At 49.9% G+C, this 287552-nt stretch overlaps 1 protein-coding gene and 1 pseudogene across 4 annotated transcripts; one reads left to right on the top strand and one right to left on the bottom strand.

Annotated features, from left to right (window-relative positions):
* Positions 1-11686: 11686 nt before the first annotated feature.
* LOC109434143 (nucleoside diphosphate kinase B pseudogene) lies at positions 11687-12251 on the bottom strand (annotated as a pseudogene).
* Positions 12252-54019: 41768 nt separating this feature from the next.
* On the top strand, positions 54020-286524 carry TRABD2B (TraB domain containing 2B). Of its 4 annotated transcripts, XR_016018629.1 has the most exons (8): positions 54026-54737; positions 56805-57365; positions 228731-228877; positions 235484-235658; positions 251170-251260; positions 254631-254900; positions 263172-263999; positions 265754-268668. XR_016018629.1 is itself a non-coding variant. In XM_074334688.2 (7 exons), the coding sequence occupies exons 1-7, from the start codon at positions 54636-54638 to the stop codon at positions 274234-274236; spliced, it is 1383 nt and encodes a 460-aa protein (XP_074190789.2). In that variant the 5' UTR covers positions 54020-54635; the 3' UTR covers positions 274237-275975. The 4 variants fall into 4 exon arrangements, 3 of the variants coding, with proteins under 3 accessions (XP_074190789.2, XP_074190790.2, XP_074190788.2); XM_074334688.2 differs by lacking the exons at positions 263172-263999; positions 265754-268668 and adding an exon at positions 274200-275975 and having other exon boundaries at positions 54020-54737; XM_074334689.2 differs by lacking the exons at positions 263172-263999; positions 265754-268668 and adding an exon at positions 280136-286524 and having other exon boundaries at positions 54021-54737.
* The last annotated feature ends 1028 nt before the right edge of the window (positions 286525-287552 follow it).

Genomic DNA, 287552 nt, shown 5'->3' with positions numbered 1-287552 from the left:
CATGCTTTCTCCAGGCCTGCCACTCTCCCAGGACCTCCACGTGTTCACCAACCCACAAGCTCTCCAAACCCAATCATTCTGGGTTTTTATGGAGGCTTCGTGAACTAGGCATGAGTGACTAAATGATTGGCTATTGGTGATGACTCCACCTCCAGCCCCTCTCCCTTCCCGGGAAATCAGGGGGTGGGACTGAAAGTTCCAACCCTCTATTCTTGGTTGGTTCCCTGTCGACCAGTCCCCATCCTTAAGTGCTTCCCCAAAGTCACAGTATTAACCTAAACCCAGTTGCGGTGGGAAGGGGCTTGTTATGAATAACAAGACATGCATTTCACCTCTATGTCTCTGAAGTGATTTGAGGAACTGAGGACAAGCAACCAAACATGATAACAAATGATGCTCCTACTGCTCTTACTGCCCAGGAACTTGCAAGGGTGTTGGGAGCTGTGAGCTAGGAACTGTGGACAAAGAACAAATACATATAAGAAGTAGACATTTGGTCATCTGAAGGACCAAATATGTATTGCTTATAAGTCACAATACTTATGCTTCAACATCACCATGCTGCCTGGGTTCCCCTGCCCCAGCCTTTCCTACCTGATGTACTCCTGTTCATCCTCTAGCACTCAAGCTGTAGCCCCCACTCCCCCTCCTCCAGGCTCCCAAGGCCTCTCATCATGGTCTGTTTGGATGTTGCCTGCATTAGACTGGAGCTCCTCAAGGAAAGAGGTTGAATCAGTTCTGTGCCTCTCATTGCAAAATAAATTTGTCACCCTTCCCAGTTCCTACATCCCTAGGCCTACATTTTTCGTTATTTCATCACCCACTCCACCTCCCCCTCGCCTGCTGCTAGACCTTAGGACACCTGTAGATGCATTAGAAAAAGGTGCCTCTTCCTCTGGTTGGATGCAGCCCCACGCCAGGGTGTACATCTTATGAGCAGAGCACTGGCTGTATCTCGGCCCCAACTTGCCCCTTGGCCAGGTACTTTTGTGCAGGACACATCCATATAGTCATAAGCAACATTCCCAACCCCCACCAAGATGCCCAGCCAGTTACATGTGGGAAAATACCTCCAACTCTCAGTCACACTGGCATCAGGGGCTAATGGCCTCCCATCTGCAGATTATTTGTTCCTTCTAAAAGGAAATGGGTGTGGAAAAATTTTGAAACAATTGTGGAAATGATGGATGTCCCGTACACTGGTTGGAAGGTATGTAATACAGGGGCCTTTCCAGCCTGCTGCAGGCACCTTCACTTCAGTGGATGCTACTCATGGCAAGAGCTGGGCCAATCTCCCATTGAAAGGAATTGCAGTCAATCTCACTTCCTTTCTTCACCTTCTTTAGTCTTTGTGTTCTTAACTTCCAAGATCCAGCCTCAAAGCTACCTCCCAACCTTCCACACATTTGCACACACAAAGGTGTGTACACACACATATACACACATGCTCAATTTTGTAGTTTTTCACTGAAATGAGTTCTAGGAGTTGAACTGCAGAGACGCCGACCTGCAAGAAAGATCATAGTCCTAGACCAAGTGAAAAGACAAGGGAAGGTGACAGAAGTCCCTCTGAGCCCTGCCATGGTCAAATTCAGCTCGTGTTCACACTGCGACATTAGGTGGCAGGGCTTGGTCAGACCAAAGCAGCCCACCAGTGACATGATGGAAAGCCTTGTTCTGAGAGAAAGCAGCTTAGAGAAGAGCAGGCATATCCCCATCTCTCCCAGTCTCTTGGGGCTCTCATGTGAGGAGGAAGCATGTGCACTCTGGGGGCCCAGAAAGAAGATAGAGGACCAGTGGGGGCTGACAAAGGGAACAGATCTGTGTTCAGTAGTAATGTCCCAGGAGAAAACCTTCAGAGGTGGTGGACTCATGGTCACGGAGATGTGGGAGCAAACGCTAGATGGCCATGTTGGGTTGACCTTGAGATGTGGACATCCTTTTGTTTCATAGTTCAGTATTCTGTGACTCTAAGACTCCACATACTAATTATTACTTGATTCTATTACTACACGATCTTAAGATTTTTTAACTCAATGACTGAAAAAATGCTAAGATTTTATTCTTCCCTGACTCTAGAACCTGAGAAACTTAGAACTGTAAGATTTGTGAAACGGTCATTTGTGTGGATTTCTTTTAAAGATGTGTTGAGCACATGCTTTGTAATAGCTACTCTTTTAGGCACTTTACATATATTATCTTATTTAATAGTATACCTAACATAGAAGTACCTAGTTATGTACTATTATTATCCCTACTTTTCAGATGAAGAAACGGAGGCACAGAGAGGTTAAATGACTTACCTAAGATGACACAAGTAGTATACAGTGGTTGTATATTGAAAACCTAGAGTCCATATGCTTAACCACTGTCCTAGGCTGCCTCCCTGTGTTAGAGTTATGGGTCTTTCTGAATTCCTGCTCTGCTCAATTCCATCAGCCCATCTGAGGCCCAGCCCGTGGGCTGGGGGAGCTGTGCCTCTCTCTTCCCCCTCCCACCTTTCCAGGGAGTGTTCCCTCCACCATCTCAGGTCCTGAATTCCCCAGGCAAAGCCAGCCACGTTCTTCAGGCTGGAATCCAAGTTTATTTAAGGAGAGGAAAATGTTATTATGGAAATTACAACAGCATTAAGAAACAGAGCGTCGCTGTATCAATCCAGGACCACAAGAATGCTCATCAACTTAATAGCTTCCTGTTGGAACCTTTCAAGCTATGCCTGAAGCTGGCAGGCATCAGGGCATGGGAGTGAGGCCAAGTAGCTAGGTGACACTGCCCTCCCACCCCCTGCCCTCAGGTTGAGCGATGGCGCCCATGAAGGGGACCACAAGGAACCCCTCCCTGCCATTTCATGTCCTACAACCCTGAACACGACAGCAGCTCAGGTTTTCCATTTTCAGGAGTGGAGCCTTGGTGGTGGTGCTGCTGGTGGTGGTGGTGGTGGTGCTGGTGCTGGTGCTGGTGCTGGTGGTGGTGGTGGCGGCGGCGGCGACGGTGGTGGTGGTGTGCGTATGTGCACAAGTCTCTGGTGGTGCGCAGGGAGCACGGGGCTCCTCCTCCCGCCCACCCCATTCCACACCCTCAGCCTAACTCAAGTACAAACACGGTTGCCGGGTCCTCAGACCTTTTCCCTAGACCCAATGTGGAGGGTCTGAATCTACAGTAAGTCCCCGATAAGGAGAGGGCTTTAAGAAAGTGACTGTTTTCTTTACCTCCTAAGGCTAAGGAAAGAGAAAGCCAGGCCTTAACTCTTTTTATCTCTCGCTCTTTTTTTTTTTTTTTTTTTTTTTTTTTTTTAAGGAAGAAGAAAAGAAAACCATTAAAGTGAAATTCCTGGGGCTGGGAGCAGCCAGGAGTCTGGCACGTGTCTCCTCCTGGGTAATTATCTGGCATTTAGCACCCCTCTTCCCAGCACTTGTAATTAGCAGGGAAATTAAGATGCTGTCATCCTACCTCCCGGCCTCTCTCTGCTAGGCCCAGAGGCCTGGGGAGAGGTCCAGAGAGGGGGTTAAGGGATCGGTTCAGCAAGAAGAATTGATAGTAGACATCAAGAAGGGCTTTTAGCCAAGAAGGGACATTTGACAGCACAGCAGTGGAGGGTCCTCTAGGGGTCCTCTAGGACACCTCCAGCCACAGCCATCTCTCCTCTCTCTGAATTCCTGGAGCATGTGCAGGCTGAACCACATGGGATGATATCTTGGGTTTGAAGAAACGGCTGTGTTCCAGTGAGGTCTCACTGCATTCGCCAAAATTGTCACAGAGGCTCTCTTGGGTACCTGCCTCTGCACTGGACCCTGAAGACAGAGATGAGTATGGAATTGCAGGTGCTCCTCAGGGAAAAGATAAAGCATTGGGAGGGTACAAACATAATACAAGGCTGAAAGTGACAAGAGCTGAGGGAGGCAGGACCAGCTACATAATCTGGAGGGGCCTAGTGAAAAATGGAAATTATTGAAATTATGAATAATTTCAAGACAGCAACAGCAGAAGATTAAATCAACTGTGGAACTCTTCAAAATGTGGGGTCTTGTGCGACTGCACAGGCTGCACACCCATGGAGCCAGGCCTGGAGGGAAGGAAAGTGGGTCTTGCCAATTAAGGAAGAATTTTTAAAGGAAGCAGCATTTGAATTGGGCTGGTTTAAATAGGTCAGTATTGTTTAACAGGTAAAATTTCCATTGCCTATTTGACCAGTTTTCTAATCTGCCAGGACCCTACTTTATGCCCCCTCCTCCAGGAAGCCTTCCCTACTAACCTTAGGCTGAGTTAGGACCCTCTAGACTCCTATAGCTCCAGTCCCCCAACCCCCAACCCTGTGCTTCTCTAGAACACCTATTTCACGCCGTTACAGATGACCTGATTATGAAGCTGCCTCTCCCATTAGCCCATGTTCTCCCTAAGGACAAGGTCTATGCCCTATTACCGTTGACATCTTAGTGCCCTGTGCAAGGCCTGGACAAGGCAGGTGCTCAACAGTGGTTGACTGAGTGGAGAATGAACACCCTCAGAGGGAGCAGCTTGGGCAAAGACCTCCTTTGATTGAGCTTAGGGAACATGAGGATGAAAATTTAAATTGGGATTTGATCAGGAAGGCCGTAAATGACAAGCCCAGGCAGGGTGCTCTCTAGGAAGGTTTCAGCTTTTACAGATCATCTGGCTGCTCTGCAGAGGGTGGACTGGGGCGGATGATGGGAATGGTGGGCAAGCAGCAGTCAGCCTGGCAGGGAGAACAGTCAGAAACGGTAACTGTGATCCAGCAAAAGGTTAAGGTGTCCTCAAACAGCCGTCACGGGAATGGAAAGAGAGGAAGAGTTGGCTGTGAGCTCGGAAGCCCCCACCACCCTGGTGGCAGCAATGCCTGGTCACCAGCCAGCTATTCCAATTATTCGTAGAAATCAATCTCATTCCGTGGAGGTTCAGATAAAACTGGGAGCAGTAATGGATGGGGAGCTTAGAGCGAGGAGATAAGAGGAGGCCCAGAGCGCAGGGTGATCAGGTGGGGCTTTGCAGGAGGGGGAGGCGTGGTAAGAGGTTATCAAAACATCCCTCAAATAGCAAAGGCTCCGAGCTGGTCTGCCCAGCTGCGACTGCAGAAGGACACACAGGCTCATCCTCAGGCCGGGGAAGACCGGACCTAGGGGTCCGTGGGCATTATTCTGAGTAGCTGGGGAACCTGGATTAGTCTTGCTACCCTGAGACTTATATTGGCGGTCTGAGTCTTCTATGGGGTTGGGGGGGCGGGCAACGGTGAGGGTGTGGAGTAGGCAGGGTGCCCTCTGAGACCCCTTTGCATCCTGACTTTCTGGGATCCTGAGTCCGTGAATCACCACAGTGGCATTTTGTATGTAGGATCAGGAAAAAGATGGTCTGTTCTCCAGCACTGGGCGGATAGGATGGGAGACAGAGGGGGTGTTGCCTACACACTCTACACTGGGCCAGAAAGGTGGGGTCACCATCAGCTTCAAACCCCTCCACACGTGCTGGAAAGGGACCCACCAAGCATTCCTCTTCCTGAGATGTGAGAGAGAATGTGCGTGTCAGAGAGGTTTGCCCAAGGCCAGAGAAAGAGAGTAGGAGACACTGGGGCCTCCCAGAGCAGGAAGGGACCAGGAGGGGGAGGCTGGGATACCCAAATCAGCAATCAGAAGGTGAATTAGAAATCCACTAATAATAAATAACTGATTCTTACACAGCACCTGCCACTGTCCAGGCACTGTCCTAGCCGCTTTATCTGAATGAACCAGTGTCCTCCTTACTACTCTCATTTTATAGAAGAGGAAATCCGGACACTGGGTTGGGGTAAACTTTCCCAAAGTTACACAGCTGGAGAAAGAGGAGCATTTGAACCCAGGCGATTTGGCTCCATTTTATCAGTATATCGAAATGATTGTCCATTTGCCGAGGGATGCTGTGTACCAATTTCACTTGGCCCTAGGAGGGCTTATCATCCCCATTGTACAGATGAAGAAGTTGAGGCTCAAAGAAGAGATACGCCCACAATCCATTTCCAGGGAAGAGGCAGAGCTGGGATGTGAACCCATACCTGTCTCAGGTATTGCACACTCATTCTACTGGAGAGGGGCTGTGCTGATTGGACTTGTAGAAAGTAAGTGATGGGGCATCTCCAGGGGAGGGCAGAACTTGAGGGGCCCACCCCTCCCACCCTCCTCAGACAGCTTTTCCTCACAGCCGCCAGTGGAGGCAACCGGAGGTTGGCCCGAGAGGCCCCATCTGCCGACACTCAGGGCTGGGAGGAGATAGGGACTTTTATCTCTGCTGAGAGTTCAAGAGTTTATTCCCACCCAGGGCAGTGGGGAGCCTGGTGCCCATTCTTGGAGGGTGTCCAGTGACAGGACAGATGGGGGGGGCACTTCCTCCCCTTCCTCTCCATCACACTCCCCTCCACACCCCATCATCACCAGAGGCTAGCAGGAAGCATCTTGGATGGAGCCCTCCACATGGGTACTGGCTGTCGTGGAAAGTGCTGGCTCAGAGCATAGGGCTGGGCACCCAGCAGTCAGGAAGTGTTGGTGAGAGGGCACATCTCCGGAGTCAGGCATACCTCCCGGGATGTAGGTGCGTCCACCACCTTCTGATTCTGTCACCTCAGTCAGACATGTGCTTTCCCCTGCGAGCTTCAGTTTCCTCGTGAAGAGCTGAATGATCATTCCTATCTTGGAGAGTTGTTTGCAGGGTTAAAACAGGAAAGAACATTTATTTCAGTCACCTGGCTCACAACCCGGCCTGTAGCTGGGGCTCTACATTGACTACTCCTTTCCCACATGCACTGCATGAATTTGACTCCAGTTAATGAAGCAAAGTCCACTCCAGTGATCCAACGAGAAAGAAAATGAGCTCACTCCCTCCTTAAAACCCCTCTGTGCTCCCCAGGCCCTGGAGAGGGAGGGACACACCCTCAGCCTGGCAGTCAGGGCCTCCAAGAGTCTGGTGGCTACCTGTCTCCAGGCCTCATTTCCTGCCTCCAGCGCCCCAGGTGACTCATTCTCCCTGAACAAAGCAGGCCCTATCTCCATCCTTCAATGCATCCTTCAAGGCCCAGATCATCTACTGCCTCCTCTCTGAAGCCGCCCCCAGACCCCTGAGGGAGAGTGAATCACTCGCTCCACTGTGCTCCCACAGCTCTGAGCTCATTCGGCTTTGTGTTACGGACACAGATTCATGTCTCTGCCTCCCCAGCAGACCGTGAGCTCCTGCAGGGTGACCGTGGGGCTCTCCATCTTCTTATAAAATGCCTGGCACAAACTCTGTACTCAGTAGATGTTGTTTAATTGATTAATTAACTAATCAAACAGAATATCCTAGAGTCGGAGCATCTCAGAGCCAGCAGAGCCTTAAAGGTCACCTAGTCCAAATCCTCATTTTCTAGATGAGTGGGGGAGGGTTGGGATGGGTTTGACCAGGACAGGTCCAAAGTCACATGCTGAGATAACAGCCCAGGAGCACTAGAATGCAGTTCTCTGTGGCCGAATGAAGTCAATGAGTATTCGTTCCAATGCACAGTTGGGTAGAGAAGGACCTATCAGTGGCTGGTTAAGGTTCCAATTTGTTTCCCTGGCTCCCTAAGTCCCTCTGTGACACGGTCGCACCCAACCTGTCCTCCCTCACCTCCAGAGAGTCCACACACTCAGGTTACAAGGCAATACTCCAGCCCCCGGAATGGGTCCTTCTCTTTTGCTCCTCGGCCTTCCCTGCTGTTCTCCCTGCCTAGGACACCCACCCCTTTGCATAGAACACACACCACTCATTTGTACGGCAAAATCCTATAATCCTTCAGGCGTAAGCTTAGATGTCACTTGCTCTGCAAATGGTCCCTTGTTCCCCTTTGTCCCTTCTTTAGCCTCCTGTGATGCTGTCTGTCAGTGAAGGCTGCAATTGTCTGTTTGTATAGCTGTGAGTCAGACCTGTTCATCTTATACCCCTAGTGCCCAGCTTGAAAAAAAATACATATGAATCGTGAAAGAAGAAATGGATGAATGAATGAATGAATGAATGACCACAGGCAGAGACAACAATGATCCCAAATTAACTTCAGGGCATGTGCATAGGGAAAGGCACTAAACTGAGAAGAAATAATAGGCAGTTTGCCCTGAGCCTCCCCTCCTCCTGCTTCTTTTTGATCTAATGACCTTTGTTATTTCTGGCAAACGTTTGAACCACTGAGGAAGCATCCAGGAGGAAGCAAACCCTTGGAAAAACTCAGTCAGCCCCACAGCCCGAGTGAGCCTTCAGGGCCCAGGCTTCCTGTGGCTGGCCCGGTGGAGCTTGCTTTGTACAGGGAAGGAACTGCCTATGCAAATTCTCAGAGGCTGGAGGGAGTGTGACTGTTTAGGGAACAGGGAAGATTTTGAGGAGAGGAAGAGGTGAGCCCAGAAAGTGAGGAGATGTTTATGGTAAAAGACCTGGAACGCCAAGCTACGAATCTCAAACTTTACCACAAATTCAGTCTCTTTGCCACATGTCATGGCACTGCTCCCCGCAATCCCCACCTCAGAGAGCTTGCAGTCTGGAGAGGAGAAAGCAAGAGACACTCAGAATCCAGTGTGAAAAGGGACGTGATAGCAGGTAACACAAAGGGGCCTCTTACCCAGCCTGCCTGAAAAGGCTTTCCCGGGGGAAGTGGGTACTTAGCTGCAATGTGGACAAATGGGATTTCTTTTTCTTCCTCTTCTCCTTCCTTCCTTCCTTCCTTCCTTCCTTCCTTCCTTCCTTCCTTTCTTCCTTCGGGCCTGCCTGCCTTCTTCCTTCCTTCCTTCCTTCCTTCCTTCCTTCCTTCCTTCCTTCCTTCCCCTTCCTTCCTTCCTTCCTTCCTTCCTTCTTCCTTTCTCCCTCCTACTCTCTCTCTCTCTCTCTCTCTCTCTCTCTCTCTCTCTCTTTCTCTCTCTCTCTCCCCGTCTTATCATTTCTCTTTTTCTTTCTTGTTTTTCCTTTGCTCATTCTTTATTCAATTATTTAAATAAATCATTACTAAAGAACAACTAGATATCAACCATTTTTCTAGGCCGGGCTATATGAAGTGAATCAACAAACTGTGGACCCTGCCTACATGCACAATATAGTCTACTAGGGAGATAGACACAAAAAAGAGAGTGAGAGAGAGATCACACCATATACACATACAAACACAAATAAACCACCAACTTGTTAAGGTCTCCCAACAAATAGAAATATTTAGTACCATGAGAAAAACAACAGATCTGTGATCTGCAGGATGAATGGGAGTCACTCAGAAGGAGACTTTGAAATGTCACATCCAGGAAGAAGGAATAGTGCATGTCAAGGCTCAGGAGTGGGAAGGAGCGTCACATGTTCAAGAGAACAACAAACAAAGAGACGGACAGAAGGCTAGGGCAGCTGGTACGCAGTGAGCACAAGGGAGATTCGCACAAGAAGAATCTGGAGAGACAGGGCATTTGGTAAGGGCTCAATCTGAGAAGCAGAACAGCTAAGAGTGATAACAGGGCCTGACCTTCACAGTGGTGGCAGGCTGCTGTCTGATGCTGGGACCTGAAGCCAACAGGGCAGATAGTTGAAGAGGAAAGATGGGAAGATGGAATCCTGAAGGGGTCACTCCTCCAGAATGCCTCCTTGAGTGATGCTGGTGGATGAAGGAGAAATGGGCCCTTCACCCTGGTGCTAAACATTCCCCTGGAGCAGGAGAAGAAGCAAGCCAGGGACAGTATGGCGGGAGAGGGAGGAAGGGCAGGCTGGCCGCTGCCCCATGTCAACACAGGACTGTATCAGTCCCTGGGGCCCTGCACTCCCCTTCTGCATGTTCCATTTCTTCCCCCCAAATCTCCTGCCAACTTTCTCTTATGCTCCTTACACACCTGGAATATGCAGCAAAGGGAATTCTAGGAAATGTAGTTCCAGCATAACTTGACACACTACAAATCCACCTCAGGTAGGCAGGAGCCAGATCATGCTGGGCCTTGTTAAATTGGATGATATTTTAAGAGCAATGGAAAGTGCTGCTTGATTTTAAGCAGGGAGGTGTGGGGATGACATGGCCTCTTTTATATTTTAAAAGCTCCCCTTGGCTGGTGTATGGAGAGTGAGTTAGAGAGAAGCAAGATGGAGGTAAGGATTCCAGATAGGAGATTCTGAAGGGATCCTGACAAGAGAGTACAGGGGGCTAGATTAGGGGAAGGAGGTGGGTAGGAGAATTGGAAAGAAGCAGGTAAATTGGAATTATCTGATGATGGGTTGAGTGTGAGGGCAAGAGAGAAGGCAGGTGATTACCACACGGCAGGAGAAAGCATTTACTAAACTGGGAAGAACTCAAAGAGGCAGAGATTTGGGAGATGAGAATATGATGGAAGGCCAAGAGTTCAGTTTTGGATGGATTGAGTGTGAGGTGCCAGTGAGGCATCCAGGTTGGGGTTGTCAGGTAGAATTTGGGGTCTTAAGTTCAGGAGAGAGGTCGGACTGTGAGACGTGTTTGAGAATAAATAGCATATAGGTGGTATCTGTGGATATGGATGAAGTCCACGGAGGATGCTAAGAGAGAAGAGAGAGAAACCCTGGAACTACCAAGGAACTTTAAGGCACGATCAGATTTTCATTTTAGAAGGATCTTTCTGGCTATAGTGTGGACAACCATTTGGAAGGTGATGCTGGAAGCAGAGAGACCAGGTCTGGGTGATTAACTACAACCTTTAGGTAACTGAAACATCAAGTGTTGCTGTGTATTTAGCTCCTGACGACCCAAAAATTTTGATTGCCTATAATGACATGAAGAGTGGTGGGTGGATAATATACCCATTTCCACAGTGACGTGAATGAAGCCCATCCAGTTAAATACTATTTCCTTTATTATTACTATTTTAATGGATGTAATAAATGTAATTGCTTAAAAGATACAGTGGATTTGGAAAACAAATTCATTCAGCATTCAGGATTCATGGAAAACCAGGGTTCTGTTGATTCCACCTCCTCAAAATCTCACAAATCCATCCAATGATCTCTACTCCTATTTCTACTAGCACTGCCCATCCATCCTCATCCCTCATCTGGTTCAATAAGCCCTTCTCCCAGCTTTCTCCAGGCTCTCCCCTCCCCACCCCCAGTCCACCTTCCACACAACCTCACTGCCATTTTCTCTAAATACAAATCTAACCATGTCACTCCAGCTAAAATCCTTCACTGGATCCCACTGGCTCCAGAATAATATTCAGCCTCCTCCACATGGCTCCAAACCCTTCCTGATCCTAGCCTTGCTCTCTCCGGCCTTAGTTCCATTGTATGCCTCATACTACCCTCCCCAACTTTTCCTACCCCTTTCTCTTCATCAGCCATTCACACACAAGAAACAGCCACCGTAGGTCTCAGAATGAGCCTTGTCCTTTGCCCACTTTTGCAGGCATTGCTCCTTTTGCTTAGAACATGCCCGTTTCCTCCCTACATTCCCTTGGCCTAGAAAATTCCTACTTAGACTTCAGAATCCTTGTCTGGCTGTACCACGTCTGGGTTCCAGCCCTGTCACCCCTAACATGTTCCCATAGCCCTTGTGGTCTCTGCTCAGAGAATGTACCACCCTATACTATAATGTTTATCTCTTTCTCCCTACACAACACAGGTTCCCTTCCTTCCTTCCTTCCTTCCTTCCTTCCTTCCTTCCTTCCTTCCTTCCTTCCTCCTGGTTTTCAAAGTCTTTATTGGTAGATATGTTTTAGGAAAGAAAGATTGATCCTATTGCTTCCAAGTCCGTGGACTGGAGCGCTGTGTCCAGGGACACATAAAGTGGTGCTAAGGGGGACAGCTTCTTTGTGTTCTTGTTTTCGTTGGTCCAGTCAAAAGCACAAGACTTGTAGTCACCAGTTCTTCAGGCTTCAACCACAGGCTGATTTCTTTTTCAGCACCTTTTACTGACTCCCTGCCATGAGTGATGTTCCTGCTACCCTGAATGCAGAAGTCCCCTCGAATGCTGCCTGACTTAGGTTCTGCGGGGTTGGTCTCCCCAAGCCTCACTGGTCCTGTCTTCATCACATTCAGCCCCTCCCAGACCACGGCCACCACTGGCCTTGAGTTCATGTATTTCTCCAGCTGCAGGAAGAATGGGCACTCTTTCAGATCAACATAGTGCTACGTCGCGTGTTCCTCAGAGGCCTGAAGGAATGTCATGGCCATAAGGCAGAATCCCTTCTGCTCAAAATTCTCGACGATCTGTCCACCGGGCCACACTGCATGACCTCTGGCTTGATGGAGAGGAAGGTGCAGTGAAGATTGGCCATAGTCCCAGAAGCTGGAGGAGGTGAGCAGTGTGTGTGCTGTGAGGCTGGAGCTAGCTATTTCTTTCTTATTCACTTCTATATCTCAGTGCCCAGCATAAAACCTGGCATGTGGTAGCTGATAAAAAAAAATGTTCACTAAGTTTGGGGGATATTCGGCCCAATCTCAGTGAGAGTCAGAGAGTCCTGCTTTCCCATATCCGCCCATGGAGTCTGCATTGCAAGAGGAACAGACAGGAGTGGGCTCCAGAGCGCAGTCCCATCCCAAGAGCAGAGCGTTCCTCCCTGACCCTGAGCAGCACAGAGATGCAGGGAGATGGTCCTCATTCCCCGCCCCCGACACAGAGCACACACCGCTCTGAGCTGCTGACATTCTCTGTCTCCACAGGCTGCCTGGCTAGGCTCATTGCATGCAGGATGCCGAGGACCTGCTTCACTATCTCCAGACCAGAGGAGGGTCCAGGGCGCCCATTCCCCTGTGCTGCAGCCAGATGAAGCTTCAACTGGGCCTGCAGCCAGAGAGATAAGATCCAGTCGCCCTCAATTTCCCACAAATTTGACACTCAGTTCCTGTTGCAGAAAAAACAAATCATCTTGCACTCTTGAAATACCAGGAAATCACAGTGTAGCTGAGCCACCGGGACCCTAACAGAGCACCCAGTCTGACCTCCCTATCTTCTGCTCCGCACCCCAGTGCAAATGGGAAAACTGAGGCACAGACAGATGGGGACTTGATCAGGCCCACACTGAGAGTTAGTAAGAAAGCAGGGGCTATAAACCCAGGTCTCCTGCTTCCTGGCTTCATATCCTTTCCAACTCCCGAGTTGAATCAATACCTGAGAATTCACATGTCTACCCCCAAATAACCTTCTGCATCCTCACTCTGCTGGCACAGCTCCTATAACGTGGAGCTCAACACCTCTAGGCAATCTAGACAGCTTTCAGTGTCCGAAAGGCTTTCGCTCTCCTGAGTCTGAACCTGAATCACTACCCTCTGGGAACTTGTCTGGAACTCTCAGCCCCTGGGGAGATTCATATGGAAAGAAAATGGAAGAGAATATTGTATTCCTTGGAATTCTCTGGGATGGAGGAAAGCAGACAGGCAGCCCTCCTCGCTGCAATACGTAAAAGCCATGAATTGGGGCAGGAAGAAGTTGAGGGTACCCTCCGGACCACATTTTCCAGAAGATGGGGAGGGGCCACCGGTCAGGAACTTGGAGTTTGAATGGTAGGGAGTTCTATGGGGCAGCTTATAAAAGTTGGCAAAACTCGTGATCCCTCCCCTGTGACACCTTCAAATCTTCAGTAAACAAAACATAACAAAATTCCCAGAGCAATTAAATGTTTATAGAAAAAGGAGAGGGCAATGTTCTGTGTGGGGTTCTGATGGTTGGACTCTCACAATCAGGGACAAGAAGCCTGACAAATAACTGGAACAGCCGAGCTGCTGAAGCATCAGACCCAGTGTTCCCCAAATCTCCCCAGAGCATGGAAACTCCCAGGGGAATACATACAACATACACAGATGGTCTGTGCCATTCACTCATCTCTTTATTCCTCCATGTGACAGGTACTTATTGAATGCCAACAATGTACATTAGGCACTAGGATACTATTATGAACAGACCAGACTTGGCATCTTGGATGCTCTGCCCTATATTTTTAGCTAATAGCTCTTTGGTGGGTGTCCCACCTCCCCAAAGAGTATACAAGTTCCTCAAGGGGGGGAGCTTGTACCAGCTTCCTGCCCATCATACACCCTTTGCACTGAATGGCAGGTTTAGAGATTTGCAGGTAGATACAATTTCATCAGTCACATTCATTGATCAGTCACTTAATCAGTTAAACACCGCGGTGACCCAATGTTTATGTGTTTTCAATCCCTGGAACGGAGCAGGCAGACCCAGAGGGACTCAACCCAAGGCCATCAAGTCTATCCCTCTGCCTCCAGACCAAGCAAAGACCTGGGCTAGGTCAATAGGAGGGGCCAGTGCAGAGTAGGAACCAGAATCCAGCAGGCAGGCAGACCTGGGTTTGAGCTGCGTTTCCCCACGAGCACACCGTGTGGTTAGCAAGAATGGCAATGTCCACTGCAGCAATTTGGAAACCCTTTCTCTCCCTTGATCCTCTCAACAACCTGTGAGTTAGGCAAAGCAGGTTCTGTTACCCCCACTTTACAGAGGAGGATGCAGAGGCTTGGAGAAGTCAAGAGGCTTCCCAAGGTCACAGAACTGGTGAGCGGTGGCGCCAGGATTTGGGGCCAGGTCCGCCTGGTCCCAGCGGCCTCCTTCTCCCTCCGCAGCACAGTGCCCCTAGGGCACATACTCCAGATGCTGCTGTGTTGTCTCCAACTGACAGGAACTCCAGAACTGAGCTGATTCATGAACTGATGGCTCCAGCCTCCCTGCATCCCTGCCTAATGAATCTGCTGGCTCTTCCACCCCCAGCACCACTGGCCAGTGACCAAGGAAAGGACGAGAAGGCAGGATGAAGGTTAGGGGGGTGGGCAGGGGAGGCAGACAGAGGCAGACGGGAAGGTCTCAGCGCATCCATCACCAGGGCCAGTTCCCCCTGGGATCTCAGCTGCTGTCTGATCTGCCCATGAACCAAGTTCCCATCCAAAATTCGGCCTGCCTGACAACCTGTCAGTCACTCCCCCGGGTGAGCTTCTTCCCAGGCTCCCACGGCCTTGGGCCTGCTGGGACCCAAGCAAATGGGCCAAGCATAGCTGGGCTCTGACAGGGAAGAGACACAGCCACTCAGACGCCAAGAACAGATGAACCCACATCTAAGGAATCCACCAGATCTGCCTCCTGCTTTTGGGGACGATTCTCTGAGCCCTTTGTCCCAACCCTAAATTCCTGACACTCCTTTGCAAAGTCTTCCTGGGTTTATGAGGTGTAATATCTTGTCGGGCATGTCCCCTCCCCTGGCCTTCATCTTCACCTTGGCGTGCATCAGGAGCTCATGCCCTCACTGTCTGGGTTGGCCTGCTTGGCTGGACATGTGTGGTCACCACACGTTCTTCCCTGCCACACCCTGTTGGCCCCAGGGCACCTGGGACAGGAAGAAAAGAGGGAGGGAGGGACCTGGGCCGACAGAGAGGGGGCATAATGCTGAGGTGGAATTCAGAGAAAAGGGGAAGCATTCCAATCCCAGACTCTGCCGGTTGGAGTGGGGGATGTGCTGTGATGCAGTTCTGGACTGGTTCTAGCTCAACAAACGTTCATTGAGGCCTGTTCTGGGCCTGACCCACGGACCTATGCCGGGCGCCTGGTCACAGAGAGGGATTCCATAGAGTTCAGCTCCTGAAAGGTTACTAGATGGGTGGGGACCATAGCTCAGTAAACAAATGATTTAAAGCCAGGTGATAATTGCTCTCAGAGCGGATGAGGGGGCTCAGGGCAGAAGGAAGACCTAAAGAAGAGGCAAATGAGCTTTGTGGAAAGAGCTCAGACCCTGAACTCAGAGCTGAATTCAGATGACATCCTGCCATTGTTCACTGACTTCTCTAAGTCCTGGTGACTTCTCTGTAAACCGAGATGATAATATCCCCCTTCTCACTGCACTGGTCCAAGGACAGGACAGTAAAGTGTTCAGTAAATGCCAATGGGACATCAGGTGGAAGCCTAGAAGGCTTCTGGGAGCAGACAGAGCTTAAGAGAACAAAGGAAGCTCCCCAACGACTCAGGCAGCAGGAGGGCATCTGACCACTCAGAAATATTAGCTGAGAAGACTTTAGAACCAGTCCGGGCAACACCTCTTCTGAGAAGCCAGCCCTGTTCCCACGTTTTATGTAGCATGGCCCTTGTCTGTCTGTCTGTGCCGTGAGGCTGTAAGTTGCTCAAGAGCTAGGGCCCACCTCAACCACCCTGGCACCCACAGTGCTTGCTGCCAATGGCACAGATATATATATATATATATATATATATATATATATATATATATATATACACACATATACACAGAGGGTGCCAAAAAAAGTATTCACATTTTAAGAAAGGAAAAAAACTATTAATATTGTAATACAATGAATGACGCTGGCATTCATTTGATTAACACCATCTTTTGAGCGAACGTCATACTACACATTGTTACTGTAATTCAATTCAACTTTGAAAAGTAATCCATAGATAACATCTCTTAAAACGTGTACATTTTTTTTGGCATCCCCAGCATATATATATATATATTTAGTGGGGACAGAGCCCCAGAAAGTAGTTTACAGGCTCTCGGCCTCACATGGAAGGGTGCTGGCTCGGGTGGTGAATGGCCATCGGCTGTGGCTGATTGGCCGTCGGCTGTGGCCGGTTAGCCGATTGGCCGCTGGTATAACTGCTGCGGCTACGAAGGATTGCCGAGGAGCGGAGCAGAGCTGAGCAGAGCCGAAGAGAGCGGAAGAGGAGAGCCGAGAGAGAGGAACAGAGTGGAGAGAGTGGAGGAGAGTCGTCGGTCGGTCGGTTGGCGGAAAGGCAGACGGCAGGTCACGCGTCCAGTGGGCCCAGCCTCCAGTGAGACCATAATGGTATGACTCCCCTACCTATGGAACCGTGGGTGTTCCTTTTCGGCCTCACCATATCCTGCGTTCTTGTGTGGGGAGCGGGAGCAGAGACCCCGCAGGCCGCCCCGCCTGAAAGATGGCGCGGCGAGAAGGCCTCCGCGCACGACAAATGGCGCAGCGAGCACGGTCTCCCGCACGACATATATATATATATATATATATATATATATATATATATATATATATATATATATAAATACGTATTTAAAAAATGGCTGTGCAGAGTGAAAAACAGGAGAACGGGTATAGAAAGAGAAGAAACATAAGGTAACTAACATGTTTAGCCCCCACTGTGTGTATGATCAAGTTTAGTTCTCTCAGAAGACTGCCATGTATTTTATTCTCTCCATTTTACAGAATGAAGGCTCATAGAGGCCTGGAAAGTAGCAGCCCCAGGACTCCATGTCCCATTCATGGACCTGCAAGGCCCTTTCATCATTCTGGGCTACTTCCAATTGGCCTAAGGATATTTGGTCAGAGCCTCAGGACCCAGAGAGCAGCCCCTCCCCATCCATCCTCTACCCCCACCTCAGCTGTGCAAACAGACTCCAGCTGGCAGGTTCCAAGGAAGGCTGGGGGGAGGGTCTGGCAGGTCTGACAGGTCAGGGTGAGCTGGGCTTTCCTGAGAACAGCTCCCACCCCAAGGTGGCCTCAAATACAGACATCCTTCTGCAGGCTCTGGAGAGGGGCTGAGAGCCTGGCTGGTGAGTCCAGGGGCCCGTGATCTGACTCTAAAAATAACTCTGCCCCACCTCTCTGCTCCAAGTGTAACAGGGCCCCTCCCCGGTCAGCTATGTACTGACTGGACTCAGTGCAAATTAACCGGACTTGCAGCTCACTTCAGGTGTGGCCAACATGAGAGGTCCTATGTCTCTTCCTGCACCACCATGCCACTGGGTGACATGGGAGGAACAGAATCCTGGCAAACCCCATTGGCTTGCTCCCTCTGCCTGAGTGCCCTTTCTCTCTTCTCTACGTCTCAGAGTCTTGCCTTTCATAGAATTAGCTTCATCTCCACCTTTCCCCCCTCCAGGGCCCATGCAAGCCCAGAGCTCGTTATCCTAAGGGTTCTGTTCACCCTAGGCAGGCAGTGAGGGCTACAGAAAAGGTCTCCCTGCAAAACGCACTAGCAGACTACCCGCTGTCTGACACCCACATCGGCACGTCCCAGCCTGACATCGCAGAGTGTGAGTTTCCTTAGTTGAGTGATTTTGTTACTGAAGGACTAGATGATCCACTTCTTGGAGGAAATGGGCAAAAAGATTGACTTGTTCCCACTAAGACAAACACACGCTACTACACGTACACTCAGCAGTGGGGGTCACATGCACTCCCTTCCACACTTGGCTCTCAGACAAGGATGGAGTCTTACACACAACCCCCAGAGAGTCAGAAGCCACTCTGCCCAAGGGCTGACACCAGCATAAAGGGAAGCATAACCTTGTTTGGGGATCCCTACCACCCCTCCCCTGAGGGTGCCTACAAACTCTGGCTTCTGAGATCAGGTCCCCATGACTCAGGGAAGCAGTGTCTGCAGGGGAACCTTCCCAGCTGAAGAAAACCTACCACACTCCTCCTAACGAGTGCAGTGCGGGGAAGCAGCCAGCCCAAGGCAGACCCTGGAATTCACAAAGATTTCATCAACCACTTAATACACATTTAATGCTCACCTACTATGTGCTAAGCCTTGGGTTGGGGGATGGGTAGAAGAAAACCAAAGCATTTGGAGTCACAAAACATTGATCTTGTCACTTCATTACTCATGTGAGATCAAGATTCAACAAACGTTTCTGGTATTACACCTTGTGTTGGCCTCAATCACATACGCTCCATTCTGTATACTATAGAGGTCAAAACTGGGACCCAGAGAAATGTGTCACTTGTCCAAGGTGCACAACTACTTCCTGCATTTTCTCCTTTGTATAATGGATTCGTAGCAGTACCCACACATAGGGTTGCTGTGAGGATATGTGAGTTAATTTATGTAAAGTTCATAGAACACACAGTGCCTGGCACAAAGTAGGTGGTCAATGTCACTCAGAGTTGAAGCCCTCGTCCTAAATTCTGTTCACAGGAACAGCAGAAACTGAATTCAAATAGCTCAAACTTCACCACCACCCCACCATATCAAGCTCCTCTTGTGTTTTGTTGGTTTGTAAATATCTCCAACAAATAGCTACTGGGTGTTAGCTCTATACTATAGGCATCGGGAGGTGTGAACAGCGTTAGGTCTGGTGTTGAAAGCCCCCTGTAAACTGACCTGCTTTCCCTTCCCAGCCTCATCGCCCTCTCCTCCCTTAAGGCTTTCCTCAGTCACGCTGAACAATAACTACTTCTCCACTGAGCTGACGACCCCTGTTCTCCCACTTCCAGATCTTTGTTCAGACTTAAGACTTTCAATCTCTGTTTCTGTGGGCTATGGATTTACAGGACTTGTATTCAGGGGTCCTTCTGCTGAGATAAATCTTAACATCCATGTGATATAAGAGAGATCAGCTGGCCTTGAAGTCAGGGCTATGGCACCAAGTTCCGGCTTTGCCACTTTGGCTGTGTGACTTTGAACAAGGTACTTAACCTCCCTGAACCCGAGTGTTCTTATCTGAAAAGTGTGTGTAGTAATCCTCGCATGAATGGTATTAAATGAAAGACTGTGGAGAGTGTACTCTTCCCCTTCAAACTTTCAATCCACACACACAAAATACTTTAAGAGATACAATTTTCTCAATTTTTAGTTCTCTTTAATAAGCTTTCCATGAACTTTTATGCCCATTATATGTTAACCACACCGAAATCCAATTTAAGAAGCCATAAATTTAACACCAATCAAGACATTTAGTCATTTTGAATTTCATCTCGAAGTGGTTCACAACATATTCAGAGCATCTCAAATCTCAGGGGAATGACCCCTGAACCTCATTGACGATTCTGCTCAATCTTGTCTTCAGCGTGTAGTCACAACCCTCTCCATTTTTCAAGGCTACCTTCAAGCTGAATTACAACTGTAGTGTCATCGTCTGTGTATTGTGAGCTCCTTGGGGACAGAGGCTGGGTCTGATTTATCACAGAGTCGAAGGAAGCATCCAGTAAATCCTTAAATGGACCACCATCCATTTCGGCCCTCCATCCTTCCAGCCATCCAATCGTCCATGCAAGTGTGATTAAGGACTCTGTCTAATGAAGGGAATTCCTCCTTCAAAGATTACAGCCTCCACTTTCTTTGTCCACCTCTTGCACTCTTTCCTCTCCCGGGATCCTTCCAGCCAGCTCCATCACTTTCACTGGGATTCTTGGCCTTTCCGGTTTGATTCCTAGTGCATCCTCTTCAATTCCTATCCAAGCAGGGCCTCACACCTTCATGCAGGTGGAAGTTGGGGCTGGCACCTCAGAATGCACAATGTCCTGTGGCCCACAGCTGGAGGCCTTTAAGGACATCTGGATGAAACATCAGTTACTCTCTCAGCCTTTCAAGCCCCAGGGTGCCAAATCTGAGCCTAGGCAGATAAGGAGCTAGATTTCCATGTGCACATTTGGTGTGGGGGAGCGGAAGCAGGGGGAGGGCTGAATCTCACTACCCTGGAAAGCCCTTCTTATCTACATGTTCTTTGAAGTGAGGGAGTTCTGGGAGACTGACAGCCAGAGGCAAGCCTTTGCTCTACACGCAAGTCCCCATCAGTCGTCAGCTGGAGAGGCTGGGCCCAGTCCTGGAGTCATTCTGGGTCTCAGATGTTCGCAAGTCATTCATTCACTCTGCAAGTGCTTCTGAACCTAGCAAGTGCTGGGCTCCGTGCTAAACGCTAAGGAGGCTGAGCTGAATCAGACCCACATGCTTATTTGCAACCACAAAAGCTCTCAAATAGCTCCCTGCCCAAGAAGGGATGCAGACATGGAAACAGAGACAGTGTACTGAGTGCTTACAATTTTAGGTCCCTAGAGTCTGGGATTTGGTGCCTGTATTTGATGCCTAAACACCCTCTACAATGTCCAAACAAGCAAAAGGGTCTCAAGCCCCTGCTCATACCCCTCCCAAGATGGGGAAAACCATCTCCCTTCCCTTCCCCCAGCCCAGCAGCCTGTCACAGCACTGGACACTCTGGCTGGCAGATTGTGCTGCCTTCCTTGGAGCTGAAACAGCCTGTCCCATGTAGTCCTCCCACTTGTCTTCATTCTGCCCCCTGGGGCTGCCAGAGCTGCTCTGGCTGCTCCTGTGCCAGGATAGCCCTGAAGAGAATTAGAGGCAATTTCAAGTCCCCACAAAGCTCAGTTCCTAAAGTTTGTTTTGGTGCAGAAAGGCCACTCTCGCAGCAGTGAACAGGAGGCATGAGACAGCTGCGGGTGGAGCCCAGGAACACAGCATGTGAGAGATGACTCCCCTGAGCCAGGCAGGAGCCAGGCTGGGACAAACGAGAAGACCACGGAAAGGGAGACTCCATGGAGGCGGAGGGCAGGCCGGGCTTTGGGAGAGGAGAGGTTGACGTAGAGATCAGGCCCCAGCTAATGAGACAGTGTTAATCCCTCTCTCTTGGGCTAACAGAGGAGATAAGACCAGTGAAAATAAAAAAACAGAAAACAGGAGCAGTTTTCCAGCTCCCAGTCCCTGGCCGCGTGCCCCCTCCAGCGAGATGTGCTCCCCACCCTCACTCCTCCTTCCTAAAGCATCTGTTCTCAGGCTGCAAAAGTCCCTGTCTTACCAGTTGGAGGACAAGCGTGGTGCCTGGCTCATCTCTGTTCCCTCCCAGCCCCGCCTGCACCTGTGCCTTGCTCAGGACCCTGCACATGGCACAGTCTTGGTGAATGTGCCTTGAATGAAACATCACACTGGTCTGTGCTGGTTGTAGCCGGTACAGAAGCTGTGTGCCTAAAGAGTGGGGGTCAGCTGACGTGAAGGTCAGCAGACCCAGGTCTCAGTCCTGGTTCTGCCATTGACTGAGTTTGTTCAAGGGTGACCTTGAGCAGTTCTTTTATCTTCCATGGGACCCAGTTTCTCCATCTAGGAGGACCACACAAGACAACTGTAAGGGCTACTAAGTCATAAAATGCCCCCTGATGGTCCAGGAGGCCCCCTCCACATTTAGTTGGCACATTCTATGTCCCCTATTGAGGACACCTGAGAAGACCACCATCTCCTTTCTCCCAGGGCACCTCCATCCCCCACCAGACTATTTCTGAGCCCTGAGAACCAAAGGAGGAATGTGTCCAACTGTGAGCTCAGCCAAATCAAACCAAGTCACCTTTGCTATTTAAAACCTCTTTCTCCGCAGCAGTCTGTTGAAGCTGGGAGCAGAAGCAAATCCCTACTCATTTAGGAGTCCACTTTGTGGTGGCTTTAAATTCCCTAGGATTAAGAAACCTCCACACCAGCTTCCCACTGCCCTTTTCTCTACATTCTCCGAGGCCACTTGGCTGATTGGAATGTTCAGCCATGTTCAGCCCTCCCCCTCGGTGACCAGGCAGGATAAGCGCCCTCTCAGGGGACATTGCTGGCTGTCATTTTCCCCAGAACTAATCCATGTTGACAATGCCTGGCCCAGGCATTTCCACAGGGCCTGATTTCCACAGCACAGAAGGCCCGGATCCTCCAGGGGGTAGGATAACTAGGGAGAAAGTTGACCAGGACTGGAGCCAATTAGGATGGACGGTGAGGTCTAGTGTTGCAAGCTCTTGAGCCCTTTCGTGTCCAAGCCAGAGGAGACCTTCCGGGTAGTGGGCCATGCATCGCACTGTACAAAATGGCAAAGTGAGTCTCAGAGAGGGCACAGCACTCACCCAAAGTCACATGTTCCAAGACTGACACTTGGGATACTGAGATAAAATTATATTCATTCAACAAACACAGAAAATTGACTACGTGTCAGCCACTGTTCTAAGCACTTTATAAATATATCCTGGGGGTGGAAAAAAACGTATACACGTGCCTCGTGTTCATCTTTTGTTATTGGTATTTGTTGAGTATTACAATTTTTAAGATAGTTTTTTCCTTTCTTTAAATGTGTGTACATTTTTTTGGCACCCTCTGTATTTATACATTTATTTAATCCTCCCAAGAACCCTGAAAGTAGGTTTCATTAGCCCCAATTTACAAATGACAAGGCTGAAACTTCAAGAGATGAGTCATGTTTCCAGAGTCCACCCAGCTAATGTTTGAACTCGGGTCTGCCCTGTACTTCTTCTACTCCGTACTATTCAGCTGGAGGCTAGAGAAGTGCAGTCCAAGTGCCGTGCAGCCTCGCCAGGGGGGACCCAGGCCCCAGAGCAGCGAGATCAGCAGGCCAGTGCTGAGGGAGGCAGGCTCATACACAGCCGGGAGATGGCCCCGACTACAGGCCTGCCCGTAGCCTCAGCTCTGCCCCAGAGCGACCATGATGCTCACCTCCGGAGAACCCCCTGCACTTTGTAGTTAATGCGAATTGTGACCCTGAGGTTGTGCATTGCAGCAGTAGCCCAGGCCTCACCTGCACAGGTGACTGTCAGCCAGGTGTGAGCCTGTCATTCAGCCATGGCTGCAGCCTCAGGGTGAGGACTCCTCAGCTCTGAAGGGAGGCCTTGCCAGCCCCAGAGGTAAAGCGTGCCAGCTGCTGCTGCAGCCCCCACCAGTTCTGCAGACTCACGTGGAGGGCAGCCTCGGTCATATGTCTAGACAGTCGGACTGAGAACAGGGCTCGACATCTTGGGAGAAGTTTCCTGAATTCCTTCCACCTTCAGGAATGGAAACTAAGCTAACAGGGAATTTGTTCTAATTATAGGGAAATGAGGAGAATTGAATCAGAGAGCTCCTCAAGGTTGAGGAGAATTGAATCAGAGCTCCTCAACTCTTCTGTAGGGTTCCTCCCACACTCTCCCGTTGTTCACCTGTCCAGTGAGAAAGCCCGAGCACTGACTCTCTGCCAGCTCTTGGCTGGGCTGTGGGCACGGAGAGGGTTAGACTGGGGGCCTGCCTGCCAGGAATGCCCATCTAGTACAGTAGTAAACAGTGGACCCAGAAGCTCAACCCACAACGGTACAGGTGCCATCAGCAGGGAAGCTTGGGGGCAGAGGAGGGCTAGAGAGCACAGGTGCCCCCAAGTGCAGCTTGAAAGTTAGGGGAGGCTTCCAGACAAAGTGCCTGTTGAGATCCTCCTCCCTCCCTTCTCCCCACACTATGGGGGGCCAGCTGAAATGCCACCTCCTTCAGGAAATGTGATTTTTTTCAGGATATACTGATGGTCACTCAACACTTACTCATTAAACAAATATTGACTGAGGATAGAATGGTGGCAAGAGAGACAAGCTACACACTTGTGGAGTTTATGCTCCCTGCTATAAGAAGCCTTTGCACACATTTCAAACCCAACAGACCATCTCAGAGGGGCGTGCCTGTGTGTGTGCGCATGCGCGCATGTGTTTTCTTGTTCTTAAGCATTTCCCAAGTTTCTTTCAAGAAGTAGTCAAGCATTATGATTTTAAGAACCTAGCCTCTGGAATCAGACATTCGTATTTGAATCTTGAATTTGTCCCTGTGTAATCTTGAGCAAGCTACCTAGCCTCTTTGAGTCTCAGTTCTATTGTCAAATTGGTACAACATTAGTAACTTGAGAAGGTTGTGTGAATTAAATAACGTAATCCATGTAAATTGCTTAACCTAGCACTTGGCCGTTGATGTCATTGTGTCCAACAAGGAGAGTCTCTGTCAGTTCTGATGGCCCACAGCGTGACAGACAGTCCCTGTATTTAGTAGGCACTATACAAATAACTGGTGCTTGACTGCTCTTTGACAGAGAATGGAGAGCAGATATATGTGGTCTTTTAAAAAAAAATTTTTATTGTGGTAAAATATACGCAACATAAAATTTGCTATTTTAACCATTTTTAAATGTATAACTCAATGGCATTAAATATATTCACAATATTGTGCTATCATCACTACCATCCATCTTTAGAACATTTTAATCTTCCCAAACAGAAACTCCATACCCATTAAACAATAACTCCCCTTTCTCCCTTTCCCAAAACCCTGGTCATCACTTATCCTATTTTCTGTCTCTATACCTATTCTAGGTGCCTCACACAAGTGGAATCATATAATATCTGTCCCTTTGTGTTTGACTTATTTCACTTAACATACTGTTTTCAAGGTTTATCATGTGGTAGCATGTCAGAATTACGTCCCTTTTTAAGGCTGAATAATACGCCATCGTACATACATATCACATTTTGTTTATCCATTATCTGTTGATGGATATTTGGGTTTCTTCCACCTTTTGGGCATTGTGAATAATGCTGCAGCATTGATATACAAGTGTTGGAGTCCCTGCTTTCAGTTTTTTTTTTTTTTGGTATATCCTGACAAGTGGAATTGCTGGATTATATAGTAATTCTATGTTTAACTTTTTGAGGAACCACCATACTGTTTCCCACAGAGGCTGCACCATTTTAAATTCCCACCAGCAATGCCACATGGTTTTGAAGTAGGAGTTAAAAGGATGTGAGATGGACTCCCAGGGCACCTGGCACCCTCCCATTGAGACTTTCCACAAAACATTGGAAATAGAGAGGCCACAAACTGGAGACAAGCCCAGGGGAGGTACTTGGAGTGGAGAGGGGACTGAAGCTACACTGAGGAGAAAGGGTGGAGGGGCCGAGAGTATGGGGTGTGGTGAGATGGCCCTTGGGGTGTGATGGCTGCTGCGCGTGTCCTCTATGCGTCCTGGGGGCAGCGTGGGCAGCCCCAGAGTCACAGTGATTCCTGTTTGGGTGTTTCAGGGAGACTGGCTCCGTCTCAATATGAAGGAGACCTTCAGAGAGTCAGAACTTTCCAGGGATGTGAGTGAGGAGCTCTCCGTCACTGGAGGTATACAAGAAGTGACTGATGTCCTTTTGAACAGGAGACTAAAGAGCATTGGAAGTTGGACTGGATAGCCTCTGTGAGCCCATAGAACAGTGTGTTGTGTTAAGTTTGGGATTCAAAGATTTTGTGGCTGGATTCCGTGTGAGCCCATTGCTGGCAAAGACTCTAGAACTTGCTATTCCCAGCCATCCAGGCGAATTCTACCCCACCTTCTCTGAGGTCCTGCATTGGTCTTGGCATGGACACTGCTCGGCCCCAGCAGGGGTGAGCCTCACTTCTATTTGCCAATGAGGATGTTATGTGACACCCTGAGTTCCTGTGGCTCCTGTCTACCCTTTCAATGAGAAATAATACTGTGTGCATGCAATGGAAGGCTGCAGGGAATGGCTTTGGAAATAGTGCAAAGGTGAGGAAAAAGGGCTCTCCTGTCTGATGGGCAAGGCCTCCAGTGTCTGCCTCACTTCTCGACCCAGTGTCCCCTCCCCGATCTCTTGCCTAGGCACAGAGCTAATCTTGTCTCCTTCTCTGCTCAGGACTCAGCCTCCCTGCTCTGGATATTCTCTCTCCTGTGCTTCTCTCTTTCCAACCACCCAGCGTGTGCTGCTGGCTGAGTCTACTTTCTGGGATACCATCTCTGATTCTCTCTACCTACCTAAATCCTGCCATCCTTTTATGACTCATCCATGTTTCCTTTCCTGTAGCCCACAAAGCCCACGATGATCTCCTTATTCATAGGGCGTTGTATGCTGGGGCACCACTTAAGGCAGTCATTCACAGATGTTTATTCATTCAGTACCCACCAGACCCTGGACTGCTTTACACACTGGGGACACATCAGTAAAGACAGGTGACATCTCTGCTATCATTGAGCTTGTACTGCAGCAGGCGACATGGAAACAGATAAATACATAAATCACTTGATAGAGAGACGATTGCTGCAAAGACAATAGAGCTGGGAATATAATGGAGACTACTTTAGATAGACTGGTCAGGGGAAACCTCTCCAAGAAGTGATATTGTGAAAAGACCTGAATTATGAAAAGCACCAACCAAGAGAAGATCTGGGGGGCAGGGTGAGGGGATCCTTCCAGAAACATATGAAGGTAAAGGTCCCTGAATAAGTTTGGTTTGTTCAAGGAACAAGAAGGTGGCCACTGTGGCTGGAACATGGAAAGGAAGGCAGAGAGTGGATGAAGCGACAATAGAGAGACAGGCAAGGGAGATGATGTAAACCACAGTAAGGCTTGCAATGTGAAGCCATGTGAAGGTTTGAAGCACAGAAGTGATAGGATCTGATCAATGATGTACGAAAGATCAGCCTGGTGGCTGCATAGAGAACGGCTTGTAACGGGGAAAGACGCAAATGAGGAAAGCATTTAGGAGCCGGCTGGAGTAGACCAGGCAAGAGATGGTGAGGGCTTGGACCTGGCAAGTAGCAATGCAGATGGTGAAGAGTCAGGTTTGAGATATATTTTGGAGTACAACTGCCTAGGGGTTGGGAGAAGGAAGACCTCACTGAGAAGGTGACACTTCTCTGGGTTACTGGGTCGTAGAGAAGGATGAAGAGTCCTGCAGATAGAGAAAGAGAAAAGAACATCCCAGGCAATTTTTAAAAAGGGTTCAGAGGCAAAAACGCGAATGATGTTTTCAGCATGATGGCCGTGATGGCATGTACTGATGAGTTTTCAGAGATAACAAGTGAGAGGTAAGACAGGTAAGTACGTAAAGTCTTGAGCATCACAGAGAGGACTTGGTCTCCATGTCTTGTAGGCAATAGGGAGACATTGAAGGTGCTAGCACATAAGAGTTGCTCCATCTATTCTTGTGTGTGTGTGTGTGCCTGCTCTGGTGGAGGGCCTGTGCATAGTTAAGTGCTTAATGTTTTTCTTTTTTTAAGATTTTTTATTGGGGAAGGGGAACAGGACTTTAATGGGGTACAGTGTGTACTTCCAGAACTTTTTTCCAAGTCAAGTTGTTGTCCTTTCAATCTTAGTTATGGAGGGTGCTGTTCAGCTTCAAGTTGTTGTCCTTGCAGTCTTAGTTGTGGAGGGTGCAGCTCAGCTCCAGGTCCAGCTGCCATTGCTAGTTGCTGGGGGGCGCAGCCCACCATCCCTTGCGGGACTCGAGGAATTGAACTGGCAACCTTGTGGTTGAGAGGACACGCTCCAACCAACTGAGCCATCTGGGAGCTCAGCAGCAGCTCAGCTCAAGGTGCCGTGTTCAATTTTAGTTGCAGGGGGCGCTGCCCACCATCCCTTGCGGGACTCGAGGAGTTGAACCAGCAATCTTGTGGTTGAGAGCCCACTGGCCCATGTGGGAATCGAACTGGCAGCCTTCGGAGTTAGGAACACGGAGCTCCTAACTCCATCTGAGCCACCGGGCCTGCCCTCCATATATTCTTTATTTAAGGACCACCTGTAGGAGTTGCAGTACTGAGTTGTGGGAAATGCTTTCACGGGTATTTCATGGGACCCTGTTGAAACAGCCTGATGTTTAGCATCAGTAGATTCTCCTCTCCTCATACCAAAGGCAACTTGGTGCCCAGGTTGAGCTCTGTTCTGGGAGGCAGTCTGTCTATGAGTTCTCTGGGCATCTAGGTACCTGGGGGACAGAGCCAGGTGGCCAGAGGCTGGGAGACAAGCATCTGGCTATAAGTCCCAACCAGCCTGCACTGACCATGTACACCTCACCAGCCTTATCCACAGATAGGATAAGCCCAATCCCATGGACCTATTATATTTTTACCAGCCAATACAAAGAAGCTTCTGGACAAAATTGCTCATGGACATCTATTACTTGCTTTTCCAAGGTTTTGGAGAGAGATTGATGTGTGCACTTGAGCCATAGCTCCGTATCCAAGTTGCTATTTGACTCTATCTAGTTAACTACCTTCCTCTGGGCCTCAGATTCCCTGTCCAGAAAGTAAAAAGATTGGACTTATTGACCTAAGGTGTTTTACAGCTCTGGAACCCTCCTACCTGTTTCCTTTGCTGCCTTTCTCCTCAGAGCACATTTGCCTGTCTGCTCTTCATGGAGGGGAACAAAGCCACAGTGTTTGGATGGAGCCCGTTTCACGATCATTCTCAGTCCTCCGGGCCCAGAGGCCCGGTCAGACTCTACTGAAGGGAAAAGCAGGATCCTATAAGGGTCTGCTGCGCCTCATTGCATTCTGGAAAGTGCTTGCAAAGCCTGAATTCCCAGCCCGCACGCTGGAGCAAGCCGTCCTCCCTTTGAAACCTAAGAAAGTTGCAGGAACAGCCATTTACCTGTCACATGGTTTTTGTAATTTCCCTGGCACCTTTGCTAATCATTGAAGCACGTTTTGGCGGGTGGTGGGGCGAGCTCTAGGTCTAAGGCAGGCGTGCGTGCTAGGCCACAGCTTATATGAAAGAAGAGAATTGGAGCCTAGATCATACAGGGCCCCGGTCCTGCGGGGGTCCAGTCACAAGGGTCTGCTCATGACTATTTGGGGGTCCTGCTGAAATGTAGGGAGCAAACTGAGTTTCAGGAAGATAAAATGGATGACACCTTGGAAAGCTGAGTCAGAGTATCTGTGAGCCCAGCCCTGCGTGGTGCAAGGAAGGGTGAAGAATTACGGAGGCGTTAGAAGACACTGAGCAACCCAGGACTGACGGGGGATGCAAAGCACCTGTTATGTCCACGTAATCTTAAAAATCTGCCTTTATCCCTTTTCCCAACAGAGGCTCATGTGCGTGCCGTGCCAAGTACGAGGGGTACAGTGTGGGGCGTCATTATAGTCTTTTTCTTCCTGGAAATACGGGCTAATGGGAGACATGCATTCTGGTTCCCATTGTATACACTCAGGAGAAGGGCAGAGAAGCATGGCCTCGGATGACCACTTGGAAGGCTTGCGGGAGGTGGGGACATGCCAGGCAAAACAGGAAAGACACCCCGGGAAGTAAATGGCATCCATGGGAAGAGCTTAGACTTTGGACCAAACAGGCTTGGTTTAAAGCTGACTCTCTCAGCCTTTGTTTCATTATCAGTAAAATGGGAAATATAATCATAGTTTATGAGATTAAATGAGTTAAGGAGGAAACATGCCCAGTTCAAAGTGGGGTCTCCTACAATGGTTGGTTGGAGGGGGGGCAAGGGGCATGGGTGATAAAGAGTCTGGGGGAGAATCTCTGGTATGGCTTCCTCCCAACTTTGATTGTATTCCTCTCCTTTTCTTCTCACCCCATGGCCAGGGTTGGGGTAGGTAGCATCCAGGCGAGCAGCCCAGGTCCTTGTGGCCTGTTTGCCCTGAGCTTCCTGAGGCATCAGTACAGCAGGCTTCTGTGGGCCCAGTGAATTTCCACAAGCCAGGAGGGCCCCACTTGGAGGCTCACACCTCTGGAACTTGAAATGTTGGCCAAGTTCAGACCGTGGGAGGGGAAGGCAAGTGCTGCGTTGGCTGGATTTGATGGGGAAATGGGCCTCCAGGGTGGAAAAGGAAAATAAAGAGACGGATTCCTGCTGTAGCTTGCTCACCAAGAGCTGCAGGTCTCAAAGCCTCCCCCTCCCACGTTCCCACCTTAGGTTTTTGCTGGAGAACTAGCTTCAGGACCTGACCTAGCAAGGACAGGCTTCCTCCAGGAAGCCTGCCTGAGTGGCATGGTTCCTTATGAGCTCCCACTACCCCAACCCTGTGTATTTGTGTGTAGCTTCACCCTCATAGGCCAAGTGTAGTAAATCCTCACTTAACCTCTTTGGTATATTCTTAGAAACTGCAACTTTAAGCAAAACGATGTATAACGTAACCAATTTTACCACAGGCTAACAACAGTTACATTCTTACAGCATATTTATGGTCACAAAAACATCACCAAACTTCTAAATAAAGTCCCAAAACACTTCTAATATTAAACACTGAAAAAAAATGTGAGCTATCCATACATTTAAGAAAGATGAATAAAAACAAGTAACATAATTCTTTCTAAACCACTAATTCCAGTTCAGGATCAAGAGTGTCCAGAGCCTATCCCAGCAGTTCAGGGCACAAGGCAGCCGCCCATTGTGGACAGGACGCCACTCCATTGTAGACACGTAGTCTCTCTCTCTCTCTCTCTCTCTCTCTCTCTCTCTCTCTCTCTCTCTCTCTCTCTCAGACTGGGAAAATTTAGACATGCCAATTCACCCAACATGTACATCTTTGGTATGTGGGAGGACACTGGAGTCCCCAAAAGAAGCCATGCAGACATGGGGCGAACATGCCATCTTTACAAAAACAGTGGCCCTGAGCCGCCAATCAATTTTTTTTTCTTAGCAATGTTACAACGAAGCAACGTTGAACGACATTATTCGAGGACCTGTTGTATTCTTGCAGCACACTCTGTTTGGTACAATGCATTTTTGACTCATATTGTAGGTTCCCACCAGAAAAGGCAAAAGAGAGAGGAGGAAGTACACATTTACTGAGCCCCTTGCTGTATACCTTGCCCTGAGCTGAGCACCTGTCATACGTCATCTCACTGAAACCTTGCAACAGCCCTCCAAGGTAAGGACCACTATCTCCATTTTACAGATGAAGGGCTCGAGGCTTGAAGAAATGGAAGTTCCCACATTGGAACCCTAATCTGCTGGACCCAGAAGGTTATTTAACTCCTCTATATCGAAGCAAGATCCTCTGTGAAAAAAAGTGGTAAATAATAAGTTTGGGAAACGCTGCTTGCAAGCAACCCTCTTGCGTCTCCAAAGCCACAGTAGCAGATTCCAGGCTCTGAGAGGTCCGGCTAAGAAGATTCCTGACAGACTTTCCTTAGTCCAACAGCCCCCCAGGGACACTTCAGTCACGTCAGAGCTGCTGGCATCCCCCGGGGCTCCTGGGCACACACTTTGGGATATGCTATCTGTAACACAAAGATTGGCAAAGCAGGAGTGCTCAGAAACAAGCTCTCTAAGGAAATTAAGGTGGGCCATGAAGGCTGAATTAGACGTGAAGCAAAGGGGTCAGAAGATGGGCATATGTGGTAGAGGTGAGTGGGATGAGGGGTCTGGACAGAGAGGCAGCAGCCCCAGCTGAAACCCAATATCTTAAGTACCTGAACCATTCACATCTTCTTTGACCACAAAAGTCTATCTTTAAAGCCAGAACCACAGAGTGACTCTAGTCATGCCATCAGGCACTGCCGGCAGGAGGCAGGAGTTGAAATCAATAAGTCTGTCTGTTGCTAAAGGACACAGGCAAAATGCAGCACGAGAGACTTCAGTTAGACTTTAGCTAGGCCATCAGTGGAGGATTCAGCAGCCCCCCCATACACCACGTGCATTCTCCACTTTGCTCCTGTTTCCCGCCCTGAAACATCCACTTTTCTGCATAACTCATCTCTCCAACATGTCAAGAAGACTGAAGACTCCATGCTCCCTGCCAGCCCTGGAATTGGGAAGTCCCGACCCATTTCTACTCCCAAAGCAGAAGCTGGAGTCTCAAGATATCAACATCGGGACATGGAATCTTAGTGCCAAGATTAGGCAAAGAAGTGATCCTGCTGAATTCTGTCCAGGACTGAGCGCAACTGGAGTCTCTACACTGGTGGGCCACGCACGGCATGGTAACAAATACTGCTATGTCCAAGTGTTGATGGCCCAGATGGGAGGCGCCTGGAAACTGTCAAATGTGACACAGGTGAAAGAAGGGGGTGGGAGAACATTCATAGATGTGAGTGCAATCAAAATCTTCAAGCAATATCTCACACTTGTCTAGAGGGGTGCTTCTCAAAATGTGGTCCTGAACCAGCAGCATCAGCATCCCCTGGGAACAAGTTAGAAATGCAGATTTTTTCCCCAACACCCCTCCCAGACCAACTGAGTCAGAAACTCAGAGTGCAGCCCAGTCAAGAGTTTTCATAAGGCCTCCTGGTGATTCTGAAGCATGCTGAACGTGGAGAACCACTGACCTAGGCTTAGTCCTACTGTAATAATTGCTCCTGAGGGGAACTAGTGTTCTCCCCTACATTGTGCCCCCCCATTGTGGGCAGTGGCTCAGAGAGGACACTGGTTCTATCCTAGAACTCACAGCAGCTTCAGGCTGGCAGTCAGGCAGAATGTGGTGGCCGAAGTACTAAGAGAGCTGCTTGCCTCGGCCCCAGAGAAAGCCTTAATTGGCTCATTAATAGCTGTGATTAGAGAGAAGGGAGAAGCCTTTCTCTTTGAAGTGCCGGGCTGTGCTAGGAGCTCATGCAGACAGTTTGCTGTGGCTAATTAAAGCTGAGCTGTGTTTCCTGTCAAGAGCCCAGAGTGTTAAGGACTTCAAGCAAGAAAAATGAAGCTTCCCTTTCCATTCAGGGGTAATGGATAGAACCAGCCGAGTGGAGATGAGAAGAAGGGGCCTTTTCAAGGGGCGGGGCCCCTGGGCAGGAGGCAGACTCGGGGTCTCTTCTGAAGTATGTGACCAAAGATATACTGCTGGCTTGGGGTGGGGGCGAATAGGGGCTCTCACATCCTCACAGTGGTAACCTGTGAACACAGCGTCTTCATTCTTATTTCTTATGATTTTTGAGCAGTTCGGCTTCTGATTGCACCTGCTCAGGTGTGTGAACTGGACGTGGTGAGAGAAGCCTGGGTGACAGTCCTGGGGGTAATAGGATCTCAGGGCTGTGAAGGTTCTGGTCCTAAAAGTCATATGCACAGCCGGCTGCCAGCGCTATAATTATGACTCTACTTCAGCAGCCGCCTTCCCACACGTCCTCACTAACTGCCGGAGACAAGGCAGAGCGTTTCACATTACCCCCCATAATGCCTCGGTGGTCCTACAGAAAATGCACCAGGCGTAGGTACATTCGTTAATTGACTCGCCCAAAGACACAAGTAACTGAGCAAAGGATCACACGCAACTAAAGCTGAATCAAACACCTTTATTTTCACCACCTATAGGGGCAAACCTTCCTTATCTTTGAACTTCCTTTCCTGGGGCCCGGGTCATTTCAGGCTGAGAATGCTAAGGCCACGCCACCCTTCCACCTGGTGAGGGGACCTGGGACCGCTCAGCCTTTCTCACCCTTCTCCCTGCCACCACCTCCACTCCACGTCAGGAGGGGTGACTGAAGACAGACTCTTTCTTGAAGGCACGTTTTGGTTGTGTTAAAAGAGCACACTGACTCTGGGTAGTGAACACACAATGTAATATATTGAGGATGTATTATGCAATAGAATTGTACACTTGAAACCTATATAATTTTGCTAACCAATGTCACCCCAATAAATTTAATAAAGATTAAAATAAAAAGGTCAAACTAGACTCCAGCTATGCGGGTATGAGCACAGACATATTTCTGAACCAGAAATCAAGGCATGTGGTCTGAAAAAATGGCCTATTCTGATCTGATTTCTTTCTTTCTCTGAAACGTTCGATCAAAGCAATCAAATCATAGAAAGTTCGTGAGGACACATAACCTTTAGTGAGAAGACTACACATAAAAATGAGTACAAAGGTTATCCCAAAATTGATATTTCAGTTCAAATAAGACCCAGATAGTTTAAATAAGAACTATCCCAGGACACCTGGAGCCCATCTTTGTATCTCCAAGTAGTCAAAGGTCATCCCTTTTTCAAGGCCTGAGCGAACCATCCCCTCCTTCAGGGAGCACCCTCTTGCCCCCACTCTAAACCTCCTCCCCCAGAAGAAGTCACTCCCCCAGCTCCTCAATTCCCTGCCACTTTCTCTTTAATGCGTATTTCAGAGTTGGATGTGAGCCTGCCCACCTTCCCACTGCCCCACACACACCAGTTCCAAGATTTTCAGAAATGGTCAGGGTCATCCCTGCCTCCCCAGGGCCCAGGCTGAGAGAACAAATGAATGAATGACTATTCTGACAGAGAGGGTACATTTTGGTCTTTGGGCTAGCGTTCGTCTCTTGCTGCCTGCATTCTCAGGACTTTGTGTCTTCCTCAGGTCCTTCAACACAGCCGATTGTGGGTGTCCCTTTCTACTCCTGCCTCAGTGGTGAGTATGTCCAGGGCCGTCACTAGGTCTGACTTACCTCTTTCTCCCTAGGGCTGGGGGTACAGCACTGGGGAATGGTGTGTTAGAGACCCAAGGAAAGGCTTAAAGAAAAACTAAATGATCAAGAGGATAAAAATCAAATTAGAAAGGGTCTGCTCCAGGCTGAGTCTAGAGGGTAGCATAGGGGCATGGCCAAGCTGAGATCCCTGGCAGGGCAGAGGGGACAGGGCCAAAGGACCACCATCACCTAGGACCCCTTCACATGGAAGTGGCGGGAGAATCCCCAGCTCCGCAACCTGCGCAGCAGCTCACAGCTCACCTTGGTGTGCTAGGTTCCTCACCGGTCTGCATGTCCTTGACCTGGCCCCGGAGGTCAGCATGTAGAAAGGAAAACATGCACAGAGAAGCCCTGGCTCCTTCACTGATGTTGCCGCCCCCTCCACATGCCTGCACCCCCATGAATGGGGCAATAATGATGATGCCACCTGCAGGGTGTAGTTGAGATATGGAGAACAACGACCAGTGGGATGGTCAGTGTGAATCATTACAAGGGGCCATTGGGTGGCACCCTGCCCATAATGGCTTCCATAAAGCCAGCAAGTGGTGCTGTATGTGAAGAGGAAAACAGACCAAATCGTGCTGTCTTGCCCTTACTATTTGGCGTCCTTCCTTTTTCTGCAGTTGATGGAAACAGCCTGGTGCTGCATAGGGAGGGCTCTACCCATAAACAGGGACGGTGTGAGACCCACTCTCTGAGTACATATCCATTTCCACACCAAGCCCTGGGCTGGTAGACGCATCCACACGCATTACTTTATTCATTTTCATAGCTAATATTCAGAGGACAGGTTAACCCCGGGAAAAGTTTGGAAAAATGAGACCAGAGAGACTCAAAGAGTCACGTGCCCCCCTCTCCACATTGGTCTCAAATTTCAAGGCTGAGTCAGACTTGAAATGGAGGACTTGTTGACCCCACACTCTCCTGCTGCCTCCCCCAAACCACAGACATCTATTCCAGCTCCATCTCAGCCATGCCCTTGCTCTATTTCTGCCAGGCAAGCGTTTCCTGCTGTGCCTGATGAAGTCCTACCCACCCTTCAAGATGCTACTCAGTAACAGTCTGCTCAGTCACATGGCCACCTCTCCCCACGACCCCCTGAAACAGCGCCTGCTATTTCTGTTATAGTTGGAATCAGGATAGCAGCGTGGATTGCAGCCTGCCTTCTCTTGGAAAGGACTGCATGAGCCTGGGCCTCTCCTTCCAGATTGGGAGCCTTGGGGAGACAGCACCTCTATTCTGCTCACCTTTATGCTTCTCTACACCACCCAGCCACACAGCTTCATTCAGAGTCCTGTGTGAAAGAGGGACACGGAGAAGACATATCTACCATGTTTCCCCGAAAATAAGACCTAGCCAGATAATCAGCTCTAATGTGTTTTTTGGAGCAAAAATTAATATAAGACCTGGTTTTATTTTACTGTAAGACTGGGTCTATAATATAATATAATATAATATAATATAATATAATATAATATAATATAATATAATATAATATAATATAATATAATATAATACCAGGTCTTATATTAATTTTTGCTCCAAAAGACACATTAGAGCTGATTGTCTGGCTAGGTCTTATCTTCGGGGAAACATGGTATTAAAGAGTCCCTTCTCCAGGCCTGTTTCCTCACTAAACGGTGGGTAAGTTGGACTTAGTCAACGGGTCAGAAAGACCAGGGTATAAACCCTATACAACCCACCTACCCCATTGCCTCTCTGACCTTGTCTCCTATATTCCAGCAGCTCTGGCCTCCTTGTCCAGCTTTCAAGACATAGTCAGCCCTGCCTCAGGGCCTTTGCACCTGCTCTCTTCTCCACCTGGAGTGGTCTTTCTCCAGAAAGGTATTTCCCCATGTCCCCCTCCTTCACTCCTTTAGGTCTTCTCTTTCCTGATCACACTATTTAAAATTGTGCCACCATCCTTCCTCAGTATTCTTTGTCTCCCTCTTCTGCTTTATTTGTCTCCATTGCATTTATGAGCATTTTACATTTTTAAGAAGTGTTAAGCTGTTAGATAGCTACCTCAGAATTACTTAGGGAGCTGGTTTAAAAATACAGATTCCTGGCCCCCACCAGGCCCGCTAAATGAGGAGCTCAGGGGTGGGGACCACTAGCATTTTATAAAATCTCTCCAGGTGTTTCTGAGGCACAGGCAGGTCTGGGAACTACAGTGAAAAGCCATTGGAACCACTAAAGTCCCCCGGGCTGGGACATCGTTTGAGCCTACCAAGCCTCAGTCTCAACTCTGGCCTTTATTCCACCCTTCCCCTCCCCCCATGCACTTGCCTCAAACTACCCAGAACTCTGCTGTTCTCTGACCATAGCATCCCTTTGTGTTTCTGTTTGGACTTTGCTCACCATCTCTCTTCTGCTCTAACTGTCCTCTCCAGAACTTTCAACTCATTCCCCAAGGCACTGCTGATGCCACCTCCTCTGAGAAGCCTGGCTGCTCCCTTCACCCCCCACCCCCTGCCCAAGTCAGAGCCCCTAACTTTCTCCTTTATAGTCACAGGATCTTGCACATATTCTCGGTAAAGGTTTTATCACGTGATATCATCACAAGATATTGTCATGAACTATTCCAATGTGCGTCCTTCTCCGTAGACCATGATTTTGAATAAGGCAATGACGGAGTCAGCTCCGTTGATATTCCCAGTGTGTAGCACCGTGTTGGGCACGTGGCTGGTGCTTCATACACATTGAGAGCGAGAGCAAACGTCCTCATGAACGCATGCATGCTGGGCAAAGTCAGAGGCCGTAAGGTTCTTCTAATTTGTCTTCAAACTGACCCAACATTTTCCAAATCTGTCTCAGCACAGCTGACCATTGATTCCAGCCGAAGTCTGCTCTTAGAACAGACCCTGAAAAGCAACCTTCTACCCACCTGTCAATGAGTGACCCAGCTTAGGTGGGAAGCCCTCCCCTCCTAGAGGACCTTGCTCTGTCCCAAGGGGAATCCAAGCCTTCTGCTCCAAAGGTTCTAGACATGAAAGCAACCCCTGGGAGATCATTTCTTCATGCGGAGGACTTTCTCTTACCTCGTCTGGTGATAGACACTCAGCCTGCTGCACCACAGGATATAATCAGATTCGTCTCTGCTAGTTCTCCAAGCCGAAAAGAAAAATATCACACACTCACACACACATGCCAGGAAGTGCTAGAGTTTGGCATGAACTACCAAAGATCATTGGATGCAGCCTCTTTATTCTTCAGATGGCCAGAGACATCAGACACTTGCTAAGGTCACTTGACCCTTGCAGGACTCAGCCTCTTTCAGTGGGATGTTCCTACCCTGCCACCCTTCCCTACCTCTCACCCCTCACCTGCCAGAGAGTGGCTGGACTTTCTCTTAACAAGAGCCATGCATTTATATCCACTGGGCCCAATTAGAGCCAAGCTCTCTCTGGCCGCAAAATGCCTTGCTGGCCAGCAGCTGAGGTCTGTCTGGCAGGACGTAATTGGATGATGAAGCCATGTTGTGTGCTAAACTCGGCACAGGAAAGAGCAGCTCGACTTGGATGCCCACCAAAGGCTGCCAGCTTGGCTCCTTCCCATGAGTTGGGCAACAAGACTTGTCTGGCAGGGGATAAGGGCAGCACTTCCCTGGCAAGAGGGGCAAGGCTGGCCTAGGAGAGCACCACTCCAGGGCAGAATGCCCTCCCCAGGGCTTGGTGGAGCCCAGCGAGTGTAGATGGTAAGAGAACCCTGAGCTGAGTGCCAGGAGACCTGGACTCAGACCCAACTCCTCCACCAACTCCTTCTGGCGTGACCCCGGGCACATTGTTTATCTTCCTCTCTACACCTCAACTTCTCCCCTATAAAGTGTGAAGGATTTTCTTGCCTGCCTCAGGAAATCATGCAGAACATATGAAACATCAAAAAAGTGCGCACTCTCTTCAAGCTTCAGTTTCCTCATCCATAAAATGGGACAAGCATGGCACCTCCCTCACAGAGCTGTCATGAGGATTAACATACAGTGCCTGGCATGGAATGATGGCCAAAACCCACCATGACCTACCCCTCATGTGGTTAGCGTTACACTGGGGCAGCCATTCCACCTCTGATTCTTAATTTTTTAATATGCCTAGGTTGGTGTGATAATCAAATTCAGAAACGGAGGCTCAGAAAGTAGCTTTGCATAAGCTGGTACAACTAAGAACTGATAGCATTGGTTTTGGAATTTAGATCTTACTCTGAAGTCCAGGTTCCATCCACAGAACCAGTACGTACTCACCACCCACTGGCTTTCAGACCCTGCTTTTAGCGGTGGGTGTGCAGCTTAGAGCTGGCCTGCAGAGGTTTGACATACCAACAGACACAGCCCCAAGTTGCCATCCCTGATCAGCCCTCTTCTGTTGGTGCTAGTGCTTCTGAAAAGCCCAGCCTTCCAGGAGAAGAGACTAAGACAGAAAACCAGGGAGGACGGGCCTGAGCACCCAGTGAGTAAAGTGCAGGCACTGAAGAGATAACCACATCTGCTAGGCTCTATCCTGGCCTGCCCAAGTACATGCCCAGCCATTCCGGGAGACGCGTCCATCTTCTTAGCCTATCCTACGACCCCCCTGCAGTGCAGGGTGAGGCTCAGACTGGGGAAAAAAACACATGGATTTTAATTTCAGTGGTGTCACTGACTTTCTACAAGACTTTAGACAAGGGCTTCTAAGTTTGAGGGTCTGAGCATCCCTTCTAGAAAATGGAAGTGCCAGGCAAATTGATCAGTGCAGGGGCCCTTCTCACAATAGGATTTTTTGCTCCTATAAACTTTCGGGCAGTGGGACAGCTGACTTCTCTGGGCTTTGTCCTCCATTCTGTTTCTTCAACATCTCTTAAAAAAAAAAAAAAAGCCAACAGTCCCCTCTTCATCTATTAATGTCTCTGGGACCCCCAGCGGGGGGATAAAAAAAATGCAAGGAAGGTGGCTGTGGAGTCCAGATCAATCTGCAGCTCTTCATCTCCGCTTGGAGGAGGACCGACCGAGGCCCTGGCCAAGCCCTGCAACTCCCAGAGAAATAAACATGCTGCAGAGCGAGAGGGGGGCCAGCGGAAGTCAATACGCTCAGAGGGACTTGAGACATTTTTGGATCTCTAGGCAGAGTATTAATTCATTTGGGGGAAGTTGTGGGTTGCTAGATCCCAATCTGACCTAGATAAATAATGACCTGCCCGTGAAATGCCTGAAGTTTGTATGTCAAACCTGCCATCATTCCCTGCTGTCCTCTTCCTTTCTGAGGAGCTAGGACCCAGGTCACTTGATTTATTCTAATTCCACCACACACACACACACACACACACACACACACACACACACAGTACTGAACACACACAAAGTGCTCAATAGAAGTTGCACCCATGATCCTCAACCTTTGCTAATCAGAGCCCCAAGCGGACTCTGTAAAGACGGGATCACCAGGAGCCAGTCCTCTTCTGAGTAGGTGTCCACTTTGGCTAAACTCACGTATGTTGCAGCCCATCGATTTTGGGGGAAATGGTCAGCTCAGATGTGATTCATCCCAGCCACAGAGCGTCTGGGTGTGACCCTAGATAAGTGAGCATGTGGTGGAATGTATGAACATTCAGAATAGGGACATCAAAAGACACCCTGATCTAATCAACTTATAAATGAGTACATGTCTGTTTATTAATCAGCAGATGGTATCTTTCTGATCTCCCAACTGCTGGGCGTGGGGAACCCAGAGGAGTTGAGACAGAAGGAAGAGATATGTGAGAATGGAATGAACATTAGTTTACAAAAAAGTTAGTCACTAGATGAGGAAAAAATGGTCAAAGACAGAAAACAAATTTAACCCTTGATATTATTCTAAAGAATGATAACACTAAGATTTCCTAACTCTATAGAAATTTCTTACTTTCCTAGAATTGACTTTCATGTTCACCATAGCCTCATCAAATAAGCTTTATTACACCTATTTTATAGATGGGGAAACCAAGGCAATGAGCAATAAAGTGGCTTGCTCCAATATCCTAACAAATCATTAAAAGTCTGTGCTATACTTTTGAATAGAAAAAAGTTATCAATTTGACCAATTTTATTCCAGAGTGAGACAATATAAAAAAGAGTTTAAAAGATTAATTATGAATCATTAATTAAGCTTCCTTCCAAAGTACCTTCATAGGAAATTAAAAACCTTTGCCTTATAAAACTAAACCTTTCAGGTTTCCTCTGAAAGACCTTTTCCTCTCTCTAATTTTACTTTAAATGGCTCAGTCCTCAGGTTCTCTTCTTAGTCCCACTCTTATTTTATACAGTCTTTTAAAAGTGGTCTCATTCACACCGGGAACTGTCACATCAATTGTCCATCTCGAGCATGATTCTTCTCCTAACAGTCACACTTGTCTGTCCTACTATGGACATTTGGCCTGACTATCCCCACGGCACTGAAACTAGACAGAGCAGCTTCTCTTCTCTAAGCAATACTGTTCTTTCTTTCACACTCAATCATGGAAGAAAGAAGGAAAGAAGAGAGGCAGGAAGATGGATGTGCTGGAAGAGGCCTAGAAGATGGTCTGGTCCAAACCTTCATTCTAAAGATGAACAAACTGGCGAGACAGAATCAGATCTCGGACTGGAAATCCTGGTTTCCTGACATCTGGTCAGGATCTTTGTAAAAGCAGTGACACAGTGTGCTGAGAAATGACATAAGGTAGGCAGAGGGCCAGGGTGGAAAGCTGGGCCTTTGCTCCAGCACGCTCTTCACAATGTGTGGTCATTTATTTGTGTGTTTACATGTGTGATGTCTGTCTTTGCAGGGTCAGCTCCATGAGACCAGGGGTGACCACGTTCACTGCTGCATCACTGGCACTGAACACAGCGCATCCACGTAGAAGGCATTCACTAAGTATGTGCACCATTCGTAGTAGCAACAACATAGACAGTATCTAAGGATTAATTACACCAAGAATAACACAGACTGCTGTGTGAAAGAGTATACTAATATATGACATAGAAGGTGATCAGAATAAGTAGAGAGAGATTTCTGCTCATAGACAGGCTGACTTAATATTAAAAACATGTCCCTTCTCTGAGATCAATATAAACATTGAATACAAGGCCAATGAAAATTCCAAGTGATGTTTTGAGAACGCAATACACTTCCTCTAAAATGTACATGGAGGAATACAAACGCATTTAACTTAAACACTTTAACATTAGAAAAGAAAAATGAAGAGATGAGGACTTGCCTTTCCAGATAGAGACATGCTACAAAACCATGGTAATAAACACACTGCAGTACAAGCACAAGAACAGATAGGCCCATACGCCTTTGGTATAGAACAGAGAGCTCAGCGACTCGTGCACTCACAGTCACGCGTGTGTTGTTGCTGGATATTCTGCTTGCCCTTGCAGATTCCTTTTCTGTTTCACTCTTGTTTCAAGAGGCTGGCCTCCCTGCATTGCATTAACCGTACTTCCTTGCCCTGTGATTCCCGGTTGAGTTTGGCCAATGAAAGGCACTGGAGGGAGGTTGGAGGGAAAAGGAGATAGAAGGTAGTTGACTTCCTAGCTCTCTCCCTGCCAGGCTACAGGTAGGGCCAGACTGCATTCCTCTTGCGAAGACCAGAGCACCAGCTGTTGTTTTCTCTGCGCTTTGATAGTCACTCCCTTCCTTTGCCCCTTGCCTGGGGGGCGGGGAATAAGCACTTCCCCACTGTTGCTACCTGAGTGTCCCACCTACCCTTGTTGGTTTCCTTAACCTGCGAGTCCTTCATTGAGCTCTCTTCAGTTACTCCATTTGGGTTTGCACTGTTTTTTGCTAGGCTCCTCACAGATGACAGATCAGTAGATAGATAGATAGATAGATAGATAGATAGATAGATAGATAGATAGATAGATAGATAGATAATAATACAAATGTAACATACAATAGAAGTAACTTGACAGATCAGTTCACTACAAATTGTTAAGTAAGTTGTGTTGAGAAAACTAGCTCCTTACATGTAGAAGAGGAAAACTGGATCCATCACTAAGTACCATGTACAGAGGGGGTATCGTGTAGATTAAAAGGACAAGTTTGAAAGATAAAAACATCAAGTTAATAGAATACATTTAATAAAAGAATACAAAAAATATAAAGCTAATATAAAATATGTGTAAACCACAGAAATGATTAAAAGTTTGTATCTAGAAAACAAAATGTAGAATATCTTTATGACTCAGAAATGAAAAGGAATTTCTCAACAAAATGTTAAAGTAAGGACACAAGCAGTAAGAAAAAAAGATGAATTTGATTCCATTATAAATAAGATGTCTATTCAATAAAGGCACTATGGAGAAAACAAATAAATAGATTAAGTAACCAAACAAACAAATAAAAGACAGGCTAGAAGATATTCACAATATCTAAACTGACAAAAGACTGATATCTAGAAAATAGAAAGAGCTCCTGCAAATCAACAAGAAAAAAACACAAAACAAAAGTGAGAAAACGATACACATCAGCAATTTTCAGAAAAGGAAACCCAAAAAGGACAAAAAGTAAAGAGTTGCTCAAAATCACCAGTAATCAGAGAAATTCAAGTTAAACCACAGTGAGATATCACCTTATGTAATTTAAACCAATGAAAATTAGAAAGCTGGATAATGGCAACATTTTCAGGGATGTAGGATTCCCTCTGCCCCTCAGGCTGGCAGGACCGTGAGGTAGCGGAGCCAATCTGGAGAATAAGTCAAATTAAGTGCATGCATATTTTGTAATTCAGCTATTGAGCTCCTGGGTATGCAGCCCCCAAAGCAAATCCACGTTTATGAGAGATTATGTACAAGAAAAGATATTCATTGCAGCATTTGTGGAGTCAGGGAATTGGAGGCAACCTGGAAGATTATCGCTCAGAGAGTGAACAGGTGAAATGTATGGGATACCAATATTGTATATTATGCAGCAGTCAGAAGAAATATAACAGAGGATAAGGGGGGTGGGGGATGGGAGATGAGGATAAGGGGGATCAAATATATGGTGATGGAAGGAGAACTGACTCTGGGTGGTGAACACACAATGGGATTTATAGATGATGTAATACAGAATTGTACACCTGAAATCTATATAATTTTACTAACAATTGTCACCCCAATAAATTTAAAAAATAAAAAATGAAAAAAGAAGAAATATAAATTGATTATAATACATATTCTTTGATGCAAAAAGTAAAAAACAGAATTAGATTAATAATACAATACTACTTGCATAAATTAAAAATACATGCATATAACACAACAATATATATTTGCAAGAACATATACAAACAAAAAATACACATTAAATTACTGATAAAAGTGAAAGAGAATGTCACTATAGATCCATATGGTCATCTCAATCAACACAGAAAATGAACAGAGGTGGGAAACGAGAAACACACCAAAGTTAATTGATTTTATGTATTTACAAAGTACACTCATACATTTAAAAATTTAAAGACTATTTATATGAGTTTCAAAAATTATGAAAGACTTCAGCATAAATTTTACAAAAGATGTGCAGGTTATATACACTGAAAACCTCAAAACATTGCTGGGGGAAGTTAAGGAAAATCTAAAGAGAAATAAACCATAATTATGGATCACAAGACAATATTAAGATGTAAATTCCCCCCTGATTGATCTGGAGATTCATTGCAATCTCAATCAAAATTTCAGCAGGCTTTTGTGAAAAAAAATTGACAGTTAAAAAAAATTGGTATGAAAATGCAAATGATTTGAGGCAACCAAGCAAATTTGAAAATGAAGAACAAAGTTAGAAGAATTACGCAACTAGTTTCATGACTAATTATAAAGCTACAGTAATAAAGAAAGTGTGATGTTGCTGTAAATATAGATATGTCTATCAATGAACAGAATATAGAGTCCAAATATCAGCATACACATAAATAACCAATGATTTTTGATAAAGGTGCCAAAGCAATTCAATACAAAAAGGATAATCTTTTCAACAAATGGCACTGGGACAAAGGATATCTATTTCCAAAAATGAATGAATGAAAGAAAGAGAGAGAGAGAGACAGAGAGAAAGAGAGAAAGCCCTTGACACTTACAAGTCTTCACACCTCATAAAAATTCAACTAAAAATGGATTACTGACCTAAGCGTAAAAACTAATACTATAAAACTTGTAGAGGAAAACAGAAGAGAAAACCTAAGTGACTATGGGTTAGGCCAAGATTTCTTAAATAAGACACAAAAAGCACAAATTATATATATGTAATTTGTGGCATCTTGGAAATTATATATACTGATAAATTGGATTTCCTCAAAATTAAAACATTTGCTCTTCAAAAGACACTGGTAAAAAAATTAAAATACAAGCCATGTACTGGGAGAAAATATTTGCAAAAATGTTTGACAAAAGAGTTATAAACAAAATATTCAAAGAACTATCACAATTCAGTAAAAAGCCAAAAAGCCCAGCATAAATGAGCAACAGATTTGAGCAAAGTCTTCACTAAGGAATATATAAGAATGTCAACAAAGTACATGAAAAGATGCCTAACATTAGTCATTAAAAAAATGCAAATTAAAACCACAATGAGATACCACTTCATACCCACAAGGACAACCCTTCTTCTCTATGGGTTCCATATTTGAGGATTCAACCAACCAGAGATCAGGAATTGAAAATATGCAGAAAAAGTTGCATTGTTGCTGATGTGTACCACACTGGTTGCATCCATATTGAACAGGTACACTTTTTATCTTGTCATTATTCCCTAAACAATACAGTATAACAATTTATTTCTTAGCATTTACTTTGTATTAGGTGTTTGTGGGGGCAGAGCCCCAGAAAGAAGTTTCCAGGCTCTCGGCCTCACATAGACAGGTGCTGGCTCAGGTAGTAAATGGCCATCAATTGTGATTGGATGGCCATCAGCTGTGGCTAGTTGGCTGTCAGCTATAACCAGTGAGCCACTGGCCACTAATATAACTGCTATGGCTACGAAGGAGAGCCAAGGAGAGTGGAGGAGACAGGAGGAGAGTGGAGGAGAGTCGTCAGTCGGTTGCAGAGAAAACGGACAGCAGGTCACACGTCCAGTGAACCCAGCCTCCAGTGAGACCGTAGTGGTATGACTCCCCTACCTATGGCTCCGTGGATGTTGGCCTCACCATATCCTGCGTTCTTGTGTGGGGAGCGGGAGCAGAGACCCTGCAGGCCTCCCTGCACGACAAATGGCGCAGCGAGCAGGGTCTCCTGCATGACAGTGTTATAAGTAATTTAGAGATGATTTAAAGTATGTGGGAGATTTCTGGTCAAGATAGAGGAGCAGGTAAATAGGAGCAAGGAGCAAGATGGAGGAGAGGAGCTGTGCTCACTTCCTCTCACAACCACCTCATAATTACAACTAAATCCACAGAACAACCATCGTTGAGAATCACCTGAAATCTAGCTGAATGAAAGCCCCACACTAAGGACCTCTGGAAGAAGCCACCTCGAGACTGTTAGGAGGAGCAGAGACACAGAATGGGCTGGTCCCACACCCGCGTGTGACCATTAAAAATTGGGAGGGATATCTCTGCTAAGGAGGTCCCCCCTGGAGGAGCTGGGGGTTCCAGCGCCACACCAGGCTCCCCAGCCCAGGGTTTCAGTGCCAAAGAGAGAAGTCCCCATAACTTCTGGCTGTGAAACCCATGGAGATTGTGGCTGAGTGAGACCAGAGTGGCTGCATTCCCAGGTGCTCCTCTTAAAGGGCCCACGCATGGACTTACTCACTGATGGACTCACTCGTTCTGAGCTTTAGTGCTGGGGCAGCAGCACGAACGGTGCCAGGGACATACGGGGAGGAACTAAGTTGCCTGGCCTCAGGGCAAGGGCTGGAGGGGCAGCTATGGAGGAGCTGGCGGAAGCCATTGTTTCTTTGTTGAGCCCTTCCCTTTCCTGCATGCAGACATTCCCAGATGCAGGTGGGCACCATACCTGAGTCTCCATTAACCTGGCTAATACCATTCATGCCACTTGCCCCATGCTTGGAAGTGCCTTGAGAGGTCAAGCCGTGAACCAAGGCTGGCTGCCACTAGTGCCAGGCTTAGGGCTGCTCAGCCACAGGTATAGGACACACACAAGTCAGATGCTGCTTGTTTGGGTTCTACAAACCTTTGAGAGACCCTAGGAAAGTCTGCAGCATGAGCCAAGGCAGGCAGTTTGTATGAAAAGGCCACTGGAAGTGGCTTTGGTGTGCCCAAAAGTTGGGTGAGGCAGGGTCTTGAATCACCAGGGTGTAGTGAACAAATGGTGTTAGCCAGCTTGATGGAGACTCAGATAAGACGCCACCTGTGTCCCCACGCTGGGAAGGGAGAGGGCCCAACAAAGAAACAATGGCCTCCATCAGCTCCTCTGTCTGGGAGAAAGCTGCCCCTCCAATCCTCATCCTGCAGCCAGACAACTCAGTTCCCCCCAACCCCCATCCCGACCCCATATGTCCCTGTTGCCTCTCCAGTTGCTACCATAGTGCTGGAGCCCAGAGCCAGTGGCTCTGTTGGTAAGTCTGTGTGGGTCCCTGTAAGAGGAGCCCCTGGGACTCCAGCTGCCCTCTGTCTCAATCAGCCATGATCTCCACAGGTTTTCACAACCAGAAATTATGGGGACTTCTCTCCCTGGTACTAGAACCTTGGGCCAAGGAGCCTGGTATGGTGCTGGGACATTTTGCTCCTTGGGAGGGGGACATCTGCAGCTGAGATATCCTTCCCGATTTTTAATGGTCACATGTGGGTGTGGGACCAGCCTGCTTCATGCCTCTGCCCCTCCTAACAGTCTCGAGGTGGCTTTTTCTGCACGTCCTTAGTTGTAGGGCTTCGGTTCAGCAAGATTTCAGGTGATTCTCAATGATGGTTGTTTTGTAGTTTAGTTGTAATTTTGATGTGGTCATGAGAGGAGGTAAGCACATTGTTTACCTATTCCTCCATCTTGGCTGGCATCTCCGTTATTCCTCTCTGCTTTCTGAACACACCAAGTTGGCTCCCTCCCTTGGGCATTGCTCAGGCTGGTCCATCTGCTGAGAGTTCTCTTCCCCCAGACCTTCTCCTAGCTGACTCTTTCTGTCCATTCCTCACAGGCAATCTCTATCACTTTCATTATCTCCATTGGTAGTGGTTATTTCTTTATTGTTTTCCTTCATTAACAGGAAAATAAGGTCTGTGTGAGCAAAGACCCTTCCTATGTTCACTAATTCTTTAGCACCAAGCATTGATTAGACTCTCAATACATACATCTTGCATGAATGAATGAACCCTCCTCCCCTCTTTACAGAAGTCACCATCACTACCATGTGCCACACATTGAAGAGGCACTTGCTAAGCGTGACCTCATCTAGCATGTGGCAAGCTCTGGAGCCCCAATGCCTGGGTTCAAACGCTGGCTCCACTGTCGATTGGCTGTGTGACTTTGAGCAAGTTTTTGGGTCTCGGTTTCCTCACCTATCAGATGAGGGTAATAGTACTTCCTTCATCCAGGGAGTTAAGCATGAACACATTTAAATAAAGTGACAGAACAGTGCCGATACACAGTAAGTGCTCAATAAAAATTAATAATGATTATATCCTTGAAATAGCAACTCTATAAAACAGGATTTCTCAATCTCAGTATAACTGGTATTTTGGGTGGGAGAATTCTTTGTTGCGGGAACTATCCTATGTATTGTAGGGTGTTTAACAGTATCCTGGTCTCTACCCATGAGATGCCAGCAGACCCTTCCCAGTTATCATAACCAGAAATGTCTTTAGATATTGGCAAATATCCCTGCGGGGGCAGGACAGGCAAAACCCTTTGCGGTAAGGCATGTACTTTTACTTCTACTGACAGATATGGAATTGAAAGTTCACAGAGCTAAAATAATTTGCCCAAGGTCACAGGGCTACAAAGTGGGGAGCAAGGATTGAAACTCCCATTTTCCTGGTCCCACAGCACATGCTCTTTCCTCTACGGTTCGCTGTGCTCACAGCCCAAGCCCCCCTTTGCTCACCCTGGTCGGCTCGCACACTCACAGATGCGGACTAATTACACAGCAATGTAAAACGTTATATGTGGTTTGTTATTTTATATCCAGGAACATGGTCCACAGCCTTCATTACATAAAGCAGCTGTGTGTATACTTGGGGTCTAAGTGCTATTTAGTGGTCAGCTCGATGGGGTATTTTGTTTCAAGCATCACATTTCTTTTTTCCCTTTCCATATGTCTATAGAATCCGACATAGAGGAACGGAGCCTTGCACAGCTTGGGCTAAAGTGAAAGGCAAAAGTCTCCTAAATGACAATTGTCCCACAATTGTCCTAATTAGATTGGGAGAGACAACCCAGAACATGCCATATGTGGTGTGAATGAGTCCCCCAGTGATTGTGTGTGTTTGCATGTGTCTACGTGTTCCCCAGCCACACCCATAAACCTATACCACCTGGCCCTTGGTATCTCAACAGATGCAAAGGAAGCAAGTGGGTTAGTAGAAAGAACTAGACAGTCCAAGCCTTGCAGTTATCAACTATGTGGCTTGAATATGTCATGTGTCCCCTCTGAGACTCAGTTTCCTCATCTTTAAAATGGAGGTAAAAATATCAGTCTCACTGTGCTGCTGAGATCCTTTAGACAAAGGGTGTAGCACAGAATTGGTCTAGAGTAACCCCCGATTCTTTTTCCTCCTTCCTAATACCCCGATCATGCCACCCCACTCGTAACATCACCCCTCTCCTCTAACCAGAATGTTCTGTTCCCTAGCCCACCGCTCCCCTTTGTTTTCATCATTCTCCTTACTTGGGATGCAAGCAAGCCTCTTTCCATCTATACAAATCCTACTTTTCCTTCATGGCCTAATTCAAATGCCACTTCTCCCAGAAGGTGACACTCCAACTCTCACTGACTTTGGGACTTCTACAATGCTATGCTACTCACCTGGCACTTAACTGCATTTTAACTAGTCAACTGAATAATTTGTATCTTATTCAGAAATTGAAATAGCCAGAGGTCAAGACTATATTCCGTCAATGCCTTCCACATTACAGTACACACAGGAACCCAATGAGTAATGGTGCATTAACTCCCATGCATGTCATTATTGTTATATCACTGATGGTTGCACACACTAGGCTATGAACACGTCCCGTTGGGAATCTGACATGTAGTCACTCTCAATCAGCACCCACACTTTATGCAGAACAAGCTAAGAAGGTTACATTCTCTTAACATCAAGATGAAGAACTTTGCAGCGTGCAAGGCCCTTCCTGGTACTGTCTTATTTCTGACCCTCTCTGGTAGTTCTCGAATTCCAGCTCTCTCCATCATTGTTTACAATTCCCCAAGTATCCCAAACATTAAGAGTCCAAGGCTTTGCATATGCCGTTCGCACTGTCTGAAATGACCTTTCTTCCCTCGGCCTCCTTGTTTTACTCATCCTTAGAAAACAACGAAAACATCACCTTCTGGGAAAGACCTTTGCTGATCTCTCCCTTAAGCCTGATTTTCTTCTCTCTTAAGGTTGCTCTGCCTCCCACCCCCATTTGTTTCCCAAAGCACCCTATTTGTTTGCATCTCTGTCTCCCTCACTGGGTTGCCAGCTCCCTGAGGACAAAACCCTGTACTGATTTCTCTGTGCTCTCCACTCCCCCGCTGGCCTGGACCATAGTAGGGCTTTTTGTTTTTAATGAATGCCATCTAGTATAGCAACTCTAATCCTTTAACGTGCTTCTATGATCCTGTGTCTATTTCCCCACTCTGGTAAGGGAATGCTCTGTTCTGAGCCATCTTACTGTCTACCTTTTTTTCCTGGTTCTTTTCCATCACTCTGGACTATGTTAAGCACTGCTGACCTCTGCATCGTCCTGAAATCTGCTTCCCTTCTTCTCCACTCCCCAAGACAATCACGTCTTTCAATCACCAAGGATTAACTTCCAACCAACTAAAGCTAGGGTGGAGAAGATAGCCTGGGAGTGAGTGGGAGTTGAGCACAGCTGGGATAGGAGTTGGAGCTGGAAGTCAGATCAAGCCAGGTCCATTTGAAAGCACTAGTGTGATCAGTGGCCCAGGCAATGACTAGCCACTAGGGCAGCTCTCAGGCCCAGAGCAAAGCTTCTCCTTTGAGTGGGCAGAGCAGGGGAGCCCTTCGTTGGCCTCTCCAAGAGACGCCTTTTTGCAGGACCAGGGGCTCCTGCATCTGCTCAAGAGGCAGACTTTGTTGGTTTAGTTCCGCTACAAGGCTTCTGTTCCTGCCTGGGCTGTTACAGCTTACAGATTCCTGGTACCCATCTGATTAAACAACTTAATTAAAATGCAATAAAAGGAAAGTGGGCCAGATGTGCCCGGGGAGAGGAGGCAGGCGTCTGAATCCACTGCTTGCCTTCTGAGCTCTGTTCTCTTTCCATCCTGCCTAAAGGCCACTGGGCAGGCAGTGGCCATGGAACTCTAAACTCTAGTGTTGGGTACAAAAGACCCTTAAAAGTTATCTGTTCCATGAGCTTGTTCATACTGTTGATAAGGAAACCGAGGTCTCGTGAGGACAACTGAACCACCCAAAGCTGCTCACTGAGCTGTTATCAGAAGCACGATATATCTCTAAGACTTCAGGACTGTTCATCTAGGGCTTCTCTCACCACAATATAAGGGGGAAAATTATTTGAAAACACTAAGACCCTTGCTCTTGGGAAGCACTCTCTCTGGAGGACCCCAACTTTTTGTTGTTGTTGTTTTACGGAAATGTTTTCAAGATTGATCCATATTACATCAGTACTTCATTCCTTTTTACGACCAAATCATATTCCATCATGTGAATATCCCACATTTTCCATCAGTTGATGGACATTTGGGTTGTTTCTCCCTTTAAGCTATTTTAAATAGTGCTACTGTCAGTATTTGTGCACAAGTTTTTGTGTGAACAGGTGTTTTCAATTCTCTTGGGTATGTCCCTAGGAGTAAAAAACCTTGTCAAGAATATCAACAGCAATACTAGTGGAGATTCTAAAGCATTATGGCACACATTGACTCAGAGAATAGTGAGGATAGGAAGCTGGATGGCGAAAGAGAGACACAGAGAGTTTAATTATTTTGGCTCTGGTCACACAGCCACAGGATAGGGCCATAGAGGAGGAAATCATACTGGGCACTCATGACAATTGTCCAATGAACATTTTATAATTTTAGGAAAAAAAGCTCTGGATGTAAAATAGGATTTTAAAAATCACACACACACACACACACACACATATTCACATGTACCATCACTTTAATTATATGGATCAGCTTTTAGGTTGATCTGGTCCTTTTTTTGTCTGCTATCTGCCTGTGTCTTCTAGTTACCCATGGAGACCATCACACTCCTTCTCAGTAGAACTGAATTCTCCTCCTACTTCCCAACTGTTTCACCTCTTCCTTACCAAGTGGAGCAGTGGTACTGCAGGGAGTTTGGGAGCCGCAGTGAGTGGAGGGAGGCTATTTAAAGGACTTCTCTTTTGTTACAGCTGCAGTTCTCAGAGCTGTGTGTGGGAAACATGGAGCCGCACCTTTCTCTCATACTGTCTGGGCACTCCAGCCTGCTCTGCATCCGTCACCAGATGTGCACATGGCTAAGAGACTGAAGTTGCTCTAGACACCACGCCAGTTGAACTCTATGAAATTGCCAAACACTTATTCATTTCTGATCTACAGAAACGGCAATCTATGTGGTTCAATCTGCCGGTCTCTAGTCTTCTCCCGTGTTCCTCCCAAAGGCCCAGATCTTGTGCCCTGGGAGCCTTTCTGCGCCTCCAGCCCAGCTGGTCTTCTTCTCCCAACCTTCACAGTGGCCATTCTCCAGCTGCTCAATCTTGTGCTCAAAGGTGTGAGTGGGAGGAGTGGGAGAACACTGAGCTGGGAATCAGGAGACCTCTCTTCTTCTGGCCCATCTCCCCATTGGTCGCCCTTCCTCCAATTTCCCCTCCAATCTGTGCCTCCTGAAAGCACAGATCTGCTCCAGTCATCCTCTTCTTCAAATCTTACAGTGGCTCCCCATCACTTAGTACATATGAAGTGCAAACTCTGCAGCCTGACCAGGAGACACAACCTCAGCTCCTACTGCTGGCTTTTTTTCTCCAGCCATGTCTAACTGCTTGCAGCCCCCTGCAGATACCTGTGCTCTCCCACTTCTATGCCTTGGCACCTGCTCTTCTTCCAACCTGGAAGAATGTGTGCACCTCCTTCACTCAGCTACCTATGACTTATCCTTCAGGACCCCCCCCCCCCCAGGAGTCTTCCCTGAGCTTCCGGGCTGTGTTAGGGGCCCTTCCTCTCTGTTCCCATTTCTCTGTGCTTCTGTCACTCCTGGCACTCATGGTCTGTATTTTAATCATTTGCTGTGTGTCTGTCCCTCTCTGTCTTCACCTCCAGGCTGTGGGCTCCTGACAATTCTACCTAATTCATACTTCAGTCTCTGTTGTCAGGATAGTAGGAGTCAGCAAACTCTTGCTTAACAGAACTAAGTCAGACTGTGACTTACTTTACCCATTTGCTGGAAATGATCCAGAAGTCTTCAGCCTTGCCCCTTGGCCTTCTTTAAGCTTCATTTCCTCTCAGAAGCAGAAGGGGGTTGGTTTTAAGTTATATTTCAATTCTTATGGTCTAAGGAACTGTGATATGAATCCTCACTCTCCCAGAACCCTCAAAGGATTCCCTGTGGTTCCAAGGAAACTGATGGGGCAGGATTGTTTAAATGGAAAAGTTCCAAGGAATTTTGAGAAAGGTTATTTTGATATTTTGTTTTAATTCAGCTAGTGTTTGCAGAGTGCCTACTAAACACACGCCAGTTATAGGCATAAAAGTGGCGGGATACAAAGTTGTATATACCAGCTTCCCTGAATTATTTTGAGTGCTGCCTTCCCAGTCAGTCTGGGAATGCCTGCTCATTCCCGACCCTCTTGCTGTTCACTCCCGCCATGATCTGCGCATCAGATGCATTGGGCGAGGATGGTCCATGTCCCCAAATTTTAGCTGCCTGCCCAGTAAGCTTCCACTTCAGAGCCCATCAAGTTTGGCCAAGCGGGGCCGCGCCCCGGGCGCCCTCTGGCGGCCACACGCGGAAGCTAAGGCCGGGCGGGGAGCAGGCGAAGGGAAGGGGGAGGGATGGGGGAGGAGGAGGCGCAGTCAGGGGAGGAGAGGAAAAAGTTGCGCTGGGAAGTTTGGAAAGTTGGGAAGTGGCTGCTGCGGGCTTCGCCTCCCTCCGCGCGTGTGTGAGGGAGCGAGCGAGGGAGCAAGAGAGGAGCGAACGAGCGCCTGCCATGCCCATCAGACCCCGCCTCGCCGCGCCCGGGCGTGGAGCTCGCCCCGACTCCCTGCAGCCCGGCCCGGCGCGGCCCCGGCCCCCCGCCCTCCGCGCCCCGCGCCGGGTCCTCCCCTCCCCCCGCCCCGGCGGCCCCAGCCCCCCGCCCGGCCCGGCTCCGCGCCGCTCTCCCGCCCTCCTCTCTCCCTCCCTCCCGGCCGCGGAGCAGCATGGCGGAGCCCGGGCAGCGGCCGCGCGGCCGCCCGCCGCCCCTCTGAGCCCGGCTCAGGGGCAGCTGGGCATACAGACCCGACCCCCGTCCCCGCCGCGCCCGCCGGTGCACTTGTCCCACTGCGCGCCCCCTGGAGCGCGGCGCACCCCTGGGACCCTGTGCGCCCCAGGTCCCCACCATAATCCCGGGACCCCATGCGCTGCGGGATCTTAGTACTGCCCCAGGAGCACCGCGCGCCCCTGGACCGGGACGCAGCTTCAGGACCTCCGCGCTCCCCGGATCCCCCTTGCGCTCTCAGAACCCCGGGGCTCCACCGACGGGGCTGTGCACCCTGGTGAGGGGCCCCGCCCCAGAGGGTTCCCCTCTTCCAACAGACGGAGCCCCACCCAGAAGGGACCCCCAGGTTCGACAGGGACATCCAGCCACGCCCCAGAGGGCTCCCAGCATCCTGCGGCTGGAGCCCAGTGCTCCAGAGGAACCTCCGTGCCCAGCTGGGGGCTCCCCGCCCCGCTGAGGCGGCGCCGCCCGGGAGGGTCCCCCGCGCCCCGCGGGCCCCAGCAGGATGCACGCCGCCCTGGCGGGGCCGCTGCTCGCCGCCCTCCTCGCCACTGCCCGCGCCCGCCCGCAGCCCCCAGACGGAGGACAGTGCCGGCCGCCAGGATCGGTGAGCGAGCGCCTGCCCGGCCACTCTCCCAGCCGCCCGGGCACTCCAGCCCCGTGGGGACGATGGTTTTGGGTCCTGCCTTACGCACCCACGTCAGCCCACCCGTTCCACCAACGCCTGCCGGGCGCTGCCTCAGGCGCCCTTCCCTAGCTTCTGCTGCCCGGGTTTCAGCTCGGTGCCGGGAGCCGAGATGGGCGCTCCCACTCCCGCTCCTCCATACGCTGACGCTCTTGAGCTCTCCTCGACTTTCGTCCTGCTTGGACGTTTGTTTTCTCTCTGTGCCCCTTTGACTCACTTCTTTCTTGCTCTTATCCTGTCTTTGCCCCTCTGGTTTCTCTCTGCCCACTCTGACTCCCTGTTTCTACCATTCCTGGCTCTCTTCTCTAACTTCCATCAGACCCTTCCTCTCTCTCATTCACACTCTTCCCGTCTCCCCTGCCCTTCCACTGTGACCTAAGGCAAACTTTCTCCCTGGTGCAGGTTCCCACTTTTCTCTCCCTGTCCAGCCCAGGCCCCAGCACCCACTCTTCCAAGCGCCTCTATTTCACAAAAAGGGGGAAGATTCCAGAGGAGAGGAAAAGGAAATGCCAGGACATGCTGGCCTAATATTTCCTTGGGGTTGTGTAATTATTGGTTCTCTTAATTTTCCTTCCAAACCAAGGAATCTCTTGGTTTCCCTCAGTATCCCTCCCTCGAAGTGTAAATTAATGCATTGAAAATAACCCTGAATTGGAGGCCCAGGGACCAGGAAACTTTTGTAGGGTTCTCACTGGCTTCCCTGTTAGCAGAGAATTAGTTGACCTTGGGCAAGGTACACCTCCAGCCTCCTGACTTGGGTGGAAACAGGGAGCTCCGTGGCCTGCTGGGTGCTAAAAGCCAGTTTATCTCCAATATGCTGGGATTTACAATTGTTGGTTGTTACTAATGTAAGGTACTGTTCTCTTTACCCATCCTGAAACATACTTTTCATTATGCTAAAATCAATTAGAAAAAATGTTGAGTTGATCTAAAACTTGCAGGTGCTAAGTGGGCAGTCAGGGGTTTCTTTCTGGATGGAAAGTGACGTTGCCTGAGAGAAATGACAGTTGCTTTCTCATGCCCCTTAACCCCTGGCCCTAAACTGGATCTGGAGACATGAGCCCTGTTTCCTAGCCCCTGCTTTACCCCTACACACACCCTGTCAGAGTTTAGGTCGTGGAAGATGACAGAGATTTGCGGTTAGAGACCAGGTACACCTACATAGGGGAGCAGCCTGGAAAGCACCCAGAATGTGTACATTTTGGGGGACTAATTCTATAGAATCCTCCTTTCCCAAACCAGGACCTGAGACTTCACTTAGCCTGCAGCTTTTAAAGCACTTTCTCATCTGTGGTTTCAGCTGGTCGAGCAGAGTAGCTGACACCCAGACCTGCCCTCCAAAAAGAAAACTGTATCACCCTGATGAGTGGGAAGTCGCTGTTTAAATAGGTGTGCTAGTTTTAATAGGTGTTCTGCTTTCAAAGTGCTCTTGGCATGTATCTTCTAATGGTCGGATTTAAAAGTTATATGACTTCCTCCCTTCTTGCCAGAGCAGGACTCTTTCGCCCCCTCTCCACCCCCTCCACGAAACACCACTGGTGAAGGTTTGGCTTGGCCGAGCATGAATATTCTCAGGTGGTGTGGCCGACCTTGGCACTCACGGTGAGAGCCGATCCTAATGAGAGCTTCCTTCATGGCCCCTTCCTCTGTGCCTGGCACTGCTCTGAGGGCTTATTTACATATGTTGTGTCTTTTCATGCTCCCATCAATCCCTGAGGTAGCTGCTCTCACTGCCCCCCCACCCCCCATTTTACAGATGGGGAAACTGGGTCTGTGGGAAGTGAAACAATGTGCTCAAGATCATACCGCTAAGACAAGGCAAAGCCAAGATTTGCCTGTGTGTCTTTCAGCTTCCAAAGCCCTTGCTCTTTTCCATGGCCCCATGTAGGTCTCTGCCTTCCATCGCTACCTCCTTCTGCCCTTCTGTGTTAACCGTGGTTTACTCTACTGTGTCAGCCTCACTGCCTTCCTTCTCCTCTCCCCCTGCAGCAAAGGGACCTCAACTCCTTCCTGTGGACTATTCGGCGTGACCCCCCGGCCTACCTGTTTGGCACCATCCATGTCCCCTACACCCGCGTCTGGGACTTCATCCCCGACAACTCCAAGGCGGCCTTCCAGGCCAGCGCCCGTGTGTATTTTGAACTGGACCTGACAGACCCCTATACCATCTCAGCGCTGGCCAGCTGCCAGCTGCTGCCACATGGGGAGAACCTGCAGGATGTGCTGCCCCACGAGCTCTACTGGCGCCTAAAGCGCCACCTGGACTATGTGAAGCTGATGATGCCCTCCTGGATGACCCCTGCACAGCGGGGCAAGGGGCTCTACGCCGACTACCTGTTCAACGCCATCGCTGGCAACTGGGAGCGCAAGAGGCCGGTGTGGGTGATGCTGATGGTGAACTCACTCACGGAGACTGACGTGCGCTCGCGGGGTGTGCCTGTGCTGGACCTCTACCTGGCCCAGCAGGCCGAGAAGATGAAGAAGAGCACTGGGGCTGTGGAGCGGGTAGAGGAGCAGTGCCATCCGCTCAATGGGCTCAACTTCTCCCAGGTAGGCACTTGGCACCCAGCCCCCGGAGCTGGGGAGCCCCGGTGCTCTTTGTCCTTGTCTCTGTCTTCCTCCTCCAGCTACTGGAACCCTGTCTTTCCCCTAAAGGGACAGGGTATTTGGGGCTGTGGGTGGCTCTCTAGTTGCTTTTGGGGGCTATGAAGGCAAACTGGAATGTGCTGGAATTGGGGGTAAGAGTTTGGGTGTTTGCTTCCCTCTCAGTGGTATTACCTGTGGATATACACTCGCCACCTGCCGTGCTTGCTTGAGCAGAAAGAATTTCCCTTGGAGCATCACAGGGATGAAAACAAAAAGAGGGAGCTGCAAGTTTGCGGCAGATGCCCTGGGTCTTAAGAGCAGAAGGCTGTCCTGAGGCTGTTGTGTGGGCACATCCAGGCAGCAGCGTGTGTACGGAGAACACAGACAGGGAGACATGCTGCCTGAGGCTGGGGGCCAGGGCAGGTGTAGTGAGTGGACGTGGTGTCTGTGGTTGCTGTTTGACGTGCACCGCTGCTGAATTTCCCAGCTCTTTGCAAAGCGCCAGGCGACCCTCAGATGGCCTCCCTAGGCTGAGAGAAAGCCAGCCAGGATAGTTTTGGGGTTAATAATTTCAGAGAAATGTGTTCACTTAAAGGTTGACAGTTCTAATTTCAGAACCTGGGAATGGGGGCAGGGAGAAGGGCGGAGCTTAGGAGGTTTAAAGTCTCTGGCTGCCAGAGACCTGATCCAGCAAAATGTCATTAAAAGCCCTGTCTCCATGGGCAGAGGTCACTTGCAACTCGCTGGCCCCAAACTCAATTCTGAGGCCCTGGGAACAATGAGTTCACATCTGTCTCTTGAGAACAGGCTGTCAGTCCTGGGATGGGGCTCCGTATCATGGCTCGTGGCTCCTGCAAGGAGGCCCCAAGACAGCTCTTGGGCCTGATGCCTCAATGAGGAGTGAGGCGTGGCCCCTGCGGCAAGCTCCCCCATTAAGGAGACAGTCCCATAAATTGGCCTGGCCAGAAGCTCTACCACTGGGACCAGAACTGCTTGCTGCTCCTGAGACGTTGCCCTTCACCAGGGCAACAGCAGCAGAAACGGATCCCCCTTCGGAGATCTCTGGCCTTTGTTTTTCCAGGGGAAATGCAATATTGTCCCCAGGGAGGTAAGAAGCTAGATTGATTTGCCGGCCAAATGAAAGGCGGGTTTGTCGGTTCTCCTGCTGGCTCTCCCATAATTGTGGAGCCCTTACCCAGAGAGCCCTGGTGGCAGGAATATTGGGGCAGTTAGTCACGCCCCGCAGGGTTCTGACTACGCCTGACTCCTTCTCCATGGGGGAAAATCCTGTGCATTCTCTGGCCCAGCGCTGATTCCTCTGAACATACCGGCTTTCTCTCTCTGAAGTGACTTTTCCCTTGCCAGCCCCGAGAGCTGATATTATCTGCGTGGGGCTCCCCAGCGCTCACCGCCCATCTCATTTTGGAGGCAGGCTTGTGGGAGGCCTCTCTGTTCGGAGGCCTTGCATCTGGCCTCGATATCTTTTTTAGGCTGGGGAGGTGGGGGATCCACCATCACTCTCAACACCCTCATTGTACCAACCACAGAGGAATCTGTGAGAGCTGAAGGGAGCACACAAACCCTCTGGTTAAACAGCCCCTGGCTTTAATCTGTCTCTCTTAAAACAACAAAACTATCTTTCTTCGGGGTCTGGAAACATTGCTATTCAACCAAATGACGGCTTTGGTAGGTTGAAAACATTTGCTGGAAAGTGTGTGAGGTTATGTTTTAGGAAAAGTTCCTGAGAGCCATTCATCGGCCAGCGAGGAGCCCGCTGACAGTCTCCAAAGCCCATGTTTGAAGATCAAACAGACTCAAATCTCTGGTTTCAAAAATGCTCCCACTCCATCACCAGCCTGGGCCCACTCTTAAAATTGTTCTTGGGTCCAGCTCCTTGAGAGGGCTTCAGGAAGCAAGTCTGAAACAAAACAAAACAGGTCCCCTTTTGGTTCCCTAATCTCCACACCCTTCACCACCTGCCAGAGAGTCCGACCCCACCAATTTGTCCTGTTATCATTTTGGAACAAAGTGATGAAATCTCTCCTCCATCCCTGGGGGCAGCCGTGGGCTAAATGGGAAGGGAGGGATTCCAGAGCCTGGGTGGATGGGGTTGTTAGGGATCCCCCACCCCAAAGTCAGAAATGCAACAGCCTTCTCAGGAAAATTGTATGCGCGCGTGCACAGTTTGATATGAACATCTGTGATGCATTATTGTACCGAAATATCTGTTAAGTGCATCAGATTTTTATTTTTTCTTTCCTCTCAGCATTACTGTTATTGCAAAATATTTGGGGGGGTAGCAATGAGAGAGGAGGGTGGGAAATAAAAGGCTTAAAAGAGAGTGCCTTTTTGTTAAGACCTGGGAAATTCATTTTAATTTGAGTATTTCTCAAGTGTTTCTATTTTCCTTCCTAAGTGGAGAGAGGAAGCTTACATTTTGGGACTCCATGGGTTGGAGAAACCATTGAGAAGTTTCTTCCACCTTTGCACAGCTTGGATTTTTGGGCTCTTTGGCTCTGGTCTCTGATTTTAATATAAACTGAGGGTGCTAGACCCAATATCACCATGAGTTTGCTGTGTGACCTTGGGCAAGTCAGTTCTCTTTGGGCCTTGTTTTTTCCGTCTGTGAAATGAGACACCAGGATTAGGTCATCCTCCAAGCCCCTTCCAGCCCTGACATTCCATGGGACGTTTATAATCAACTCCACGTGCCTGGCACCCTGCAGGAAGCTCCGTGTGCTTTTCCATTTTGTTGGCTTCTCCTAACCCTGTAGTTTTCTAAGGTGGGCTACTCAGAAAAGTTGGAGGACTTGAGCAAGGTCACATGGCTGATAAGGAACAGAGCCAGTCTGCCTGACTCTAAAGGAAGGATGAGGTCTTTCTGCCACCCCATGCTGAGTAGGTATTTCGTGTCTTCCTGCAATCCTTCCTTCAGTCTTTCCTTCTATTTCTTTCTCCGCTTTAGGACTTGAGCACTTAAAAGTTTACTTCTTGGAGAATTTATACTTATGGAGACATTATTTCCTTTGGCTCTGGGGCTGGAGTGGGCATGGTGAAAGCAGACCCTCTAAAGGTTTCCCTGATGTGTTACAGGCAGCTCAGCATGGTGGGCCAAGAGAGAAGAGACTTGCTCTAGATTTCAGTCCCAGCTCTGGCTCTAAAGCAAATGACTTGTATGTAACTTTGGTGTTCCTATCTATCAAACTGGGCAGCAGTGACCAGCCTTTCACAATTGCCCTGGTTTTGTGAGGACATGAGAAGACACTGTGTGGGGGAGGTTATTGAGTGGGTAAAATGACTACTTAGATCTAAATCCTGTGCTTGGAAGAGTCTGGGCTCCAGGACTGAGAAAGAAAGAGAACGGAGGCTCATCTCTGCCTGTGGGCACCTCTCGGCAGCCATGTCCACTGTCCATCCTTTGTTGGACAGGGTAAAGCTGAACTAGTAAGGGGTGGTAGTGGCCTCTGCCCTCAGGGGCCTGGTGATGCCTGAGCCTTGACTCCAGATCTTGTGACAATCTTGGGACCTGCAGATCCCCCGATCAGCTCTGTCTGCTCCCTCCAGGGACTGGTACCAGCTGCCACTAACTTGCTGGGCTGATGAGGAGACCGCCTTCTCCCTCTAGGGGGCCTCAGTCCTCCCCCACCCATATGGTGGAGGGCACTGGACTGTCATCTAGACCTCTCAGTTTTGTGGTTGCTGAAGCATAATGAGAAACCGAGGACCCTGCCGTTCCGTACTTTGCTTGCTTTAACAAACATGCGACATCACTCATCCAGTGTGTGCAGAGTCTGAACACTTGGGCACGGCTGCCAAGGCTGTCCGAAATGTTTGTAAAATTCTACAGCCCCTTACTAGGGAGTCAGAAACCACAAAATTATCATTTATTGAGCTCTGCTCTGTACAAGGTGCTGCATTAGACCTCATAAGTACATCATCTCTAAACCTCACGGAAATGTAACAAGACATATCATCATATCTCTTTCACAGACAATAAATTGAGGCTTAAAAAGGTTAAGTCACTTGGCTGTGATTACATAGCCAGGCCAGGCAGACTCAGGATTGAAACTCAGGTGTGTCTGAAGCTACATCCATGCTTTTCAGGCATCTGAGAGATGACGTGACTTTTGTTTTCAATAGTCAGAATGCATGATCTGGTGATAGTAAGTGTGCGTGTTGGAGTAGTGGGAGATCATCATGTCTTGTTTAAAAAAATAAAATATATATATAGAGAGAAATAATTGAAAAGTGCTGACACTGATTTTCTCCGGGCTTATAAATTGGATCTGAAGGTGATTCTAAAATAAGAATTCCCAAAGACATCCTCAGCTTTCCAAGGGACCGTTGTGAAGATGGCACCCCTCACACAGGCTAAGCAGGCACAGTTGAATAAAGAAGGATCTCTTTGGTTTATAGTCAGAGCTCTTATATCTCTGTACCCTATAGGGCCAGCACACGTTATTAGGTGCTTAACACGTATTTGGAGAATGAATGAATGGTCAGAAACCATGATGTGACCGTCCTTGCTTCCCTTCCTTCTACCATCTGCAGAGAGACTGCATAAGCCACAGTGAGGGGCCCCCTCCTTGAACTTTAATAGCTCCTACAAGGACACGAAATGTGGAAATCATCAAGTGGGTCGTTCAACTACAAAGCAAGCTCCAGCCCTGATCCATTGCTACCTTGCCTGTGACTATGGGCTAGTCCTTTTCCCTCTTCAGGCCGAGGTTGCCCGCTTTGTCCCACGGGAGTATTGGCCACATGATTCCCAGGGCTGGCCCAGCTACGACTTCTGTGGTGCTAGGCTTTGGCCCCCATATATTAGAGGCCCCGGGCCACCCTGAGATGTTGAGCCTCAGTTCTCCACAGCCGGGAGGGGCTGGCAGCCTTGTGTTTGTCGGGCTGCTGCCGATACCTACTTGTGCGGAAGCCCGTGGGTTCCGCTGGGTGATCCTGCTGCCTCTCACTGCCAGTCTGCAGAGCAGAGAGAGCCCAGTCTGTCTCAGCACAGTCCGCTGGACACCTGCCCAGCCTGGGAGCCTTTCCTTCATTGGGACTCCTCTTGCTCACTCCCTTCCTTACTCATTCAGGCACAGCGTCTTAGTGTCTGTCGGGCCAGTGCAATGCTGGGAGCAGAGACCTGGGAACAGCCTGGGTTTTTTTTCCTGCAGAGAGTTCACTGCCTAGACAGGGAGAGTGGGTGTCATTAGTCCTTTTGTACAGCTGTGAAAACTGAGGCACGAAGCACCCATGCATTAGGCTGTCCTGGGTCCTGGTTCTCTACACCTCACATGGAGATCCTGTTCTCCCTTTCTCTTTCCATCGTACATTCCCGTCTTTCAGAACTCATCTCTTATTTCCAGTCCTCTAAAAATGGCCATTCCCGAGTCTTCGCCTTCTCTGAGCCTTCCTGGCAGCCACAGCAGCACCCACCTGTGGTTCCTTGGATCCACAGCATTAGTCCCTACTGGTGGCTTCCCATAAGATTTATGTGCCCTCCCGAGGGAAGGGATCAGACACCTCCCCCAAGGCAGCGGGGTACCCCTAAAGACCTCAGACCAGGCTAAGCCCTTTTCTCCCCAGCAGTCACCCACAGAATGTGAGCCCCTCAGTCAGTGTTGTATCAAAACACAGGCTAGCCTAGTGTGTACCGTGTAACTCCAGCTCCTGGACTGCGAAATAGACTTCCTCTGGCCCTACCTCCACCCTGTGCTCTGCAGCCTGCCACACCCACTGTGTCTCCCACACCAAGCCCTGTGGCTGGGAGCTGTTCAGCTATGTCTGTCACATGGTGTGGAAGTCCCTCTGGGGACCCCCTAACATTGACTCCCTAGGCATATGTATTTTCAGAGTCTTTCTCTGCCCAGAGAGCTCTTTACAAAGTGCCCCTGCTGACATGGCAGGCTCTGTCCAATTTCTCCAACCTGGTTAACTCAGACTTTAACATTTAATGTAGTAACACAGTGTGGTGGGATGAACACAGAAATAGATGCACAGGACAGCTTAGGTACCTCTGTTGAAGGAGAGTAAGGCCATGAAGCTGGAGGTGACCAAGACGTCACGAAATAGTCTAGTCTCAAAATCAGAAGTTCACAGCATGCAATCTTCCAGACTGACAGAATCTCCGAATCCTAAGCTAGGGCTTGGAGGCTCAGGGAATCTAAGAATGGTGAAATCTTAGAACGTTAGGCTCAGAGGCATTTTTGGACTCGAAGAATCTTCACGTTGTGAAATCCAACCCTCTCAACTTTGAAGAATTTTCAGCTCATAGACGCAGACTTCTAAAATTTTAGAGTTGGAAGGGACCAGTTCTCAAGAATTCCAAGAAGCCCTGTCCGAAAACACATTGATCTCCTTCCCGCAACACTCCCGCCAGCCAATCCCAGGCCCAAGACAGAAAGCCTGAGCGGTGAGGCATTTTGTGACAGAGATAAAAATGGGAGCGTGCCTTTGTTAATAGTTCCCATTTGGACATCACTCAAAGCCAGGAAGAGGTCGCCTGGTAATGCAGCTTTCCTAGGGAGGAAACAGAAGAATGCGACGAGTGCCGCAGCCTGCCAGCCAAGCTGCCGACGTTCTTTTCCCCTCAAGTTTGCTTCTAAATATTATCCACTTCACTCCCTTTTATCTCCCATCACTGGCTCTCTGTCCGCCCACTTAATCCACAGGCAGCCGGTGGCCCAGCCTTCAGCTCTGCTTGGCGGCTGCCAAGCCGTCTCGCCGAGCAGCTCCTCCAGGATCCACAGGCTTTTAAATCTGCGTCGTATATCCGCTGGAACACAAAACTATTGCCCCAAGCTTGGAAGCCCTGTTGCTTGTGCTGGGCCCCCTCCCTCTCCAGGAATTTCCTCCTTTCCTCTTCCACTTCTGAATCCTATGAGATTTTCAAGGCTCAGCTCAAAGCTGTACCTCCTCCAGGAAGTCTTCCCAGAATGCTTCTGAATCTAATCTGCTTGGGAAGACTTGATCCAAAGCTCTCCTTGATGCCTCAGCCACATATATTCTTTCCCTCTGTGGAATATTTTATGGCATTTTATGATATTCTTTCAGCACTTATATATTTTACTTTACATTACAATGATTACTGAGGCAGTCTTTTCTTTCCTCATAGACTTGGATTCAAAACCTAGTTCAAAATATGCTTACAATTGACTATAAAATTATACTGAAGGTATTCCAGGTCTGAAGTTGGGGCTTTGTGGTACGTTCTGTGGTTGGGATGTTGGCAGCTCTGGATGCTAAAAAGGCACTGCATCTTGGCCTCCACATTCATAGAAAGCCCTCAGACTTCCCACCTGAGCCGTGTAGACAAGTCCTGTACTGCTGCTGGCCCGTTCACTCAGGATTCTGGAGCATCCATAGGTCCCAATTGGATTGATCTCGCTCCAGCCTGGAACACTTTGTTTCCACTTCCTCATATGTTACTTGCAAACAAAGGCCTCCTTTTTTTCTCTTTACTCCCCAGAGCCCACATGAGGCTCTCCAGGCTCACCTTATCCCCCCACTTTGTTTTCATTTTAAAATGTTTAATTTTACCTATGACTTGCTTCTTTGGATTTGAGCCCCAGCGGTGCTGACCTGTTCGAGTTCTCCCTCCCTGCCTGCCTCTCACGCACAATTCCTGATCCTGCTTCCGTGCATTTGCTTGTGCTGGTCCCTCTACCACCCCAGATGTTATTGTCTGCCTAACTCTGACTCCTCTGCAGCAGCAAAGGTTCCTGAGGGCAGTCCACTTGAAAAGCCTGGAGTCTTCAAACAAATGCCCTTTATAGCTAGACTTTCACCCATAGTCACTAGTGCTCACTGCCGCCGTGGACTGATGCCACGTGATCATACCTCAGAAGCTTGAGGTTAGGAGCAATGTTGTGATTGGCTGTTAGCATTGTGGGTTTTTTCCTTTTATTTATTTATTTATTTTGTATTGAGGTATAATTGACATAGCATTATATTAGTTTCAGGTGTCCAGTGTAATGGCTCTACATTTGTACATGTTGCGAAATAGCACTATGTTTTCAAAGGATTGGTGAGTGTCTTAGTCTGCTCCACTGCCATTGCAAAGTATCATAGGCTGAGTGGCTTAAACAACAGAAATTTACTTTCTCACGGTTCTGGAAGCTGGAAAGTCTGAGATCAGGGTGCCAGCATGGTTGGGTTCTGGAGAGAACTCTCTTTCTGGCTTAGAGACAGCTGCCTTCTCACTGTTTCTTCCCATGGCAGGGGTGGCAAGGGTTGGGGGTAGGTGTGAGTTGAGATTGAGAGACAGACAGCAAGCTCTCTCATTGGTGTCTCTTCTTAAAGGACACCAATCCCATTGCGAGGGCCCTACATCATGACCTCCTTTACACCTAATTATCTCATAAAGTCTCCATTCCCAAACAGCATCATATTGGGGGTTAGGATTTCAACATATGAAAGGCGGGGTAAACACAAACATTCAGTCCACAACAATAGTGAGTTGTACCTGGGTCACCCTAAATGCCTGACTACCCTTGAAAAGAGCCAGAAGGTCACTAAACTAGGTCCATACAAGTCAGAGCCCTAGGGCAGTCTCTGGGTGATATGGAAATCTGCGGTCTCATTGGTAGCATCTGCTGCTGGAGTCTGTTCCTCACTGACTAGGGGGACCCTGTAGGCTCTCAGATCAGTACCTGACCACCATCCCTCCCCTGTAGGCAGTGCAAATATTCCCCTACCCTGAGTGCTGAAACCCTGTCATCTTTTATTCTTGTGGTTCTTCTTCCTTTTCTTCCATTGGGTCAGGGAGGGCAGGGGGAGCATTCAAATTTACTTGTCATTTGCTTTGACCTTATGAGCCTGTGTTCTTTGCATAAAGCTACCACCCCCCCTCCCTTATTCAGAGGATTATCCTGGTCTGATTCTACCTTTGAACCAAGAACTAGTCTTCAATAAATTTACACAGCATAGTGCAGACTCAACTGGGGGTGGGGAGGGGCGTCGACCCAGGACACCCAGCATTTCTTCAGTGCCCAGAATCACTGCACTTATTGGGAATGTAAGTCACCTTGGGCTAGTTACATAACCTTTCCCTACCTCACTTTCCCCATCAGTCAACCTCAGCCGATTGCTGTGAGAGTTAATTGATTGGTGAAAGCACTGTAGTACATTGCCAGATATACAAGGAGCACTCAGTAAACACTAGCTCATATATTTTAAATTAGCATCATTATAGTATAATTCAAGAAATGTTTTCTAGCTCTTACTGTGTGCCAGACATTGGGATATGTGCTGGAGAAAGAAAATGAACAAGAAAAATGATGCCGTTCCTAGGGTGCTCCCTTTTAGGGTGGGGAGGGGAACAGGAAGAGATGCCTTACATTGGTGGGGGTGGCTGAGGGTGGCTGTGGGGGTAAAGTGGTGCGTTGTGGGAGATGCACACTTCCCGGTCCTGGGAAGATCTGGGAGGTCTTCCTGGAGGAAGCTCGGATGAAGCTGAGAACTGAAGAAGGAGTAAAAGTTAGCAGGCAAATGCTGTGGGGTTCTAAGCCCTGGAGACTGGAGGTACCTACGCCTGAGCCAGGAGCGGAATGATGCAGGCTGTCCCCACTTCACCCTGGCCCCTGTCTGCATGGGCTGTGGGAAGACGAGGCTGAATGAAACCACCTGCCTACTGTCTGCCCACCTCCACCTCTGCCCCGTGCCCCTAAGGCAGAGAGCAGGGCTGTGCCAGGCTGTCTGGGAGCACAGGCTACTTTAGTCAGCCCGTGAAGCCCGCGTCTGCCTCCCTCCTTTCTTGAAAGAGCAGCGTGCGCGTCCTCACACGCACCTCGGCCAGGCCAGGCAACCTCCCAGACGACCGTGCAGGCAGGCCTGGTGGGCCAGCGCTTAGGGGCTCGTCACGCAGGCATGGCATCCCCATGGCCACCCCTCCCCTGGGAAGGGGAGGGCACAGAGCAAAGATAAAAGGCAAGGCCTTGTTCCTTCCTCCTCTGTTCAAAGAACTTACCTGCCTCCTCTCTATTGACGTTATTTAAAGTTTTCCGGCCAGTTTTATCTCCTGGGGACTTAATGGGCCTTCTCGGCTGTTGGAAAATTAAGCCTCAGGTCCCATTTGAAAGCCTTTTTGAGAACGGAAGGTTTTGCTGGCAGAAAAAGCCTTTTGGAAATCTCTCTGGCTCATCCTTTAGTCTTAGCTTCCCTTTCTTGAGCTGCTCAGCCTTGAGTTTGAGAAGAGACAAAAGCCTAATTGACAATGGTAATTGTAATCCTTTGTATCTCGGTTTGCAATTTCTGGTCTTCCACATGCGCTACCCATCTTCCTCTTGTCCAGACAGGGACATCTAGAAGGGGCTAGACCAGTCCCCCTCCATCCATCAGTGCTCAGACTCCCAGTGGCTTCGTGGATTTCTCCAACTGAGTGGCTGTAGCATCCATTGGATTATGGGACATTTTTTAGCACCAGACCCTGTATTGGGGCTGAGATGCAGTTTGAAGAGCTGTGGATTGGTCATGGGATGAGTAAACTGAGACACTTTGGGACCTCAGTGGTAACAATGCTTGGTCACTGTGCTTGACCTTCACTGGGACTTCAGTTGACGTAGCACTACTTAACCCCCAGGCCACAGCCTGCTGGTGGTCTTGCAGGTGATTTTATATCATTCTGCTTCCATCAGTATTGTTTCGTGGAGAGGGTGGTGAGAGAGGAATGCAGGATTGCTGGTGGAGATATTGCAGGTTGAAGAGGATTGGGGCCCCTGGAGATGGGAGTGGGAAAAGCCATGCAGGGAGGAAGGGGACTATTAAGCAAAAGTGCCAGGATGGGAAAGTGCAGAAAGTATGCAAGGAAAAGTGTTTCTGCCCCTCCCTCCATTGGCTTTATTCTTTCCTTTTCCTGTCCAGCTCTCAAGAGAGCCATTGTTAGTTAGTGCCTATTATGTGCTAGGCCTCGGGTTTATCACAGTAAATTCCTAAAACAATCCTGAAAGGTAACTATTATTTTCCCCATTTGGAGGAAATTGAGGCTAAGTACTTTGTGCAAAATGATGGAGCCAGGATTTCTATTTGGATCTTTTGATACCTGAAGGGATAGGCTGGACTAGAGTTGGAATTCTAGCTCCACTGCTTTGGCTCGATGACTGAGGGTTTGTTTCCACATCTGAAAAAAAAAATGGGGCTCACAATAGTCTTTACCCCCTGGTGTGTTGTGAGGAGTAAATGAGGTAATGCCTGGAAGCCACATAGCTGAGTGCCTGATACAGGGTAAGAGGTAATGAATGGTAATTGTAGTGGTTAAGTCATGGTCATTTTAATTATTGTTATTGGCCCATTTTCACACTGCCTGTGTCGTGAGGTGAAGCCCATCCCATAGAGAAGACAGTTCTGGAACCTTTCGTCTCTCACACTGAGTCTCATCCAAAGCAGGGATCGTAGTTGGTTGGCCTGATGGGAACTGTGTGGCCTGACCACTCGTACCGTGGTCAGTTTTTTCTGACCATCTGTGGTGTGTCGTGTTGGATCGTATTCATTCTGGTTCACGTGGCCTGTGATCTCCCACTGCTACCTGGAGAGGGGACACATCAGAAAGGCGGGACCAAAAAGTTTAGGCTGGAGACCTGGCTTGAGGCCCCGCTCAACCAGGGGTTTGATCCATGACCTGGAGCAGTTTCCTCTCTGCGGGTCCTTTTCCTCTACTGTTTAGGTAGGTGGGATGTCAACAGCAGCAGCTCAGAATTAGTGGGAGAATCGGGGGATACAGCCTGGGAAGAACTTGACTGGCCCTCAAGTGCTCTGTGCTTAGTCCTTGGTGTGCAGGTGTTTTTCTTCTTTTTCTCTCCAAGAAAAATACCCTGTAAACACTCAGGGAATTCAATTTGTTCTTATGAAACTGTTTATCCATCCATTCATTCTTTCATTTAGCAAGCAACACTGGCAAGTACGCTATGCCAGACTTAGTTCCAGGTCATGAATATGGGGCTGGTGAGGAAGAGAGGGGTTGGAGAGACCTCAGAGAAGTGCTTCTCCACAGAGTTCACAGCCAAGAATGGGGCTGAGTCCTTTACGGGTACTGCCCTGCTTAATCCTAATCACAGTCTCTCAGGTACATACTGTTATTCAGCCCCATTTTACAGGTGAGGAAACTGAGGCACAGATAGCTTAATTCACTTACCTGAGGTCATACCGTCAATGAGTGGAGGCTCTAGAATTCAAACCCTGGAAGTCTGTCTGCATACCCTATGCTTTCAACCTCTCTTCTGCATCTAATGAAAAGGTACTGGAATCCAACAGTGGGGACAGTGGGACAGCTCTTTTTCTGAGACTGGAAGTATGAAAGATTGGGAGGGTCAGGGAGTTGACAGACTTCTGCTCTTCCCTCCTGAGGAAGCCTGCTGCCTTGGGAAGGAGCGAGTGAGGTGGTCTGTTTGTCAGGACCTAGTGTGAGGAAGAGTGTGGAAAGGGAGTCTGTGGTGGGGATTGGGAGCAGAAGCTGACCTTGGCAGGAGCAGTGGGGGTAGGGCAGGTTGAGGGCCCAACGGAAAAGGGGCTGTCAATTCGTAACAGCACCCATCTGGATGGCTGGGGTGCTTCTCTGCAGAGCTCTCTGGTGTAGGTGCAGGAGTGGGGGTAGGTGACAGAGGGCCACTCCCAGCCCCCCAGTCCTGAAGAGTCCCTGTTCAATTTGTCACCTATCTGTCATTGTTGGGCCCTGACCGTGAGCCCCCACCCCATGGTGGCGGTGACTTTGTGGGACTCGGGTCCTCTGGAGGCTGTACGGAAGCTGCCAAGATGCGTGAGACTGCATCCTTGCCGTCCAGGTACAGATGCTCCATGTCTATGCGATGGGCAGACCTCCCCTCCTGATGCGTGGCTGGCTTGGCTAGGGACTCATACTATACTTGGCAGTATAATGCCACCTGACCTCAGTATTGAGGGGCACATGAGTGTTCCCTGGGTTCAGAAGGAGCACCCCGTATGGCGGTGATATTGATTCAGGTGGAGGGCCTATCCTTACTCATGTGTAGAGAATGCTTGTGGGAGAAACAGGAGACTCGGGAATTGGCCATAGAGGCTCATGGGCCATATGGTGGAAGCCTCGTAATGCATGTTAAGATGTATTGGACTTAATCCTGGGTGCATTGGGGGACCATTGTCCCCCACTCCTGTGTTCTGTAATACAGTCATTCATCAAACTGGAGCATCTCACCAGGCTTGCCTGGAAATCTCAAGCCCCTGGGCTGGAGGAAAGAGCTTCTATGTGAGGGTGTTTTCTGTCATCAGACCCAGGATGCTCTCACTGCTGGGCCGGAGGAGACGGCCTCTCTGCTTCCAAAACAGGAACTCGAGTGTGTGTGGGTATGTGTGTGGGGGGCAATTATCTTAAAAACTAGATGATAAAGTGGTCTGGTGGCTGAATGAGAGAAACCAGCGGTAGTTAAATACGTATGTTACAGGGCCTCTTGTAAGGGAGCCTGAGACCTGATCACCACTTCTAAGACAGCTCCTGAAGAGTAACATGTCCCTGCATTTCACGTGGCCCGTTGATGGAAGATTTGGGGGATTCCACCTGTTCAAAGCGGAGGTGGTTCCTGAACGTTCCCCAAGTGGACGTGGGCTGGGAGGCTCTACAGTCTGTAAATGGCCTGTACATTTGACGGCACTGGATTGGAGGCAGCAGCATGAACCCAGGCGGGTCCCTCCCTTCTCTGCGCCCCGTGAGCAGGTGTGAGAGTACTTGGTAAACCAGAAACCGCGCCCTACTGCTGCAAAGCCACTTTCTAAGTTGGCTCTGACCTTACCGGAAAAGGTCATTTTTTATTTTATTGTCTTTTATATGTTTCCATGTCTGTCTCCTCCATAGTCGGAAGTTCTCTGAGGGCAGGAACCTCATCTAACGAAATGAATCTGAGTTTGCTTAGGGCCTGGCTCCAAGGACATGCTGAGGGATGCTGTGGGTAGCTGTAAAATTACTGGCCATATCTACGCATCGTTGGCCGAGTGTCCGAGTGGAAAACAGAAAGTCCCCAACCACACCCCTACATTGTTCCCAGATTTCCAGATGTTTGGTTCCAGGAGGTCAAATATCTAGGCAGCTGCCTGCACTTCCCTCTGTGGCACCCAGGTGTTTGGCTGGTTGGCTGTGACCTCTTCTCACCCTCATGCTCCGACCGTCTCCCGGTGGGGCTGTGGTTTCCTGCTCACCCCTCATTCCCACAGGGGCCCTAAGGGCTTCCGCTGGGCCTCCCTGTGGGTGGGAGACACTTCTCTTGGGATTGGAGGCATCTTCCCAGCCCTCCTCCTCGACCCCCTTCCTCACACTTCTGTGTTTTTTCCAGGGCATGGATCAGAGCTTCTGTTTGCTGGTCATTCCATGATCCACACACAGTATAAATGAAAGCTGCTAAAACCAATAAATTCAAACCATGTGTGGGCGCTGGGGAAGAGCAGGGACGTCAGAGGGCTGTGTTGTGAGGTGGCGTCGGTGCTGATGGCCCTGGAGCTGATTTGTATATGAAAAAAGTAAATATCCAAAGTGGTAAACAGCCTTGGGTCTCTCATCATCGCTGGGATTCAAAAGCATTTAATAGGAACACCCACCCTCTGTGTCTTGTAAACAAAGCGCGATTCTCTCTGTGTGCTGACCTAAATTCTGCATTTTCATCTTTGGGAAAGTCAGCCAGTCATTCTAGCTGGGAGACCGCGGGCGGTCTGGGTGGTTGGGTTGGGTTGGGTTGCCTTCTTTTTGGTTTTGGCACTTTCGCTGTGCAAAAGGCCACCTTTACATCACTCTATGGCCTTAGAGCAAGTGGGAGGGGTGGCCATTCTCACTCCTGTCCTGACAGGGATCGTGAAGCCCAGAGATGTAAATCGACTTGCCCAAGATCACACATCAGATCTGGGCTGAGCCAGGATACCCCTTCTCTCCTCCTTTAGAATCCTCTCGTTCTCCATTCCTGTGAATGGTACCTCTGTTCTCCCTGACTCAGAATCCCAGAAACATCTCCTTCCACGCCTTCCTCATTTCCTGTCCCTTCCAATGTCTTCTGGAGCCTGGCCTTCCTCTGGGGCTCTGCTTCCTCCCGTTTTTCTTTTCTCCATTTATTTTTATTTTATTCAGGCCATTGTGTTCAGGAAAGAGCCCCAAAGAAGGAAGCAGACAGTCATGGGTTTGGGGTTCTGGTTTCTCTGCCTGTCCACTGTGGCTTCTACGGAGTTACTTCTTTGAGCCCCGCAGTTTTCACATATGTAAATGGGAACAAGGTACCTACTTTCTTGGGACGGTTGTGAGAATTAATGGAATTCACATAGGTGTAAATGCCCCGTCTGCTCCGCGACTCTTCAAGTGGCCTCCTAGTTGTTGTACATTAAAAAGGAATTAACCCTTAAAATTGCATAAAACCAAATATACTACACACAGGTACACAAATGAGTACATGTAAAGCTGGTGAAGCTTGAACTAGTCTACCAGTGGGTGGTGTCACTGTCAATCCGTGGTTTTGCTGTCATTGTACGCTAGTTATATAAGATGTCACCATTGGAGGGAGCTGGGTGAAGGGTATTATTTCTTACAACTGCATGGAAGTCTACATTTATCTCAAAATAAATGTTTGATTAAAAAATTAGTTAACCTTCCCAGCACACTCCTTCTTCTGTGCCCACTGCATGCCAGGAGAACAGGTATGCCCTAGGTACCAGGCATTGTCAGTGAACACAAAAGAGAAAAGTTCCGGCCCCCACCTTCCTTCAGGTCTTGGCTCAGAGGGGGTCTCCCCCCATGACCACCCTATTTAAAATTGTAAATCACTCCTTTCTATCCCTCTTCCCTGCCTTTTCCCTCCATAGCACCTGTCACCAATGGGAATTTCACATATTTTACTGACTTATTTTGTTTAGTGCCCTTCACCCCATCCGTGGAATGTCAGCTCTCTGAGAGTAGAAATTTTTGTCTGCATTCTCTGTATCCTTAGCAGCTAGAACATGCCTGGCACATAGCAGGCATTTAGCTAATGTTTGTTGAATGACTGAGAGGTGACAGACAAGAAAAAGTCAGGGTAAGTAAGTGCTCAAGGAAAACAAAGCAGGGGAAGGGGCTGGTCAGAGGGTGGAGGAAATAGCATCGTTTTGATTAATCCTAGATTTTTCTGGAAACCTTGCTGGCCTCCCTGTTGAGTGCGGGGAAATCCTGGTTTCTTAGATTATAATGCACTCATTAATTCTCTCTTTTATCCATTCATCAGATGTGTCTTTGAGCTATTACCATGTGTAGGACCCTCCAGAGTAGGCGGAAATGAGATAGAAAAGGATCTTACCCCCAGGAGGCTTAAGGTGGGTAGAAGAGATGGGACAGGAATGCAAACAGCATGTGAAAAGGACAGACAAAGCCAGAAGTGAGCTAAGTCAGACTGCTGGGGGAGGGGCTCTGAGAAGGGAGGGCTCACTTGTGGCCAGGACATTTGGGGAAGGCTCCATGAAGCAGGTACTGCTTCCTGGGGTTAAAAGTCTGGGAGGATCTCAAGACCTTTTCTAGTCTGGCCCCTAGCTCAGCCTGCAGACTTCCTCTTCCATGGCTCCCCTAGGGCACACTAGTGTTAATCATTCTGCTCCCTGCAGGTAGTCTCGGACACCCTGGCTCTGCTCACGCTGTGACCTTTACCTGGAGTACTCTCTCTCCTTCCTCTAAATCCTGTTTCCTCTTCCAGATCCAGCCTGGCTCTTCCTACAGGAAGGCTTCCTTGATTGCCCCAGCTCCCTTGATCTGTCTTCTCTGAACATCTGTGCCATTTGTAGTCTGTACTGCTCTATTTGACCCTTTGGAAGAGAGTCTTGTGTTGGCCTAGCTTCACTGTGGGTGGACTTGAACCCCAATCTAGGACAGGAGCTGGCTGCTAAGCTGAACTCAGGCTTGGGTGCACACTAGGCCTTTATCAGTGCTAGTGGCTGGATGGACTTGAGAGTAGTGGGAAAATGATTCACCCTCAGAGAGGGCAGGATTTGTTCTTTTCATCTTTGACCCAAACTCTCCTCATTTTGAACCACTGGGAGCTCAGTGAGAGGAGCACTGAAATCTGCTTTACAGCGTTGCAAAGTGTGTCATTGAGAAAGTAATGCCGCACACAGAGTGGCCCAGCGGTGCTCAGGTTCAGGAATTCTTCCCAGGAATTCACCAGGTCCCAGCGTCATACTGGACTCTGTGCTCGGTACATTCTTACAAAAGGACATGAAAACACCTTTGCAGCATTTACTATCATACAGTCATTCACTTAACAAAGTGCTTTGTTAAGTATTTTTCTTTTTAACTTTAGAACACTTCTCGATTTACAGAATTATTGAGAAGATAGTCCAGTTCCTCATACCCAGTTCCCCCTATTTTGGCCCTTACATTAAGAGGGTACATTTGTCACAATGAATAAACCAATATTGATGCATTATTATTAACTAAAGTCCATGCCTGATTCAGATTTGCTCAGTTTTCCCTTGATGTCCTTTTCCTGTTCTGGGACCCCATCCAGGATATCACATTGCACGTACTTGTCATTTCTTCTTCAACTCCTATTGGCTGTGAGTTTTTCAGATTTTCCTTGGATTTGATGACCTTGACATTGAGCACCCATCAGACCTTTGTCTCTCAATTGGGATTTGTCTGATGTCTTTCTTATGATGAGACTGGGGTTATGTGTTTGGGGGCGGAAGATCAGAGATAAAGTGCCATTCTCCTCATATCAAGCGTATGTACTGTCCAATGACTTGTCACTGTCGGCGTTAACCTTGATCATGGGGCTGAAGCACAGTTTTCTCTACAGTAAAGTTACTTTTCCCCCCATCTTTCCAGACTGTGCTCTTTGGAAAGAAGTCACCTGTGAGCAGCCCAACCTAAGGAGTGGGGAGTTGCGCTCCCGCTCAATCAGTGTGCTTTGAATGCTCACTATATGCTTGGCACTGTTGCAGAGGCTGAAAATATAGCAATAAACGAGACAGAAAAGATCCTTTTCCTGCATGGAACTTTCACTCGAGTGAGGGTTTCACAGTGAATAAATAAGTGGGTAATTTTAGACCATGATAAGGGCTATAAAGAAAAAAGGCAATAAGCTAGAGAGGGACCAGGGTGCTAGATGGGTGGGGTGGGAAAGGAGCAGCTTTAGGGAGAAGATACCTTCCCAGCTGAACCCAGAGGAGTGAGGAGAGGACAGCCGTGAACATGTTCTAGGAGAAGGAACAGCAGATGCCAAGGCCCTGAGGCCCATTTAAGGAACAGAAAAGATGTGTGCAGGGGACAGTGTCAGGAGCCGGGAGGCGGGGAGGGCTTGCTAGGCCTACAGATCACAAGAAGGCATTGGGATTTTATTCTAACAGTGGAAGCCATTGGTTTGAAGTGGGGGAGATCCGATTGGCTTTTATATATAAAAAATGGCTTTGGCTGTGCTGTGCAGAATGGGCTTTCCTGAGGGCACAGGAAACTGGGAGACCAGGGTGGGTGCTATTGGAATAGTCTAAGTGAAGGATGATGATGGCTTGGGCCTGGATGGGGGAGCAGGTGGAGGTGGGTTTTAGAGGTGGAGCTGACAATGCATCTGCTGAGGTGCTTGTGGAGAGATCAGGACACTGGTGCGACACTTGCACATTTTTGTTCATGGTGGTGAAATTATAGGTGGCTGAGATAGGAACAAGTTTAGAAGGTAAATGTAGAAATACTGGGATTCCCTAGAAAAGCTCCACCAGAATCCCATTTTTTGGCACCATTCTTAGCAGCCCCTTTGGATGCATCACATACCTGGAAGGATTGGAATAGCATCCTGTTCATTAATTTGGATGCCACACTTCTTCTCAGTAGTCCACACTGTTGAAGTATGAGATGCAAATGGCAGATGTCCATGGCAGGTGCTGGGGATGTGAAGAGTGTATCAGTTATCCAGGGGCCTGGCCACCTGCTGTTCCCTCAGAGCATGTACCAGGCACCGGGCACGATACCTTCCTGCCCAGCCCATAGGAGTTAATTTTTTCCTGTCCCAGCTGCCCAGAGTAAGCACATATTGGTTTGTGTTATGTCTCCAGTAAAGTCAGTCAGCAAGTATTTATTCAACACAAACTACTCTGTAGTGCTGTCTTAGGCATGAGCCGGGGCCCCTGTCTAGGTGGGTAGGGGACAGAGTATGGGGAGCATGTTCACACATGTGCAGTTGGCCACAGGAGAGAGAACACGTGTCCCCAGGGATGCCTGGAGGCCTCAGGGGGTGCTCCCCAGAGGAGAGGGAAACAGAGCTGTAAATTTGAAGGGCATTGAGGAGGCTGGTCCATGTTAGAGAATTAGAGGGAGAAAGGGCTGGAGAGGTAACATTATGGCCCATAAATCAGCATGGGGTCAGGATAGGTACTCCAAAACGATTTGTTGGATGAGTGAGTGATTGGAACGTAGGTTGTCACCACTGCCTAGGGGCGTCCAAGGTAAGGCTGAGGAGGTCACTGTCTCCTATGGGCTGTGGGGAACCACCATGGGTATAGCCAGTGTCTAAGAAAACTGGAGGGAATCAGATCGGAAGAATGACTTTGGACCTTCTAGCCAGTATTTAATTTATTGTAATAGTGATGAGACTGCTAATAATAATAATTTTTATAACTACTTCATGAGTATTTTTTTGCTGGAAAGGCTCTGTTGTATGCGTGGCCCTGTCTGTATGTGATTAGAGGTTACTAAGACTAAGATGGCCTTTTTTATTTGGAGGTTTTGTTGTTTTGTTTCTTCATTGGTCTCTGCTGATGGTCTATCTTATTGTTGGCTCTTTAGTCTGTTTGTGTTCCACGAGATACCACGAAAGCACAATCTTTGACAAGGTAAATATGCCAAATCCTTATTATAACATTTAATCACTTATAGAGGTTTTGCGCTGGGGTGGGGATGGAGGGGTGGTGGGAATGGAAAGAAAAGTCCAGATTGCTTTGATTAACTACATTTTTCTTTCTGGGTGAATGGGAAGGCTTTGGTAGAAATCTCAGTCATTGAGGCTGTTTCCAGGAAAGAGTGAGAAAAGCGATTGAAGAGGTTGCGGAGTTTTGGTCAGCAGTAGGTACTGAGCACCTGTAGTGGGCAGGGTGCTGGGCTGGGCGCTGTGAGGGAACGCTGGAAGGAGGCACCCATCATATTCCCCCTTAGAATATGTATCTGGGAGGCAGGGAATTCAGGCCAGGCAGGTCTACCTGGCACAAAGTGAACCTCAGTAAATTCTAGTTGATTGGATCAGCCTTTAACCACGTGGTAATTCATTGTTTTAAGGATTCAGATTGGTGAGGGGTCACTTCCAACAGGATTCGCTAGCCTGAGCATCTTGGAAGAAATGGTGTTAGACAGAGGCCTTTCTCCACTTATAACTGCATGCAGGCCAGATTCCCATGGTTTCTTCATGTATTATGAAATTGTTTCTTTCTACTTTGTAGACGAGAGAGCTGGCACTCAGAGGGTTAAGAGCTTCATTCATACCACCGGGAGAACAGATCCATGCCCGATGTATTCACCAGTCTGGTTCAGGGTCTGTCATGGCATTCCTACAAATAGCACGTTCTCAGTGCAAATGTATTGAATGAGTGAAGTATTTTGGGAGTACTGAATATTGGAGGCCCTCAGAAAGTAGGATGTGTAGCCATGACACAAACCCAGGCCTTCCATTTCCCACACCTGATTTCTTTTACTGTACTGTCCACTTTCATTAGGCAGAGATGGAGTATTAGATTAAATCATTGTTCAAAACTATTCACTCCCTGCCTCCCCCTTCCCCAAGCCTGTACTGAGGTAGGGTTTAGCCATGTGACTTGCTTTGGCTTCATGGTGGGCAAAGTGTACTTCCTGGGTCCTGGACTTTGGGCTCTGTCATGTGACGCGCTTTGGCCAATGAGACATTGGCAGACATGAAGGGAGCAGAACCTTAATGCATTGCTTAATAGGGTTTGCCCTCTTATGCCTCTGCCACCACCACAAGAAGAGATGTCTCTGTAGCATCTGCCCTTCCGGCTTGGGTCCCAGAATGAACACAGCCGACCTGAGCCCAACCCACAATGAAGGGCCAATCCCAGATAGAGACACAGCTTGAACCTGCCCAAACCACATCAGCCAATCCCAGCTGACCCACAGTCAGAAGAAGTGATTATTGCTTTGAGCCACAAAGCCTTGGGGTGGTTTGTACCACAGCAGTAGGTGACTGGTATAGATGAGAAGGGCATCTCATGCGAGGGCTGGCCCATAACAGACGTTAAGGGAGGGAAACGGAGTGAGGGACAGAAGGTGAAGTATAGGTTTCACCTCAGTCTCAGAACGTCTTGAATGTCAGTGTAAGGAATTTGATCACTTTCTAATAGGCAGTAGGAGACGTTGAAAGTTGTGAGCGTGGAAGGATGAGATCCAAACCAACTATGGAAGGGGCAAATTCCAAAATAAGTGCAGAAAGGTTAACATGAGAGGAGGGGAAACCAAGGTCAAAGGACCTGTTGGAAAGCTGCTATTTTCTACCCACGATATCCCAGAGCCTAGCACCGTGCCCCTTATACCCTAGGTACTTAACAAATATTTGTTGAATGAATGTATAACAGAATTGACCAGGGATTTGATGATGAGGACTTAGACAGTAGAAGTCTCCGATAATTCAACTATTTAGCCATTCATCCGTTCACCAATGTTTGTTGAGGTCTTAAAACAAGTAAGTACTTGAATCTGGGTCAGGGCTGGGCAGAGCCTCAGGAGAGGTCTGTAGGATCCTTCCCCATACATTTTGGAAAAGGGGTCGGGCCGACAAGGAAGGAGGGCTGGAATGTGAGAGGAACAGTGGGAGAAGTGGAAGGTGGGTACCGGAGAGGGGCTGCCTTAGCGAGGGAATGCTCCTCTCTCTTGGTCATGAGGGCACAGGGGGGGTGAGTGTCATCTCTGCTCGCTTCACCTGGGACCTGGACAATGGTGCTTGTCCTCCCGCTGAAACCCATGGCTGGTTCTGTAGGGGCCACAAGGTTTGTGAATTCCGCTTAGATTAGATCTGTCCTTTCACACCAGGCTGTTCAGTTTTTTTAGGCTTTTTGTTCATGTCTTCATTCATTCATTTGCTTTAGGCCAGGCTCCAGGCTGGGTGACAGAGACTCTGAGACTGAGAGGCAGTCCCCTTGCTTAGAGGAGTGCATAGTTCAGTAATTCATAAATTCCTAAGTGTGACTTTTGGCAAATCTTAGACCTCTCCTAGTCTGTTTCCTCTTTGAGTAAAATGGCCACTGCAAGGCCTAGGTTAAAATCCTAAATCTGTCCTTTTCTGGCTCCATGACCTTGAGCGAATCACTACTGACTGGGTCCAGGCCCTGTGTCATACAGGCTGCATCCTGAAGACCCTGCTTGTGTGACCCAGTGAGCATTTATTTGACCCGCTCCAGGTTAGGAGATATTCCCCACCCACCTTGGGTTGAAAATGATTCTGAGGCTCCATTGAGCTTGTTGGACACAGGGCTGTGATGAATTAATGATGGACTCAGGAGAAATGGCTGGTGACACATCTTGCCCAGTGCTTGCCAGGGCAGATATCTTTCTTCAGGTTGCAGGATTAGCCACCCATTCATTTATCATTCGTTCGACAAATTACCTCCGAGCACCTGCTGTCTGTGGGGAGTGTCCTGGGTGCTGAGATTGCAACTCTGAAACAAAACAGTGTTCTGGGCCCTTGTGCCTCTTACATTCCGGTGGGGGACAGACAGGCAGCAAATAATAAACATAATAAGTAAACCAAACAGCAGGCTGGGAGGTAATGTGTGCTGTGAAAATGGGAGCAGAACAAGGGAAAGAGGCTCCGAAGTAGTCCACCCCACCCCAGCTCCCAGAGACAGTCTTGTCAAGTGTGGTCAGAGCAGTACATGACCATGCCTGACTGTTGCTAGTGCTTCTGCCCCTGGGGCTCATGTATGCTGAGCATTGAAGGTCATTCCAAGGGGTGGTGTTACCTTGGGGTGTGTGTGTGTGTGTGTGTGTGTGTGTGTGTGTGCGCGCGTGCGCGCGCGCACGTGCGTGTATGTGCATGTGCATACCTGGGTGTGAAACTGTGTTCTTGAACTCAAGATGAATGACTTTGAATTAACCTTTATTGGGCATTAGCTGTACTTCCACCAGCTTCCCAGACCACCAAGAGTTCCTGTTCCATTGTGGCCATTCATGCCCAAGCTCTTGGCCTTTTGGCAACTTGCTGGGGGACTTGGGAACTCAGATTGTGGAGAAAGTAAAATCACAATTATTGTCATAGAAGCAGCCTGCCGTTTACCTTCCTTGGCTCCCTAAGGAAAGGATTTCTTGAGCAGATAAGAATTAATAATAAACATTCCTCAGGAAATGTGCATCTGGGTCATGAATGCCTGGTGATCATAAGGCAGGGACGTTATTTGTTTTGAATCAAATATTAATATGCTAATTTAACCATTCTTATCACTGCGAAAGCAGGTAATGTAAGTATCTCTACTCGGCAATACTTTCTTGCCTTGTTCTGGTAACAATTACGGGAATCAGTCAACCAGGGTGGTGCCCACCACATGCCCATCACTGCGCCATGCATTAAAATCATCAGTATCATTTGTCCTTGAAAACCATGTTGTACACCGTGAGATAACACACAGTGACACCTCCTTTAGGCAGCATCAGTTTAAAGTGAGCTCTTCCACCAAAAAATGAATTATCTAGATAATAAAATAATAACTCTTAGGTACCATGATGTTAGCTGACATAACCACTTGGGATGGGAAGCTTTTAAAAGTATGTTTGTCACACACAATAGCAGACCCTTCAGTCGGTCCACCTTTTTCTTAGAGACTCAGGGTCATTCCCAGTGGCCCTGGACATCACATGGGAGGTGTGGAATAGTGGTTACCTTTCCTCTGGAGCACGCTAGGCTGCCGTCATCCTCTAGCTTCTGAGAGTCTTGCTGACTAATTATCTCCGCCATCAGTCAGGCCGAAGGTTTGACTTCTTACTGGAGCCAGCATCCTTTGCAATGTATTGGCTGTTTTTAACCTTGTGAAGTAGGAAGCCCGAGAACCACATTTATTAAAACTAAGTCCAAAGCTAAACTAAATAATTTCAAATGAAGATGTTGAAGCATTCTTCTAGGAGTCAAATGCGTGAATGCGGTGTGGAATCAATGTTGTTGTTTGAACATGTATTCTGGACACGGGAAGTTACTAGATATGGGACTTGTGGATACATGAAGTATGACTGTGTGGGCATGTGTGTGTGTTCATGTTTATTCACATGTACTCATGAGCTGGGGCGGGCGGAGGGGTGGCAATTCAGTTGGTTCCATTTCTGAAGCGCTCTCTCCTGCTGCCAGGATCCAGTGTATTCTTCCAAGGGGCTGATTTCAGCTCAGTAGAGGAAGAATTTGCCAATAGTCAGAGACGTCCAGGGGTGGAACACAATATTTTGTTTCAGCAGCCCGAGCTAAGACCACACCCCTCTTGCCAGGTAGGTCTTAATTCCTGAAGTTTCTGTCATGTTCTTCAGGCAGTCTAGGAAGTACCTCCTTTTGTCATTCACATTGCAGCTGAGTATAGATGCGTCCTTCCCTGGCTCCTAAGGGGAGACCTTCATCTTACACAAATAAAAATGGGTGACATTTCCTTTGGTGTCAGATGACAGCGGAGCAAGTCAAGATCTCAGCTGCAAGGCAATAAATAGTCCACTGCCTTCCAGAAGGCGTGTGGCAGGCTCTGGGCTGCACGTGTCCATGTTGGGGAGCAGCCGCCTGGGCTCCCATGGCCTGGCTGGTGCTTGCAGATGTCAAAATACACGGGCCTGCCACCTCCCTGCTGTTTAATAGGCCATTTTGTAAACCGTACCAAACAGTTGTTCAAGCAACACATATCGCTTTGTGTGGCTGTGATTCTGAGTGTGGCTTGGGTTTTTTATTTGTTTGGGTTTGTTCCCCCTTTGTAAACAGTGAGGAGTGTCTGCCTGCAAAATCATCTTCTTGGCCAGATAGGGAGGGTAGAGAGAGGGGAATTCTTCCCTCCTTGCTCTGTTTTTCATGGCTCAGGAGCTGCCTTTTTTGAGTACCCCAGCTCTTGATGACCTTGAAAGCTCAGTGGTTAGAGGTGGCAGGGACTCAACACTGACTCAAGCCATCCTCAGGACATGGGCGGGAGGGGGCAGTCAGATGTTAGATGTTACCAAGGAGAGCCGGGGGCATCTGCCTGGCCCTCTCTCTGACCCAGCAACCTCCACAGAAGTTCACTAGACTCTTTGGCCCCAAAGGGGATTTTTGCAAGGAGGGGGATGCTTAATTGTAAGTCTGGGTCTGCAACCTGGTCGTGGATTTTCCCAGATATTCCCATCAGTTTATAAGGCCAAGGTGCAGCTCCTAAGTTCCCAGGAAAGTCAGGCCTGTGCCCTTGTTGGAACCCCCTCCATTGTCCCACCTGATGGGAGCTTTGGGTTGAAGCCACAAACTGGCCTTGATGCCTGAGTTGAACCCACTTGATTAAGTCCTGGAAGAAAAATCAAAGACTATGGAAGGAGAATCATGTGCAGCGGTTAAAGGCCCCGACTCCATCTCAAAACAAAAAAAATTATTCTTTGAAGACTGAGTCACATGGCTCAGTGCCCTGAATAGAGGGAAGAGGCTCTGAAGGGTTAGGTCAAACCCTGGGATGAGGAGAAATGGCATCTGCCTGTGCTGGGGGACAGCGCCCTCCCTGGGCAGGGCCTCCAAGGCACCACTGCCTTGCATATCTGATGAATGCAAGTCCATCACCTCATCTGCAATAGGAAAGAACCCCGATGAAACGACCATCCCAGCCTGGGCCCCAAGTTCCCCGGCTGTGTAGAAGGTACTACTAGAAATCCCAAACCTGTTCAATATTAAACAAATAAGCAACTACAAGACTATTATATTTATTGGAAGCAACACTGTAAAGATAATGCAAATGGCAAGTTTTTAGCCCCTGAATACATCAATATCCGGAGCTCAAACTCTGTTATCTCTTTCCTGATCAGAAGCCTGCACTGGCATTCTAACAGAGTCATTTGGGACAGGGATGTAGCATGTTCAGTAGGGGAAAATATTTCAAAACATGACACTCAACAGGCCTTGCTTGGGATTTGCTCTGTAAAAAGTTTGGAAACCATGTTTTCAGTGTTTCAGAATTCTTAACGAAGATTATGTCCTTCCCTTAACAAGACTAGGGGCGATCTTTGCTGACTTTTCCAACTCCAAAAATTGCAGGGTGGCCAAGGCTTCGGGTCTGGAACGTGCTAAGCCCGCTCTTGGAGAGCTCCAAGGTACCTTCACCCCCCTTACGTTCACTCAGGTAGTGATTCTGTGTGTAATGTGACCAGAACGCTCCCTTTCATCTCCGTTAATTTCCAAATTGGCTCGTTAAATCCATACATTCCAGAGACTCGGTCCAACATTCCAGGGAACCTTTCCATGGACAATCAGAGCAGGAGTTCTTTTTGGCAGGGTTTATTTAAGCACAGGGAATGTGAAAAAAAAAAAAAAAAAAAAGAAAGAAAGAAAGAAAGAAAAGAAAATCTCCCAAACAAATTATCTTCATCTCACCAAGGGGACCTCAGATGGCAGCCTCTTGGTTACCACAACCCTCATCTCTCTCTGCCTCTCCCTCTTCCATTTTTGCTTCACAAAGCGTCTCAGTGAGTCCAGCTTTGGGCCTGGCCCAAGTTCACTTCCGCACATGTTTGTTGAACTCCTACTGCAGACAAGACATTGTTAACTAGCAGCCCCGCCAGAGAGAGTCAGCACAGCAAACTCCGGGTGTTCTTTTCTGTGGTGGTGTTGTTGGGACACAAACATGTACATGTGTTTGAAACTTCAGAGAACAGTTGCCAGGGGAGGTGTCTCTCTTGCTGCCAGATGGGTACAGAATGTGCCACACATGTGAGCAGGGCACCAGGGAATTTTAGCTGGAATTAACCACCGCACTGGAAGCAAATAAATAAATAACCCAAGTGTTCAAAGGCTGCTTATCAGCTCAGTTTAATCTCTAGTGCTAGATGCCAACTTTTTTTGTTGCCTTACCTTTTCCATTGCTCTGACCTTCAGACTTTTCCCCATATTCGTGATGAACTAAAGTTGCTCTTACAGCTCTTCAAGCCCTTCTTTACAACAATGGCCTGCTCTTTTGTTCTGACCGGCTTTGATGGCGAGATAACTTTCCTTTTCCTCAAGGGCAGCTCCAGGCAGTGGAGAGCCAGGAGGGATGGGTTCTGGCCCCCAGACTTCTGGTCTGTTTACCACCTGTCACCTGGGGGCAGAGGTAGCAAAGGACAGCCAAGCTTTGTCCAAATGTCCCCTGCTGTTTGTCACTGTCTTCGACAAGCAAGTCTTGAACCCCCAGTGAATGCATGTTACTAGGCCGCCCTCTGTGAGATGGTCCCTGCCCCCAGGAACCTGCTCATCTCTGGATGGGAGCGGGTCCATCAGATAAAGGCATAGGGATGTTTAATCAGTTTATGCTCACTGCCCGGGATGGACACAACTAGTACCTAGCAGTGCCAGGCATATAATCAACATTTATTGAATGAATGGATACCAGAATTACAGAAATTTAGATCCAACTCATAGGTAAATCAGCAGGAAAGCTTACTACGTTGTTTCACGGCTGGCAGCAGGCCCACTTGCACGGTACCTTTGTGTGATATAGAAGCAGACATCCGTGAGTAAGTGCAGCCGCATGCTGTATGCATGGCTTGTCCTGGGCAAAGTCAGAGTGTACCAGTATGTGCTGTGGCCCTATGGGTGGCATGGGGTATGGGGAGAAACAGGGGGGTAAAGAGCACACACTCTGAAGCTGGAGTGCTTAGGTTCGTGTGCTGAGGTCACCACTTAGTAGCAGCGCTGCAGGCTCCTCACCTATAAAGTGGAGGTAGAGCAGAAACCGCTGCAAAGGTTGCTATGAGGCCTAAATGAATCAATAAATATAAAGTGTTTAGAATAGTGCCTGGCACATAGTAAGTACGGATTAAGTATTAGGTCTTTTTCACAATGTTACTGCCATTGTGGGGAGAGGGCAGGTGTCAGGATCTGAGGGTCCAGGGAGCCTATAGGACAGCTCAGTGTCTAGAGGGGTGAAGGGTTAGGAGGAGAGGGAGCGGAAGTAGACTCATCTGTGGCTGTGGTCAGTTTGAGTTGAGTTTCTGAAGCTGTAGCTCTCTGCAGCCCTCAGGTCTTATCTGGTAGGAGGGTTTGTGCAGTGGTAGAGACAGGAGGTCACAGGTGAAATCAGATGGCCAGTAGCTGCCTCCTGGCTCTGATTCTGAGCAACAAACACCTACACACACATTCTCTCTCTGTCTCTCACTGTCTCTCTCACTGAATGGCATGGAGTTTAACAAACAGCATCCAGGCAACTGGCAAGATCAGGTAGGGTGGTCTGGAGCCAAGGGATTTATCTGATTGCATAGTAGGGAAACTGAGGCAGAAGCCTATAGATATAAGCTGCCCAGAGCTCTTCACAGGCATAACTGAAATAAGGTCTATGGCCACCAAACCATAAGTCCCCGCTCCTGGCATTGCTGATCCATAGACTCCCGGCCTGGTGGGGCTTAGCCCAAGGCCCACAGGAGCAGAGTCAGCAGCGACCCACATCCTGAATAGGAGGAAAGGGCAGAGGGGGCCTGGAGACAGACATCGGAGGCTAATGAGTTGGGCTGGAAGGGGCTTCATGAAGTCCTTGAGTTGAGGTGGGCCAGGGAGGGTGGTCAGGATTTGGATGACATTTAGGCAGAGAATCAGGTGAAGATTCAGGTGGGATTATGCATGATGAGATCCAGACATATGAATAAAGCTGTCTACCTGGAACAGAGTGATGATGGCCTGTGCATATAGGGGGGAAGCCTGGGATTAGACCGAGGAGAGAGGCCAGGGCAAAGGAGCCTTGAAAGCCAAGCTAGAGATGCAGAGCCACTGGCCATTTTTTGAGCAGACTGTTCTAGAGAATCAGATGGTGGCACAGAGCCTATACTATTCTATATGTCTACACTGTGGACGGGATTGGATCATACAGGAGAGGCAGGACCCAGGTGGGGTGGGGGAGGAGAGGACTAGAGGCGGTTGGAGGAGTTTCTTAATTGTTGTAATCAACAACCTGGAAAGTGCAAAGGCCTAGGTGGGTGCAGAGGGAATAGTGAGCAAAGGGGAGCCTGGAGAGAGGTCATGAAGGAAGAAGCCCTGGGGCCTAGTGGCTGATGGGCCAGGAGACGTGTGTGGGGGCAGGTCCTGTTTAGGAGGGGAGAGAATGCCAAGGGCCTAGTGGACAGGCTCTCAGGGAGTGGGGTCTAGGCTGCAAATGAGGCTGCAGGAGACTCAGGGCAAAGCCGAGCCATGGGCAGGGAAGATATGGAGCACCGAGGGAAAGAGAGGAGACTCATAACAGAAGTTGGGACCACAGTTATCCTCGGGGCCAAGAGGAGGGAGAGGAGATGTAGCAGCGGGAGGTCAGGGTCATTGTAGCCAGAGATTGGAGGGCAAACAGGAGAGTGCTGCTTCCCCCTGTGCCTAGCCTCAGGAGCTTCTGTAGCTTTGGCTATGCTAGCCCTCTGCTGAAATTCATGCCCTCCAACACACACACATGTGTGCACATACACACGACATAGACACACATGCACACACATACTCGTACATGCAAGCACCACTGCTCAACCTCATGACCTTTGGCAAGTGGCAGCTCAAGTATTATCTCCTCTGGAAAACTCTGGGCAGCTCCCTGACCCAAGCCCCATGTTAGTTATTTCCTGCACTCATCCTCACAGCCCCTCCCCACCTCTCCACAGGACTCACTCATTAACTGATACTGCAATTACTGCAATATAAGCATCTCCCACCAGACTGTGAGCTTTGCAGGTCTGGCTCCTTCTGTGGTGCCGCAGCCCTGGACCTCAGTGCAGGCAGGACCACTGAACCCGTGTCAACCTATTGAGGAGAGTTTCTGTGAAAGGGAGGTGGTGCAAATAGAGGCCTGAAAAAGCACCTGGGTCTTCAGCCGGGGCCGTAGAGGCTGCGGCCTGTGGTGGAAGGTAGTAGGGGAGGAAGTTGGATCGAGAGAACGTGCCCCGTGGTTCCAGCTGCTAGGAATCACTCACTCATCTCCAAGTGCCTGTCACCTACTATTCACCTGTGCCCCAATTTGATCGGCTGTGACCCTCACCCGCCTTTCCTTGTAACTTGGTATCTCTTGTTTCTGCAACCCTTTGAAGCTGTGACCTGAACCTCTCCACTATGTGTGCGGAGGGCCTTGGGTGTCGGGGAAGGAGATGAAGGGGAGGAGTTTGAGTGAAGGAGAAGAGACGTAAGTGTCTCAGATACAGAGACTGTGGGGACAGAGCCAGGAGCGCAGTTTACAGGCTCTCGGCCTCACGTGGAAAGGTGCTGGCTCAGGTAGTAAATGGCCATCAACTGATTGGATGGCCATCAGCTGTGGCTAGTTGGCCATCAGCTGTAACCAGTGAGCCATTGGCCACTAATATAACTGCCGTGGCTACGCTAGCAGAAAAATGGGGGTTAGCAAGAAGATGGTGGCTCAGCTAGCAAGCGCGGATTGCAGTTAGCACAGCGGATTGCCGCTAGCAAATGGGGAGTCGGTCGGTCGGCAGAAAAGCGGACAGCAGGTCACACGTCGTGTGAATCCAGCCTCTGGTGAGACTATAGTGGTGTGACTCCCCTACCTATGGCTCCGTGGGTGTTCCTTTTTGGCCTCACCATGTCCTGTGTTCTTATGTGGGGAGTGGGACCAGAGACCCTGCATGACACTGCCTGACACATGGCACAGCGAGCAGGGTCCCCCACATGACACCCTGCATGACAGAGACTAACAGCCATGGGTGGGACCAGAGGCCTGAAGCAGCCTGGCAGGTTCCTGGGATGGGGCGAGTGTAGCTTGGCTGCCCTCAGCGCCCTACCTAAGGGCCCCTGGATATCTGCCTGGCGCCAGCAGCAGAGGCTATGAGGAGGGCTAGATTCGTGGAGGCAGGAGTGAGTTGGGGAGGCTTCCTGGAGGAGGAGGCATACCTGGGGCCTCAATAAAGGAGAAGGTTAGGACAAGTAGGAGGGAAAGCAGGACAGGAGCCCCGTAGAAGCACATAGTAGGCCCTGAGAAAACGCGTGTTTGCATGAATTGTAGCCATCTGTAAAATGAGAGCTGTTGAAAGAAGTGAAACTAACCACCACTCCGGGTGAATGGAGTTCAGAATACCTGGTCTCAAGTTATTTGAACACCTACGAGGGAGGCTGAGTCAGTTGCTGGAAAGAACACTGGAGGGAGAGGCGGGTACCCCTCCTCAGCCAGGGACCCCACACCAGGTAAGGGAAGAAGAAACTCACATTTTCTCAGTGCCTTCAGAAGCCAGGCACAAAGCTGTGTATTTTCACTTTCAGCATTTTGTCGCATGAATCCACAGAGCAACCTGGGGATACTGATTCATATGCTGATGCACTGTCTTCAGTTTATTTACGAATGTCATGGGGCAACTCAAAGAGGTAAAGAGACTAGCTCAAGGTCCTAGAGCTGGGAGGTTAGGTTACAGGTTGCCCAGTAGTGTGTTTCTTGTGTGTCACTAAGACTGATTCGCTCTTAAGTGCAGAGCTGCACGGGATATCGGATGCCTGGCCACCTCACAGCCCTGAGGCCTCTGAACATAGGAGAGGTTGTCTTTTGTCTTCGAAAGGCCCAGAGTGAGCCTTCAGTGAGCCTTCAGAAAGGTAGAGAGTGGGAAGGAGTGTCCTGTGTCCTGTTGAGCCCTGTGATTCTAAGAGCAAAGGATCGTGTGATTTGAATACACAGCGTTTAGGGCCAAACTTTGTCTGGGATGCCTGGAAACATTTGACATGATGTCATGAAAAGCTATGAAAGTGTCTCTCCAAAGCTCCAAGGGAGGAATTAGGCCTTTGCACGTACGTATGTGTTTAATTTTCAGCTGTCCTGATTTCTGTCAAAAGCCGCCGGTTTTCCCTCGGAGTTGGGCCAGGCCCCTCTGCACTTCATCTGCGCGGGGACAAGTCCTCCATGCCTGGCTGGCTCCTCTGTCCCATTTTTCCGGGGTGTTTGGGCTGTCCTCTGTGGCATTCTTCAGTCATGCGCTGTCAGGAGCTAAGAAAATTAAAACAAAGCAAACATCCCCCCTACCCTCAGCTGCTTGTGGATTGAGCTGGAACCTGGGGCAGGGGGTGAGGGCCCAGCAGAATCCCTCTTCTGTCGCAGCAGAATGAGACTGTAAGAGGGGACTCAGGCCTTCCCTGTGGGAGCTGACAATAGAAAAGGCCCAGAAGTGAAAGACTGGACCCGCCCTGGGCGAGGTCATGGTGTCCCTGAGCTATAGACAAGTCACATGGGACAGCAGTTACGTAAGTAGGGTAATTCCTCCAATTCATTTGGAGCCCAGTGAGTGGAGCTAGGTAGAGATTGCAGGAGCTTTGGGGATGGCTTTGTTCTCTGCAGGGTGCCCTAGCCATGGGGGACTCACCGTGTAGCGGGAGTAACAGGCGTGCACATGTCAGTTTCAGAGTGGGTGACGCGTGCCGAGATAGAGGGGTGTGCCGAGGGCCTTGGTGTCGGGGAGGGAGATGAAGAGGAGGAGTTTGAAGGAGAAGAGAAGTAAGTGTCTCAGATACAGAGAATAACAGCCATGGGTGGGACCAGAGGCCTAAAGCAGCCTGGCAGGCTCCTGGGGTGGGCGAGTGTAGCTTGGCTGCCCTCCGCACCCTACCTAAGGGCCACTGGATGTCTGCCTGGCACGAGCAGCAGAGGCTATGAGGGCTAGATTCATGGAGGCAGGAGTGAGTTGGGGAGGCTTCCTGGAGGAGGAGGCATACCTGGGGCCTCAATAAAGGAGAAGGTTAGGACAAGTAGGAGGGAAAGCAGGACAGGACCCCGTAGAAGCATAGAACCAGGGGTCAGATGGGAACATGACATGGTGGAGGCCCCAGACTAAGGAGTGCCTTGCAGCGACACATAGCACAATGTCTGGCACCTTCAGATGAGGCTGTAGCTCACTTCTCTGAGGGGCAGTGAATGCTGAGGAGGAATCCTTGGGTCAGGAGAAGGCTCCTACAGAAGGAGTGGCCACTCCCTGGTCCTGTCACTGAGGATGCTGAGTATTAGAGTCAGGGTGTCAGAAGACCTGGCTCCTATGGCTTCCGGCCCTGTCCTTTACCGCTCATGCCTCAGTTTGACAACCTAGAAAACAAGGGCATTGGAGGAGACCTTTGGCATTCTGTGATCAGCTTGCCTTGTAACCTTGAACAAGGCATGTCACTTCTGGGACTCACTGCCCAGTATAAAGTAGGGAGAATGAAACACCACCGCTTTTTCACCTCACTGAGCATTTGGGAGGGTTGTGCAGATGGTGCCACTGAAATCTCTCCAGAGCCAACTTCCAGACAAACTTGTCAGGAGACACTGGGACCGTTCCTGACTTGGTGCCTGCCAGGGCTGCCAGCCTGCGTTCCAATAGCCAGGCTCCATCTCCTCCTCTGATGTGCTTCCCCGTCCTTTCTACCATTTGTCCCCTCAGGTTTGAGGACAGTACAGCCTGGCCAGCTCCACCCCACATCTGGAGGGACTTCCTCAGGCCACATGGCCTGGAGCCTGCCCCCCCTGCAGACTGGTCCACACGCCTGGCAGCAGGCATGCAGGCAGACCCACCTGGCACTGGAGCCTGCTCGCCTGAGGAGGACGTGTCCAGTCTGCTCTGGGCCCAGGGTCCTGGCTCAGGCGCTCTGAGCTCACCAAGGTTTATTTATTTATCATTTGTTTGGGGTGAAATAGGAGAGAATCAAATCCAATAGGCTGTTTTAGCAGCAGTTGGTGGAAAGAAAGGCATGTCTGTTTCTCCCAAAAGAATCCCCTGCATTGTGGCCCTGGCCCCTTGGTTGGGTTTCAGCAGACAATGCCCTTCTTTCTCCCTGTGCCCGCCGGCTCGCCCCCGCCTGCCCGCTTGCCTGTCTGCCCTTGGTCCATGGGTCTGCTGCTGCCCGCTTGACTTGGCTGCTGGGAAGGAAGAGAAGGAGATGCCTGAGGCCTTGGCTGCTCAGTCCAGCCTGGCCTCCCAGGCCCTGCAGGACTTCTGGGGCTGCCATACCCCTGTGTCCCCCACCCCCACCCCAGTTCTCTCTGTTTGGAGCCCGAGTCCATCGAAATGTGTTTGGGGCCTGCCCTGTGCCAGGCGCTGTGCCCACAGAAGTGAAGCTCCTTTTCCTCCTGGAGGGAGGCTCAAGGTTCAGGTCTCAGGGGAGCCCCCGTGTCCCTCCCACCACTGCCAGCCAAGTTTTCATTGCCATTTTGCAGATAGACAAATGGAGGCTCTAAGGGGGCGAGCCACTTGTCAAGTTCACACAGCGAGGTATTGGTGACAGATTTGGGGGCCCATCTTTCTACCACTCTGGGTACAGGCAAAGGTCAACGGGTCAGCAGAGGCTGAGGGTGACCAGGGCAGCCTCCGCAGGCGACCTCCGTGCTCCCCTGTGTGCTGGTCTGCAGCCTTCTCTTCTCACTCCGCTGGTCCACCGGCTGAAGCCGCTTGTCACGTGCAGAACAGAATCAGAGGCAGAGCCTGGCCCCAGTGATCTGCTCTCCAGCTTCACCAGATCCTCTCCCTTTGCTTTCCCCTCTCCACTCTCACTCTATTATTGCTGTTTCTTCAGCTCACCAAACTCATTCCTGTCCCAGGGCCTTTGTACTTGCAGCTTATCTGCCTGGAGCCCTTTTCTCCCGAGGTTGGTGTGGCCGTTCTATCTGAGTGGTCTTCTCCTGCCATGCTCCTTCACTCCTTACCCTTCTCTCCTTTTCTTTATATCATTTGTCACTTCCTGAAATCATCGTGCTTACATGCTCCCCCACTAAGATGTAAGCTCCTTGTCTGGCCCATTCTAGGACCTTGGTAAATATGTGTATTTGTTTATTTATTTATTTAGTTAGTTAGTTTTTAAGTGAATGAATGATTGAAATCCAAAATGTTATGTCTTGGTTTTCAGAGACTTTTTCTCAGAATATTTTATTGTTTCTTCTAGTAAGTTTCTGGGACCTTGGGGACACAGATCGGAAGAACCCATGGCCTAGAAAAGTATAGTCAAAGGATAGACTGATGGGGAGAGGCCAACAGAATTGAGCAAGAAGTTCGGTGACCAGACTTAAGAGTCGACAGACTGCAGGACCTTGGGCAATTTCCTAAGCTCTCTGTGCCTTGGTTTCCCCATCTGTAAAACAGGAATAATAATAGTCCTGCCCCGAGGATTGTTTTGAGGAATAAATCAGTTAATATATATATATAGTGAAAAGCACATAGAATAATGCCTGCCCATAGTAAGCATTCTATTAGTATTATCTGTGATTACTGTTATTAGTATTATTATTTATTAGCTATTTTTACTATTAGTATTAGTAGTAGTAATAGTCATTATTCCAACTCAGCTCTGACATTTATTACTCATGCATCGTTATGTTAGTCACGTAGCTAAGCCTCAGCTTTCTGAGTTGTGGTTATTGGTGGTATGCTAGTTCATCGATTTGTCATCAGGATGTATTGATAAAACACACATCAAGTGCTCAGCAAAGTCATGAGAGCTGGAGACCTGTGGACCAAGGAGAGAGTCTCGGAGGGTGGGGAAAAAGGTGAGGAGGTGATTCACAGGCAGAGAAATGGGGAGTGGAAGGACACAGAAGAGGAAAACATCTTGGAATTTCTAGATATAAATACAGAGATTTAGGTGCCAAAAAGAAGGGGAGGGAGAAAAAGCCATCTTATTCTGTCACTTGGGAGGGTCCTGAAACCTTCTGGAAGAGTAAGGATTTTGCATTCCTCTCCCCCAAAAGCCAAGTGCCAAGAAAAGAATTTGGAGCAAAGTCTTTAAGCTGAGTTTCCTCTCTGTCACCCTCCTGAAAATACAAATATCGCCCTGAAAATACGAAAACAAATATTGTCCTCCTGAAAATACAAATATCCTCTCTACTCCTTGGAGTGGAGGGAAGCAGGGAGGTCTGCACATTTGGGCCACCCTCTGCACCCAACTCCTGTCTCCGTGCCCTTGGGTCAGGGGCATCAGGAAGTGAAACGCTAATGGCCTGAGAGGGAGCACAGGTTGGCTGGGGTGACAGATTTGGAAGTTTGATGTTGGACTTGACCCCTTTTCTCTTCTAAGGCACCGATTTGCTTATGAGCCTTTGGCTAGTCTGTCTGCTTCCCCCTGGTGATGCTCTTAGGGTAACAGCACCTTTGTCCCCGTGATCCCAGAGCCCATCCCCACTATTTCACCGTCATTGACCCCACGATTGCAGAGTCTGTGTCATCAGGATTTCAGAACTTTCATCCTCAAGATTGCAGGGCCCATGGCCCTCAAATTCCAGAATTTAATTGCCTTGATTTTTAGAGCCCATGTCACCAAGGTTCCAGAGCCTTTCGGGTGCTTATCTGACTTCAAACGCACACTGTCTGGTCTGCTCTGCACCAGGGATCACGTCTGGTCCTGGGGTATCTGGGAGGCTGAGTTAATCACCAACAAGCCGTGCACCTGGCTGAGCCTCAGTTTCCTCACCTCTAACATTCAAGTAACAAACAACCCAGAGGCTGCTTGTGAGGATGGAGAAGATAATGTGTTGGAAACGAAAGTGCTGCACAGATGTGAGCTATTCCTATTTTAGTGCCTGTCAGCCCTGCTCAGCGTCAGCATCGTGACACTGGAAAATCCAGCTACATGCCCTGCTTGTCTTGGCTTTCATTTGCTCCATGGGCCGTGTCCACCCTTTGTTGTTTGCCCAGATTTTTAACTCAATCCACTTTCTGGCTCCTCCAGCCCTGTCGTCTGGTTTCACTGTTCCCCCGCTTTCCTGTGCATGTTCCAGGAGTGCCCAAGTCACGATGAATCCCTCCCCTGCTTTCACCCCCTCCATTTATGCCTCGGTTATAGCTCTCTACAAAGCTGCTTTGTATCCAGGTTATATATGAATGAGTTAATTATGTTATTATGCTCATTACGTCCTGTGCCCGGTCACTGTCAGTCTTTGGTGTCTAACACCACTGACTGACCTTGGGTGAGGCCCGTGGCCTTTCTGAATCTTAATTTCCTCACTGTTAACATGGGGAAAGTAACACATACCCCATAACGTTGCCGTGATCCACAGCAAACAGAACACTAGCCTTAAAGCATTCAAAGTAGCCCGTACTTAGTAGGTACTCGTAAGTGTTAGGAGAGATGGCAAAGCATAAGCTTTGGCCGTGGCTTCAAACCACACCTCTGCCCGTGAGAGTTGTATGACTTTGGGCAGCTTACTTAACTGTCCTAAGCCTCAACTTTCTCATCCTTAAAATCCTTCAACCTGGCATAACAGGATTGCCAGAAGGTTTGGTGCTACTATTCGTAAAACGTATGGAAAAGAGCAGGTACCTTTGATGATTTTACCTAAATGGTGCCTATTTTTATTACCATTCTCTTGCTCTCCTTATGAGACAAACCTAGTCCTGTTTTTCTTTTTGTACACTCTTGGGCCGTTGTGTGTAGGACAACTTAGTCTCTGAAGCCAATTGAATTAGCAAAACTGATAACACAGATGGAAGAGACTACGAAGAGTAGTGAAAGGAGACGATGCAAAGTTCTGAGAGGATAGAGGAGGGAACACTTCCCAACTCACTTCCCAACTTTATGAGGTCAACCCTACTCTGATGCCAACACCAGAAAAGACATTACAAGAAAAGGAAACTATAAACAAATAATAGTCCTGTGTCATGAATGCAGATTGATGCAAAAATTCCTAATAAAATGTTAGCCAATCAGATCCAGCCATATGTAAAAAGGATAATACATCATGACCAATTAGGGGTGTTCCTGGGAATACAAGGCTGGTTTAATGTTAAAAAAAAATCCATCAGTGTAATTTACCATACGAACAGACTAAAAAAGAAAAACTCATATGATCATCTCATTAAACACAGGAAAAAGCTTTTGAAAAATTCAATACTGTTCATGATAAAAACACTCAGTAACCTAGGATTAGAAGGGGACTTTTCTTGATCCGATAAAGGACATCTGCAAAACACCTACAACTAACATCAAACCTAATGGTGAAAATTGAATACTTTTCCCCTAAGATCAGAAACAAGGCAAATCACCTTTCTGATAAAAGACTTGTATCCAGATATATAAAGAACTCTCAAAACTCAATAATAGGAAAACAAATACAATTTTATAATTAGCAAAAGATTTGAACGTTTCTCAAAATAACATATATAGCAAATAAGCATATGAAAACAATGCTTCACATCTTTAGTCATTAGGAAACTACAAATTAAAACTACAATGAAATGCTACTACATACTTGCTAGAATTACTATAATTAAAACAGACAGTACCAAGTGTTGGCGAGCTTACGGAGCAACTACCACTCCTACGGAGTGCAGCTGGGAATGTGAAACGGAACAACCACTCTGTAAAACAATTCTGCAGTTTCCTATAAAATTAAATATACACTTACCATACCTGGAAATCCCACTCCTAGGTATTTACCCAAGTAAAATAAAAGCCTGTGTTCACACAGAAACTCTATACAAATGTTTATGGTGGCTTTATTTGAGATCACCCAATACTGGAAATGATCCAAATGTCCCCAAAACTGGAAAGAACTACTGATACAGACAATAACATGGATGAGTCTCAAATGTGTTATGCTAAGTGAAAGAAGCCTGACTTAAAAGGCCACATCCTCGATGATTCATTTATATGACATTCTGGAAAAGGCAAAACTAGAGCGACTGAAAACGTCAGGGGGTAGGGAGTGGGTTTACTACAAAGGGACACCTGGCAATACTTTGGGGTGTTGGAACCATTTTATATCTCAATTTGGGTGGTTATATGACTGTCAAAACGCGCAGAACTGTAAAAGGGATACGTTTTACTGTGTGTAAAATATGTCTTCATATGAAGAAAAGAAAAGCTCTGAGAGCAAGTGAGTAAAGCTTTAAGGTCCCTAGAGTAGGCTAATGATATGCAAATATTTGATGGACCTGGTGGAAAAGCCCAACAGGTCCCTTCCTGAACTCTCTTTCTCTCCAACTAGTTTCAGAGCTACTGCTACATCCCTGTCCAATCCAAGATTTTCTCTGGAGGCTTGTCATCTCCCTGGAACATGGCAACTGGCTTCCTTGTTGCTGTCTACCTACCTGCCTTCTTCCCCCTGCACGTGCTGTCCCGCGGGTCTAAAACAGAAATGCATGCACAGCCCCTCCTTTCAAAGGCTCCCCATTGCCTGTGCTGTGAGGTCTGAATCCATCCCATAATCCACAGGCTCCTTGATCTGTTCCCCACCCACCCTGACTTCCCCAGCTCTTCCTAAGCTCCAGGAACACTGAACTACTTTGTATTTGCTGCCCAAATCAGACTCGTCACAGCTTGGTGCCTTTGGGGGCTGTCCCCTATTCCGAGGATGTCAGCCCCCTTTCTTCCATCTTCTCAACCTCTAGGACCCTTTAAATGCTCACCCCCGGGGAATCCCCCCAGGACACAATGCATACTTCCTCTTCGGTGCTCCCAAATCAGTCTGCTTGTCACATCTCTGACTGCGGTGGCCATGGCTGTGCTTCAGTTTGAAAGCTTTCCCTGCTCTGTTCCCTGTCCCCTTGACCTCTCACAAGCATTACTCCCGGTAAATTGCTTGCACATCTAACTCTGTCTTGGCTTCTGCTTCCAGAAGGACTTCTCATTGGTTATTACCCATTTTCCCATTGGTCTTTACTTCTTCCTTCATGCATTTATTCCTTCATTCATGCATTTATTCCTTCATTCAACAGACCCACCATTCACAGTGCCTACTATCCACAGCTCAGTGTCAAGGCTGCTATCTTAGCATTGCATCCCGCTGGATGTAACTTACATCCATTCCCGGGCTCATGCATTCCTGGGTCTTGCAGTGCCATCTCTTATTTACTAGATAGCTTCCTCCTTTCAGGCCTTCTACAAGTCTCAGGTAATGGCACTGGGCCTTGTGACGGCTCACGATAACGCATAGCATATATTAGGGTGAAAAAATTATTAGTTGACTGTCTGAGTGACTCTCACATGACTGTTGTCAGGATTGATTAGAAGAGATAATGTATGTAAAGCAAGAAGCATGCAGCCTGGCAGGCAGTCGGTGCACGGTAAATGCACACCGTTGATTTCTAGTAAATTCCATTTGATGCCTATCTCACAGATTGGAGGTGATGTCTCCTTCTGTTGTGTTCTGTGTTTGTTTTTTTCATTGATGCATTTCATGCATCAATGAAAGATGCATGAGATGGTGAAACCTACATTGTGTGTTTGTTTGGTGTTTTTCCCCTGAGACAAAAGACACACATTTTCATGCCTTATAGGGTGGCACCACACCAGGCTGGAGTCAGGAGACTTAAGTGCTAGCCTGGGAGGCTCTGCCACTAGCTTCTTATGTCCCCCTGTCCCCCTTTGGGCCTCAGTTTCACCAACTGCAATGGGAAATCAGACTCTGATTTCCACAACCCTTCCAGAACTAAGATTCTGCGATATGGTCCAGAACCAATAGAAAAGAACTTGGATATGTTTTCTGTGTTTGAGATTATTTGTGCTTTTTCCTCTTCCCACCTCCTTTCTCCATGAAAGCTGAGAATTCATAATATTGGCTGGTAATAACAGAAAGTAGATGCTCAATAAACACTTTATAACTTGATGTTAATTATACTTTACAATTTATCTGTGGGGGAGCATAGGCATCTGTCATCCACATTTGAAATTTCTTGCCAAACGTGGGAGAAGAAAACTAACATTTATTAAATGTTAGTTGTGTGCCAGTGTCCTAGTGTAGAGCTTTTGTGTGCATGTCCTCACTGAACCTTCCGAATCTTACTCTAGGGCAGCCAATGTTACCCTCATGTTTTTGACTGGGAAACTAAGACTCAGAGAGAGGAAGAAACTTTCCTAAACACTCAGAACCACCCCCCACTGAATGGATTTTGAACCCACTGGTCCCTGGCTCCAGAGCCTGTGCTCTTCCTTTGAGGTCAAGTGCTTTTGCATTCAGGCTTTCAGAAAAAGAAAACAAAAAACCAATAAAAAACTCTAAACTATTTAGAAATGACAAGTCAGTGAGTGCCTGGGCACAGAAAGTCAGAAGCACGTGCTTTCCAGTAGCCAGCCTAGTTGAAATCCCAGCTCTGTCCCCTACTAGCCTTGCAGTCTGGGGCAAGTTCCTCAACCTCCTCTGCTGTACTCACGTAAAATGAGTATAGTAATAGTAACTGCTTCCTCGGTCGTTACAGCATGCAGTAAGGTAATATGCATAGAGAGCTTAAAGAAGTGCCTGCCGGGCACCTGGTCCGTACGCAGTAAGTGTTAGGAACTGTTATCCTCAACGTTATTATTCTTGTTGTTATGGATCCAAGCCTGGAATCTGGTGGATTTCTGCCGGCTCTTCTGTTGTGGAGGGCACTAGGTGTGTGGTGAGGGGTGTCCTTGTGGGGGGTGTCATTGTCACTGCTAGGCTGCGACCCAGCCCATTTACTCCTGAAGAGGAAGGACCCAGCACTGTCTTGCTTGGCCTGGGAGACGATAGCTTCCTGGAGTATTGCTTGCTGGTTTCTGGGTCAGGACCCTGAAAATGTATACACACCCTAGCTGTGGAGACACTGCTTCCCTCTGTTTTGGGCCCTTTGCTCCTCTCCATCTGTTCCCAGTCCTGGCCCTGCTTTATCGGAAGGGCTTAAGTGCTCTGGGCCGATGCTCCCAGGAACTGCTCTGCTTATTCTCCAGGCGAGCAAGAGGCTTGTGCTGTCCTGTAGGTGGGGAACGTGACAACATGAATGGCATACCGGGAGCTCCTGGCATCCACAGTGAGTCAGGGGATCTGAGAACAAAAGGGGCTAGAAGAAGTCATTTCAGAGCAGGTGGAAGGAAATCTGACTGCATTACTCGCCTCTCCCAGGAGTGTTCATTCACTCATTTTCTGACCGCCTGGTGCTGCAAAACAAAGTATTCATTTGACAATGGTATACTATTAACTAACATTTATTGAACACATAAAATCCCAGACATTGTTCTGAGAACTTCACAACTGTGGATTCATTTCATCCCCACATTAAAACCTGGTGGGCAAATTCTTTGATGATCCCTAATTTTGTAGATGAGAAAACTGAGACACTGATTGGTGAGTGGCTTACACAGTCACACAGCTGGCGCAGGCAGAGAAGGGACTCAAATCTAAGTGGCTGGGCTGCAGAGCTATCACATCTCGGCCTCTCAAGAGATGAAGGCGGGTCATACAGTTCATCAGCACCTTTTCAGGCCTTCTTTCAGTCTCACGACAGCCCTGAGAGATAGGCAAGGATTGTTAGCCCAGTTTATAAGTGAGAGGACCGGAGCTGTGAAGTGACATGGCCAGGTTCACACAGCTAGTCAGTGACCACATTAAATCAGGTTTCCTGGCTCTTAATAATGTAGCAATTTAGTTTTTTTCTGCACTGGGCTGAGTGTGTGTGTATGTAAGTGTGTTATGTATGTTTGTGTATGTGTGCAGATATCTGCATGTATGTGCATGTGTGTGCTCACAGCCACACGTCCCTATGTGCACCTGTGTGCAGGTGTGTGTGTGTGCATGTGTGTGTGTGTTTGGAGGCAGTCGGGTGGGTTGGGGAGGGTGCTGAGACACAATGTGGCTTGTGGAAGCTTGGAGGGATTTTACCCTAAGGACCGAGGCACGCCTCCTGGCTCTACCACTACCACCCAGGTCCTGAGACCTTCCCTTCTCCCCAGTCTCTGTGTCAGGATGAGGGATGGGCAAAGAGAGTCTCGAAGGTCCTGTTCTTCTCTGTCATTCTCTGGCTGAGGGGCCATCGTGAGCAGAGAGGAGGTGCACCGAGAACAAGATGTTTGGGACCATGAGAGACAGCTGGCAGTGGGTAAGTGTGGGCAGGGAGTGTCATTCATACGCTCCGACTGCTCTTCTGGGCTGGCGTCCAGGAATAGCTGTGGTGAGAACTACATTTTTAAAGTGGGTCTTAATGTTTTTCACTGCTGGAAAATATGCCATTATGGGCATTTTCCCCTCCAAATTCCTGGACCGTCATGGCCCCCGAGCTCCTGCCCACACTGCTCACTTTATTTTCTCTCTGACTGAAGCTTGTCTCTCTTTCTTCCCACGTGCCACCTCGGTCCCTTGCTGGCACACGGAAGAGCAGGCTCAGGTCTTGTTGCTGTCTGGCTCTGTGTGTCAGGAACATGTGACTGGGGAGATGTGACTAGGTTCACGGCTGGGCGGCAAGGTCCTGCCCAGGAAGCCAGCCTGGCAGATGGGGACAGAGCACAGAAGCAGGGCGTGGGAGGCTTCCGGGGCTGGCTCTGCTGCTCTTCAGTTCACGAGAGGGAACATGCAGTGATCATGGCTCTGGGAAACAGCTCCATGACACAGCGGCTGGCATGTGGCCTCTGTATCAGACAGCGCTTTCCAAGGTGTGCAAACCTAGGCAGGCTCCTCTAGCTATCTGTGCCTCTTGGGAAATGGGATAATAATAGTAATGAGAATAGTAATGAGATAATAATAATGAAGTGATAATAGTGCCTGTCCATAGTTACCCCCAATATATTCCATCATCCTTTTTATTGTTTTTGAGATGCTCACAGTCTGATGGTGGGGATTATTCATGAAACAAGGGGGTGGGATCCTGCTGTACTTGTCCTGTAGGGTGCTAGGTGCTGGTAAGCACCTGGGAGCCAGGAGGGGGTTTCCAAGGTTGCTCCTTGAAGAGTCAGAATTGCCAGGACAGAGAAGGGGTCTAAGGACAATGTAAACTGAGGAGCAGAGGGTGTGACCAGAGTCACCCTGGGGAAAGGCCAGGGAGAAGCCTGACGTTGCTGGGATAAAAGGGGCATCAGAAATGCAATGGGATAACAGGCTGGAAAATTAGGTGGGGGCCAGATTATGATGGACCTATAGAAGTTATTCCTCAGGCATTGAAGCCGTGCAAGGTTTTTTGTTTTGCGTAGATCTCAGAAGGACCACTCTGGGTGCAGTGTGGATGGACCAGGTAGGCGAGGCTGGAGGCAGGCAGGCCAGGGAGGAGGCTATGGAAGGGTCCAGAAGAAGGGTTCCAAAGCCTGGGCTCAGGCAGGCCCTGAGACATAGGAAGCTCTGCATAGATGTTTGAATGAATGATTGGGAAGGAGGAGATAAGACTCGCTGTGTGACCTTGAGCAAGTCACTTGTCCTCTGGGGGTTTCAGTCTTTCCATTTGTAACAATGACACCAAAATAGTCTCGTGATTGATATCAGAGTCCGACCCTGGACCCGGCTTCTCACTAGTTGGGTGAATTTGGGTGAGTTACCCTGTCAAAGTCACTGCTATTTTTGTCCACGAAAAGAGTTACCAGTAGTACCTGCTGCAAAGGGTTGTTGAGAGGATTGAAAGAGAGATCCAGACAGAACACACAACACAGCACCTGGCAGATAGCGAACCTCCGTAACTGTATCTCTCGTTGTTGTTATTTGTTGCTATCTTATTTTTGTATCATTATTACTGTCATTTACAATCTTTTCTTGCCATTCCATGGTTAAATGTCTGCATAGTGAAACCACAGTATGTGTCCTTGCACCCTGTCTGCCGTGCTCTAGGCTGCTCAATGTCATGTTGGCTTTTATTGGACTTCAACTCACAAAACTTTTACAACTCTGCCTGCTCTTTCAATCCCATCTTTCCACACCAAACCCTGTCTAAAGTGGAACTGATTCATTCACAGTGAGTACAGAATCCTGGTGGGCTTTAGGAAGTCAAGGCTCTCACAGTGTGATCCCCGGGGTGTCTGTCCTGTTCTCTTATCGCTCTTACCCCAGGCACTGAGACTGGAAAGCTCTCCCCTGCCTTCGGGTCTTTCCCTAAGCTCTTCCTTCCTCCTGACCCCATGTCTGTCTGCCTGTCTCTCTCTCACATGTACATACACAGGCACAAAAGCACAGACTTACTTTTCTGTGGCATTCGGAACCCATCAAAGTCGACCTCTTATCCCACTTCCTCCAGGGAGCCTTCTCAGATCTCTGCTTCCTGGCGTGGCACTTGTCCCCGGCCCTCTTGCAGAGCGCTGTTTGTCTGTTATAAGTACTCTGTAGAGTTGCCGGGGCCTTCTCTCTGGCTGTGCTCATCGCCTCCATCTCACACATATCAAGTGCTGTGTGCTTTGTGCTTGAGTTGAATTGAATCCAGCCCAACTCTATCATTTTACAGATAGGAGTACAGGATTCCACTGAAAAGAAGGTGGGTGATCTCTCTGTTCCTTTCCCCAACTCCAATCCCAGAGAGCAGAATTCCTCTGGGATCCCCAAACTGTTAGTCAGTTAAAGTCACAGAAAACACACCATTTCTCAAGGCAGGTGAGAAAAATGTCTTTTCCCAGGGGTTCCAGAAAGAAGGCCAGCTGAAGCATGTGTCTTCATGCACCCCCACCCCCATCCTGCCATTTATGTTGAGCCAGGACTTGAAATAGAAGGGACTGTAGTTTTCAGATAAACAGACAGGGGAGTGAAAAGGTTTGTGGAAGGCCATAATCCAGAGAGGGACTGAGCCAGGACTAGAAGAGTCCAGAGGTTTTGTAACTCTTTAGTCCTGAGTTCTCTCTCCCTGTCCCCTCTGCTCTCTCCTCTACCTGCCCTGCCCTCTCCACACCTGTAGGCTGAATCCTATTCACATTCATAGCACCCCAAAGAGAGAAAGGTCCTGTGAGTGGGCTGTATACATCCCTTTCTGTTTGGCTTTGAGTCTCTCCAGGCCTGAGTTTCCTTGGTCTCACCTAATTTCCCTCAAGTCTTGCTCTGTGGGCCTGTGCCCGAGATTTGGTGGCTGCAATATGTAATTTAGGCCCTGTTTGTGGCTGGCAAAATATATAACAAGTAGTAGAGCTAGAGAATGATAATACTGCTGGAGACCGCTATGGGAACGGGGTAGAAGCTGGGGCTTTTCCCGTTTCCTCTTGGAACAAGGAAGTCACGACAGATGTGTGCTTCCCTTACCCCAACCCTTCACCAAGTCTGGGGCCTTTTTTCTCTCGCTGGTGTCTGAGTTTGGTATGTTGCCCTCTGTCGTCAACTACAGATGGTGAGAGTCTAGCTGAAGGACAGTTGGCACCAGCAGGGCAGGATGTAGAAGGACTGACCTTGAGAGAGGACGCCTTTGTAGAAACAGTGGGTGGCCCAGTCTCCATGACCGCAGCTCCCTCATCTGGGATCCCTGAGCCCCTGTTTGTCACGGGAAGCTTGTTTTTAAAAATCCTGTCCTTGTTAGAAATATAAAAGTCTTGGTGCCTACCTCTAACTCTCTGAGTCACCTTGGACAAATCCCTTCCCTCTTCTGGGCCTTACTTTCCTCATCTGTAATAATGATAATGATGGTGATTATCCTTATTTATTCATCAATATGTTATCAATGTTTTCCACCTACTTATTCCTTACAACATTCCAATATGGTATATACTGTTATTATCCCCATTTTACAGATGAGAAAACTGAGGCATTGAGTCATTAACCTGGTGAGATCACACAGCTAAAATATAATATAATGGCAATCTAATTTTTTAAATTTCTTATCTTTTTCCATTCCTTCTCCTTTATCGGTGTGGTATCCCTCCATAACTAGAGACGCCCTTTCATACAAGTTCTACCCATTCTGTAAGACAGCTCTTCCATGAGCCTCCCCTGACTTCTCCAGGCCTGGGAGAGCTCCTGGTTGGCATCTGGGTCCCCAGTTTGTCTGTCTGTCCTTTGCCCCTATACGTGCCTGATCCTCTGTCCTCCTTTCCTGTTTCCACCCCAGCACGCTGTGGGCTCATAGCTAGGAGAGGGCAGCATTTTGCCCATATCTCTCTATCCCTCTGCTCTGGTGTCGGCTGGTCTTAGAGTAGACTATTGTTTGATCCATACTCTCTGTGAGTGTGTTAATGAAGAAGCATCCAGTTCAGGATCTCAGCCCCAGGTCAGCTAATCTTCTGACCATTGGTCTACCAGACCATCGTGCCCTCTGCATTCAGCTGGGTCTTTCTTAAGAATGGCTCTCTGCTCTGACCCCATCTGAGAGAGAGGGAGAAAGCTCACAGTTCCTGATTCCCTCCTGGGTGCCAGGCACCATCCTGGGTGCTTTCCCATATGTTCTCCTATTTACTGTCATGTTTCCCCGAAAATAAGACCAGGTCTTAGATTAATTTTTGCTCCAAAAGTTACACTAGGACTTATGTTCAGGGGGTGTCATTCTGAAAAATCATGCTAGGGCTTATTTTCCGGTGAGGTCTTATTTTCGGGAAAACACGGTACTCCTAACAGTCCTGCAAGGCTGAGCAGCTCTTAGCCCCATTTTTGCATTTGAGGCTCAGAGAACAGAAGTAATTTGTCTGAGATTGCATAGCTAATAATTGGCAAAAGTGGATTTGAACATGGGTCTGTCTGCCTGCCTGTAAAGTCGATATTCTTTCCTTCTGTGGCTTTATTTCCCAAATTGAAAATTACAAGACTTGATGGGACCTTTGGGATACCTCTTCTGGGCATAAAAAATCACTCAGGAGGTAGAGGTTAGATACGTAAATATTGAGATTTCTAGGCCATTCCAGTGATATAAGTGGCTAGTGGGACATGATATTTGAAATTAGGACTAACCCAGAAAACTCAGGTCTTTGAGTCCCTGTTGAGATGTAGCATTTCTCTCTGCAATCATGTCTTGCTTGCTCATTTAGCATTTGTCCATTGTTTTTTGAGGTTCCTTAAATACCCTGCCAGTAATAAGGAACTACCCTCATTTTATTACCTACTTTGTGCAGCGGGATTTTCACCTGAAGTTCAGTCAGCATTCAATTCCGGGTCATCTGCCTTGTTGGGGGTTAAACCTACTCCAGCCCCAGAAGCCCTGTTCCAACAAAGTGAGAGATGAAACCAACTCACTGCAGTGCAGTGATGACAGGTGTGAAAACACGTATTGTGAGGTTAAAATTTTGAGTTCGAATCTTCGGAATTCAACTCGAACTCCGTGACTTGACAGCTGTTTGACCTCAGGCAGGTCACTTAACCTCTCTGAGCTTTTGTTCCGTCCTCTGTAAAATGTGGATAAAGATGGTGCTCCCCAACAGGGATGGGGTGAGGATTAGATGAGATAAGGTGCATTCCACACTCAGCGCAGTGCCTGGCAAAGAGGAGAGCCTCAATAAATCACAGGTGTATTTATTATTGTTGTATGCTGTGCTGGAGGAGGTCTACGGGGAGTAGAAACTCACTCCCTGTAGGGGGTTGGGGTGTCCGAGGAGGCCTCTTGCAGGAGGTGACACCAAAGCCGTCTTCTAAAGCATGAGTAGGAATTTGCCAAGTGGATAAGGAGAACGGTGTTGGCAGGGTTGAGCTATGTTGTCTGGAGCCCCCTTTTCACCATGAGCTGTATCATCTGCTGCTTCTGACTCAGACTCTGCCTTCTGTTTTGAGAAGAGAGGAGCAGGCTCATTCAAGTACCACCCTGAAGGTTCTTTAGGATCCAAGAGATGCCCCATTGGGACTCTTATTGGAATTCCAGGCCACCAGATTCCTCCTCTTGTAATCCCACCCTGAGCCCTGTGTTAGGCCCTGAACGCCCCCTACCCCCACCCACTTTGGAAATATGGCTGATGACGGAAAGGAGACATGGGTCCCGTTTGTGGCTCCATCAACTTTGGAAGCAGATCATGGGAATTTTCTGAATCTGGGCCCCCAGCCAGAAGGCATTTATAATCAGACATGGAGCAATCATTAGAGCAGAAACAATAAATTACAACAGCACCAAGAGAACTCCCCAAAGCTGCTCACGCGAGCGGGAATCCAAGCAGCGGAAAGCTAGCAGGCTTGGGGCCCTCGTGCCCCACCACAGGCTGTGTCCCCAGATGTCTGTGAGCTGGCTGCAGCAGTACTGCCTGACCCATGTGTGCTCTAGTGATTATGGGAGCGGGCATCAGAGTGGGGAAGGGTCTTCCACTAAAGCACCTTCAGGGCCAGACCATGGAGAGGTGTGGGGTCAGCCTAGTGTGCTGGGAAGAAGCAGAGATTTGGGGATCAGCAGACCTGCTGTGCAGGATTCAAGCTGAAGGACCAACCGTGGCACGTCACTACCTCTCTCCAAGACTCAATTTCCTTGTCTGTGAAATGGGAATAATAGTATTTTTCCCATCTCACAGGGTCATTATGAAGATTAATGTGTTAAACAGAGTCAAAAGCTTGGCACATTCTAAGTGCTTCATATGTCAGTGCTTCCCCCACCCCTTCCTTCTACCCTCTATCTGACTGTCCAGTAGAGTCGTCATTAGCCATCTGGGACTATTTACCTTTAATTTGAACTCAATTAAATTAAAAATTGAGTTTCTCAGTTGTACCAGCACATTTCAAGTGCTCCATAACCACACACGTGTTGAGTGGTCACAGTAATGGACAGAACTTTACTATCATTGCAGAAAGTTCTACTGGACAGTGCAGCAGCCCCACCCCCACCCCCATTCACCTGCTATCTGGGAGAAGTTTGGTCCAGCAGACACTCACTAGTCCAGGCCCTGAGGTTACAAAGACTATTGAAGCTCTGTTCTGTCCGCCAAGGACCACACAGTCTACCCACAGAGATGGGCAAATGGTGTGAGAAATGCCAGGATGCTAGGCCCAGAGGAAGGGCACCTAGCAGGCCTCGAGAGAGTCAGAGAAGGTTCCCTGGAGGGGAGAATACCTGAGCTGATATGTAAAGGATGGAAGGTAGAGAAGGACATTCCAGGGAGAGCGCAGAGGGGAGAGCAGGAGCATGCGTCTGTGCGTGTGAGACCTCCAGTAGGTGATTACTACCAAAGTATGCAGTGCACGGTGGGGAATGACAGACAGGGGGCCAGGGCCACGTCAAGGAAGGCCCTGCATACCCAGGAGGGCTCGACGCTCCTGGCTGCTAATTATCCTGCCCCACCCCTCCTATGCTGGTGCTGAACCACAAATCTCAGACCCAGAGAGGTGTGTTGCATGACCCAGGCCTGAACTGCTAGAGCCACCATCCTCTGAGCTAGTCACTCCACAGCTGATAGCCTGTGTGATTCTTCCAGCAGCCCAGTGAGATTGGGGTAGTTAATTCCCATGTGAAGATGGGGAAACAGACTTGCCCAGAGTGGTCAGCCACTCAGTGGCGGGGCTGAGATGCCAGTGGTCTCTCCTCTGGGCATCAGAGGCTCTGCCACATGGTTGTCACAGTGGATAAACTACTGGACACTTGGTTCGTTATTCACAAATTCCTTCCCCTACCACGTGGATTTTTGCTCCTGTGCTCATCCCTTCTCTTCCCTGCATTGATTTCTCCTCTCCACTGACTGTTAAGCTTGCACACCTGCTGCAGTATCTCTGCCTGGAATCACTTCCCTTGACTCAAAATCCTCCCCCCCCCCCCACCAAACCAGGCTCCATTTCTCAGCTTCCCTTTATACTAAGCTCCTCTAGTGATTTGTGTGTCCTCACTGTCCGTTTCTTTGCTTCCCATTTTCTTCCCAACCCAATCGTATCACTAGTTCAGCCTCACTGCTGCTCTGATACTGCTTTTATTAAAGTGATTACTTGAGTTCCATTTGCCAAATCCAAGTGTCCGTCATTTTAGTTCTCTCCTTGATGGACCGCCTTTGTCTATGCTCCAGATAATCCCATGCCACTCCATGGTCTTGAACCCCATGTTTGCGCTCCATTTATACCATCCATTTATACCATAGACGCTTGTAGAGGTCAGAACTGGGGCCAGGATTCGTAAGGACTCAGGGGGTCTGCGCGAGCGACATGCTGATTGCTCCTAAATTTAAATCTCTAGTCCTGATCTCTAGGCTGGTATCTCCAACTATTTACTCAGCATTTCTGCTTTGACGTCTATCAGGAATCTTAGAACTCTTCATGTCCTGTCCCCTCCTGCACCTCTCACTCTGTTCTTCCCCAGAGCTTCATCTCTGTCAACGGCTCAAGCCAAACACCCAGGAGCCATCTTTGATTCCTCTCTTTTCATCTCCACCACCAGATCGAAGCCATCAGAGCGTCCTGGTTGTACCACTTCAGTCTAAATTCTGAATCCTGCCGCTTGCCACCTTCCCCATCGCCACCCCTCTCATCCAAGCCACCTGCGTGAGTTGCAGTATCCTCCCAATGGGTGTTCTCGGTGCAAGTTCCCCCGCAGGTTCCCCTCGTGCAGAAGCCAGGGTGTCCTTTTTGGCCCGGATCATATTGCCCCCCTGCTCTGCCCTGCCATGCCTTGTTCCTGTCATACTTAGAAGAAAGTACAAAGCCTTTTCCAGGTCCCCAAGCTTTCTTGTGATCAGTCCTTGCTCATCTCCTTCCCACTCTAAGCTCCTTGCAATTACTATCCCCCCTTTCACACATGGAATGCTCTTCCCTGGATCATGTCCTCCCTTTGTTAAGACCTTGCATCAAGTACCACATTTCCAGAGAGGCACATTCTCAGAAAGTAACACCCCTGTCGCTCTATATTCCTTTACCCTGCTTTACTTTTCATTATGATTCTTGGCAGCTATATCCCACCTTACGTTTCCTCCACCTGGGCAGGTGTGCTGAGAAGACCTGAGTCAACAGATGTAAAATCTGGTCCCAGCTCTGCTCACAAGCTGCTGTGGGCCCTTGGGTTGTCTCTTTCCCATTCTGGACCTCAGATTTCTTACCTGTAAAGTGAGGGGCTTGGCCCTAGATCACGTTCTAACCACCTAAGGCCCTGGAGAGGAGGGCTGCTAGGAGAGAGAGAGGACTTGTGTGACGTGAAATCTCGAGATGTTTTTTCTAAGAATAAGGAACTCTGGAAGGGGGCCAGGGGATGAATGGACATTAGTTTCCATCTGTATGCCGCCAACTTACAAGCAAAGACATATATGTGTCTCTGGTCACACAGCTGGTCCGGGATCTCCTCTGCCAGGAAGCTCTGAGGGGCAGAGTGGGGAGGAGGAGGGCGGGACAAAGCAGGCCTCATTAACAGCCTTTGAGACTGTGGTTCCCTTTATTCCCGACTGTGCAAACTGCCAGTGGCCTTGTTCTTTCTCAGGATGTGGACCCAGGGAGTTGCTAGAGTCGACCAAGAGCTCAATGCTGATCCAAAGGGATCAAGGTGAAAATACCCAGAGAAACCGCCCCGCCCCTCCGGAAGGTGCAGCACACTTTGCTCTAATCTCTGGGGCTCAAAGTGTGTCAGAGTTAACACTTTCCTCATCAATTACCTGGCCTCCTGGTCTTTCTCTTCTTTAGCGTCTTCTGTCAGTTACCAAAAAACATTCAGGAAATCAAACCCTAAACTTCTGCTGACTGTGGCTCAGGAGGAGAAGGTGGTGGCATGATTTCCAGGGAACTTGGAGGCTACGCAGTTCAACCAGCCTCTACTCCACACCTGAGCACCTACCTGGCTGGGTGCTAGGGAATCGAAGACAAGGGAGAGTTGGACCCCTTGAGCACTGCAGTACGGTAGAGTCAGTGAACATGGGGAGGGATGGAGGTGGGCAGTGGGAGCGAGGTCTAAGCTATAAACAGCTATTTTCATCCTGGAGTCAGTGCAGTGGCATTCTGGAAGAGGACTTTTGCCTCAGCGAAACTGAAGAACGGGATGAGACAGGTAAAAAAAAATAGCAGGAAGGGTATATAAGTAAAGGGAACAGCAGATGCAAAAGCCCAGAGGCAAAAGAGGAGAGCCAGAGAAGATGCCCTGGAAAAGAAGGTGCCATCCACTCCGACTCTGAAAGGGAGGCGGCGGGGGGGGGGAGAGGACATTCCCGCCAGAAGGATTAGAGTGGGCAAGGGCACATGTGTGTGAAATGCCACGGGTGTGTGTGTGTATGTGTATATGTGTATGTGTGTATGTGTGAGTGGCGGAGGGGGGAAGGGCCTAGAGTGGGGCAAGGAGCGAAAAGGGCAAGCAGGTGAGGGTTGGCAAGCCAGTGGTGAAGGCAGCCTGGCAGGGACTGGCAGAGGTGAGGGTGGAGAGGAAGGCCTCGTGGAGAACCTGGGTGCCTTGCTTAGGAAGTTTGGACTCAAGCACCTGGAAGTTTGTTGCAAAATTTTAAGCAGCAGGGAGCTGCAGAGTGGTAAGTGTTTCAATGGGCCCACTTGCTGGAGGAGAGCTGGACAGCGAGAGACAGGTGAGGACCCTGTGGGAGTTGTCCCACCTGGGTCCAGCCCCAGCTGCTGGGTCCAGAGAGCCCCCACTAGAGCGTCATTGCAATAGCACAACCCTGTCCAGCCAACATGTACGAGCACCCCTCCATGGCAGGCCCTGTGCTGGGTGCTGGGCCTACAGAGGTGAAGACTGGCCCCCGATGAGAGCTGTCTAGTGATTCGAGGGCAGCTTTATGGACACAAGGCCGAGGGTGCTGGGTGCTGTGACGTGACTTCTGTGGGATTTGAGAGGACAGAAGGGAAACCAAGCGTCCATGTCCATTCAGCAAGCATTGGTTCAGTGTCTGCTGTGTGCCAGGCTCTGGGGATAAAGTGGTGAGCACCCCAGAAGCGATCCTGGCTCTGGAGGCGCCATATCGGGGATACTGGTATAAACACCTAGGTAAGAACAGTACTCTTCAGGAAAGAGTGTGATTAGGGGACAGCACAGAATAGGGCTCGGAAATAGCTGGGGATTCAGGGAAACGGAGGGGACTAGGGTGAGGCGAGGGAGGCACCTAGGGCTCACAATGTAAGGAGATTCATTCTTCCAGGGTCGTGCGAGTGCAGGGGCAGCACCAGGACCTCCATAAACTTTGTGCCCTAGGGGCCGCCTGTGCCTCACCCTAGTCCTAGCCCTACAGGAAAAATTTATGTCTAAACTAACATATAGGCTGAGACATAAAGATTGAGTAGGAATTAGAGGAAGAGGGGAGTTTGTGGGAAGAGGGTTCCTGGCAAAGGGAGCAGCATATGCAAAGGCCCTGAGACAAGAGGTGCCTGTGTTCACGGACTTGCAAGTCATCCGGTTCAGCCAAAGAGGCTCAAAATGTGAGGCTGAGAGGTAGACAGCAGTTAGAGTTTTGCTGGGGGCTCACTCCACAGGGGGGATCAGTATGGACTTCTTGGAGCAGGTGATGTTTGGGTTGGGCCCTGAAGGGTGAGTAGAATCCAGGTACCCAGAAGTGGGGAAAGTGAGAGTGCCAGAGCGCGGAGTGAGGGCCTGCGGGACCGTTCAGTCACACACGCTTCACACGGACGGAGCACGTGCTATACGCTGGGCGCTGTCACATAGGAACACCTGTTTGCAGATTGACCTTTTGCTAGAGGATTTGATAGGGAACTTTCTGGAATGTAAAGGATAGGTGATCTAAACCTTAAGAACTTTGCTAAACCCCTGCCTATCCTTTCACCTCTTCTCAGTTCAGCAACTGTGCCTGTACTATTGGAGGGAGAAACTCAGTCTTTTCACAGACGCTTGGGCCCAGTAGGCGTGGGTTGTGGAGTTTAGAGACTGTAGGGTATAGAGATGGCAAAACTTGTGAACACCAGGCATAAGGTGTACTCTGTGCGGGGCACCTGGTATGTCATCTCATTTGAATCCTTACCATCATCACAAAAGGTAGCTGTTATTATACCCACTTTAAAGATGACAAAACTAAGGCTCAGAGAAATTGGCTAGCTTCTCTCAAGGTCACAGAGCATATTATAGCAGAGGCAGGACTTGAACCAATGCTGCTCTGCTTTTAAGCCTATAATCCTTCCTCTGCACCACACTGCTCCTGGGGCTCACATCTACTGCTCTGTGACCTCCCAAAAATGACTTATTCCCACTGAGCCTCCGTTTCTTTGCTGGCAGTGTGAAGGGGTTGGATTTGATGGACTGGAACAATGCTTCTCCAACTTTCCTGTGCCCCGTACATCACCATGGGGTCTTGTTCAAATACACATTCTAATTTGTAAGGTCTGAGGAGTGCCCAAGAGTCAGCTTTTTTGACAAGCTCCCAGCTGCTGCCGATGCTTCTGGTCCACGGGCCACCCTTTGAGTAGCAAGGGCTGGACTATCTGCAAGGGCCCACCTATCTGCAAAGACTGATATTTGCTGCGGAGGGAAGCAGAGACACTGTTCAAGCCAAGATCATTCTTGCAATTCCTTTCGATTGCGTTCTGCTTCTGTGCAGAGGTCAGGGCAAGGAGAATGTCTTCCCCATTCTGGGAGAAGAACCAAAGGCTCACAGAGGTCCCAGGGCTTGCCCACTCCTGGCAGTGCCTGCTCAGTGTTCTTCCCTATGCTCCCCAACTCTCTCTGAGGCGGAGCCCTTTCTCCCTTTGGCAGCCTCCTCTTGGCACCCTGGGCCAGTATATTCAATAGGTACTTCCCATCATGGATGGCCCTGCATTTCTCCTAATGGGGAGGCCCCTCCTGACATAGGAGCAGCATCCTGCGTGGCCACTGGGACGGTCCTCTGCTCCTCCCCTGCAGCCTGTTGGGCCTAGAAGGGCATGGCTCCCTGGAGGGAGGGGCTCAGGAGGAGGGAAGCCTGTTTTCATGCCCACAGCAGCTCTGCAGTGCTTGGCACTGCCATGCTCACGCTCCTAGGGATGGCTTTGGGCTTGTTAACTTGGAAGGGAGAAGGTGCTGGAAGAGTAGATGTTTGCAGATGGATTTAGAGGTCTTGTATTTACCCATATTGTCAGGGAAACAGGACTACAGGACTGAGTCACCCAGAGCAGGAAGGCTGCACCTGGCACCTCTGGTGGTCTGAGCCCACCCAGCCCTCGGGGCCACCGTTCACATGAGAGCTAATAGGGGGGCCAGGCCTCCACTCAGGGTCAACTCAGCCTTTGCCCTCACCGTAGCTCATGCTGGTTCCCCTTCCAAGAATGCCCTCCTAGCTTCTTGACTTGCTCAATCTCAGCCCTTCTGGGCCTCCAAGGCCCTTTGAAGGGACTCACCCTCACTCCTCACCTCCATCTCTCTGTCATGTGCACTCTGTGCACTCGGCCTGCGTCATACAATGCCCGCCCGTGTGTCTCATGTGTACCTGTGCTGCATGGACTTGTTTATGGGTGGATATTGCTTTCCATCCTCTTCTTGAACCTAGGAACTAAGATTTATACTGTATCTATGTCTCTCAGCCACACCCACAGTCAGCTCTTAGTAAAGGCTGCTAGGATGGGCTCCCTGAAGCATGGGGGACTAGAGGAAGGAGGGATGGGTGAGAGGTTTGTACCAGGCTGTGATGCTGCATGCCCCAGGGAAGTCACCTCAGCCTCCTTTCTTATTAAAAATGTTTGGAAGCTATGTCCACCGTCCCATCCTCCCTAATCTCTCTGTACACATGGCCATTGGGTAGCAATCGGCTGCGCCTCTCAACTGAACAGGAACGGGACCTGCCACCCAGCTCTTAGCACAGCTGGTAGCCTCGTGGCAGGATCTGAGACAGTCTGGTTGGTATTCAGGAGAGGGGTATAGAAATATTTTTCTTGTCTAATAACTTGATTCAAGATTAGATGAAATAATGCTTGCCAACGGCTTAGCATGTGCTTGGAATGTAGTAAGTGCTCAAATAAATATTAATTCCATCTCTTGCGCACCAGCAAAGACCTTACTCCGCAGAACAAACTGTATGGCTCTGAGATGTTCTGTGCCCTCCGAGATCAGAGCTAAATAAAGTAGGCCACGAGGCTCCAGCATCCTTTTCACCATGGACAATGGAGATATAACGGTAACTACCTCTCTGGGCTGTGCTCAGTGAGGATTCCATGACAGAATTTTAACAATAGAACTTGGTATGTTATTAGCGCTCAGTAAATGTTAGTTGCTCCTGCCACTTACAGTGCAGATACTTTTCCCATTCGCTTGGAGATCAGTTCTTAAATCTCATGAAGTGAATTCGTAACCAGAATTATTCTAAATCAATATAAAATATAAAAATTCTTCTTTCAAATCCCTGTTCCTTCTCATTCTTTTATCAATTTAATGCCCTGGTGCTTTTTCAATTCTTCTTCATTTAAAAAGGGGGGAAAGCTCTGTGGAGTGCTACTATGTCTTTAGAGTCTATGGTATTTTCAATACCGTCCTCATGAAATGTGTAAGGAGACCAAAGAATGGATAGGGATGCTTGAGGGGAAGTGACAAGAAAGAACTGGAGGTAGGACAAATGAAAACTAGAATCGTGAGACGTTTGTGTCCCATCTTAGAATGTAAAATAGCTGAAATTTCTGGACTAGGTTTTAAAAAGGCTGGATCCGTTGGCTGGAAATATTAGGGGAATGATTCAGTTACTTTCTGGGCTGGATGACCTCTCAGGAATCAAAGCCAGTCGAGGGTCACACCCTGACACTTGACTCTGGCCTCAAATGGAGCCGGAGCCCTGTCTGGTCACAGACAGAGCCTTGCCCTTTTCATACCTGCAGGTTCTTAGTCACTGAAGTATCATGACTCACAAAAGGCGGGGTGGCTCCCTGCACGCTGCCCGCCCCCCTGCAGTGGAACACGGGTCCTCTGCCATGGCCCGGAAGAACCTTCTAGCATCAAAAGAAGCAGCTGTGCAAGCAGAACCGTGGGAGGACGTTTTGAGTGGATGCATTCTATGCTCGCTTTCTTCCGTTCCTCTTTCTGGCTAAGTGCAGGCCAAATTACTGCTTTGAAAATGCCACACCCTTTGTCCAGCAGCCCATCCCAGATTCTAATAGCACCCTCCCCAGCTGAGGGTCAAGTCGGAGAGGTAGGTATTAGATGGAAGATGGAAGGGCTAGAGGAATCTGTCCTGGCAGACAAGACCATCTTTTCTCATTGGATGCCACCCGGTCACTGCTCTGCTTGCTTTCAGAGAAACTGGCTTGGCTTGAGGTCCTTAGTGGATCGTGGTCCCGGGCAGGCATCCACGTGCTCAACGGCGGGTGCAGCTGGGGTGAAGAACCTCTCAGCTCACAAAGCACTGCTGTGTCTTCTTCTGCTCTGATCCTGTGTCACAGTCACTGGGGAACAAGTAAGCAGGGTGGATGCTACTACCGTGTTTCCCCGAAAATAAGACCTAGCTGGACCATCAGCTCTAATGCATCTTTTGGAGCAAAAATTAATATAAGACCCAGTCTCATTTTACCATAATATAAGGCCGGGTCTTATATAATATAATATAATATAATATAATATAATATAATATAATATAATATAATATAATACCAGGTTTTATATGATATAACATAACATAACATAATACCATGTATAATATAATATAATACTGGGTATAATATAATATAATACCGGGTCTTATATTAAATTTTGCTCCAAAAGACGCATTAAAGCTGATGGTCCAGCTAGGTCTTATTTTCGGGGAAACACGGTAGGACCCCTTTCACCTGTGGGAACCTAGACAGGGCTCTGGTGCAGGGGAGGCCACCCATTGGGATTAAACCCTGGCCCCAGACCAGGCCCCACCCCTGGTCACCCACTCAGTCCCACTTGTGGCCTCTGGTGGAGTCCTACCCCCGGCCTCTCGATTCAGTCACCGTCCATACAGGTATCAGATGTCTGCTGTGCACCCGGCACTAGGCTAGGCACACGCCAGCTGCAGCCTGGGCCCAGAGCCCCAGCCCACACTGCTGCTTATCCAGGGAACCAGAAGAGAGAGAGTAGATACTAATCATACCACTGGCTAAATGGAGACCTGGAGGGCGGCAGCAGCAGACAGCAGAAAGCATGTGGCTTCACACATGGACAGGCCCTAGTCTAAACCCCAGCTCTGCCACCTATTAGCTATGTGGCCACGAGCAGCTTACCTAGCCTCTCTGAACTTGTTTCCTTACTATCACGTGGGTGTCACAGGACCTATTTTTCTAGTCGAGGTATGGATTTCAGATATTGTTTATATAGAATCTATTAAGTACTCAGTAAATATCAGCTCCTTTAAGTTTCTTTGTGATCATTTGTTGAGCAACTACTATGTAAATGGATGTGAGGTCCTTTACTAGATGTTGGGGATACAGAAGTGACAAGTAGTCAGCATTTCTAGCATACTTCTTTGCACACAGGAGGTGTTTTGCACATAAAAGGTTATGAAGACAGAGGGTTTCAGACACAGTTGACTTCGTTGATCCCCACGCTATCTGGTTCTTGAAGCATTTTTACAACGTACAAAAACCCAGTCAGTTTTAGAATGGAGCAGAGATACTGCTGTATATGCTGGCAGGGGAGACAGAGCAAGCGCCCCGCACTGAGAGGTCAGGCTGGACGCCTGGAGGGAGACAGTGACTCTGTGACGAAGGCTGTGTGTGTCAGACAGGCGAGTCCAGGAGGAGGCCAGGAAGGGCTTAGGAAGCCTCTGCTCAGCCGTCCAGCCCTGCCACGGGCTTGTTTTCCTAGACGGCCTCCCCTGGTGTCCGAGGGAACGTGCGTTTTTGCATCTTCAGAGATCATCTCCAGTCCAGAAATGCCTCCACTTCTGGAAATGCACAGGTCAGCCTGACCCAGCCATCAGACCACCCTGAACTGTCTTACCTGGGGGATCTAAGGACAGGGAGAGATACCACCAAGGGAGAGGTTTCGCAAGCTCCAAGCACAGAGAAAATGCTGAGGTCCAGTTCGACAAGCACTGAGTGAGCGTGTGGCTGGCCAAGTGTGGTGCAGTGTGCTGAGGATGCAAACCTCAAAGACGTTGCTAGTTCCTGGAATAAAATGCATAGTATCCATAGTCAGGGTGGGCTGTGTGGTGGAAGGAGCACTGTACTCGGAATCCGAGAGGGTGAATTATGGCTCTGCATGCACCACTGACTCTGGGTGGGCTTGGGACAGTCCCTTCCCTTCGCTGGGCCATAATAAAATAAAAGAGATAGACCAGAGGACAGAGAGGTCCCCCAGGGCCCGCACAGTGTCATCCGTTCGTTCTGTAGTGCCTGTTACACACAGCCCTATGCTGTAGAACACACGTCTTCCAGAGAGTCACAGCCCAGGACCGGGCCAGGCATGCCATGGAACTCTGTACGGGGCAGTGTGGCTCAATTCTATTTCTCTCCAAGCTTTCACTGCAAGAGTCTTATCTGCTTCCAGAAACAAGACTCAAAAGACCAAGGTTTACCTGCTTCAGAGCCACTCTGAAGAAGGCTCTCAGCTTCCACAGTGGCTTCTAAAGAGGCAGCAGCAGCTCCAGAGGAGGGCAGGTGGGCAGCTCCCAGGGCAATCACCCCCACTTCCTCATGGGCCATCTTGAACAGGTAGCACTCTTTTTGGGTGAAAATGTTCTGACTCAGAGTCACATGGTCCAGGTCATGCAACATTTTGAAGACTGAGGAGGCTAGTGTCTAAAACCTACAGCACCCTTGACCTCTGATTTTTCGGGGATTAGGCTTGGGGACAGGAAGTCCAGAGACCTAGGGTTGACATGCTGTGTGACCTTGGGCACATTGCTTCCCCTTTCTGAATTTCACTGACTGTACTGTACAGAAGGAAAATAATACCTGCCTCCGGTGCCTCCTGGAGACGCTGAGCTCTTACTATGTGCCTGGTACTGGGCATGCATTGTCTTACCTTGTCCTCAGGAAAACCCTGTGAGACAGGGACCATGGTCATTCTCACTTTACTGTGAAAACACCAAAGTCTCATACCCAATGAGAAAGTAGCAGATCAATGTCTCAGAGGTATTTGAGTTTTCTGTGAAAGGGCTGTTCAGGAAGCTGAGACCTATTTGTTTGTTCCTAGATCCTTTTCCACTCCGTCATCTGCCTTTACCCAAAGAAGCAGTCTTCCTCCAGGCATTGCGTATGCTCTTTGCCACACCCAGGAGCCTGCTCAGCACAACTTCACCTATTTAAATCCTCCTATCCTTCCTGGCCCAGTGCCAGCACCCCCTCCTCCAGGAAGCCCTCCTTGGTATCCCCCTTTCTGAGCCCCTGCAATCCTTGAGAGTCAGCTGCAAACGGTGACACCTACTGTGTACTTAGTATGCCATGTGGGAAGGATTGATTATGTGAGCTTGGGCACAGGGGCTGACTAGATGTGTAAGTTCTGTTCCCTTGGGTGGTGTCCTCTCTCCTCTCTGGAACTCTTGCCCTGTGTACTATCCCACGAGAAGGCCCTTAGGAACTGTGTAGTGGTTCAGTCCAGTCCTCTCATTTTACAGATGAGGAGGCTGCAGCCCATACAGCGGCACTGGCTTCCCTGAGGTCACCTGGCAAATAAGGGCAGAGCCTGCCAGCAATGGAACTGCTCTCCCCGACGTTCCCGGGAGGGCTTTAGGGAAGCTCCTCTCTGCCTGCCGCTGCCTCCTGGGATAGGACTGCAGCCTCAGGAGCTTTTGCTGTGGGGCTCACCATAGATTTCTGGAACTCTCTATGGCAGAGAGATTTTTCATTCTCCTGGATAGCTCACTAGGGGGAGGGCCAAGTGCACGCCATTCATTCATTCACTCACCCAGCCAGCCAGCCATGCTTTCCTTCATTCACCCTTTCATTCTCTCATTCATCTATTTATTTACTTACTTCATTTTTCACTTTTTCATTTAATCATTTACTCATTCACTTATTCACTGGCCCAATATTCAATTGCTTATTGAGCCATTCATTTAATAAGTAAGCACGCCAGAGCACTAGTCAGGTGCTAATTGGAGCGATTAATAATGAAGCAGTAAGTTCCGAGGAGACACCCCAATAGAGGTGGCATCCAAGTGGGCCTCCGGTTGAGCAGGAGTTCTCCAGTGAGAGAGGAGGAAGGAATGTCTGTTAGCTTCTGATAAGGTTCTCTCGGGCCGCTTAGACTTGAACTGCTCAAACCCCTGTGCCCCCACCAGCCTGCGCACAAGGAACTCGAACTCCTGGTTCTGCTCACTTCCCGCCCTGCTCTGTAGCTGTGGTCACTGGTTTTCCCCCGGTTGTGTGGGGGTGCAGGAAGCGGGCGTCTGGTTGGGCGTGAAGAGCTTGATCTTCTCTTTTTCCAGCCCCATCTTGGCTTATGGCCAGTCTTCCAGATGACTATCGGGGGTGCATGCTTCCACGTGGCCTCCTTTACCACTGGTTGTCTGCCTCAGAGGCAGGGGAGAAAGGGAGAGAGGGAGGGAGGATTAGTAAACAAAAATGTCTTTATCCAGGAGGCTAGCTGTTAAGGCCCCTGTTTTGGAATGAGACAGACCTGGATTCAAATTCTGCTGTGCCACTTACTAGGTAGGTGACCTTGGAAGTGTCCCTCTGGGCCTGTTTGCTTCTCTGTAAAAGGTAATAGCATCTAGCATGCCGGATTGATTGCATTATTTATATCCCCATTCTGACACACCATAGGTTCTCAAAATATGATGAGTAATGTTTTATTATGCATCCACTTGTTACACGATGGTCGCGCTCTTCCTATGTGTGAGACTGCCTGGAAGGTGCTGGGGATCCAGATAAATAAAGCATCCACAGAAACAGGTGAACCCTTGCTTTCTATGCAGCGTGATAGAGCCGGGGTGTGAGGTCCACTTGGGGCACTCTGGGAAGCCACAGAAGGCTCCAGAGAGAAGGTGACATTCTAACTGGGCCTTGAAAGCTGAGTAAATATTATAGCTTTGTTTTGCTTTATTTCTTTCTGAGTCTAAGCAGCATCTCTGTCTGTGAAGTCTTCATTCTGACGCTTAGTTCTGCCGACTGCTAAATGGGCAGAATGATAACTGTTGTGAGAACAAGGCAGGACAATGCATGTTAACAGGCTTTGGAATGGGCAAGAGCTACTCATTACGAAACAAACCCAACCCAACCCAGGCATCCCGACTCGAAAGCTCTTCCCCGATGGCACACAGCATGCATGTCACAGATCGTAACAGGATTTCAGGAGGATTTGCCTGGAAAAGACCAGAAGGGAGGCGTTAACACTGGTTTCTAACCCATCAGAGCTTGAGAAGAACGTTCCGTGAGTGATGGAGGCAGCAGCTTCTCTCATCACATTGTGCTGCTGCACCCCACACTCCCCCGGACACGAGAGAGTGGATTTTCATTGTGGCAAGAAAGATAAGCTAGAATCTCAGAGGAATGCCCTGGACATAACTCATCTAAAATCTCAGAGTCACCATCTCGTGGTATCTGGAGCGCCTGCCCTATCTAGACTGTCTGCCCAGGCCCTACAAAGTCTAGCCTGCGTGCCCTGCCTCCTGGAAGCCCTCCCTGACCTCTCCGAGCCCCTGCTCAGAGCTCCTCAGGGGCTTATGTTCTAGCCTGACTGTCTGTGCTGTCTCACCTGGGCCACTATTTCAGGACCTCGCCCCCCTCCCCCCCCCGCCCCTACTCCTTTCCAGGGAATGGGCTGTACTTAGGAAACTTTGTCACGGGTCTTCTCCTGCATGGCCCTGAGTGCTCATCACGAGGTCAGGCCCAAGGTCTGTGGAACTCGCTCTTCTCATCTCCGTGGCCCTCAGTCTTCCCGAGCAGTCGCTGTAGTTGGTCTACTATATGCTGGACTCAAACGGTGATGCCTTAGCTTGTGGCTTCTGGATGCAACCCATGGCTGTGCTCTATAGGAGCTGGGAGGTGATCTGGTCAAATTACTTAGCCTCTTAGAGCCTGTTTCATCATCTGTAAAATGGGGAAATAGTGGATACTTCATAATTGCAAACATTAAACTGCATGAATTGCTTCAGCCAGCACCTGAGGAATACTAGGGGCTTTCAAGGTATGACTCTTATTGTCACAGTTGGGATAGGAGCAGGGGAAAGAAGAAAAAGGGAAGTGGATTTGACTAGCAGAAGGGAAGAGGACAGATGGGCGGGCATTTAATGAGGGGATGAAAAGCCCCTCAACCTGCCAGTCTCCTCCTTCCAGCCCCAAGTCCTGCTGTTTCCCTAGCATGCTCTTCTCCAGCCATATGGAATTTCTTGCCATTCCTGCAGTTTTCATATGGAATTTCTTGCCATTTGCACAAAATTTTCTTCCACTTCCAGCCCCTTAGCCATTGTTCCTCACCCTGTGTGAGATGTCATTTTCCCCTTTTCCACATGTACTTTGACCTTTAAGACTCTGTAAAGTACCTTCTCCTCCTGAAAACCCTCCTTGACTGCCCTGTCCCTAGTAGCTAGTCTCTCCATCCTGCAGGCCTCTCCCAGCCCCCTCTGTTGCTGCCTTCTGTCACAGCACTCATCACATGCCCGGTCTGTTTGCTTCATTGTCCCCCAGCAGACAGTGAGCCCCTTGAGGAGAGGAGCATGTTTGATTCATTCTTGTGACTATGGCACTCAGTGACTGTTCCAATATTGAGTGAATGAATGAATGAATGAATCAATGAGTGAATGGCTATGAGGGGAAGTGGTGAAGCAGGGAGCCTTCTTTAAGGGCCTGTCCTCAGCAGTGTTGTCTCCCCTACAGCCCTGAGTCTGCCGCCCCTCTGCCCCTCTGAGAATGAGGAACAGGAATACCAGGCCAGCGTCTGTGCTGCACTGGAGATCCCTTCCACTCATTTCCTTCAGGGCTGTCTGTGGCCTCCTTAGCAACCTAAGTCCTTGCAGACCTGCAGAAATAGCTTTCCCCTTCCACCCTGCAACCCCCCCCCCCCAAAACAAATACAGCCGCTGCCTGAGAACCACAGGAGCTTGCAATGAAAAACAGGTGTCTCCCAGAGACCTGTCAGCCATGGCTGTGAGGCAGCTGGCGGTCACCACCTCTGGGGCAAGGGAGGGGTGGGGGCACAGCGGGGCTCAGCCTGAGTGTTCAGCTCCTGGGGCCCAGCGCCAGGTACAGCAGCCACCTCGTCCCCTGTCATAGGAGACTGACTGACAGGACACCCCAACCCCCAGCCAGAGCAGCTGGGAGCTCTGGTTCTGGCTGGACCACCACTAAGGCCAGCCCTCAGAGGACAGCGGGGCATGGACAACAGCCTGGCCCTGTTCCCGCCCCAACTGTCTCAGACTCCAGCTTCACTCTGGAGAGTGAAAGAGCCCAGGTGTTCTAATCACCTGGCTTTCTGTCTTGCTTAGCCCCTCGAGAGCTGAGCAAGCTCAGCCATCTTGTTTGTCCTCTTGGAGTCTTACTTTACTCATCTGTAAAATGGGTCCACAAAGATTCTCTCAATGGGTCATGGGATGGGACTGGGTGAGGCAGCTTGTATGTGCATGTGTATAAATGACCCAGCATAGGGCCTGGTGTATAAGCCATATTTATTAAATGAGCCCCCATGTCTCGGGCTCTAGAATCCATCACTGAGGGACTGTGTGTAACCTTGGGCAAATACCAATTTGAGTTGATATTTTCAATTGTTAAGGGTCTTTGAGATGGTTCTGTAGCCTCCACCCACTCCCCCACCTCCAGAGGCCCAATTCTAAGGAGTTGTTTCTAGTGTGTCTTTAGGTCACTCCATCTCTTGCTCCTCCCAACTTTTGTGGGTGAAGTTCCGCTGCCTGGAATGCTTTTCCTCAGTTGCCTCACTCCTTTCCATTGCAGACATGCTTACTGGGCACCTACTATGTGCCAGACGCTATTCTCAGTACTTGGAAGACATGGCTGAGCAAACTCTGTCTGCCCCTCCTGCTCCCAAGCCCCCTGTTCCTTGCTACATCAGCCTTGTGAAATTTACCTCACTGTACTGGACTGGGCTCTTTTCATATCTGTCCCCCATGACTGAGTTCCAGGAGGGCAGGGACCATGTCTCATCAGGTCTGTATCCCCAACACTGGGCATAGAGGGCCACATCTATCTGATTCATCTTGGACCCCAGCTTCCAGCCTATTGGCTGAATAAGTGAAGCAAGCTGGGCTCCTTGGTTGCCACACTGGAAGGGTAACTCCATCTCCATGGCCATGCCAAAGCCAGTTTCAGACTCTGCTGACTGGGCTTCCTCAATAGTGTTCTTTCTCTCCACGGGGGGCTGGGCCCAGACACCCTGGAAGGTTTGGCGATGGAGGAGAGAGGCCCAGTGGGTGCCACAGTCGTCTTCTATGTTTGTATTGGAAGCTGGCTTCTTGCATACCAGCACTCACCCCTGATTTCAATTACCAATTGCACACTGCTGCTAAAATTGCCCGTGGGCAAACGAGCTGGCTCCGGGCCCCTTCCTTCATTAATTCCAACAGTCTATCACAGTGCGCCCAGCTCTGTCACCATCCTGAGGAGGCCTGCTCTCCCCCTCGCAGGCTCAACAGAATCTATCCCAGTCACCATGATGGGAACCTGAGAGAAAGCGCTGAGAGGAGGAAATTCCCTAAGAAAAACATTTGTGTGTGTGAGAGGTTTCAGGTCAGATCCCGCCCTATTCCTGACGCTCTGGTGTCTGCCTCACGCTTGTATTCTTGGAGCTGATTCTGGCCTTTGGAGGACTGCGCCAAAGAGTCATTTTGCCAAGGTGACTGAGAAGGATGGTATTTGTGGTCTTTGGCCTGGCCTTCAGGGATGTGGGCAGGGGTCGGGGCTCACAGCCTCACCTGCCAGGTGCTAGAAGTTTTTTCAAAGGCGAGTGATCTCCCCCATTTCCAGTTATCCAGGCCCTGCCGTAGGGTGTGTCTGGAAACACTGAGAAGTCTACAGAGAAACTAGAAGCCTGAGACAGTCAGGAGTTCAGTACTTTACCTAAAGCAGGTGGCACGTGGGGCTGTGGATGTGACATAGGATATGGAGACAGGCAGGGCTGGACTCTCCATTTTGGGTGTCTCAGTTGCTGAACTGGAGCAAAGTGAATGAACAAACCTCAGTTTCCTCATCTATGAAATGGCAGCAGGGATACCCTCGTTAGAGTTCATATGAAAATTAAAAGAGATAATATTTGCCTGTGTAGGCACACAATAAATTCTTTCTCCTCCTCTCCTGAAGTCGATTTATTTACTTGTTTATTCCCCTTCTGATATTCTCAATCGGAAAAGATATGTCTGCTCTTCTCCTGAAGCCAGGAGACAGGACAATGACGGGTAGGAAAGGAAGGGATAAGGGAAGTGGGGATTCCATACTGTGCCAGATGCTTTGATAAGGGTTTACATTCATGGGTGCTCGCCACCCCACGTGTTCCCATCCGGGGTCTGTGCTGGGGCCTGAAGGGACAAAAACAGACCCTATGAGTATCATCTATTAAAATCAGGAGGGGAAGGGTGGACACCTGACCTAAGGAGGAAGGGCAGGATAGACACTAAGTAGGCCACCAGGCGAATCTGCCAGAACCAAAGGGTTCTTACTGAGTGTCTCTCTACCACGACAGATGGCATCATTTAGGTTACTCCCAGGTGTCCCTGTTCCCCGGGGTTACCCCTGGAAGCCGTGCTGGCTCACTCCAGCCAAATCCTGTTTCCTGACCACAGGGCAGTTGGATAAAAGGCTGTGCCCTCCCCGGTGCTCATGGATGTGGAGGCGAGAGTGGGTGTGTGTCTAGAGGAGGTGGTGGGAGTGAGGCAGGGGAGCTGCGAGGACCTCAGAGAACCAGGGGTCAGTGTGGAGAAGAGGTACTTGGGGAGGAGACCGTCGCTTTCCTCAAATACCAGAGAGAAAAGACCAGTTCACAGAAGACCAAGCTGGGCCTGGTGGGGAAACAGAACTGGTGGAGTGGAAAGAACTTTCTCACAGTCCAGCTGCCCAGCCACTCTGGAAATGAGTCAGCAACCTGCCGCAGAGGGTGTGTCAGTGGGATTGGAAATGCTGCCTAGTCAGCCTGGGCTCTTCCCAGCTTCGAGGCCACAGACACGTCATTTCCTAGACCCCCAGATCTTCTTCCCTGCCCGCTGGAGAGAGTAATGGCTAGTGAGTGTGAAATGTGTCCTTGCCAGCCCCCAGGACATGGCAGGCCCGGGAGGAGGGAGTTCACCTGTGATACAGGGCCAAGCACAAAAGGGGCCACCTTGGAGGCCCCCCGCCCCCCACCGCCTGAAGTGACCATCTCCTCAGGCTTGGGCTGCCCTGTCAGCCCTCTCAGCGTATGTAAATACCCTCCCAATGAGTTGGAACTCAACTGCTCCAGGAAATCTTGTTACAAATTGCTTTTCCACCAGAGCACATACTGGATTTTCCATGCCACCTCCAGCACATTTTCGGGAAATCCCAGGTGGTGGTGATGGGGGCTGAGACCCTCCAGAAAGGCCCAAGGCCCTGCAAACCAAAAGACGGCTGGGTTTTATTTAATCATAAGTTCATATACATCTCAACCTTTGAATACTGTAAAAGGAAAAAAAAAAAAATCCCAGCAAACCAAAAAAAACACACACATCGCTTTGCTTTGGAGGGTAATTACTCTGAATTCAGTTAAACCAACTTGCTCTAGCTAACTAGATTAGTTTACATCTTGTGGTAGAAAAAGCAATACAAATTACTTAGATTGCAATAAACCATGTTTTTCTAACTAAATAGATTAGTTTATATCTTGTGGCAAGAAACAAGGGGACCGGCTCAGAAATGCCTGTTGCTTACTCCTGCCCACTCATCCAGGGAAGTATTTTCTCTGTGGCCTCTAGCCCCTGACCCCGTGCCTCCCTCAGCCCCTGCCTCCAAGACATGTAAAGAATCGAGACTGGGAAAAAGGAAAACAAAACCACCTCCAGCCTGATGGCTTTGATGAGGAGGCCAGAGTGCCCTGGGTTGCACAATCCACACAAATTCTCTCCACTTCCACAAACATTTGCCTGCTGACTGCCTGCCTACCATGTGCAGGGCATGGGGCTGGGCCCTGAGTGGGGCAGGCCAACTCCATGGGCAAGAGACCCACATGGTAACACAGGACGCCATGCTTGTTTTAATGCTCTGCTGTCACCACTGTGAAATTCTTTATAATTTATACGCAAGGGATTCACCACTGTCATTTGGTGCTGGGCCCTGAAAATTATGTAGCTGGTCCTGGAGGACAGACAAGGGATAGAAAAAGCCAGGGCTTGCCCTTTGGGAGCATGTCGCCTTGGAGGGGACACCTGGTTCTCACAAGAACTCCTGAGCTCTTCTTGGGGCAGGGACCGTGTTGGACCCACGTCCAGGGCCTTGCCCACGTGTGGCTGTTACATTGTCCAGAATGATTCCAGAAGCTCCAATGACTTGGGATTCTTTGGCTTTTAAAGAATCTCCTGTTCCCTAAAAATAAAAGATCCTTGCTCCCCAATGTGTGTCTTTCTACCCTAAGATGGCCCCAGGAAGTAAGTGGTAAAGGGCCCCAGAAGTTTCTGAGGAGACTCATCTTGGTGGGTATCCCTCCAAGGCCTATCCAGAAAGTGTCTCCAGGGGACACTCCACTGGAGCAAATTCATTTTAACCATCAGAATGCCACCCATGTATTATGCCCCCCTAAGGTGTCCTTTAATAAGCATTGTCTCATTGAGTTGTCGTAATGACTTTACAAGGCTGTTAGAAGGAATATGGATTCATCGTAAGGGTACAGCAGCTTTACATGGAGTAGCCGTATCTTCTCTCCTGTACAAGTCCTAGTTGGGTGACTGCTTGGCTGCAGGGAGCTGTGAAGGGCCCAGCCTCCTTTTACTCCTCTGCCAGCAGGAGGCACTGCCTTCCATCCAGGGTGGCTCAACATTCCTGCCATTGGCCTTCAGACCCTTCTGGGCAAGGACAGGGCAGGGGATGGAATTAGATCCGCCAGTGCTGTCATATCCCATCAGCAGCAACATGGAACCTTGGCCACACTTCACTGCAAGGGAGACTGGGAAACGAGGTCTTTTCTGGGTAGCTGTGTGACCAGCTAAAAATTAGGAGTTTTGTTACTACTGAAGAAAATGAGAGACTGGATATTGGGGGTGAAAGCACTAACTATGCCATGTGAGAGGTATTTTTATCTCAATTTTATGGTTGAGGACACGGGCTCCGAGACGGAAATGGCTTGGCTCTGGTCACGCAGCAGGCATGACTTGCCTTTTCTATGTACCACATGCAGCAGGCCTTTTCTATGTACCACACTGCTTTACTGCTCCAGGGGTTTGGGCTTCAGGAAGAAGGACCTGGACCCCTGGAAAGGGAGAGGGGGGCACACCCACCCATGTGCAGGTCCACTTCGAGGCTCTGTAACTGGGGTTACTAGCTCATTCTTGTATTTACTCTCTGAGTGACAGGATGCTCTCTACTTCCCATGGCCATCCTACAATATTGCTGGTTAATTACTACTATTTTGGTTCAGTACATAATGACCAGACAATCTTAGACAGACAGAGCTGTGGGGACTGAGAAAAGGTGTCCCTGATCCAGGCTGGGGAGTCAGCAAAGGCCGTCTGAGGAGGTCACAGTTCCAGGAAGTCAGTCTTGGAGGATGAATTAGAGTTATTTCCTAGCCCCTTAACCTCTCTAACCTCAGTTTCCTCATCTGTAAAATGGGGCTGGTAAGAGTACCCACCTCACATAGTTAAAGTGAGTATTATAAAATGTATCCATATGTATTTAATAAATGTCAATGATTATTAAGAGCAGAGGCAGCAGAAGGAATGGCAGGAGCAGAGGTAAGGTGTGACTAATGCACAGTCCACTCAGGAGGCTAGACTGGGAGATGGGGAGTAGGAAGCAGCAGGAGATGAGGCAAGGAGGCAGGACGGCCTCCCTCTGACTCCTCCAAGGCCTTTCTGTTGGCCTTGATTCGTGCCCCGCAGCTCTGTAAGGAGCAGGGTCAGCTCCTCCTGTCCGGGAGCTGCAGCCAGAGCCATTCAAGGGTTGGCTGAAGGGTGGCCTCCTTGTGGAGCCAACACAGAAAGGGCAGCAAGGGGCAGGTGTTCCAGAATGCTGGCACAGCCCTCCCTAAACTGTCCCATTAAGTGAAGGGAGGATCATGGTGACAGGGCAGGGCCTGTTGCTACCCGACTGGGAAATCGGGGGATTTTGTGCGGCTGAGCTGGCTCTCAGCCATTATGGATTGGACAGGATGGAGAGGAAAGGGATGGCGGGAGGTGGTGAGAGACTGGCCATGAGACAGAGGGAGAGGCCGGGAGCCCGAGAGGAGGATAGACTGAGCACTTGTTAGCTTATCTGCAGAACAGCAGCAACGCTGGCAGCAGGGGCTGTGAGCCCCATTGACAGATGAGGAAGCTGAGGCCCAGACGACTTTGTGATGTGTCATAGTTCACCCAGTTAGAGATCTGATTCCAGAGTTTTCTCATTCTCCTCTTAAAATCATACTAGCATATGTTATTAGAGAGTCTGTAATCTATATGAAAAGCATAAACAAAAAATTATAAAATTCCATCATCTGGTGAGATAATACTCTTAACGTGTGATGGAGACCTTCCCCATGCAAATCTATGTCTCTATTTGTGGGCAAGCAGATGAATGCGTATTTATAAAAAACGTGATCATTACTGTATGTACCGTCCTTTATTCAGTTCATCATAGATCATGAACATCTTTCCACCGCAGTAAAAATGCATCTGTGGCATTATTTCTAGTGGTCACAGAGCATATTTAGATCATTCTCAAGTATCTGTAATCACACAGGCGAGAACAGTTATCAAGGTGACTATTTAATGAGAAAGGAAAAGAAATCCAGAAAATTTGGAGTGAGAGAAGAGGCAAAGCCTCTAATCAGTCTCTTTTTCCTTGTCCCACACATACCCAGTTACCTTTCACCCCAACTTGACTTAGCAGGGTGGGCTGTAAGACATGGCATCGCCAGTGAATCCTGCAATTACTTAATTTTGTTGCTTGGAGGACCCTTAAAGCTCATTTCTTTCAATCAGTTACTACACAGAAGAGAAATAATTTAAATGAAACATCATGAGGGTTTTCCTGGTAACTTGGTTTCTGGAAGGACCCCTCCCTCTGCTTTTCTCACAGTCTCCAGTGGCCTGGGGTCTTCCTCCTTTGGGCAGGTAAATACAGATGCACCAGCTCTCCCTCCCTGATATGGTGCAGTGGCAAAAGCATCAGGCTCAGAAGTCAGACAAACCAGCTTCAAATCCCAGCTTCCCGCCATATTTATGGGGCAACCTCAAGCCCCGATTCATGTCTGAAGTTAAGTTTCCTCATCTTTTTAAGTGGAAAGGATACAGGGAATGTGAGGGGTGGTTGGTGGGTGTATGGCACCGTATAGAATGGTGCTCAAGAAGTAAATTTTGAACTTATATTAGTTTCTATTCTCCGATAATTTTCTTTAAGAGAGATGGACCTACCTGTTTTTGGTTCAATATCTGCTTTATTCAACAGTGGCTGAGGAGAGCTTACCAGCCAGAACCCAGTGACCATAGATTCCCTTGTAAAAAGCCGTGTTAGTGGCTCAGCCGACTAATAAACAAACCCCTCATCATGAAAGAAGGAGTTTCCAGTAAGCACAGAAGTGTATTTGCCAAGGTGGCCTAGACCCTGCAGCCCCAGCTCTGGAGCTTATGGCACCCCTGCTTGAAAAGCCACATTTTTGTGCCTGGAACATGTGTGTTATTGGAGCTGGACTCCCCCCACCTTCTCCTCAGACCAGTGCAGCCAGCGCTCACATGGGCTGCCTGTCACATGCAGGCAGGAGACTTCTAAGCCTGTTCCAGGGACACGCTGCAATTGTCTGTGTAAGGACAGGCACTGTGTGTTTCTAGGGCACATCGTACCTGTGGCCAGAGGGGGACTGACAACACAAGGGGTTGGCACTGGCAGGTTCCCCCACTAAGCTTCTGGCTACTCTCAAGACCCAGGCCAAGGGACCTGCGGTTTTTTTTGTTTTGTTCTGTTTTGTTTTGTTTCTGCATTATGAAGCTGTCTTTGCTTTTAAGATTCCCAGACCTGTCATAATACAGGCCATCATAGTCAAGATTCTGAACCTCTGCTCCTTTGAACTACAGAGGCAGCTATGAAGAAATCCCGCTTTCCCTGCGGTGTGGTTGACAGCCAGCTCATTGCCCCCAGCCAGGCTGCTACCAAGTGGGGTTGTAGCTTAGCAGGTCCCGACTTGGGGTCCACGGAGAGGTTTGATGGAGCCTGGCTGCGCTCAAACCTTATCAGGGGAGAATAGTGCTGAGAGCAGAAGAGCACGCTGAAGACTGCAGTCAGGACTCCTGGGTCCTCAGAAAGGCATTACGTAGTGCGCCACGGCAGGGGGCAGGGAGCGTGATGCTAGATGGCCTGGGCCGAATCCAGCTCTGCCATGTATTTGCTGTTGACCTTTATCAAGGTCTTTACCCTTCAGCTCCCTGAGCCTAAGTTCTTCATCTGTAAATGGGGAAAATAATAGTAACTCACCTCATAAGCTTGTTTTCAAGATGAAATGAGTTACGAGTTTCTTCGAGAAGTTATGCAACCACTGAGCCCAGTGCCTGATACTTGGCAAGGACCACACAGATGTAACTGGTATTATTTCTCTTTCACGGGGCCTTAGTGCTGCAGGCAGGGCATTGGAGTGGGGAGCAGTCAGAGCTAGGGGTCAGGAAACCTGGCTTCTGGTCCCAGTTCTGCCACGGGCCTGTGGTATGACCTTGGGGAAGTCTGTGCCCTCTCTGAGCCTTCCTTGACTCATTTCTGGGCATAGAAAATTGGAAGGCAGCAGTAGTGCTACGGAAGCCTCTAAACCCAGGAATAACTCAGTGCCTCGGTCTAAGAGTGTAGGGGACAGGGGCTGGTAAGATTCCAGGTAGGATTTCACAGCCAGTAGGTAGGCTTTCCCCACAACCAAAACCTTTCCTTACACCTCTCTTTCCCTCTGAAACTAGTCAGTATTGGAGATGTGAGGTGAGTTCTTCCAGATGTGTATGTTGGTATGCTCTCACACACACAGGCCAGAGAAACCAGGGGCTAGGTAGGGTGAGGGTGGGGAGAGAAGAAGGAGAAATAAAGAGAGGGGGGAGAGGAGGAGGAAGAGAGGGAGATGGAGAGATAGACATGCAAAGAGAGAAAGATGAAAAGACAGGGGTCTGTATAGAGCAACTGAGTGGGAGACGTGGGGCCAGCCCTAAAAGATGTGAAAGGGCAGACTTCCATCTGGAGTGGAAGTACAGCCCCGGGAGGCTGGAGGAACCAGGTAAATGTAGGGTACCCGTTCATTGGTGCCTGGGATGGAGAGGTGGGAACATTGACTCCCCAGAGAACTCTAACCAGAAACAAGCCCAAAGAGGGGAGCAGAGTCAGGGGACTCTTCAGACACCTAACTAGCACCCCCTTCCCCATCCCAGCTGCCGATGCTCTGGCCAGGCCTGCTTTCCCCGGAAGTTGGTTCTCATTGGTCCTCCCACCATACTATCCTCAAGGCTTGGATCCTTTCAGAAAAATGCAGGAGTGGACTTTAACCTTAACAACCATTTACTGGGAATCTACTGCCCTCCAGGCATGAACCAGGCACTTATATATGTGTTGCCTCCCTTAATTTGATCTTTCAAGCACCCCTTGCCCTGGGAATCTCTGTTCTGGCCGTCACCGTTTCTCCCTAGGGCCACAGTTGTGCTCCTGCCCCCACCCCCAGCCCTTGGCTGTGAGCTCCTCTGAGGACAGCCTCTCTTGGTCTTTGTGTCCTCCAAGCCCCAGGCTCCAGCTTTAGCATGTTAACTGGTTTCTGTTGAATTAAATTATGTTGAATTAAATCTAATTAATCTGAAGGGAGGCTTACTGAATTTAATTTATGTGATTTGCAGCATTAGGAGTCAGCTATATTGGGAGAAAGGAAGGAGGAATTTATATTTTGAAAGCAGACCATATAACATCCGGAGGGCAATGCTTAACTCAAGTGGAAGAACAGTGCTAATGGTGGGATTTCTGGCCTGGAGGCAAGTCTGATGGGGAGACAGTTAGGGGCATTCTGGCAGAGGGAAGGGCAGGGATGAGTGTTGGGCGAGAGTTCTCCACAGGGTTATGGATGGACATGGCTTTCTGGGACCTTCCTTCCTCCTGTGCCAGGTTGTCCTGGAAGAGAGGGAGGCGATGACATATCCTAGGCACTTGGTTAGAGGACTTTGGAGGCAGCAGCATTTTTCTGCTCCATTGCTGGAACCACAATAACACGGTTTCCTGTAGGGGTTGCGGATTTGATCCAATGTTTGCCTAGAATGTGAAAGGATTCCTTATATCGGTTTCTCTACTTACAGAATAAAATCTAACCTCCTCTGCCAGGTGTCCCTGATATGGACCCTGCTGACTACTCCACCCTCATTTCCTCCTGCCTCAGTCCCTCCCACCGTGCTTCATATGCTGCTTGCTGCTTCCCGCATGCCCTGTGCTTCTCCACCTCACAGCCTTTGGTCACCTCATCCCATCTCCTTTAATGGCCTCCTTGACCCTGATGCATTAGCACATCCTGCCTCCCCATCCTTCCAGATCAGGCGCGGATCCCTCCTCTCTGAGAAGCCTTCTCTCATTGCCCCACTGCAAAAACCCATCTCCCTTCAGTGCCCTGTTACAGCTTCTTCTGCACGCGTCATGCTCTTTTATGCTCGTTAGGTGTGGGAGGGATGTACCCATCTCTCTCCTTCCCCAGAGTGAGCTCCGGAGGGAGCTTCAAGTCTGGTTCATCACACAGCCTGCCCCAGAGGGTGTGCTCAATGTGGGTGAGGGCGAGCCACCTCAGGAGGCAGGCAGACCCTTTAGCCTGACCCGCTGGAGCATCTGGCCCAGCGGGGACTAATTAGGGGTACATGTGATTAATAAATATTTACTGGGTGTTAAGTTTTTAGCCTAATGCGGGATTTAGTAGCCATTTATCATTTATGGTAATGGGAGGCATGTGTGAGCCGGGGGATATGGGAAGGGAACTGCTTCCACCTGCCTTCAGACCAGTTTCAGAGCCCCACCACCCACCAGGCTCTAGCTGTCCTGGCCAGGAAGCCCCAGGAAACCCCATGGAGGTGGAGCTTTGGCTTCTCATAATTTTCTTGGGCTCTCAAGTCCTAACCTCAGCCCAGGTAGCTCCCTGCCCCTCCGACCCTCCTCACAGACCCCTCACCCCATCGCTGGGCCTGGCCCTGTGCTGGGCGTGGGGACACAGACATGAAGCAGACCCAGCTCCTTCACCCCAAGGAGCCCTCTCATTACTCATTTCTGCGCTGAGAAATGATCCTCAGCCCTTTTCCATGCCCAGCACGTCACAGCTAGGTCACCAAGGCCGTGAGGCTCCGTTGGGTAGGAGAAGAGGCACGACGGGATCTCGGGGAGTGTGCGGAAGATCCCAGGTGTAGGTGTCCAGCCCGCCCAGGTATAGGGTTGTGGGTTGTGCAGAGCCTCAGGTATAGGGGGGAACAGAAGCCCCCAGGTGATGTGATGCACACCATCAGAGGGTGGCCTCCCACTAACATCACTGGGCTGGAAGCTGAGATGGACAAATAAACAGGCCACACACAGTCGGTGCTGTCACCAGAGGAAGCCCAGGGGCTGTGGGAAATAGAAGGGGCATCTCACTCAGCCTGGGAAGACTTCTCCCAGAAAGTGATTTCTAGCTGCTTTGTGAAACTAGACAGAGAAGAGGGAAATGACATTTTAGGCAGAGGGAACAATATACACCAAGGCCCGGAGGCATGGAAAAACACAGGCACGTTTGAGAGACCATGATGAATTTGTGGCTAGGTCTGTGCGTTCCAACTAGCAACATGTGGCTATTTAAATTTAAATTTAGTAAAATTCAATTTCTCAGTCGCACTAGCCACATTTCAAGTGCTCAACAGTATGGCTAGCGGTGCAGATGTATTATAGAATTTCTATCATCAGATGAAGTTGGATTGTCCAGCACTGGCCCTAGAGTAGAGTAGAGCATATGGAATAGCTGGGCATCCACAGCTAGGAGCCTGCTGGGTCACTGAGGTCAGACTGCAAAGGTCCTTCGGTGACCTGTGAAGGACTCTGGGCTCCTTCCTACGCCAGGGAGGGTGTCAGCTCTTCCCTGGACCTCTGTTTGCTGGAACAGAGATGCTGCTCACTCATTCCAGAACCATTTAATGAACTCTTATTCTGTGTCTCTGGTTTATAAGAGAGGCACATCCCTGAGAACCTCGCCTGTGGAGCAGGATCAGAAGCTTCCTCAGTAATGTCAAGGCTAGGAGATTACAGCAAGCACAGCACCTGTCCATCATACCACCCCCACCAATAAACTCTTGGCAAAGGCTGGCCAGGGCCAACATGGGGATGCAGCTTGTAGGAGGCCTGAGTCAAGTCATGTGGCAGCTCATGAACAACAAATACCAGGGCCACCGTGGGGAGCTGGGGGAGCGGGAGTCGGTGGAGGTGATCAGGAGGAGAAGGCTTATCATGGGATAGTGGCTGCCTGTTCCTGGGGTGCCCTATGCTTCCTTGCTCCGCAGATTTGTTTCTCTCTCTTCCATGCTCAGCTCTAGGGTCACTTCCTCTATGAAGCCTTCCCTGATTGGTTCAGGAGCCCCAATTGCTCCTCCTCCTGGATTTGCTCATGGCACTTGTCCCACAGACTGCCACATGTCTGTTGCTCTAACTCAGCACTGGGGGCTTGGAGATCCCAGGTCTGCCTTAACCCTGGCCTGAACCATGCTTCCCTCTCGAACCCAGGAGTCTGCCCACATGGTCATCCCTCTGCATCAGAATTACCTGTTTGTAACTTTGTCTCTACCATTAGACGCTTAACTCCTTGAGCACAGGGACCGTCTCATTCAGCTCCCTAAATATATGAATGAATAAGTAAAGGCAGGAGGACTTGTGGGCAGACAGAACCAGGAAAGGGTCTGGGAGGGCTGGGGGGAGGAGAGGAGGCTGGCCAGGTAGCGTGGCCCCTGCGCCCTCGGCTGAGCAGTGCTGGTTGAGCCCCGGGCTGGTCAGGTGAGCAGGACCTTCTCCCCTCCAGTCACACCTGAGCAGACTCCCCTAGGAGGGAACACCCTGTCCACTTCTCTAGGGCTCCAGGTTCCCTCTGTGAGCTGCCCTTTTCCTCCCCTGCTGACTGACTGCTGCAGAGAAGATAATGGCAGATCCCTTTATTTCTTGGGCCGGCCTCTAGGCAGAAGGGCTTGTTCAAAGTGCCACTTGGTGACTCGTGCAAATTGTTCCTGACAGCCCCGCAGAAGGCCAGGCCATCTGCCTTGCCCTTTCACGGGGGCGGAAAGGGCTAAGGAGGAGAGATATTAGGTTTCCACTTCAGTCAATACTTTGATGTTCAAAGCTGTTTAATATTCATTAAAGCAGTCCTTCAGTTGTAATTGCAGTCATTACACTCCCTTTTATGATTGTCTGTAAATGTTATGGGACAGACGGGCACAGCGATCCTAATGACGGAGGGTTTTGATGATGGATAAAAGGTTGAATAGGACCCCTTCGAATCTGTCTCCTTACTCTTTGGTGCCCACTCCCACCCCTTTCTGTTTTCTTTCTCTCTTAAAAGATGGTTTGGGTTGAAAGAGCAGGATGGCTCCAGTAGGGTCATGGTTAGTTAATTTTACAGAGACAAAAATGCTGTTGGATAGTCTCAGACTGAACCCAAAGTCCCACACACTAGTGACCCCAACCACAGCCTCAGCCTTGACCCTGGCCATAGTCTGAGCTCTTAGCACCAAGAGAAGAAAACTAGGTTTTTGCTCCCTCCACCTAGAGAACACAGACGATTAGACCATGTCTTAGAGAGCATCGTGCTTCTGCTCTGCAGAGAGCTGGGGGCCACCTCTGGGGAAATACAGAGACTTTGGAATCAGACATGCATTCAATTGCTGACACTTTTGCGCTGCATAAGTTGGGGCAGTTACTTAACCTCTCCAGTGTTCAGTTTCTTCATTTATTAAGAATAAGGAGTTATAACACCTACTAGCAGAGCCGTCATGAAGAGCCCATTAAATAACAGGTGTGCAGTGCCTGGAAAATGGCATGTGCTCAGCTGATGCCAATTCACCACCTTAGCACCAGCCCCCTGAACTCCCGTGAGAGCAGGCTGGCCCTAGACCCTAAGCCTGCTAGTGGGGGAAGTTCATGGGCTGGCCAGGTCCTATCACTTGAAGGGCAGAGTACCTTTTGCCTGCTTCTCTAGACTTATGTTTCAATCGTCCCCTCGTGCCCCCTGTTTTGAGCTTCGCAGGTTGAGGTCTCTGGGAAGCAGACTCTGAGACAGTTTCGTGTGCTTAGGGTTTATTAAGGAGACCCGTGGGATCAACATGTCTGTCTGGGAAAGGGGTTGTGGGGGAAGCATATTGTGCAGAGGAGATGCAGGTGTGAAAGCCTTTCCATGGGGAAGCTTGGATCTGAAATAGTGGGCTAGGTTTTCATACACCTCCCTTGATCCATCTCTGGATGTGCAGTGCTCCTGGAAGAGCGGGATCCTGACCGAGGTGGCTCTGCAGCTGAGGCAAGCCCCAGGTGGCTGGCAGGTGAAGGCTGCAGCCCGACAGCACTGCCAGCAGCTGGGGCAAGTCCTTCATTAACGCGGGATCTGGAAGCTGCATCACCCTCGTCCTCCACAACCAGGACTAATGAATATTCCCAAGTGCTTCCCTTGGAATAATATATCTACCCAACACACACACACACACCACAGAGCTACCACTACACAAACACACAGAGCTTATAAAAATCTTTTTTTTCTTCAAAATTCTATAATAGTACCTCCTCCAGAAAGACTTCCTTGATTCCCCTCAGCAGGATGAATTGCATCTCTCACTGCTCCTGAGCTTCATGGGAAGAATGCCAGGAAAGAGGATTTCCTCTTACCAGACAGAATATTTCTTAGCTGGCCCTGTGTGTAATGGAGTGGGTCTCAGTGGTGTCCTGGAGACCTTGGCATGGCCTTGACTAAGGGGACCAAAGCACTGAGATGGGATGGTCCAGATGCACGGCAGGTCCTTTCTGCCCCGCTGGTCTATGATTCCTCTAGGTCCCACTCTGGATGACCGGCTTCTCCAGGTGTGCACAAGTGCCTTAGAGAGCGGGGCCTCGGCCTTCCCCCTCTAACAAGTCTAGGGCCAGCCTGCTCTCACGGGAGTTCAGGGGGCTGGTGCTAAGGTGGTGAATTGGCATCAGCTGAGCACATGCCATTTTCCAGGCACTGCACACCTGTTATTTAATGGGCTCTTCATGACGGCTCTGCCAGTAGGTGTTATAACTCCTTATTCTTAATAGATGAAGAAGCTGAACACTGGAGAGGTTAAGTAACTGCCCCAACTTATGCAGCGCAAAAGTGGCAGCAATTGAATGCATGTCTGATTCCAAAGTCTCTGTATTTCCCCAGAGGTGGCCCCCAGCTCTCTGCAGAGCAGAAGCACGATGCTCTCTAAGACATGGTCTAATCGTCTGTGTTCTCTACGTGGAGGGAGCAAAAACCTAGTTTTCTTCTCTTGGTGCTAAGAGCTCAGACTATGGCCAGGGTCAAGGCTGAGGCTGTGGTTGGGGCCAGGGTCATGGCTATCAGAGTTCTTATGGACACTTGGTTTGTTGAGACCCATGTGTGTGTCTCGCTCTGTTGGGCAAAGCAGAAGATTCAGCCCTGTGCTCATAGGAACCCTGGCCTGGAGTGGAGGTCAGATGGAAACAGAGGACTGTAGCTCAGTGGGACAAGTTCAACAACACAGATACACAAGATGAGCCCCTCCCGGCCCAGCTCAGGGTCTCACATCCAGCACACTTCAGTGGGTACTTGCCAATGCATGAGGGATACTCAGGACCCTTTTCTCTAACAGCAAAAGGGTAAAATATACATGGTGCAGGCAATGAAGACTTGTTGAATGAATGAATGAATGAATGAACGAATGAACAAATAAACAAGCAATTAAAGAAATCTGCAACTGAGTAGAACAGATCCCCAGTCCCTTATCCAAAATCCTAGAAGCCACATTTGTTTTAGAATTCAATATTTGGGGGATTTCAGAGGGTAAACATGGTGCATATATCCGTCTATCATTTAACACCCCACTGGGGCCTGGAACACCACCCACAATCACACACAATAATGGTGCAGCAAAACATGCCTATTTACAGAAAACGTGGGACAGATCAAGACTCTATGGTTGACAACATTATGGTTTTGTAGATATTTAATTAAACATTTAATAATTTTGCTTTAAGAAAGAAAAGATTCTATATAGCCTCATGTAAGGTTCAGGTCAGGTTACCAAAGATCTCTGGTTCTTAAGAGTTCCTTGGCTTCCAGAACTGCCAACAAGGGAGTGAGGGCAGTTTTACCAGCCAGATTCTTTCTGGCTTCAGAAGTCCCGCTGAAGATGCCAGCACCTACCGTGTCCCGACTGCTCTGCCCGGGCCACCCTGGCTCCCCTTGGACGCTGAGCTGGGCCTTAGCTCCCTGGCTCTCTTCTCTTTCTGCCTGCGTGGTGTTTTTTTTTTCTCTGCCTCCAGGGCAAACCTCTGCCATCCTGAGGTCGGTGAAATGGGAGTCTCACTCAAATCAGGTCTAATCACACATCATTAGCTTAGTGTCCTAATGGCACCCGCTAAATGAGAGGGTGGTGGTTTTTATCAGAGAAAGAGCCAGAGCAGCCTGGGCTCAGGGATTGGGGGGGTAGCCACCTCTGGGGAGGGGGGAGGTTGGGCCTGTTTTTCTAGCCTTCATTAGGGCTCAGGACTGGAGCACTGTCACAGCCCCTGACTGAGGAATTTGCCTTTCCACATGCCTCACCAGTAAGTAATACTGCCTGTCCCAGGCAGGGACTGCACATACATGGATTCTTTCTTTCCTTCATTTGCTCATTTGTTCATTCATTCAGTCAGTCAACAAACATGTTCTGAGCATGTACTCTGTGTCAACACGCCTGGGTATTGTTGTGGTTATTCGGTGAACTGGAGGCAGTGTAGATACTGAAGGAAAACCCTTTTTTGGATAAAATTTCATTTATTTTTTTCTTGTATCAGATCATCAACACCTAACACTTGTGTTTGTATAGGATGCTGTGGTTTGCAAGGTATTTTTGCAAGTGTTATCTCAGTCCTTACCAACAATCCTGTGAAGGTGAATACCTGGGAAGAAAAGTCGTGAATGCAGGATCTGAGACGTGGGCCCACCTTGCCTAAAAGAAGAAGAGCTATGTCTTCCCTAGATGCAATTTGCCTTTTATCAAAACATACATCAGAAGCCTTCTGTCTCGCTAGCCTCCCTCCAGGGACTTCCACCTGTGGAAGAGTCTATTCTCTGAACAGACCTCTGAGGCTTCCTGCTTCCTGGCTCAGTGAACTCCTCCTCATCCCTCAAGGGCCATTCTGCAGGTTACTCCTCTCTGGGGACCTAAGAAATAGCTGTACAGTAGCCTACAACGCCCCAGATGCTCAGCTGCCCTCAACTCTCCTTTCCTCGCTCGTCACCTCCCACCGCGCTCCCTCGCTGGCTCTGCTGCAGCCACACTGGCTTCCTTGCAATTTCTCCTTCGTTCTGGGCACGGGGCTTACCTTTCGGCCTTTGCTCCAGCTGTGCCCTTCAGACACACTGCCCTCAGAAATGGCATGTCCTGCATATCTTTATTCAAATGTCACCTTCTCAACGACAACTCTATTTAAAATTGCAACCCCTCTGTTCCGATTCCCTGTTCCTTCTGCAGTTTACCCTTTTCCATAGAACTTCCCCCTTCTAACAAGTTATATAATTTACTTATGTCTTTCGTTTACTGTCTGTCTCACCCCCTGACACACAATAGACTGTAAGGTCCAGGAGAGAAGGGATTTTCAACTATCCCAATCCCCAGAACCTTGCTTGGCACATAGTAGGGACTCAGTGTGTATTTCTTGAATTAATATGGTACCTCTCCTGATGCCTCAGAAATAACTTAGTGCCTTTCTCCTCTGTGCTTGCGGTGAGACATATAGATATACCTTTTACATTTTCTTTTCAACCTTGTTAACTAGCTTGCTAACCGGCTGGCAGCTCTGGGAGCTGAGTTAAATATCTCAGCTTATTTTTAAATCCTGCTACATGGGGGAGCATAAGGAAAGAAAACCAGCACAGAGTGCCTACTACATGCTCTGCTTTTGCTGGCACACTCTTGTTTAACCTTCATGACAGATCTTTTGAATTAGTTGCGATGTTCCTCACATTTCAGATGAGGAAACCGATGCCAAGGGAGATAGAATCTGTTGCCCAAGAAGAGGCAGTACCAGGATCAGAACGTGGGTCCATCTGAATCTAGAGTTGCACCCCCCAGGCTGAAGGGTGCAGACAGGGCGGCCAGCCCCAGCTCCCCAAACCCATCTGGTTTCTGTGCCTACTCGTCCTCCATCGTCTTTGGGAAGCAGGTCCTGGCATCTGAAATGTCTTCCATCCCCACTTCCCCGCCAGAGTCCCTGCTCACACTCCAGAGGGGATGTTTAGGCAGGGCAGACCATGGCATTAGGGACCAGGCTGGAAATGGCCATGCCCAGGGCCGCACTCAGAGGAAGCCCTGGCCTGTGCCATCATCTGGGAGTGGGCTGCATTGCCTGGTTGAACCCAGAGTTTCTTTGTTAGCCTTGAGCCTCCACAGCCCCCATCCCTGCGTCCCCTTAACCCACCCTCCTGTCTGTAACCCCAGAACCCTGAGCTCCCCATCCTCTCTTCCCTCTGGGCCCTGGGCCAAGCCTCCACCAGCTTCCCTCTGCCAGCCTGTGAATGTCCCTTTGTGCGGCAGCCCTGACGCGAGGGCCTTCCTGGGGAGGTGTTATTTTAATATATGAAGGGCAGTCATTTCATTTCATAAAGATAGCTTGTGTGGAGGGGCCGGCAGGGGCCTGGCGGAGATCGCACTTGACAGATGCAGGGACGGCCTGCGGTTTGGGGCTAGAGATCACAACGTGCCCCTCTGCAGCCCAGTGCTGGGCGCTGTGCCCCAACAGCCGTCACTGGAATGAGTCCTGCAGCCTGGGTCCAGGGACCACGTAGCTTTTCCCCCGTTGCTGCTGGGACAAGTCCCACTGGTGGGAGATGTGGGCAGGCCTGGGAGAAAGGCAAGCCCTGATACTAAGAGTTGGGGCTGGAAGGTGGGGGGCACAGCTTGTGCTTCAGCTCCGTTCCTGCCCCATCCTCCCCAGCCGTGGGACCTGAGGAGGTCTCTGCCCTCTGGGTCTCCATTAGCAGAGAGATCACACAAGGGCTTTCTGGCGCTGTCATTCCAAGAGACTTTTACTCCAGCCTCCCCAGAGGGGAATGCTGAAAATAAATGAGATGCGAACTCCTTCTTCTGGCACCTTGGGCTCTGCAGCCAAGCCCCGGTGATGGACGGGGTGACGAAGTCTGAACAAGGTTGGTTCCAGGACAGCTCTGGTTTGCTGCCGAGCAAAACACCTGGCCTTTGGGGAGCGAAACATGGAGGCAGCCTTACCAGCTCCTCTCCTCAACAAGGAGCCTTTCTCTAACTGTGGCGGGAGGGGGGGTGGGGGCCAGGGCCAGGCAGTCCCAGGGCACCCAATGCCAAGCAGCAAGGTTATTGAACTTGGAAATGTGTGTGCTTCCCTCTGCTCAACGGAGCAACCCAGAGCTTGCCTGCAGCACTCACACAGAGTGACCAGATACAGGCTGTGCTTTATAGTAACTTCAGAGAGAAGTGTGTTGGGCTGGAGATGGGGTGAGTGGATGGTATAAGACCATCCGCTCTCCCTGGGCTCTGCTGTGTGTCTGGGTGTGGGGCTCAAGCTGTATGAGGATTGTCCATTGAAATTCAAGTCTCCCTCTCCTGGGAATTCCTCGGATAGTGTCCAATCTACATCCGTGGGATGGGGCAGGGGCTATAGGAGCTGAAGGCTGTTTGAGTATCTGCCAGCTGCTAAGATGCACTTTTAGATACCTTACCAGGCAAGAACGTGAAGTAGAACAAGGTGGTAGATGGATGACGAGGCAGGAGGCCAGGAGCCTTGTTCTAGTCCTTCCGTGGACTCAGCTCTTTCATCCGAGGCCTTCCGACCTGGTATTCTGGTTCTTTGCGGTCATGTCTGTCCATCCCTCTGAGCTGTCACAGGGCATGCCTCCAGGCAGTGCCCCACAGTCTTTGCAAAATGAATGACACACCATGCTCATTTCCACATCCACATACTTTGCTCCTCTATTGTTCTTTCTCCTGTTGGAAATATCCTCCTTCACAACTCTCACATGCTGTGTGTATGGGGGGGCGGGTGTGTGTGCACATTGGTCCAACCACTTTAGAAAACTGGCAGGATCCAGTAAAGCTGCACATAAGTTTATCCTCCAGCCTGGGACCTCCATTCCCTGGTAGGAGGCAGAAACTTACATATATTCACCAAAAGATCATACGAGAATGTTCTTAACACCACTATTCAAAACAGCTAATAATGGAAACTACCCAAATGCCCGTCAATAGTAGAATGGATAAATAAGTGATGGCATAGTCTCACAATGGATATGATGCGATAATGAGAACAAATGCACTACAGTTACATGCAATAACATAATTGCCAACATAATATTGAGGTTTTTTTTTAAAAGGAAGCCAAATACAAAAGGATACACACTATACAACTCCATTCATGTAAAGTTCAAAAACAGGAAAAATTAATCAATGGCTTTAGCAATTAGGATGGTGGTTATGCTTCTTGATCTGGCTACGGGTTTAATGTCGCCATCCAACTGTAACTTAATGATATCTACATATTTCTCATGTATCTGTCAATAATATGTTTAATAAGTGACTTAGGAGGGAAATTACAAATAATAAATACACGGAGTCTGAGTTTGCCCTTACCCTGAAACTAAACTGGTTACTAAAGTGAGATTGATTTCCATCGTCCCTGCAGAGCAGGCTTCCCGCCGGCTGGCTTTGTTTCACCATATTCTATAACTTGTTGTGTAAGCTGTATACTCCTTGAGGGCAGTGGAGCAGCCCTGTGCTTACCTGTCAGTGTATTCTAGCCTGACGTCCAACTGCTCTACCTGCGCGTCTTTGCTTGAGAGCTTTTCTTGCTTCTGGAGTTTGCTGTGCTGACTTCTGCAGCAGTCTGGGAGCGCCAGGGGAATAAGACCCAGGGAGCACCCTCATGCGACGACTGTGGGAGCCTGGTGAGTGAGTGCCTGCTTCTGGTTCCTAAGAGTCAGGTAACTCAAAGGCTCCCTTTGTCTATGGGCGCCATGAGTCCCCACAGGGACTAAACTGCTCCCACGTAGGTAACGTGTTTCATCACGGAGACTTTTCCTTTCTCTGTCTCAGTTCTTCAGTTTTCTGCCAGTGCTCCTGGGGTCATCTCCCAAATCAGCAATTTGAACTTGAATCCTTATCTCAGTCTGTTTGGGGGAACCCAAAGTAAGGTAGACTAGACCTTCATCTACATCGTTTACTAGACTTTCATCTACCTCCTCTTAGCAGTTGCCGAGAAATAGCAGTTGATCAACTGAAAAGACACATTCTCTTTTCTCATTCACCACATCCTACCTTCCCTTCCTGCAAATGCTGCTTGTCTGAGAAGGCGGCCGGCCTACCTCAGTGTGCCTTCTGCACACCCACGCTGGTCCTTGTCTGCCAAGGCAAAATTGGTCACATGTCTTGTGCAAATCCAACATGAAGCGGAATTTCAAATATTCCAAGTGCTGGCTTCTCTTCCTTCCCTGGAGCCTAATTCCTAAAGGAGAGAATGTCCCACATCTCATGGGCACTGTGATGTATTATATGGGTAGGGTCTCGGGGTGCTAGCATCCAACAATAAAGGGAGCAGCCCCTTTAGCCCCAGGATGGTCAATTGTGTCAAATTATCTACTACTACACTAATAATGGCTGCCAACGCGTGCAAGGCTCTTCGTTGCTCATGAAGAAGCACTTCCCACACATTTCTCCGTTCATCTTTACAGCAGCCCCAAGAGCCCACATTACAGTTATGATGCTTAAGTTTAGACTCAGAGATAAGATGTGACCTACTCCAGAACACACAGCTAGCAGATGGTAGAGCTGGATCTGGACCTGAGACCTCTGACCCCAGAGCCATGTTATGAAACAATACGCATCTGGTCCAGATGGCCTTTGAAATTTACACAGTGCTATCACATTTGCAGCAAATGTGAACAGACAGTGTCACTCTTACCATTATGATTGGTCAGCTTGCCACTCCTTGAGGGATTATCATTGGTCCCATTTTTCAGATGGGAACACTGAGGCCCAAAGAGGGGAAATGTCACTTCCAGTGGCTCACACTGAGTAAGTTATGGAGCTAGGATTCAAACTCAAGACCCTGGAATCCTGCCTTTCCTGTTGGAGACATGACAGAGCCCCCCCCCCTTCTCTTGCTCCTCTGAGGCCCCACCAGCCCCAGCACTCTTAGACATGTCAGGTGCTCAGGGTATACCTGTAGCAAAACTATAAAAACTAGCAAGCATTTTCCCCAATCTCCTTGACCATGAGGATTTCCATGATGCAGTGTGTCCCCAGAGTCTTTCCCCTCCATGTGAAGTTTGCCAGGTGATGTGGCCACTGACAGGGGGCCTGGATGGCTTCTCTAATTATTTCATCCTGTCCTGGGGGCTATGTAAAGGAAAACTGCAAGTGACATGGAAGCCACTCACTGTGCTTGAGATTCCTTCTGTACCTGCTTCCAGGACCACCCTAGAGATCACAGAACCATGAGTCCTCAAGCTGCCAGGATGCAAGATGGCAACTTCACAGATGGAGAAAATAAGGCTGAGCAGAAGGCCAAGGGCCCAGATTCCTGGCCTTCTACCACTCGGCCCTGCTCTGACCAAGACAAGACCTCCTTGGGCTAGGGGAAGGATGAAGGTGGGGGTGGGAACTAGAGAAGAGAGAGGTGAGAGAACAAGGTGGGCTGGAATAACAGGTGTTTCTGAAATCCCTCCTAGTGCACCAGTACTTTGCAGAGCTGGACAAAGGGAACATAGAGGAAATAAAATGACAGCACACTTCCCTCTGTGAATGGGCTCACGTGGCCTGGATACCAGGCCTCTGTACTCGCTGTTCCCTCTGCCTGGAAGCCTCATTCCCTTGACAGCCTTCCTGTCCACCATGGCTTCAATAGCACACGCTGGTCACGCTCTGTTCCCTTGTCCTGCTCTGTTGTTCTTTGTTGCTACCGGGTATTATGTGGCTCTGTGTTATGTGCCTGTTGTCTGCCCACCCCCACCCCTCCTGGAATGTAAGCTCCACGAGGACAGGGACTTTGTCGCGTTCACTACTGTGAGAATGGCCAGCACTTATTGAACACATGCTATGTGTCAGGCACTGTTCAAAGCACTTTATATGACGGACTCATTTACTCCTCCCAAGCCCAAGGAAGTCAGTACCAGTATGTTTCCATTATACAGATATGGAAATTGAGGCACAGAGAAGTTAAGTAATGTGCCCAAGGTCAGACGACTAAATGTCAGAGCTAGAATGTGGACCCAGCAGTTTGGCTCTCAGTTACAGAATCTCAAGTGCTCTTGTGATGTGTCCACAACACACCCACCCCATACTGCTTGTCACCGTATCCCCCGCACGCAGTGCAGCACATCACATATGCTAAGCACTCAAACACAGTATTTGAAGAATTGAAGAAAATAAAGAATATGAATGAGTGAATGAATGAATGAATGAATGAATGAATATAGGCTGCGACTATAACCAAGTTCAAGGAGGCGCACTATTAATTCTCATAGGTGGAGCCACAGCAGGTTCTTTGGGAAGGCTGGGGTATGAGGACCTTATCATTGGTCCCATTTTTGGTCCTATGAAGATAGTGCCAGGCTTGGAAGACCACTGTCTCCCCCAAATCACTTTTAGGGACCCCATCACCAAAGCCAGGATCCTGGGGCAGCCAGAGGAGCTGAGCCCTTACAGAACCCAAGAGTCCCCTCTTCTGATGAATCCAGGCAGTTCATAAACATTGTTGAACCCCTCCTCTGTCACTGTGGACAGGGGACTTGCTCAGACCTTTTCTCCTTTAGTCCCCGGAACAGCGCTGGGAAGATCACAGCTGTCCATTTATTCAGCAAGTGTGTGTGTTCAAAGACTTCTCTGTGCAGTGTACACAGTGACAAATTACACACAAGCGCTCCCCTCTAGAAGCTTACAGTTGAGCTGTCAATAAGCTATCGGGCAATTAAAACGCATGGCAAAATGTGGTAGGAACAGCTATAAAGGGAACCCAAGCCAGCCTGGGGAAGGGTGGGTATGAGTCGGGCTTTTCTAAAAAGACAACACCCAAGAAATTAAAGTCCAATGAGGCTAAGTTACTTGCCCAACCCCGCCCCCCCCCCCCCCCCCAGCCAGTAGAGTGAGGATGCACCCTCAAGGCTGACTGCCTCTGGCTGGCCCCCTTGGGAGGCCCTGGGAAAGCACGCTGTCCCATGCAAAGCCACAAGATGGGATGAGGAGAACGATTCCTCGAAAACAAATATTTTTTTAGATATTTGAAAATTATATATATAATCAATGGAATCAAATTGTGAAACAGAAAATAATAAAGAAGACAGTCACTGTATCCACTCCTCTTGGTAACCCTGGGGAGACGAGACATGTCCACCAGCTGAGGAGCCATCTGGCCAGACGACATTCCATATGGACTCCATGAGACCATTCCACTGCTGACCTCACAGTGGCTTTTTGCAGGGTGCCCGGAACCCTCGGCACCTTTTATGTAGTTCCACAGTACGCATAAATCAATCCCCACCAGCTTACCTTTTACCCCCCTTCCTATTCCTCTGGATGCCCTCATAAAATTTTAAAAGCTTTGCATGTCAGACTGCACTTCCCAGGGCCCTAAAACTGGAGACTGGGTTCATACCCGCTGTTTCACTGCACTGGCCCTCCAGGAGCCACTGAGATGGCCTGCATTCCGATTATGGCTTCTATTTCCTCCAGACTGCGTGATACCTCCTGCAGCTGTTACCACCTCCACACCATGCACTCACATTGATAAACCCAGTGGTCACCTTTCAGTCTGTATCCTACTCAACCTATCAGATCCCCTCCCTTCCTGAAGCACTTCCTTCACTTACTTTCCAGACCATCACCCTCTCCTGGTTCTCTCACCTCACAGGGCTCTCCTTCTCAGTCTCCTTTGCTGGTTCCTCATGTCCCTGACCTAACTTTGGAGGGACCCAGAGCTCAGTCCCCAGTGCTCTTCTCTCTTTATGTGCACTTCCCCATTTTTATTTCTAAACTGAAGCCTGCATGTATCGCTTCCACTCAAATTCTCCTTCCATGTGAACTCCCTGGATTCATATATCCGACCAACTGACAAAATCTCCACTTGGATGGCAAACAAACATCTCAAGCTTAACAACTTTAGAACCAAACAGTGGATGTCTCCCTGTCACTGTGCCCCAGTCCTGATTGTCATCCAGGCTTCTCAGCTCAGCAGGTGGCAGCTCTATTCCACCAGTTGTTCAGGTGGAATAGAAGTTTTGGAGTCATCTCGAATGCTCCCTTTCTTTTATACCCTACATCCATTCAACCCGCATATTCTCTCATCTGCACATTCTAAATGTGTCGGGGATCCCCTTGCTTCTCCCCACCACCTCTCCCACTTAATGCCACGGCGCCAGTCACCATCCGCCGCTGTGTGTAGTAAGTCGCCTCCTAACTGGCGCCTCTGCTGTCCTTGTCCCACCCCCAGGGTCTATACGTCACACAGCAGCTGGGCAATCTGTCCAAACACTAAGTCTGACTGATTCACACTTCTTTGTTCAGCATTCTACACTGGCTCCTGATCTCACTCTTAGTAAAAGCCACATCCTTACCGTGGTCTGAATGTTCCTGCACAGTCTGATCCCAGCTACCTCACTGGCCTCATCTCCTACTCCCGTGGCTCACTCACTCCAGCCACACTGGTCCCTGCTTTTCCTTGAACACACAAAGTATGTTCCTGCCTCAGGACCTTTGCACTTGTCATTCCCTCTGCCTGGAACTTTTACCCCTGGTAGTCACATGGGTTACACCTCATTTTATCCGAGCCTCTGTTCAAATGCCACATGCTCAGAGAAGCCCTCCCTACCTACATAGCAGCGCCATTACTCTCTGTCTCTACAGCCTGCTCTATCGCTCCGAGTACCTTTTTCTACCTGCCGCACGCACATGCGCGTATGTTTATCATCTGTTCCCCCACTAAAATGTAAGCTCCATGAGAATTGAGACTTTGTTATGCTTACTGCTATGTGACCAATACCTAGCACGGTCCCTGGCACATTTTATAGCTAACACTTCCCTAGCATGACTACGCATAGCAAGCACTATTCTAAATACTGGTAATAATGACTCATCTGGTCCTCATAACCTGCAAAATAGGTACTATAGTCCCCCCATTTTTGTAGTTGAAGAAACTAGGGCAGAGATTAAGAAATTTGTTCACGGTCATACAGAGCCAGGATTGGGACCCAGCAGAGGCTCTTAACCACGACCCCCTAGTCCTCTCCATGGTAGCTGCTCCAAAAATATCTGTAAAGGAAAGAAATCCAAGCACTGAGTGTCGTTGTGTGTCAGACGCTAAGAATACTGAGGACAGCTGTGTAAGCATCCAAAATGCAGCAACCCGCTTCCAGAGACAAAGTGCACACACGGTTCCTCACTAGACTGTCTTCTTAAAGCTGCTACAACCATTTGGTTCTGCTCCAGGGCCCTGGGAGGTGCCCAGTGCATATTTATTGAATGAATCCATGAGTGTTAAGGGACAGGGGAGGAAAGAACACTTACGTTTGCTTGACGCTCGGGTAGAGCTCCAGCGACTTGGGTATCTTCCAGGAAAGCAGGCTGTGAGGGGCCGGGTAACAGAAAGGAGGCCAGCGTGGCATCAGCACAGTGACCACCTCTGTCACCTCTTCTGCCACTAGCATATTACTGCTGCCACTCCTCCTGTAGATGCCTCCTCCATGACCACTGCCATTACCCCCACGACACAATGGCTGGCACTGCCACCCACAGCACACCGACTACTGCTGCTGCCCCGTGTGTGGGTTCTCAGTGTGCCAGCCCCTCTTCATCCCCTTCACTGTGGTTCCATTATCACAACCACTGCTGCTGGTGCCACCCAACTCTGCTACAATTACTTCTACCATATTCAGCCACAGCTACTGATGTTATTATTACTATGAACAATAGTTGCTGTTAGCCATCACACGTGTAGGTATCACACGGTGCAGTTTACAGAGGGACACGCTGCCTGTGCGGGCAGTCACAGCAGATTGCTGAGGTAGGCAGGGTATCTGTACAGATGAGGCAGAGGAGACTCAGGCGGAGACATTCAGCAACTTAGGCAATGCCTCCCAGGTAGTAAAAAGCTCAGAGACTGGACAGAGCTAACAAGTGAGTTTACAGAGGGCTTCCTCCAGGTCAGACAGTGTGCCATGTACATTCGCAAATTTTAACCCATTTAATATACATGACACCTTTAAGACATGACTATCGACTCCCCCATTTCTAACATGGGGAAGCTGAGGCTCACAAAAGGTAAAGGTCGTGCCCGAGGTGGCCCAGCAGGTTAGTGGCAGGGAGCTGCCTGGTTCCAGATCCCATGCCTCAGGGGTCAGGGAAGGTTGCCAAGGTAGAAGCACCCTGGTCCAGGATTCCAGAGACCCCATAGTCATCTTCCCACTGAATTGATGGTCACTGATTCTCACCAGCTACAGATCTTTGACCTAGCAGCTAGGCCTCTCTGGGTCTTATTTTGACCATCTGCTGATAACATCTGCCTTACTTCCTGCACAGTTTATTTTGGGAGAATAACACTGGAGTGGGTCACCTCCCCACCCCCCCCGGCCTTCTAAGATTCAAGTACCTGCCACCAGTGAGGTGACTTGAGCCACGCACTATGCTTGGAAATTCCACACATTCTCCATTGTTTATTCTTTTCCACACCCTGTGAAGTGAGAATATCACTTGTTCCCAATTAACAGATGAGGAAAACTGAGGCTTAGAGAAGTGACATGAGGTGACCAGATTCTCAGCTCCCGCGTGACAGGGCTGGGATATAAACCAGGGCTCCCAGCTTCACATCAGCTTCCACTGATACTTCTATTCTGATACCAATGAGTATTGTGGGTCTTGGAAGCATTACCATCACCCAGTCAGTCAGTCATCCTACAGCTGTTCACTGGGTTCTTGCTGTGTGCCAGGTGCTGTGTTGGGTCCACATCTTCAGTTGTGAAGGAGAGACAGTCTCCACCCTCACTGTCTAGTGGGAGATGCACATATCACACAAATTCTCCAGAGAATGAAATATCAAAGGTGCTGAGAACAACCAAGAAGCACAGGGAACTGGGGGTGGGTGGGTAGGGTTGTTGTAAGAACTCAGGGACCAAACCTAGGGAGACACTAACAGTTGTGACACCAAACTCCAAATTTCAGTGGCGTCACAGCCCCAGGGTGAGTATTGACAGTGAGCCAAGGGAAAACTCAGGGGACCCAGGTGGGCAGAGGCTTTGCCCTAGGCAGGGACACCTAGGCAGCATTTGTGGGAAGGGGAAACAGGAATCACACCAAGGAGGGTTTTAGGGCCAGGCCTGCAAGTGACTCCATGTTCCATTAGGCAGAATCAGCGTATGTCCTTGCCCACCTGTAAGGCAGACTGGGAAGGCAGTCTAGCTGCATGCCAGGAAAAAGAGGACCTGGCTTTTGTGGGCAGGTGGCAGTCTCTGCCATGCCCCGTTTGGACGTGGTCAAAAGCAATTTCCCTAAAGAAGTGCCATTTCAGGGGAGACTCAGCCTCTCTCCAGGCAACACGTAGCCCAGGTGGGAGTGCAGACCGAGCCCCCACTCTCCTCCCGGAATCCCACGGAGCACAGCAGCTGCAGATGAGAATAGCACCTTTGGGCCCAAAGTGGAGACTTCTTCCGGGCAGAAAGGCCCCTCACTCTATTTTCAGCCTGTCCAAGGAGGTCCTGTGGGGCTGTCTCTGGAGAGAACCCAGATGATCCTCTCCAAGAGTTTTAAGGCTCCTTTGCCGCTAGAAGCTGCCTTTCAGACCCGTCAGGCTAAAGATTTTAACCCAAGATTTAAAAGGACCAGAGATCAAAAGCAGCTGCTCCTGGAAGACACTTCAGCCTGCCCAGCTGTCTGGGGACACAGCTACGGAGCAGAAGACAATTCATCACGGAACCATGCGAGCCCCCGTTCAATAATAAACAGATGTATTATGGGGGGGAAAGAAAGGGATGGGTGTCAGCCCCTTGATTCATTTGTCTCCCTCTCAAAATCACCGCCATCCCGGGCTCCGGAGGGCAGGCGCGGTCTCTTTGAAGCGGAGACATCATGTCAGGGAAATGGAAACATTTCACGTTGTAAATCCTCAGGGTTGTCAGAGAAATCCTAATGAGAGAGGAAGCTGCTGGGGGTGGCAGGGAGCACCCAGGACTGGTTTGGGGGGGAGACGCTGAAAGTAATTCTGGGAAACAGGAACCTGGCCCCTCCCCTGCTGACTGACCCTTTCTGCATGGCTCTCCGGTTGAGAGGAAGCAGGCCCATTCCCCAGGGTGCCCCTGTCTGCAGTAATACCACCCTCGGCACTTCTTGCCCTTGGCAAGATCCTCCTGCTTTGCTCAGGTTAAAGCTGCTTTATCGGCTTTATCCTGTAATCACCCTCTGGGGCCTTCACAACTTTCACTTATGGTGAATAATCTGAAAATATTTTGACAAGTCACAGATTTAAGTGTGATTACCGCCTAAGACAGGATGTCTCTTGTTCCCTATTTAGGAGAAACTGAGTCATAACTCCCAAGGCCCCACCCTGCTCAAAGCCATAGATAAAGCCATTAGCCATAGTAAGTACACCTTCACAGACTGAGAGAACTAGTAAAATCTCAAGGTTAAGATCTGGGGCTCTGGAGTCAGTCCTGTGTACGGAATAGCAGATCTACTACTTAGAGCTGTGTGACTCGGACCAAGCCGCTTAACCTCTCTGAGCCTCAGTTTCCATGTTGTAAAATAGTAATCGTCATAATAGGGGCTGCTGCCCACCCGATGGTTGGGAGCATTGAGTTAACACTTGTAATGTGCTTAGCCTGCTGAGTAAATTGTTCTTATTTCTGCCAGATCTGCCTCCCAGGTGTGGATTATTAACCCACTTCACATGTGAGCAAACTGAAGCTTCAAGAGGGAAAGACTTAGCCAAGTCCACACAGGGAGCTAGAAGCCAGCCCCGTGAGCTCTCCCTGAGTGCTTTCTCCACCCTCCCCCACTTCTAGCTCCAGGTTCTCAAAACTGTTAACCAGGTATACTGATGGTGCAGAGGTGCAGAAAACTGAGGCAGGAGGCAGAGGACCAGAAGCCTGTTAGTGATGAGGAGGCCCAGGCGAAGGCAGTGGCCTTACAGATGTAGAGGAGAAAACAGGCTTGAACATATAGAAGGTAAAACCCCACTAGACCGTTTCTAGCTAATTCACCAGTTTGTCGCCAGCGCCCAGCACATGCCTGACAGTCAGTAAGCAGGTAATACCTTTTTTTTTTGTAATTGTTGAAGGAATGGAGGGATGGATGGATGGATGGATGGATGGATGGATGGATAATTAAAAGAGGCAGAGGGAGGACTCATGGATGACTTCCAGGTGTCTGGCTTAGCGAATTCACTGAAATAGGGAGCACAGAGAAAAGAACAAAATTCGAGAAATGATTTATAATAGAATCAGATCACTTTTAAACTTCCTTTGGGTGCAAGTTCCAAAGGCTACAAATTCAATTCTGTCCAATCAAATGGACTTTCACTAAGACCAGTAGGTGTCCAATAATGAGGAAAGATGGAGAGAGACAAGCAGCAAACTGACCTGCCCTAGGGGAGCCGCAGCAGTGTGGAATGGCCAGGACTTCCAAGGGTAAAGTTTGGGTATGGGACAGAACAGTGCATGTATGTATGTGGTGGGCAGATAGCATGCTGAGCTTAGAGGGCAGGACCTCCCTGGGGCTGGGTTGGTCATGGAGCACTCTCTGGAGGAGGCGGGACTGGAATTGATGGGTCAGATGATGAATCGGGTTGGGAGAGGCTGGAAGCACCTGAGAGCAAGGGTTTGGACCGGAGGATAGGTCCTGGGCATGAAGGAACTAATTGGTATCCATCCTGACATCTCTGCCATCCAGTAGAGGACCCAGCATTGAGCAGGCAACAATGAACTTCAAAGTGTCTTTATCTCATTTCCTATGTTCTTGACCAGTAGCTACAAAACAATGATTCTCTTCGACCGTATGCCTGGAGGTTGAAGGCATTCCAGACCCATAAATATTATTTCCAAAACCAACTGATGCATGAAACTAGACTTTGATTAAATATTACAACCAGCACTTGGTAATGGAGCATGAGACAGTCATTTATCAGCAAGAAATGTGGACATAATAATTCATTAAGCCCCTTTGAGCTCTCTCTGAGCTGAGCACTCAGGACAGCAGGGCCTGGAGAGGTTATGTTTTATTTTGGCTGGTTGCGGGACCAGCAGTTTTCCAACTGCTCCTAAAAACCATTAGCTCCTCCGGAGGCCCCAGGCTGCTGCCCTCCAAGTGTCCCAGCCACTGAGCCACTTGGAAGGTCTTCATTTATCACCATACACTCTCTGCCTTCCCCCTTCAAGTCTGATGTGGAGAGACGTGCATATGGACGCTTCTGCTTCATTAAACTACTGGCCCCTCCCACCGTTAGAGGACCTGTGTGTGAAGGGACTCATCATCCATTCATTCAATAGTGGCTAACACTGTGATGGTCACTGGGGACACCGTGAACAAAACAGACATAGCCCTTGCCTTCAATAAGTCCACAGCCCTAAGGGGCTTTACAAGTAAGTAGACATACCATAGTGACCAGCTTTAAGAGTGGAAGCATCTAGTGTGGCCTGGTAGTCAGGGAGGTCTTCCGGAGGAGGTGGGAGCTAAGCTGAGGCCCAGAGGAAGTGTAGGAGTTGGTTAAATGAGAGGACAGAGAAGAGTCTGTTAGGTGTAGGAAACAGCATGTGCAAAGCCCTGGGGTTGAGAGAAAGCATAGCACTTTTGAAAGCGCAAAATAATTTTGGTCTGAATAGGGCTTTGAGTATGAAGCAAGAGGTGAGAAGAGTTGCGACTGGAGAGCTAAGCTGGGGCCAGGTTCATGAAATCCTTGAACTTTATCCTGTTTGGGGATTTGAGTGGTCTGGAGGGGAGGGGGTCCCTGCCATGATCAGGTTTGTGGCTTTAAAAGATGACCCTGGCTGTTGTGTGGAGCATGGACAGGAAGGGTGGCGAGTGGACACCATCAGAGGGATTGGCATGAACCAGATGTCTTTCACACCAAGCGTCTGGAGACCACCAGCAGGTGTGTGCATTGTGGGAGGCAGGATAACTAGGGTTTGCTGCAGGAATGAGCAACCCTAAAACTCTGCGTAGCTTCCAACAACAAAGGCTTATTTCTCACCTGTACTACATGACTCACAAATCAGCTGGGGAACTCTGACCAGCCACTGTCTGGAACAAGGACAGGCAGATTTCTCCCTGGCTTTAAAGCTTCCCAGAGGCGACACATATCATTTCCGTTCACATTTCATTGGCCAAAGCAATGGCCACTTCTGTTTTCAAAGAGGGTAAGAAAATGCCACCCCACTCTAGGAAGATGGGACGACCAGTCCTAATGACCCATTTATGGACATGAGGCTGGTTGCTCTGTGGCCTTCCCTCTGTAGAACCATCACAAACATGCTTTTAGAATCGATTTCCATGTACCTGGTCACATTCCATCCTTCCACCAGCCCTGGGACGGAGGAACACTTATCCCTTCCAAGCCACCAGGCTCAACTTCCTAAAATCCCCATGGAGAGAGAAAAGGGTTCAGAAACTTCAAAGCTTCTGGGAAAGTTGCAGTGAGTGTGGACCCCCCCCCCAAATGCTTTGTGCGTATTTTTTTACTTTCACTTAAATGAGCAATAGAAGCAACTTGCTAAGTAAAGTGAAAGCTGATGGCATTTACACATCTCAGTGAGACATCATGGATGCTGAACAGTGGGTTTACACTTGCCACCCCTCTGTCAGAGACGTTTGAGCAGCCAGCTGCCTCCCTGTAGTTGGAACAAAATGATTGTAAATGTGTTTTGCTTTGGTGCAGACATTACATAGGCTCTGGGGCCTTTTGTTTATTCTGGGTCCAGTTAACCAACCAGATATCCTAATTTGGTGACACAGCCTGGGGCTTCGGGCTCCTGGTCCCTCCAGGAACTCAGAGCAGCAGCCCTAAGACACAGCCACGCCCCTCTTAGGTTCCCAGATCCAAGATCACGCTTATTCCATCACTGAGTCTTCCATGCTCTGTCTTCTCTCAGCCTTCCTTTTCTCCTGTCCTACCCACTAGTTACAGCTCCATCTTGTTGCTAGTAAGTCTGAGTTTCAGTGGAGTTTAAATTCTCCAGATGACTGAAAATGAACGTGAATATCAAACTTGAAATACTCGCATTTTGAGCTAGAGAACTGAGGTAACGTGAGAGCAAGGGCTCTGGGAGAGCCTGACTTGGGATGGAATTTCCCTGCTGCCTAACTGGGGTGTGGCCTTGGACAAGAGAGTTGACATCCTGAACCTCCATTTCCTTGTCTACACCTCGGGGTGGGGAGGAGGGGGCATGGAGGCGGGAAGCGGGCAGGGGCGCTGTGAGGAGTGAGTGAGCGAAGATGTGGGAAGCAGGGCCCTGTGTCTTAGCAGGTGAGAGCTACTGGAGTAATAACTATCAGCCCTCAGTTGGTAATGGCACACTCACACCTGGGGAAAGATGCCAGGTCACTAAGTGTGGTGCCCAAGGTCATATCGTTAACACCAGGTAGAGCAGCGGCACCTGCCGAGTGTCCTGGGAGTGAGCCGCTTCCTCTCTGGGACCCTCCTCTCAAGCCTGGGGTCCCTGACTCCCTTTAGGGACCTCTTACCTGCCTCCTTCCTGAGAGCCACCTCTGCGTTGGCCCCCAGGGGCCTCTTTCCTCACTCCTGCCTTCCTCACTCCTCAAAATAAAAATTGCCCCACAACTACGCACTTACGGCTATTTCCTCATGACTGATTTGGAGGTCTGTGTGACCCCCTACTCTCCGTATATTGCACAGTAGTTTAGCACTCACACAGCTTGTACCTGGTGAAGCCAGCACTGGTACCCAGGGGCTCTGTCTGCTTCTCCTCATGTAGACGTTCTGTGTTACCCACACATGCAGACACCGCCGTGCATAGCAAGGTCAACAGACTGTTCTGTCTGATGCAAACATTAGATGGGCCAGCCGTTTGAAAGCTTGGCCCCTTCTCCTTGGCCCTGGTGAGAAAGGCATACCACTGGAGGGAGCCGAGGACAGAGGCCTCCCTCGCCCCCTGAGACTGTGCAAGGCTGCAGGGGAGAGCTGGTGAGGCCTGAGCCAGGAGATGTGTCGTAGGGTGGAGGAGGGGGTAAGGAGACTGACTCAGAAGCAGATCCTGGGAAATGAAATGGCAGAATGGACGAGATCGTCTTGGTGGGCATGCAGGCACACAGGGACAGTCATGGCAATGACGTGGTGGCAGCCACAGGGTGGACCAGGCGGAACATGCGTCTGCCTCTAGAACCCTGTGTTTGCAGGTGTTTACATAGGGGGTGGAATTAATGAGATGTCATAGGGCCTCCCCAGTTGCTGAAAATAAACCCAGCCAGGCCCCTGCCTTGCCGTGGGGAAGCGGGTGTCGTCGGGTCTCTCCAGGCTTCACAGGGCAGGAGGCACACGGCTCACACGACCACTGGCAGTGTTACTGCCACTCTCTCCGCACAGGCAGTATGTCAGAGCCAGATGTGGCTCTGAGCCCTGCCCGAAGCTTGGGCACCGACAGACTGCCAGAAGCATTCAGAAACACTCATGGATTCATGCAAATATGGTGTGATAAAAAAATACAGTGAATGCTTAAATTTAAAAAAAATACATTACAGTAAGAGACACATTGCCATTAATTCCCCTCAAAATACGCCCCTTCGTTTCGAACACACTTATCCCATTGTTCTTGCCACTTTCTGAAGCAGTTCTGGAAGTCCTCTTTCGTGAGTGTCCTTAGTTGCGCTGTCCTGGTGGCCTCAATGTCCTGAATTGATGCAAAATGTTTGCTTTTCATGGTCATTTGACTTTGGGGAAGAGCCAGAAGTCGCATGGTGACAGATCCAGTGAATAAGGTAGATGAGAACACAGCGTAATGTTTTTATTTGACAGAAATTTGCCATACCAGAAGTAATGTGTGACATGAATCCTTTCTGTTGTGATCACAAAATACAGTGAATGCTGCTGCCAAGTGCCACCCAATGGAAAGGCAGTAATCTTCAATACAGGAAGTGGCACGTTGAACTTTAGTAACAGTGTGTGACAAGTTTCAACTTGTTCAGTGGAGTCAGTCAGGTGTGAACTATGGTTAAAGTGTGCCATAAATCATCCTCTATCATGCCAACGCTCGGTGTCACACATCACCTCTGGTATATGGCAATTTCTGTCAACTATAAACATTATGGTATATCTTCATCCACCTTATTCACCAGATCTGGCACCATGTGACTTCTGGCTCTTCCCCAAAGTCAAAATGATTCAGGACATCAAGGCAGCCACGACAGCACAACTAATGACACTCACAAAAGAGGACTTCCAGAACTGCTTCAGAAAGTGGCAAGAATGATGGGATAAGTGTGTTCAAAGCAAGGGGGAGTATTTTGAGGGGAATTAATGGCAATGTGTCTTTTACTGTAATAAAAATTATTTTTATTTAAACATTCACCATATTGTTTAATCACCCCTCATAAGCATGGACCACCACGATGCAGTTATACATGGGCACATGGGCACAAAGACAGATGCCACGAGCACACACTGACATAGGGGTGTTTATGGGCACATAGAGAAACAAGCACAGCCTGGTCACGTATGTTCAGTGGGGGTGGGGGTCTCAGGTGGTATAGTACCTTGGGAATGAACTTCTCAACAGGGACACTCAAGCCTGCCTGTATATTAGACTCACCTTGAAACTTTTAAATCATTCACTGTGGGGTCCAGCCCCCGGCCAATTAAATTGGATTATTCTAGGATGGAGCGTCACATGGTTATTTTTTTAAAAGATCCTGGCACATGTGCCATTCAAGACCCATGGCACATGGTCACACACCCACAGCCTCACGGGGACACGCTTGGACATGGCTTCAGAGTCAGAAAGCCTCAGGCTGCTTCTGGATCTACCTTTTGCTAGAAGTGTGACTGTGGGTTTGTTTCTTAACCACTTGGTGCCTCCGATTCCTCAGCTGTCAAGTGGGATACCAGTAGTAGCAATCTCATAGTGTCATTATGAAGATAAAAATGAGAAAACGCACATGAAGTTCTCAGCAGAGCGCTGGTACTTACTAATCGCTCTAGGAACATGAGCTGATATTCTCTCTCAAAACACCTTCATCAGTCATGGGCTCACATGGAAACATGCGACACAAATATATTCAGACACGCAAAGGCGCACGTGGACCAAATCACACAGAGGAACATAGAGGGACCTCAGATCTTACACATCAGGGCTCACCAACCAACCTGCCTTGACCTGCACACGTGTAGCCCTGTGCTCACACATGCTCCCTTCTCCCACCACCACTACCACCAACCCAAGCTGATTGCGGGCATAGGACCAAACCACGCAGAGCAGAGGCAGACCTCCAAGGAGGCACATGCTGTGGGCTGTGGTTTCTAGCTGCTACAACACACGGACTCTTCTGCGTCTCTGCATGACCTACAGACCAAGATCCAGTCTTCTGAGCCTGGAATTCATGGACTTCTGTACTCTGCCTCTGCCTCCCCCCCACCCCTACATCCCCCCTCTGCTCCAAGGGGGCTCCCAAGAAACAGTGCCACTCAAGTGCTAAACAATTGAGGAATGAAAGTAAATAATAGCAGATGGGGGCCCAATATCATCTTTATTGCTGATTAAGTTCAGGTTGGAGCTCATAGCTTGTTGTGAAAGGCAAAGGGTCCTCCTAACGGTCCCAGAATGGGGCAGGCTTCACCACACAGTTCCAGACAGTGCTGGAGAGGTACCAGTACCCCACATGGAGAGGCAGAGAGCTTGCACACACATGCCCTTCTCCCACATCCCTTCCCCATGTGCTGCTCCCTGTCTGTCCTCCTGTGGCCCCAATTCTGACTTGCCTCGGTGTCCTCTGCTGTGAGGCAGTACAGCCTCAACCTAGCAGCTGAACACAACACTGAGTATCTCACTGTTCTGTGTAATTATTGTTTCCCAATTTAAAAAGACAAAGAAAAACCTTCGCTTAAAAGGAATTTCCTGGTTGATTGATGGGTTGATCGATCTATTTATTTCTTTATTCCCATCTTTAAGGAGCCTCCTTCTCTAGATGCCAAGGGGAGGGGAAGGAGTGAGACAACCAGACAGGGCATAGACACTGATGCCTGAAATGGGAAGTGAAAAGTGCAGGAAGTGGTTCGGCCAGGAACAGGGGTGCTTCCCATGGTTCTGTATCCACATCTCAGTCAACCTTCTGGACTCGGGGGTTGGTCTCCCACGAGCATGACTTACCTTCTTGGGCTCCTTGACAAGTTCTAGGTAGTTTTGAATTGGCCGTGTCTCTTTAAAGCTAGTTACAAAATATAAATTTATTGTAGAAATAGAACAGTACAGATACTATAAAAAATCATTCTGAAATAATTATTACTCTTTTGACGTATTTCTTTCCTATCTATTTCTAATGGGTACATATTTATATGTATGTGTATTTTTAATAAGATTGCTGTCAGGCCACATATCATTATATATTTTTTATCATAATGTTTGCTATATATCTCACTAGCATCACTGGCCAATGAGGGATTTTTTTTTTCCTTTTTATTTTTTTTTTATTTGTAAATAATGTAATAAACTACTGTGAACCTACCACTCAACCCAAGACCGAAACTATTACTAGTAACTCACATCCACCTATGCGCTCCCCTCTCTTCTGGCCCGTGTCTCCCCAGAAGTAACTCACACTTAAATTCTTTTATTTCTCATTCCTTTAATTAAAAAAATATATCTATATCATCTATATGCTATTTATTGTTTGATTTTTGCCTTTTAAAAACTTATTAAAAAGGGGATGATGCTGTGCATAGACTTTTGACTTACTTTTTCACTCAGTGTCACATCGCTGAGAATCACCCCTGATGTTGCGTATGTTGGCAGCTCACCTGCACGAAGCTGTGAGTGTGTGTGTCACTGCCGTGTGATGCTGCGTTGTGTGAATTCATCACAGTTTAATCCCTTCTCCTGTCTATGCACATTTGATTGTTTCATTATAGCCTATTCCCTTAGAACATTTTACAAACATGTTCTTAATAGCTGCATACGACTTTACTTATGGAACACGTTATCTTTTTATCACTTCTCTATCATTGACTTTTAGATCATGTGTAATTTTGTAAATGATGCTACCACAAACTTCCGTTCAGGTAATTTTTAAATGCCTCCACATATTTTTCTTAGGGGGAGTTCTGAGCTATGAAGCTGCTGGCTCAAAAAGTATGCATATTTTTAAGAGTTTTGATAAGGTTGGCAAAATACTCTTCAGAAAGTTTCTACGAATCCCTGTTTTCACAACACCTAACAACATGGGGTACTGCCATTTATTAGAAGTGGGGGTGAGGGAAGGAAGAAGGGAGGGAGGAAAGAAAGAAGGAAGGAGAGGGGGCCACAAATGTATCGGTGTCTTTCAAAGGTCCCAAAGCCTTTGTCATTTGAAGCTGGAAATGCTCTGAGAATGGAGTGTTGACCCAGAGACCACCTGCCCCTGCTCTACCACTTTCCCCCTTCCCTCTCTGTTCAGCCACCCTGGTCTCCTGTGAGCTCTTTGAACACACCAAGCTCTCTCTTCCAAGCGGCCCTCACATGTGTTTCTCCAAAGGAAACTCTCCCACCCCCACTCAACCCCCGTTGCAGCAACATACACGTAGCTGACTTCTTCGAGTCCTTTGGGCCTTTGCTTAAATTTCACCATCTCAAAAGAGTCCTTTTCAGATGTTTGAGTCAGTACCTCTTGCCTGTTTGCCAACATTATGACCTGTCCCCAATTTGATCCCTTTGTGATACGGACGCAGTTTGTAACGTGCCTTTGTCTCCTTTCCCATACCTGACTGGGATCATACTGTGAACAGAGGCCATGTGTGATTCAGCCCCTAGGAGATCACACTGCCTACCTTAGCCCTAGCACACAAAACACAGCTGACACCTGTCCCTGAAGGAATGACAGGTGAACGAATCACCTAGCCAGTGGCCCAGTGCTGCACACAGTTGGTGCTTCATATGTGCATATTAATGAGTAAGTGGGAAAATGACCCAGTGCCACCCACCGCCAGGGCTTTCTGGGTGGGAGGCAGCACTCACTGACCCCTCGGGTCCCTCCCAGCTCTGCCGGATGCCTTGAGCCAGGGGTGTTTCTGGCATGTGTGCATGGGGGTTTCCAGGGAACAGGACTACGGCTTCCTGCTGCATGAACCTGTGGCTCCTTCTCCAGAGAGCTGAGTCCTGGAGATCCAGGCATCCCTCCCTTACTCCGACCCCCCCAGCCCTGTCGCCCCACCACACACACAGCCTTCATGTCATTACCCGTCTCCCACACGGGGACCTCTTGACCCTCTGACTTAATGATTGAGTGCTCTAGAGATAGGACCTGCTGGCCAAACGAGACTTTGTGCCCTGGGTCAAGTGTCAGGAATAGTTATGGTTCCAAGCCTGAGCTGGGGTCCCCCTCACTAGATCTCTGCTTTGTGCTCTCATACTCCCGGCAATAACGACATTACATTATTATGAGTTAGGATTCGCATGGCACCCTGTGAGTCATTTTATTTTATTTTATTCAGCAGCCCTAAGATCGCAGGGCTATTCTCCTCGCTTGAGGCTTAGAGAAGGCTACTGGCTTATTCAACGTTGCACAGCTACTAAGTGACAAAACCAGGCTTGTCTGACTGTAGACTCTTCTTTTCATTACTATGACTGTAGTGACGTGGATGAACTCACTTCCAGCTGACCTCTGGGAGGTGGGGGCTCCCAGTGGGCTGAGGGAGCACCATTGCCTTTTGGTGTCCATCAGTCATGGCTCTCAGCTGTGGAAAAGCATATCCATCTGCCTTGGATCTGATCTGTGGCATTATTCTCTTGTATGCTCTTTTCGTAAATATATACTGAGGACCTATGTGGTGCACAGCGCGGTAGAAGGTACTGTGGGAAACAGCCATGAGCAGACCTGAGTGTATGGCTGGCCAGAGTCGCCACTAGTCTGTGACCAGGTGCGGGAGGGTGGGGAGCAGGATCCGAATTCTCAGGGGATTGGGACATTGAGGAAGTATAGTCACCTCCCCAGGGATGGAATCAATCACAAGGTCCTTTTTAGCTGAAGAGAAAGCTTGGTGGCACCTAAGTTGTAAACTTTAGGCTTTATATAGGTAGCATATTCAGAGCAGTTGTGGGAGGAGGGTGGGGGGGCGGGGAAGGACAGGAGTGGGGAGAGAGAGAGAGAGGATACTAAAGAACACTCCCCACCCTGTCATAATAGGACAATGTCAGGCTTTCATGGATTCGGGAAGAAGTCTCAATGGAGTGCTAACATGCTTTTAACAACTTGGAGCCAGAGACTTTCTTATCTGGGAGGGGCCGATCTTCATTTAACACCTAAGGCTCAGCCCACCCAAGAGGCACATTTTAAACTTCTCAGTCTGAACCCCTGAGCCCTACAGCACTGACCTTCCCTCAGTGTGCAAAGCCCTGAGTGACAACACTGAATGTGTCACCAAAACCCCTTCAGGACCTAAAAGTCACTATGAGCAGATGTGTAAGGAGCCACTTGTTTGAGCAGCTCTTGGGCTCAGACACAGTGAGTAGGAAGACAAGAATAACCACTTCTCAATTCTGGACCTCAGTCTTCTCATCTCTAAAATGGAAGGGCAAGGACGATTGAACTTATTTTAGCTCTGATATCCCTCCCAGCTCTGGTTTTCAATTGCTCCATATCTCATTAGATTCAGAACAGCTGGATGAATATAAGTGTTGCCATGATCCCCTATTATCCCTTGATGCTTCTATCTACTCTCTTATTTTTTCTGCAAAGACCTTTAGGAGCTGCGTTGACTATGTAGGGGTGATGAGGGGTAAAGGGCAGAACTTTTATTCCCCTTCTGTGATTGGGAAAACTGAGGTTCTGCCCTAGACCACACAGCTCCTTGAATAGCGGTTGGGGTTGGTGCCAGCCTTCTGGGCTGTCCCTGCGCTCTACACTCTGCCAGGCTATCTGGGTACCAACCTGAAGCATCCAGAAGGCAGGCTCCCGCTGAGAGGATCTGTGGTTTTGTCTCAGTCCAGCCAAGCATCCAGTCTGTGAGGTTCTCATTCAAGGGCATGCGGATTTGTGAATGGCTTAGTCCCTTTCCACCTCTTTATCTGCAGGTAAATTCCTTTTGTCTTTTAAAGTCCAGTTCACAAGTTTACTTCCTCTGACCTCCTTTGGCTGAATGAGTTGCTGAGCTGCTCACTCATTACCCACTTTGCCCATTGAGAATCCACCCCCGTCGCCCCTGCTCCGGCACCAGACAAGGGCTCTGGGCAAGTTTCCAGTTGCACAAGTTGTGCGCTCTGTCCTGCCCTCGGTTAGGCAGGCAGTCTTCTTCCTCTAAGGCCAGGTCACAGCCTGGCCGTGGCCTGCTCTGAGGCAGGTGACAGCACGTTCTCCCATCACACTTTTCCCCTGAGCGTGAGCATCCTCTCATAGCTCATGTTCTTATGTAGAAATCCAATGTTGTATCTTAAAAAGGAGAAGAAAGCAAAGACCAACTTTGTTTAGTGTCACACGGTTCCCAAGCACACTGCAGGAGTTCCACCCTTTGCGTTCATTCTTGCAGGTTCCGACTGAGTAAAGTAACATGCCCAGCAACGTTCTAGTCCCCAGGGCCTGGCACACAGTAGGGACTTAGTACAGTGCTCTCTCGCTCTCTCAGGCTCCACTGGGCCACGGAGGCCCTGCATTGTTCAAAACACATTGAGACATTCTCCCTAAGTCTCCACCGGGAGTGGGAAACCTGGTGGTGTAGACACATCTGGAAGAGGACGCTGTGTTTCGAATTACAGCCAACGCTCCACTTCCCTCATTGTCCTGGCCCTGTGGGTTTGCTCCCTGTAGCACAGTCCCCTCTCCTCAGCCACAGGCTGGCTGCGGCCCCTGCTCCTTTTGGTTTTAAAGAGTGTATACTTGCATCTATTTAGACAGTGAGCCAGAAGTGGACGTGTCCACTCAATAAATCTCGTGAAAAGTGGCAACTGAAGACTGTGTACCTGGCAACAACCTCACAGACAGTTCAGGAAAGCTCACTTTGTGGTGTTTGGACAAGCCACACACCACCCTGTCCCCAGTCCCAGGTCCTGGGCACGCACGTGGGAGGCATCGTGGTCTGGCAGGCGCAGGAGCCCTGAAGGTCCCCACGGGTGGAAGCCACTCCCGGCCTGGATGCCTCAGCTCCCCAGCCCTCCACACCCCTCCCGTGACTTTCCCTCCTCCAGTCCTCACGCTTCTCAAGGGTTTCTCTGACCCCTGAGGAAGCCAGATTCTCCCCAAGCCTCATCTTCTCTTTTGATACACAGAAAATAACTTCTAAGGATCAGTCTGCATGGGACCTCTTCTGTGATGCCTTTCTGGGCCCTTCAAAACTGCACTAAAATGCCTCCACTCTCCACTGGGCCTTTCCGGCTCTGCTGCCCTTGAACGAGCTGTCTTACCTCTCAGAGCCTCAGTTTCTTCTTGTGCAAAATGACATCATGTCCTACCCACCTCCTGGAGTTGTTGAGAAGCAAGTGGAGTGAACAGTGCACATGCCTGTGGTGTTACGTACAAGGTGAGGGTCAGAGAGCAGGTGGGTGTGGGCAGCCTAAGCATCCACCTGGCCAGTTGGTTGCCAACACTTCCAGGGCTCCTGGGAAGCATGGTACACAAAGCAAGTGTGGTCCCTTCTGAGAGAAGTCCAGGCTCCTGGGAAAGGCAAAGCTGGGTTGGTGGGTGGGCCCTGGTCAGCATGTAGGAATAACAGCTGTGGGCTGACATCTCACATGTTCACCTTCTTTGGTGCCTCTCAGAGGCACACCATTTGATGCTCAGCTTTTCAGAATTAATAATGAGAGCAAATGCTTATATGGCACAGTGCGTCAGGCTCTGTCTTAAGTCCTTTAAAATATACAACATATTTAACCTTATCAAAATCCCATAAGTGATATTAGCCCCAATTTACAAATGAAGAAATGGAGGCACCTAGAGATGAAGTGACTTGCTAAACACCAGATAGTAAGTGAGTCTGGGTGGTCTGGCTGCTGAGTCAGATATTACCGTAACACTAGGCCAAATGGCTTTACCAACAATATTCTTAGCTGACACATTAGTCCTTCTCTGACTCTCTCCCTTTGTTTGTTTGTCCCTTAGTCTTACCCCTCCCTTGCCCTCCCTTCCATTCCCTCACCCCATGCACCTCTGCTTGGCTGCCGTCTGGAGCACATGAGAGTGGAAACAAGTACTTAGGCTTGGAGTTGGGACCCTTGGGTTCTAGTTCTGTCTGCCCTGCTCCTAGTGGGACTTGGGTCTGTCATTCATCTCTCCATCCATCCATCCATCTATCCATCCATTCACATCCATTCCTCCATCCGTTATGCTTCCCAGATCCCTCTGGGTGGCAAGGAGGGTGGCAGCTGGTATCTATGAGACCAAGGGATGCAGCGGCTGGTCAAGCTCATCTGGAACTATAACAGCCTGAATCATGTCCCACCTAGAAAGGGAGTGGAAAGTCATCCCAGAAAATTAGACGCAGGTCGAGAAGAACTGGAGCTAGCTAGACAGTGCATGGCAAAGCAGACATGAGCCAATGGAGACAAGGCTTCCCAGAGAGGATGGGAAGAGCACTGCTGTGACCCCCTGCAGGCTGCTTTCCTCCCGATGGAGACTGTAGCTTCAGGGTGCATTGAGCTGACACACCTGGTGTGTCACAGCTGTATCGTGTCCCTGAACACAGAGCCTCCTTCCCTTCTAGGAGCCCACAGTCCAATAGGTCATGAGTAGAACTTGTTCCCCCAGGGGCAGGTGTGGAATGACTTATGTCCCAGAGTTCCCTGGGAGCAGAGCAGTGCACAGAGGCACAGGCTCCTGTCGGCTCTTTTGATCCCTTCCCTCCTCAGAGAAGCCCTTGATCACTGCAGAGGCCATTTTGCCTTCATTTGTACCAAGATCCAGGACTTGCTGTTGCCACGAGCTAATAACGACTTCCGGGGTGGGGCAGGAGGGTGTGGATGAATTATGTAAAGCAAGAGCATGGAATGGAGGTCAGCGGACCAGGACCCTTGCACAGGCTCTGCCACTAACCTGCTTGGGCCCATGGGGCGTCCCCTTCTCTGGGCCTCCTTTTCCCCATCTGTGAAGCAGTGAGTGAGGCAGCAGGACCAGCCCCTCTGACACGTCTTCCCACCTGCCCTGACCATCTCCCCTCTGAGTGTCTGAGCAGCATGCATGAGTCCTGTAGGAAGAGGCCACCCTCACTCTGGGAGGCCAGTGAGTCTATTCAGGGCTCCAAGTCATTTCTTTTCTTTTTAAACAACAAAATTTGCTTAGAAGTGAATGTATTTCCTTACTGACTCCAAGCCATCTTGCCTCTGAACAGATTTCAAACCCAATCCAGGCCTGGCCCTGGTTAGAGCAGGGAGAGTGGGCTGGGAGGGGCCCTCCTGGTCGGCAGGTGTGCAGGGCTTCCTGGGTCCTTCAAGTTTCACCCCCACCCCACCTGCAATCCTGCCCACCACTCTAGTTTTGGCCCTAGTAACTTTCAACCTCTTACCATTGGTGTGTCTTTGGGCAAGTGACTGTGCCTCAGTTTCCTCAACTGTAAAATGGAAATAATGGTGCCACCTCATAGACTTGCTTGTGAGGATGAAAAATGTTAACATACGTACAGCACTTAGAACCCTATCTGGGATATAGAAAACAATACAGAAAATATATGAATGTAGCTACCATTATTTCTATGATTATGATTATTATTATGCTGTGTGCTCTAACCCTAAGGAACAGCTCCCTGCTGTAATGATACTTTCTGAAATTCAGTGCCTCTGCAGCTTTTATAGGCTGCTGGCTCTGCCTACATGCCCTTCCTTGTCTGCTCTGCCTAGAAAACCCCTACTGAGCCTTCTAGACCCTGTTCAAGCTGACCCGTCGTCTCTAACATGCTTAGTAGACAAGTTGGTCATGTGCAGAGTGTGCTTCCTGCCGCAGTTGGATCACACTTAGCATCTGCCATGCTCTCTGGTCCTCTATTTCCTTGCACGCCTGTCTCCCCCAGTACACCCCGAGTGGCTTGAGAACCAGCATAAGTGATTCATCTATCTCTGAGTCTCCAACGTAAACACCAGGCCGAGGGCCCGGAATGGAAGCAATGTTTGCTGCTTCCCTTAAGAGTGTGATGGAAGCCAGGAGGGGGACATGGGCACAAGTGATTCCAGTGCATGGTGACAATGACCATATTGGAGGGACACGCAGAGGTGGGTACTCATGAGAGGGATGCCTTCTGATTGAGGTTGGGGAGGGCAGAGTAGGAAATTGAGGAAGAAGAGGTGAGGCTATGGGCTTTCAGCTATTTATGGAAGTGCTTTAAAGGTGTAAATTGTTCTACAGATACCAGTCCAGAATTCTCCTCGGTGTGCCGGGTATCACCTGCTCAAATTACTATGCGGCTTCTGTCAGAGTCAGTTCAGGCAGCTGTAACAAGCTACCACAGACTGAGTGGCTTATAAACAATAGGAATTTATTTCTCACAGTTCTGGAAGTCCAAGCTCAAGACCCTGGTAGATTCAGGGTCCTGTGGGGGTCTGCTTCCTGGTTCATAGACAGCCATCATTTTGCTGTGTCCTCACATGGCGGAAGGGATAAGGAAGTGCTCTCCGGTTTCTTTTCTAAGGGCACTGATCCCATTCATGAGAGCCCTGCCCTCATGACCAATCACCTCTCAAAGGCCCCAGCTTCCCAATATCATCACATTGGGGATTGGGTTTCAACATATGAATTTGGGGGGACACATAAACGTTCAGTCCATACGTTTTCTGTCTCCTGATTGGACCCTTACTGATAACAATCAGGCCCCCGGTTTCTTGTCAGTCTGATAATGTAGGTCTACAAAGAACCTCGCCCTCAACACCCCTGATCTCTGTCCCTAGAACGACCACTGGGCTCCAGTTCTGGTGGCCTGCATGGCCTCCGAGTGCTCTTTGCTTTGCCCTGAGTTACAGACCATGTGTGACTGGGAGGGAACGTGTGCCATGTGTTTCTGATTCTGCTCCCCTGCGCTCAAAGGCAGTGTGATTTTGAGTGATATCTGATGGCCTTTGAGCCTCAGAAATATGTTCTTCAAGCCTCTTTTCCTGCCCTCTACCTGCCTTCTCCCTCGGAAGAGGAAGCAGCCCTCGCCAGGAATTGGTCAACTCCACAACCTCAAGACTTGGCACACAGTGGCTGCCCCTTGCTGGATCTCTGAGCCTCGGAGGCTGTGGACGTCCAGGATGGAGACCAGCGCACACACCGCTGCAGCATCACGTTCTCTCGGTCACCACGGTGGCACAGATTTGCTTAAACAGATGAGCTCGCCTGTCTTGACTGACTGTCCTGGGGGCTCTGAACTCATGCAGTGCTTGCTGGGACTAGGGCTTAAAATCGGAAAATGTTTTGATGTGTTTTATGTTCACTAAGTCTTGAGAGCTTTTCTTTTCCTTTTCCTTTTCTTTCTCTTGACTCTCATAGCAGCATCTGCCCATTCATTTAGTAAACTTTTATCGAGAACCAACTCAGTTCTAGGCAATGGAGATATGAATATGTATAAGATAGTTCCTGTCCTCGAAGTGGGAGAAATGGACACTTTAAGAGACAGTTCCATGACGTGGAGTCCTTTGGGGGAAGCTCAGATAGAGGATGAACCTACCTCATCTGGGGTAAGGAGAGGAGGGCAGAAGAAGAGGGACCAATTGCAGAATCTGCTGAGGCGCATTGTGTGACGCTCACGGTCAGGGTCCAGAGAAAAGCCCCAGGAAGAAGGGAGGGTTGGAACTAAGAATCCAATCCTGTTTACCAACGAATGAGGACATCTCTATTTTTATAAAAATGACCAAGGACATCTGCCAAGCTGTGGAAGGTGAGACCTCACAGTTCAAGATCCCATCTGTTTCTAGGCTGATTGCAACTGAGCAGAGTAATGTCCCCAAGTTGGACCATGCTTTCAAGTTTAAAAAGCAGAGTCCCACCCATGATCTCATTCAATTCTCCTTCCCTCTGCCCTTCCTTTTTTATTCAGAAGTGTTTACTGAGCACCAGCTGTATGTCAGTTGCTGTTACACTCTGGGAACAGTCGTGCAAGGTCAACAGGCCTTGGCTTCATAAAGCGTCTAGTTCAGGAATTCATGTTATTTTAAACTAAAGAATGATACACTATCCCTCCAGATACCAAATGCCAGTGGGTTTGGGGATTGCTGAGTTTCCCCCACGTTGAAGCTTTCTGTAAAATAGCTTTCTTTCCCCATGTCACATTAGGAAGGAATTAAAGAGAAAAGAGCAAGGAGATGGTGATTTTTGGTAAGCCAGTTCACCTCCTACCCCCTTCCGATAACAGCATTTCCTCTTCCTGCCCTTGAGGTACTAAAGGAAGTCCAAACTCCACTAACGGCCTCAAAATTGGAGCCTCCCAAGCATTTGCCCCTGATAAAACATCGCTTGCAATGGTTCATCTCCAAAAGTTTTGTTATTGATTCCAGCCACATTTTGCAACATTCTTGTTGGTTGCTCCATTTTAAAAACAGAACATTTCACGTTGGCTTTTGTATTTTAGCCCATTTCTCATTTCCCACATATTTCCAGTGAATGGAGAGATTAGTGAATGCATCGTTTTTTGTTGTTGTTGTTTTTTAATGAAGGACGAAAGTTAAACATCCTGTTCTGACTGTAGAGAAGTTTGAAGGTTTCTGGAATCCATTAAAGCCCAAAATGTCACAGGAAAGTTATTCCGGAGCCTGCGAAAACACAATTTTACACTTCTGATGTCCATTGGGCATGTTTGTCTGTCCTTGGAAGAGATCACCATTTTCTTTCTTCACTCCCTCCATCCTTCTTTTCTTCTTTTCAGAAAAATGGAAGGAAGCCAGTATATGTAATGCTAAGTACTTTACAAACATTATCTTATTTAATCCTCCCCACAGCCCCTTCTGAAGCTCAGACAAGCTGATGAACTTGGCCCAGGTCACCCAGCGAGGAAGGACCAGGTGCTGCCTTCATCTTGTTGCATCTCTATCACTTTGCTCCTTTTCTCCCACCAGCCACTCCTAGTTTTACACGCTGATGCCACACCATTTTCCCCCCAGTTTGTAGAAAAAGATGTAGGTTCAGAAGCCTGAGTGTCGGTGTAAGCTAGAGAAGGACTGACATCTTCACCTTCCCTCTTGGCCAAAGACCACGTTTTCTCATTTGTAGGCGGATGTGCCACTGCAAACAGTACAGCCAAGAATGATTTCAGAGCATCTGGGTCCACAATCCCAGGCAGCTCTGCAAATGCAGTTGTCATTACACATTTTACTTCCTTGCGGGAGACAGGCAGGTGGCTCTGATGTCTGACTGTATAGCTGAGTATAGGGAAATCTCTTACCAGCTGGCGAGGGGCAGATTGGCTATGACAGGGCCTGAGAATGAGGGTCTAGCTGGCTGCAGCTTTGCAGTCAAATCTGGGCCTTTGAAATCCACTAATAGCCCATTCCTGGACGTATAACAAGCGCCCAAATGAAGGCAGGCTGAAAGGCCCCGGGGGCCTTTCAGCCTGCCTTCATTTGGGCGCTTGTTAGAAAGTCAGGCAATAACAGGCTTGGACGGGAAGGGTGAGGTGGAGAGGGGTCCGTTGAATTGCATCACCGGCACGGCCAAGTTCTAAAGCATAGGAGAAACACAGCCAAGGGGCCTCCTGGCTTATCCTTCACCTTCATCCCAGCACGTGCCTTGGGAATTTGCCAAGACTCTCCTGGACTAGGAAGGAGTTGGGAAGTCTGTGCTGGTGATGATGGGGTTGGCAAACAGGGAGTGCTGTCCTGGCCGGGCCACTCGCTGGTTCAGAAGCCGCAAGGAGACTGAGCCAATGTCTGTCTCCCAGAGTGTGAGAACTCATCTTCGGGGAGCAGGCAGGATGGTTCCCCTCTTTGCCTTCCAGTGCCCCTGAAGGAGGTAGGGTGCAGAGGAAAGGCCAAGACTCCCAAAGTCACATTATATCTCTGAGCCTACTCTTATCCCCTAGGAATTAAAGGCCCCCTTCTGGGATTTACATAGAAATGTGTTCTCTTTGCTCTTGAGAATCCTAGTCAGCCTTGTGCTGAGATGGCCAATCCTGCATCTACCTCCCTCAGACTGTGACCTTCCAAGGAGCAGAGCACCTCAGATGCTGCGGTTAGAACTTGGGTCTGTGCAGTCCTGCCTGTTCCTGAGGTTTTATATGTCAAGGCTGGTCTCCTTCCAGTCTGGGAGCTCCCAAGCACATGGGCAGGGTTCACTTTCCTACTGGCACATGGGACAGAGCACAGGGTCAGTGGGAATGAGTTCCCTGGCCTGTGATGAGTCACGATCAAAATAGTAATGACAACGCATACACTGTGCTAGGTAGGCCCCTTCCGTTCAGACCTCATTTAACTTTCAGTCCTTACAGCGGTCCTTAGTATCAGCCTTTACAGATGAAAAGACCAAAGCACAGAGCAGTGAAGAACCCTGTCTAGGTGACAGTAAGTGGAGAGTTGAGATTTGAACCCAAGGCCCAACTGATTCTAAATTCACTGTATGCACAATAACGTCCTTCCACCCACCACCCCCACCCTCTCACCCCTCCCACCACCACGCCCAGAAGCATCTGCATCTTTCGCTAATTTGCATATTTAACTCAAGGCTTTGGTCTGGCCAGGATTATCACCACCACTCCACAGAAGTGACAAAACTAGGATGCAAGGCTAGAGGGCCGTTAGAAACCAACTCGTCCAAACTTGTTACTTTGCAAACAAGAAAATGAGGCTCAGAGAAGATGGGAACCAGAGCAGGACAGAGAACCAGCCGTCTTCACTTCTCTTCTGAATTTCACAATCCTGTGTCCTGGACTCTCGGGGACACTGCCCATGCCATAAAATTTTATCCTTTTCCACAAAGGTGAACCATCAAATGTCTAACAGAATTCCATGTAATTGTCAAACCTTGGTGGGACTTTGTCATGAGCATTAGTGAGCCAGGTCAATAGAGGCCATCAGAATGCCCTGAGTGCCATGTTTGGGGGACATTCAGTCCCTATAAGCCTGTACTTCAGGGAGGGAAGGCGTTAAGTCAGTTTATAGTAAGAGACGGAGGGAGCAGAGGCAGGCCTGGCAGTGGTGGGAAGACCACCAGTGAGGAGGAATCCTGGCTTCCTGGTCCCAGCTACAGGCCTAGGGGAATGACCACTTGGAGAGGAGGCCTGGGATGGAGTGTGATGCTGAGGGCCGGCTGGCACCTCACAGGAGGAGTGTTGCTCAAGAGAGATGCTTCCTGGGAATGAAGGAGATTGCTAGGCCTTGTGCCCAGGACCTTCTTGGTACCTCCTCTTCCACCCATAGTCGGACCTTTCTGCAGACCCCACCTGCCCCACCATGATCTGAGAGCAGTGGAGGCCAAGGCCAGAGGTCCAGCCCGGGGCAGAGGGCAGTCAGGGCCCCGCATATCATGGGTAGGGTTCATGAGTAGCTGTTTGATAGGAAAGGGGAGGCCTGGAGGCTAATGGGGTACCTCACCCATTCACCCGTGGAGAGGGAGAAGAGCAGGAGTCCCAGGCAGATGGCACAGACACATTACTTTATAGCAACATGCCCCACCCTGGCAAAGGCCACCTTGGGACAAGTCCATGACATGCTTTGCCTGGAGTTGGCAGACCTGCCACTCTGGGGCCAGGTAGTGAGGTGGGAAGGGCAATTTCCCTTGGCACTCAGCTCCACCTGCTGTGTCACCCCAGGCATGTCTCTGTCCCGCTCTGAGCCTCAATTTCTTTTTTGTATAATGGAGACAGTATTACCCACCTTCCAGGATCACGGTGTGGATTAGTGAGACGACCCAGGGTGCCTGGCTCAGAGGAGGCTGCTCCGACTGGCTGTTGCTGTTATTGGCTAGATGATGCCAGGCCTTGGTGCCACCGTGGCCTCCTCAGTGGCTTTGTTTCCGAGCTCTTCCTGATACAAAAAAGCAGCATCACCTCTGATCGCTCAGAACAGTTCCAGTTCTTCCCCTTGGTGCAATGTCCGTAACAAATGCCCCTCACAGGACTCTTGTGAGGGTGAAAAGAGTAGACAGGTTATTTTGCTCTGCGGGGAAGCCAATAACTCGTTGGTTCATATCTTCACTCATGCCAGTCCCAGGCATTTCTTCAGCCTGCTCTGTACCATGTGCTGGATGGTTTCTGGGCATGCCCAAGACGCAGCCCCTGCCCTTGAGAAGCTCACAGTCCGGGCCCATCCAGACACTAAGTGTTTGGTGTGATGGTGTCTCCTGATGGGCCTGGGGTGGGGGTGGGGGGCTGACAACAACCATGACATTGGAGCTGATCCTGCAGGATGAGCAACAGCCTGACAGTGGGGAAGTGGGAGTGGGCACTGCCAGCAGGGGTCCTGCCTGTTCGTACTGCTGGGGGAACCGCCCACTGACAGTGTGGCCGAGGTCACGTTCACCTCAGGGCAGGGCTGATGAGAGCAGAATGAGAAGGGCAGAGCCTCTGATCCGAGCGCGGCACCCAGACTTTATCGTGCAGGCATGGAAGGACCCGCCAGCAAAGGCGCTTAACAAGAGCAGTGTAGGAGCTCAGTCTGGGGAACGTGAGTCTGCCTTCAGGTGTGGTCTGATTTCGTGGGAGCATGGGGGACAGCTTGCAAATTGAATCAGGTGGGAGAGTCTGGAACTCATAGCTAGAGGCAGAGGGGCCTGGGCCTGGACAGGTCAGTTGAGACAGGAGAGAGGAGATCAATCCCACAGAGCCTTTCTGGGAGAAGAAGGCCAGAGACGGGGAAGGGAAGAAGAGAGAGAAAGATGATGCCTTGGTTCCCACCTTTTGCCAATTTTTCACTCAAGCCCCAAACTGCAGTGGGTAATGTGAAAGCCCAGTCAGGGGCGGGGTGGGAAGTATTGTGCGGGAGTAAGGACAGGAGAATGGAAGCATCCGAGATCAGTGGCTTTGATGAGCAACTGCTGTGTGCCATGTCCTGGCCAGGTGCTCCACACGTAGCAGTATCTCACCGGACATTTACAATAACCCCAAGGGACAGATATTATTCCCAATTTGCAGATGAGAAAACCCAGGATCAGAGAGGTTGATAATTTGCTCAAGACACACAGCGAGGAGTGGGAAAGCTAAGATTTCAACTTAAGTCCAGGGCTCCTTGCTGCCTTCGTGAGGTCCCACCATGCTGGTACCCCCAGTCCTAGGCCCTCTTTGTGGGGAGCAAGAGCCTGGTGTCAGGTAGAAGAGCAGCAGGGCCCCCTCCCCTCACTGTGTCTCTGCCTAGGCCACATCAGTGTGTTGCCAGGAGACCCCTCCTCAGAGACACTGCCATGTGGATTTTGGATGAGGCTTCCCGGAGGCTTGATGGGATGGGGAGGGAGGATCAACCCAAGAGGACAAACCAGTGAGGTAGCATCTGTCCCTAAGACGCAAACAGAGGCTGAATCAAACCACTCTGGGCAAAGGCCACACGTACAAGAGGGAAGGTCTGAGAAAATCATGTAATTTTCCTTAATGTAGACCAAGGCTTCTCAGCGTTGGCACTACCGACATTTTAGGATGGATCCTTCTTTGTTGTGGGAGCTGTCCTGTGCGCTGTAGGCTGTTTCACAGCATCGCTGGCCTCTATCTCGGGGCCTCGATGCCAGTAGCACCTCCTCCCCCATTTGAGACAACCAGTCATTACTGAATGTCTCCTGAGGGGGGCACAAAATTGCCCCCAGGTTGAGAAACACTGCTATAGATAACGAAGAATTTAAACCTGAAAGAGATTGTTGAGGTCACCGAGGTGTAGTCCGGGTTCTGCTGGGAACCAGGGAGCATCTCTGGAACTTGTCCCCTCCCCTGGAGCATGGGGGGTTGAAAGATGCTCACCAAGGCTTAGATTCCATCAGACCATAAGACCCTCACTTTACTAGTAAGATACTGGGGTCCAGAGGAGAAAAGGAAGGTGCCTTCTGTCACTCAGGAATCCGGGACTCAGTGCTCTGTATCACTTGTAACAAAGATTCAGGGGCTGGGCCATTTCCCACAGAGTTGAGCCCCTGGCTAGCACATACGGCATTCCTTCTGGGAGCCCAGGCCTGTGCCAGGTACCAGGAAGTGCTGGCTAAGATACAAGGGAAGGAGGACACAGGGCTATTCCAGCAGGTTCAGCCCACATGGGTCACAAGGCTGGCTTCACGCAACAGGGTGAGCTTGTGCGGCTATACTGTCCTGTAGGGGGTCGAAGGTCTCTGTGGAAAAGACTTCTTGGAGAAAGGAGACTTAAGCTGAGCCTTTGGGAGTCTGAAGAAGAGTTTAAGAAGGGGGAAACAGCAAGAATGAAGGACTGGGGCAGCGATGTGAGTCCACTCAGATCACCCAGCATTCAGCTCTCCAGGACAGTGAAAGCCACAGGATGTCAAGGACCAGGCCCGCCTTGTTCACCATCAGGCCTGCAGCACCAGCCAGCTCATGGCAGGTTCTCACAGTGATGCAGTGAGACCAGGAGAATTCCCATCTTTGTTCCACTACATCCTAGCTGGGCCTCACCTCCCTGAGCTGTGTTTCCACATCTGTCAACAAGCCGGGCTTGTGGTGAGGGCTGAGTGAGCTCATGAGTGCCTGAGGGTTTGGTTGTGGAGAGTTGCCCGGTGAGAAGAGTGATCATTATCATCCCAAGTGGGATGAGATCAGCACTGAGATAGAGGTGGCAGGGCTGGAAGGTGCTGAGGACTTTACCCTCCAGGGAGCAGCTGGACAAAGCCTTGTCCCATTTGGGCAGGTGGAGATGGTGGGGAAAGAGCCACCCTGGGCCGGGTGACATGATCCCTGCTTCTCCCATCGACCCGGGCAGAGGCTAAGGCAGGCCCCCACCTGGGCTCTGCCCGAGTGCCTGCTGATGCATGCAGGAGCTTCCTCTGACCCCAAGGCTAGGCCAGAAAGGGGCCGCTGCAAAAAGACTTCTGAATTCCTTGGCCAGAGCTTTGCAAGTCAACACCAAGGCAGGTAATGCCCAGGGGCTGATGCGCCTACTCTCAGACCCACTTGTTGAATGGAGGGTGGGGGCAGAGTGGGGGTTGGGGCTGATTCTGGTTGCAAGGGCTGGGGTCCAGCTGGAGCTCACATGGGCCAGCTGGGCTGCGTGGGCTCCTGGTTAGCCACGTCTCAGTCATATATGGCTGGCTCTTGGTAACCACTGGACCACAGTGTTGGCAGGGAGAGGACATCCAGAGGTGGGAGGGGCAGGCCAGATGAGGAAGAGAAGGCAGGAGGAGGAAAAGGAAGGAAGGATGGGGAACCAAAGGGTCAGGCCCCCAAAGCCAGGGTCTGCTGGAATGAAGCACGGTACCAGCTGCTGCAGGACGGGCAGCCCCATGTATTGAGAAAATGATGAACTCCCGGCAGAAGGCCCTCTGCTGCTCTCCAAGCTGAGCAGGGGCCATAGCTTGCTTGGCTGCATTTGGTTTAGGGAACAGACAAGACCACCGCCCTAAGCAAGCCACCACAGTCCCCATACCCAGGCAGGAGCTCCCCACTGCACCCAGACTCTCGGTCCAGCTGCCACCAGGTCACCAGCCTGAGGCCCTTATCTGCGGGACCTGCAGGCTCAGCCACTCCAGGAAGGCAAAGTCCAGCTTTTCCGGCCTGGCAGGCTTCTGCATGAGCTTACAGCACTAGTGTCCACTAGGTCAGGAGGAGGCTGAGTGAAAACACCAGCCTTCTGGGGCAGGATGTCACGTTCAGATATGGCCCTGCACTTACAAGTTGTGTGAACTTTGGCACTTGCTTCCGTCTGCTCAGGCTCACCCTCTTTGCCTGACACTGGGGATAGGAAATCTTACTTTGCAGGCCATTAGGTGTATTAAATGAGAGATGAAATGCTTAGTGTAGTGCCTCGCACAGAAACACTATTAGCAGTAGTTGCCATCTATTGAGCATTTACTGTGTAGCAAAAACAGTGCTAAGAGAACGAAAGAACAGTCCTTGTGTTCAGGAAGCTGACCCCTGAGGTAAGGGCAGGATTCCAGGAGAGTTCTCTCACTCCCTCAACTCCTTTTGTCATTCTCGGAGGCCTTCTCTGTGCAAGGCCTGTGCTGGGTGGGCGCTGGGACATGATGTGATCAGACCTCATGACGCCAAAGGCCATCTGGAGGGACAGACAGGTGAGCAGTCAGGACTCAAGCAGTGTCAGCAGGAGGGATTTGGAGGGATACCCAGAAGAAGGTACTGAAAAGAGGTCCTGAAGCTTCCCCGAGTAGGGGTCTATGGCCCTGCAGAAGGATGGATTGGAGGGTGCCAGATGGGTGCACGCAGTAGGACAGGACCAAAGCTGCAGGTGTCATCTGGCCCCAAGCTCATGGGGCCTGAGCTCGGGCACCTGCGAAGTCCACTGGCTAAGAAGACGAGCACTCAGGTAGTAACCTCTGGGGGAGGCTTCAGGAAGGAGACGGGCTCAGGATGCAAAGAGGCCCCTGATTAGGGAGCACCTACTAAGGGCCTGGGGCTGAGAGAAGGGGAGGCCACTTCAGGAAAATCCTTGCCTTGCACCAAGATGGACCACTTAGATGTAGAAGGTGCCTTTATGACGGTCGAGTCCAAAGCACTATAGGGTACAGATGAAGACGGCAGTACCACTGTGGTCATCCAGCAAGTTGTTGGAATTTTGTGAAATTGTCTAAAAATCTCCTATTCAGGTGCCATCTCCAGGCTGGGAGGACCTTGGAGTGACAGCCCCTCCTGGACATCAATGGCCAAGAGCCTCTGATACTTGTTTCTTTTCCTTCTCCTATCCAGACTCATAGCTCCCCTCTCTTTCTGCCCGCGGGACCCAGGCCTCATCATTTATCAAGATAAAATCCATCCAAGTCTCTGGGAAGGAAGAGGATAAAAAGAGTTCGTGGGGTAATAAATCTCCTTTACTGTAGGTGGTGAGCAAGGAATTCATCCCAGACTGTGCTCTTGAAAAATGAGCCGCCGTGTGTGGACAGTGTGCATCCCGGGCATGGGGGCGGGTGTGCAGGAGCAGTGAGGCAGCCCTTAGCATCACTCTGAACCTCGAACATCACGGCGGGGAAATCCCCAGAGCTTTTGCACATGTGCTGTGTGGGGGGAGCCTGGGCTGTCATGGCAGAGCTGAGCCTAGAACCAAGGATGGGAATCTTAGCCTGCTCTAAGCTGCCTTCTCAAGGTCAAGGGAGATGGCTTTCTAGGGCTAAACTTTCATCCCACAACTAATTGCATTCATCCACTTACGGTAGTCCTTTCATCATTCATACACTCATTCATTTTTACTTCGCTCTCTTATGTATCCATCACTAACATTTACTGAGCACCTACTATGTCCCAAACACTGCGTCTGCAGCAGAGTTACAGAAGATAGAGCCTGGGTCCATGGTGAGCACAGGAGACAGAAAGACCCACAGAGCAGGGGCAGGGAGTACCACAGAGGGTGTGTGGAGGTGGCATGGTAGGAAGCAGGCAGGGCTCCTGCCTCCTCGTCTCTCTCCCCGCAGCGGAGATTGCCTTAGCCTCTGCTTCCAAGGAGAGGAGAGATCGGACTGGCTTGGCATCACTCACCCATGCTAGTTTCAGAGGCCTTTCTTTGTTTGAGTCCAGCATCACATTCAGAAAGTGGCTTGCCCATCCTCCAGGGAAAGTGGCTTCTCATTCTCCATCTCTCTTCTTCGTGATGGTTTAACGAAAACAGCTTGGGCAGGGGCTGAGGAGTTGTCCATCAAATGAATAAATAAAGCATACTATATTCATGCAATGGAACAACAGATGGCAGTTAGAATGAAGACCTACATGTGTCAACATGGGTAAATATCACAAAATATCAGGTTAAAAAGGCAAATCATAGAACAATATATGCAGTCTTCTACCACTATGCAAATTTAAAAATGGAACAATGTTCCATATTGTTTATGTGCACATAAGCATGTAATAAAACAATAAAAATACAGACAAAAGGGTACACCCCAACCTCAGAAGTGATTGCCTCTGGAGGGGAAGGGAAGTGAATGGGATCAAGGAGAGGGCAAGAGGACTTCAGGTGCTATGATTTTATTTCTTTTTAAAAATATTTGAAGTAAATACTGTTGAATATCAATGTTAAGTCTCAGTAGTAAATACATAGGTGTTAGAGTTCTCTGCACTTTTCTGTTTGCTTGAAATATTTCATTTTAAATATAGATGTTTAAACAAAACCCAGACAGTCTGACTCAAAAACCCACATGTACCCCAGTCTGAGAGCCTCTGAAGTCCAGCCCTATGCAAGCTGCTCTGTTTACATTTAATCTTCCCATCATTCTAAGAAGGAGGCTTATTACCCTTGTTTCACAAATAAGGAAATAGGATCAGAGATGTCAAGCAACTTGCCCAGAGTCACACAGCTGTTAGGTGCAAGATCTGAGCTTCAGACTCTGGCATATGTGACCCCAAAACCGTGCTCTCTCCTCCACCTTTTGGCACCTACAGAGGCTGCCTTTTTAAATAAATTATTATAAAGTCAAAGAAACAAACACCAAACAAAATGAAAACTAGCTCAGGGGTGAGAGGTCAGAGCCTGACCTTGAATCTTGACTCTGTTACCAACTGGCTGTAGCCTTTGGTGAACTGCTTTTCCTCTCTGAGTTTCTCTTGCCCTCACTGCAAAAATGCAAATTGTGCTGTGGCTTCTCTAGCAGGGCCTAACGCACCCTTGTCTGTGTTTTAATACGTGTTAGTGTGCGTGTGACTCCTTACACTTAGAGCTGAGACTCTTGCCATCAAATCATAGAGGACTATGGCTTATTCCAGGCAATTAGCAAAGTGATTCAGTTTCACTGGCTGGATAAGACACTTCTGCTCCGGTTGCATCTTAATTATACGACCTCAAGGAAGGAAATCTTGGTTCAGACACCCAAGGCATCATCTCCCATACTTACCTTTAAAACCCAACCAGAATCTCTGGAGTGGAGAGATCAGAGCGAGGAAGAGAACCGGGCTGTGGAGTTCTCGTGAGAGAGACCAAGAGAAGACGAGGTATTCACACACCTTCGCGTGGCCACTCCAGCTTCTCTGGGATGTAGCATGACTCATCTTGCCAACTCTACAGGTGGGAGGCATTGTGCTAAGAATTTGAAATTTAAGTGACTTGCCAGAAAGGACGTAGCTAGCAAGTGGCAGAGTTGAAAGCCGTGTCTTTCTGAGTCCAAATCTCTACTCATAAATGTTACATCATAATACTGTGAAGGGGAGACCAGAATGAGGCCAGAGGGAGAAGGAAACAGTAATGGAATCATTAAGGTCTCGGCAAACCATCTCAGTCCTGCAGGCATGGGAGCCATTGCAGGTTTTAGGCAAGGAGAGACGTGATTATCTTGGTGGGTTAGAAAGTCCACTCAGGCTGCAGCCTGGAGCACAGATTGCAGGCGAGAGTCAGGAAGCAGGGAGCCCAGGTAGGAGGCTGTTGCAGTTATCCAGGCAAGAGGGGCTTGGGCTTGAGCAGGGCCAGTGACAGTTGAAAAGAAACAGACTTTCAAAGCCACTGAGAGCTTAATAAATATTGGAAGGATGGGTGGACGGATGGTTAGACAGGTGGTGGCATTTGGAAGGAAAGAAGAGGAATCAAGTATAACTCCCAGAATAACCCATATTAACTACCATGGTCTACAAGCAGGCCCTGCGCTAGGCTCCCCGAGATTCCCTCCTTACACGACTTTCCTAGCTCTGAAATATGTGATAGGTTAGAGGTCAGACCCTATGGGAAATCCCACCAGAGTTATATGCACCCTGGGCTCCGCGTCTAGTGACCCTTCTCCTGTGGGGACCCGCTGGGCCCAGAGTGCAGTTGAAAGAGATGCTGGGTAATGGCAAGAAGCACTGTCCAAACACAGATGCCGCTAGAGGTGGGACCCAATATATACCAGCAAATATTGATCCTGCCCCTTTGCCCAAATCAGGCTGCCGTCAGACAATGCCAGGGCACATTGGTGGCTCCGGGCCCTAGGCTGCACACTGAGGAATGTGGACTCCACGGGAGTCTGTTTGCTCATCCCCCGGAGCTTGACATTTCCCGGCTTGACCACTCCCAAGTGAGTGGCTCTGGGGCCCAGCACCAGCCAAGCCCCTGTTTGGGGTATTTGCACAGAGGCCCCTCTGCTTATCCAACCTTCATTAGAAAAGGCTTTTTCTGCTCGGCATGTTTCCCGAGTGCGTAGGGGGCTTTCCCACCCGCCCCCCCTTTACCTGCCCCACTGCGTTCTGGCTGCTAGTGAGAAGCCATAGAAGTGAAACTCTTAAACATCAAAGGGAATATGAGAATTCAGCCTGGCCCTTACAAAGGTGTTAGTCCCCATCACCCCATTTTAGAGATGGCCAAGAAAAATACACTTTGAGTCACTCAGCTTTGGGGCAGGTAATACGGTTGTTAAAGAGCTTTTGCGTCAAAGACACTTGGGAAAGTGAAGCTGCACACATTTCCCAGCCCATCTCCTCATCTGCAGAGCGGGGATAACAGTAGTTCCACCTCCTCCTCCAAGATTAAGTGAAATAATGTACAACAAGTGCCTGGAACATAGCTGGCGCTGGATTAGCAGAAATGGATTGGCTCAGTGAGAGCTCAGGGCAGTCGCGGCGTGCTTGGAGAGTGTGCTGGTTCCTGGGGAGTTCTGGCCAGACCTGTCCAGTAATGGTGGCCCTGGTGGGCTGCAGGGAGGCTCAGATTCTTGGCGCTGCGTGGCCACATGGGGTCTGTTTTGGGCTCTCTCCAGCTCACGCATTCAAAGGGGATTGTGAAAATGAATCCTGTACTAGGTCGGGAGGTAGGGAGAGACGGAAACTCAATTCTGTTCATGGTCGGTTAGATGGCTTTGGCCGGGAATTCGTAGTCTCCCACAGCAACAAAGACGGCCTTAGAGTCCGTATGAGAGGGGATCCTTGGGGCAGGTAGCCCCTCGGGCCTCCCCAAGCAGTGTTGCCCTGAGCTCCACCCTCCCTCATCTGTCTTGGCTGCATGTGGGCCCAGCTCTGGTGCCAGAGCCCCCGAGGTTTCTTGAGAGCCTAGCTGAGCGAGGGGCCACGCTGTGGCTTGCGGTGTTTGGGTTTGGGGTATTTTTTTGGACAGTTTCTGTCTTTCTGTTTTGCTTTCTCAGCTTAGCCATTAGCGCAGAGCTCTGAAATGGCTCTTGACAGCTTCCCATGCTTTGGCTTGTGCTTGCTGCCTTCTCGCTGCTCTTTTGTTGTTTCAAGCACCTACTATGTTAGTCACATTGATTAAGAGCACGGATTCTGCAGCCACATGGCCTGGGTTGGAATCCCGCCTCTGGGACATATTAGCTGAGTTGTTTTGGGATATTCACTTGACTTCTCTGAGCCTTTATTGATAAGCTTCCTCATCGACAAAATGGTAACACTAATGGTCCTGCCTTGGAGGGTCAGTGGGAGGATTCGGGAAAGTGATGCAGGTGGAATAGTCTGCTCATATCTCGTATTTAGTAAGTCAGCATCTGTGACACACACACACACACACACACACACACACACATTTAATTCTCAGTGTGGCCCTGTGACGTTGGAATCATCACTCCCATTATGGTTAGGGATACTGAGTATCACTTGCCAAAAAGTCACTCACCTGACAAGTGACAGGGGAGGACCTGAACAGAAGCCTCTGTCTCTAGAAAACTATCTGACTTTTTTCCAGCTTAAGTATAACTCAAAAGAAAACCTAGATTTCTTGCTGAGCATAACGGTCAAAAATAAATCTCTCTCTGTCTCTCTCTGTCCTTCTCTCCTCGCTCCCTCTCTCCCTCTCTGTCTCTCTTCTCCTCCCATCTTTCCTCACCCCTATGCCCCACTCTTATGACTCTATTCTCTGTACATATCACTCTGCAGGCCCAGACACATTCCTGTGAAGCTTCTTAGACTGGGGCACATGGTTATCACCCCAAGGGGCCTCGATATTTAAGAGGCTAGGCTCCCAGTGTGAGGATTTATTTATTCATTATTTTTTAGCCTGAAACAGAGAGGATGGGGTCTGTCTGCCAGTTAGTCCTTCTCAGAGCTCAGACCCCTGGTAGAACCTCCACACAGAGAACATGGAATCAGCCCGAGGAGACTGAGGGGGATGAGGGGTCAACCTGCAGGATTGTGTTCATTCCCTCTCCCCCCTGCAGTTCCTCACTCCATGAGTCAACCAACACTCACTTCTCTCCCGGTCTGAGCCAGTTCTTGGGTCAGACACTGGGGCATGGAGATGGCAGGGAGCAGCCTGACCTGGGGGGTCTGAGAGGCCTGGGGCGGCAACTCAGTTCTGCTGCATCCACGTGGTGTGCCCACAGGGTGTCGGGGGACAAAGCAGAAGAGAGACAAAGGAAGAGTCTGGGACAAGGAGGTGGCCAAGGGAGACTTCCCAAAGGAGGGGGAAGAGAAACTGGCCTGAGATCTGGAAAGAGCCGGTCCGGGAGTGTGTGACCAGAGGCAGAGAGAGGGAAGGGGGACCCTTGGGAGGTGTGCGAGGGGGAGCCTCTGGGTGATGTGCCCTCGGCTGGTTGAGTCGGAGGCCACACTATCCCAGCCTCAGTCTCCCCTTCTGTCTTCTGCATTGGCCAGGTGGTTTCAGCCCGCCATACACTTGTCCGTGCCATCGCCCTTGTCTACCTGGAAAACTCCCTTCTCCTCTAGGAAGAGCTCAAGGAGCTCCTCAAGGTTGAACCTTGGCCACAACAGCCCACCCCACTTATGGGGCATCAGGATATCCTCCACTTTCTCAGATTGTGTTCCCCCAGAAGCAGACGCTGAGTGATGGATTTGAGGACAGGTAGTTTTTTTGAAGACTTGAACAGATGGAGCTCAATCTGCTGGGCTACCTGGGAACGGTGTAGAACACGCACCTCAGAATGGCAGGGACCTGCAGTGTTGATACTCCAGTTCCTGTCTGTTGTTGGCAAAGAAACGCAGGTACTGGCAGTTGAAAGTTGGCCATGAGTATTGAAAGGAGGGGCCATGGGAGGGGCATAGGCCGTGTCTGCCGCAGAAGTGTTCTGGATGTGGCTCTGTCACTGCACGCATGATTCTGGAGTTGCTCATCCACTTCCTTCTCTCCCCACCAGCTCCTTTGGGCAGAGTCTCATCAGTCAGGAGACAGGGCTCATAAGTACTCAATAAATGTTCACTGAATGGAAGAATCTGGATTCTAAACCCCTACTCTTCCAAGGCTGGAAGAGGCCTTTGGGTCATTTTGGCTAGCCTTCCATATGATGTTTAGGTCCTTTCCTCAACTTCTAGCACAGCTTATATACCACCCCTGCCAGCAAGCTCAGCACTGCTAGGGACAGCCTACTCCATCGCAAGTCAGCTCTGACTGTGAGAAAGGCCGTCTTCATTGTCGTCTGTGTCTAGGCCTTTGTCCCTGCCCTGGCTGAGGACGCCTGGGCCAGCTCCTGGGAGAATCTGCAGCATCCTCTGAGGATTTGCAACCGGTGGAAGAGTCCCTTGCAAGCCACAGTTCCTGCGCCATGTCCCAATGACACAGTTGTCTGTCCAGCCACCTCCCTGCTGAGGGTGGGAAATAGATTTTCTTCTGTATAAACAAGTAGCTCAAAAACCCCAGGCGGGGGAATTTGATCTGGGGTGAACGCCTTGGTTTTGCAGTTCTCCTGTGAGTTTGTGGGCCAGTGCTGGCTGGGTCTGCAGCTTCTTCTGGAAAGAACAGGCCTGTGAAACCCCAGGTCGTGCCAAATATCCCATCAGGGAATTCTACTTTTGGCTGCAGGGGGTGGGGACAGAGCAGAAGGCGGTTGTGTAACCCCGGGTGCTGACCTCAGCTGTCACAAAGGCAAAAGAACCCAGTGAGTGCCAAGTTTGCCTTCAGGAACCAGGCATGCCCTGTCCTCCCTCCCCTCTGCCAGTTTTCAGAGTAGTCCCATCCACCCCTTCACCCAGCAAACCAACCTCATAAGCTCACACATGGTTCAACAAAACAGCAAAGACTCACAAAGCCTCTGCTGCCTGCTAGGCCGGGTGCCAGGTATTGGAGATGCAACTTCTGTCATCTCAGAATTGACAGTCCAGCTGTGGGGGGCTTTGAGAGGTGCCCACTTATCAGTAGGGAAGAATCAGAACTGGGAGTCAGAAGACTTGGGTTCAAGTCTCATCTTGGTAAATGTTGGATAAACCACTATCTTAGCTTATGCTGCCATAACACATTTCACATACTGGGGGCTTCAACAACGGACATTTTGTCACAGTTCTGAAGGTGGAGTCCCAGATCAGGGTGCCAGCAGGCATGGCTGCCTCCGAGGGCTCTCTCCCTGGCTTGCAGATGGCCCACTCGTTGCCTCTGTACATGGCCATCTCTCTGTGCTCACACGTGTGCTGCCGCTCTGTGATTCCTCAGCTCTGCTTCTTATGAGGACACCAGTCAGTTTGGATTAGAGCCCATTCTAAATGCTTCATTTTAACTGAATGACTCTTTTAAAGGCCCCATCTCCAAATACAGTCATGTCTGAGGAACTGAGGTTAGCGCTTTCACATACGAAGTTGCGGGGGGACACAGTTCACCCCATAACAACCACCCAACTGCTCTGCCTCTCAAATTTCTCATCTGTAACCCAGGCTAGGAGGCTGTTGTAGAGCTCAGATTAAGTACCGTGCACAAAACCTGTAATGGCCACACATAGGTGTGAAGGGTTGCTAATTGTAGACTCAAAAGGACAAAGGCAGCTGGGGCATTTTAAGAACCTGTGGCCATAGGGGAGATGTTTAGCACATGGGATTATCTGGGAAGACAGACAAACTCCCTTTCCTTTTCTCTTGGGGGTCACTGGTGCCATTTTCCATCGTTGTTTGCTGCAGAGGAAGTGTGGGTAGTCGAGAAATCATGCTGTGTGGGGGCAGGTGGCCTGGTCTCACATTCCCTGCCCCTCCAGGTCACTATGCTGGCATTCAGGGAATATTTGTGGACCCTCAGTTTCCTCATGTGTATCATGGGCAAAGAGAGAATTTACCCTAGAAGATTTCCAAGTTGTGTAACTCTGGGTGCTGGCTGCAGCTATAGCAAAGGCAAAAGCACAGGCTAGGAGCCTGTTCTGTTCTCTGATAGTACGGCTGTGACTCTATATTCTTGGATCTACTATGGGCCTACGACAGGTCCAGTTCTGCCCACTTGGAATAGCCTGAGCCCTGACCCTAGTCACAGCATGGCTCTAAGGAGTGTGGATGGCACAGTGCACACCCCTTCCATATAGGAATTATACCTAAAAATTGGGATATGTGAGTCCCCTTATCCTCAGCCCTCCATCTCCCATTAAGGGATTGATTTATTAAACATTTCAGGTTGGGCCTCATCAGAGAAAAGATAGCCTCCAACCTCTCCCCATTGTTTTTCTGTGGTCTAAAGGCTGGGGGGCTGGGCAGCAGGAGGCCATCTTCCCCTGTCTTGCTTCCTTTTAGTGTGGCAGTTGGCGGAGGGTGCGTGTAGTGCAGCCTTGAGAGATATGTCGCTCAAAAGAGTTTGTCTCAAGCTCCAGGGCCCTCAGGTAGCTGGAATTTATGGCATCAGCCCCGCCCCATGTCATTAATAAAGGAAAATTAGCCCTCTCTGGGTGAGGACATTTTTCACTAGAGTCTGAGAGCTGTAATGAGGCGCTATCAAAGCCCCAACGTGCCATATGAATTTTATATGCCCTGTTTCCTACAAGTTCTGAACAGCTCAGCCGATTTATAAGGTAATGATTTTTCCATCCATAATTTCTTTCGTATGATTTTTGTAATGTGGATATTTCCCCCTCCTGGCTGGGCTGTGCACAGCCTAGTCGGTGGATTAAGGCAGGGTGGGAAAGGAGAACTTTCTTCTGAAGCCCACATCACTGTGCAAGAGCCACCAGGCACTGCAGTGGGCGGGAGGGAATCCTGAGCTCTGTCCTGCACGGGCTGCTGACTCCCAGCAACCACCTCGGCAGCCACCTTGGGCAAGTGACTTCCCCCCTCTCCGGGCCTTAGTCTCCCCATCTTTCCAGTGAGAGGGCACTGTTTAGATCAATCCATATAATAATGTCAAGAACCATTCCCCTCCTGGCAAACCCAGACTTATTTCATGCATAACTTACCCTGTGGCAGGCACTACGCTAGGCATCGCAGGATGAATTAAACACGGCCCCTCCCTCCAAGAGGAGCTCTATGAAAGAAGTTACGTGTTTTGAGAACATAGACTAGTCCTTTTTGAAGGAATCAGGGAAGGCTTCATGGGGGAGGTGCTTGCAAAGAGCACCATGAAAGAGGAGTCATTTTGCCTGGCCAGGAAGGATCCATTTCAGACTTTGTCAGTTGAGGCCTTGGTAGTGGGCCCAGCTTCCCTGAGTGCAGGACCAGCTCAAGATCCCCAGTGACACCCCAGAGAAGGCACTGCTTCAGGAAAAGTCCTTTTCTTTCCGCTTTTCCAGGGCCAACTTGGCCTCCTCTCCAGATGCTCCAGTCGGGAGGGGGTTGAAGCAGAAACACCTGGGAGGAGCCCCTGCACATCCATAAATCTGCCCCTTCTCTGTCCTTTGATGTGGACACTGCTATCTCCCTAGGATCACTGCCCGGGAGGTAGCTGTTGAATCGAGGGTCAGAGGGCAGCCAGCCCTCATTTTTGAGTGAGTGTGTGTGTGCTTTAACCTAACCTGGCCTGCATTATGTTAAGCCAGAATGTCTTATAGGATGTGAATCACTCCCAGTCTATGGTCACCCGTTGTCTGTGTACCAGCTCAGCATGGTTTGAACTGCGGAAGACCCAGTGAGCCCACAGGTGCTGGTCTGTAGATCCTAGTGGGCCCCTACAGGGTTTTTTTTTCTCTTTTGTTCCTTGAATTGATTAGATGTACTGGTGTCCCTGGGACCCAGTCTCCATATTTCACATGTCTCACTGTCTCATCCAACCTTCCAGGCACCTCAGAAGTAGGAACAGTTATCAATCTCTTCACCAGGTGAGGTGACCAAGCCCAGAACAGTGACGCCTGCTGTGCTCATGCATCATGCAGCAAATGGGAAAAGTGGGATCAGAACTCAGGCCTTCTGATTCCTAAATGTGCACACGTCATTTCTACTAGGTCGGTGCCGTCTCACGGCCCAGGTGCAAGCCGAGCTGTTGCACAGACGAGCTCCACTGGACAGGCAGCTGGGTAAGCGTCAGCAGACTCAGAGAGAGTGGGATGGAAGTGATAGTGGAGCAGTTCTTGGCATCCCTCGTTCCCACTTCTCAGAAGTTGGTACGTTTCCCTTGGAAAGAAAAGCCACTTCAACTTTCCTGTAATAAAGTTTTCTAATTAAGTGAAGGCGGAAGCATGCTGAATGTATTAACCACATCTTAGCTATATATTGGTTCTTTTCTTTTTTTTTTTTTTTTTTTTAAGCTCCTGCTTTGAGAGGCTTTAGGAGTCTTTGCACAGCAAATGTTAAGGTATTGCCATAAAGCCAGACATGGGACATCCACATGCCTGGCCAGTCACCCAGACCCCCTTTGCAAATGCCTAAGTACAGATGCACGCTCTCTACCCCTTGATGTGCCCAGCCTGCAGGTCAGGAGAAAGGAGGCCTGCTGCGTGAGTCTGGGAGGAGCCTCAGTTCATTCAACAAGCATCCACTAAGCATCTACTACGTGCTGGGTATTAACCTGGGGATTTCAAGTTGAATAAAACATGTTCATTTTCCAGAAGAAGCCCACCATTTTTAATGGGAACTGACCACATTAGGAGGAAATTACACAGATTATAAAAATATATTCCTCACTACAAAAAACAAAATAGCAATTTCTCAGCAGCCAGACTGCCTCATATACTTGATATTGAAAGTCCTTCAAGACAGGCTTTAAACACCCACCTGTACAATGAATTTGCTGCACATACTCCTAGGAAAAGAAGTGTGATTATCATCATCATTGTCATTCGTTGCAGACTCTAGAGTAAGACTTCTTGGTCCATATCCCAGCTCCACCATTTACTAGCTGGGTGACTCTGGGCAAATTAATTTACCTCTCTGTGCCTTGGTCTTCCAATATGAAAGAGGAGAATAATAGTGCCTGTATCAGATGGTTTAGCAGAGATCTCATGCTTGTAAAGCTCTTAATCCAATGCCAGACACTTAGTAAGAGCAAAATAATTGCTCATTATTGTTGTTATTATGCTAATATTAAAGAAGAGGAAACTGGCTTAGGGAGGTGAAACATGCCAGGGTAGGATTAGGCCAGAGCCCAAGCTCCTAAGTGAAATCCTAGGCTGTTATCAGCCACTAGCACACTAATGGACCCAGCCCTGTCCCTGACCCGCAGCAGAAATGCCAGCCCTGCTGGGACGGGGAGCTTCCCTTAGGAGAAAGGGGCGAGCAAAGGTGTTGGAACACAGTGAGACAGAGCTGGTCACTAGTGCGCACCTGGTCATTGCCTGAAGATTGATGGATGGGAGAAAGATACTGAGCAGATGCCCGTGCAGGATGCGATCCTTGCTCATGTCTCCACCCATCTTGGAAGGTGTCACCTGTTGGTGACTGGTGGCAGGATCTCCTGCCCTGAGGGGAGAGATCTGACCAGGTGCCTCGCTGTCTTGCTCAAAGAGCCGAAATTCTTGCATTCTAGAATCCTACCAGTGTGTGACTCAGCAACCTCAGAATCTGATTCTAAGTGTCTGTGTCAAGGGGTCTAAGCTCCTTCGAGTGTCCGACTGTGGAGTACACCCAGGTCCCTCGGCCTTTGCTCATGCTGCTTCCACCGCCCAGAATTTCTTTATCCCCAAATCCAGTCTGTTGGAATATTATCCTGTAGGCCTTGTAGGAACAGATGTTCCAGAATCCATCACCCTTCCTCGGTGCTCTCATCACATTACGCTTTTGCTTCTTGTGAAGCACTTAGTTCATCCCACCTCACCCAGGAGTAGAGTTTCCGTCCATCTCTTACATCTACCTGGAGGGTGAGGTGAGGACATATCTTGGCAAACCTGGGTTCTAAGTTCTCAGTACAGGGCCAGGCTCGGTAGACGTTTGTTGAACTGATAAGGATTTCAGTTGGGCAGTGTCTGTGCAGTGGGAGAAACACATCACAATGACGTAAGCAGAGGACACAAAACATGGACTTCTCCCGCCTCCTGCTGGGCTACCAGCCAGCCCTGGACTGGTCCCACGCCATATGGACCTTGTCTAAGAAGGTGGCCCCCAAGAGCCACCCTCCTGCCCCACCGCTGAGCGGGTGTGGGCACAGACGACTCCTGTGGGCTCTGGTAGAAAGAGGCCCTTTCAAAGGTGGCCTATAAAACCTCTTCGCTTGCACTCAGAGGCTTAGATCACCCTTAAAAGTGTGGTCAGCATGGTGTTATTGCACTGCGGCTGCAGGGGACGGTGACATGATTTACTTGAGTAATTAACTGGTTGCTGCACCCAAACTCTAAGCAAACACTGTGCACTTGGCTGAAATTACCTGCTTCCGAGCTCCCACTTTTCCTTGTGGGGTTCAAAGACATTCCAGGAGTTAGGGCTAACATTGGCCTCTCCTGGGGCCGGTTATGGCCCTGGGGCTGGGAGCCCAATGAGAGAGATTTGACAGCCCTACATTCAATTTCCATAAAGCCCCATTCTGAGGTGGCATGTAGGAAGAGGGAGGTCAGCGACCTTGTGTTTGATTCCCACCACTTTTCAGGTGCTACACACACCTCATCTGTCTTCTCCTGCAACCTTTGACTCAGTTGGTAGTTTCTTCTTGAAACAATTTTCACTTCAATTTCCAGCTGTCCCTGTCTCTTCTCCCTCTGCCTGACTGGCCAATCCTTCACAGTGTCTTAGCTGGCTCCTCCTTGTGTCGCTGACTTCGAAACATTAAGCGCTCCGGGGTCGCATCCACAAACCTTCTCCACTGTGACTTATTTTTAAGGTCACCTCCCAGATGTCTATCTCAGTCCTGGATTTTCCTCCTGAATCCCAGACTCCTATGTTCAGTTGCCTCCGGATGTCTCCATCTGGTTGTCTAGCAGGTGCTGCAAAATTAGCAAACCCCGAACCAGACTCTGAAGCTCCTACTAATCCTTCAAATCTGCTCCTCATCTCAGGAAATGGAGCCTCCATTCCAACAGGTGCTCTGCTCCAAACAACTGGCCTTATTCTTGACCCCTGTTTTCCCCTCAGGTCCTATGTCCAGTTCATTACCACGTCCTATGGGCTCTATGTCCGTGCTGGATCCCGGATATCCACTGCTCTCCTCTAGCTTCCTGGCCCAAAGCCCATCTCATCCCCCCATCACTGAGGTAGCCTCACTCCTGGGCTCCCTACTTCTGCCCTTGTCCCCTTGTATTCCACTCTCCACAGAGCAGGGTTAGCTTCTGAAATAGATGTCATGGTCCCGGGCTTAAAGGCCTCCAGTGGATCCCCCCTGCCCCCAGTCTGAGGAAAAGCCAATGTCCTCACAACGGCATGAAGTCCTAAGTGACGTCACTCTACCCCATCTGACTCATCTAACATCCTCTCCTCCCCCCACCCCTCAGTGGGCTTCAACCCCACGGGCCTCCTTGCTGCTCCTCAGACATGCCAGCCATGCTCCTTCCTCATGTTGGAGATGTCCTCTGGCTAGAATGTTCTTTGATATTCCCTATGGCTGTTCTCACACCCCCTCAGATCTCTGCTCAAATGTCACCTTCTCAGTGAAGCCTTCCCTGACCTCACTAATTAAAACAGTACCTCCACCCTCACCCTCTGGTCTTCCTTATGTCTCTTCTAGGGGTTATCACCACCCAGGACACAATATATTTACATGGTTGCTAACTCCTGTCTCTTCCACTAGAACGGAATTGCAACATGCTGGAGAGTTTGTTTTGTTCGCTGCCTTATCTCCTGAATCGACAATTTCCGAATGGAGCAGACACATGGAGCAGACACGCTCGTATGAGTGAATCATTCAGTTAACCATTTAGTAAGGACTGTAGAGGAGAAAAAGTAAACTCAGAGATGTAAACTGCTTGCCCAGGGTCCACAGCAAGCACACGGCCATGCTGGCTGCCTACGTGTCCTATCATAGGAAACAGCTTTTTCCTCCTGGAATTGGGTCTTCCAAACTGTCACCTGGAAGCTTTCTGCAGGGGCTGGTGCCGAGGGAGAGGAAGGGAGACGTCTGTAGCATGAGGCCCTTCCCTCTGGGCAGTCACAGCCCCAGTGGGGATCAGGCAGAGTGGAAACCGGTTGAGAGATGTGCTGGGGAGGGTGGTCAGCTTTTAGAGGCAGCCTGGGGATGTGACTGTGGTGCCCTGAGGCAGAGCTTCCCACAGGTGAGCCGAACTATGACCCCCCCGAGGGGCGGTCATGCAATGTCAGGGGTTACCGTAGCCCCTGCCTTTTATCCCAATGTTCCCTACCAATGTTGTCATTTTCCATGTGAGTCTAAAAGGAAAAAGCTTGGAAAGGGAACCTCATATCAAAGAGCTGCATTGTACCAGGCACTTTCTACAGGGTTTTAGTGTAAATTTTCACAATCTGCTATGTTATTAAACAAGGTCGGGGAGAAAGGGGAGTAGACCCTGCAGGATCTGTTCAGGAAGATTGGCTCAGGATCCTGGCTCCAGGGAACCCCCCTCCCTTCACCTCGCCCTTACCCAAGCTGAGGCAATTGCCCCTACTTTCCTATTGTCCACACTTTCCTTCGGGGCTGTGGGCTCCTCTAGACAGGGAACTCCTCAGCAGCTACAACTCCTCTCCATCCCTTCACAGGACCCCTCGGAGAGCTTGGCAAGCGCTCGGCCTTCAGTGATGCTGAGCAAGCGAGGGACTGAATAAGTGAATGCAGGAAGGCAAGACGGGTTGTGCGACTTGTGCAAAGTACCAACCAAGTAGGATTCAGACTCTAGCCTGGGCACCCCTGCAGTGTCCAAGCAAGCAAGCATCTTGTCTTGTTGCTCAAGCATCTGGTTTGTGTGTATTAGGCTTCGGAAGGGACTGGTTCTACCTTGGGAGAGGAGATGGGTGAACAGACTGGCAAAGCCCACCTGTCAAACCCAATATGGTTGTTCTACTGTCACATGGTCCTGCTGGGACCTGGGAAGGCTTTCTGGATTTGGGGAAATGGAATTGGGAGGTGATCCACAGCTACTGCACTTGAGGAAGAGCCCCATTCTTACACTAGAGCAATGATTCTTTTCTGTTTCATAATCCTGGAAAAATGTGATCAAGCCCCAAATTGATTCCTCCTCCCTGGGCCCCGATTCAGGCAGAAGCTCGAGGCTGCCAACAGGGAGTTTGGAGCTCGTAACTCAACTGTGGGCAGGGCCTGGGGGGCCTGATTCCAATTAAAGATGTCAAATATATTTATGGATTATGCAATCAACAGGTATGCAGCAGCCGCGATAGCCGACGGGGCCACCCTGGAGATAGGCCTGTAATTAATTAATCCCAGTGGGTCTGCCAAATTCTGTTTCAAATGTGAGTGCTCTGGGCAATGCTGGGGACCACGTCTAGGGCCTGCTTTAGACCCTGTCTTGCTTCAGGGAGGGCCAAGGACCTGGGTCTGGAGGGTCTGTCTGAGCAGAGAAAAGAACTTTAAGACTCAGAGGATCTGGGTTTGAATGATGGCTCTATCACTTAATAGCCTGACTGGTGTGACCTTGAACTTGTTACTAAAACTCTTGAAGTTTCGGTCTCCACTTCTGAAAATGGAGAGGATGTGCTGAGGACCAATTGAGACCATGTGTGTGAAAGGGCTCACATAATGGGTGCCCATCAAATGTTGACTCACTAAAAGGACGTCCCTGGAGTGGGCATGCCTAACTTCCTCATCCCCAATATTACAGTGCCCGTATATAGAAAGATTAGCAAGCACTCCTGTAAGGGTAAACTATGTGGAAAGCACATACTGGCCCTAGAATATCTCTGAGCCTCACTTTGCTTATCTGTGAAATGGACTTACCAACCTTGTGCTCTGGTCTCTTTCTGCTCCTTTAAGCTCTTATGAGCTGATAGAGACCAGGCAAGATGCTCAAATCATTCATTCAGCGAACTCGGACTCTGGTTGGGTCCCACACTGCACCCCAGAGCCCGGAACTAAATCTAAGGAGGCAAACTCCTCCAGGAGTTCTCAGTCCACAGGGGGTACCCATACCAATCAGATTCACAGCAAAGGTGATGACAGTGATGGCAACAAGCTCAGCCGTCAGTGGAGTGCCAGACTGTGCCCCACACCGCCCACATGCGGCTCAGCATCCTCACCTTTATCCTACCAGGTACAGCGGCTCTGCTTCCAGCTGTGCAGAGTCTCGGAGAGATTCAGTAGTGCAACAGATGTTAAGCACATGGCCCTTTGACTCTGCTCAGTAAGTAGTCCCGTTGCTGGTAGTCGTAGCAGCGGTGGAGGGGGACTCTGTCAGCATTGCCCAGAGTCACCAAGCGCTTCATGCCGGAGCTGGGTCTGCTCCAGAGCTGTCGGGTCTGAACGTCCGTAGTTTTCTCTCTCTCTTCCTTTCCCTTCAGAGGTGTGACTTGCATTTCATAAAATTCCCTCTGGCTGGAACGTAGACTGCAGGGATCCAGTGAGACTAGCTCCGGTGAAGGATGTTAAGGTCTGGAGGCAGGCTGTGTGTCCGCTTGGGAAAGAGAAGGCTATGGTGTGCAGAGACGTGTAAGAGGCCAGTGCAGCCTGACCGGGAGACTGGTTAGGTATGAATGAGTGTGTGTGTGCATGTGTGTGCATGTAAGTGTGTGTGCATATGCCTGTGTGAGTGTGCATATGTGTGTGTGTGTGTGTGCCTGTGATTGCGTGTGAGTATAAGCCTGTGTGCATATGCAGGAGTATATATGAGGGAGTGTGTGTGCATGCACGACTGCATATGTGTGCATGCATGTGCATGTGGTGGGGACTGGTGCGTGGGATTAAAGGAGAGGCCTGGCTCCTGCACTTGAAGTGAGGGATGTCCCAGAGTAAAGCCAATCCCGTGTGTCCCCTGCCCACCCCTGCAGTGGGTCATGGCTGTGTCCGTCAGAGCCCTGCCCTTTACACAGTGGGCTCTTCTTCGGGAATAGACTCTGTGGTGGGGTTGTGGCCTCTCCGGGAACACCTACTACAAGTGTAGCACGTCCTGTCACCAGAGCATTTCACATGCGTGTTCTCAATCAACCCTTACACCGGCCTGTGAGCAAGCATTCCTGGCCTGTTCCTCGGGGTCCGAAGCCCAGAATGGCTTCCTCTAGACAGACGGAAAGACAAGACTGCTGGTCTCCATGCTGGGTTATCACCTTCCCACAGGAGGCTATGAGTATTGGTACAGACAAACCTGCCCCGGGCAGCAGGCCACATGCACGTCCAGCTATAGCTCCTGGTTTGAGACCTCCCCCATTTCCTTTTGGGCATACTCGGGGTCAGTCTTGACCCTCTGACTGAACCATTCATTCCTCTGCCTTCTGGATCATACTTGCTCAGGGCCCCAGCATGCTGAATCTGCTGCGTGGCCCTCAGTTAGTCCCTTGACTGCTGCCACTTGTGGAGTTGCAACAGCTCACAGTCAAGTCTCTTCCAGAGCTGGTGGTTTGTGGTTTACCCTGTGTCTTTTTAAAAGTGCCGCCAAAGGGGATTTAGTCTTCCCCAGGGAATGACTGGGGATGAATATCTGAACCTGTTAGCTGTAACTGACCCTAGAAAACATGATTCAACACCCTCGTGTTACTGAACAGGAAGTAAGAGATTCAGAGAAGCGAGTGAAGTGCCCACGGACACTCCGTAAGCTGTAGGCAGACTCAGAGCCCCAGAGGTGACCTGCACCCTTGTGGCTTTGGGTTCAAACTCTGCTGACCCCCTCCAGAGATGGAGTGCTTATCTCCCCCTTGGAGAGCCCATCCCGATGTTGGATGAGGCCCTCACACGCCTCAGCCTTTTCTATACTTGCCCATCCTCCAAGCAGGACAATTTACATTCTTTCTTGCTAGAATGTCTCCAGGTCCCTAGGAGAATGACTTCTAGAAAGGTTAACCTGGCTCAGAACCCAGTCCTGAATGTCTGACAAGGGAAACCAGTGTCCCTGAGGGGAGGCAGGGTGGGAAGGGGCACCGTGGCCAAGTCTGATTGCAAACAAATTCCACCCTTTCCTCTCTCATTCTGCTCTCTCCTGCGGCTGTTTTCATTGAAGCTGATTGTTTTCCTGAAATCCAACCCCAACCTGTGAAATTAGCCCTAATTTAAGCAAAGGGAGGGGCTCTGTTGTCCTCCCTGTCCTGCTTGGGCAGGTGGATATCCCACCCTGAGAGGCTGAGTGAGTTCTGGTGAAGGACATGACCTTTGCCCTTAGACTGCTTGAATGCCAGCCCCAGCTCCACCCCGTTATTCTGTGACTTGAGCACATTATTACCGCTCTATGCCTGTTTCCTCATGGGATGAACTGGGGGTGAGAATCGTGTCTGCCTCATAGGGCGGCTGTGAGGACTAAATGGGAAAACCCAAGGACGGGGCCTGGAAGACGCCTGCCGAGCTCATAGTGAGTGCCGTGATTCCTACTTCCGGCGCATATGCCCACAGTGCAAGCCTTGGGCAATAATTGCCCTCTGGGATTATTTTCAACTCATCGCTCTTGGGGCTTTAGGAGGACTCCGGCCGTGGAAGATGCGTCTCCAGGAGCCCAACTAGCCTCTCTGCACGCCCTGGAGAGACCTAGTGGTTCAGGTGGTACAGTCAGCCAGCAGGTAAGCCCAGGGCATGGGCTTGGATTCAGTCATGAGGAGGTGTCGGGCAGGGCAGCCTGTGGGGCCTCTGCTCCCGCTCCCCACATAAGAACGCAGGATATGGTGAGGCCAAAAAGGAACACCCACAGAGCCATAGGTAGGGGAGTCACACCACTATAGTCTCACTGGAGGCTGGATTCACACGACATGCGACCTGCTGTCCGCTTTTCTGCCAACTGACCGACTCCCCTTGCTAGCTGCAATCCGCCATGCTAACTGCAATCCGCGCTTGCTAGCTGAGCCACCATCTTCTTGCTAGTCCCCATTTGCTGCTAGTGTAGCTACGGCAGTTATATTAGTGGCCAGTGGCTCACTGGTTACAGCTGACGGCCAACTAGCCATAGCTGATGGCCATCCAATCACAGTTGATGGCCATTTACTACCTGAGCCAGCACCTTTCTATGTGAGGCTGAGAGCCTGGAAAACTGCTTTCTGGGGCTCTGTCCCCACAGGAGGCTCTTGGAGACTTCAGCCAGAGCAGTGACGGGGGATCCGGGGGGCAGGGAGAGACAGAGTGGCATGAGTGGGAGAGGAGAGGTGGGAAGTGGAGACTATCAGGAAGGTCGGCTCTGAAAGAGAGGAGGGAGGTGCAGGGCCAAGGGAGGATATGTGATTCCTTTAAGAGATTTGAAACAGGCCTGGTCACCCTTGAACCCCAAATATCTTTCAGGGCCAGAACCCAATCTTAGCAAGATGTCCTAATGTGGGAAAAACACAAACCCACCCCCTCTTGGTGCTGAGGTTATGACATGTGTTGCTATGGGGTCCACCCACTGTCCTGCTGAGCCTGGCTGGGGATTTCCAGGCCCAGCACGAGACAGAGATGGAGCCCATCAGTGACTTTTCTCTCCTAATTCCAGTCCTGGCTTCCTGAGCCCCAGGCCACTCCCCTGTGGTGAAAACATTCACAGGACCTTAGGCTTCATCTAGATGACAAAAGGAACGGCAAATTTCAGTTCAGTTCAAAGCACACTCTATCTACTGGGCAGTTGCTCTGTGCCAGGTTCTACAGACCCAGGGATGTTTGAGAGGGCATCTCTGCCCTTGAGTTGCTCACAATAGAGAATAGTCACCGACATATATTGGATACTTACTATATGCCAGACAATGTGCCAAATAAGGACAAGCACATAACCCCAGTTAATTCTATATGGACCGTTGTTTTGCCATTGTACAGAAGATAAAAATGAGGCTCTGAGAAGTTGAATAACATGTCCAATGTCACACAACTAAGAAGGCAAGATTGACAAGGTTACCAGCGTGGCCTCCACAATCCGGTGGAAAAGATCAATTTCTTCCCTTCAACATGCACAACACATTCATTCCCTTATTGGGGGATGGATCAGCCTGTGGATTAATTATAGCCATTTGTCTGATGAGGAAACTAAGACTCAGAAATGGGAAATAGCTTGCTCAAGGTCATCTAACGATAAAATGATAGCCCTGTCACATGAATCCAGGTCTATGACTACTTGCATTTTTAGTTATTTTCTTAGTGGTTTCCCTGGGGATTATAAGTAACATCTTTATTTAAAACAGTCTAGTTCAGATTGATATCAATTTAATTACAATAATATATTAAACTTTGTTCCTACAAAGCTTCTTTCCCTCCTCCCTCTTCTTTGCATTGGTGTCTTACAAATTATATCCTTAAGTATCATAAAGCCCATCAATACAGATTTATAGTTATTGCTTTATGCAGTTGCCTTTTAAATCATACAGTAGAAAAAAAGAGTTACAATCCAAATAACAATATTTATGCTGTCTTTTATACTGACCTGTTAAGTTGCCTTTAGTATTGCTCTTGATTTCATTGTGTGGATTCAAGTTGCTGTCTAGTGTCCTTTCATTTCAGCCTGAAGGACGCCCTTTTGAATTTCTTGTAGGGCAAGTCTGCTGACAATAAATTCTCTTAGCTTTTGTTTATCTGAGAATGTCTTAATTTCTCCTTCATTTTTGAAGGATAGTTTTACTGGATATAGAATTCTTTATTGACATTCTTTTCCTTTCAGTACTTGGAATACGTCTTCCAACTGCCTTCTGGACTCTAGGATTTCTGATGAGAAATCAGCTATTAATCTTATTCCAAAATGTGATGAGTCATTTCTCTTGCTGCTTTCAAGGTTCTCTCTTTATCTTTGCTTTCAACAATTTGATTATGATATGTCTAAGTATGAATGTCTGAATTTATCCTACTTGGAGTTCATTGAATTTCTTGGATATATATATTAATAGTTTTCATCAAATTTGAGAAGTTTTCAGCTATTATTTATTTAATATTTGCTCTATTACTCTGTCTCCTCTCCTGGGATTTCCATTATACATAACATTGGTACACTTAGTGATGTCCCACAGGTCTCTGTTTATTTTTCTATATTTTGTTTTCTTTCTCTTCTTTAAATTGAATCTCAATTGACCTATCTTCAGTTTGCAGATTCTTTCTTCTGCTCGCTCAGATCTAGTGTTGAGCTGGTCCAGTAAATTTTTCATTTCATTTATTGTACATATTATACAATATATGAATGTCTATTTGGTTCTTTTTCAAAAATAATTTCTATGTCTTTTTGATAGTCTATATTTGATGAGACATTATTCTCATACTTTCCTTTAGTTTTTTAGACATGATTTCCTTAATTCTTTTAAAATATTTATAATAGGTGATTTAAAGTCTTCGTCTACTAGTAAGTACAACTTCTGGACTTCCTCAGGAACACTTTCTATTGTTTCTTTGGTTTTTTTTCCTGTTTATGGGCCACACTTTCTTGTTTATGTGCCACACTTTCTTGTTTCTATGGATGTTTTATAGTTTTTTGTTGAAAGCTGGGTATTTAAAATTGTATAATGTGACAACTCTGGAAATCAGATTCTCTAAATTCTCAGGGTATGTTGTTAATACTGTTTGCCTATTGACTTTCCTGCACCAGTTCCTTAAAGTGTGTATTCTTTGTCATGTGTGGGCACTGAAGTCTCTGCTCAGTTAACTTACTGGTCAGCTAATGACCTAATGCTTGCCTGACTGTTATCCACTGCCTCATGCTGCTTTGATGTTAATTGCCTCTGATTGGTTTTCAACAAATACCCCTGGAGAAAGGTCTGTTAGCACTAGGCGAGCATCCAAGTCAGGTCAAATACTGACAACCTTGAGAGTGGGGTATTTCAGGGAATCACCAGGCAGGTCATAGAGTGACAGTTCTTTGGGAGTGAGGCTTTAAAGGAGACTCAACACCATTTTGGACTCTCCATTGGCTGCCAGGCTGCAGATTTTCACTGTGATTGCAGGAGTTAATTTTCAAGGCTACTGCCAAGGGAGCGTAGGGGGTGGAAATTAGGGCAAGTTTAAATGCTGCAAAATTTGCTATTCTTACTGAAATTAAGCTGTTTTTCTTGAATAAATGCTTCCTGGATTGCTGCAAGTCTTTGGTTAATTTCCAGAGTTCTGAAAAAGTTTATTCTGACCATTTCCCCCACTACTCTTATTTCTTTTATGGAGGAGAGACGTTTTGGGGGTCCTTATCCCAGCAAGTGGTTCACTGATGTCCAGCTCCTTGCACTTTTGCCTGGAGGCAGGATATGTGGGCATAAAGGGGCAAGTTGGGTTTAGGAGAACACCCAAGGCAATATCCTGAAGGTCTATTAGGTATCAAAAGTATGGTTATTATAATAAGGGTCATATGAGTCCTCAGAAGGGTATGCTCAAGGTAGACTGAAATACAGGCATATGTTACTAGCGGAGGTGAGATCCTGGGTTGCTCTGACTGCCAAGAGGGAAGGTGTCTTCAACCCATCGCAGCACCTTCTGTCAACTGACAACTTGCTTACCTGAGTTCAACTAAATGCCACGGCTCCATCTGGGGGCATCATTTTAGTTTTTAAATTTCAGCTTCTCTTCTAGGCTGTATGTTTTGACCTGCTCAGCTAGGTAGGACCCAAGACTTTATCTTAAAACCTAGTACCATCTGTCCACAGCTGTGATTTGTCCCTGCCCCTTCTGACCTGGGCTCAGGGTGAGGTCAATCTGGACTCCCTGTCCCAGGACACCCCGAGATCAGGACACCCTGTCTCAGAACCTCTCTGCCACCATCTCCCACAGTGTCTGGAATTCTACCATCATCACTGAATCATTGCTTTGTCCAGACATCTGTTTTTAAATAAATTAAGATTCCATGAAATGCAAGTTCCAAGAGGTTACTAGCATGGAAGTCACAGCTGGTAGATTCTGCCACTTACCATATGTATTCCCAAAGAGCATAATTTATATAGTCCTAATTTCTAAACCTGTAAAACAAGGGGGAGGGTCTGAAAAAAACCCTTTGAGACTAGGAGTCTAGGACTGTGACATGTGGGTGGGGGTCATTTTTTCCAATGAGTCTCCAAGTCTTCCCAGTTGCTCAAAGCAGGGCTAGATGCCTCCCTGGGTTCCCATGAGCACCAGTCCCTCCTTTTGTCCCACACAAATAACCCCCCATAGTTCGTGACTCTTTACACGAATATAACCCAACCATACCGAATGTAACAAGGGCAAAGAACCTCCCAGATTCATGTCTATGTCTCCAGCACCCAGCGCCAGGCCAATATATAGCAGGTGCTCAATTAGTAGTCAGTACCCACTGGAAAGTTCTTGGGACTTGGTAAGATTTTCTGAGAGGCGCACCACAACCACCCACATGGAGGCTTACTATATGTGCAGAAGACTATGAGAGGGAGAGACAGAAGGATTACAGCCCTTTAAAATTTACGAATGTTTTTATACCTATTAGTCACCCACTAACAAATATTTATTAAGCCCCTATTAGTGTTGTGCATTTAATCATCCCATAAAAAGGATTGCTATTGTTACTCCACTTTGCAGACTGAGAAACCACGGTTCTGAGCGATGATGTGCCTCCTCCTGGTCACAGTAAATGTCAGTCTGACTGGACCCAAGACCTGGGGCTCCCAAGCTCTGCTTCCACCTCCAGCCTTTTCTTTTAGTGTCTGACTCACCCGACCCCAGGACAGGTCGGTGTCAATTGTCATGAAACAAGAACTTCCAGAGGGAAGGAGTTTTTGAGTATATCCCAGCGCCTAGATCAGCAGCTGGCACATAGTAGGTGTGTGATAAATATTGGTCTAATTGAATGAATGAATCTTCTAAAATGCAGGTAGAGGGCAAGTGATGACAGACTCTGACAGAAAAGGCTTGGCATATGGAGAAAGAACCACATGTCTTGAACACCTCAGTGTGGCAGGCATGTCCCAGTTTCTGCTCACTTCATCCCCGTCGCAGCCCTACACCCCAAGGCCAAGGGGAAGAAACCAGCTTGCGCAGTGTTGCCTAACCAGTCATATGAACAGCTGAGGATTGGAACCCAGGTCTGTGTCGTGCCAGGGCCAGGTTCTTCCCACCCTCCACAGCTTTGGACGTGTTCTCAGAACCACTCTCCTACTTTTATAGAGAGAGAGGGTGAGTGATCGCTCCAGCATATAGCAGCTCAGCCACAGAACTGCCACTCTTGGCACTCAAAAGTTGCCCAGAGCACACACCCTGTGAGGTTGAAATCTCCAACAAGCTCCCTGAGAGCTGACAAATGTCTTAAGGACTCAGAGGTGTGCACACACGCTTGCAAACACACAAAGACACTCATGCTGTGCTTGCCACAGCAAAGGAGCCCCAGGCTCTTCTGAGTGTATTTTAAATCCATTCTGACTCCCCAGAAAGTCTGTTTTTGTTATTCATGCTGACCTTTTAAACTCCATGCAGTCCTGCATTTTTCCCGAGGCCTCGGTAGGACCTATTAATAATTCCGCTCTCCCACCGAGGCTCTGGGCTGCAGCCGGCTCTCTTACGTGCTGTAAAAGCCAATCTCCCCCCCCACCCCACCCCCCACTGCTGGCGAGTTCGCCCTCCTCTCCAGGCGATCAGAGGGAAAGCACAGGCGCCCCCAGCCTCGGGAAGAAGAGGCTATGAACACGCCTATGCTCTTCAAAGGTGAGACAGGTGGTCCAGTGCGACCAAGGACAGGATCAGGGCTCTTGATGGCCCAGGAAATGTGGCTGAGTCAGCCCCCTGCCTCTGGCTGCTTTCTCCTCTCTCTGAGCAAACATCTCTGCAAATAAATCTCCCCTTTCTTCCTTTCTCTCTCTCTGCTGGGTAACTGCTTCAGTTTCATTAAAGACTCTGGAAACATTCTTCAGGCTCAGCCGAGATATATAATACGGAGAACAGAGATTTGCTTCATAACCCACAAACTATTAAAAATATTAGTGTCCCCCAGAGAGTCTCTCTTAAAGATTCCTTCTCCCTCTCTGCCTCCCTCTCCCCCTGGCGCACAGTGCCAACAATAATGCAGGCGGGCTGGGCCGAGCCATTTACTTGAAAGAAAATAAAGAAGAGATAACAGGCCTTGGAGAAACCTCTCTTTGTGCCTGAATAATATCCGTCATCCTATATGTCTAGCTAGAGCTTTGTATTTGTCAAAGCCCCTTTCACCACCGTTATCTTGTCTGATCCTCAAAGACGTGCAAAGTGGGGTCATGTCCCTTTAGTTAGGAGGGGAAACTGAAGCTCTGGAGAAGGGAGGTGATTTAGCTTTGAGGCAGAGCTGGGACTAGAACCCAGCTCCTTCTGATTGCCAGCCTGGAGGAATTTCTCATTCAAGTGGTTGTATTAAGTCACTTCATTTCTCAGTAGCAAATGCCTGGTATATATGAAAGCCTGGAGCTCCCTCTGTCCCAACTGTCCACCAAAGGTCAAGTATTTGATGTCACTGCAGGCGACCTGTCTTTCATTTATTCATCTAACATGGGTTGAGGACATCCTCTGGGCTAGGCCCATCCTTAGGTCTGAGAATGAGGCCAGGGGTGAATGAGGATGGCGTGCTGATGCCCTCAGGGAGGTCCTGTCCAGTGAGAGGGCTGTCCCAGAGCTGGGCAATGAGACCCCAGAAAGACCAGTCAGAATGCCAGGAGCACCGGGGGCCTCCTCACAAGGCAGTAAAGAGCCTCAGGAGCGATGCTCAGTGGGGACTTCTAAGGACAGACGGAAGTTAGGCAGAGGGGGTAGAAGAGAGAACCAAGTTCAAGGCCCAGAGGCCAGAAAGGGCCTGATGCTTTGGAAGAGCGGCCAGAATATAACCATGGATGAGCAGTGACAAGAAATGAGGAGGGAGAGGCCAGGGAACCTGACGCTGGGTAACAAACTGTCATTGCTCTAAGAGCAGTTGGGTGCTGCAAAGGACTTTTTGTCGTTAATGGTTTTTAGGAGTGTCTTAAGTGTCGTGTGGGAATTTACCCATGGAATATTCGTTGAGTGTGTCATGGGTGCTTGTGCTTTGATTTGGATCTTAGAACTGATGAAGAATGAAGTTAAGGGGACAGGGATAAAGGAGAGGGGACCAGAGGGGACCAGAGAGGTAGCCTGAACAGGGGAGTGGGGGCAGAGAGGAGAAATGGGTTGAAAAGTTGAGAGGTGGGCTTGAGGACCAGTAGGAGGTGGTGACCAGAAGGGTGGAGTCCAGTTTGACCCCCAGACCAGGGCGTCTGCTCCTACAGGTTGATTTGGATTATAAGCTCTATGTGACAGCTGCAGCTGAGGAAACTGAGGCACAGAGGAGTGATAGGCCAGCATCCCCTACGATTCTGAGTCTGTGAGGGAGCTGCAGTTCAGCCCTCAGTCCCTGGAGCCCCTGAGCTCCTCTTGCTCCCCTCCCATTCTGCCCAATCTGAACCCCTCTCCCAGGGGAGGGAGTTAGTGACGCCCAGAGCTCCTGCAGGAACTTCCGGGAGGCTTCTCCTCAAGGCCAAATAGGGCTCTTTGGGCAGCCTCTGAGAAGCCAGTACATTCTTTGTGTCTTGCCCCCTGGGATACTTAAAATTAGCTTCTTAGAAGAATTTGAAAAGCCCAGGCCAGGCCAGTCCTGGTATCTAAGTATAAGAGACACACTGGCACAGGCCCTCTCTGAGTCACCTTGGGCCATTCTCCTCTCAGGCCTCAGTTTCCTTGGCTGTAATGACCCTCCTTGTCCCAGATGAGAGCAACATCTTCCAGCCACAGTCCCCACCAGCACTTCTGTCATGGCCATAGCATGTCACCAATGAGATGCACAGTAAGTATGCATAGAACAGAGACAGCCCATTGCAGCTGAGGAGCCAGTGATGAAGGGGGCTGGGCTCTGGCCCTGCCTTGCTACCTGTGCGCTCTGAGACCACTGTAGGCCACACCTGTCACAGAAGGGACTGCCACTCCCGATTTTTTAAGGGCCCCGCTTTCTAGAACAAAGGTACTTGGTGTGGAGACTCACTTCGTCATTGGTTTAAATTCAGCCCACCTAGAATAGGAAAGACCACAGGCAGCTTCCGGGAGAGGCCTGAGGATGGAGAACTCCCTGGGAGCCTGCATCCTGGGAAGGGGGCTTGCGGAAGGGGTCTTGTACCTTTGGCGTCTGCAAGCTCAGCCACAAAAGGGAACTGTTCCCCGAGTGTCCTTTATTATTGGTTCTATGAACTAAGGCCATATGTCCCCTCCAAGGCTCCAGCAGCTGCTGGCCTGGTAGCACTAATGCACCTACTCACAGTGACGCTCTCACACGGCGGGGGACGGGGCGGGGGGGAGGGAACAGCAGGGACAGTGGTTTGGCCGACTCCTCCTGCCCACACTGCCCCTCCCTTGCTGTGGGGGCCAAATTACAGATTAAGAGAAACCCCAGCCGGCATTGGTGGAGGATTTTCAGCTCAGGGCCTTGTTTGGGAGGAACGAGGGAAATTAGGAAAACTTCAGAAGTCCAGGGGACCAGCCAGCAAGGGGAAAAGTGCTACCTCACTGGAGTGGGGTCCAGGGTGGGAGCTGAGCCTTGGAGAAAGGAAAGCATCTACCATTGGGGGCCCCTACTGTGTGTGGCCCTGAGCTGCAAGCCTGTGGGGAAGGGCTCGTCCCCAAGTTAACAGGAGGAAACCAAAGCTCCCAACCTAGAGTCCCTGGCCTGAGGTCACGGCACCTGTCTGACTCTGCTGGGACTCCTGTCTCCTGTCCCCAGCATCCCAGCTCTTGACCAGCCATGAAATGGCACCTTTGAAGTGGCAGTCCTGAGGTGGTAAAGGCCCCAGCTTGAGTAAATCACTTGTTAAATCCCTCCTATTAAAAGAGTGGGGATCTCACTGTGAGGCAATGTGTTGGTGGTTGTCCCCCTGCTGGAACCTCAGCCCCCTTCTGAGCCGAGCTAAGGGGATGGCTTTCCCTAACAGCCCCCTTCTCAATTTGCACTTTGTTTTCTCTGGGCTGTGAGGCCTTGACCTCACTGCAACAGGGGAAGTTAGGTGCTTGGGGAATCTAAGGAGAGCTTCTCTTGGGCTCTGGGCCTTCTGAGAGCTCCCTGGGCAGTCTCCACCTCATGCTTCCTGGCAACTTAAGAGCCACATATGTAGAACAGAAAGTCCAAAGGACTTGCCACAGACCACACAGACGTAGGAGGTGACAAGGCGCTCAAACCCAGGTGGCCTGGCTCCACAGCACACGCAGATGCTCTAAACACACCTGTTGATTTGAGAAATCAAACATGAATGGATCAGGTTTGATTTCTCATGTCTCCCGATCCATTCATGTTTCTGAGAGTCCTAAGCTAGTGGGCTGGGGAATTCCCTGGCCGCCGCCTCCATCACCTACCTCCCAGCTCGCAGGGGCTACAAGCCAACTCTGGGGAATCTGCTGGGGTGGATGGTGTTAAGGGGGCAAGGGAGCCTGGGTGGCACCCTGAGCAGCCCCAGCAGGAGCCCTGGAGCACCCTCCCCTTCCCCACCCCGCCGTCACACACCCATCTCCTTGGGTCCTGCACGGAGCTTGGACCCATGTCAGAGCAGGACAGCGAGGCCCCAGGGTTTTTCCATCTTTGCCCAGGGCCACCCAGCATATGGGGCCACTACGAAAAGAACTCAGGGACCCTGGTGGCTTCCTGAACTTCACCTTCTACTAGAATGAATTCCTCGAAGCACCCGTTCACCCAGGACCGTGTCTGTCTGCTCTTTGTGTGTTGCACACCACGGCTCCTCCTAACTCAACGTGAAGGTCTCAGACCCTCCTTTGTTTATGCAACATAAGTACGTATTTTGAAATAAATTGCATATGTAAAGTACATTAGATATCATGCATTAAATATATTTTATGTTCAAGTATGTGCCATGAGTTCAGCCACAACCAAAAGCAATGGTAAAATTAGAAATGTCCTTTCATCTAGTTAGATAGATATTTCTCCTTCAACCACAGTTAAGTCTGTGGGCTCAGCTCCATCCCACCTTCCTTCCCTGGCCCATGTTGATGGAGGGAGCCCACCATAGGTCACTTGAAGCCAGGTGGGCTGTTTCATTTTCAGAGTACAGGCAACCTGCCACCCCACCCCTAGCAAGAGTCTTACACCCCACACACCCCATTGAAAAATCACTGCTCTTGAGCTAAAAAAGTGTTTCCTGAGTGGCTACCACCTGCCAGGTACCAAGCATATGCTGATGAGCACACAGAGCTGGCCTTTGTTCTGTTAGAGCCTCCAACCTCTGCCATTGAACAGATGAGGAAACCAAAAGCCAGCGAAGGGTGGGCACTTGCCCAATGCCGCACAGCAAGTCAGTGGTGAAGGCAGAACAAGAACCAGGCCCCTGACTCACAGCCAAGGCCCCACACACCTTTAGAGCCTCAGAGACTCAGCTTCCTTGAAGGGGTGGAACTACATGCTGGGGACTCAGCAGCTTCTTCCCACTTAGTGCCCACCTGGAGGGCTCCCTGAGCCCACAAGAATTCCTCTCATAAGGGGTTCCTCTCATAGAGAGCATGTCTTTCAAGGATGGACAGTGAAATGAGTCTTTCCCTGCACTTACTCCACACCAGTCTGGGTGCTGGGTGCTGTAACCAGAGCCCCTGTGATCTTACCCTTGCAGAGTTTAGCATCCAATCCCAGAGATCCAAAAATTCTTCAGTGTAAACCCATAAAGAATGGCCGCTCAATCCAGGTGGAAGAGAGACAGGAGAATCTTCCAGCCAAAGGGCAGAACATAAGCAAAAACATGAAGGTGTGAAGGAGAACGGTGTCTTGGACTCTTGAGTAGTTCATTGACTTTTTGGAAAAATAATGTGGCTAGTATAAGGGGAATCCAAACACAGTGAGGTCAGGTGTGAAGGTAAGGGGTCAGTGGGAGCCGTGGGAGCCTTTGGAGCAAGGCAGTGTGGACAGATTTTTGCTGTGGGAAGTTCATTCCAGTGGCAGGACCGATTGATAGACTATGACTTTCTCTCCTCTGAGCCTTGCCTTCTGCTTTTCCAAGACAGCTAGTGTGAGAACCCAGCTTTGGAAGCGCTCTGGGAATACCAGTGGGGTCAGCCTTTATTCCTGCTCGTGCTATTCTTTGAAACAAAGCTGTCTAGTGCCGGCTCCACCCATCGCTTGCCCTGTGACCTTGGAAAAGTCACCGCGTCTCTCTGAGCCTGACATCTCCAGTGGGAAAGTTGGGCTAGCTATCCATCTCCCTCCATCACAAGGGCTTGTGAGTGGGATGAAGACACCGGAAGCCCAGGGCTGTGCTGGCCAAGCTGGCCTCCTCCTGTGAGCAGCTGTGTGTATGTGCATGTGTGTGCATGTGTATCCATGTGTGTATGTGTGTGCATGCATGTGTGTATGTGCATGGGTGTGCGGGGGGGGGGGGGGGCATTGTCTGGCTCTGTGCAGTGCGAGCTGCGCTCCCTGGGCCTTTTACAGACTGTTTATGATGTGCCATTGCGGCAACTGCCCATGATTAGCTGCTCCACAGGCTCCAGGGCCTGGGAACAATGGAACAAAGTGGAAGGAAAGAAACTATTAAAGGTCTGGGAGCCTCAAATGTCACCCTCAATAATTCATCCTGTCACTTGCACCTGTGCTGTTCCTCTTAGTTTTCGGGACCTCTCTCCCACACAACCCTCCTCTGCCTGCGTCCACTGCTTCCAGCAAGTGTGAGGAGCACAGTAAATAGGACATAGACATAGCAGTCAGGCAGACAGGAGTTCACGTGCCATGTCCTCCACTTACTGCTGTGGGCCTCAGCTTCCTCATCTGTGAAATGGGGAGGGCACCCTCGTCCACTCATAGGGTCCTGTGACAACCAATGACATCATCGGGTGGAGAGCATGCCACACAAAGTGGGTGTCAGGAGGTGGTCCCCAGGGTCCAGGAGTGAATGTGCGGAACACTGATGGAGAGCTGATAACCCTCATTGCTGAAGGAGTCCTCCCCTCAGCCCTCCCTCTGCAGCATCGACAGGAATGGAACTTACAGACTCGTGTTGCCTAAGGAGGTGGACCTGCCCAGGCAGGTGATAAAGGAGTGAGGGAAGAGGACGAGGGATGATGCACGGCTATGGGCTGACCGAGCCCTGGAGCCCCTTCTCTCCCAGTTACAGCAAACCTGTTCCCTCACAGTCCTCGATCGCACACCCAGCAGGGGACGTCCTAGCCTAAGCCCTGCACATGTCAGGCCCTGTGCCCGGTGACTTCCATGTGTGTCACTGACCCTCCCGGTGACCCTATGAGGTAGGTATTAGCAGCCTCCACTTTACAGCTAAGGAAATTTGGGCAAAGGAAGGATGAGAGAGTTGCTAACATCCCTCTCAGGGCCAGTGGCAGGAACAAGGGCCCCAGGACAGGATATACCCACTCTTCTGGGGCAGAGTCCAGGGAGCTGTCTAATTTAGCAGGCACCTGCAACCCTTAGAGAGGGAGCAATGTGCCACTTCACTCAAACCCAGGGAGCCCTCCTGACAGTGGGGGTGATTCCTGGAGCCCCTCCAATCTCTCCCCTTACATAGCTTCCCAGCAGAAGGAGTTCTAACAGGCCCAGGTCACACCTTGTGAAAAGCTTTCACAGGCCTCTGCTGTGGCACGGTCTCTGCTCTCCTGCCCAGCTGAGCTGAAGGCCTCCCTTCTACACCCCGGCTTTGGCAAGGCTTTCCCTCTCTCCTCCCAGACCAGCAGCGCCCCTATTCCCACTGCACCCACAAATACACATTTGCATTCACAAGAACCAGGCCTGCCTACTAGAGAGCACCTTTCCCTGAGGCCTCGGGTGTTAATGAGCTCCCCATCACAAGGGGAATGCAAGCAAAGGCTTGTGCTCGGGGCCAGGGACCTCAGGAGGGGCCTCCGAGGCCTCTCCCCTGCCCTCTAAAGCCTCTGGACCCAGGCAGTGATCCAGGCATGACCCTCCTGACACAGCGAGGCCCTCTTCCCACTTAGAAATGCAGTCAGAGAATGGGATTTTCAGAGCATTTGCTTCAAGAATGTGCTGACACCACACCAACATGACAGGCTTTCTGCCATCTGCTTCTGCCATGCAGCTGTTGTTCAGTATTTCTATCTTGCCGGCCTGCACCAGATCTCCAGATCCCCAGGCAGAATCCCAGCGTCCCAGAGGATGCCGAGCAACACCAGACCTGATCACACCAATGGCTCTGCCAGGTCAGCCCTGTCTAGCACCTGACACCTGAAAGCCTCACCAGCATCACATCCCCTCAATCACTGTTCCCGCAGGGTAGAGAAGGAGTCTACCCCTGGGATGAGGGCAGATGATACTCTGGGCCACGCATCCCAGCCTCAGGCTCTGAAATCACAGGGCTCCCCAGGTCCTGTGGCCCAGGACTGGCTTCACCCGGACTGTCCAAGATGAGGTGCTGAGATCACAGTTCCTGGTGACATCATCAGGGTTGCTTGTCCAGCACCAGACCTAGCCCTGGTTGCTTATGACCCGAGTACCATAGGGCAATGAGGCCATGACCCACACCAAGGAAACCAGGGGCCCAATGGGAGTGACTCCAGGACCTAGTGGTCCAGGGTGCCATTGTCTCTGTATGACGTGCCTGATGGGACCGCAGCCTTCTCCTGCGTGACCACCTGGGTCAGGGATAAATAGTGCTCACAAGTGTGTCATGTCATCAGTTCCCTGACCCTCAGGTGTTGGAACAAAACTGTAAACGCCTCTTGGGAAAGGGTCATGCTACGATGATGACTACAGCCATGTTTGCTATGCAGCATTTCCATGCCTCGGTTTCCTCACCTTTAAAATGGTGATAATAATAGCACCCCTCTTGTAAAGTTAAGGGGATTCAAAGAGTTTAAAAATGAAAAGCATAGTATGTACCTTATCTCTAACGTTCACGGCAACCCTGCAAGAAAGACATCCCCATTTTTCAGATGAGAAAATACCCTGGAGAGATCCAGGGACCAGCCCAAGGGCACCGAGTGAGTAGGATTGGATTCCACAGCCAGATTCTCTGTCTGCGCCCCTCCCCCCACACTGCCTGTAATGAGGAAACCCTGGGGAGTGACTGAAAGGGGCCTGTTTGAGCCCAAGGTAGCTAAGGTGGGGTCGGCACTTTATACCAGAACCGAAAAGCCTAAGCAGCAGCCTAGTTTCTGGGATTCGTAGATGCCCAGAGTAAAGAGGTGGAGAGATCTCTCCTCAGAGCCAGCCCACTGTGTATGAGAGGTAAGAAGGAGCCCAGAACAACGCGTGGTCAGTGCGTCAGGCCAGGGATGAGCAGGATCTTCACTGGAGGAGTGTGTGTGTGTGAGAGTGTGTCTAAGTGTGTGACTGAATATGTGTGATTGTGTTTATGTGTGGCCGTGTGTTAATGTGACTGTGTGTGTGTGCCTGTGAGATGTGTGAGTGTGTGAGTGTGTGAGAGAGACTGGGTCTGGGTCTGTGTGAGTGAGTGTGTGTCTAAGTGTGTGACTGAATATGTGTGATTCTGTGTGAGTATGTGTGGCCGTGTGCTAATGTGTGTGTGCCTGTGAGTGTGTGTGTGTATGTGAGGCTCTGTGCCCAACTAGGTGTGTGTCTACATGACACTTTGTGCAGGACCTCAGTGTGTGTTTGGAGTATGAGTGTGGGTGAGTGTGCATGTACACGTGTGTGTGCATGCCTATGAGGGAAGGTTTGAGAGACAAAGAGCACATTACCCAGTGCTCGGGTTGGGCAGTGAGGTTAACTGCATTTTCTGGGTGGCTGAGAGCTCAGCAGCAGGGCCTCATTGTTCCAACCCCTGTAGGATGTTTTCTTCCTCAATTGTCTGCATCTGCTTTTGAAGAGGGATGATGACAGCCTAAAGGATGTACAGAGAGGGTGACCAGGGTTGGGGGGTTGGAATCCATGCTCGCACTGAGAGCTGGTTCTCAAGTCCACCTGGAGAAGGGCTGACCCACATGGGTCCGGTGCTGCCCCAAATCTCTGCAGCCTTTCCAGGAACACAGATCTCAGATGAGTTCTAGGGCACTAGTAGGCTGGCCTGAGGTGGGCGGGGAGGGGCCAGTTCAGTGTGCAAAATACTTTCTAGAAGATGGGGTGGGGGTGGCAGTCTGCTCAGAGCTTGGCACAGCCTGGAGTGCCTGGGACATGATCAGGGTACCTCCAGGCCCGGGGAAACATGTGGGTTCCTTCTAGTCCCGAGACCTGGAGCTGTGATTCCTGCTCCCAAACCAAGCCCTGCAGTTGAGTCAGGCTCCTCTGGTTGCCCACGACTCCTCCAACAGCCCTGGGATTTCTTAGACCCACTTTTCAGATGACTGGCTTACTGCCTGCAATTAGCAGTGGTATGTGACAGTGACACCCTGGAGCTTCTCACACACTGACTGCCCTGTCAGCTCTGAGTGAGAACCTGTGCTCATAACGGGGGTCTCTCTGCAGGAGATGAGCAATAGGAGAGGGGAAGGAATGCCAGGCAGGGCACAGCCACACGCAACACAACATAACACAACCGACACCTGGGTGGGGGACCCAGAGGAAGTAAAGAAGAAAGAACACACTGACACACTGAGATCAAAACTTCCCCCACAACCTTTGTGACTTTAGCAAGTTGTTCCACCTCCCTGTGCCTTAGTTTTGTTATTTGTCAAACTGAAATCGTCATAAGTACCATAGGATCTGGGGGAGAACTAAATGAGATTTTGTATGTGTGTGTGTGTTTGTATGTGTACAAAGCTCTCAGTATGTAATGAGTGGCATCTGCTGACATGTTGTTATTCCTACACGGGGAGTGAGTGCAGGAAGTGAGACGGGCAGGGTAAGATGGGCAAGAACAAGGTGGGCGAGATGGCCCAGCAGCCAGGGCCCCAGCCTTGCCCACCCCTGCTGGCCTTGCTGAGAGCTCCCTGGCCCCTTCCCTGGGGAGGGGGGTCTTTCTTGGTGCCCCAGCAAACTTGGCATGCTCTTCTGGGAGCAGACGCGTGTTTCCCCGAAAATAAGACCTAGCCAGACACATTAGAGCGTCTTTTGGAGCAAAAATTAATATAAGACCCGGTCTTATAGCAAAATAAGACCGGGATATTAATTTTTGCTCCAAAAGACACATTAGAGCTGATTGTACGGCTAGGTCTTATTTTCAGGGAAACATGGTAGCTCCACAGGCACGTCCTGTTCTGTCTAAACATGTGCTTCTGTGCTGTGTGACCTTGTACAGGCCTATGCTCCTCTCTGAGCTTTGTCAATGAAGTGAGCAGTTGGAATTGGTATGTAAGCACCACCTTCCCTCCTCCCCGGGTATCTCCCTGCTCCTGAAAGGATGGAGGCTCGGAAGATCCAGGAATAGGAATTGGTAATAAAATGCCATCAGGTTCATTCATTCATTCATGTGACAAATACTTACTGAGCACATTTTATGTGCTGGGACTGGAGGGATAGTAGTGAACCAAGCAAACATCGCTGCCCTCATAGAGTGTCTTACTTTCTAAGTGGGAGGAGATGTGATAAACAAGTAACTGACGTTGTGTGTTAGAAGCTGGCGGTAAGTGGAGAAAAGTACAGCAGAGTCAATGGAGATGAGGGTGCTCCAGGTAGGGGGGTTACCATTTTAAGTAAGGGGGTCAGAGTGAACCTCCCGAGAAAGTGAGGCTTCATGGAGAAGGCACCCGCCTCAGGTGCTCGCTCCTGTTTGCTCCCAGGGCCCTTAGCTTCCTCCTATAAGAATTGACCCCAGTGTCTCTGGTCTGTTTCCTAGAGAACAGTCTAGTTTCACCTCTGTTTCCCCAGAACCCAGTTGGAGCTCGACCCACATGAATAATAGGAATCCTGTATCTAAAGAATTGATCCACACAGGTCTGGAGAGGCAGCCTTGAACCTGGGGTCGGGATGCCTTGTCACCCTTGTTCCCTGAGTGGTAGATCCTTCCTGACACCACCCACCCTCAAAGGGAATATCAGCCCATCCAGCCCCAGACCCTGCAGGGACATACCCAGGGGCGACAGACCCTGCTGTGTTCATTGCCCAGTGCCGAGTCCACACCAGCCCCAGAATTCCATCTGTTGCCAAATTCCAGGGCTGGAAATAATGAGGCAAATTGTCCCTCACCACTGATTGACTTTCAAGTTGCTCTGCTAAACTGGGTGCAGTTGAAGTTTTAGCAAGTCTCCCGGGGACCCCAGGCGGCTTCAGTTTCAGCCTTGTAAAGAACTGTTAAGATCCAATCAAAATAAATAAAATCAGATCCAGGAAAGCAATGTGTTTGTGACTGCAGACGAAACACTCAGGATATTCATGCTGAAGCCCAGCACCCCGTTTTCTCGGGGATTCCTTACACCAGACTGGCATGGACCCGTGATCTCATCAGCATCTGTTCTCAGAGCTCAGGCAGCCGTGAGCCTCCTGCCCCTGTGCGACTGGAGAGGAAAGTGCAGCCGGCCTGGAGCACAGACTGTGTGACTCAGAGGAGAGTCCCACTCCATGGCTGCAGGGGAGAATCCTGCAGGGTCTTACTGGCCTGCCCTCTGCCTAGTTCTGGGGAAATACAGGCCCTAGATACATATGGTGTAACCATGGAATCAGAAATTCCAAGTTGTGAGGTGCCAAAGTCATCAAATACGAGTGATGGACTTGTTGACTCTCAAGGTCATAGGTCAAGGTAGAGACTGTTCAGTCCCAACTCTGAGGATCACTGAGCTGGATAACCTAAAGAATCTCTTTCAGAATGTGCTCAGCCCAGACCTTGCTCTTCTGGACACAACAGTGAAGCAAATAAAGGTCAGGACGAGGTGGAAGAGAGAAGTGTTCTCCCATCTCCCTGCTGAGGGGGCTGCTTCCTGTTCAGCCGGCTACGCCCTCCCCGGTTCCACATATGCCCCCTCCCCTTGACCTTAACGACATCCTGTGTTTGATGCATCAGCTGGAATTTTTGATCAAACCCTGGAGGAAAAATCGAAAGTGTTTGAGAGCAAAAGCCTGTGCAATGCCAAGAGCCACCTCCCCACTCCTAAGGTTCAGCGAAATCAGTGGGGACGCCATGGAGGCCTTCCTGCAGTTAGACAAGCGTCCGAGGAGCCCCGAGAGATCGCTGTGAACAACACCCTCCTGTTGGAAATGGAAAAGCAGGTCCCCAGAAGGAGAGGAAATCGCTCAGGGCCACTTTGGGGAACCAGTCAGAAGCAGGTTTGAAGTCAGGCTTCTGGTCCCCACTCCGACTCGCTGGCCGCCTGACCCTTCCAAGAGCTGTATTCATTATTGACTGTTTGGCGCCATGTTTCCATTTGCCAAGCTTCACCCAGTCCAAGCCAGGGGGTCAGATGGGGCCTCCCTCGGTCCTGCCCGTGCCAGGCCGTGCTTGCAGGGAGGCAGGCCTGCGGCAGAGCCCGTCCTTGCCGGGTTTGGCTGCCCCCCACACTCGGCGCGCTGAAAGGCCCCCTTGTACAGCGGCCCTGCCTCCCGGCCGCAGCGCACAGCCCTGTTCTCTTACCTCATAAACGGCTAATTTGTTACATATTTTCTGACGCTGTAAATGGGAGAACAAAGACCTTTTCTCTCTCATATTTTTGTTCAATTATGTTTGTGGGGGAACCTGATCCCCTTCAAAGGGGGGCTGAGGAGCTGAGGGGGAGCCTCCCAGGCTTGCTGACCTCCCAGGCCTGCTCCTGGGCCCAGGCCCCCAGGGCAAGCCTCTGGCTGCTTGGGCCTGGGTGTGGCCGAGAGGGAGGACAGCGAGGAGACCCCTTCATGTCCTGTGAAGGCACTGGGCCCCCGTCTCCAGAGGAACAGATGTCAGTCTCAGAAATAGGTTAGCTCCTCCAAGAGGCAGGCACCAGGACTGAATAAGGAAGGTGCGTTCCACAGTCCATATCCCTGCACTGCGGTGGCGTGGGCCTGCCCGGCCAGGAATGAGCTCTCTGACATGACTACACCAACAGCTCCTCTCCCTGTAACGTGGCATGTCCCCCAAGGAAATGTGGCAGGAACCCAGTGTGGAGTGGACTTTGAAATGAAATGCCATAGCCGAGAACCCCTGCACTGCACGATTTCTGAGGCCCCTCTTTAACGCCGAGGCTCTGGCCCGCATTTGGGCTTTTGCCCAGCTCTGGCTCCACATCTGGGCTCCCAGAGTGCTCCTTCCCTCTTCTTGTGAAAAAGCACACTTACTGGTTTTGAACCTGGGCTCTCTCAATTGCAGAAGCTGACAAAAGGAGACAAACATGAGCTGAAGCTGAAGGGAGGCCTTCTTTGAGGAGGTGAGCTTCTAGGTGAGGCAAGATGGATGTGTGGGTGTAGACAAGTGGGGGCCAACCAGGACCTCTGCCCATGATCTGGCAGGGCCCTGGTGGCAGGTCCAGGCAGGGCAGTGGAATGCCAGCATGGGCCTGAGGCCTCACGAGAAAGCTGCAGGCAGAGGGCTAAGAGGCTGGAGCAGTCTTCCCTTTGCTCGTGATGGATCCTAGAAGCAGACCGGTCCTTTAACCAGCACTTTTAGGGGTCCTTCTCTGCTCCCATAGGTTCACACTTGGTCTGCCCTCCCAAGTTAGACCTGCACAGCAAAGAGGCCTTGGATACCCTGAGTATTTCCCGTCTGCAGTGTAAGCAGATCTTTGCTCATCCAGAATGTGTCTGACTTCTCTGTGTTCTTTTCCCAAGACCCAAGGCTCAGATTTCAGTTTCACATTCTTTTGCCTTGGGTCTAAAAACATTTTCCCTTTCTGTGGTGGGGGTAAGAAAAGGATAAGGGGGCATAGGCGTCCCAAGCTGCCCAAGTAAAGCAGACAGATGCCTCATTCTTGCCTTAGTCTGCATCCCCCAGCTTGCTGTGTGGCCGTGGGCACCTTCCTGCCCTCTCTGGGCCTCAGTAGCGTCTAACGACCCTCCCTCACCTCATGTTTTCTTGGCAAAGTCAAAGTTTCCAACTCACCCATCCTGCTGCTAGGAAGTATCTCTTATGACTTTGAATAGGCAAAAAGTGGGAGAAGTTGGGATTGCGTTTTAGTTTTTTTCTGTGAGTTCAAGTTCTATACAGCTGTCTCCTGTTCTATGCAGGATGTACCCTAGCAAGAACGTCCATCCCCTGGATGTCAAGGTCCCAGGTCCCATACCAGGCCTGTGCAGTCTTCTTTCCTTTCTGCCATTCCGGACCTGCTTCTGCTCTTTCCAGCTGCTCCCCTGAGTGGGGTTCAGCCTTCGTGAAGTGGAGGAGAAGAGGGTGAGGGCCCAGCCCCAAAATTCAGGGCAGGGAGAGGGGGGCAATGTGTGCAAGAAGAGAGACTCAGAGCCCTGAGTTTGAGGATTCTAGAACATCCAAGCCAGGAGGATTTGGAATTCTAGCCTGCCTTCACTTCTTCCATGCATCCCCAAATCCCCCAGACCCAGGTGGGACCCCCTCACCTCTTCCAGCCCAAAGAAAGTTAAGATTGCCTCCAGCCAATAGTCTATGCTCCTCTAATCCTTCCTCCATGCAGCAGCCAAAGGGCAGCTTCTAAACCAAAAGCTTGACTGGTCAATCCCTGCTTCACAACCACAGTGGCTTTCCCTGGTCCCTCAAAGTCTGTGCTCCAGATTTCACCTCTGCTCCCTGTTCCGGTCCCATCTCGTGCCCTGCACCAGCCACACACTACCCTCCAGCCATGAGAGTGCATTTCCCTGAACTTGCCAGCTTCTGCCAGCCTTTGCATGGACACTGCCATGCCCTGGAATTCTTTTTCTTGCTGTTCTGCATGGCAAGTGCGTGTTCCCACCAGGCATCCTGCAGAATCACCTCCTCTGGGAATTCCGTATGTAGTCCTCCCCCTGCAACCTGAGTCTGTCCTTCTGTTGTATACATCCTGAGCCCAGTTTTCACAAGCGGTTAGCATCTTGTTGCAAATCTTCCTTGGATACCTCCTCCCTTGCTCCACCCCAGCACTGAACCTTGAGCTCCTTGAGGATAGAAATGGTGTTGATTTGGTTCCATGGCCCCAGCACCCAACACAGGACCTGGAACCAATCCATACTGAATGCTGCAGAGTGAATGAGAATCCAGTTCGCACATGCTGACTCCCTACAACCACCCACTGCTCCTTGGGAAACAGAAGTTTCTTTAAATGCCCTAAGGAAGGAGAGTAATGCTTTACCACGTTTTTAGAATGCTAACTCACTAGGCAGGGAGAACAAATATTATTCTCCCCACTTGGCAGATGGGTGACCTGAGGCCCAGAGAGGAGAAGGGCCTGTCCTATGTTCTCAGAGCAGCACGTCACCAGGAGAGCCAGAAGAGGAACTTCACACAGCCTGCACGTAGCAGGATCCGGAAGTGAACCTGGGTCAGAACCCTGCCCTTTCTATTGCTATGCAGTGTTCGTCTCTGAAGCTCTTGGTAGTCTGTGGCCTAGCAGACAAACGGTTCCACTCACCAGCATGGAGCACTCACAGAGCCAGCCCCTTGCTTCCCACCCCAGGCCACCTGGAGGTGCCTGCTCCAATCCCATGCTCCCTGGCTGCTGCCCAGGACCAAGGCAGAGCAGAGGTCCCCACACTGCTGGAGGGCCTGTGAGACTCCCCCCTCCTCCCTGCAAATTGGTAATTGCTGTGTGGTCAGACCAGAAGGAATTAGACAAGCCCTCTAGGAATTTCATACTGATTTTGCAAATGAAAATGGAGACTTGCCTTTTGAAGTCTAGGCAGCTGTGTCAGCAGGCAGGTCTGACACAGCAGGAAAAATAAAAACTACACACTTCCAACCAATGGATGCAGCCACTTCATAATAATAACGGTGATGATGGTAACCAGGGCCACTGCCAGCCAATTGCCTATCGTGTAGACCATGGTCCCTCCATAGGTCTCAGTCTGCTCATCTATGGGTCGCCATCCATTTCAGCCACCACAAGCAACTGCCTGAAGATCAGGCAGAGAAGAGCGATGGACGCCTTCTGGGTAGAGTACAGAGCCCATGGCCTGAGATGGAAGGCCCTTCATCACTGGATCCCCTCCTGGCCTGACTCCTGAGACTCCTTAAACACACCACCCACTTTCATGTCCTCTGCCTTGAACATGCATCCCTCTCCACCCCACGCATCCCGCACAGCCCAGCTTAAAGCCTGATTCTTGCACCAACTCCCAGGCTGCATCAGAAACCCCCTCTGACGCCTCAAGGCCCCCGTTTGTTTTCCTTTTATCAATAACTTATCACTTGGTGTTATACTCACCTGTTTCTCTATCTCCTCCACCACCTTGAAGTTCCTTGAAACTTTATAACTGAGAATGAGAGGGGAGGGGGAGGAATCAGCCTAGATGAGTCTCTGGAACCTTCTAGTACATTCTGTTCTTTTTTTCTCCATGCACAGTGTGTATTCAATTTAGATCACCAGTGATTACTGGAGCAACAAAAGATCCATGTAGATGTCAAATAGTTGACACCAGGGACAGGGAGGGCTTGGAGCATGAAGCCTGGGCAGAGCTAAGCAAGGCCCTAAGCCACAGAGCCTCAGCAGTGGGAGAGCATGGGCTGTCACTTCCTTCTCTGAGCCTTCGTTTCCCTGTCTGTAAAATGTTGGCCTCACAAGCCTATTATAAAGAATAAGTGAGCTTTCATATGCAAAGTGCCCGGAACTGTAGATTGTTTAAATCATGATATGGGGGGTGTCACTGTCCTAAAATGTTGGGCTCATAAAACATGACTTCCAGCGCCGAGAGGTACTCCCACAAGTTCATGTTACAGAGGGGGATCCTATGACCTGGAGAGTAGTTTCCACAACTGATCTGGGTCAGAGCCTATAGCCCCAGAATCTGCGTCTCCCAGCCGCCGTCTGGCTTATCAGTGCCTAAAACTGAAAACCAAGGGACCCCTTTGCCCTCCAACAGGGCAGACCCCACAGAGACTCCTTTCCTGGAGACCCCAAGTTTTTGGACCTGCCCCTTCCACCCAGACCCAGCTCGGCTATCAGCCTCCCTACCCAGCAGAATGCTAATCTCCTCATGTGGGAGGCTCTGGATTTATGGGCATTCCCTGGCATGACTTGAAGGACAGAAGAGGAAAGCTGGGATCTTTAAGGGTGGTCTTTGGGTGGAGAAACTAGGCATTCAGAGAAAAGGAAAGAAAGCTTGGGTGAGTCAGTCTCCACTGCTTGCCCAGGAAAGCACAAAGGTCTCAGCCAGCCCACACGGCAGGGCAGATGGAGGATGTGGCCGCACCACCGGGGTCCAACGGGTAGGCGTCTACAGAGCAGCGAACATCTGTGCTAGAGACCAAATCAATGGTTCTTTGGGTTGTGGCTAAGGGTTTGTGGATAGGGTGTGGTGAGGGAACGGAGGAGCGTGCTCGGTTCCCCCCACTCCTTTAGGAGGAAGACAGAGCTGCCTTCATCCTCAATCTGATCTCCTTGCTTCACTCTTGCCTCCCTGGATTCTCCACCAACACACATACTGCAGCAGTCCTCCAGGACTTCCAGCCTCACTCAGGGAGAAGTCAAAGGGCTTCAAGGCCCCCTGGCCCAACGGGATGTCCCCCGCTGCCCCCCTGCGATACCTCTCCAACTGCGTCGTGAAATCCCCCTTTGCCTCTCCAGACAGACCCCCTGCTCTCCATGCTCTGAGCCTGAACTCATATGACATGACCTGGGCTCCCTTATCCTGATTTCAATGGGAAGCACTGGCAGGAAGGGAAGGAATTTGGGATATTTCTTGCCCCCATCTGCCCCTTCCTCTCTGCAGGCCACCGTAATCCAGGCCAGGGAGCAGAAGCTCTGCTCCCCTCCAAAGGCTGTGGCTCTGGTCAGGTTCAGGTCCCTGAGCACCCACTCCATTCCCTTTAAGGCTTAGGGACAGGAAAGCTTCCCACTGCTGCTATTCCTCATGCTCCACCATACCCTGTTCACACCTCTGTGAATATTCCCATCATTCAGCATGCTTCAGTTACCCTTTCAGCTGAACTTACTTCATTGGCACTCACTTCACTGGCAATGCACAATATATTTTCTGTTGGGTCCACGCTGAGACAGACCTCATCTATTAGTTTCTCCTCACTCACTCCTCTCCAGCCACACCTGCCTCCTTCATGCTTCTCACACCCGTCAGGCTTGCTCTGCCTCAGGGCCTTTGCACTTGCTCTTCCCTCTGCCCAGACCACTCTTTTCTCAGATATCCACATGGCCACCTCCCTCATGTCACTGTTCATTGTGCCTTTCCTGGACATCATATCTAAAATGTCAACTCCCAACACACACACACACTCTTCCTATATTCCTTACCTCATTTTCTCCTTAGCAGTGATAATTCTCCAACATAGATGGTTTTGTTGTTGTTGTTGTTGTTGTTTGGTTTTTTTTAAGGCAGGCACATTTCAGTTTATTCTCCAGTCTTCTCTTCCCAACCCCTGGGTACATGTTTCCAGGAAGAAACAAGCAGCAACCAGACATCCAAGTTCTCCTGAGTTAATTCCATCTTCCCCTGGGGAATTACAACTTCTTGCAGACACAAAGGAGAGCAGAGACAAATGACCCAACATAGATGTTTTATTAGTTGATTTTATTTATTGACAACTTCCTCCTATAGGAACAAAGACTCCATTAGGGCAAGGATCTTTATTTGTTGTATTTACTGCTGTACCTCCAGGGCCTGGGACAATATCTGGTACCTAAGTGCACAATAAATATTTGTTTAATGAATGTGTGAATTGGACTTTTTCATGGGTTGGTAAAACAAGGCCCAGGGAAGAAAGGTGACTTGGCTAGGGCTTCCTAATGGAAGATTCTAATGGTGACCACATCCTTGTCCTACCTCCCAGCCCAGAGCCAGGCCCGGCTCCAGGAAACCTGTGTTTACTTGGATGCCCGCTGCTCCGTAGCCCAGTGTCCGAGACAGGATTCTGTGTGCAGGCCCCGCGGGGACTCAAGATACTGAGCAGGAAGCAGGGAAGTTGTCGGCACTGCTTTGGTGCTGCCGATGGGGCAAGAGAATAAATAAATAAAGCTCAGTCAGAGTCTGGTGAGCTCTAACCTTTGAGGAAATGTGCCCCCCGGCTGGGGAAGGCTTCCTGCCAGGCAGACCTGCCCTCCTCCCCAGCCTAGAGCACTGACTGACTGATGTAGCCCAGGGTTCAGGGAGCACAGCTCTCCCAGCTTTGTGCCCTGGGAGCACTGGGAGGGGTTAACAAACTAGGTGACTCATTCAGCCTTTCATTCATTCATTCTACAAGTATTTATGAAGCATTTACTATGTAAGTCAGGCACTGTGCTCTCTGCCCTTGGAGTGTCGCCATCATGTAAGAAGCATGAGCATTATGCGGTAATGCAGTAGGGGGAGTGCAATGGTCCAGAAGTTCTCCTGAGGAAGGAGCATCTGCAGCCAGGTGATAGAGGAGGGTGAAAGGTGGATGGGAAGAAGATTCCAGGCAGAGGAGCAAGGGGGAGGTCCTGAGGCTGGGAAGAAGAGCTCGGCACAAATGAGCGTCTGAACGAGGTTTCGTCGGGTCAGGGCAAAGAGTGAAAACAGTGTAGGGGGGCCATGTTCCAGGTGGGCTTACGTTGGCTATGCTGACATCTTTCGTCTCCTCATGTCAGCTCTGACCAGGCCCCAGGGCTAAGGTTCCAGCACCTCTCGTGCTTCCCAGCTGACCACTCAGAATTTGGGCCTCGAACACTGGCCCCGACTTGTCTATGTCTGTCCTTCCTACCACTGGTGGGTGGAGGCGGCTTGGCGGGTCAGGCCTAGGGGGATCAGAAAGAACCCAGGGCTGTCAGCTGGACTTGTGTTTGAATCCCTGCTCCAGTTCTTCAATGAGAGACCTTCTGCTAGTGACTTCATCTCGAGGCCTCAGATTCTTCATTTGTCATGTGGGAATAGCAGTCCCTTTTCCGGAAGGATTATAGTGTGGGATGGTTTCTCAACATCCTTACAATGGCCCGTGGGACCTGGCACGCTTATCAAGTGACCTCATCTCCCAGCACTCCCCTCCTTATTTATTCAGACGTGGCTGCCTTAGCCTCTGCTCCTCCTCACATATGCACAGGGCCTTTGCACCTGCTGTCCCCCCTTTCCTCAGCACTCCCCACTGCTTTCCTGCTTCATTTTCTCTATGTAACCATACTGTATCAGGGTTCCCCAGAGAAACAGGACCAATAAGATGGATAGATGATAGATAGGCAGGCAGACAGACAGACAGACAGATAGATAGATAGAATACATACATACATACACACTTAAATACATACATTGATTTATTTTAAGGAATTGGCTCACATGTACTGGAGGCTAGCAAATCCAAATTCTGCAGGTGAGGCTGGAAACCCAGGGAAGAGGAGTTGATGCTGCAGTTCAAGTCCAAAGGCCGTCTGAGGGCAGAAGTCCCTTTCTTGAGGGAGGTTGATCTTTCTCCATTAAGGCCTTCAATTTATTGACTGAGGCCCACCCTCATGCAATTATTATGGAGTATAATCTGCTTTAGACAATGTCTACTGATTTAAATGTTAATCTCATCTAAAAAATATCTTCTCAGAAACATCTAGAATAACGTTTGGCCAAATATCTGGGTACCATGGCCTGGCCAAGTTGACAAATAAAATTACCTATCACAGGTCCACCCTTTGTCAACTTGGCACCCATATGCGTATCCTTAAACCATACTTAATCTCCAAATAAGGAGAATGACAAGGTCATAACTTTGCCTAACATGATATAGTGATCCTGTGTACAACCAAACACGCTAATGCCTTCCCCAGAAGAGGACACAAATTCCTTGTGTGGTGTCTATTCTTCTCCTCAATACTCTATAACTTAAGTACATCTTAAATATAGGATGTAAAGTTAACAGTACTTAAATACGATGATATAATGTCAATATAGCTTATGTTACATAATGGGGAAGAAGAAAAAGAAGAGCTAGAAGAAAACAAAGATTTTACACACACACACACAACACACACACACACACACACACACACACACATATTCTTAACAAACTAAGGAAGAAATAGCCCTGATAACCGGGGTCCTTGTCTCTGTAACTGATCACGTGGTGGAAGCTAGTATTTATAACGACTGTCTTCCATTACCACTACCACTACCATATTCCCTTTGCCTTCTGCAAACACCTCAGCCAATCGTAGTTTTTTACCTGGTAGGGTAAAGAACCAAACTTTCATTCCTGAAGGTTCTGGGCCATTAGCAGTCCTGTCTGGATTGGCTTGTTGTAGTTTTCCACTGATGTTCGTGAAGCACAGCGTATGGTAATATTAAGAGATGCCCTAAGGGATCTGCTGTACTCCAAACTGACTCTTCCTTACCTCCTGTGTAGAGTAGCCAACCAATTCTCCTCGGTAATCAGAAGCAGTCACCTATCCAGCACATAAGTCCCTTCTTAGCCTGTTAATGCAGAGGCATGAGGGGCCCGAAGTGGCCAGGAGACAGTCTTACCTTCCAGTTCAATAGAATCATTGTTGTGTCTCTAACATTCTAAATATTAATATTTCATTAACCATTTTATTGATTCTCTTTTCACCCCTAGCAGGTAAGCTCAATGAGAGCAGGATTTGGTTGGGTCTGTTTAGTCCCTGAGAAAATTGCCAGCATCTAGAACAGGGCCTGGGACATGGCAGGTGCTCAGTAAGCATCGTCGAGTGGGTTGGGGCCTTTGCCCTGATTGCCCTGTGAGAAATGCTCCACTGCCCACATCGGAGTCCCAGCCTCGGAGCCAGGCCTGTCCAAAGGAGCCCGCGGTCCCAACACTGTCCTTGACGAAGCTCACCCTGCTGCCTTCCTCTCACAATGCAATGACATTGCCAAGCTGTCAAGTTCACCATTCCAGCCCATTTAGGACTGTTTACTAGACTAATCTGGAACAATAAACCCGTCCCCACCCTCCTGGCGCCTGCCTCATTCCATCCTAGGCCCATGTTTGAAGATGTGTTTAAATTCTGGGCCTACACACAGCAGGCGCCGCAGGCCAGCTCCTGGCCAGGGAGCACTGGAGCGGGGTGGGCGGGGGCAGGGGGGTTGGCCACCGGGATGCTCAAGGGCTCTTGGTGGCCCAGTCTCCACACACAGCCATCCAGGGGGAGCGAGGCGGCTCTAGCCTTCACCTGGTGTTTGTTATTCCATGTCAAAGCCTTATCATAAACATTATCCTAGAGTGGGCCACCGAGGCTACAGGCAAGGAAGGTTTGTTATTCTAAAGTGGCCGGGAGCAGAAGGCATGGAGGCCTGAGAGTCAATGAGCAATGCAGGCTTGGGAATTCCGGGTGAATGGGCAGGAGGCGGCAATCAGGGCAAGTCGCTTCTTCTGCACAGGGCCCAGAGGCCCCACGTACCACCCTCTACTGCCATGGCCACTTGGCAGATCTGCCTGTAAAATGAGCTCCATGTAGGTGGAAACCAAGCCCAATTATTATAGTAGCCCCGGACCTTTGCAGAGAGTCAATAGAAGGTAAATGTTTGTTGAATGAATGAATGAGTGTAACTTCCCTATGTCTGTTGGAAGCACCGAGAATGTTCATGAAGGAACACATTTTACTTTAAAGTCCTGGTCGTGGGGACTTTGTCTGGAGCCAGACAGATGTGGTGTTAAACTCCAGCTCTGTCTTTTATAAGCCTTGACTTGGGCCAGTCCTTCCCGTTTCTTTGGTTTCCCATCTGTAATAGGGACACCATCCCTGCTGGCCATCTTCCAGGGAGAGCAGAGGGAGGCCCCCGTGGACAGTGGTAAATCAAGGGGACAGTTCCACGGCTTCATTGCCCAGGCCCAATTGCATGCCCCACCCCCCTCTAGCTTTGTCACTTTGGGCGAGTTACTTAATGTCTCTTTGCTTCAGTTGTGTTTGTTTTTTTTTTAATCTATTAAATAGGGCTAATACTAGACCTACCTCAGAGTTGTTGTAAAAATTAAATAAATTAATGTGAGCTTAAAGGGTTCCTAACACATAAGTGCTCAATAAACACAGTGATCCTAGCAGTGAATGGATGAGGAGGGCCTCATCAATTGCGAAGGATGGATACGAGGTGTGAGGTGTGGGGCATAGGGCCTGTGACTCAGTGTCAGCCTCCCTCCTTCTGAAGCAGTTCCTGAAGGCCTGTGGTTCAACTGTGAACAGAGAGGCAGGCTTCCTGCCCTCACCGAGCTCTCGCTCTAGATAGCAGGGAACAGCAAATTATCTGAAATGGATGCTTCATGAGATAAGTGCCAAGACCAAGGGAAGCACCAGGGTCTGCAGTGTCTCCCCAAATGCCACCAGGGGTCGGGGGTGTCTGGGATGACAGGCTTGGGTTTCAGGCACAGCCCACCACACTCCACTCTGCCACAAAACGGATGCCTCGTCAATGATCTGGCCTCCGTTTTCCATGTCTACCAAACTAATAATAAATACCCCCTGGCCATTTCTGGCTATTTCACAAGGCTCCAGAAAGAAAATGGGTATGGCATGTGTGTGAGATGAATGTGGACTGTGCCAGTGGGCATCCGGAAACCTAGCCCCAGTGGTGCAGGGCACTGCAGAGCGTCCTAGGCTGGGTATCAAAAGACTTGTCTGTGAGCCCACTCTGCCCCCAGCTCACTGTGTGGCCTGGCGTGAGCCCCATCCTGCCCATTCTTGGGCTCTGTCTCCTCTCCTCTTTTCTATGATGCGCCTCAGGATGAGATTAGTGGTTCTCAAACTGGGCTCCAGGGACCTATGGGTTCCACAGAGAAGCTTTGAGAGTCCCTGTTAAAGGAGGGCATTGAGTCAGCGGGACTTCCGGCTCCAGCCTGCCTCCCTTATGTCAGTCAGGGAAGTTTCTATTTTTATCTGCTGCACGTTTTGAATTCCAAGTAAGGTTCCTCCAGAAAACAATAATCACGAAACAAACAAAAAAGATTCCATGGCTAAAAATGGTTTGAAAAACCACTGAACCAGATGACCTCCACGGGCCTTTCAGCTCCAATCTAGAAAGGCTTAGGTCGAATGCTTTTCTTCCAAGTGCTATTTAGCAAGCATTTATCCAGCACTTTCTACACGCCAGAACTGTTCTTAGCACCCTGCAGGTTGTAATGTGCCTAATTCACTAGAATACCTCCCAGCTCCATGAGGAGCACATGGCTGAGGAAGCGATCTTGTGTGGCCAGGAAGGTCCAGGGGAGCCATTTCCCCTCCAGGCAGGTCTTCTGGATGCCTGAGCGGATGACCTTACCACGGGATGACCTTCTCCTCGGGATGCTGTGTGGCCCCGCCAACTCTGAGAAGCATCAGGCAGGCGTGTGCAGCAGGCAGCAGGCTGCAGTCACAGAAAGCCTGTGTGTCCCAGCCTTCAGAGGAGAACAGCTTACACAGATGCTTTCATCCAAGGCATGTGCCATGGGGGAGAAAGTGCCTGTTGCCTTAGCAATGTCCTCAGCAACAGGGCCACTGCCTACTGTGATCCATCCCCAGCCACCATGCTGCCATCAACACCCTGTACCAGGTGGCTGCAGGTTGGATTTCAGAGGTGATGGCCAGAGTCTGGGGAATGCCCAGAGGTGGGATGGTGGGGTCTGACCTCATCTCCAGCCAGCTCGTTAGAGGGAGCAGTCTGGGCTGCTGCATCCCAGTGCAATCCATCTCTCCTGCCCCACTGGAAACAGAAGGAGGAGGAGATGGGTAGAGATGATGTCATAAGCACGAGGTTGGCCTCATTGCGCATGACAGTATTTTGGCCAGATTTTGTATACCTGTTGGTGAGCTTTTCTGTTCATGTTATGTGTTCTGGAACCACGTGACTGATGCCACTTGGTAGGAACTCCTGCCATGTGGTGCTGGCGTGCCCCAAATGCACACACGAATTGAACAAGTCCCTTCCCCTCCTGGGCCTCAGTTTCACAATCTAAACGGGACATTTTAGATCATATTTCAGTGCCGTTGTACCTCGGGCAAGACATGTTCCATTAGAGCCGTGGTCCTCAAACATCAGAAGCACTCGGGCCATAGAGAAGTTCCAGGAGCCTCTTAAAATACACACCCTGGGCTCCACCTCAGAGATTCTGATCCTGGGGTTGGGGCCTGGGCATCTGACATTCTGTATAATATTCCAAGTGATCCCCAGGCCTGGCACGTCTGCCTAGGGCACAGCTGTGTCCCCAGGACCCAGCATGGTGGCCCAGAACACAGAGGGGCTTGAGGAAACACATTCTGACTGTCAACCTGGGTCTGACTCACAGGGACTCAGCCCCTAGGCCTTTGACGGGTGTGAGGATGGCTTCCGGAGCAGGTGGCATTTGGATTGGGCCTTGACATCTAAGTGGGTTTTCCGTTCATTTTTTTCATTGGTTTGTTTTGCTTTGTTTGGAGGTGCTCTTGATTACAAAATAAGTCTGAGCTCATTCTAGAAACTTACGAAGCCCCAAAAAAGAGAAGAATCAAAAAAAAAACAAAAAACTCACGTCTCATTCCAAAACCCACACTAGGGTTCTCATTTTGCCATATCATTAGATAGAATGTTGACACCCAGAACAGGAGCTGGGACTTGTGCGGGCAGAGGACTGGAGATGAGAACAGGCTGCTCATGTTCAGAGGCCAGGGAGTAAGGAGCGAGAAGTGTGGAAATACTCAGGCTGTGCCAGCTGGTGCCAGCCCCACACACCTTCTCTGCCCTAACGTCCAGAAGGAGAAGTGTCAGTCCTGGAGGTGTCAGAGACTCCAGCCAGGTCCCTGAGCACAGCCCTTATTTATCGCTCTTTACTCTGCCCAGGTGTTGTTTGCCCTGAACCAGACCCTGCTGCAGCACGAGAGCGTGCGGGCCGGAAGCCTGCAGGCGCCCTACACCACCGAGGACCTCATCAAGCACTACAACTGCGGGGATCTCAATGCTGTCATCTTCAACCATGACACGTCTCAGGTGAGACTCCCCTCCTCCGGCCCAGAGAGCCTCTGGCTCGCCAGCTTCCAAGGCCAGGCCCACATAAACCCACCTGGCGTTTATTATTTAGACTCCGACTGTGAGCCAGGTGCAGGCAGTCTTCTCTCCCGCCATAATAAGCAGGAGCTATTGGGTCCTCATTTTTCAGATGGGGAAACTGAGGCTCAGAGAGGGGAAGAGACTTGCCTAAGGCCACACCACTCAGTAGTTGTTGGCTTATCAAGTTATCAAGACTGGCACTTGAGCCTGGTATGTGTAAACCCTAGAAGCTTAGCCTGGAAGAACAGGGAGGCCTCCGGGACGCTCAATTTAGCATCTGGGGAAATTAAAGCCCAGGGAGGGGAAAGCCCACAGTCACTCAGTGCTGGAGCCTGAGTCCAGCCCAGGGTGTTCTGTCTTGATTCGAGGCCCAGAGAAAAATTACCTCCAAGCTGGGCAGGCAGTGGGAGCTGAGCACGGCTCCACCAGGCCTCCCCATTGCCTTCAGGTTAAATTCCAAGATACTTTGGCCAGAATTCGAGGCCCTCCATGTCCTGCCCTCCACTGACCTTGTCACAGCCCAGGTCTCCCACCACAGAGCTTGCGCTGCCGACCTGTGCCACGTGCGGCTCTTCCCCGGTGCAGTTTGTCCTTTCAGACTGCTCTGCCTTGGTTCAGCCTTCTCCCTCCTGGTGTCCTTCCACTTGGCCATGGTCAAATGCCACCTCCCCTGAGGAACCCTCCCTGGCTCCTTGGATAGAGTTAGGGATCCTCCTGGGTACCTCTAGGCCTGCTGTGCTTTCTGTGTCATGGTGCTTGAATCTCCAGTCATGCAAGAAGCAGTTGAATTAGAACGGGCCACGTCCCTACTCAGGATGCTGTAATGGCTCCCCATGTTTCTCAGGGGAAAATCCAAAGTCTCTACAATGGCCTGCATGGCCACATGGTCCCCCCCAACTCCATGTCCTCTGCCCTCCCTTCACACACGCCACTCCAACTGCACGGGCTTCATTGCTGTTCCATGCTGCACAGTTCGTCTTGGCACTGGCTGATCCCTCTGCCAGGAATGCCCTTCCCCAGGTGTCACCAGGGCTCAGCACTGCTCTGCCCTCAAGATTTAATTCAGATATCATCATCTCAATGAGGCAGGTCCCCAATTAGCTGACCTAGAAGTACAGCCTGACCCCCCCTCCCATGCTCTCATCCCCTTTCTTATTCTCTGCTTTTCCCCCATGACCTTTATCATTTTCTCAAACACATATCTTGATTCATTGGTTAGTTATTATTTATTGTCTGTCCTTCCCTACTAGAGCAGAAGCTCCCTGAGGGCAACCTGAGTCTGTTTTATTCATCCATATATCCCAACTAGCTGGAGCAGTGCCGGCCACAGAGCAGGACAGGTACCGTGTTATGAAAAGGGATATGGGAGAGCCCGAGAGAGCTGCCCTCATGGGGCTGACAGGCTCCAAGGAGAGATGGGGAGATTCAACCAGCAATCACACTCCCTCCTCTTGCTGTGAGGGAGACTAGAGGATGCAGTTGGAGCCTGTGGCAGGAGCAGGAATTTAGATGGGCTTGGGAGTAGCGGCTGGGTTGTGGGGAAAAGGAAAGATTCCTGCAAGATGAGAGGTCAGAGAAGAACCTGAATTGACCACAGACAAGAGAAGGAAGACTGTTCCAGCAGAGGAAACTGCATACAAACAAGCCAGAGGCAGGAGAGAGAGGAGGAGAAGGGGAAGGGGGAGAGAAGGCAGGAGGGGGAGGGGGGCGAGAGGGAGGAGGAGGAAGAGAATTTGGGCTGGAGGCACAGCCGAGCATCATCAGGCTGTGATGTTCTGTCTGTGCGATGCTCCATTACACCCGGAGCTCCTTGAGGGCAAGGCGGTGGCACTCATCTCTCGGTCGCAGTGGCAGCGCAGGGCCTGGCACAGAGTGGACATATCAGTGAGCAACTGTCGCATGCGCGAATGTAGGCGCGTGTTGTGCTCAGTGCAGTGCAGAGGGTGAAAGATGAGGATTTGGAGACCGGGCCACAGGAGGCTCGGGATTCTGAGAGCTCCGACTCTCGGTGATGGCGGAGGGAGGGAGGAGGGAAGAACTCCGACACCGCAAGGCTCATAGGCGTTTCACCAGTCATTCACTCTGTGACAGAGCCCCACCCTCTGTCATCTGTTGGGAAGAGGCTGTCGAACCCTGAGCAGCCAGGGAGCTCTGTGGCAGAGGGCACCTGGTCACCACTCGAGATGGCCTGGCCATGGTGTGGCAGGGCTGGGGGAGGGGTGTGCAGCACAGGGCCCTGGCCAGGCTGGGGCTGACACTAAGCTGAGAGAGGGAGAATGGGGTCACCTTGAGAGATTGCAAGCTCAGATTTTCTTTGAGCCTATGTCCAGAACCCTGATTTGTCTCTGGCAGGTGAACTGCATCAGAGATCTTCTCGCGGTGCCCATGCTTGAAATGAGACAGAGGGCGCAGGTGGATTGGTCCATCTGGATGAGGATAGTAACCCAGGCTACATCCAGCAGTGCACAGGCAGCCTATCCTTCAAGAGAGGGCCTAGGCAGCCCTGACCCCGGCTGCAGAAAAGCCTAGCGTCAGGGCAGCAAGGCTAAATCACGGGCCCAGGTATTGATAGAGAAAGGGTCTATCAAGGGGGCTGTGCGTGCAGCTGGAGGCCTCAGAGGCTGCAGGGAACTGAGGACGCAGGAGCTGTCAGGGTACAGTCACTGCCTGTAGTCAGGGAAGGCTTCAGGGAGAAGGTGGGATTGGAGCCAGGCTGAAGAGTGGAGTCCACTGGTGGGCTGGCAGGTAGAGCAAGCTGCCTGGGGAGGTGCAGGAAAGTGAGAGGTCGTGAGGAATGATCGCAGAGCAGAGGGCAGATCATGCAGGCCTGAGAATGTCCCCTGAGAGAAGGAAGCCCTGGAATGTCCCAGCCTGAGAGCCGTGTGGTCAGAAACATGCCTGTGGCTGCACTGCATAGGATGGTGATGCAGCCCCTGGGGGCCGCGGTGGGACAGGCCCAGGGCCCAGGGTGATAGGTTGGGGAGCAGGGACCGTGCACCTTCCCCTTGGTCTGCCTGGCCTCCCCACCCACCCCCACCTTCAGAAATGGCGGAGGCCCACCTCCTACAGCTCCTGTCACCATCCCCTGAATCAGCGGGGATCCCTCCCCTGGGAAGCCTTGTCTGAGCCCCCAGCCTGCGACAGGTTATGGTAGCCATGTATTTATTGTCCAAACTCAGACACTTTTGAGAATGAAAGCTTATATAATTAAGAGTCAGAATAATTAACAGGCACGAGGCAGCCTGTCCTAGTCCTGAACCTAGAGTGTCCTGGACAAACCAAAACACATGGTCATACGGGTAGGTGCCTCCTTCAGCTCCCCAGTGCCGCGGCGTCCTCTCAAAGCACAGATCCCACAGTGTTCTCCTGTGCAAGTCTGGCTCTCCACTGGGCTGTGAGTTTCATCCTGGGCAGCAGACCCAGTCTGAGGGTTCTCTGTGGCCCCCTACCCTGACACAGGCCAGACCTGTGGAAGTTCTTGGAAGGTAGCTATGAAATGGATGGGACGGAGAGAAGGGATGAGGCCACTGAGGTCACCGATGCATGAAGGCTGAGCACTTGACAGCCAGACCTGACCCAGTCCTGGTCATGGGTCGGGGGAGACTAACTAGGCCGAAGTCATCCCCCATGGCTAGGCCCCACCCTAGCTCTGCCCAGCCTGTCTTCTCATCACCCCATCTCAGACTATTCACTCTAGGGCCCTGGGGACCTGATGTGTCCTCTTTAAAGTCTTATCATGCGTCCTGCACTTAAACTTGTCACAGAAGATTTAAGGCTGCCGACAAGTCTAATGACATCATTAATTTGCTCCCATCCCCGCCCAGGCCCAAACCCAGGCCCCATCCTTGGCACGGAGCCAAGGCCCATCAACATGAAACAGGCAGAGAATGTCAGCCAAGCGCTAGGCAGCCCCGGGAACCCGAGTGTCTAGCCTAACTCCTTTGCAGCTTTGATGTTGAACTTTCTGGTTCTTATCCTTGTTAAATTTTTTAGCTCCCTAAGGAATGGAGATTCATCGTTCCACAAATACACACTCGTGGTCAGGAAGCAGAGGAGGGAAGGCCTCTGCCTGCACCCTTGACAGAAGGGGAGGGGAGCAGAGCACTGCCTTCATAGCTCTCTGATGGTTCCAAAGGCCATCTCCTTGTCACCGCCGTCTCTGTCCCCTGCCCAAGGCCACCCTTTACTGTAACCTCTGCCATTATAGGGGAAAGGTGACAAAGCCAGCTCCATCCCACAGGCTGGTTGTACAAAGCTGATGTTTAGTCAAAACTTCTTTTGTGCCATACACTGTGCTAAGCACTTTCCAAAACTGATTTGCTTAATCCTTACAACAACATGTGTTACCCCCATATTACCAATTTGGAAACTGAGTCTCAGAGCCCAAGTCACTTGCTGGTTATAGAAGCCACCCAGCTGGTAACTGGCAAAAGGAGGGATTCCAGCCCAAGTTGTCCCAGCTGTCTGACTTCGTGCATCCCACCATGACTCTACTGCCTCTGTCATTCATTCATCCATTCATCCACTGACTGAACAAATATATATCTGTTGGTACAACGTTGTATCACATTCTTTCCCATGCTCAAGGAGGGAAGAAAAGCCTGTGAGGAACATGTTTCCAGAAATAACCCTTCTGAGTCACAGCTCTCTGTGTCCCCGCTCCTTTCAGAAGTCTGCAGGTTGGCCTTTCCTAGAACTGCGTCAAATCTAAGGGGAGCCTGTTTTGTCAGGGCTGCTGGTCTCCCTTCCACAGTCGGGGGAGGGGCGAGTAGGAACTCCATTTGTTCATTTATCCATTTGCCAAACAACCCCTGGGCCCCAGCTCCGTGCTGGCCCTGTTGGGCACTTGCATAGCTGCTACATACAGCTGTACAGGTTGTGCACTGCACCAGTCATATCATTGTCTTGTTTAGCCCAGAACAGCAACTCTGGCCTCTCTCCCCTCTCACTCTGGGGAACGTCCTTGGCCAGCAGATGTAGAGACAGACAGATGTTCCAGCCTTCTCCCCGTCTCTCGGGGTTCAGCCTCCACTGACACCTTCGTTTTCCCCGGAGAGTATTAACTCATCGGGGGCTCTAGAAGCCATGTGGCTTGGCCACATGACTCTTCTGGGGACTAAAACCTGCAGGAAATTGGTCTGCTCGTGCCAGACTCTCCATCCAGCTAGTCTTTCAGTCAGCGAGGCCTGGTGCTCTGTGCTCTGTGCCTGGGTTGGTGAAGAAAGAGAAAGGGAAGAAGGGACACCAGGTGGCAGATATCCTGTGAGCAAGAACTTGGAGATTAGGATGACATTGACAGATGGTGGGGAAAAAGAGTATATTCTGACGCGCTGCCTCAGTTTCCTCCATGGCCCATGGCTTCCTCTGAGGCCACACCCACTCATTGGAGGCCATGAGGCAAGAACACCGGCCGTCAGGTGAGGACAGCATGCTGGGACTGGAAGAGCACTGCACGAGGCGATGTGGAAGGAAGGATAGATAGCACAACGTCATGTTCATTTCCAGAAACCTTTATTGGGCACCTCGTCTGTTCCAGGCGTTGATAAAGGCCCTGTCCCTGAACTCAAGGAGCTCTCTGCCTAGTTCAAGAACATGTCAGTGATGCTGGCCCCCAGGTCATGTGGTTGGGGGTGGACACTGGGCCCAAAGCAGCTGAGAAATCTGTACAGTTCCAAGCCAGATTGCTCAACAAGCATCATTATGGGAGGAAGTCATGGTCCTGGAGTTGAAGTTTTAAGAAGGATGGAGGAGTTTGAGTTATGTCCTGACAAGTGGTAGGGCTGGGGATGGGAAGATAGTGGTGGCAACAGATTGTGGCTAACGAGGGCTCAGGCATTAGAAAAACCAAAGGTTAGGACCTTCTTCTCATCTCGTGTGAAGTGGGCCGGACACAGCTCATGACAGTACCCATCACCTCATATAACGCCCCCGCCCCCCCCAAAAAAATATTGTCAGCCAACCTTACAAATGAGGAAACAAGCTCAGAAGAGTTAAGTAACTTGGCCAAAGTCACACAGTGTCAGAACAGGGCCTGAAGTCCAGGTCAGCCTGAGCCCATACCCCGTGTCCTTTCTGCTACACCAGGCAGCTCAGCTGACCACCCATATCCACTCGCTGAACCAAATTCCTTGTATGTGCCAGTTCCAGGCTGCTGAAATGAGAGCAGAGAAGCAGCTGAGCTCTGCCCCACATCCCAGGTCCTTGGTATCTGGAAGCTGAGGTTCAACAAGGCAGAGCCACAGGAGTGATACCTGTGGCAGCGTGGCAGTCCTGGGCTCTCATCCCGGCTCGGCCACTTTGCTGGCTGTGTGACTTAGCACATGTCTCTGGATCTTTTCACTCTTCCTTTCTTCATTTATAAAACCGGAAATACCAACACTCATCTCAAAGGGTTTTGGAGTTGATGAAAAACATGTACAAAACATATAGCCCACTGTCGGGACTTAATAAAGGTAAGTTGCCCGCCTCACCTGGGCTGCGTGTGTTTATATGAAGCCCACCTTGCTCCAAAAAGAACTGAAGGCAGCCTCTGTCTTGCCTTTACAGCTGCCCAACTTTATCAACACCACCCTCCCGCCACACGAGCAGGTGACAGCCCAGGAGATCGACAGCTACTTCCGCCAGGAGCTCATCTACAAGAGGAATGAGCGGATGGGGAAGAGGGTCATGGCACTTCTTCAGGAGAACAAAGACAAGATCTGCTTCTTTGCCTTCGGAGCAGGTTTGGGCCGGAGTGGAGAAGGGATTATTTAGAGTCCTTAGAGGCTGGAGATTTGCTAAACCCTCTCCTGACCTCTACTTCATAAAGGGAAAAGGTGGGGCCCAGAATGGGGCAGGAGAAGGCAGTGCTCAGCAGAGTGGAGACCCAAAATGGTTCTCCTGCTTCTAGGCGAGTTCTTTCATAATGGTTCCCATGGGCAAGAGGAGTGACCCCTGCCAAAGTCAGGACAACTTCTGTGGGTCCCTTCATACCCAGGAGGTCATTTTGAGAGCCTAGAACTGAACCAGCTCCAATTGCCCAACACAACGTTCAGCCCCACCCCCACCCTGACCCCAGCAGAGCCAGGGCCAAGCCTGTGAGGACCAGGTGACCTGTGGGCAGAAGGCAGGCTCTGACACCCCACAGTCCTGGCTTCAGATCCTAGCCCAGCCCTTCCAGGCTGCATGACCTTGGCACAATACCTCCTCAAAGGCTCAGGCCCCTCTTTTAGGATTTATAGCAATAACAATTTGATAGATTGAAAATATCTACCTTGGAGAAGAGTTGTAGATATTAGTGATAACATTTAAATAACCTGACATATAATAAGAACTCACAATGGCGGCTACATTATTATGACCATCATCATGACAATTCATACAAGTTTTATCATCCCAATGTGTACCATGAACTTGATGCTTCTCCTGGGGGTTCTGGCCTCTTCGTGCTAAAGGAAGTCCAGATGTCCAGGAACAGGGTTTGCTCAGCATCTCTCCCTGCTCCTTCCCTCTCTCTCTACCTCTTCTCCCAAATTCTTTCTTCCTTTCTCTATGGCTATCCCTGCTGGAGACAGCGTTGCCCGCAGTGGGACCAGGATATTGTATTTGCCTCCTATATTAGCTTTGGCTCCAGAATTATAACAAACACGTATTTTTTGCTCGTAGTACCACAATTTGGGTTGACTGAATTCACCTCCTGTTTTGTAGTAAGAATTAAGTGAGACCCGTGCTCAGCCTCGTGAGCACTCACAGACACCGCCCTCTCACCCCTCCCTTCCCTAGGCTGGTTTGCACACACTGCCTGCCCCAGCTGGGCTGAGCTGGGTCAAGTCAAGCAGTCAGTACAACCTGGAAGGGTCCTGATTCCGTTAGGGGGCATGTCCACTGTTTGAGATCTGCCTTCCTCCCACCCCCTGCTCGCTGCCATTCGATCCCATAAACTTTAAGGGCAAGAGCCAGGGCTCGTCTGTGTGTGCCTATCTTCCTTCCTCTGTAGCCCTCAGTAGGGAACTGCCTCACAAATGCAGAACCTCTGGGACAATCTCTTTAAGGCCATACCTACAGCTGGATGGAAAGAGCTCTGGGCTCACGTTGGAACTGTGCCACAGCCTGTTGTGTAACCTGCATAAACCCCTTCCCCTTTTGTAGCCTCGGTTTACTCATTTGAGCAGAAGGAGTCAGAACTCATTTGGGCCACCCATGATTCCAGGAGCGATTCAGATACAGTTTTTGGAGAATGGAGGGGTTCCTGTAGGGGGTCCTGGAGGAACCAGCAGGAGTGGGACCTTGACTAACCACATAGAGAGGGCAAGGCCACTCTTGAGCTGTAGGATACCTACTGGGGACGTGGCATGAGTCAGGCAGCTTTGGAGACTGTGCAGGGAAATAAGAACTCCCCAACACACCACACACCCTTTTACCATCCAGCTGCCTCCCTAGCCCTCTGCCTATGGGCATCTGGGCAGGGCATCCTGCTCTGAAATGGGCCCCAACTGAGCACAATGGGGGAGCCAGTCTGAGCTCAAGCAGACCCCAGGCTCCTCCCTGGGCCTAGGAAGAGCTGCCGGTGAACGCAGCCATTGAGGGAGACCATAAAGGACCCAGTGTTCCGCATTTCCCACTTGAGTGGCAGGACCTCCCTGTTCCACCTGCCTCAGGGCCCAGGACCAAAGTCACCAGGGTCTGGGGATGGCTAACACCCACTCTTTCCTGTGGGCAATGAAACAGGAGAGTGAAGAGATGAAAATCACAGTAATGTGGGCAGCCCTGGCCACTGACCTCCTTTCCTGAAACCCAAGTCTGTGGGGACACAAATGTCCACTCAGGCACCAGGCTAGCATACGGGCATCATGCCCAACTCTAGTTTCTTCCCCATCTCTGAAATCCAGCTGGTCCCTGGTCGGTCCTGTTAACAGACCAACAAGAAGACTCACACCCATCTACTCTGTCCATTTCCACTGCCACTGCCCCATCCAAACCTTCATCAGCTCCCGCCTTCTCATCCGTTCCCCACCTCCACATGTTTCCCACAGTGTAGCCAGTGAATGATGCTACACGGTGGTGGCTCTGTCTCCCACCACCGCCTTGAGCTGTGGGAGGGCAGGACCACTTACCCATCCCTGTGTCTTTAGTAGCACATAATAGGTTTTGAGCTTCGTGAGTGTGTGAAAGGATGAATGAGTGAAGGAATGAACAAATGAATGAGTGTTGACCAGATCCTTCCATCCTGGTCTCCTCTGGGCCTGGTGAGCAGTCGTAAAGGCAGGGCAACGTGAGCCCCACCTCAGCGCTCAGAGACGCACGCTCCAACAAAAACAAGTCTGGAGCCACATGCAGAGCTTGCTGGCAGCTGCCACTTCTGGCTCAGCCATGCCTGGAACAAATGGCCCACTCAGCGCTGCAAATCTACCCTCAACCCGAGAATTTCAAATCTGGACGCAGCCTCTAAGCTTGAGCCCACCCATCTCATCATTGCCATGGGCAGAATGAGTCCATGGCAAGTCAAGGACAAAGCCAAGACAGGACCCCGGCCGGGGAGCTATGATCCAGGGGCTTTTTCTTATGTGTAGGCAGGGAGTCAGCTGAGCAGGCCTATGACAGTCATTGTCTCGTGATAGACCATATTCACACGCAACCCATGGCAAGAGATGTCCACGTTTGCCTCATTGCATTCTTATGGCCATGTGCACCTCAGTCCTGCATCTTGTGTCAGCTTGAGGATTTATGTACGGGGCCACGCCAAACACTCTTCAGTGGGGTGCGACCTGTAGACACACCCTCTCCACTCCACACATCCCCGCCTGTGTGCCCCTGAGGTTCCATCTCAGGCCTTCCCAGACCAGCGGGCATTGGGGACCTGAGTCAGACTGTCTCTTGTTACCCATCTTCTGTCCTGCCCTCAAAGAAGGCACAGGGCCACCAAGGCTGCAGGAGGGAGACAGGGCCTATGCCCCTGGAAGTTTGCCTGGCCATGCCCTGGGCGTGTGTCTGCTCATGCAAAGGTCTCTCAGGTCTAATTTCACTGGATGGCTCTAGAAAATAGCTTAGGAAAGAGAGGCATAATTATAAGCCACCCCAGCCAACCCAGCCCGGCTTTGCCAGGTGTGTGAGCCAGGCCTCTGCTCAGGTTCTGCCACTCTGTGACAGACCAGCCTCAGAGGCCAGCTGAAGGCCCTGATGGCTCCATGGCTCTAAAATGCTGGAGAGGGGCCATGCAATGTAAGGAGAGAGAGAGAGAGAGAGAGAATAAGAAAGAGAGAGAGAGAATGAGAAACAGTGCCTCTACCTGTCTGGTCATTATCCAGACCCTTCTTCAGCCCACCCCCACTCCAGAATCCCACCCTAGGGCCCATGAGAGCAGACTGGGATTTCCAGTGCTGACGGCAGACTGGCCACGACTCTGTTCTGCTCTATAGGAGATTCGGGGCAAAGGGCCAGAGCTTTGGAGTCAGGATGCTTAGGTGTAAAGTGTGGCACTGCCACTGTCCACTAAGACAGACTGGGAAAGCCATCTCACCTTCAAGGGCCTCAGACTCTTGTCTATAAAATGGGGATAATGCACCTGCCTCATTGGATTGTATGCTAGGTATGTTCATTTTAGGTTATAGGGTTAAAACTTTCCACCTGGGTGGAGGGATCCTTATGAAAAAAAACCCTTACTGTGTGCCAGCCACCATTTCAGCCTCTTGGATTATATTACCTTTGATCTTCACAGTAACACCATGAGATGGGTTATATTACACACATTTTCCAAATGAAAACCAAGGTCCAGAGAGGGTGAATGGCTTCCCCAAGGCCGTACAGGCAGACCTTTGACTTGAATCCTGGCCTCTTGGGTATGGGTTCTGGCCATTTCTCCTGCACATGGGACCCTTACAGTAAACTTCTAGAAATGCTGACGATTTTGCGGGAAGGTTGTCTTTTTAGCTGACGCATCTCACAAAAGAATACTCTCCTAGTGTTTATCATGTTTCTGCTGTGAGGCGCTCTTTGGCTTCTTCGGGAGGTTATTCAGCCGGTTCAGGGGCAGTTGGGTTGCGGACATTCATGAAAGCTCTGAGCAAGCCTGAGGGACATCTCGGGGACTGGATAGAAGCCCTGCCTCTCTAAGAGGTAGCTGTGACCAGGGTGCAAACTGAGGTGCTGGAACGAATCAGGCCAATGCCATGGAGGAATGAGCCAACCCAGGGGGAGGAGAGGCCTGGTTCCCAGCTGCCGGGACCATGCAGATGGACAAGCTGACCCTGAAGCACCCCCAAAGATCTCATGTGGGGTTTTGGATTTCCTTTAGTCTACAGATAACTGAGAAAAAAAGTACAAGGTAGGGGATTTTTATTAGCTAAATTTATACCATGTACTGCCTTATCTTTTAGTCTAAATCTCCTGTCTACTGTGTTTGAAGTTAGGCATCCTTTTTAAAAATGATGGTGATACAAGGCAGATGGGGCTTTCAAAGCCCTTACTTGGCAAAATAAAAAGTTGGTGACTGTATTATTCCCCTACCCACTCACATTTTCTAAAGATAGGAGAGAATTGAGCATGCTTAAGACATGATAGAACGAATATGATAGAAGGAGGAGGATACAGGAGAGAGAGAGGGAAAAGATTACTAGCCCAGGGTCTTGAGAAGGTAGGAAGAGGGTGACCAGAGCTCAGGGAGGGGGTTTGGCTTGGGTAGAGATGGGCACCTCCTCACCCATACTTGAAGGGAAAGAGGGAGGAGGCCTAGCAGGCAGGTAATTTGGTGGTGGAAAGGCAAGGAATTTCTAAACTGATGGCTTCTAATAAGAGCTCTAGTCTGTAAAGTAAAAGGTGAAGTCATCTGCAGAGAAAGAGGAGGAAGGTGGGAGGGTTTTTGGCTTGAAGAGAAGAGAACATTTGACATAAATGCAAGAGAGACTGGCCCCAAGAACTGACATGGACAGGAAGTTAAGTAGATTTCATCTCATGGGCCAACTTTGATTGAGTGGTAGTGGCTGTCTGGAGTGGGACAGTGCAAAGGATGATAAAACCACATCAGAGCTCAGCAGAAAAGAGGCCCTGATTGATTGGAGATGTCTGCTGTGGACCAAAATTAGGGCACGTACCTGCCATATACGTGCTCTGTCTGCTAGGAACACCGATGATGCTGACTGGCAGTGAGGGCCCATGAACCTGTGTGGTCCCAATATACAGGTTGTAAGATTTTCTGCAGCAACACTGAACAGCTAGGGTGGAAATGTGGATGCTGCCCCCTAGACCTTCTCCTGATTTTATCCTAGCACCCTCTGCTCAGTGAGCACCCCACTGTGTGTGAACTACTCCGGGGCAGGCGCAAACCTTCTCAGAATTGCCAACACCTAGGAATGTTCTAGAAAGACATACTGGACCAAATCACCCAAAATCAAGTTCATTCTGTTCAGACACATGGTATCTCCTGGACCCCAGGCCTCAGAGGATGTCAGTGCCAGGCACTAGAAAAAATGACAGTTTTCTCCCTAGCTCCAGGGAGTTGGGGCTTTCTTAGGATGTGTTTACTTGCTCAACCACTTTGCAGCCTGGAACAGACTGAGTAATGTAGAAACTGGCAGAGCTGGGTTGGAGACATGAGCCAGACTCAGGGGGCAACCGGGCAACCTCTAGGGCCCATTCATTTCTGAGAACCAGTAGTTATCACACATTCTATAACCCTCACATGCTATAATCTGAATATAATTCTAACTTCTGATATTGCAAAGACCTTTGACCCTAACATGCTATTGTTTTAAGATTGTGGTTCTGATATCCCAACATCTGTCAGCATAGCATCCTAACATTCTGGCATGGTTTGCTCCAATCCCTCTTGGATTCCTTGGGAGGAATGAAGAACTAAGAGCCTTCCGGACCTAGAACTATCTCCACGTAGGACCGCTGCCACTTGTCCCCACAAGAAGCACAAGTCACGGCAGAAAGCAGGATTTAAAGGGTTAAAAAAACGGGCTGTGTGAGCACCAGAAACAGAGGACTTATAGCTATTCCCCCAATTGCCCTGCATAGCCAGTACACCCAGCTTCCAGGCCCACGCCAGCCTCTCTCTTACCCTAGCTGACGTGCCACAGACCCACAAGCAGAAACACACCTGTGGGGCTGGGACACAGAAGTCCATTTGTGGTGAAGACCCAAGTCCATTGGTGGTGAAGACCCAGGTTTGAGAAAAGTGACAGATCAAAGCCCAAGATACCAAACACCATTAGCATCTTTTATTTTTTTAAGCTTAAACCAACAACCACTTTATTTATTTGCTCATGAATCTGTAATTTGGGCAGGGCTCAAAGGGGTGCCACTGGCGTCACATGGGTCAGTGTGACCGGGCTGGAAGACCCACTTTCAGGGTCACATCTTTTTTATTAATAACAGCAGCAATTGCTCCCTGAAAATACGCACCATCCTGCTTGAAGAACACCCAGAACCATCAGCACATATGACCTCCAGGTCCTCAATTCCCTGTAGAGGGAGACGGGATGGTATTTATTATTCCGTTTGGCAGATGGGTCAATCAAGATACAGATGGGAAGGGAAAGAATCTTAGAGCTAGAGAGAAATGATGGTCGCTACTGACTCAACCATTCCTCCTGACGGCCATCCTCCCTAAAAAAGCCATCCAACTGCTGCTTGGGCCCTCTGTTCTGCTGAGGTTGCCCTTCCTCTCTTCTGCCCAGACCTTCCATTACTTCCTCTCTGGGCTCCCACAATCCCTCAGGATTCCCCTATCACAGCCTGGCTCGTGCTGAGCACATTTGTCGTCTCCCAATCTAGGCTGTCAACTCCCTGCGCAATGAGAAGTTTCTCAATATCCACTTGTTGAATGAATGAATGAACCCACCCTAAGACTCATGAGTAGAAGTTCCCCCTGCTCTATGTTACCCAGAGCAAAACCTTGACTGGAACCCACACCTGCTACCCCCACAGTGGGCGACCCAGGGGTTCAGCAACTTCATATCTGACCTTTGGAAGGTGAGACTGGATTGACAAATGAAAAACCCTCAGAACCAACTAGAAACAGTCCAGGTACTGTTTTTGGTCGAGCCTTGCAGTCAGAGGCTGGAAGAGGAGGACATTTAGTGCTAAGTTGGGGAGGTGGGTAGGGGGTGGTTAGGAAGGGAAGGCAGCAAGATGGTTTGGAGGGGATCCATGAGAAGGGAAAGAAAGTAGGGCAAGGTGAGAGTGAAGTCAAGGACATAAGGGTGGAAATATGCTGATGTTGTGGACACTTCTTGCATTCTGAGACCTTCCATGGGCCTTCTCAGAACCCTTCCTCCCTCAGCTGCACAGAGAGGGGCTTAGACTGGGTGAGGGCTAATATCCCTCTTGCCCCAACATTTAGCAATTCCATGCATGCTGACAGATGTGTGAGTGATGGCACTGAATGGAGGCAGGGTAAGTCAGAGAAAGCTTCCTGGAGAAGGTGAGACCGGTTGACATTTCCCTGCTGAGATCTAGCTGCTTCTGTTTCTGCTCATCACCCCATAGTCCCCGGGACAAGACTCACCCACCTCCTTCCCCACCTTGTTCTCCACTCAGTGGCCTCCAGCACAGAAGAAGCCCCTCAGAGCTCCTGATTGGGCACAGAAGAGCAGCCATGCCCGTGTAGGGCATTTTTAACCTTAGAAACAAGGGGCCCAGCAAATAGGCAACACAGGCCCAGCTGCTTTTTCCTCTCCCAGGCAAACAAACATCCATGGCCTGCCACACGCCCCACACTGGAGCACACTCCCCAGGCCACAGTGTCCAGAAGTGTTTCAGAATTTCCCACAGTGCTTCAAAGGACTCTGCTGCCCCACCATGTACACACCTGGCAGCTGGCACTTGTGCAGCTCAGGGCCTAGTGCAGCGCTCCCACGCTGTAAATGTGAGCTCTTACGGTGTTCGCATTTCAGGGTCCTGGCCCTTCGGAGCGCAGCCCTCCAAGGACAGGATCCACACAAGAGAAAGCAGGGGCATCCGGGGGAGGAGCAGAAGTGCTCCGTGACCTCTGAGGACCCAGCTGGTACACTTGCAGGGAAACCCCAAAAGCAGGGTCTCAGTTCCAAGTGACAGTGAGGCTCAGGAGCAGGTGGACCCCATCCCTGCCCACAGGTTGGCCAGCAGGGGTCTCTCCTGGGGTCCTAGGTGCTGTAATTCTAGAAAGAGAGCCTCTGGATGTGGTCGAGTGTTGCTGTGGCTACAGTGAGCCCTGGAGTAGGCACAGTAGCCTGCAGGTCACAGAACCCCTCCCAGGCTCTGTCTCCGCGGCTCTCCCCACAGTGCCCTGTGCATACCTCAGTCCTTCCGCAATCATTGACAGTCTGGAATCTTAGACCCCAAGAGAAAAGGGTACCACACCTGATCCATCTCAGGGTCCTCAAGACCTGGCACATGCCGAACATGTGGGAAGCCCCAGTAAAGACTTGTGAAGAAATTACTGCTGGCTCCAGCCCTCAAGGCACAGGACGACGGTCAAAACACCAGCGTTTCTGTCCTCACCAAGGGGCAGGATGGGCCCGTAGAGGAGGCTTCCTCACCTCTAAACCAAATATTGATTGAAAGAGGATCTGGTCGAAAGGAAATGAAAAGCTCAAACCCTGGGGATTATAGAAGAATAAAGAGGGTTGGCTTTGAGGGCGGGCTGGCTGAGGGGCGGGCGGGAAAGTGGTTGTTGTACTTTTAAGAGGAATGACACAAGTGGGAGAGGTCCTGATGGGGATCCCAACCTGAGCAACTGTCAGACAGGTGCTAGAGGCCCAGGAGCAACTCTGGCCCCCAGCAAAAGCCTGGGCAGCTGCTTCCATGAAGCGCCCTTTAAACAGACCCTCTGTGCATGGGCTTCGACAAATGCCAGCTCTGCCCTTTCTGCCTGTGTGACACTGGAGCAGTTCTGCTGGTCTCAGTGGGACTGCGAGAAAATGAATCAAAGTGTTCGGTACAAACTCAGTGCTGGGAAAATGGTCGGTAGAGTTGCTTTTCTCAGTATTCGTAGCCATCGTTGCATCATTAAGGGCAGAGCTGAGCTGACCAGCTGAAGTCTTAGGGCTTTTCCTTTTCTAACATCCTGAGTTCTAGCAGCCTCTGGAGAGGAGCAGACTGTAAAGGGGGCAGAATAGGGTTCCACGCAGACAGGCCCAGCTCCCTGTAGGGTGTCTGAATCCCCTCTGAAAAGGACTAACAAGTGCTCTTCGACCCTCTACTTACACACCTCCAAGGATGGGGTGCTCACTCCCTTACAGAACTGGACAGTTGCCTGGGAGAGTGTTCTTTGAGCCTAGCTGAAACCTGCCCCCTTAGCCTTGTCCTGCCTTGAATTAGAGTGCCACCATTCATACCTCCTGCCCCAACCCTTACCATTACCCACCTCTCCTTTCACTTTCTATTCCAACAACCCAGAACCACTGTAAGTGGCCGGCACACACCAGGCCCTTTTTCCCTTTCATGCCCGTGCACGAGCAATGTCCTATGTTGGAAAGACCTTTCCACTTCCTTTCCTCTGACTCACCTGAGACCCCTCCTCAATGACCCCCTAGTCTAAGTCCTGCTTCTTCCCCTTTAACCACAGAACCCCTGGTGTCCCTCCCTCACTGCGTGGCTCACGCTGCCCATCTTCCCTCCACCCTGTGATCTCCTAGGTGGGGACCATGTGTCTCAGCTCCTGGCACAAGACTGGGAGCAGGAGGTGTCCTCCGCTGAGGCCCCTGCCCTACCCTGGGCTAGTCCTCGGAGAAAGAGCAAGGAAGCTCAGCTCTGCCAGTTTCCCATGCTGACCCTCCTCGGGAGATGAAAATCCCCTCAGTACCCCAGTTGTCTGTCCTTCCCCAGGTTCTCCTGGTCCCATCCAGCCTGCCCTCCTGTCACACTTCCTCCTGAAAACAAACACCGCTGTCGCTTGATATCCGGCCGCTGATCCTGGCCACTAGATTAGCATTTGAAAGTTTCCCTTGCATTAATTTCAGACGGAACATAAATATGGGTTTGGGATCCCTCTTCCAGGACGAGAAAACTGGAAACTCCGCGGACTCACTGGAGAGAAAACATGTGTGCTGGCCGAGGGGAGCCCATGTTACTTTGGAGCCTTTGTGGGAACATCTGGTCCTCTCCTTCTCCCCTCCTCCTGGCCCCCCAACACTGTCTTGAAATTACCCTGTTAATTGGTGGATTGTTCTTGCTGAGCACTCGCACACTTTCCCTCCAATCTGGTGAACCTTGGAAGGTACACATGTTTCTGACAATTTCCTGCTCCCAAAACATGAACTCAAGATCCCTCGCAGCCGCCAGTACTTCAGAGTGGGTGTGCAGGAATGTGCAGTGAGCAAGGACGTCTCTGGATGGAAGTCCGGGCTTCGCCTCTTACCAGCGCTGGGACCTGGGCAAGTCCCATCTCCTCACTGAGCTTCAGTTCCTGGATCTATAAACTGAGGGGACCTTGAAGGCGGCTGCGAGAATGAAATGAAACAACATTGGAGAAGTCTCATGTACCCAGGAGGCTCACTGAGTAGGAATTTGTTTTCAGGTCATCAAGTGATGGAATCATAGAGGTCGGAGGACCCCTGAACCATGTGGGGAAACAGGCACAGAGCAGGCAAGGAAGCTGCCCAAGGTCACACAGCCAGGTGGCTTTTGGGCCAGGTTTTCTGTCCTAATCCCAGGATAGGATTCTTCTCCCTGTTCCACCCTGCCTTTTCATGTCAGAAGGTAAATAGGAGCTGTTGGGCTGTGCCCGGCTGATGGGTAGGGGCTATGTCTAGCCTGTGCCCTGGCACAGACCTGCTTGTGCAAAAGAAGGGAGGCCTTTGTCTCTGCACTAAAATATGGTGGACCAGTGCCCAATCTGAACAGGATACCTTCCCTGTTTGTATATGAATGCCCTTTAAGGGGCACTGGCTTGCAGGGTCAGGGGAGGTAACACCATACCAGCCCCACCATTCTCAAGACCTATAATCTTCCTCCAGGCCCTGCTCCTCCTCCCCTTGCCTATCTCCTCTGCATCTTTGCCTGAGTCCCACCCATTCTGGCTACATGGACTCCTCCTCCAGGAAGCCTTTCCTGATGCCTCCACCATGCCCCTTGCCTCCATTTCTCCTCTCTTTCTCCTCTCTCCTCTTTCACGCTTTCTCTCCATCTTTGTCTGTTTGTAGGTATTTCTTTGCCCCATCCTTCTCTCTTTCTATCTCTTTCTCTGTCTTGGTGTCTCTCCCTTTCCTTCTCTCTCCACCATTTATTGCCTGTGTTCAGGCCCCTCTCTCCTCTCCACTGTCTTTCTCCTCTCTGTTTCCTCCTGTCCTGAGCTCTCTTGCTCTCCCTAGCTTTCCATGTGAGTATCTCTCTCCTCTCTCTGCCTTCCTGTGAGTCTCCCACACTCTTTGTCTCTGTGGCTCTGTGTGCCCCACACCCCACTGTCCTCCCTCATTTTCCTCCTCTCCGTGTCCACGCAGCCTCAGCAGATGAAATGGAACGTGCCTTCCTGCAGAGAGCTGGCCAGAGCACAGCTGTCAGTGCTGGAAGGAGCTGCTGATGAGTGGCCAGGAGACCCTGGGAGCCTGAGCAAGCCACGCGGGCTAAGCCCCAACACCGTGGGGCCCCTTTGGAAACTTTCCATACCTTTCTGCAGGTTCCAGATGGGTGTGGTGCTTGTTTCAGGATTTCTGATCTTGGAGGCAAGCCTAAGCCCTGTCTGCCAGCCCCGGGGGACAGCATGCACTGGGCCCTGAGTCAGGGACAGGTCCAAAGCCAAGCTCCTGGGATTGGTGAAATCTGCAGGAGCATCACCAAGGGGCCAGGCTGGGGCTAGGAAGGGAGGGGATCCGTGAGCTCAGGTCTCCTGGGGATAGGATGAGATCATGGAAAAGATATGGAGTACACAGTTTTTGTCACTCACTCATTCAACCTTCTGGTCGTGAAGCCACCACCATGGACCAGAGCTGGGCTTAGCCCTGGGTCAACAATGAATCAGGCAGGACCTCTGCCTTTGAAAAGCTCACTGTCTCCTCTCAAGCAACTTGGTGGGAACATGCTCTGACGGAGACAGCTCTTGGGTGTGGAAAGGTCATTCCTGCTCCAGTGAGGAGGGTGAACGGGAGAGGATAAGGAGGACAGTGTCTGCAGCGATTCCAGCAGAAGGTGATGGTGACCTGGACCAGAGCCAAGCATGGTTAGGAGGTAAAATCAGGAGGACTCTGGTACTGACTGGATGAGGATGAGGAGGGAGAGGAGGGGTCAAGACAGGGCCCATCGGACTTGGAGAGCAGAGCTCAGTTGAGGTACGTCCTAGGAGGGGAGGCTGAGTTGGATTTTGTAGGCTCTGGGGGATGTTAGGTGGATGTCCACAAGCAGTTGGACTAACGGGTCTGGGCTCGGGCTGCAGTTCCAGAGTGATTAGCATTGTACGGTAATTGAAACCATATGGGTGGGTGATTTGCCCACAGGCTGAATACAGTGAGAAGAAAACAGGGCTGTGGACAGGGTTCCCTGGAATCCCCACGTTTTGGGGGGCAGGAGAAAGAGGACCCCACCAAGAGGATAGACGGAGCAGTGAGGAGAGGATGAACCAGGACAGAATGGTGTCATGGAGTCCTGTGAAACCAAGCCCCAAAGAGGGAGATGAGGTTGGGGGTGATGGGAACGTGGGCTCAGGAGGGAATGGCTTGTATTGGACAGTCCTGGGGCACGGTCTGCGTGAGAAGGGCGCCTCCTAGAGGTGTTCAAGGAGCAGCCTCATACAGGGGAGGGGCAGAAGGGACACTGTTCTCCCAGACCTGGAAGGAAGGAGGTGAAGGAGGGTGTGGCTTAGAGAAGGAGGGGATGGCAGTTGGAAAACATCTTTCCTGATTGCTTCCCATTTCTCAAAGCATCTAAAGTCTTCTGTTTAGGGTCTTAAGCTGCACAACAAGGGCCTGGAACAGTTGAGGTGAAGAGAATGGATGGGGTGCTGACCGGACACTGAGACCTTGCCGGGAAGTGCTTAGAAGCCAGCCAGCATCCTGGAAGGCCTGGCTCCTCCAAATGCCCCCTCCGCTAGCTCCAGGAATGCTCATGTTGGAGCAGCCTCAAGATCTTCAGTAAATATTTACTGCTGCTCCTGTGCAGCCTGAGGAGGGCCGTTTTCCCTGGCAGCTCTCAAAATCCTCTGGGCAGACCACTGTTGGGCCTAGAAGCCCTCGTCTTTAAACGGGTCTCCATGGAGGCAGGGAAGGAATTGGCTTTGCTGCCAGGAGTGGATTCCAAGAGCTGCTGGCAAGCCTGTGCACTGAGGCCGCCACACCCAGTCCCCTTCCAGCCCAGTCATGCTCGGAGGCAAGCGAGAGTGGGGATGACTCCGTGGTCCAAGCCAGGGACCAGTTTAGCCCATCAGTCGGCAGTGCATGCTGGGCTTTTCCAAAGAACGTTTGCTCCTCCTGCCTTATTAGGGTTTTACAGCTGCCCAGGGTTGTGGGCCAAAGGGAAGCATGCCCGTGTGACACACAGGAAGCTGAAGCTAGGGACAGAGAAGCCACTTGCTGAGGGTCCCTAGAGACTCACAGCCTTGGCAGAAACCTGGGTCTTCTGTCTTCAATAGCACTGGGTCAGGGCTGGAGCTGAGAGCCTGTCATACCTGCATTGTCCATGTGTCTTCTACAACTGGCTTCCCGGAAGTGCCTAACTTCTCTCCTAGTCTATTCACATGCCATTCCTCCCTCCTGGAACACCCTCCCTTCGGGGCCACCGCACTCCCATCCTCACCTAGCTAACGCTTGTCCCATCCTTCAGCTAGTGATACCTCATCCAGGAAGTCTGCCCTGATCCCAAGGTAGATTAGATGCCTCCTGTGTGCTTCCTTCCACCTAGTGTTAGTGCCTGGATCTAAAGAGCCTGATCCTCGAAACTGTGAGTGCCTGGAACAGACCCCTACCTGTTCGTCACTCTCCAGCACTAGGTCTGCACTACTCTGTGTTTGTCAGATGAGTGAAATGGATAGATGGAGAAAGAGGGAGAGAGGGACAGAGGAAAGGAGAACACATTTTCATAAGGGTCTCTGGAAGCAAACAAAGCCTTCCCCATGGAATCTGAGAACTAGGGGAGCCTGTAGGTATCATGCAGCCCACTCCGTTTCCTGTACGCAGAGAGAAACAGGGCACATGAGTGTTACGGGTTTGACAAAGGTCTCAGAGTGAGTATGGTAGGTCCTGCACTAGAATGCATCTCACATTCCTAGCCCAATGATCTTATGCAATGAGCCAGAAGTGGATTTCAGGGACTATGGCAGGCCTGCAAGAGAAAGACCGCTGGGTGGGAAACAGGCTGGGGGTGGTGAAACCAGCCTGGGGTGTGCAGGGTGACGGGGGGAGGGCTGCGGGCTTCACCCTCTGCTGCAGCCACTGCACAGTCCCAGGCTGGCTTCCTCTGTGCCGGAGCCTCTCCATTCCCCGACAGCCTGTCCACTCTCTGTTCTCAGACCTCCCGGGGGCTGTCAACATCCTGACCTTCCAAGTTCCCACCTGTCACCACCCGTCACAAGCAATTAGAATAGCAGTACAGGGATTTCCCTCAGGTTCTGGGATAAATGGTGAGCAGAAGGGAACTGCCCGTGGGAATGGGCCACAGGGCAGACACACAGGTGAGGAGGGCGCCGGGGGGCACTGCCCCTCTGTCCACACTGACCAGATGGGGGGACTGAGGCCCAGGGAGCAGGAGGGGCCCGCCAGAGTGCTGACTGCCAGCAGTGACTGTCTCCACAGTCACGTGGCCTCCTGGGGATCCTTTCTGACCTTCCTAACTGGGACTCTTCACTGTGTCCTCAGACCTCCAGCCTGCATCCCGCCGAAGGAGGGTGATTCCCGCTCTCATCAGGGCTGTGGGCTAAATGCTTTGTACCTATACGCACAGTGTCTAGCACAGGGCTGGCCACAGAGCAAGTGCATCATAAAGGTACCCCCCACTAACGGAGTGCTAAAGGCTGTCCCTCCCTGGACAGTGTGGAGCTGGGGCACAGTAATGCTACAGGAAACACAGCCTTCACTATAAGCCAGCCACTGTGCCCATGGTCCTCACGGCCACCCTGGAAGTTGCTGTTACAATCATTCACACTGTACAGATGAGGACACTGAGGCCCAGGACAGTATAACCAGTGAGCAACAGAGCCAGGATTTGGACTCAGGCAATCTTCCCGCTATATCATCCTGCCTCTCAGGAGTCAGGGGACTCAACTTTGGTATAGGTCACTGGCCTGAGGCTGTCCCCAGTTGCTGGTGTCCTGGCATGTGGCCAAGCCTACTTTGTCTCTTGTGTTCCAGGTCACTTTCTGGGGAACAATACAGTCATTGACGTCCTTCGGCAGGCAGGGCTGGAGGTGGAACACACACCTGCAGGGCAGACTATCAACAGGTAAGGAACCCCATGTCTGCAGGGCGTGGGACTGGCTGGCCTGGTGCTGCCGGTCCACAGACCATGCCTGACCAGGGGCCGTGCCTGACCACGGGCCATGCCTGACCACAGGCCGTGCCTGACCACGGGCCGTGCCTGACCACGGGCCGTGCCTGACCATGGGCTGCATGCCTGACCACGGGCCATGCCTGACCACGGGCCATGCCTGACCACAGGCTGCATGCCCGGCTGCACTCTGCCTTCCAGCTCAGGCCTGAAGGGAAAGTTGTGAAGAAACCTCTGGTGAGATGGGGCCCCATAGGGACCAACCTTGACCAGGCGCTCCGGAACGAAGGGACTGCACTAGAAGTGGGGAAATGGGGACGGAGGCTGGTGTGCAGTCTTGGCCAGAGGTATGGGTGGTAGGCTGGGCAGTGGTGGTGGGAATGGGAGGAGAGTCAAGTTTTGAGAGCTGTTCAGGATCTGGAAGTTGTTGATCGGGCAGTGGGAGGACTCTGTAAGGACTACTGGGTAGCTGCCTAACGGACGTAGGGGATTCTGGGGCCCTGAATAGAGATGGGGTTGTGGTCAGAACAAGCAGTGGCCTAGCCTCTTTCCTGTGTCCCAGCACCTCCCCCACCTGGCCCTCACCTTCCTCTGACCACACCTTCCTCATTGCTGCCTCTTAGCTGTGCCCCCACCGCTGACTCTCCTGTCAGGGCAAAGAGCCACATAGTGGCCATCCTCTCATCCTGTGGGAGTTTCCTGTCCCCCCACCAGGCTAGAAGCTGGCTGAGGGCAGGGGCCCCTCTGGGACCCACAGTGCCGGCACCAGGCCAGGCATAATGCAGGTGTCTGGGCAGCACCGGGGTTCAATCACAGGATCCTCAAACTCAGGGGTTCCATGCGGCCTGCGCTCCATCCAACCGTTAGGCAAGAGCAAGAACCTTTCTCACCACCCCACAAGGATGACCAGTGTGACTTCTTTGGACCCTGTCCCTGACATCACAAGATCCAGAGTGCAAAAGAAGCTTGAATAGCATAGCTAATACATGCTGACTTCTCACTGTGCACCGAGCTCTAAGTGCTTTTAATTCATGAGTCCTCATGACAACCCCGTGAGGTAGGAACTATGAGTATCCTCACCTTATAATTGAAGAACCTGAAGCCCGGAGAGGTGAAGTCATTGCAGAAGGACACACACTCGTGCAAATGGCAGCCTAGGGCTTCCCTAAGCTCCTACCCACTCCCTGTACCCCCTCTGGTGGTTGGGGTGGGCTCAGGGGTGGGAGAGCTCAGAAATGGCAGAGGCCTGCTCTTCACTATGCAGAAATGAGGCCCGGGCCACCCAGGGCATTGAGCCTCTGGTCTCCACTCGGGGAAATCGTTCCTCCTGTCTCCATGGGGGAACTTACAAACTCCCTCAAGCTGGACTCCTCCCTCTTCTCATCTTCTGAGCCAACCAGACAATGCTGCTCTTCCTGAATATTTGAGCGCAGTACAAATCAGATTGTACTGGGCCTGGGCGGGCATATGTTTGAGGGGCAAGGGACACAAGGTAAGGTAGCCTTGGAGATAAGGCATTCCACAACTCCTCTTCACAGCCCCCAAGGACTTTCACCTTGAGCTCATTGTGTCCGTCCATGGCAGAGGCCGGGGTGGAGGGCAGGTAGGCTAGATAGGCTGCCTCAGCTCCTATTCATCTAGAGCCCAGGCATTAGAGAACTGTCCTCCCGGTCCTCCCACTTCTCCCCTCCAGGCCCTGCTCCAAGAGCTCTCAGCCTGAGTCTGCAAGTGCAGGCTGAAATCCTGCAGGGGGGAGGGTGAAGGAGCGGGGATGCCGAGGAGGCCCCAACAATAAAAGCCATCATCGGCCACAGGTGCTTCCTGGATCCATCTTTTTGTCTGCCTGTTTTGAATTATCTCCCCAGCAGCTGCGGCATCTCCTGGACCCTGGGAATCTGGGGTTGCCGTGGGGGCTGGGACAGATAGCCTGAGCTGATGGCCTTCTCTCTGTCAAGGAGAGAGAAGCCCCTCACTCATCATGCAAGCAGGAGTGAAATGGGGGGACAGGCCGCTCATTTCCTGGGGTGCTGCCTTTGCAGTTCCCGAAACCATGGCCAACCTTCTCCCAGGGATGGATGACCCCAAAAGGAATTCCATTTGGGCCACGGAGAGGAGAGAATAAAAGGCAGAGGATCAGAGGATGTTCCCAGGCTAATGGGTGTCTGCGTATGGGATGTCAGTTACACACGCACACACACGCACACACGCGCACACACGCACACACACACGCACACACACGCGCACACACGCACACACCTGATCGATGCTTTAGCGCCTGCTACAGCCAAGTCCATTTGCTTGTTGGCCAACATTACACAGAGGCCTGTTATGTGCCAGGCATTTCATCCATCCTCATGACAACCCTATGAAGTAAGTAGCATTGCTAGTCCTGTTTTACAGCTGACTGCTACTGAGACAATTTCGTCACCTGCCCTTCGTCACACAGCCTGTTAGTTGCAGAGCCAGGATGAAAACCCATGTTTATCTACCTCCAGCTCGAGCACTAATCTGCTTAACAATGTCCTGCCTCCCTGAGAAGGTGCTCAGTAAATATGTGTTGGAGGCATGAATGGATGGTTGGACGAATGACACAAGCAGCAATGTTAATATTTAATACTATTTAATTAATAATATTAATTACTAAAATATTTCAGTTGCTTGCTATTTGCCAGGCACTATTCTAAGTGCTTTGCCTGTGTTATCTTACATAACCCTCATGATGCCCCTATGGGGTCTGTGTTGTAATATCCCCGTTTTATAGGGTCGGAGACCGAGGCACAGCAAAGCTACATAACTCACCCAAAGTCCCTCAACCAGAGCTTGTTGGTTGAATGAGACCCAGAGCCAGAGACGTGCCCATGGCTCACTCCCTCACCTCCTACTAGTCTGGGCTCCGATGTCACTTGGCCGCGATCCTTCCCTGCCCAGAACCACCCCGCACCTCTCTCTCTGTCTCTGCTTTATTTGTCTCCCCAGCAGTCATCACCATCTGACATCCTGTATGTCTTACTCTCCATCTGCTGCTTCAGAATATGAACTCTAAGAGGACAGGGACTTTGTTTTGGTCACTGCTTTTGCCCCATTCCTAGAAAAGTGCCTGATGTAAGTAGACGCTCAATATTTGTTGAATCAATAAATGAAAGAATGAGTCCAAGCTCCCCCTCTCCATGCCAGACAATGGTTTTCCTGGACTATTCTCTCTGGGCCCAGCAGGGGCCCTCTGGCATCTGGTCCTGCCATGACCACTTTGCCACTGAATTGCATCCCGTCACATGTGAACGACTTACTTCAACGCATGTACCTCACGTGTTATTACCCTTTCCAGTCCCGCCGCACGGAGCCCTGCGCCTCCACCCGAGGAGACCTCAGCGAGCCCAGCCCTAGTGACCCCAGCTGCTGCCGTCCCCGCAGTGCCCTCGGTGACCCCCACCACCCCGCCTGAGGAAGAAGACCCAGCCCTGTCCCCACACCTCCTGCTCCCTGACAGCCTCAGCCAGCTGGAGGAGTTTGGGCGGCAGAAGAAGTGGCACAAGAGACAGAACAAACACCAGCGACCACGGCAGTTCAATGACCTCTGGGTCCGCATCGAGGACAGGTGAGCTGGCGAGGGGCAGGTCTGCTGGGAGCGGGACATCTCTCCCAGGCAGCCTCCCTCAGGCCCACCCCGGGCCGGGCACACTCTGTCATAAGGAAGCGTGGTATGTGGGTGCCCCAGCAGAAACCTCAGGCTGGCTTGTCCCCATTCGCAAAGGATCCCCCAGTCATCCTTCAGGGTTTATAGAGCACATTCACACTTATTTTTCATTTTTATTCTCAAAATGAGAGCAGACACAATTTTCTCCATTTTAAAGGTGAGGGAATAGACGTTTCCTTCAGGTGCAGTGGACAAAAGTCTGCTTTGCCCTTCGTGTCCTGGGATGCACCTGGTGTGCAAAGCAGCCTCCATTTGTCCCACGAGCCAGAAGGTGAGACCAGGAGAAAATGGGACAGGCTGGCTGTATCAAAAGGCTGTGAGCTCCCTGTGTCTGGAAGGTCTGAATGGCCAACACCCTGGCAGGGAGACTGCAGAGGAAATCCCACTGTGCAGGAGAGAGATGGCAGAGGATGCTTGATGCCCTAATGTTGTGGCCTCGGTCTCAGCAGGGGATGGGGAATTCATGATAAACCTTGTTGAAAATGGGCAAGTGCAGAAATCATCCTGCTGTACTGACACCTCCCTGTCTTCTGCCTGTGTGGCCCTTCCACCACCCTATTCCAGCCCCTCAGCCTGTCTGTCACCAAAGCTCCTGTGGTGATCAGAATGTCATCTTCCAACCTCCGCCTGCAGGCTCAGTACAGAGCAGTTTCCCTAGATTCCGCTTTTGGGCAGGAATGTCCATATTTGGTAAACATCACCAGAGCACCTGGGATGTCCCAGGGAATGACCATTAGTGAAGGGCAGAGTCCTACCCACCATGAGAGTGCAGCCCTGGACATCATGCCCCAGCGGTGGGAATCTCCATCTGGACCCTAAATATCGTCATCCAGCCTTTCCTCAGCATCCCCAGAAAGAATCACCCTGGGCACTTGTGAAACCAGTTCCCAGGCCCCACCGCAGGTCTCGTGAAACAACACCTGCAGGGGCCTGGGGATCCGTGTGGTGAATATGCACTGGCGATTCTTCTGAGCAGCTTTGGAAAATGCAGGCCTAACTCTGCCTTTACAGATGTTGAACCAAGGCCTGGGCTGGGGGGCTCGTCTGGGGTCACACAGGAATCTGGGGCTGCCTCCTACACTATTCACTGCATGCTCCTCCTGCAGCCAGGTCTCTGAGTCATTGACAGGAAGTAGACATAGTCCAGTCCACACTTTCAAAGTACAGGGTATGCATTGTCTTAAAAAGATTTCCAGCAAGTAGGAGTCGAGTCCATTGTCCCTTGCACTGTGCTAGCTCAAAGCGCCTGCCTTGGGTTCCTGGGAAATGCACTTCTGCAGACCCCTCACCAGCCCAGCCTGCCCAAGGCAGAAGCACTGCTGCAGCTGTATTGGCTGCGACACATTTGGCTCCAGGGCCCAGCATGGCCTCCCGGTTCAAACCTGGAGCGAGGGCATAGAATTACCGAGCCACTTCAGGCCTGGGGAGGGCTGCAGGCTGTCCGGAAGGTGCTGGCAGCCCATAACAGCTCTGATCGAGCAGGTCACTCCCTGAACAGTCCTCTGGGCAACCACGAGAGACCCCGCCAGTGGCAGGTCCAGCCCGTGGGATGACAAGAGGCTGTGCTGTCAGCTCCAACAACAGAACCCCAGCCCCTAACCATGTCTGAAAGGTAAATTTGGGCAAATGACTCCAAAACAGTTTCCTTTCTACAACACGTAGCTCTGAAACACAGAGGCTGGTTTCAGGAGAAGAAAACAGCTTTTCTTTGGCAAGAGGGAGCCATTCTCCGTCCCAACAGGTAAATTGTGGTTGGGTAACTTTCTCCCATCTGGTTGGATTGGAGAAGGAAGTTTCCACCAACAGGCGGCCTATTTGTGAAAAGTTTCCCCACCACTTGTGGGACATGTGCCCTGAGCTCCGTGAAAGGCCTGGGTGCAGGGCACAGCTTCTGTCACTCCCGGGTCTTACCCCATCCTCTTCCATTTCTCTCGAGGGGAAGCCTGGGGCCCGTTTGTAGCCGTACTAACCAAACCATTTTCCTTGGAGTTTTAATTCCATTCAGAGTTTTCTCATTTTCCTGCCCCTAAAACCCACTGGAGCCATCATCCCCTTCTCTCCATCCTCTCTCCCCAGCTCACCTTCCACCGCGGATCCTGCAGCAGGGTCCTGACAGGTCTCCTGGCCCTGGCACGTCTCCCCTCCTCCATCTGAGAGTCTTTGTCGCTCCCTGCCACCACTATCTGTTGCCTTCTTTCCCTCCTCACTCACTTCTTCTCCTCCCCCAGATACTGCAGGCCCTGTCCTTGCCAAGCTTTGTGCCTGGCTCCCTCCCCACCTTATACTTGCCTCTCTCTCTGCTGGGGTGGGTGCCCGTGAACATTTGTTGAGCTCCTGCTCTGTGCCAGGCACTTACACCCACCGTATCCCCAGTCTCATCAAGATCCTGGAAGTAGGTCTTGTTTGAAAAATGAGAAAACTGAGGCTCAGCAAGGTCACGTAACTTGCCCAAGACCATGTAATAAGTCAAATGTGGAGTCAGAATCCACACCCAGGTCTGTCTAATGCTAAGGGTCACAGTCATCCACCCACCACGCAAAGACCCCTGCCGCCCTCACCTGGCAAGCGTCTCCTCCATCCTCACCAGGCTGAGGTCTCCCTTCCTGCCACAGCATTCCCTCTCTCTCCTCCCCTGCATTCCCACAGACACTCGTGGGTTTCATGTCCTGGCACAGTCACACAGACCGCAATTCCTCGCTTGTGTTTCGAGGCTGAGATCTGGGTTGGACGTCTGTGGGTCACCGGAGGCATCACTGAGGAAGGAAGGAGAGAGCCAGAGTGGAGGCTGCAAGTGCCTGGCCAGAACACCACCTGGAACAGGCTGGCCTCCCCTCGCCCCTCATTACCCGACATGTAAACACATGGGAGGAAGTTTAGAGAAGCAGCAGCCCATGGCAGGATGATTTATGGGGACCCAAGAAAAGGGCCAAGCCTGTGTCCACAGATGGCTGCATAGTGGTGGTCGAGTGCTCCAGGAACCCCCACATCTGAGAGCCAGGAGGAGGCAGCAGGGCAGGGACCATTCCCACGCTGGCCATGTGCACGGCACCGCCCCAGTGAGGAAGGACCTGTGACAATCCTCGGTTTCTCTTTTTGTGCAATTAGGGTCTTGACTGGTCTCTGCAAGTCATGCCAGCTCTGTTGTTTTCCGAGTCCACAGGTGGTGTGTGCGTGCGTGTGTGTGTGTGTGTGTGTGTGTGTGTGTGTGTGTGTGTGGTGGAGGGTTGGATAAACAAGGGAGCAGATGCTGAGCCACTAGGATTGGAAGGATAGTCATGATGGGGTAGGTGCAGGGAAGAGCTGGGCAAGACCAGAAGCAAGGCACAGAGGTGGGCATCAGTATGTGATGAACCCAGATCCTTGTGGGTGCCACCATGCAGGGGCAGGAGTTGCAGGACACACATGTGCAAGGAGTCATTGCCTTCTGGGCCTCAGTTTCCTCTGAACTTTGAACAGATGACCAGAGTCCCCTCAGAGTTGCAGCCCCTGGGCTCCTGGGCCAGCTCTGTACCCCTCTTGCAGGCCAGCCTTCCTGCCCTAAGGTTCTCCTACCACAGCCAGGCCTTCTCTCTGGTCGAGGGTGATCAGCATCTCTGCAGGAGGCCAGGGCCCTGTCTGATTAGAGATAGAAGATACCCCATGAGAATGGGAAGCAGGAATAAAAGTGAATGAAAGCACAGACAAATTCAGGTAGAAGGAGATTCAAATCCCGGCCCCTCTTTGTACTCGCTTTTTGAAGCTTACAGGGTAAATGAGATGGTGCTTGTAAAAGACTACTAGTGACACTCAGTAACAGTTGTCTCCAGTGTTGGTGGCAAGACTGTGAGCCTGTGACCCTCAGAATCTGGTCTAAGATACCCCCACCTCTCCATCCCCCAGCAGGGCCTTCCGTGGCTCATGGGCCTTCCGTGTTAAATGAGCCACTGGGTGGACAATGCAAAATTGCCCCCACCCCATTTAACAGGAGCTCACTGGCCACGAGCTGGATGCTCAGCCCTCCAGTGTTAAGTGCTGGTGGGGACCAGAGCAGGAAGAGTCTCAGGTCATGGGCAGGCAGGGACAGCTCCACACTGTGATGCAGCTGAGAGAGCCCTGGAGCTATGGTCAACATGCCGGTGCCTACGAAGGAATCCAGTCAGCAATGGCTGGTGAGTCTGGGGCCCTGGAGGTCGGAAGAGATCCTGGAGGCTGAGGGGAGGGTGAAGGCACTGCCAGCAGAGAAGGCCGTATGGCCAAAGGCGTGGAGACTGGAGTGGACTTTAGACACCAGGACGCTGAGCTGCAAGCAAACCCATCCCTTCAGATCTCTGCCAGTGTCTGACTGCTCGGCCCATAGAGGCTGAGCCTCAGGCTGGAAGCACGCACAGGGAGGCCTCCTCCAGCAGGATCCCATACGAGCTCTACCACAGGCAGCAGAGCCACCCATCACCCAGGCCCGGCTGCCCCAGGCTCCATCTCCCCTTTATCTTCTTAGAGCCCGCTCAGGAGGCCACCCAGGGCACAGCCCAGCGGCCCCTTGTGTTGGGAAGAAAGCCACAGCCCTGAGACTCCTAGAACCCAGCCCTGGATGGCTCTTAGAGACTATCTCATAATGAGATTGGCACCCTGCTCCAGGAAGCCCTATGGAGGGGCCCCAGGGGACAGAACGCTGACACTGTCTCAGGCACCAGCCCTGCTTTTCTGTGCTTTATACTTTGGGACGGGGCTTCTGCCTCCCACTGCTCCCCCTCCCCAGGCAGAGGGGCCCTTCCCCACTAGAGGGGCCCTGTCGGCTCAGAGCAGACTCAGCCCCTTGGTGCCAGCCGTCTGCGGAGCCTGGGAACACTCAGAGTGTTTGGTTTGGCTTTGAGGCCACTTTGCCATGAGACGATTTTCCCAGCATGGGTCAGGGGTGGGGGGGCATGGAGGGATCTGGACTGGGGGACTAAGCTTTATGAACAGAGTAGGCAGGGAGGCCGGGCATTTGGAGGGGCTTTCTGCCCCCACCTGCCACCTCCCCCCATTTCCCTGGGACTCCTTCCAAGCAATAAACCCCACTCAGCCTCCAAGGGTTGGTTGGGTGGGGGGCTGCATCTTTGGTTTTCAAAGTGTAAAAGCAGATGCCTTGGGCGCCTTGTGAAACATAGTTTTCATAACTCCTACTTGGTCTTCCTTCTGATAGCCGGTGGGGCTGGCTGTGGCCAACCTGGGCCCCCATTCCGAGCACCCCAGCCTCCTCCCCTGAGGGAAGCCTAACCTCCCTGCTGCTCAAGTTGAAAGGATGGGGCAGCAGCTGGGAGGAACTTTCACAGACTTTTGTGTTGTGTGCAGGGGTGGGGGTCTTTTCATTAGAAAAGAAAGGGAGGGAAGGGGCTGATGTAGTGACCTTTCTGGACAGGGGTTTGCGAGGTCTCAGCAGAAAGCAGCACGCTTCACCACTGTGTCCTCATTTGTGCAGTTAGGAGGGCACCCAAAGACAGGTCGCGCTGGGGAGCCACACTGCCCAGGGCACACCTGTGTACTAGTCTCCTTCAGGCTCGGTTTCCTCATCTTGGAAATGGGAATCATAATAGATGGCACATGTAGCATCAAGCACAGTGTCTGCCTGCACAGAAGAAACACTCCATGAATGGAGGATGTTATTCGTGGGAGACACAGATGCGAACATATTAATTATGATGCTAAAAATAGCCAACATCATGCAGCGCTTCTGCTGTGCCTGGCACCGTTGTAAGCACTGCACAGAAACCCATCCAAACTTCGTGTGCACAAATAGATGCCTGTGACACAATGTGATCCGAGAGAAATGTACAGTGTTTTATGGGAGCCTGAAGTCTCCCAGGTGGCATTGGGGGATAGAGGTCAAAGAGGCCTCTATGCGAGAGGACATTGAATCACCATTCAAAGGTGAGTAGGAAACTGGCCAGAGGACATTAGATGTGACTGGAGAGGGTGGTGGGTGCTGGGAAAGCCAGCAAAGGAGAAGTCAGCTGCACAAGACCACGACAGGTATCCGGTGGCCTGAAGCATGGGGTGGGAGGCAGAATAGGCCAGATTTTGTGGGTTCTAAGGGGTATCCAAAGCCACCTGGTCTGCCCCCTCACCTCCCTTTCCAAACGCACACTCTGTATTGAAGAACATCTCTCTTCTGTCCCCTGTGCATGACAAGAGTTGCTCCCTTCTCTCTTGATAGGTCCTCTGGGGGGTTTTAAAGACAGGAGCACAGACTCCTGGTTCAGAAGACCCTCATACAAGGACTCGGCAGGTTCTTGTGGTCAGAATATGACCAGGAGTAGAGAGGGAGAGACCGGGCAGGGAGTGGGCACCCTTCCATGACTCAGGGCGTCTGGACCCCTACTCCCAGAGCAGAGGTCCCAGTCCATATGGAGGCAGGGTTGTGCTTGATGACCCCAGGCTCCCCTGCTCACTCATCTCCCAGGCTGAGACTGAGCCAGGCTGTGTAAGAGGCACCCAGCCAGGATGGTAATGGGTCTGGGCGATTGCAGTGATGACTACAGAACTCACCCTGGCGATTATAGTCAATTGCTGGGACCTTGTGCCCAGGACACGGAAACTCAGGCCAGGGCGGGTCAGGGGACTCCCCAATGACCCAGAAAGTGAGCAGCTTGTCGGGGAAGGAGGATAAGCCCTGGAAATCGGAGTTGTGTCCCCACATGGAGGAAGCCGCCCACAGTGCAGACATTGGAGAGGGGCACTCTACCCGTCCATTCACCAGCTGCTAGTGACCACCTACTGTGTGCCCCCTGCCAGGTGTCCTGAAGCGAGTGACTTAACCCCTCTGTGCCTCTTTTTTTTCAAAATTAAAACGGGGGATGATAGTCGTGTCTGCCTCACAGTGTTGTCCTGAGGATTAGAGGTTAATGCACGTGAAGTACTTTGCCAAGAGCTGGCCCAAGGCCCAATTCTGTAAGTACTTCTCCAGCCTGCTGGGAGCACCCTCAGCTATGTGCAAGATAGACGCGCAGCCTTCACAGTTGACTGTGGTTTCACCTCCTCTGGGAAGCCTTCCTGCCCCTGCACTGAATCAGAGACGCTCTGTGTCCCCCGCCCCTCTGGAGTGATGGGGCTTGTTGGGTCCTCTGTCTGTGTCTCCATCTGCCTCCCACCGCCTGGGGCTGCACAGGGCACCTGGCCCATAGCTTCTGAAGCCCAGCCCCTTTCTGTAAACCAGCTCCTTGGCCTTCTTAACCCTTGTGGCCTCTCTTTCTTGTCTCTATCACTGTCCCCTCCCTTCCTTAGTCCCTGTCCCTCTCTTTGTTCATCATTTCCTATCTTTCTTTCCAGGACTTGAGCTGGTGACCTGGTCCTGCACCCTGCCTGGCCCCTGTCCTACGCTCCGTTTCCCAAGCCACGAAGTGCTAGCCTCAGCCTGCCAATTCCTTCTGCACTTAATTTCTTTTTCTTTCTCTCTGTCTCACTCTTTCTCTGTCTCTCTCCTTCCCTTTCTTTCACATATGCTTTCTTGAGCCAAGATCCTTACCCATTACCTCCAAAACTGGATTCTATGTTTATAAGTGCGCGAAGACCTGCACCTTTCACTAAAACTCCCTGTGGTTATGCGAAAGGAGACCAACCCCAGGGCTCCATGGAGGTGCCACCTCCACTTCCTCTGTGACCTGGTCACCATGTAACCTCTCTGAGCCTCAGTTTTATCATCTGGTGAAAGGGTGTAATGACTGCCACTGTGAAGATTTGCTTTGAGAACCAAAGATACTCTGAACAAATGGTAGCTGGGACAATGAGATGGGAGGGGATTGTTTGTGTTTTGTTTTCTGTTTATTTGAGACAGAGGAGAGGAGGGCAGCAGAAGGGCCAGGACACCTGTGTACGTGGGTGTGGAGGCTGCTGGCCCCACTGTGACCCCAGATTGAACCCTCTTTAATTATTTCTGCCTAGGGCCCAGTTCTCTCAAGTGGTCCCGCTTGAGGCCTATGGCCTCCAGTGCCTCGCCCACCCCTGAGCTTGGCATAGCAGGGTGAGTGTGTCCTCAGGAGCTCAGCCAGCTGGCTGTGGAGCTCTGGGCTGCTCACTTTCCCTGTCTGAGCCCCTTGTTTTCTTCTCCATTTTATAAGAAAAAAATAAATCTAATAAAGTCAGGTCTGAACCCTAAGGCCACAGCGCAGGATGGGGCTACTGAGCGGTCACTCAGTTTCATGTGTTTTCTCCTTCCAGCACCACTGCCTCGCCGCCCCCGCTGCCCCTCCAGCCCACGCATAGCTCCGGGACTGCCAGGCCCCCCTTCCAGCTCTCCGACCAGCTCCAGCAGCAGGAAGAGCCAGGGCCAGCCAGCAGTTCAGTGCCTGCCTGCTCACAGCCCGCCCTGGGCCTCCTACCCGCCATCGCTGCCAGCATTGCAGCCCCCTTTCTTCTGCACACCCTTGGGCCCTCATGACCTTGACGGCCCCATGCAGAGAAGCCAGAGAAACTATAGGAGGGTCTGCGGCCACACCCCACTGCCTCTGCCACCACCTCCAGGGGTGCCTGACCCCTCACGGGCAGTCCAGACGGGATCCGTTAGAACACTAGAGCTTTATTGTACCTGAGTTACATCTTCTTTTTTGTAGAAGGATCTTAATTTCCCATAGTGCTATGGGGCTCTTTTGTAAAATATGTGTCCATATTAAAAAAGAAAAATGTATTTATTCTACCGATAAAACTATTTTTATGTGGCCTATGTTAATAACCCCTTAACTAGCCCCAATGCCAACCCAGGCTGTCAGGACATCCGCGACCTCATGCGAACCGTGGCTTTGAACTGGCTTGCTCCTGGATCAACGGAAGCCTCCAGTGTCTGGGTTTGGCTTCTCCCACTGTGGGGACCTCAGAGGGAGGGGCAGGAAGACAGGCTTTTGTGAAGCTAGATTTGGGAGCCAGAGATGTGAATGCTGACGGTCCTTCCCTCCCCGGGATGCATCCTAGGGCAGGGAAGATACTTTCGGAAAGAGAATGCTGCTATTTTGAAAACCCTGGGTGTCTGTGAATGGACCTCCAGAGCTCTTGGTAAGTGTTTCAACCAAAGCACTGGGGTGGGATGTTGGTGCTGAGGGAGGTGGTCCCCCAGCCCCATGTGACCGATGGTTAAACTGAGATCCAAAGAGAGGAAGGTGGTTGTCCAAGATCACAAAGCAAGTGGGAGATCCAGGATGTGAATCCAGACCTCTCTCTGTTCTGATAGCATTAATCCAGCTTTAGTTATAGGAGAGGCTACTGAAGTCAATGCCAAATGGAATGAGCGGGGCCGAAAAACAGGAGTGAGTACAGAAGGTCAATTTTAAGGATGCGGGCTCTAGGAGTCACGTATTAATAATAATCATAATGAGAGCCACCATTTGTCCTAAGCCTGCAGTGTGGCAGGCACTTTGCACACTCACTTTATCACTGATCCTCACACCAGTTCTGTGAGATGCAATTATCCTCATTTCACAGATGAGAAAACTGAGACCCCTAAAGAGGTAAAGGGACTTGTTCAAGGTCACCCAGCCAGGACGTGGCCCCTGATCAATGTGATTCAATATCAATGCTTGTCTCCTGGACCATATTCTGCCACATTCTCTCTGCACAGGGAAGCTCCAAGGGAGGCGAGTCTCACCTAAGTGGGCCAGCACAAGCTTCTTACTACAGCCAAAGAGACTGTTTGTCCACAGTTACTTAAGTTGGTCACTCTGGCAAGCTCTTTGTGAGTGCTGTGTGTTCCATGCCCCAGCTTGCCGTATCTTGGAGCTAATAAGAGGCTCTCCTGCCAAATCAGAGACTAGGAAGTGAGGGATAACTGTGGGGGACCTGGGGAGGCAGACAGCCATATGGGGGCAGGTAGGCTCAGCGAGACTAACCTAGTTCCTCTGCCCCCAAGGTAGTGACTGGGAAGGCAGAGGACCCAATTTGACTGCCTTTCAGTTGTGAACTCTCACTGGGCTGGTGGCTCATCAATAACAGAGTCCTGGAACCTGAGAGCAGAAAGAACCCCTCATTTGACAGAAAATAATAACCATAAGAGTTATTAGGCCCATAAGGCCCAAAAAGGGGAGGCATTTCCCCAACGCTGTATAGCTGGATGTCTGCGGACTCCCAGACCAGTTCTTTCCAGCATCACTGTACCGTGGGTTCCCCTGGCAGGCCTGGTAGTGACTGATTAACTCTAGTGCCATCGTACCCTGCTAGGCAGCTATCTCTCTTCTGAGATCATAGAATTCAGGACAGCTCATTGTATGGCCAGAGGTCCCACTGGCATCTTGGCAGGCAGCTGGAGTCTTTTCAACTCAGCCCCGGATGGATGTGTTTGAGCTTGAGACCTGGCAGGAGCCCTGAGGGTCCAGTCAGCCCATGGGCACCATGCTGTAAACTGAACTTGACCTCAGCCAGGGCTGGAGTCATTTTATCCTTGGCAGAAATGTGACTTCCTATTTCTGAGCGGGAAGGGGCTTAGCTGACTTATAAAGCAGGCTCAGAAGGCCTGGGGGACATCAAACACATCTTGCCGAGCAATTTGGATGAGATAAGTGTAAAGGAATTAGAAACACACAGACCAGATTTCCCTCTGTTCGGGGCAGAGTGTGGCATGCGATGTATTGAGATGGAACTTGAGGTTAATTAAAGATGAAGCATTTGGGTAAACAGCCCAGGCACCTGACTGCGTGCCCAGATCTGTGCCAGGCACAGAGCCAAAGAGGTAAATTAACGCTGTGTGCGATTATCGAGCACATGCAACGCCAGGCTCCATGTTGGGCCCAAATTGAGCCCCCTTTCCTAACCTACAGGAACTCATCATCGAGATGGGCAAGCAGTGAAGTCCTATGTTCCTAGAAGCAACTTAGAGGTTATCCTCTCAAGGCCCCAACCAGGCAGATTCAGCCCTAGTCTTATCCACTTCCCTCTTCTGGGCATATTGGAGGATTCCAAACTCTCTCTGTCACCAAGCACTCAAACTTTTAAAGAAAGATGAATGGGCCGACTGATTACATGTACATGTGCTGATGGGACAGTCAGAGCCAATGTGGGTCAGACATGTGCAGCCTAAATTCACTGATCCCTGAGGACCACCCACTGGTCAGGGTTTGAAATGAACTGAACTTGCTGACTTATGTCCCAGAAGACCCAAGGCACATATACGGAAATCGGCATGGCTGGGGCACATGATATCTCTCATCCGAGGCTGGAGAGCAGCCACTCACACGCTTGGAAATGATCTATCCACCACCACGGACATTTTGTCTAGCACATTCTGGTGCCCTTGTTCTGAGAGTATCACGTACATTTCTTCGGTCTTTCACATTTGACCTTGAAGCAGGCAGAGAAGATGAATGGACTAAGCCCAGCAGGTTAAGTGACCTGAATGAGGTTAGGCAGCATATTAGTGATGACCCCGTGTCTCAGGAGACCTGACTGAATGACCAAGGAGCTTTCTGGGGCTGGTCAGCATAGCTATGACTTTCAGTCTTCCTCCAGGCTGCTCTGACACACCAGCAGCCAGGTGAAGGCAGGGACAGTGAAGATATATGAGTCAGATTGCAAGAAGCTGCCAGAGGTCCACTGAGGTTCCCCCCAGCTCTGAGACTCAAAAATCTGGAATCTGTGAAGCAAACAATTGCTGACGGTCAAGTTTGCCATTGCATTGAAAGGCTATTAGAAAATTTTCCTCTCACTGAGTGCTCTGTCATCTATCATACTTCCTGGCCTCAGCCAGACTTGGGCAAACCTACAGGCTGAAGACCCTGGTCCCACCTGCCCAGTCTCCAGTCTGGTACCATTGTCACAACAGATCTCAAGGAAAAGTCCTCCACCAAAAAGAAAGCTTATGAAAAACACCATGAAGGACAAGAGGAGTTCTACCTGGAAACTGCAGCTTTGATGGCATCCTGTGTGGCAGAGAACAGAATTAGAGCTGGTGATAATGTTTCAGTGACCATGGGATAAGATCCAAAGTCTTCGGCCTGGAATTCTAGACTCTCCATGATCTGGCCCTGCTGACCTTGCCAGCCACATCTCTCATCTTTCCCACTCTGTGTCTGGCCAGACTGAATCATATCTGTCATTTCTAGAATAGGCAGGATGTTTCCTACATGCCGTTTCCTAGGCCTAGAGACTCCCTTCTTTTATTCTTAACTGCTCATCCTTTGAGGATCAACTCAGATGGTACCTCCTCCAAGAAGCCCTCTAAGATTACTTTGTGCTTTCTTAACATCTATCACAACTCCCCCCAATCAGCGTTGGGACTGTCTAATTGTGTCTCTGCTCCTCTATTGGACTGTGAGCTCCTCGATGGCAAGGGTCATGTGAATTCATCTTTGCATCCTCATCTGACACAAAGATGGCACTCAGTAGATGTGTAGAGAGAGACGGAGAAAGAAAGGAATGAAGGAAGGAAAGGAAAGAGTCAGGCATTAGTTCTGCTAGTGGCGTAGTCGCTACAAAGCCAGCGCTGTCCGAGGATGGACAGGTGCCCCTTCAGGTGGTGAGTTTCCTGTCAGGAGAGGTGTGTGGGCAGGGGCAGTAAGCCCACGGGCCGGAGATATGGTAGAGAGTTGCTGTCTTGGCAAGGGACTGGGGCCCATGACACTGAGAGTCCCTCTTGGCTCTGTAATGCTCAGGTTCTTTGAACATTGTTATTTCTCCAAAAATTCATCAAAGCAGCCAAAAATATCACCCAGGCTGTCTGTCTAAACCAATAAGCTTCAGGAATCAGTCCAGGCTTACACCTCCCTATTCTTCAGCAGCCCAGCTGGGCCAGACATGAATTGGCAGGCTTGCCGGCTGCCCTGGGGCAGGGAGACTTCTGGGCCTTGGGGGAGGGCTGGACTAGCACCCAGGCCCCTGGTCCCCGCTCGGAGCTCCTTGTCTCTCGACTTGGGGGAAGGAAGTGAGGAGTCATGAGAATGGGTCGAGCCCTACCTGGCCCTTTCTCGGGAGCATCAGCACACCCTCACTGCCCCCCTTCCCATCCTTCCACTGACTGTGGCTCTTCCTCTCCAGAAATACTCTGGCGATTCCTTCACTTTGCTAGGTGACCTTGGGCAAGTCCCTGAGCCTCCATTTCCTCATCTGTCAAATGGAGACCTTGTTTCCTGCCTGGGCTGTTCTGGAGGGAATGGGTGAATGTCGTGTGCAATCGTGGGGCTCCATGAAGATGAGACCCCACCCCTCCCCAGGCTCAGTGTCCAGCTTTCCTCCCGGGACCCACGGGCTGCTGTGGGATTGGAAGCATGTGGCAGGCAGGAAAAGCAACGGAGTAGCACACCTTGAAGTGCCCCTCCATCCCAAGTCCCGTTAGGGGGAAGTGGGTTTTGAATGGGACCTGAGACTAAGAAGTTTCCAGTGAGGCTCTCAGACACCTTGGGTCCAGAGAGGCTGGAGCAGCAGGGGCTGACTCTTGGCCAAGGGAGATTCTAGCCCAGAATAGGGGAAGCCAGAGCCTCTGCCCCACTCCTGGGCCTCAGAGAGATTGCAGAAGGTCCTGACCTGACTCTCACTGTGTGACACAAACGTCAGAACTTAATGTATTTGAAAGGTATTCGTAATGCTGTTCTTTCAATCACCTCTTCCCTCACCTCTGTGAATTATCATGAAGAGTTCTTTAAGAATATAATAGAAGACAAAGAAAGATGCTATTAATGTTATTTTGCCAAAAATATTTTTGTAGCATAATATATTAATAAAAGACATTATGAATTCAATAGGATGGCGTCTCTGTGTGCTGACGGCTCCCCTCATCCTGCCAGAGAACATTTGGGAAAATTGCCTTTGTTGGGACAGCCAAGACCTGAGGCAGTGATGGAGAGAAACTGGGGCAGGCCCATTTTCCATGCAAAACCTCGGGCAGGTTCTGGGAGGGTGGTTTGGGCAAGGCTCGAGAGGCCTCATGCTGAGTGGGGTCCAGATAGCCCTCTCCAGCCAGAATGAACTGCCCACAGCCCTAGGTAGGAGTTGCTCACTTGAGTAACAAACCTAAAACCTGGGGTTTCACCCTCCCTTTCTCTTTCTCCCTCAGTCCCCAAGACCTACTGCTTTTTCCTTATTCATCCTTCTACCTGTCTACATCCCCACAGCTCCAGCCCAGCGCAGACCTCTTCACCTTCCTCTGAACTGCTGCCAAGTGCAGCTGCGTCCCCTCTCCTCTCTGCAGTCTACATGAGCTCTATAAAGCACAAAAGTGACCACATATCTCCCCTTCTTTTAAAATACTAGTGAAGGGGCCACCAGCATCTCTGAGAAGCCCAGTGATGGTTACCCTTCATAGCACTTGGTGAGAGACAGGGCAGGTCAATGAGAAGTTTGGAGTGGGAAAGATCTCTGTGTTCTGAAAGCCCAGAGCCTTCACCAGAGACAAGTCACTGGCTGTGGTTAGTGAGTGCTAGCTGGCTCCTACTAAGAGTAATGGGGCCTGCAGGTGGTGAGCCCACCCTTCAGACAAAAGTAATGATGCAAGTGGAAGCTAACATTTATTGAGCATTTATTATGTACCAGACAATGTTCTGAGCATGCATGAGTCTTATTTCCTTCTCACACCAGCTCTTTCTACCTCTATTTTACACATGAACTGAGAGACAGGGAGGTTAAGTAACTTGTAAAGGCTGAAGCCAAGAGTGGAATCTAACTGATCAAGCTCCAGACCTACAAGTGTTTTCTTAACTGTAACTCAGCTATGCTGTGATGTTATGTGTGGGCTGTGGCCTGTGAGGTGGGCAGGGAGGCGTCCACATCCCCATTTCACAGGCCAGGTAGGTGAGGTCAGGACCCCTCCGAGGCCCAATGCAGTGAGCCTTTCCCGTGTCCTGGGCCTGCCCAAACTTTTGTCCCACCCACTAACTAGATGGAGCCGCTGGGACGCCCGCCCAGAACGGGCTTCAGGCTGACCTCTGCGGTGTGAGTGCGCCTGCTGTGGCCCATAACCCCGGGTCCTCTATCCCTCACACACCAGCTGCTCTCAGGAAAGGAGGCTCCTGTCATCCACCCTCCTGGAAGTTCAGTGGGAGAGTGAGGCCTCGTCCTTCTTTGGGGTACATAGTCCTCAGTTCAAGTGCCCTCTGGAGAAGAAGTCGTGGCCTAGAAATGGGGTCTCAGACACGATGGAATGGGTGGCTGAGGGGACCAGGGACTCCGCAGAGCCCTTGACACACTTCTGTCCATAGGGCAGCAGGTGGCAAGAGGGGAAACACAAGTCTTTGCACCCCTGTGCCTAGTATACTCGAGTGTCTGCACCTTCTAACCTGGGAGCCCCAGCCCACCCCTCCTACCCTGAGTTCTGAGTTGGTTCCTGCTGAAGTGCTATTCTCAGGAGACTCCAGATGCCCCATCTGACATTATTAGACCATTAGATTCAGGGGGGCCCATCTCAGCTCCAAATCTCTGTGGGGCCACCTCCAACAGGAAGCTTCTCTGTACAGCTCCAGGGCTCAGAGCGAGGCCCATGGAGGAATCTACAGGGAGATGGAGAAGAGCTTCCCGGTACCAGGACATGCTGCTGAGATACGGAGTTCTCCAACATGAGAGGTGTGTGACGGGGAGCTCTCGTTGGAGAAAGGATACCCTCCCCTGGGCAGAGGCTGGCTGGCTGGCCATCTCCATCTCCTTCTCCCTCGCTCTCGCTCTCGCTCTCGCTCTTGCTCTTGCTCTCAGTTGATCTCTCATGGCTCTGCCCTCAGTCCCTCTCCATCTTTCTATGTGCTCTGAGGCCCCTTCCAGTCACCCCTGAACATTTAGGGCTTTACAGTTCAACCTTTCGGAGGCACCATCAATGTCTGGCAGCAGATGGCCCCCTGTGATGAGGATGACAGATCCTGAGCTCCAGCCCCAGCTCTGTAGTGACCTACTATGTGACCTGGGGCAAGCTCTGCCCCTCTCTGGACCTCAGCCTCCTTATTTGCATGAAAAGAGGTGGAGCAAATTGTATTCACTAAACTTCCTTTGAAAAAGAGCAGTGTCTTTGTGTAGAAGACAGCCTTCATGGGGGCTTGGGTAGGAAGAAAACCTACTTTCTCCCACGACAGAGGATGTGGAGGGCAGATACACTTTATGACTAAGGGGAAGAATTTTGTCATTTTGCTCCTGAAAAAAGAGGGCAAGAGAAAGAAAGAAGAGAACAATAGAAGAGGAACTAGGAAGATAGAGAGAAACTGAGGGAGGTGGGAACAACGCCTGCTTCATGGGGAGAAAACATACAGATAGTAGTCATTTTCCTGGCTGCCATGAGAGCCATTTTCCTGGCTGCCTGGCTGCCTTGCTCCATTTGCTCTGCCAATTGCCAGTAAATCTCCACTGCTTGTGAAGATTTGGGACAGGGGACAACCATGGAAGAAGCTGACTTACACGGGCAAATTGACATGGGGTGAAGCAGAGGAGTCGAGTTCAATGACAGGGAGCTGGATGCCAAGAAGATCACAGCAGTGTAAGTCCCGGGGGATCACGAACTCTCGGAGGGCTTGGACCCCAGCCACAGAGCTGGGTGTCCAGGATGCTCTTTATCAGATATGTTGGATCAGGAATGCCCTGGCCGCACCTGAGTTGCCAGTGGACAGAGATAACAAGCTTGGACCTGCCAGCCTTGGGCTTCCATGAGCTAAGGGCTGCAGGAGCTGCAGAGCTCACTGAGTCTGCAGGAAGCCCTCCCACCTCAGCACTACCTTCTAGGGCGGCCACAGTAGAGAAAACACCCTGGCCTCGCTGAGGGAGCGGCCGGATTCAGGCTGGGCCAGGCTGGGTGGGGCAAGGGTGGGGGGCCTCCAGTTGCTGCTCACCCCAGCCAACAAGTCAGCCAGACTAGGCTGGCCACTGTTACAGCATCATAAAAAGAAATTATTTTCAGAAAATATTCATAAAACCCTGTTTTATGTCAGTTCTGGGCTTGCAAAATAGTTCCTGTGTTTTCTTTTTTAGTATTTTCCATTTCTTCCTCCCTAATCAGTCACAAAAAGGGAATGATAAAATTTCCAACCTGAAGACACAAGCCCCTAGGCAAGGATTGGAAACTCCCAGGCTCCCCAGAAGGTGGCTTCCTAATTCTCACCACCTCCTTTTCCCTGAGACTCTGGAAGGGTGGGAGGGGCTGAGCAGGACCTTAACACATGGGCTGAGGAGAGGAATGCAGGAGGAGGTAGGTGGAAGAGAAAGAAAACACACAGAAAGATGGAGTGGAGATCCAGAGAAGGGGAGAGGGATCAACAGAGAGACAAAGACAAAGGAGGGAAAGATACCGTGTTTCCCTGAAAATAAGACCTATCTGGACAGTCAGCTCTAATGCGTCTTTTGGAGCAAAAATTAATATGAGACCCGGTCTTATTTTACTATAATGTAAGACTAGGTCTTAATGTAATATAATAATATAATATATAATATAATATAATAATATAATATATAATACCAGGTCTCATTAATTTTTGCTCCAAAACATGCATTAGAGCTGATTGTCCGTCTAGGTCTTATTTTCGAGGAAACATGGTAGATAGTACTGGAGAGAGATAAAAAGGAGAATAAAAAAGACTAGTTGGAAGACACTTGGGTGGAGAGAAAGTAAAGCACAGATGAGAAGGGTCAAGATGGAGGGACAGGACCAAGTGGAACTGGATCACAGCAGCGACTGTCGAGAGCCAGAAGTCCCCGGTGTGGGTTCACAGAGCAGGCTGGGGCCTGGGACTAGGGACCAAGACATGAGCCTCTACGGACAGCTTCTGGGAGCAAGCAGTCTCCTCCTTCCAATGAAACTTGAAAACACAAATTGTTTCCAAGACCTGCCTGGCTCCTGAAATTCACAGCAGCCCTTCACCCTTCACCCTTCACCCCACCCCCCCACAAAGGGTCTCCAGACTCAACCAAGGTCATAGGCTGGTGGTCAGGGGGCCTGGGAGCTGGCCCTAGTCTTGTCCCCAAGTAGTCCCTTCCCCCTCTCAGCCTCATTTTCCTCATCTCTATAATGGGAATAATAAAAATACTTCTGGTACAGGTTGCAATAAGGTTTTAATGAGATAGTGATGAAGATGGTGAAGGAGGAGGGTATTTCCTGAGCCCCGCCTCCCTGCACCTGATGCCATGCCTGGTCCCAGCAACGCAATGAAGTCACATGGTCCCAGGGATTTTCCTCTTTTGATGGTTGAGAGTGGGAGGGCATGGGCAGCACGACTGGGAATGCCTTGAAAACTGCCTGCAAAGTCCTCCTGCCTCACTCCCCCTGGAGCCCTACCTGAGCCAGACTCAAAGGCACAGACACCGGAAGCCTCCTTCCACCACCTCAGCAGGAGGGTGCCATCTGCCAGCTGCCACCAGGGGGCAGTGCTGCTTGGGCTGTGACCTAGAGCTCCAAACAGGTGACCTGAAGGAGAAAAGACTTGAATGTGGGAGCTGGAGGGGACCTGACTTGCCTTTGGGCTCAGCCCCTCATGGAACAGATAGGGTGCCCCCAAGGGTAAACTGGCCCAAGGCATCTTGGCACGTGCAGGGCAGAGGCAGAGCCCAGGTTTCTCAACTCACAGGGGCCTCTTCTGTCCTTAGTGACCTGTGGCTCATCTGAATACAGAGCATTGGGCCAAAGAGTCCAGTTCACCTCAGCTTCCCAAACCTTCCCCTCCCCAAACGTGAGCTTGTGGGGCCAGGCCCTATGCTCAGAACTGGGCATGTGTCTATTTATTTTTAAAAATTCATTCATTCAACAAAGAATTACTGTGCCCTGCGCTTAGAACTATGTCCTCCCTGCTCTCCCAGAACTTGCAGCAGGGGAGGCTGGACCAAGCAGCAGCAACACAATATGTGACAGTTCCCAGAGGGGCCGAGTGCCTTCCTCAAGGAATTAGAGTTGATATGGAATACACATTTGCTTCCTCCCTCCCTCCCTTCTTTCCTTCCTTTCCCATTAATCCTATTGCCCTGGTTCTCTGCAGTTTGCCCAGCCAATCTCCCAGCCATGAGTCCCCTTCAATTCCCCCAAACCCATGCTCCAGCCACAAAGAACTACTCAGGTTTCCTAAACAGACCCCACCCCCACCAATTTACTTACTCCAGCTATCAGCCTCCACTGTGTCCTCCACAGCTGATCGCCCATTCTCCCTATTTTGAAAATTGTCTTCCTGTTCTCCGAGGACTAGTTTTAATTCTTCTTCCTTGTAGAAGTCACCCTGGTCCCCCAGCCTCACACTTTACACCTCTTCTGAAGTCCCAGGCCATGCTTCATATGTATACAACCTTACAGTATAGTTTCCTTATGTCTTGTGTGCGTTACAGGCCATTGAGCCAGCTCCGACTCCTGGCGACCCTATGAATGAGTGACGTCCACAGTGTCCTGTCCTCAACAGCCCTGCTCAGTTCCTGGAGACTCACGGCTGTGGCTTCTTGATGGAGTCCACCCATCTCATATTTGGTCTTCCTCTTTCCCTGCTGCCTTCTGTTTTTTCCAGCATTATTGTCTTTTCCAAAGAACCCTGCCTTCTCACAATGTGCCCAAAATAGGACATCTTCAGTTTTGTCATTTTTGCCTTCAGTGATGCTTCAGGTTTAATTTGCTCTAGAATACACTGATTCATGTTTCTGGGGGTCCAGGGTATCTGCAGAGCTCTCCTCCAACTCCATATTTCAAGTAAATCCACTTTTTTTTCCCTATCAGCCTTCTTTACTGTCCAACTTTCAAATTCATACACAGTAATTAGAAATATAAGGGGGTATGTCTTATCATCCTTAAAAATAAAAAAAAGCAAAGCCTGTGTATGCAGAGACCAGGTCTTACTCAACTTTGCATCTCCTCAGTGAACAGAGACTTTAAAATAAAGGATGATGTGACTAATATCTAATTCATTAACTTTATGTCTGAGGAATAAGCACTGTCCAAGATTAGTATTACATTTTGTTTATCAAAAGCAAAACTAGAAGAAATGCAAACCTCTGGGTACAACACAGGTCTGAGTCTTCTATCTTGTATGCATGGTTTCTAAGAGAAAATCTCTAATACCTCCCTGGTGGTGAAGTGGTTAGCACTTGCTCTCACTGCTGTGACCCAGTCTAAGAGAAGACCTCTGAATCCATGTTTTTCAACAAGGATAGTATCATCACCCACGTGGTGTTTTGGAAATCTGGGGTGAGAGAGGGAGTTAGCTTTCACACATTTGTTGGGAGGGGGTTGTGATCGTGGGTCAGGGATATAGAGTCCCACACAAAGAATTATACCCCCATCCTGCACAATTTTTGCACGTCTTGCCAGATATTCATCAGGGGAGAAAAAAACACTTGTAGTTATCTGAGCCTAGAACCATTTTATGTAAACACAAAGATTTTTTCGTTTTGCTTTGTTGTTGTTGTTGTGGGGAGTTTTTGTTTGCTGTTTGTTTGTTTTTGCAAAGTTTCAACGCATCTTACAGGAATGCATTGATAGAAGAATGTGCTTTGTTCTATGTTGAACTTTACCAGTGTTGAACTTTACCAAGAGTTGTTCACCACTTCTGAAATAGCCAACACTGCTTATACATTTAAGGCATCGGAGGAAAACACCTGTTGTACCCTCTGTATTTTCACTATTACATTCGCTTTTGACTACTGCATTATTGTTATGCCCAAGCATTGACATACTAAACTATATAGTTTTTTGTCTGTTTTTTTATTGGGGAATATTGGGGAACAGTGTTTTTCTCCAGGACCCACCAGCTCCAAGTTGTTGCCCTTCAATCTAGTTGTGGAGGGCGCAGCTCAGTTCCAAGTCCAGTCACCATTTTCAATCTTAGTTGCAGAGGGCACAGCCAACAATCCCACATGGGAATTGAACTGGCAACCTTGTTGTTCAAAGACCCCGCTCTAACCAACTTAACCAACTGAGCCATCCGGCTGCCCCTCTGGAAGCTCAGCAGCAGCTCATTGTCTTCAATCTAGTTGTGGAGGACGCTGCTCAACGACCAGAGTGGGAATCGAACCAGCAATCCTGTTGTTCAGAGCTCATGCTCTAACGAACTGAGCCATCTGGCCACCCCCATATTGTTTTATCATCAACTCTTTTCCTTGATTTCTTTTTTCTTATAGTTAGAGCATAAAATTAATTTTTTCAATTATATGTATAAGTGTGTTATACTGCCCAGAAATTTAATTTCAGTGTAGAAAGTGGCATTATAAAATATGTGTAATAAAATGGGACGTTGGACCTGAAAGGGTTGAAAGCCTCTGCTCTACATGTTTCTCTCAACTACATATGAGAAATGAAAAGTCCTTAGGCTCTGGAGAGAAAATCCTTTTGTCCTATTTTCTACCCCAGCCTTTTCTGCGTGGTTTCCTGAAAGAGAGTATTAGCAGCTTTTCAGGGCTAGGGAGGTCGTGTGACATATGCAGAGCTACAGGACTGGGCCCAGTACTTACTGCTTCTCTTTCCTTGGGCATGCCCCTTCCCCCTCAGTCTTATCTGCCTCATCTAGGAAACGGAGATAAGGATAACTTTCTTTATGGGGTGTCGTGGTAGTTGACTGAGACAACTGATCAGAAGTGCTTCATATCTGTAAAGGCTACATCAGTGCCATTATTATGGTTGTTGGAAGAGAAAGAAGCATGTGCCTTGAGTTTTCGCAATCCCTCAACTTTCACTCAGGGACACCAAGTGGTGTAAGTGGCTAATTCAAGCCCCAAACTGGGTTCCAGTCCTGCTTTGCCACTGACTTCATGACTAACGCTAGGCCAACGACAGCTCCTTTCTGAGGGTCAGTTTCCCCAGTTGAAAAAACAAACGTGGAAATTAGAGCAGATGAGCTTTAAAGAGTGTTCTAGCATTGACAGGCTGGAATATCAAGATCTTTCTCTACCCTCCACCCTCTTAACTCAGCTCCCAAGCTTTGCAAATACCTCCTCTAAAAAGTGAGCTCACATTAAATGCTAAAGCTCACTAAATTGCTGCTACATTGAGCCCAGCAGCTTGACTGTCTTTTAAAGGGGCCACTTGACTTCTCCAGCACATGGGGAGAAGCTCCAGCTCCATGTTAGAAGTGTTCCAAACACATTCAAGCAGAGCCTATCTTTAAACAAAGGCCCAAAGGTACATGTATGGTTGTGGACAACAGGCTCAGGGGGTGGTTTGGAATGGGAGACAGGGAGAACCATCACGGGAGTGTGGGATGTAGACAGGATGGGAGCCACCAGGAAGAGTTCCCCAAAAAGGTGGGTATGCACCTCCAGTGGCAATGTAAATGTCAGGGAAGGAGGGCACAGAAAGACGTGCTAGAGGAGGCATGTGGGGCCAGGCAAAGGACATTAGTTAGAAAGTGGTCTTAGGGGACATGGGGCTGAGGGAAGAAAGTAGTCTGGAGCAGGACTTGGAAATCCAGACTGTGGATTTTGGAATTGATCAATGACTGTCACTAAAAGTCTTTTATTCAAGAAGATGGAAAAAATCTTGTCTCTCTGGGACACTGAGGCTCCTAAGGAATGCAGGGGGTGGTAGCTGAGCCAGGGAACTCAGGAGGCATGGAGGGCTGAGCCAACTCTCACAGCGGGCCTGGGCGCGTCTGCCAGAGCAGGAAAGAGCAACAAACACAGGCGGGACAGGTCCGGATCGGGCACGAAGCCCTGGCTGAAGGACCCCTAAATCTCCACACTGGACCTCAGCACCCTTGTGGGCCACCTGCTGGTTGCCAGCTCAGACCCGTGTTAGAATTTCCTCCAGGGAACTAATCATTCACCATCCCTTGAAGCATTCCTGGTCCCATGCTTCACAGGGACTCTGGCCAATGAGAAGAGGTGCTTGCCTGCTGTGGTTTATGCTCCACGAGGCTGCTCCCTCCTTCTCGGAGACAGCTGCCCAGCCTGCTGCTCTGGCTCCAATATAGCATTTCCCTTTCAGCTTTTGAATTTCAAAGCAAACCTGAGGCTGACTGCAAACAGATGGATGGGGTCATAAAAATCCCCCAAGGGGGGAGCAAAGAGACTCAAGGTTGTAAAAGAGAGGCTCTTTGGAAGAACACATTCCTGCACCCATGCTGGGTCCCTGCCTCTCTGGGCACCTGCTCGCTCTTTGCTGAAAACACACCAAACGTTGTCTTCTTCACCGTCACCTATCCCGATTCTACCTTGCTGTCAAGTCTCAGCACCAGCCCTAGATTTTCCAGGCAGCCTTCTGTTACTGCCTCTCCCAGGCTTTACACCTCCTAGCCACCACATTGCTTTTGCATCTGAGATCCTGGGGTACGAACTCCCAGTGTCCCTTCACCAGTGGCTACCACATCCGAGTACAATTGGCATTGCTGGCAACTTCTACATATCTTACTTCTCGATATAGATTTGAGGCTTCAGATCAGAAAACACCTTCCCCCTCAGGACTAGCCCAGTGTTGGACACCAGGTAGATGCTGAAAAAATGCTAACTGGATGCTTTTCATGAAAATGCAACTTTATACGGCTTAAATAATAGTAGACAGAAAGTGGATGGAGTCCATATTACCTCGAAACAGCTGCCATGGGGTTTAGTTATTACGCAACACAGGAAGGGTTATTCTGCTGAGCAGTGGGGGATCCATTTCCAGGGTTCCCACCAAACAGGAAGTGACTTCACTCAAAGGGTTGCTCTATTATGCCCATAGAGGGCAGAGGAACTCTTGGCAGTGGGAACAAAGAGACAGGACAAAGAGCAGGTTAGGAGAGTAAAATGAGTGGTAGAACATGTGCAGGGGTTGGAATCAGATAGACTGGGGGTCAAATCCAAGTTCTGCTATTTACAAGCCATTTGACCCTGTGCAAAGGACTCAACCTCTCTGAGTCCCAGTTTTGTTATCTGTAAATGGGAATGATAATAATACCTATCCTGCAGGATTGTTGTGAGGCGTGAATAAGATAAGTGATGCTCAAGATATGCTAAGAATTATTATGAAAGAAAGCCCTGTAGGCCAGACAAGTGTCAGGAGGAAGCCACACCTGGATTAGCGAGAAGAACAGATATCCAGTTTGGGTTGGAGGAAGTGCAGTCTCCTTATGAACGCACATATAATTGCTCCCATTTATTGAGAACTTGCTGTATGCCATCAGGCATATAAAGAACAACTCAATCTTTACAACATCCTTGCGCGTAAAGACCATTGTCCCTGCTTTACGTTGAGGAAACTGAGATTCCGAGAGGTTAGAAGATTTGCCCATGGTCACCAGCCAATGTTCAACTCCAGAACCTGCACACTTAACCACTTTTCTATACTTAAGATAAAAGCTAAACATTTGAGACAAAGAAACTAAAGTATAACACTATGTTACTTGGAACTTTTCCTGGTGTCTGCAAGTCATAGCTGAGGCTCCAAAGCTAAAAACAACGTGTCCTAATTCAGAAGGAAGCCAGACCACCCCTGCAGGACTTGCTGAGGGATAGCAAAACTGGCTCAGCACCCCATATACAGCCCCCCCCCCCAACCAACAAACCTGTGGGGAAGACTGAGGTCAGAGGATCCTCAGGGGGGCGGAGGGAGGCAATGAGGTGTGGACAAGCAGAGCAGAAGCTGTGAGGGAGTTAGAAGATTCTAGCTGCGTTTTCTAGATGGCTTTGCCACATCAGGGAGGAACTTGGTGGCTCTGGGGGGGGAAAAACCCACATAAGTTCCTAACCGGAGAAAGAGCCAGCATTTGGACACCTGCCACACTGAACGCACTGATGTCCTATTTTCCTTCATCTCACCTCCCCATCCAGCCTCGCAGGAGCCAGTAGCAGCCTCCAGCAAAGGGAAGAGGTTCTAGGGCTTACCCTGAGCGGGGAAGGGGAAACAAACACTTTGAATTTGATGAGAAATTTAGATTGATTTTGATCATATGAGAGATTTTAATACAGGAAAAGGAGATTCTTTGACTCCCTGATAGTGACAGGGAAAGCCATTGGATCTACATAAGCCGTCATCCAGGGATGGAGAGGCACCATAGCCAGTGGAAGGTAGGGGTTGGGGAAAAAAAGGAAAGTTCTGTCTTCTTTGTCCCCCACTGAATCCAAGCAGATTAATCAGAAACCAGGCCCGTGTGATGGTCACACAAACAGCATCAGGCAGGACAAGGTGAAAAAGAATCCAAATCAGAGCACCCGGGGTGTTCTGCCCTCAATAGTTCTTACCAGTTCATTTGTGAGGAGCATGGGGGGCCCATCTCAGAAGTCACTGATATGGCACTTCAGCACCATTCAGTACAATTATGATTGCACTAACTGTATAGTAAACTGTGTCATTTTCATTCTAGGTTATGACTCAAACACTCCCAAACTGAAAGTCCAAGGCATATATATGAGTACGCCTGCAGACTTTGTGTGGCTATGACTGAATGACTGAATACACCATCAGCAGCATCCATATTCCGGAGTCCAGAGAAAACCAAGTCATCCCATGGTAAAGTCCAGTATCAACCGTTCATCGACACCTACTCTCTCAGCACCCTCATTTTCCTGGTGTTCCCAGGCTGCACGTAATTCTCTTACACACTCCGCAATAGCCCTGAGAAGTCAGTGTTACTAGCCCTGTTTTATAGACCCAGACACTAAGGTTTGGGAAGATGAGGAACACTTTTCCCTGGACCTCACAGCTAGGAAGTGAATGCAAGAATGAGAAGTAAGGCCCACGTGACTCCAACTCTCTTTTTCAGCTACTCTAAGCCAGAGCCCCAGCGCCTGTCTTTTAGAGCCTAGAACTCTGCCCTCTACTGATCTAGTCACTCCCAGCGCCCAGCCGAACCCCATATTTCAGAGAAGCCTCTGGGATTCCCCAGCAGAATCCTGCTTCTCCTGAGACCCCCATCACACTACACTACCTGCCCTCATCCAGCTCCTGCCAGTCTGACTTATATAACCACATTTATAGGGAGCCAGATTCTTTTTATTATTATTATTATTGGGAAATATTGGAGAACAGTGTGTTTTTTTCCCAGGGTGCATCAGCTCCAAGTCATTGTCCTTCAGTCTAGTTGTGGAGGGTGCAGCTCACTGGCCCATGTGGGAATCAAACCGGCAACCCTGTTGTTCAGAGCTCGTGCTCTAACCAACGGAGCCATCCGGCCGCCCCAGATTCTGTTTTTTCAAATGGCTCTCTCAGTCCTCTTCTTCATACTCACCCCCTTGGTGACCTCAGCTGGTGGCATAATTTTAAATACTCTGTGATGAGTCCCAAAGGTACACCCCAGCCCAGCTTCTGCTCTGACATCCAGCCACCACCAGGACCTTGCACTTGGCTGTCAGAAAGCATTTCCAAGTTTCCGTATTCAAAACCTTGTCCCTCAGAGCAGACACTGTGAAGTCAGTCTTGATTGTTCTCCTCATCTCCTACATCCTTTCTATCCTGTTACTTCTACCATCAGGGTATATACAGAAATGGACCACTCTCACCTCCACTGCCACTACCCCGGGCTGAACCACCCTCATCTCTCCAGCCTCCCAACTGGTTTCCCTATCGCTACCACCCCCAGCCCATAATCCATAACATCATGTGGTCCTTTTTAATGTAGATCAGATGGTGGCAGGCCCGTGCTCAGAACCCCTAGTGCTTTCCCATCAGACTTAGAAGGAAATCACCAATGCTAACCATGGCCCATCAGGCCCTCTCTGATCCCGGGGCCGCTCTGACATCATTACCTCTTCTCCTTGCTTACTCTATGCCACTCATTTTGGTCTCCTTATCATTCCTTGGATAACCCTAGTATCTTTAAGTGTTAGGACTTCGCACATTCTGTTCCTTCTTCCCAGAATGCTCTTCCCCTAGATTTGGCTGACTTCCTCTCACCTTCTTCACACCTCTCCTTAAATGTCACCTTCTTAGAGGCCTTCCCTGGCCATCCCGTATAAAATATTGCCCCATGCCTTAACTTATATTAGTGTTCTTCATATCATGATTTACTACCTGATATTATGTGCCTGGGGACCAATCACCAACTCCAATAGACCTGGAACCTAAGCTGCTTGTGCCTCATGCCTTCTCTGCACATTCACTGACTGCTCCATCTCCACTGTCTGGCTCAGAAATTATTTGTGGCGTGAATGTTGAAAAGTTCTGTTTGCAGTGATATTACGGTTACATATTTTAACGAGATTGTATGATTATAGGTAATTTGGAGGCCTGGTCCCCAGGCCTTAATTCAGGGATTGACCCATTGGGCAGATCTCAGAGTCATGCTGTGTCAGTCCCTGGCTGGACCCATGGATAGGTAACACATGCTCCTCAGGATATGACTGGAATCTGAAGTAAAGAATTTTCTTTCTGGCCCTGTGCGAAGCCCTCACATGAGAGCTCCCTCAACTTCCAGCTACCATACTTACATACCCCCGTACCCCCATCCTATCCTTATTCCCACTTGCTTCACTTGAGGCTCTGCCTTGCCCCCCATCCAAGCCGTTCTTGCACCTGGACTTCAGAGCGTCTCCCCTCCCAACTTCACAGAAATTCACATTTCTTTTCTCTCAATAGTTCCCTCTCATGAGCACCAATATTTAAGTATGTTTAAATCTTTTGCATCTTAAAAATAAAATCCTCTCATTGGCACAACATCCCCTTTCAGCTGCCAGCTAATTTCCCTTCTCCCCTTCTGTTGTCATCAGATTTCTTAGCTATAAGTAACAGAAACCAGCTATTGCTGATTTCCTTAGAAAATGGAACTGATAAAATGGACATTGAAACATGTGTCCACAAAAAGACTTGTACACAACTGTTCGTAGTAGCCTTATTCACAGTCGCCCCAAACTGAACACAACTTGAATATTCAGAATCAGGTGAGTATATGGATACGTCGTGGTATATCAAGTAGAGTAGAACACTACTCAGCAGCAACAAGGCATGAACTACTGACAAATACTCTGAATATGAACAATATTAAGTAGAAGAAAAGAAGCCAGACACAAAAATATTGATGGAATTTATATACAATTCAAGAAGAGGTAAAGATAATCTATAGATATAAAAGCAAGTGGTTCCTTGGGACCAGAGGTGGTGGGGCAACTGACCACAAAGGAGACAAGGAAACGTGGGGGGATGATTAACGTGTGTTACATCGTGATTAGAATAGTGGTTACATGTGCATATACATTTTTCAAAACTCATTGAACTATACCACCAGTTCATTTTGAGTACCTAAACTATACCTAAGTTGATTTTTAAAGTTACACATATGTAGATGAATAGAAAGAGAGAGAGAGAGAGAGAGAGAGAGAGAGAGAGAGAGAGAGAGAAATATTTGGTTGGCTTACAAAATTGCCAGTAAGATGGAGAGACTAGTTTCCGTCTGCTTCTATAACCACCACCACTGCTCTTTCTTTTGGTGCCGTGGTGCGCCCCACCTACACACCCATCCCTAGCCTGCTGGCCCTGCTGGCCCGAACACTCTTCCTTTACAAGCGCCATTGCTCTCAGGAAACATCCCTCCAAGTCCTTCCTCGGTGCTTCACTAACTCCTGATTCAAGTGATGCTTCTGATTGACAAGCCCTGTCCTGTGCTCATCCCAGCTCAAGGCCACCTGGGAAGACAAGTATCTGGCACCTTCCTCGTCCCAGTGGGAGGTAACCTCTGCTTCTTAGCAATATTCATAGGTAGGGAGTTCCCCAAACATAGGGAGGTAAAGCAGTTACTGGGCAACCAAAAGGAATGACAGGTGTCTACGCCTATACCTCCCACAAACTTCTCAAAAGAGTTATCTATACCAGCTACCTCTGTTCCACCTCCCACTCTCTCTTCCTCCACTGCCATCTGGCTTATACAGCCCCCATCACTCTCCCAAACATGGTTTGCTAAGGTCACCAATGGCCTCCCTTTGCTAAAAATAACAGGTATGCATTCCCTCCTTCTTGAAACACTATCTTCTACAAGCTTCGGGGTTACACCTTCCCCCGACTTTCCTCCAATTCTTCCTGTTTTGTCTGCTTTGCAAAATCATCCTCTTTTTCAGCCTTTAAATGTTGGAGTTCCTCAAGGCTCAGACAAAAGGCCTCTTCTCTGCTCCATTCTGATCTCTTGGCTCACATTTATCTCCCTGGCCCAGACATTTTCTCCAAGGTTCAGATCTATTAGATGTCTCTAAGGCAACAAGTCAAGTCACTTTCTTCCATTCTGAACCAACCGAAAGAAAGACCTGTGAATCATATAGGTGCAAATAAAAACAGCAACTTCAGCACTGGTGAATCTGGATTGGAAATTCTGCTGGGACATGTAGCCACAATCCTTCCTGAAACTTATCTCAACTCAAGTCCTCAGGGTGAGCCACCCAGGGGAGAATTTGGGTCAGCTGAGCAAATACAATGCTGTAGAATCACATCTTTACACCCACTGAGCCACAACAGTGGAAGCAAAGAAGGTCTGGCCTCCAGACACCCTCTAGAAGCAGGTGGGCCCTGCCCCATGTGCTTTCCACATGAAAGGGGAAGCAGAGCGGAACACACCATGCCTGTAGACGGGTAGAGTCCAACGAGAAAGAAAAGGCAGCAGGGTCACACCTGGTCACTGCAATCTCAGTCACAAATAAGTCACTTTCCATCCTTACGAGGGAGGAAGCAAAGAAGGCGGAAGCTTCTCTTCCTGACTCTTCTGAAAGGGTGGGGGTGCCTGTTCCAAGTAAAGGTGGGAACACCAGGAAGAGAGAATGGCTGTCTCTACAAAAGTGTCCAAAATGAAACACATGATTTCTTCCCCCAAACTTCGTAATCTTCCAAGATTCACAGTCTCGGAGATAGCACCAATATCCCTCCAGGTGCCAGTATCAGGAGTCGAACAATAAGGGTCATCTTACTCACTGACCATGTTTTGTCAACTTTATCCCTCGATATTTTGGACTCATCCATCCCCCTCCATTTGGACTCATCCATCCCCTTCCATTTCTATAGTCACTACCTAGCTGAAGCAACTCAATTCGTTACTGTGTATCCTCTCAACCAGTCTCCCTGTGTCTATTTAATCCCTCAACCCATTTTCACACTTGAACCAGAGTAATCGCCAAAAGCAACTCTGAGCATGTCACTTACCTTACATTATACCCTTCAGCCCCTTTCCATGCTCTTGGGATAAAAACCAAAATCTCTGGTGTGAATAAGGTGCTGTACAGACAGGACCTATCCCCTCTCTAGCTTCATCTCCCACCCTCTGTCTCCCTCTCCCGTTTGCCCTTGAGTCTCCTTTCAGTTCCTTAAATATGCCTTATCTTCTCTTGCCACAGGCCTCTGCACCTGTTCTCTCTGCCCAGAATGCCCCCTCTACCTCCTCTCTCCCTTGTTCACTCTTGGCTACCTTCAAATCTCACCTCAAGTACCTTCCACAGGGCAATCACCTCTAACAATTCTCCCCTCCCTCCCAAACCAGGTCACCTCCTTAATCATGGCCTTCATCGGTCCTCATTCCTTTCTTCAGGGCCCATCTCAACTGTGCCACTATTTATTCATGTGTGGGTTAATCAATGTTGGTCATTCTCACTTTTCATATGCAACATGGTCTCTCCCCTTTCTCTCTGTGTTATTGGTTCCCTCTTCTTCCCTCCCCTCCTATCCTCCCCTCTCCTTCTCTCCAGTCCACTAGTCCTTTTTTTTTTTTTTTGCTTTTCTCCCTTCCTTTTTCCCTCCCACAGTCCTGACAGCTTTGCCAAAATTCCTCAGCCCCAAACTTTTGCAGCCACAGTGCCACCTAGAGTCCATTAGTGACATGGGCCAACGCAACCCTAGAGCAGTTGACCGCTGTCCAACCCAACCTAACTCGGCCTTGGCCAACTCTGCCGCGTGTTCTGGGCACATCTTTGCATCCTCACGTCTCATTCTCCTAGCTTTGAGGCATCACCATTTTCCCAACCCCCTAAGTGCCTAGTGGAGACCTTAAGATAGAAAACTACAGCATGCAGGTCTATGGATGTGATTCAAAGTGGTCGCTTTCTCTAACGTTTGTTTTCACTGTCTTTCCCTTCCTCTCTCCAGCTCTGTTTCTCTCTACTCAATGCTAGCTATAATTTCACTTGATATTACAATACTGCAAAGAGTTCACGAACAACAGCCACATTTAAGGGCCCACGCAGAGCTCTTCTACCAGGGGAACTTGTGGCACCACTGAGGGGACAGTGTGAATGGAAGCAAGTCTTTCACTTATTCTCAACTACCATTTCTCCTTCTTCTCTGAAAATACAGCCTTCAGTCTGGAAGTTTGGACCAGGTCCCTTAAAATTTGTTCCAGTAATTTCACCATGTGTACAGAGCCTTATGTTCAAGGATTCTCGGTGCATCATTGTATATAATGACCAATATGTAGAAACAACCTACTTGCCTGACAATGGAAGGCTGGCTGAGTAAATTGTGGCACATCGCCTGGTCTGAACAGAACACAGCCCTAAAAGTAATGCACATCAATACTTATCATGATGTGAACACATACTAATAAGCTATTTGTAGGTTACAGTTTGTATAGGATGTATCACCTCAACTATGTACAATGAAGATACATGTGAGGAAAGATGATGAAAGAACACTCTCAAATATTCTTAGTGGTTGTTCTGGGAGACGTTTTTCCTTTTCTCTGTTTCTTAAATCTTTGCACAAAGCTTGGTTTTTTATTTATCCTGAGGTACTAGCATAAATCCCCAAATTATCAGAATAACATGAAACAAAAGAAAAATGAAAAAAAAGAGTAAATCTGAATAAAAATGTTTCTCTGAATAGTCTATAAAATACCTCATTGAGACTGGGGAGTGTCTGGACTGTTTCTTCTCCACAGAGCAGTCCTCTGGGGTCCTCTGAGAGCCACTGGGTTTGAGGTTGAACAACACAAACAAGTCTGCCCATTGCCATGGGCTCAGCCAGCATCTCCTGGGTGCTTAGCAACAGGAAACATATCCTGGGTGGTTGGTTCTTAGTGTCAGGGAACATATCTCAGCCACCGGGCCTGCCATCGAGCCCCACACCCTATCGGGAAGAACAAAGCAGACACAGGAGACAATAGGGTGGAAGCTGTGACCCCGAGATAAACTCCCAATGGGTCAAAGATTTGAATGTAAAAACTGGAAGTATTATAAGAAGCATAGAAGGAGAATGATTTTATAATCTCAGAATTGGAATGGCCTTGCTAAGTATGATAAAACTGAGAAGCCATAAACGAAGGAAATTGATGAATTAGACGATACAAAAATATAAATTTTATTCATGGCAAAAATACTCAATAGAAGTATCAATAGGATTTTTTGGAACAGCACACACTCCAAAGTGCATATGGAAAAGTAAGATGCAAAAATATTCATAACACAATACTGAAAGGCAAATAACGAACTGGGAAAAATACTTTCAACTCATATCACAGGCAAAAGTAAATATCCTTTAAAATATAAGCTCGGCAAATCAATTACAGAGATCAGCACTTCATCTCACCCTCCAAAATGAGCAAAGGATATAAAACAAATAATTCCCCCAAAAAGGATATACATAGATAGCTCTTAAACATATGAAAAGATACTCACAATTATAGTTAAAGAAATGCAAATTAAGACTTCCCTAAGATCTTTTCTTCATCTACCAGACTGGTCATGATCAAAAAGTTTGATAATGTACTCTGTTGCCAAAGATACAGGGAAGGCAACAGCCCACAGTGCTGGGGTGGGGAGGGGTGGATGTAAACTGGTTGAACTCCCTTAGATGGCCGTTTGGCAACATCAAAGTCCATC

Source organism: Rhinolophus sinicus, chromosome 14 (assembly GCF_057876585.1).
Source record: "Rhinolophus sinicus isolate RSI-liver-muscle chromosome 14, RSI-T2T, whole genome shotgun sequence".
Lineage (NCBI taxonomy): Eukaryota > Metazoa > Chordata > Mammalia > Chiroptera > Rhinolophidae > Rhinolophus > Rhinolophus sinicus.
Note: the sequence above shows the minus strand (reverse complement) of the source record. Positions and strands in the feature narration are given on the sequence as shown.

Excerpts from the sequence above, each read along its gene's own strand:
- TRABD2B (XM_074334687.2), top strand. The coding sequence starts at position 54,636 with ATGCACGCCGCCCTGGCGGGGCCGCTGCTCGCCGCCCTCCTCGCCACT. Across the intron at positions 251,261-254,630 it reads GCAGGGCAGACTATCAACAG|TCCCGCCGCACGGAGCCCTG; the intron begins GTAAGGAACCCC and ends TACCCTTTCCAG. Across the intron at positions 254,901-263,171 it reads TGGGTCCGCATCGAGGACAG|CACCACTGCCTCGCCGCCCC; the intron begins GTGAGCTGGCGA and ends TTCTCCTTCCAG.